General features: G+C 47.9%; 24 protein-coding genes across 42 annotated transcripts; 9 read left to right on the forward strand and 15 right to left on the reverse strand.

Annotated features, from left to right (window-relative positions):
• The first annotated feature begins 9,398 nt into the window (after positions 1 to 9,398).
• On the forward strand, positions 9,399 to 30,349 carry LOC120952178 (homeobox protein unc-42). Of its 3 annotated transcripts, XM_049605096.1 has the most exons (7): positions 9,399 to 10,278; positions 16,944 to 17,128; positions 17,224 to 17,331; positions 24,150 to 24,326; positions 24,707 to 24,816; positions 25,090 to 25,100; positions 25,822 to 30,349. In XM_049605096.1, the coding sequence occupies exons 1-7, from the start codon at positions 9,867 to 9,869 to the stop codon at positions 25,926 to 25,928; spliced, it is 1,110 nt and encodes a 369-aa protein (XP_049461053.1). In that variant the 5' UTR covers positions 9,399 to 9,866; the 3' UTR covers positions 25,929 to 30,349. The 3 variants fall into 3 exon arrangements, with proteins under 3 accessions (XP_049461053.1, XP_049461052.1, XP_040227293.1); XM_040371359.2 differs by lacking the exon at positions 25,090 to 25,100 and having other exon boundaries at positions 9,785 to 10,278; positions 24,707 to 24,812; XM_049605095.1 differs by lacking the exon at positions 25,822 to 30,349 and having other exon boundaries at positions 24,707 to 25,801.
• Positions 30,350 to 31,644: 1,295 nt separating this feature from the next.
• On the reverse strand, positions 31,645 to 36,398 carry LOC120949335 (REST corepressor 3-like). Its single transcript, XM_040366574.2, has 9 exons — positions 35,956 to 36,398; positions 35,737 to 35,790; positions 35,312 to 35,446; positions 34,997 to 35,211; positions 34,748 to 34,912; positions 34,042 to 34,304; positions 33,119 to 33,389; positions 32,565 to 32,732; positions 31,645 to 32,319 (listed from the first exon to the last, which is right to left on the reverse strand). The coding sequence occupies exons 1-9, from the start codon at positions 36,104 to 36,106 to the stop codon at positions 31,951 to 31,953; spliced, it is 1,791 nt and encodes a 596-aa protein (XP_040222508.2). The 5' UTR covers positions 36,107 to 36,398; the 3' UTR covers positions 31,645 to 31,950.
• A 719-nt stretch (positions 36,399 to 37,117) lies between these two features.
• On the forward strand, positions 37,118 to 43,193 carry LOC120948387 (transcriptional regulator ATRX homolog). Its single transcript, XM_040364650.2, has 14 exons — positions 37,118 to 38,492; positions 38,564 to 38,925; positions 39,002 to 39,595; positions 39,691 to 39,992; positions 40,093 to 40,364; positions 40,457 to 40,618; positions 40,685 to 40,907; positions 40,976 to 41,135; positions 41,216 to 41,443; positions 41,513 to 41,684; positions 41,768 to 42,155; positions 42,245 to 42,420; positions 42,525 to 42,764; positions 42,851 to 43,193. The coding sequence occupies exons 1-14, from the start codon at positions 37,395 to 37,397 to the stop codon at positions 42,980 to 42,982; spliced, it is 4,509 nt and encodes a 1,502-aa protein (XP_040220584.2). The 5' UTR covers positions 37,118 to 37,394; the 3' UTR covers positions 42,983 to 43,193.
• Positions 43,098 to 44,825, reverse strand: LOC120948388 (uncharacterized). The gene is made up of 5 exons (XM_040364652.2): positions 44,299 to 44,825; positions 44,106 to 44,218; positions 43,950 to 44,028; positions 43,585 to 43,797; positions 43,098 to 43,504 (listed from the first exon to the last, which is right to left on the reverse strand). The coding sequence occupies exons 1-5, from the start codon at positions 44,578 to 44,580 to the stop codon at positions 43,427 to 43,429; spliced, it is 765 nt and encodes a 254-aa protein (XP_040220586.2). The 5' UTR covers positions 44,581 to 44,825; the 3' UTR covers positions 43,098 to 43,426.
• A 1,958-nt stretch (positions 44,826 to 46,783) lies between these two features.
• LOC120950475 (DNA-binding protein Ewg) lies at positions 46,784 to 55,000 on the reverse strand. 9 transcript variants are annotated; one of them, XM_040368538.2, is made up of 10 exons: positions 54,751 to 54,995; positions 52,717 to 53,039; positions 52,182 to 52,616; positions 51,913 to 52,041; positions 51,367 to 51,669; positions 50,733 to 50,861; positions 50,518 to 50,656; positions 50,295 to 50,419; positions 47,854 to 47,865; positions 46,784 to 47,513 (listed from the first exon to the last, which is right to left on the reverse strand). In XM_040368538.2, the coding sequence occupies exons 2-10, from the start codon at positions 53,017 to 53,019 to the stop codon at positions 47,322 to 47,324; spliced, it is 1,767 nt and encodes a 588-aa protein (XP_040224472.1). In that variant the 5' UTR covers positions 53,020 to 53,039; positions 54,751 to 54,995; the 3' UTR covers positions 46,784 to 47,321. The 9 variants fall into 9 exon arrangements, with proteins under 9 accessions (XP_040224472.1, XP_040224473.1, XP_040224474.1 ...); XM_040368539.2 differs by lacking the exon at positions 47,854 to 47,865 and having other exon boundaries at positions 54,751 to 54,996; XM_040368540.2 differs by lacking the exon at positions 47,854 to 47,865 and having other exon boundaries at positions 52,191 to 52,616.
• Positions 55,001 to 59,053: 4,053 nt separating this feature from the next.
• LOC120952697 (protein sprint) lies at positions 59,054 to 72,870 on the forward strand. 2 transcript variants are annotated; one of them, XM_049606010.1, is made up of 15 exons: positions 59,054 to 59,215; positions 61,025 to 61,538; positions 61,620 to 61,767; positions 61,841 to 62,056; positions 62,136 to 63,070; positions 63,143 to 63,332; positions 63,409 to 63,582; positions 63,653 to 63,809; positions 63,888 to 64,441; positions 64,510 to 64,921; positions 65,015 to 65,116; positions 65,183 to 65,347; positions 68,107 to 68,558; positions 68,640 to 69,273; positions 69,378 to 72,870. In XM_049606010.1, exons 2-15 carry the CDS (start codon positions 61,183 to 61,185, stop codon positions 69,632 to 69,634), a joined length of 4,752 nt encoding a protein of 1,583 aa, XP_049461967.1. In that variant the 5' UTR covers positions 59,054 to 59,215; positions 61,025 to 61,182; the 3' UTR covers positions 69,635 to 72,870. The 2 variants fall into 2 exon arrangements, with proteins under 2 accessions (XP_049461967.1, XP_040228089.2); XM_040372155.2 differs by having other exon boundaries at positions 59,055 to 59,215; positions 65,015 to 65,347; positions 68,640 to 69,008; positions 69,075 to 69,273.
• A 424-nt stretch (positions 72,871 to 73,294) lies between these two features.
• LOC120952701 (zwei Ig domain protein zig-8) lies at positions 73,295 to 80,470 on the reverse strand. Its single transcript, XM_049606013.1, has 6 exons — positions 79,521 to 80,470; positions 78,913 to 79,216; positions 78,358 to 78,816; positions 78,079 to 78,256; positions 76,977 to 77,113; positions 73,295 to 76,905 (listed from the first exon to the last, which is right to left on the reverse strand). The coding sequence occupies exons 2-6, from the start codon at positions 78,980 to 78,982 to the stop codon at positions 76,796 to 76,798; spliced, it is 954 nt and encodes a 317-aa protein (XP_049461970.1). The 5' UTR covers positions 78,983 to 79,216; positions 79,521 to 80,470; the 3' UTR covers positions 73,295 to 76,795.
• An 8-nt stretch (positions 80,471 to 80,478) lies between these two features.
• Positions 80,479 to 83,265, forward strand: LOC120952700 (uncharacterized). Its single transcript, XM_040372162.2, has 2 exons — positions 80,479 to 81,376; positions 81,470 to 83,265. Exons 1-2 carry the CDS (start codon positions 81,322 to 81,324, stop codon positions 83,095 to 83,097), a joined length of 1,683 nt encoding a protein of 560 aa, XP_040228096.2. The 5' UTR covers positions 80,479 to 81,321; the 3' UTR covers positions 83,098 to 83,265.
• Positions 83,266 to 83,353: 88 nt separating this feature from the next.
• LOC120952702 (protein Vhl) lies at positions 83,354 to 85,202 on the forward strand. The gene is made up of 3 exons (XM_040372164.2): positions 83,354 to 83,485; positions 83,560 to 84,091; positions 85,112 to 85,202. Exons 2-3 carry the CDS (start codon positions 83,645 to 83,647, stop codon positions 85,139 to 85,141), a joined length of 477 nt encoding a protein of 158 aa, XP_040228098.2. The 5' UTR covers positions 83,354 to 83,485; positions 83,560 to 83,644; the 3' UTR covers positions 85,142 to 85,202.
• Positions 85,203 to 85,425: 223 nt separating this feature from the next.
• On the reverse strand, positions 85,426 to 100,686 carry LOC120952698 (gastrula zinc finger protein XlCGF26.1). 7 transcript variants are annotated; one of them, XM_040372159.2, is made up of 13 exons: positions 100,422 to 100,686; positions 90,596 to 90,671; positions 88,604 to 88,698; positions 88,472 to 88,504; positions 88,358 to 88,396; positions 88,115 to 88,247; positions 87,954 to 88,048; positions 87,767 to 87,856; positions 87,630 to 87,676; positions 87,300 to 87,554; positions 86,543 to 87,017; positions 86,155 to 86,355; positions 85,426 to 85,637 (listed from the first exon to the last, which is right to left on the reverse strand). In XM_040372159.2, exons 1-13 carry the CDS (start codon positions 100,455 to 100,457, stop codon positions 85,440 to 85,442), a joined length of 1,773 nt encoding a protein of 590 aa, XP_040228093.1. In that variant the 5' UTR covers positions 100,458 to 100,686; the 3' UTR covers positions 85,426 to 85,439. The 7 variants fall into 7 exon arrangements, with proteins under 7 accessions (XP_040228093.1, XP_049461968.1, XP_040228091.1 ...); XM_049606011.1 differs by lacking the exon at positions 87,300 to 87,554; XM_040372157.2 differs by having other exon boundaries at positions 86,552 to 87,017; positions 87,300 to 87,676; positions 100,422 to 100,684.
• Positions 100,687 to 113,950: 13,264 nt separating this feature from the next.
• On the reverse strand, positions 113,951 to 117,422 carry LOC120953267 (vam6/Vps39-like protein). Its single transcript, XM_040373065.2, has 7 exons — positions 117,153 to 117,422; positions 116,790 to 117,067; positions 116,508 to 116,711; positions 115,890 to 116,429; positions 114,909 to 115,813; positions 114,687 to 114,832; positions 113,951 to 114,618 (listed from the first exon to the last, which is right to left on the reverse strand). Exons 1-7 carry the CDS (start codon positions 117,220 to 117,222, stop codon positions 114,062 to 114,064), a joined length of 2,700 nt encoding a protein of 899 aa, XP_040228999.2. The 5' UTR covers positions 117,223 to 117,422; the 3' UTR covers positions 113,951 to 114,061.
• Positions 117,423 to 117,519: 97 nt separating this feature from the next.
• On the reverse strand, positions 117,520 to 120,660 carry LOC120953270 (probable methylmalonate-semialdehyde dehydrogenase [acylating], mitochondrial). Its single transcript, XM_040373068.2, has 4 exons — positions 120,416 to 120,660; positions 119,210 to 119,413; positions 118,964 to 119,117; positions 117,520 to 118,894 (listed from the first exon to the last, which is right to left on the reverse strand). The coding sequence occupies exons 1-4, from the start codon at positions 120,443 to 120,445 to the stop codon at positions 117,717 to 117,719; spliced, it is 1,566 nt and encodes a 521-aa protein (XP_040229002.1). The 5' UTR covers positions 120,446 to 120,660; the 3' UTR covers positions 117,520 to 117,716.
• A 704-nt stretch (positions 120,661 to 121,364) lies between these two features.
• On the reverse strand, positions 121,365 to 122,019 carry LOC120953271 (glutaredoxin-related protein 5, mitochondrial). Its single transcript, XM_040373069.2, has 2 exons — positions 121,697 to 122,019; positions 121,365 to 121,625 (listed from the first exon to the last, which is right to left on the reverse strand). The coding sequence occupies exons 1-2, from the start codon at positions 121,965 to 121,967 to the stop codon at positions 121,459 to 121,461; spliced, it is 438 nt and encodes a 145-aa protein (XP_040229003.2). The 5' UTR covers positions 121,968 to 122,019; the 3' UTR covers positions 121,365 to 121,458.
• An 84-nt stretch (positions 122,020 to 122,103) lies between these two features.
• On the forward strand, positions 122,104 to 125,009 carry LOC120953269 (serine/threonine-protein phosphatase 4 regulatory subunit 2). Its single transcript, XM_040373067.2, has 3 exons — positions 122,104 to 122,559; positions 122,652 to 122,840; positions 123,441 to 125,009. The coding sequence occupies exons 1-3, from the start codon at positions 122,346 to 122,348 to the stop codon at positions 124,979 to 124,981; spliced, it is 1,944 nt and encodes a 647-aa protein (XP_040229001.2). The 5' UTR covers positions 122,104 to 122,345; the 3' UTR covers positions 124,982 to 125,009.
• On the reverse strand, positions 122,893 to 138,623 carry LOC125906565 (probable 4-coumarate--CoA ligase 1). Its single transcript, XM_049606012.1, has 7 exons — positions 138,109 to 138,623; positions 137,377 to 137,593; positions 137,122 to 137,285; positions 136,873 to 137,059; positions 136,668 to 136,779; positions 125,304 to 125,856; positions 122,893 to 123,323 (listed from the first exon to the last, which is right to left on the reverse strand). Exons 1-7 carry the CDS (start codon positions 138,352 to 138,354, stop codon positions 123,033 to 123,035), a joined length of 1,770 nt encoding a protein of 589 aa, XP_049461969.1. The 5' UTR covers positions 138,355 to 138,623; the 3' UTR covers positions 122,893 to 123,032.
• On the reverse strand, positions 126,788 to 135,965 carry LOC120953272 (eukaryotic translation initiation factor 4 gamma 1-like). The gene is made up of 3 exons (XM_040373070.2): positions 135,475 to 135,965; positions 134,535 to 135,052; positions 126,788 to 134,441 (listed from the first exon to the last, which is right to left on the reverse strand). The coding sequence occupies exons 2-3, from the start codon at positions 134,979 to 134,981 to the stop codon at positions 128,001 to 128,003; spliced, it is 6,888 nt and encodes a 2,295-aa protein (XP_040229004.2). The 5' UTR covers positions 134,982 to 135,052; positions 135,475 to 135,965; the 3' UTR covers positions 126,788 to 128,000.
• A 102-nt stretch (positions 138,624 to 138,725) lies between the features above and the next one.
• On the reverse strand, positions 138,726 to 141,338 carry LOC120953268 (tRNA (cytosine(34)-C(5))-methyltransferase). Its single transcript, XM_040373066.2, has 5 exons — positions 141,185 to 141,338; positions 139,683 to 141,111; positions 139,270 to 139,614; positions 139,044 to 139,193; positions 138,726 to 138,954 (listed from the first exon to the last, which is right to left on the reverse strand). Exons 1-5 carry the CDS (start codon positions 141,254 to 141,256, stop codon positions 138,827 to 138,829), a joined length of 2,124 nt encoding a protein of 707 aa, XP_040229000.2. The 5' UTR covers positions 141,257 to 141,338; the 3' UTR covers positions 138,726 to 138,826.
• A 278-nt stretch (positions 141,339 to 141,616) lies between these two features.
• Positions 141,617 to 163,843, reverse strand: LOC120953265 (voltage-dependent T-type calcium channel subunit alpha-1G). Its single transcript, XM_040373059.2, has 25 exons — positions 162,466 to 163,843; positions 162,139 to 162,250; positions 161,826 to 162,057; positions 161,500 to 161,677; positions 160,656 to 160,715; positions 157,395 to 157,516; positions 157,139 to 157,293; positions 156,976 to 157,068; positions 156,660 to 156,901; positions 155,917 to 156,319; positions 155,630 to 155,809; positions 154,835 to 155,538; positions 154,511 to 154,714; positions 149,152 to 149,317; positions 147,650 to 147,805; positions 147,384 to 147,566; positions 147,171 to 147,317; positions 146,613 to 147,087; positions 145,964 to 146,537; positions 145,702 to 145,894; positions 145,324 to 145,635; positions 145,009 to 145,227; positions 144,735 to 144,927; positions 144,181 to 144,644; positions 141,617 to 144,077 (listed from the first exon to the last, which is right to left on the reverse strand). The coding sequence occupies exons 1-25, from the start codon at positions 162,876 to 162,878 to the stop codon at positions 142,422 to 142,424; spliced, it is 7,836 nt and encodes a 2,611-aa protein (XP_040228993.2). The 5' UTR covers positions 162,879 to 163,843; the 3' UTR covers positions 141,617 to 142,421.
• Positions 163,844 to 165,950: 2,107 nt separating this feature from the next.
• On the forward strand, positions 165,951 to 182,678 carry LOC120952184 (protein lozenge-like). Of its 2 annotated transcripts, none has more exons than XM_040371373.2 (6): positions 165,951 to 167,190; positions 169,058 to 169,297; positions 173,555 to 173,668; positions 178,182 to 178,625; positions 181,190 to 181,354; positions 181,431 to 182,678. In XM_040371373.2, the coding sequence occupies exons 1-6, from the start codon at positions 166,881 to 166,883 to the stop codon at positions 182,279 to 182,281; spliced, it is 2,124 nt and encodes a 707-aa protein (XP_040227307.2). In that variant the 5' UTR covers positions 165,951 to 166,880; the 3' UTR covers positions 182,282 to 182,678. The 2 variants fall into 2 exon arrangements, with proteins under 2 accessions (XP_040227307.2, XP_040227309.2); XM_040371375.2 differs by having other exon boundaries at positions 181,440 to 182,678.
• A 1,462-nt stretch (positions 182,679 to 184,140) lies between these two features.
• LOC120948764 (peroxisomal biogenesis factor 3) lies at positions 184,141 to 186,153 on the forward strand. The gene is made up of 2 exons (XM_040365464.2): positions 184,141 to 184,337; positions 184,463 to 186,153. Exon 2 carries the CDS (start codon positions 184,471 to 184,473, stop codon positions 185,608 to 185,610), a length of 1,140 nt encoding a protein of 379 aa, XP_040221398.2. The 5' UTR covers positions 184,141 to 184,337; positions 184,463 to 184,470; the 3' UTR covers positions 185,611 to 186,153.
• A 1,586-nt stretch (positions 186,154 to 187,739) lies between these two features.
• On the reverse strand, positions 187,740 to 191,442 carry LOC120948765 (aminopeptidase N-like). Its single transcript, XM_040365465.2, has 5 exons — positions 190,663 to 191,442; positions 190,299 to 190,593; positions 189,882 to 190,233; positions 188,515 to 189,769; positions 187,740 to 188,438 (listed from the first exon to the last, which is right to left on the reverse strand). Exons 1-5 carry the CDS (start codon positions 191,337 to 191,339, stop codon positions 187,853 to 187,855), a joined length of 3,165 nt encoding a protein of 1,054 aa, XP_040221399.2. The 5' UTR covers positions 191,340 to 191,442; the 3' UTR covers positions 187,740 to 187,852.
• A 2,087-nt stretch (positions 191,443 to 193,529) lies between these two features.
• LOC120948440 (actin-interacting protein 1) lies at positions 193,530 to 197,890 on the forward strand. The gene is made up of 5 exons (XM_040364757.2): positions 193,530 to 193,714; positions 194,863 to 194,984; positions 195,074 to 196,483; positions 196,553 to 196,703; positions 196,778 to 197,890. The coding sequence occupies exons 1-5, from the start codon at positions 193,699 to 193,701 to the stop codon at positions 196,888 to 196,890; spliced, it is 1,812 nt and encodes a 603-aa protein (XP_040220691.2). The 5' UTR covers positions 193,530 to 193,698; the 3' UTR covers positions 196,891 to 197,890.
• On the reverse strand, positions 197,663 to 232,510 carry LOC120948439 (uncharacterized). Its single transcript, XM_040364756.2, has 9 exons — positions 232,399 to 232,510; positions 229,650 to 230,255; positions 208,037 to 208,579; positions 206,380 to 207,462; positions 205,818 to 205,948; positions 201,304 to 201,802; positions 200,457 to 201,227; positions 200,248 to 200,339; positions 197,663 to 200,171 (listed from the first exon to the last, which is right to left on the reverse strand). Exons 3-9 carry the CDS (start codon positions 208,158 to 208,160, stop codon positions 199,185 to 199,187), a joined length of 3,687 nt encoding a protein of 1,228 aa, XP_040220690.2. The 5' UTR covers positions 208,161 to 208,579; positions 229,650 to 230,255; positions 232,399 to 232,510; the 3' UTR covers positions 197,663 to 199,184.
• On the reverse strand, positions 202,573 to 205,807 carry LOC120948442 (cilia- and flagella-associated protein 157). Its single transcript, XM_040364758.2, has one exon. The coding sequence runs from the start codon at positions 204,518 to 204,520 to the stop codon at positions 202,727 to 202,729; it is 1,794 nt and encodes a 597-aa protein (XP_040220692.2). The 5' UTR covers positions 204,521 to 205,807; the 3' UTR covers positions 202,573 to 202,726.
• Positions 232,511 to 233,451: the final 941 nt, after the last annotated feature.

Genomic DNA, 233,451 nt, shown 5'->3' on the forward strand with positions numbered 1-233,451 from the left:
AAGCGCAAAATTGGAAAAAAGAAATCGCACCCACACGGGCCGCGCAAGATGCCGTGCGGGCGGAGCCACGGCGATGTTTTGCTCCGGGTTTTCCTCCAGTCAGCTCTTTCGTTCTGTTACTTTAAGTTGTTCCTCTTCTCGAAAGAGAAACCACTCCACGGTGAACTCCGTGTTTCGTTTCCCTGTTCCATGGAATGGATTATTGGAAACGAAATGGAAAACCCACACATAGTGCCTCCCAGCTCCCTATCACGCCTAGGGAAGATGGTGAAATCGGTCCAGCGTGACCTTAGCCGTGTGTGGAAGTTTGCACTGGCTTCGCCCTGCAGAAAAAGGGATCAGCTTGATGGGAGGAATACGCAGATATGCCAACGAACATCGGCACCGAAACGGCCCGGCAAACGCCAATCCCGGGGGCAGCCGGGAGATACTTGACGGGGAGTGACGAGGTACGTCAAGAAAATGAGAATTTCGTTCCTGCACACCCCAACGAAATGGTAGAGGTTGATCGTTGTTGTGGCAAGTTGATTCCTTGCGCCCTGTCCTTACCTACCCTCGGCTATAGTTCCACCCCAAGAAGGGAAAAGCAAAAAAAGGCCAGTGGGAATGGGATGAGGAAAACCCGGCCATCATCAAGCCCCACCATGCACCCCAGATGCCAGAGTTTGCAAACGCTTTTCCCAAAGCCGAGCAAACTTCCCCTTGTTCCTTCTGTATTCGCACAACAGACACACACACACACATACACGCATAACGCCACAGCACCGGTTTCTCATCCAGTTATCTATCTAAATAGAAAACATGCGCTTTTTTGCTCGCTTCCATTAAAAAGTCATTAAACATCCTCTTCTCTGTTGCGAAAATTATTAAACACGCTCTCGCATCAAAGTTTGTGTAAGTGTGTATGTGTGTGTGTGTGCTGTGTTGTGTCAGAGAGAAATGGGGAGCAAGGGGATGTCGGGGAAACATTTTCACATCAATTCCCTCCACCTTCCCCTTTTCTGCACCATCCCTAACCATCCTTTTCAGCGTGTGCTTTATTTTTATATCGCGTTGTTTTTCCGGTCTCCATCCCTCTCCATTGTCCCGGTAGTAGTCCGCGACGCTAGAAGAAGGCTTATTGTTGTAGTTTCAGTCTGTTATCTAGCCCCCGCTTTGTTTCGGCGTACGATGGGACAGATATTTCTCCGCTGCCCCGTGCCGCACCGGAGCCGGGTGAAGCAAATTGAGCTAGCGGATGTGGTATTTTCCGTTGCTTGGGTGAGATGAACAATATGCCCCCGGAATGATACTGCCAGCACTTCCGAGAAGTTCCGACGAAGCGGACGGCAGTCGCGGATTTAAAGCTTTAATCGCCACGGTTTCGGGTGGTAAGGATTTGTTGTATGTACTAGGATAAACTACTCTATTGTACTCAGTGGCGGATCTAACGGTAGGCGGACTAGGCGATCGCCTGGGGCCCCGCCGATTTAGGGGCCCCGTAGATCGCTAGTGTAAAGGATGTCGTATGTATTAGATGTATGCCTTATGGACAGAGTAGGGCCCCGGAAGGATGGACGTTGGGGCCCCAAGGCTGGTGAGTCATTTGCACCCCCCCCCCCCCACACATTTAAGCCTGTGACTGATTTAAGCTGTGTGACTGACTGACGATCGTATGGGCTTCAAGTTAACTGTTCGAATCTTCCAACCCAAGTGCCCGAACTACCCCCCCCCCCCCCCCCCCACGGACACCATTTACCATTTACAGGGGGCCTCAACTCGTCTTACCGCCTAGGGCCCCCCATACCCTTAATCCGCCGCTGATTGTACTAGTACACTAGTACAGAAAGTAACGCCTTTTGTCAGTTTTCAGTTCTTTTAATCGAAGGAAGCGTTGAAGTTCTTCTTTTGTATCGCACGATCAACACTTTTGATATTGCTTTTGATTTATTTACAAACATTAACTATAAAAACTTATTTAAAAAAATTAGGGAAAATGTTATCAGTTCTTCTTCTTCTTTTTGGCACAACAACCGCTGCCGGTCAAGGCCTGCCTGTACCCACCCCACTAGTGAAGTGGGCTTAGCTTTCAGTGACTTTTTGTTACCGTAGCAGGATAGTCAGTCCTACGTATGGGGGCACGGTCTATTCGGGGCTTGAACCCATGACGGGCATGATGTTGTTAAGTCGTTCGAGTTGACGACTGTACCACCAGACCGGCCCCAATTGTCAGTTACTTCATCAATAAGTATTAAATAATCTAATTTCTCCTCGTTTCATTACTTATGGCAAATTAAAAATGCGAAAGCTATCACATTTGTTACATTTATTGTCTATTTTAAGGAATGTGTAATATGTTAGCCCTGATAAGGTCTGAAAGGATTATTTTTTTTTTACATTTAAAATGTCATCTATTGTCATAAGTGTCGCAAGTAGACACGATAAAATGTTAAAAAATAATATATAAAACAATCCTTGACTTTGAGAGTTTTCCTCTTGCAACACTGGCTGGGAGTGCGCTATGTCTTGTCCCAAAAAACGCTTCCCCATTTTCCAGGCATCTCTAGTTGTGACGCGCAGGGCAACGAATAAGGCGAACACTTTTGAGAAGAAATTTTCTTTTTTTTTGCCAAGAGATAAGAGCTCTATTTCCATGCGTTTCTCAACGCGACTTTGGGCAGAATATTGATCGGCATGTAGACATGGGAACAAGCTTCGCAGAACGACGAACAATGTACGGGATATGTGGCTTTTAAGCAAAGAATTTAGCAGCGAACACACACACACACGCAAACTCACAGAAATCGAGCCAAATACGCCACACAACAAAAAAAAGTGCAGGAATATAATCCCTCCCGCTTCAAACGCCATCCATCCGAGAATAAAAAGGCCAGAATCAACGAAAAGTGGAAGCAACAACTCGAAAAAAAAGAAGGAAAGGTTCGCTTCCACTCTCCACCATTTTTCGGTTTCAGCTCTTATTAGTGTTTATCCTGCCGAAAATGAGACAAAAACGGTTTCGCCTTTTTAATGCTTATTGAAAGTACATTTAAATGCCTGTTTGGTCCGTTGGAGCAGCAACAAAAAAAAAACAACAACAGCAACAACATGGAACGCAAAACCGTACCGGGGTACGCATGTGAGCCATGTGTTTCCCGAGGCTCGTTTCGTAATAATTTACCGTCGTCGTCGGATGGGGGACGGGAAAATGAATGGATGCTGACGAGTTGGGGCGCGGAAAATTGAACGGAATGGGCGCCGGCAAAGGAGGGGTTTTTGGATAGGGGATTTTGGCTTACGGCTGAAATCGAAAATTGAACGATGGAAAGTGGAAGCGGGTGGGTCCGTTCGCGGGCGAATGAAAATCATCATCAACCGTCAGCAACATCGATATCCCCCCGCAACGGGCACCGTGCAAACGCTTTCGGCTGCGTCCGGAGGGATACGCAGCAGCACCCGCACCTGGCTGCTGGCTGCGTTCTTTCCTCCAAGCGCCATAAATCGTGGCCACTATCGGGACCCGTCAGGGGGATGATTTTGAAATTGAGCAGCAATGAAAGAAACCCGCGCAAACGGAACCGACACGAGAGATGCAGTGGCAGAGAGGATGGCAAAGCGCTGCATACACATGAAGGGAAGCCGAGCGAGAGAGAGAGGGAAAGAGAGAGAGAGATAATGAAGAGACAGACAGGACTATTTCATCCCAAGGGCGAGCCTGGAAGGAGCAGTGAAACGAAAGTGTGCACGTACATTAAGCTTTTTATGCTTGCCGTAGATAAAAGGAATCATGTTTTTTTAATTACGATCGTTTACGCTTTTTTCTGTATTGCTCTCGTCGTCCTCGTCGTCGTTTTTGTTGTTGTTGTTGCTACAGCACGTTTTCCATTTGCACCGTCCCACAGCCACCTACCCGGCCGCCTCTTTTTCCGCGACTACCTTTTTTCGCCTCGAAGGCACGGGAAAAACGTTTTAGTAACTGTCCGTAAAACGGTTTTCGCGAAATTGGCTAATGTATCCCGCATAAAATATACAATCTCTTGCTATCATCGCTGCCAGCAACCGGCGGCCGATTGGTGGGCGTGTGGGTCGGTGGTAGGACGCTGCTTCTGGATGTATGTGCGATCGGGAGGGGGGTTTGCATGCTGGTTGGCGCTCTTCGGTAAAGAAAAACCGTGCGATGGCGGTTAAAATGGACGCCAGCCGGCGGTGCGTGGATGGTGAAACAGAGAGTCTGGCGGTACTGGTGGCCTTCGTTACTTACAGGCGGATGAGAGGGGAAAGCGATTTTCGAAAACTCATCATCGATTCGTGGCATTTTTGGCTTTCGGAGGGGTTTTTGGCGCTGGGAGTTGTACTGGGAAACCGTGAGCAAATGCTACACGCTGAGCGATTTGATTATACGTTTCGTGCAGCTTGCTTGGTTCGCGTTAGCATAATTTTCGTTCTACAACGCACAAATAACGCGATTGTGAATGTGGTTTCTGCTGTTAGACGGTCACGAATATACTGATGGAGTTTTAACCATATGCGCTCAGCGACGGCCTCACAGTGGTTGAGGTAAATGCTCAGTTTTAGTACACCAAGAACCATGGGTTCAATTCTCGGCCCGTGCGGTCCCGGGAGAAACTTTGATGGTGTGTTGTGTGTTGTTATAATAAAAAGGAGCTCAAAATCTCTATGCAAGCCATTTAAAAAATGGAAATTTGTAAACAAAAGGACACAAAAGTTCACAGTAGAGAGGTGAAAATGAAAAAAGCTGTGTAAAAGCCCCTTTTTTAGAACGTTGTAGAGAAACTAGGGACTAGCAGGGAAAAACAATTTGGCGGTTCGGTTTTTAATAAAAGCGTACGTACCATTCACTGGAAAACTACAATATTCCTCCCTCTTTTTTTTATCATACACAGCGCACAGCGATCGTTTCTCGAAACGCCATGGAAACGATCCAAAGGATGCACTGATGCCGTCGTCAAAAAACACAAAAAAAAAAAACACTGGAAGACTCATCGTGCTTCCTTTGAAGTAAGTTTACTTCCACTTTGCCATCGACTGTTGTGGGCTAGTGCTTTCCGGTAACTCGTGATGTGTTTCCTTGCTGTCAACATGTCGTCCTCGGTGGCACAGTGCACAGGCACTACACAAGGACAGGAAACCCACAAACCGTTCGAAAAATGAGTGAGACTGAACACATCAGCACACGACACACACACAAAAAAATGCCCGTTTGATGGTTTTGTTTTATGTTTAAGTAATTTGGCCAAAGTTTATTTCCCAATTTTTGGACAAACCACCACCACCACCACTCCGCAACACATGGCGGGGGAGGTGGGGTCACGATTCCGAGACACCATCTGCCGTGCTGCCCTCCCTTCCCCCTTGATACGCAAAAGTGTGTCCACTCCACGTCGTTTGATCCGCCACGGAAGAAGAGAGTTCAGCAATTAGATTTGGTTTAGTGCATTACCGTGCATTACCAGCCGGAATCGCTGGTTCTTACGTCTCTCTTTGTGTGTGTGTGTGTTCCTTCACTTGGTTGCTTCTGCTGCTGTTGTTTCTTTTCCATTTAGTCGAGTGGATGTGTGTATGTCTCCTCCATCACTCCCTGCTTATCGTTGTTGTTGGCACGTTCTATTTTACTTCTTCTCGAGCACTCGCACGAAAAATGCTTTCTATTTCCAGTGGTATCGCGGCTTATCGTTTGTCTCGCTGCGGTGTATGTGTGTGAGTGAGTGTGTGTGTCAAGCTGTCCCTAATGCATTTCGGGGCTTTGCTACTTGACACTTTGGCCAACTCGTAGTGCTGGCGTACGCCTTTTTACAAGAATGTGTCCCTTTTATTTTCTTTCGCCCAAGCCAAGCTGGTGACTTCTTTGTGGTCCTATGCTCATGTGTGTGTGTGTGTTTATGGCCTAAATAAAGCACGGCCACCAAGGCGTGCCCACCGAGGCCACGTGTCAGAACAATTCGCTCGAGATTGTGAGGCAAACAATCTCGGAGCACCCTTTTCCCGAGCGAGAGTGTGTATAAAAATGTATAAAGCTTATTTTCGCCCTATGTGGCCTCGGCACACCCCGGCTTTGTGTATGATTAATTCTGAACTATAAAAAAAAACCCAACTGCGAAACTGCGAACCGTCCTACCGCTGCTGTTTCCATTCTAGTTCCAAAGGGGAAGGACAGTCGAGCGCGAAAGTGGTCGGTGCCACCCGATAATTAGCGGGAACGGTACCGACCGGAAGTGTAAATATTGTGACACAGTAAGTGAGGCCACGTGTTGTTACTTTGGTTTCCCGTACGCCCGTGCGTAACCTAACGCCCCCCAATTAAGAGTCGAATTATTTCTGTACCAGTACGGGTCAGAAGCGTATTTAAAAAAAAAGTTAAACCACTTTTCAATAAAGTTCTATTTTCGAGCAAGGTGAGGAAAAAAACTCCCAACAATATTTCACAACAACAGCCCGAGTTTCGTGTGACCAGCTCGATTAGGTTCGACATTAAAGCAGCAAAATCGAACGTCGCTTCCCATGCCAACGATCACGGTTCCATTCGACGGACCGTTGCCTTCCTCCCCATTCCCAGGCCGGATCATGTATCATGTATAAATTGATTCGCTGCCGGGGCCAGGGTGTAGAAGGGGAGCTTCCGACTCCGCTAGTCGGAAAAACCTCCATTCCCGGGACCCTAGAGCCCTCCGCTTGCGGTACCGCTCCAACCGTAAGCAGCAGCAGTAGTAGTAGTGGTAGTATGGCGAAAACATAATTACATTTGCTAAACTTTATTTCCACAAATGTCATCCACCCGCTGGGCCGAGGTAGCTTTAAAGCGAAACAGATCTGCCAACGACGGGGGCATGGAGGAACCGGCAAAAAAGAAGAAGGTTCAATCGATTACCGTTTATCGAGTAATCATTATCCAGTGGAGACCGACCAACGCGGAATTGACCGGATTGATACTGAGCGAGGTTTTCCTGCTTTAATGTTGGGCCGAGTTGAGGGAAAAATTGAATTGTCCAAAAATCCAGCAACGTATGTGAATATTTGCTTTATTTAGCGCTCCTCTTCGTTCCTAAAAGCCCCATTATCGTATCGTAAGGACTCTACCAAGCATCTCTAACAGTCACACGGACAGTATCATAAACCTGCTGCTGTCGTGAGTTTATTTTCAATCTATTTAAATACATCCACACAGCAACACAGGAAAAAAGGAAACCCACAACCAGCGCCAAGTATCTGGCCAACTGGGTGGTAAAGTGCAAAAAAAAAGACCTCTCCGCCAAAACCAAAATTCCCTCCCGCCCTCCGACGGATGTTGTTCTTTTCCAATCAACTACGGTACGGACCTCCCGCACCCTCCCCATGCCCGACTCCCCGATGGCCAGATGGCCGACTGTCGGGGCACGCCACTATGCATGATAGGTGTATCCCTGAGATATCCCGGACACTCCAAAACAAAGACATCTTTGCAGTACGACGGCATGAGCGTGAAATAAAAAATAAATAAAGCTGTACAAGGAAAATGCAAACTACAACTTCATCTCAGCTGACCCCAATCCATCCAATGCCCCGCCACAGGAACATCGGCTCGTCGCAGGATCTAATCCGACGGGGGACAACCATTTTGTAGCGGCTCTCAGTGCCCCGTGCGCACTGCCCAAGTGCTGTGCCATGCGACGCACAATACCAAAAGTCGCCTTGCCGCGTGTGTGCCGTCGACCAAACACAGCTTTGCGTACAGTCGCAAACTCACACACTGACGAGCTCGGACGCAAATGGAAAAAAACGGGACAGCCAGGATAGCACCCACCACTAGCGCAACGGCGCTAGTTATCCTTGTTGCACCACCAGCACGGTACGTTGCGTTGCCGTAGAAACGTGCACCGAAAACATTAGCTCGAAATGATTGGTCAATTTTTTTTGCCCATCTCGCGTGGGAGCGAAGCACTGCGGCTGGTCGCTGCTGTCGTCCCGCTTCATCCAGTCGGGCGATGGCGCGTGTTCGTGCACCGAACACGCAAACATGGACATGCGCACATCCTTCGGTGAGGATAGTGGGTATCCCTCTACAGAAATTGGTAGCTTGCGGATCGGCAGGCCCGTTGTCCTGTTGTCTCGCTCGTGCAGCCATCTGCTGTGGCAGTCACAGTGGCCTTCTGTTTCTGTTCACCCCCGCCTTTAACGCACACCCTTCCCGAGCGTGCCGTTTTGTGTTCGTCCCCCTTGTTTCGGTAGGGCTCCGTTTTTGGCAGCACTGCTTCTATCAAACACAGACACACACACACAGGCTACACTATGCGAAGTATCCGTGAAATTGCACAGTTGATAGAATCCTGAACTCCCTTTCCCTGTTTCACCCGCCCGGTCCCACCGCCGCAGGGAAACGATTCCTTTGCTCGCGCGAAAAGGACCTTGGTACACGCGCGGTTGCACGGTGCCGACAGGAGCGGGCCAAGAGGCAGAGCACACAGAAGGGAGCATCATCCGAACAACAACCAGCAACAAAAAAAGCCCTCTGTCGGGCCAGCCCCTGGATCCGGTCGAAGCGGGGACATCAGATGATATTAATTTTGTTACTTTCCAGCATTTCCATTTCGCAGTCCGAACGTCGTTGATGCACCGTTGCGGGCTCTGCACCCCACCTAGGACACTCGGGCTCGGAACTACCGACGAACGTACGGCACCGGTGGCGGACCCTGGCAGCGTGAGTAGCGTGTCGGTATCCCGCCGTAGCGCTGTACCGATTAGCGCGGTTGGCCAAGTTTTGCGGTTAACGGTGGCAATTGGACCTAGTGTGAACAGCATTTTTGAACCAGCAAACCCCCCACAGTGCGTCGAGAAGATGGTAAAAAGGTGATAGAAAAAGTGAAGTACTGGAGCGTGCGAGGTTGTCCAAGTTGTGTGATTTTATTGCCAAGAAAGCAGATGTCGGTAGTGTCGCAGTGTTCGTGCGTGTTTTGGGGCGAAGTTTGAGCGAAAAAACGATCCAGAAGTAAGCGTAAGCGTTAGTAGTAAGTGTTGTGTAGCGACGGAAGAACGGCAGAAGAACAACCGTGCTTAAGGAAGAATAGAAAGACGAAGAGTGTGGTTAGTTACTCATGCATAGTTCATTCCATTTCGTTAAACCGTAAGGTCATGAAAATAATTTAAAGTTTAAGTGTATCGCAGTCTTGCTGGAAGAAGGATTCAACACATGCGTACGTAAAGAAGCATCGGATGTGTCGTGTGCTCTAGTTTAATCTTCCCTCAGTTCGATATCAAACCCCATCGAAGAGTGCCAAGCGCCTAGAAGCAATAGTCCCCCAGTTGGCATGGAAATGTTCGATTCCCTTGCGAGCCGCGAAAGAAACGATTTGTCCTACCGTTTGTAGCTTCCGTTTGAAGTGTCCGCGCTTGAGTGTCTTTTTTGGCTAGTGTTCCGCCGCAACTAAGACCGCCCCGGGGAATTTAGCGCCCACCCAGTTTGGTTTACGCGCAACTTCAAGCTGTATCTGCCGACGGATTACTGCTGCCTGCCTGCGCCGGTGGTGAATGCCGAGCTCACTGTCGATCCATCGCTGTCGAACGCCGGCCGCACCCGCTGCCAAGACAGCCACGGCCCCACGGTGGAGTTCAAAACCAACTGCGCGGCAACCGGCCCCGTCGGCGGTGTTCTAGGAGGAGCGGCATCGAGCGTACCGGGCAGCGGTGCGGGCGGCATCGGCGGTCTTGGTTGCCTCGGCGGCGGTGGAGGCGTCAGTGGAGCGGGACCGGACGGAGTAGCAGCGAACGGGACACCGCTCGGGCTCAGCCCGACCAGTGCGGCGGACTCGCAGCAGTTCAACATCTTTCCGGCCATCTTTAGCCGGCAGCTAAACTTCAACACCGCCACCGCCGGGTCCTGCAGCCAGTCGAAGCTGATGGACGATCTGCGGCCGAACCTGGTCGGCGGTCTGCTCGGCCTGCAGCAGGGCCTTCTGGACGATCATGCGGCCCTCGCGCACGGCGGCAACCTGGCCGCCCAGCACAATGCCGGCCAGGACAGCAAGTTCATGGCGCTGCAGGACAACCGGCTGATGGGCATCGGGGCGCACGAGAACCGGCTGCTCGGGCTGGGCGGCCAGGACCACGGCCGGGGCGGTCTCGGCGGCCCGGGCGGCGGTGCGAACGGGGACAAGTCCCTCGGTCAGCATCGGAAGTGTAGCAGCACACCGGAGGACTTCAGCGCACTGTACGGGGGACTGTCCGGTACGCCCATCAGTGACCATCACCATCACCACACGCCAGCCCACACCCCTCCGAACCGGCTGTCGGACAATGGGTCCGTTACGGGTAAGGTTCCATTCTCGTCCACACTACCACTCAAACCGCGGCGCAGATGTAGTTTGTCCCGGGGTCTATTCGTACCACTGTTTTGACCACCGTCGGCACACGCTCACACACCGTTCAGAAGGGAACCCCTTTCTTAGGCAGAGACACACCTTCGTGTCAGTCCGTTGAATCGGTCCGTCCGACACGTGGCCAGGATTAGCGCGCTGTGAAAGGGATCGCTCAGGAGGATAATCCGGCCCATTATTGATGAGACGCTAAATGGCGCGGTGCAATAGCTTTCTAATAGGATTGTGTTGACGTTTCCGACACCCGGCGGTGTCCAGCGGTAGTTGGTAGGGCCTTTTTTACGGCAGACCGAACATCCGACGGTGTTTGTCGTTCGATGTTGTGGTCGCACGGGTAAGAATAATTGCTCGCATGAGTAGAACGAGCCAAACATCGCACTCCATGTGGGATGCTAACGTTTGTGTTTGTTGCTGTCTCTTTGACAGCTGCGGCATCTTCTGCCGACGGGATTTCAACACAGAACGGTGCGGTGCCGTCGGGAGTTACTTTTCACGGACATCGTAGCTGGCGTTGAAAGGATATTTGGGTTTAGTTGCCTTATTGACAGCTGTTTTATAGTCCAATATCTGCAGAATATTGCTAGAATTGCACATTAAAGCCTTATTTTGATTATTCGATTCGAGTAACACCATAACAATCGAATATTACAGCAAGAATCAATGATGATTAGGAATCTGCAGTTTGTGTAGTGCTTGTATAACCAAACAACAATATTGGTATTGGCCACCGGCATCTGTAAAGCAAATATTTTCCATCAACTTCCCGGTTGACTTTCACCCCCCTTAAAACCGGAACCATCCATACCCGGGATTTGTAATCTCAAATCTGGTAAACACCTATCAATGGCAACGTGTAGCTAAAACCTAATGCACCCACCATCCCGTGACCACCAATATTGTACTCTAATGATGACAATAGTAATAGTAATAGCAGGTTGAATACAAAATCCCATCGCCAAGGGCTGATACAACACACCCGGGGAAGACGGCCCTAGGCCCAGGGTGATCGTAGATAGAACTCGGGGACCATCCAGCGCCCGGTACGGGGGAGGAGAGTGCAAACAAATGGTTACATTTCTGGTAAGAGGACACCGGAACAAATGTTACCCCCGCTTAAGCTTCACACTTCACTCGCACCGCCGTTTCCCGGGGCAAACTGACTACGGCCGTAGGTGATTGTCGTTCCGGCGAGCGGTCATTAGCATTGAAAAGCCCGACAAATTCACCAAACTACACATACACACACACACGCTGATTACAAAGCAATTGAGTCGGTTTCCGTACACGTCTGTACACGGAACTAGAACATCACCGGTTTTTTGCCCGGCAAACCTCCTCTCCTTTGTGGACTATAAACGCACCCCGCAAGGAGTGGATGGCAATCGCAACCCTCCTCGGATTTTGCATTATGTTGCTCGTGGCCCGTGGCTTTTCTCCCTTACACTGAGGTTTGTCGTACACCCGGGACATCAGAGCAAACCCGTCAATCTGCCAACGCGAGAGGACCCTCTCGCACCAGCGAGTGCATCAAATAAAATAATTGTCAAAAGGGGAATTAGAGAGCGAGAGCAATCGAAAGGTGTTGACATACTTGTCGTAAGCTGCACTTCATTATTGTTGCTTTCTTTCGTGAATGAACGTCAAACGCGGCACGGTGTAAAATCGCATCGTACGGGGCAAACCTGGTGCCCGGCCATATGGTTGGTGTAGAATTAGAGCCCAGCGTGACAGGGCTTTTAGCGTGACATACACACACAGAGACGATGCACTCGGGTTCGGCACTAAATAGGATTTCCATCAAAGGATAAACGAGATACGGGGTTGAGCCCCCGACGGTCCGGAGGTTGGTGGTAGATTGAGTGTTTGTTCCGCTCGAACGGAAAGACACAAGTACTTATCGGTTTGTGGTGGTTGATTAGTGAATCATCTTCTTCCCCCAAGAACGAGAATTCCGCAGTGAAGTAGAGTTAGCACTGACCGCAAGCTAGATCTTCCCGCGAGGACATTCTACCATAGTTCACGCCATGAACCGAGGAGTGCCGACGGTACTTTCTTGTGGTATTAAAATAGCTCTTTGCACGAGGCCCCTACCTGGCCCAAAGGCTTCCCCAAAAACCGTTACGTAGCGTTGCTGCGGCACAGTATCAATTATGTAGATGGGCTAATTAAAGGTAAACGTGGGTGTCATTTAACTAATTAATCGCTTTTCCTTCCTTCCATCGGGAAGCCCTCGGGGAAGCACAGCAATGCCCCGGCCTGGGGAGTTGACCAGAACAAGGCACCGCAAGCCCTCCGGAACGGGGCAGGTGTATATGGACGGGGCTGAGAGGTCTTCTTTGCTTGGGACGTGGGCGACGGCGCGTGATTCGCGAAACCAACAACGGTTATTAATGAATTATTTATTTTTGTAAATTATGTTAATGCGCTAGTGACTGCGAACGATACCTTTGCCCCAGTGTCCTGACGATGCACTGCCTGGGACGGCACGCATCTTTCCACTGACCGGGGCTGATTAAAATACGTCCATCTTTACTATTACCAGTCAACGTCAAAGGATAGCACTGATAAAGCTAGCGGCCAATTCTAAGCCACTTGGCACTACCACATCCAGTCGTAGGCGGGTTTAAAGGCTCAGCAGGCACAGAACACAACCAACTGAGGAGAAGTTGCTGTTGACGTGTTGTGTTTCCTGCAAACTGGGCATGAAATAGCACCGGCAGGTCACAACTTTACGGTAGTTACGGTTTGATAATTTACATTTTCTCCGTAAATCGCACGGCGCATACAGCAAAGCGACAGCACAATTATGCGCATCTATCATCATTACGTGTACTGATGACGTTGTGGACGGGCATGATGAAAGTGATGTCGGTAATGTTTTTTTCTGTCTCTTGATTTTCACACCTTTTGCTCACATCGATGGGCGCTACCGGCCGAATGCGTCACGAAGGACACGTGATGTGCAAGGCTCACTGTCAGCTCGGACTGACGGTCAGAAACTAGCAGCGCCCACGGGCTGGCAATGGGGCAAACATCGAGCCACACATTCATCACACTTTGTCACCCAGGCCCACTGCATTCCGATCGGTGTCCAACGGCAAACGCGTTGCCGCCATTGCTTTGTGTGACACACGCCACTGGAACTGGAGGAGCTTTTTTAAGCGCCAGCCAACCAGGCTTGGGAGCCTTTGGCCAGCCCGAACCGAAACAGGCCGTCCCCATGCCATTTGGGCTGGGATGCCGTAGACATTGCGACATAATTTATTCATTTCCATCATGGAATTATACCATTTGCATACTAAAAAGCCTTTCGTCCCGGGCAATGAAAGGCCTCGTTTGCAGCATCGCCTCTGCGTGGCCACATCCGTTTCGCAACCGTGTTACTGGCAAACAGTTCTACATTCAGCAGTACCTACACGCTCGCACGTGCTGTGTGAAAGTCGAATGCCAACAACGAATCGTTAAAGGTGGAACTGCCAGCCAGTTGGCCAGCATCTGCTAATGAGCAAACTGCTTTGAGAGCAGCCAGTCGGGGAGAATGAGCCGGCGGATGGTAAATACATTGGAAAGTGGGAGGTTTTACTTGCCGGGTTTGGTGGCCATAGACTGTGTGATATGGCGGGAAATTTGCTGTTGAATTATCAAATGCAAAAACTAGTTTCTTGTCAGGGTTTAGAACGTAGCATAGGCCTACGCCTTTAGTGATTATAACACTCAAATTTGAAGTGCTTTATGATGATTGTGCGTGAAATGCAAGGAGCCTAGAGAAGGGCTATTTTGTAAGGAGCTCCTTTGGATGAGCCTATAAAATCATCATCGAGGAACTAACAAAAATGCCATAAAAGGTCATTTTATACGTCTTATTATTATTTTAGGTTTTACTTGGTTTAGGCGCTTGCATGCTTCATTTCTGTAGATATTTTGAACCTATTCATCTCATTGTGTTCTTCTGTGTTTCGCTCTTGAAATTAGTACCATTATCTTTGTGCCACTAGTACGCCTTAAAGTATGCAATCTTATATACAAAACCCCTTCTTTAACCGCTATGTTTGCATTTAAAAGCATGTGGCTCGTTTTGCAAGTCCTTCATGCATGTGTTTTTTTTTTTTTTTTCAAATTACTTACTTACTGCTTATCCGGCGCTCCAACCGCTTTGCGGTCTTGGCCTCCCTCAGGAGTGTCCCAAACCACTCACGGTATCGCACCTTCGTCTGCCCTTAGTAAATATTGTTAAAATTTGTACCTCCTAATTTTCATTAGTTTACCTCCTAAAGTTAGTGCCATGATGATTGATACACTAGCGCGCCTTAAAGTATGCAATCTTCCACACAATTTTCCCGCTTTAACAGTCATGTTTGCATTTAAAAGCATGTCGCTCACGTTGTAAGTCCTTCATTCATTTTACATATTTTTATTAAAACTAATACCTCTTAACTCATTACAGTTAGAACCATGGTGCTTGAAACACTAGAGCGCCTTAAAGTATGCAATTTTATGTACAAATTCCCCTCTTTAACAGCCATGTGTAAATTTAGAGGGTTATCGCTCGCATTGCGAGTCCTTCATCCATTTTTATTTATTTTTATGAACTGCAATGATGTCTATGTTGTCGTTGTTAGTATGGTTTAGAGAGGCTTTGGCTCCTGCGGAGTTCTTTCGCCTCATGCAATGATGTCTACATCATCGCTTCGCTTATTACTGCCATCACAAAGGCCCCTCAATATGTATCACCATTCAACAGTGCCTGTACACTCTTCGGTGAATGTTGCGTTAATTGCCATAAAAAAACGACCGCACTCTTTGATGTGGACACTTGCTAGTCGATGCGATTGAACAACATCGTTTGACAGTTTAGCTGGTTTTTAACCAACAGAGCCGTTACAGGCTACATCCTTCAAGCGTTCATTACCAATCTAGCTGCAAACAACCGAGTATAGAGAGGGATAAAAAAAAGAATATCATCCTGCGATGGGACCGTGACACAATGTGTCCTCTGTGCAAAATCAATATCCTGATCCGTTGACGACCGACGCCAACTTTGACGAGCTCATCATGCACGCGTGTGGAGGTCCCAGTGTCTGTGTGTACGTGTGCATGGCTGTGTTTTTGCAGCAGTGTCAAAGGCACCCCGTGCTCACGGTATTGAATTTAGGTTTAGCCCATTACTTTGTAATTATCGGCTCTATAATTATCAATTTAATTACAATCAATTTATTAATTAGTATTATTTAAATGGATACCACCAATTTGTTGGCTCATTATATGGCTCGCTTTCGTCGACCGGGATACGTGAGTGTATATATGTGTGTATGTGTGTGTGTGTGTGCGTTCGAGTGCATTGTATGTGTGATTCGTGTCGGTCGTGGTGAGCATCGCCGCTAAACTAAACGCCACATTGCCACCACTTGCCTTCTCGCACCGTTTCACCCTTACACCAGCAGTGCATTGTTTTTCGCCAGCAACCCCGTCAACAAATTTGCTGACGTCAGTGTTTAGTGGTGGTCTTTTTTATGTTTTTTTGGCTGCTTATATGGTGATTATAGTGGTGCTGCTGAGGTGATAGTGTGCGTCGTGTTGGTGTGTGCATAATGTTGGCTAGCGCGTTTATCGCCACCGAGGTTCGCCTCCCGTCGGCTCGAACGCCTCAAATCAAATTGTGATAAACCGCCACGCGACGGGATGCGGCACCACCACCCACCGGCCCATGATGCCCCCTATGTATTGGCAGTAAATCAACACTTTTTGTTTCCAGTGTGTGTGTGTTTTTTTTTCCTTCAACAATTGCTAATTAAAATAATCGAAGGTACGTGCGTCGTTTAGCGATCTCCATCTGGTGGACATTGGAGTAGATGACGCCCGCGACAAAGTGTGTTCGAGCACTACAGCCTTAGCGGCTAATAATGTTCTATCTGGTTCATCATCCAACACAATTGTTTAAAATTGAGCAAATGATACTGCTAGCGAAAGAGAATGGGTTTTTTTCTGGCTAAAGTTTCTCAAATCAGTTCCATCTTATCAGCTTGAAATCTCCACCAGAATGCTGCTCTACAGCAGTGAGCAAATGCGTCTTCACTGTAGCAAAACCGTACCCTCCGGTGGCCCAGTTTTTCAATTTATTATTTATCGTACATATGGTAGCTCTATTATTAATCCATTTCCTGTGCCCTGTTGAGAGCCCTCCTGAGTTTTGATGACAGTTTCAAGCGTACCTTTCCCCTGGGGTGTGTACCCCTGGCAGCTAAGAGTGGGATGTTGGCCGGCCGGGAACATGGTGCACACTTGACTCGTCCACACCACCTTTCCTCCCTTCCCTGGTTGGCTTTTCACTTATCGAGTCTTATCGTGGGGACGAATCAGCCCAGTAGCCCACGTATCAGTGTGATTGCATCTGCAAACCAACCCGACCGAACCCAGCTTCCCTTCACACTCATCCCCAGTTCTCTTGTCAACTAAAAACCCGAGCGAGCGACAGGGAAGGACCGTGGGCATAAGGCAAACAAGTGCATTCTAAATCTGATAATTTCCTTTACATTTTATTCTTTCCCACATCTGCCCATCACGTGCGGCTTACGTTTCGGTGCCAACAAAAAAAAAACCCAGCGGAAGGTGCATTTAAAAAACTAAAACCCGAACCAAACAGCGGCCCGCTCGGTTCCTCCGTCCCGGGTGGCATTTCGTCCCCCGGAAGCGGCATCTCAGGGTTGCCCCAGCATGCTGGCCACACGCCCACCACAGCATCCTGCCCGACACCGGCCCGAAGGCGACACCGAACTACCTTCACTCAGGTGAGTAACGAAAAACGCAACGAAGCCGTCCGGCGTCCGATACATCCGATACTAATTCCCACATACCCCCTTCTCCACCTCCTTTCCTCCCGCAGGAACAATTAGCAGAATTAGAGGCGGCCTTTGCGAAATCACACTATCCGGATATCTACTGCCGGGAGGAGCTAGCGCGTACCACTAAGCTGAACGAAGCCAGGATACAGGTAGGTTGACCGGTTGCTGGGCTGTGGCCCACAGGAAACATCGTGTTGATGTGACACTGTGACGCGTCGGGAAGGTGTTTTTTTTCTTCTGGTGAGGACAATAACACCGTAACGCGTGCTACAACTTCACACACACACACAAACGTCATGGCTCTAGGCTCGACTCAGCACACAATTTGGTATGCTAATTGACGAAAGTGAAAATTGAAATTTTCATTCAAACTTGACGGCAACAATCGAAGACGTAGCGTACAGTGATACAGGAACACACACACACAGACAGACGGGGAAAAGCGTTGCAAAACAGCGTCTCCAGCGGGTAGGAGCTGAAACGGCACCGGAATTACGGTGCCATCTATTATGCTAATTTGCACGTCGTTCTACTTTCCACATTTACTTCCTTCTATTTTTATTCGCGCCTTCACACCCTTGGCACGGCATCAATGCCGCGGGTTTTTGTTTTGCTGGCGGCATATCTGCTGGCATTCTATCGTTGGCATCGTTCTCGCCGTACGGCTTTGTGTGTCCTTTTCGCCACTGTGTCGGCTGTCGAAGGCTGATTAATATTCCACGATCGACGCGTTCGATCGACCGTCGGTATTAGAATATTGCCCTCCGCGGAACCTGTGTGTGCCCTTCGCAGGGTATCGGAATTTCTGTTCACGTGCTACGTTGCACATTCGATTTGGTTGTTAGGTGTATGGTGAGGATGAATGCAGAGTAGTGAAGTAGTACACAGTAATACGCTTATGTTGAATATTTGTAAAAAGGAACGTGTTGGAAAGTGAAGCAAAAGAAGGACTCGTTGTTTTCTTGCTGTAAGGTTAATTTTTAAAGTTGCGACTGTTTGGTTTACATGAGAACATTTGCTTGGAAAGAAATATCAGAAGATAAGGCAGCTTTTGGGCCGGTCTGGTGGTACAGTCGTCAACTCGTACGACTTAACAACATGCCCGTCATGGATTCAAGCCCCGAATAGTCCGTGCCCCCATACGTAGGACTGACTATCCTGCTATGGTAATAAATAAGTCACTGAAAGCCAAGCTCATTTTACTAAGTGGGTACAGGCAGGCCTTGACCAACAGCGGTTGTTGTGCCAAAGAAGAAGAAGAAGAAGAAGAAGAAGAAGGCAGCTTCTCTATGGCAGCTATCGAACAAGACCTAAGACTGGAACAAACGTTTAGCGTTCTATGGAGTTGCACGATCAGACATTCTCGAGCAAACAGAACGAACATCAGTTCGAACAAACGAGTATGTTTTGGAATTCTATACATCATCTTTCTGAGCATCGATGCGAATTTTGAAATGGAAGATTATCATACTTTATCTGTCCTATTCTGGGCAATATGTTCATAAACACCATAACTAGAAATGAAACAATTGATCGTACACCTACGATTGAACGGACAAAAGTGCAACAAATGTGATCATAATTTAGACAGAGACAGACGGCCTCAGCACAATTTTTCGATCGAAAAAATTCGATAGGCGCTTACGTAAAACTGACAGTATAACTATTTCTTTTATACCCCTACATGAAGTTGGCCTCCCAGGTAAACATTTTTTAAAATAATTAATAAATAATTTTTTATCACCCAAAATATTGAAAAAGAACCAAAACATTTACCAACTTGCTTTTACGTAACGTTTTTCAAAAACATCAACCTTGATTTATGGCATTTTTTTTATATTCGATAATTTCCGCAGCTCAATGCGTCGCGGATTTTGCCCCATACAAAGCGGAACGATCGAATTTTTGTAGCATAGTTCATTTTGCTCGTGAGTGTCATGGTATAACAGTTTTCAAAAAGACCAGTAAAATGAACACCTTGGTGGCGAAATGAGTGTCAAATGACACCAAAATGACAGCCGGATCTATCGAATTTTTTCGATCGAAAAATTGTGCTGAGGCCGTGTGTATCTTGTTCAATAGCTGACAGAGCACGGCGCTGACGAATAATCAACATTCCAAAACACACCACGCACAAACGAAATACATGCTATCGTACAAAAGGAGCAACAAAACTGTTGCCAACACAACGGCGCGCAAAATTTACGCCTTGGTGGCGCGCAAAATTTAGTCACGACCAGCCGGCGCTCAAATGACGAAATAATACTTATTGATTGCATCAATAATTCAATGAAGATCTCGCACGAGCACCGTGTGTGTGTGTGCCTTCTTCTCGCCAGCCGTTTGAATTCAGGAGCCCCGGGAGTTCGAGTGGCGTCTGGTGGCGCAATCGTTTGCGGGCTAATGCTTGCCAGCCAGAGGCTCCACGGTGTAGGCTCAAAAAACAGTTCCAGTCCTCATCATCGGCGTCGGTCTTGTGTCGACAATGCGCTATGCTGTGCAATGTGCGTGAGCTGCATCGATTCCGGTTGTACGCGTTTGATCCAGTACGAGCCTGGTCTCATCGCGCAAAAGAGCTAAAAGTTGCCGTTCCTTGTGCGTTCTGAAACTTTCGAGCGATTTGTTTTTGCTGCTGCTGCTTTGATCGATTTTTGGGCGGGCATATTCGGGAATTTGTTTTCCGACGGACACACCAAATTCACCCGGACTGTCTCTCTCACTCCCCATCGGGATACGGTAGACTCGGAATGATTGTGCAGCGAACATAAAGGACGTCCTTGTGCGCACACCGATGGGATTGATTCGCTCCACCGGTACGGGATTCACTCTTATCAAAGGCTGGAATGCCATCGCCGTGGATCTCGTGGTGAACAAAGATGAAAACCATTTTCAGCAAAAACTCTTTGCTCGGTTTTTGGGCCAACGGGCGCTGTGAATTTATTATTATTCTCTACACACTGCACACCGTTTCAGACGCGGAAGCAGTCGGTCCCCGGTCCGTGCAATTATTTTGGGATATTCGAACCCTGCGTTGTCCGACGCCCGACCAACCCTCCTCCATTCCCCAGGTTTGGCGATTGTTTGGGACTGTTCCGTCGTCGTTGTACAACAAAATAATCAATCTCCAGGGATGGAGAGAAAGGAGCTTGGGAGAGGAATAACCAATAAAGCGAGCCAAACTAACTCATCGCATATTAACAGCCCGCGCCACTGATAGGCCGGCCAGGTAGACGGGGACCACTGTTATGGCAGGATTGGGGTTAGGGTCTTTTCTGGCACTGTCCTAGCCCCTTGGTGTTCGTGACTTGCAAGCAGCCCTAGTCCAGTGTGACGGATCGACATGAAAGCTACCGGACGGATCACGGACGACACGGAATCCACACTCATCCTTATCATCATCAGCAGCAGCAGGTTCGTCCTCGTCGTCGTCACCGGCCATCCACGTTTAGGCATCGAATCGGAACCAATTCTTCCCGCTCGCTAACGCCTAATCAGAAACATATTTTCAAACAACATCCCACCCGCCCATGTGCTACATACATACATACACACTGCATGCGAATTTTTCTTCCCCACACAGCACATTAGCTTACGGCTCAGTGGATCATCATCCACAGGAAGGTACCGGGAGTCGGGTCATCCTTTTATCTTTTAGCTGGACGTTGTTGGTTCCGTTGATGGACTCCGGTGCGCTGAAATGAGCCTTCAGCGACGGGCACGGCAGGTGTGTATTGTCGCATTTCGTCGCAACCGAACACCGGCAAAGAAGCAGTGGTCCGTTTTAACGGTTTGGGGCTGAAGCTTCTAGCTGCATAATGCAATTGCGATAGCCATGCCAAGCTATCTGTGGTGGTTTTTGGGAAGGGTGGCCGATGCAGCATTCCGTGGCATGCTGCGACTGGTACGGGCTTGATTAGAAAGCTAAATTGTAATTTGTTTTAGAATGCTGGCTAGCTACGCAAAATCGGAACCACTCCGAGTCACACATGTGACTCCAGCTAGACCAAACTAACGCAAACCCATTAGAAGAAGCTAAACCATCCCCAACCATCATCACCACCACCAGCCAGCCAGCCAGCTGTATTTCCCTCCATAAATAATCCATCTCTTGGCGTTGGCGCCCGCGTTCGAAGAAAAACAAGCAAGCATTAGAAAAGAAACGTGCAAGAAAACTCCACAGCTCCAGCCAACAAAGCAGGCGCAGGCAGTGTGCAACCAAAAAAGAAAAACGAACACGTTCAGCTGAACAGCAGCTCAGTGGAGCGTTCGGGCGAGTTGAAGTTTAAAGTAACGCAAGAAACCCGTTTCCGTTCCCTTCGTTCGCTCTCTCTCTCTCTCTCTCTCTCTCTCTCTCTCTGCCTCTAAGCTGGTAAAACTTCGAACCCATCAAAGCATCGCCATCATCATCATCATCATCCTCGTCGTCGTTGCCGTCATCTTCATCTTAAGGACATCGTTCGCAAGGATGGTCTCGTCCGTCTTCTTGACTGACGGCAACTTTCACCCCCGCTTCATTCGATGCTAAAGCATGGCGCCCGCAGAGCGAGCAAGAAACGTGTATATCGTTTCGGGCAAAAGAACAGTGCCAAGAAAATTACCTACCCAAGTAAGGATAGGGGGGATCGGATCGGCAGACCGAATGGGAGCTGCGGGGGGGGGGGGGGGAGGGTGCGCGGCACGCGGCATTCCCGTTTGCTGTTAGTGTGTAATCTACAACATCAAATGGATCCTTAATTCAATTACTCCGCCTTCTTGGAAATTCCTCCATTACGGTCCCTCCCCCCCTTCGACCGGCGCCGGCGTCTTGCCTGCTGCCGCTCTCGGCTCGCTACAAAATTCCTCGCTTCCGAACCGGTCGCGGGCAAAACCCCAGCTAAACCAGAAAAGGGCCCAAAGCCATAAGACACACAGGAGAGCGTCCACCCCAACCCCCCGTGGATGGTACACTCCCTCGAGGACACTTTTCCGTCCCGATGTTCCCCAGCTTCTCGCGTAGTTTATTTACGAGTTCAATTTCGACTCGACCACCGCTCCTCCCTCCTCCAACTCACCCACTCTGCCGCTGTTAGCTTCCCTTGTGTGTTTCCTCCCTTTGCCCTTACCCTTGACCCACGAGAACACGAAGCCATAAACTGTACACGTGAGTGTATGTGTGTGTGTGTGCTGGTGTGTGTGTATATGTGTGTGACTGTGGTGAAAGGAAAATGGCGGAACTAACCACCGCGCACGGTATTCGTGTCCACGGTGCTACAGCAGTTCCTAAGAAATGACAGCACCAGATAAGACGAAGGGGAGGAGCACGAACGAGCCTCCCTCCCCGTGTGCGTGTTTCTCCCTGTATGCGTACGTGTCGCGTACTCCTCTCCTCGGACCGGCCCTGCCAGCATTGCTAAACCACTCTGCTTGCTTGCTTGCTTGCTTGCTCAGGACGCTAAAAGGCACGGACAAAACTTTGCCCTCCTCATTTCGCGCGACTTTGAACGAGAAACAGTTAGGGGCGGAAGAAGGAGCGATGCAAAAGGGCCGAGGGCTGACAGATGGGTACGTACAGAAGTACGGAAACAGCAGCGGGAGCGGAGCGGTAATGGAAAGGGGCGTTCCTAGGTGGAGGGAAGGGGGCGATGATTTCGAATAGCGGTATACACATTTAATTTAAATAGAAGACAGCAACGCTCCACCCTCCGACAGTCCCATTCTAGAGGGTTTGGGATGGTAGGGCAGCCCATCTTCTATCAGCATTCAAGGCGCAGAAGGGAAGATAAAGGGCTGGGGCAAGGGGAGAAAGAAAATAAGAAAGGCAACAACAACAACAAAAAAAAACAAGCAATAAATGAAATAAGGATAACGTCACCATCAGCGAAAGCAACAACCAGCAAGGGCACCATCGACAACGGCGGTATCGTTTTCGTCCCATTTTGTCCCATCGCCATAGCACTTGTGCTCGGAAACGTCGTTATTGCAAGTCAGTTCAGCTATTGCTTGAAGTTGCCCTCAGCATCTCCGCATTTCGCTTGCTGCGGAAAGGTTTCTCAGGATGGTGAATTCCGCCCGCGAGCTGCACACTATTAACTCGGTCGATTCGTTCTGAAGTATTATAATCCGTGGTCAAACGTACCAATAAGCTCATCATACTAAGGTTTCGAAGAAGACCAGTTTATATTATCCATTTACTCCATATTGTCTTTGCTTACTGCGAAACAACAACACAACAGAAAGATACACAAGAAATAGCACGAGACACGCATATGGCGAGGCGAAGAGTAGTAGCCATTGGGGATTGCCCTAGCGCACGCTCAACAAAGCCCGTTGACGGTGATGGTAGTAGTGGTGATGGAGCGTTCTAAAAGCGAACGTGAACGAACGAACGGAACGACAGGCTCACACTTACACATGCTTAGCCACGTGCACGAACGCGTACGAAAAAGGGGGAAGAACCCGAATGTTCCCCGGTAGGACGAGCGGACGCGGCGAATGGTGTATATGGCGAATCGAGAGCAATACACACGGGGTTCGATTCAATAACATCCCTTTTTCCTTTGCCTGCCTGCCTGGGGACCTACTTTCTCTAGGCCAGGCGCCGATCCACCATGATGCCGACATTTAAACCCCGGTCGAACGGTTGGTTCGCACAGCAAACGCATAGCAAATGCGCGTAACGTCCGCCATTTTACTGACGGCAGTAGAACAAAGTAGAATAGAAATGGTAGCGATTAAAATGTTTTGGGTTAGGAAATGTATTGTGCAATCTCTTCTACACTATTCTACGCTTTTAAAATCAATGAAATAAAACCGTGAACATGGGGCACAGGTACAACAAAAACGAGCCAATCAAATTTCCCAATAACTACTCCAACAGCGACGCGACAGGCCGACCGTTGGCGGTTCAAACACGCCAAAACGCTCGAAACACAGTTTTCTCCTCCTTTTGCTCACCGCCACTTTTTCTCACCTTTTCCCACCCAAACAGGTTTGGTTTCAGAATCGAAGAGCAAAGTACCGAAAGCAGGAGAAGCAGCTACAGAAGGCGCTCGCCCCCTCGGTCATACCGTCCTGCAATGGCATGATGCGCAACATCCAGGGCTACAGCGTTTCGAGAGGTTATCAACCGTATCCACATCCAAATTCAATCAACCGGTATCCCCAGGTATGCGAATGCGAGCAACGCGAGTAGCAAGAGGAGGAAGACAAAAAACAGGAAACATCCAGCGCCACACACACACACACACACACACACACACACACACACACACACACACACACACACACACACACACACACACACACAAACACACAGCAAGAGGCACATGCATAAGGACCATTTTCCCATCAGCCTGCCCATGGCCTGCCTTGTTTGCGCGTTTGGGTGTTGTGTGAGCGGTGCTCGATGGAAGATTGAGAGTATTGATTTGTACTTTACCATTATTTTTTTCCTCCCTGCACCTGCTCTTCTCTTCCGGTTGCGTTCCTGCTGCTGCTGCCGTCTTCTTCTCCCACCCGTTTGTACTCCGTCAACCATCGCACCAGGACCTGTTCCAAATGGGAGCCTCATCCTATCCGGGCATGACGCAGCCATTCTCGATGACGCACGGTTCCAATATGGGTGCCGTTGGCGTTCGCCAGGACTCGATGGGTAAGTGTTTTTTTTTTTTTTTTTTTTGCACAGTGTTTCTTTTTTTCCACTCTCGCGCACGATCCACCCCTCACTCTGCCCTATCTTCACCCAATTTCCCAACCGGAAAACGCGTGACAGCGTGTTGCTGCTTCGCTGGAGAACGGGTAGTAAGCGCAGGGACGGACGGACGAAATAGTAAACTGAAGTCGGAAATGGTTCGACACTGTTCTGTAAACGTTGGACAAGCAAAATATAGCCACACACACACACACATACACAGCTGCTCGCTAGCTAGCTCGTGGCACGGTTGGAGGCGTTAAACGAATCGCAGCAACCACAGCACGGCCCTTTGACAGCGCCCTGGCATGCTTTGATATTTAGATATAAATAAATAAATGCCCACCACATGCCCGGTGGGGTCGTCTCCCACTCCCCGGTTCGGAGAAGCGTGTTCAGCGGCAAAAGCAACGGAAAAGCCTGCATCTTGCAAGGAAATTTGCTATTTTCACCTCGCAAATGGTGAAGGTGTTCTGGGCCGAAGCAGGGCATCGAGCACACGCCGGCAGCTTCCGGCAGCAAAAGTGAGCCTGTTTGGAAAGGCGTGAAAAAGCGCACAAACACACACACACACACACACATGCGACCGTTTCGTCTTCGCTCACGGGGCGCACGTCTTTGGAAAATTTGTCATTTCCGCCGGGCGGTAATGATCAATAATGTTTCATCGTGTTTCTTCGTGTTTTTTCTGTGTTGCCGTTGCTGCAAGTTCTTTGCACAGCACGCCCGGGTTGTTTCTTGAAGATGTTTCTTTTGCATTCCGGCATGAAAAGTAGAACTGTGAAGCAATACACAACATCGGTAACGTCCTGCGCTTACGGGTTTTGCACCTTCGGTGCTCTAGATTCGTTTAAGATTGTATAGATCCGCCTCGCATTTAAGTGTTGTCGCATTTGAACCTTTTTCTTGCATTGCATTTTAATTCTCAAACTCTTTTCTTCTCTGCTCCCACCCACATCGCACCCACAAGGAATGACGGCCGAGGACGAATGGTACAACAAAAGCTTATCGGCACTGCGAATGAACAGCTCCCATCATCCGAATCTGTCCGCACCGATGCTGCAATACCAAACATAATTAATGTAGATCAAATGAATACCAAACAGTAGAACACACCCACACGCACACACCCACACACATCCAGCCACAAACTTCCGCTCTGCGTTGCGTCGAGCCATCAAACCCCTCCCACCCATAAGGAAAGGACAACAGCACATCGGAACCAGGCGGGATGGTGGTGGGTGCATCGGAAACCTGCCCCGTTTAACCGAGTGTCATCATGCTGCAACGAGCAGCGAAAATGCATCGAACTGCAACGGGACAATGCAGTCGCTCACCAGCCCACCATTCTTGCCTAAACCCCATCATTCCCGGGGCTCGAGTTTTGTGGGTAAGCCCCCAGCGACATGTTGCCGAACGCCATCTACCCTTCCTCATTCGCCAGCACCTAACGTCGACACACACATCACTCAGGGCCCACAGCCCGGAAATGGCCATTATTTTTCTGGCTCACCCTTTGCTGCGTCCTGTCAACACTGCTCCTTGTAAAAAAGGGATTTCGATTCACTTTTATGTTTCATTGTTATTGGTGATGGAGATTTTCCATCATCAGGCTACGCGCCCACCCCCACACACATTTTGCCTATTATTGACCAATGAACGTTAAACAGAACGAGAGACACAGAAAGAAAGCGAGCGAGAGAGAGAAAAAGGGGGAAAAAACTCCGGAAAACCGTTTAGTGTCCCGGCTGGTCGGAAAATGCTAATTTGATTTAATTTATTGCGTGCGGCATCGAAACAGCACACGCTTGTGCGTCTCGGTGTGCGTATAGAAAGGATGTGAGAAAAAAAGCACAACAAAAGCCTATCAACTCTGCAATTGTTGGTGGCGTTCATCGTGCGTGTAAAGTTTTTGCGCAATAAAACTCACCATAATTGGCGCTCATCACATGCCGTCAACGGCCGACTTGGATAGAAGTGGGGATCTGGTTTTAGGCACTACCACAATGAAAAAGACACCATGACTGCGGTCGGTTGACAGCGGAAAAGGCACAACTATCGCATACTATCGTCTAATGCACCTAATGAAAAATCAAAACTAACTTCCCGGTTCACACTGCGGGGATGCAACAGGAACAGGAGGGAACCTGGCAAGACAAGCAGACAAGGAATGATGGCGGTACGTTGCACGTTGTCCCGTGTTCACCTCAGTCATTCCACTTTTCATCCGTACCTCATCATCCAAAAAGAAGAAAAGTGAAAGGTGGTGGTCATTTTCTAACCTAAGCAATTCATTCATAAACCAGAATACACACAAAAAAGGTCAAAAAGGAGGGATTTAAAGAAAATGATCTTCACTCGGCGGAAAGGGGAAAACAGCACAGGCCCAAAAGCGCAACAAATCAATAGACCCTTCCGATTTGCTATCCGAACGTTTGCCCCACAGACCACAGGGCCCATCGTTCGATCTAAGCGCGTATGAAAATGAAAACATAGCTAAATTATTTTATTTAACACAGTGCACGAAAATTAATGCAGCAAGCAGGTATGCGCGTGCCACGTGCCAAGCAGTACCGCGAAGAAAAACACTACCAGCGATCTAGTTGACCGTGATGTTGCGTGGCGGTGGTTGCCATGGATATTACGGTGTTGGAAGGGTTGGACTGGATTGACTGGTAGGAAGGAAACAGTGTGGTATGTGTGTCACCTTCGAGCACACTGCATTCCCGCACACACACAGCACATACAATCTGCCAATGCTGCAACCATACTTGTACATAGAACAATAACGAGTAGTAAGAAATATTGCGGAAAGGAGAAGAAAGAAATTCCACGAATACTATAAACCAGGGCTGCGCTGCTGCTACAATCTAATACCAGCTGCTGCTAGTATTGTAATGCTCAGTATAACTAATGGGAAATATGTGGGAATAGCGGGATAAGCAAAGCACAAAGCATGAGCAATGAGCAACACAAATCCAAAAGCACCCCAAGCCAGCATGGGGATAGGCACGGCGGCAAAGATAGAGAGAGAGAGCGAAGGGGGAAAAAAACACACACACACACACAAAACATTCCAGAAAAGCGTTTGAATTTTATGTAGATGTAAATATTATAAGGATACATTAAAATTAATACAATCGTCAAGTAAAACGCGCTTCGTTGCGTTGTCTGTGAGAAACGAACCCTACCTGCGCTGAAGATATGCAATCCGCAGCGCTAAAGCTTCTTATTGCCGTTCGATGAAGCCGTTACTCTATGTGTGGTTTGGTGGCAAAATTATAAGGTAGGTATTTTTTGTATCATTTTACAGGGTTCTATGGGTTTGAGTAGGTTTTAGAAAGATTTTCAAATGTTTAGAAAAAAGCCTTAATTTTTTTCCCTTATTCTGATTAAATTTGTCCCACGATGATTAGGCCTCATCGGCTCGAGTTGGAAAGAAAAATTTAAAAAATGGAAAAAAGTCAAAACATCGAGCCGATCCGATTCAAAAATATATGAAAAACAGTAAATAAATCGTGAGACTAAATTAAAACAATTCGACAAAAACGTCCCAACACACTTTCGGATGCATTTGTGCAATTGCAACTGCCACGTCGTCACCCGGCCACCCGGATGCGTGTTGAATTGGTTATTGATTTTTATTCTCTGCACTAAACCGGTTGTTGTTTTGTTTTGTTTCGCTTAGTTAAATATTTATCGATAGCATTCATTCATAGTCGCATAATGAAACGTTATAAAATCGCACCTCCTGTGTGCCTCTTAACGATCAAACCTGTTGCTGTTACTTTGTCTCTCCTGTCTGTCGTACCCCTTTACTTCTGTGCACGTGTTATCTGCTTGGATGTGTCCTGATCATCGTCGTTATCATTTCAAAACTGAACATTGCTCCTCTCTTTCTCTCTCGTGCTAGGGCGTAGCTAGTGAGTGTGTTTGGCTCTCCAATATGCTCTACTACATTATCGCTATACAAAGGGTTTAAAAGAAAACACTGCATATCTCACTGTTTTCGTTTTTCTTCTGTATTACGCTCCACTGCCACGTTCTACCTACTGAGTAGGGCCGATCGTTGTTGCTTTTTCTGTCCTTTTCTCTGTTTTATTACATTGTCATTTGCGTTTCAGCAGCAGTAACAGCATCCCACACGCTCCTGAACCCCTCTTCCTGTCGCTTCCAAGAAGAGGCACTTCTCACAAGCCTGCATATGTATCTGCTGCTTCGGCCTAGCTCTAGTTAGTTTTTTTGATTTTTTTTAAATCATTCCTACACACAGGACGAATGTGTCTCTCCGATGGCATTTTTATAGCAATGCTACGTATGTGTATACATATAGATGTGTGTATGTGTGTAAAGATGTGGACGTGTAAAAAGAATCAAGGATAAGCTTGACCAACCCGCGACAATCAAAACAAGGCCCAAAAAGGGGGGAACGAATCAATAGTCACTTGCCAATAGTGTCGCCGATATGTGAAGCCTCAACTGACCGGTGCGGAGCAGCGAAATAAAGCTAACCCTAGGCCTACTACCATCGTTGATGATCAAAATTGGAACCCAAGCATCTAACATTCAAGTGGTGGCCCTTACAGGCGAACACATTGCTATTTTGCTGTTACTTCGTGTGTAAGCGCGTCTTTTTGTTTCAGTTTTTATTCAAACATGCATTTCGATCAGTGCTTTTTCCGAGTTTTTGAGTGCATGAATTATTCTGTTTTAAATGACCGAAGGAGAAAAAAGAAGAAGCATTAACTTGTCTCCTGCTCATGGCCTGCGGTGGCGCGCACACGCGCGTTCACCGGCAGTCGAACCGTAAACTGTTCGACAACAATAATTCCTAGGTCTTAAAAAGGCATACTTATATGAAAATACGTAATCTTTCTTTTCGTCCAGTTTCCCATTTTCCATTTTCGCTCCGCCAGCAGGCAAACGATATGCATATTAAGGCCGGGCTACATTGGTCGTACTCGCAAGTGTAATTTTTATTTTCACTAGCGCATCTGGCGACGACCAGCGCAAGCTAGATGTCGGTATAATTTATGTGTCAAAATTATTCATACTTGGTGTCTCATCAAGTTTCGAGCAGGCTACTTGTATGCCGTATGAAATGTTTATAAACGTCCATAAATTGCAACAAAATAGGCCGTTAATTGTTGTTGGTGGATAAATCGTCATTCATACAAAGCGCTAGGCAACATTTTTCCCCATCTTCCAACATCTTTCCATCATTGGGTAAAATTATAGCCTCCTGGACCCAAAACACTTTTTGACAGATAAATTATACCAGCCTCTAGCTTCGACCCGCCGCCGCTAGATGGCGTACGCGTTCACAAAAATTACAATCAGGAGTACGATCAATGTAGCCCGGCCTTTATAATGAGGGCGGTGAGCTTCACAAACTTCAAACCCGAAACAGTACATTCGTCTGCGTATATCAACGTATCAAAACTTTGGCAAAAGTGCATACCGATGCGAAAAGATAACCGCGCACTGAAATGGATGGGACGGACCTTACTACCTCGATAGAAAACAACAGCTCCTAACAAACTTTTTTTCTTTTCTTGTCGCTCACTCACTCTTTCACTGCATATACGTGTGACACCCTGTATGTCCGCGGGGCGGCCCGGCTATGGCGGAACGAAAAGGGAAACATGGGTAAATTCCTCTCCATCTCAACTAATCACTAAGCGTTAAACAGGAGCAAAACAAAAATACTACACAGGCGAACACACTAGGAAACACTAGCGCCAGCAAAAACACGATTCCCAACAAGCAAATTTAAGAATGTGTTTTAGTGTGTAGCACGTCTGTTTCAGTGTGTGTGTGTGTGTGTGCGATTGTGTGTAACAGTGAATACTCGCGTCACGCGTCTTGCCAATTATTTTAGAATTCTTATATCCGCCTTCGCCCGGTGCAAAGAAAGATAGAAAGAAAGAAAGAGAACAAAAGCAACCTCAGCAACACACACGTACACCACCTTCTTGTATCATACAGTCTAGTATATCGTTAGTAAGGGTGCATGTTAAATGTAATGATAGGAAATTGCTTTTATTCTACCTAAGCTGTAGCTTCACTCCACTCCCGGGAAAGCTGTGTTCCTTCTACTTTCTTCCTTTCTAGATCTCTCTTTCGCGTCGTTTCCCCGAGGCGTTAGTTCCCCCATCGTTAGTTCCCTTTAACGGTCTACCGTCCGTGTCCTTACAAACTACCACTACTATCAATGCATTCCTAATGTTCTGTAGCTCCATTTACCGTGCGTTTAGAGCTGTTTGCTTACGATCATGCAGAGCCAAAGGCTTTCCAGGAGTGTTTTGTTTATTTTTGTTTTAATGTTTGGGCATCAAATGATAATGGTGTAAATTCCTTCAATGAGAGATGTACCGTTTCTGGTACCGTATCTTCATGGGGTGTGTATCCTCCCCTTCCCTGTTCGCTCTTTCTCACGACCCGCTCGCGTCTGGGGTAATTCTACTGAATAATGACAGTATTGGACGCGTCGGCAGCATCATTGCCCTTGATGTTGGGCGTGATCGTCACCTCATCCACGTCCATCGACAAACTACTGTCGAGCGTGATTGCTGCGGACAGCGAGTTCACGGAGACCGACTCCATGTTGTTGATCGAGGTATCGTCGTCGATCATGTTATTACTGCTGATCAGTACCGAATCGGTCGGCTCCTTTGATTTACCGTTCGCCGTCGCAGTTACCCTGTTGTTGTCGTCATCGACAAGATCAATCTGAAAGGATCGTTATCACAAGTCCGTGCATATAGTATGGTCATGTTTTGCTAGGCTTCAATTTCATCCACTCGTTTTTTATCAATTTATTAGAAGATAAATATATAGAGAGAGAGAGAGAGCGAGAGTGCGAAAGAATATTAGGGACAGAGAACGGGGACAACGAATGAGGTCCATGTTTATCATTTCATCTTCTGTGGTACCAGCTGCTTTCCCATCATTTACATCCTAACTTATACTAACGAAAATGCACTACGAAACCAATTCCACTCGCCCAGCTGGACTCCCCGAGCATATGGTTAGAATGTCCGTCACGCTCCGTTCCAGTGGCTGTGACTGGTTGTGATGGTTCGATTTCTGTGTTTCTTCATTTCACTTCCATTATTTCCACATCTCCACCCGGCGACACCGATTTCTCTTCCTTGTCCTTATCGTCGGAATGGTCCTGTCTGTTCGGTGGCTCGGCAGTCCCTTCGGTGTCACCGCCAGTGCTTGCAGCAGCCGGAGCACCAGTCGCACCACCATTACTACCACCGGTAGCGTCCGACGTCATCTCGGTGGAATCTTTCGACTGGTCTAGCGATTCTTTCGTGCTGCCCAGCACCTCTTGCGTTTGTTTCGAGTTGGTGGCTTCAAATTCCTTCAGCACAGCGTCCAGATTAAATCGGCGCCGATAGTTCATGAAAAAAGTGCGCACTTGCGTTTCGGTTTTCGAACCGAGTGTGTCCGCAATGGCCTGGCCGTGCACAGGTTTACGGGGGATGGGGTAGTAATGGAAACCCAACCAGAGAACCCGGGTGACCATGTGTGCGCAGTACGCGGATGATTTCCAACCGACCAATCAATAAAAAGAGAAAAGAAAGAAAGAAAAATCCAGTCAGAGATATGCGTCGGAAACACACAAACCTTAGAAGGGTTGTTGGTAGAGTTCTCGCATGGTTTGAATGACCATTGCTTTTGAGGGAAAGTGTCGATCGTTACCTGGAAATCTCGCCCGTACATTCGAACACCTTGCACCGCTAGCATTAGCTCCTCGTTGTTCCAACGGGAGTTTAAACGGACGGAGCTCACTTCCGGTGGCTTCAGTTCCTCCAGCACATCGTCTATCTTGCGCTTGAGTCCACTGGACTTTTGTTTGTTGTTCTGAATCTGAGATGAGGAGGAACGGGGAACACACGGTCCGAGATCAGTGTTTGAAGTGTAAGATTGACAAGCACACACACACACACGCTCACACAGGGGGAAAAACGCATCCGACGAAGCGCATATTGCAACTGTATATCACGAATTTCAATCCATACATTATTGTTGAGTGAGCAACACGTGAGGGTATCAAGCTGTGTTTAATTCATTTAAAAATTGCAAAAACCTGTCGCAATATTCACTGCTTTGGCGGATTGTTTTTTTTTCCTCCCTGCACTGAGACGAGCGTGGTATTTTAAGTGTGGTGCGAGGGAGCTAACGTAACATCCAAAATGGCTATGCACCGACAGCCACTAGCAGCTATCGGTGTGGTTGTGATGTGGTTCGCTTACTTGAGTCAAGAGTGAAACGATTTCCCGATCCATGCTGGCCAACAGGTCGTTATTTTGGACAACCTTCTTAACGCCACCGTCACTGCCAACGGTACCACCGTTGTTGTTCTGGGCAGAGCTGGCAAGCTTCACAATGTCGTCGTGGTTAATGTACATGCCCTTGGGCGGGCGGCGCTTGTGGCTGTCGCCACTTTTGCCCAGGATGTTCGAGCCCCGTGTACGTTTGTTCATAAAGGACGGCCCGGTCGTTGGACGTAGCACGCCGGTGCGTCTAGCATGATCAGAGTGGAGAAGCGAATGGATCAAAATGATGGGGGAGGTGTTCGTGCATCAGCCAACAGAAAACACTATCAGTAATGGGAAGCTTCAACGTTCGGAACTTGTAACCGGGGTAACAACACAAGCGTCACTCTACAATACGACACAGAATCCATGTTAGGTGGTTTATGGGCAACATCTTGTACGTGAAAAGCTTTACGAATAACCGTAACTGTTTACAACTAATTAGCACTAACAGCGGAAAACTAAAAAAAACATAGATCAATTAAAAACGCACGATGATGCCAAGTGTGTTGCTGTTGGTATGTAATGAGCGTGCCGTTACACTTTGGATTAAGTTAAATGCTGTGCGGTCAAACCATAGTGAACAAGTCTGCAACTTGTGCCGCCGAACTTGCGGACATATTTTAGTAAAGAAATTAGAACCAATTCAAAATAAACAAGATACAAAAACAAAAGTAAATGATCAACACACTCAAAGTACACACAAAAGATTATCTAGTTGGATTGTGGTGTAGTAGTATTGTAAAGTGACGGAGATGGTGAAAGCAACAAAAAACAGGGAAATGTAATGTGGAATTTGTACAACGGAAAATGCTTTGATAACTCGGTTGCGTACTAGGATTTAGGGATGAAAACCGTACCTCCAGTGATGGTGGCAACTGCCACAGAGCTTGCCATGCGATGACGCATGCAATTCGCTGCACGTCACCCCGCATCCGGCGCAGTTGAGTGACCCCTCGTTGGTCACTCCACCAGCGGCAGGGCCGGAGCTACTGCCATTGGTTTCGTTCTCGGCATCATTGCTTTTGCCACTACCACCACCCGCACCACTGTTAGGAGTGTTCGGGTTGTTATTCCCGGCGCTGCCACTGTTCGTTCCCGCTGCCGAACTGTTCGACGAAGGCTGATAGCGGAAGTTTTTTTGTTTTGTTTTTTTTTTTTTTTTGGGACCGCACGGAGCCCATACAAGTCCCGTCGGATTTCAGATGGACACGCGAAGGCGGACGAACGCATAGGAAAAAGAAAGCGAAAGATGGTTTAAATTCAACTATCCCGGTTTGAAGCGATCCGATCGGATCAATCCAAGGCACAGCATTGCCAATGCAGCTACTGCACGATCATATGTGCCTACACAGTAAAATATAGTATTTCGTTCTCTTCCGTCCCGTTGAACATCCGCTTCTTCCTCGTTCTCTCACTTTGCACCCCGTCTATTCTCGCCCTCTCACACTCTTTCTCTCTCTTTATGTTTCGTCTTGTATTAGTTCTTGGCAGGAACGCACGGTATTGATTGTGTACGGTTCCGTGATCCGAGATCTTCTGTTTTAAAATGCAGTTAACACTTACCTTGTCCTCATTGTCTGACTCTTCGTTGCTTCCGTGGTCACTGCCATTCTCCGAGCTGTCGTTCTTTTTCATTTTTTCCTGCCGATCCATAACGCTCGTTCGGCTGCGGGTCTTTTTCCATGAGTAGTAAAACTTCACTAAACTTGCAATTGATTTATCGGGAAGCTACGTTTATAGGGGAGAGACAAATAACGTTACAACCTGTACTCATGGCCTATTTTAAAATAGTAAAACGGATTGCATGCGTACCATCTGCCGGATGCGATGAAAGCTCTTCCCGTGGAACTGGAACGCTTGCTCAAACAGAACCCGATCCTCGGCGGACCACTCGTCCGGGAAGGGTGTAAAGTTGGCCAAGTCCAGGACGGCTCGCTCGAGGTCATGCTTGTGCCAGAACAGCATCCCCAGGGCCTGCTCACCGTTGTATCCATACTTTTCTTTAGCGACGGTGATATATTCTTCCACTGGGAGGGCAAAATAAAGCGCAAAATAGGAGCACAAAATGATGGTGTTTAGTCGAGATCGGAAAACGTAACGCAGCGACCAATCAAAGCAACCACCTACATTTGTTGTCAGGAATTTCCTTCGTCGGGGACCATACAAGCAGCGCTCGATCGTTCAGCTGTTCCGGTTTGCGCTCGTTCGGCGCTACAAGCTCCGGGCAAACGGCCTGATAGTCACGGCCTACGCGGATTTTCTCTGCGAAACCGGATGGGGTTTGGGAAATGCAATGTCAGAAACGTCAATGAAGTGTATCGGATAATTCAAATTTCCACCTCTTACGAAACACCTATCCAGCTGGCCACCACCCCAGCCTGGACGGGAGACGTGGGTAGGAACGGGAACCAGACGCAGACCCGACGCGTACACGACGCATGCAGAATCCTGCGTATCGTACGGAACGTTAGCCCGAACGCCCTGTGACCTCGCCACACGATTGAAACTGGCTCACCCTGTGCCGCGCACCGTACGTTCCAACTACAACTTACCTTCGTATTCGCTTTTGGTCTTTGTTGCCTTCGAAGAGTTGCCATTCTTGCGAGCTGTGGTCGTAGAAAGGAAGCAAAATACCATTTATTCGAGACGATCGTGCCGGACGGAACAGAACTGAGGGACCACCTTCCGTTCTGCGTCTCGCACCCCTAGAGCTGAAGGGCGCTCACGAGGAGGAAAGTGACACAAACGTCGTCGTCGTCGACGTTACTTACAGTTTTCGTCGTCCGAGCTGGAGTCGGTAGCGCCACCGGCCGCGCCGGAAGTGCTGACCACCCCGGCACCCGCATGACCGTTAGGGCTTGGGCCTCGCGATCGCTTCCCATTCCGCACGCCTGCCTCCGCTGTTCGCTCCGCTAGAACCATCTTCACCCTCTTCGAATCCAACGCGAGTACTCCAGGAGCGCTACCCTGGTGGTGTGCTTCTTTCACAAATTCGGCCGCTTGGTGGTATTTCCTACCTTACCCCGCAGCGGACACTTACACTCCAGGGGGAAAATCACCGATCGACGGAGGATGCACAGTTTTTCCCTTTCGAAGCGAGCGAGGAACAGTCGGTTAGTGAAGGAAAATATCAAACAAAACGGAACAAACACTGCGGCTCACTTGGTATTGCCGACCTAGCTGCACTTTTCACGCCACCGTACAATCGAGCAGCTGTCTGAATCAAAGACGCCTAAAGTCGAGCACTTCTGGCCTGGAAGCTGCTCGAGCTGTCAAACGTCAAACCTTCCATGCCTGCGCCAGCCTTTACCTCGCTCACTCTAACCTACACGCTTTTTGGTGCTGTTTCGCTCTAGTTCACGTTTGCGATCGAACTCGCTACCCAAGCGTTGGAGGGCTAAAAGCCTACAGAATTGAGAAATTCTTGCTAATACATGTCGCACAGTCCATTATTTTTTGCTTATTATCCATTTCGATTACAGTTATACGGTTTTCTTGAATTTTCTTCAACAACAGCAATTAAAAATCGGAATCAAATGAAATGGGATGAAAGCGACCACTGTGCAGAGCAGCTGCTGGGAAGCGCGTTGTATAATTCGACAGTTATCCAGCAGAATTGGCAAGCTAATATAATTTTATGCACCAGTTATAATGCAAAAAACACGCACACATATAACAAATACAACTCAACAATGTTCACAATGTATTATTAATTTTTTTGCTCATGCTTAATTTTCTGCTGGCAAGGAGAATTATTGTAAAATCGACTGGAAACATAATAATATCAAACAAAAATTGTTTTTCAAAGGATAAACTATCAATTATCACGCTATTAATTACCTTTCGCACATCAAACGCCAGAGTTGTCCTTGAAATTTCCTCAGCCAAGAATTTAAAAATGCTAGCAAAGCCGCTTCTTTGGTAGCGGAAATTTGACAGCTGTTTGACTGCCATTTCGGTTCGCCCGCTCTTTGCAATTTCCTCATGCCGTCAGTTGTCGCTGGCCGGAGGGAAAAAATCGCCTCGAAACACCACAAAAAAGCGATGAAACTAAAAGTAGTTCGTGCTAGCGGGTAAAAGCGTCTTATTCAACGCCGTAGTTATAAGTTAAATCCAATCGTACCATGCGGCTTGGGTGAACTTGTGGTACGGTGGTGGTATGTACCTGTGCGACCTGGTGCTTAATTGTGTACGGCAGCGGTGACTGAGAATGAAAAAAAGCTCCCTCAGAGACAAGCGCAAACAGCAGCCGAAAACTCTTCGCCGTCGGAACGGAGTCGACAGTGGGTCTGATGTGGACCATGAAAATGAGAGAATGCATGTGAAGCAAGATTCCGATACGGTGAAATCCAGCTCGATAGTGAAACTTGGTGACAATTTAACCACCGCTGCTGCTGCTACTACTACTCCTACGGGACTGTTGGAAAACGGTGCATCGATCAGTGGTAGTGGTGATAGTGGTGAAGCGGTGGCGCCCGTAGAGAAGAACAATTCGCCCGCACCCGACGAGCAGGACGCAGCGCGAGTGGACACGCCGACGGACGATACCGTAAAAACGATCCGATTGGTGTCGCTAGATAAGTTGCTTCGGCCCAGCCTGGTCGGAAAGGTGCCGGAGGAGGGCAAGGGGGAGGAGGAAAAGCAGCCGCACGAGTCCCGCCGTTCGTCGTCTAATCGCGCCGGTAAGAAAAACATTAGCATCATCGAACTGAGTGACGATTCGGAAGAGGAAAGTTTGCAGCAGTACGTGATTGATAAATCTTCCACAAAGAGCGAGAACGATGCCGGCAAGGAAGGTGTAGTAGTAAGCCCGCCACCTCCATCTTCCGCCAGCAAAGTGAGTGGAAAAAGCGCGAAAAAAGCAACCAGCGGCGAGGGAAGGGCGAAGTCCAGCACACTTCTCCCACTGGCGACGAAAGAGCTGAGCATTGTAGTTACGCCACTACCGGCGGATTTGAGCACTATCAAAGCTACCCACGGTTTGATAGAGATTCGCGACCATCGTAACAACGTTATCGAAACCTTTGTGCCGAACAGTAGTCGGCTTTCGAACCGCACCCGGAAAAACAAGGCCGCGAAACGGGAAAAAATGGCCTCACCCGAGGAAGAGCAGCAGAGCGATGCGGTGGCGCTGGAAAACGCCGATACCGGCAGCAACAGCAAGCAGCACCGACAAGAGGACGATAATGGTGGTTCGGAAAACGAGAACCAATCCGATGTCGAGGAGGGTAGCAAGCGTAATGAGAGCGATTCTGATGCACCGATCACACGGGGCCGTAACAAGTCCAAAACCAGCATTCCAAAAGAGGTGAGTACAGTTTTTTATTGCATGTAATGCAATTTGGTCATTACTTATGGTTTTGTAATTATTTTTTTTAGAAAAAGAACACTCGCACTACCCGAAAGAGACGGGCAGTGAGCGATAGTGACGAGGAACAGGATACAGGGAAACCATCAACGCCGGTCGCTAATGGTAACACGGACAAGGACAGTGAGAGTGGTAGTGATTTTGAGTTTGCTAAACGCAACACCGCCACCAGCCGTAGCCAACGGGCGGCCGAGCGATCAAAGAGGGGAAGGGCGGGCGCTACTAAGGCAGCAGCACCATCGGCGGATGAGGCTAGTAACGACGAGGAGGCCGACAAGGAGAAGAATGATTTTCAAACGCGCAAAAAGCGTACCAGAATTCGACGAAATTCAACTTCCTCCTCGGGTGAGGATGGAAAACCGGTCTCGAAAAGGTAAGAAGCCGAACGTGGACCAATGATGACGACCACCAACACTAACGTGCCTAACTTTCGATCCTACCAATTTCAGGAAAAAGCGCAAACAAACTAAAAAGAAAAACTCCGACAGTGAGGGCGATTCACCGAACAAGGGGCGCAAAAACATTCGCAAGCTATTGAAGAAAAGCGATCTGGAGGAAACGACCAAGAACGCGGAGCAGGAGGAGCGGGAGCGTAAGCAGCGCATTGCAGAGCGCCAAAAGCTCTACAACCAGGTGTACGACGAGAAGCCGGAAGAAGCGTGTACGCTGGACCAGCTCGTGCTCGACTTCGACGAGGAAACGAAGGAACCGCTGCTGGAGGTGGACAGGAAGCTGGTGAAGCAGCTGAAACCTCACCAAGCGAACGGTATAAAGTTTATGTTCGACGCCTGCTTCGAAAGCCTCGAGCAGATGAACCAGAGCAAAGGTTCCGGCTGCATACTGGCGCACTGTATGGGGCTGGGCAAAACGCTGCAGGTGGTTACGCTGGCGCACACGCTGCTCGCCAGCGCGGATCTAACCGGCGTCGAGCGCATCCTCGTCGTGTGCCCCCTGTCGACGGTGCTGAACTGGGCGAACGAGTTCCACATGTGGATGAAGCACGTGAAAAAGGGCACCGAGGTGGAGGTGTATGAAATATCGAAGTAAGCGCAGCTGTGTTGCTATGGTTTGATTTGTACGCTAGTACCCAACATCACCATTGAGGGGTTTTCATCTTTTCTTATTTGCACACTCGCAGATACAAAGACAACGTCACGCGTGCCAACAAGCTCATGGAATGGCACAACGAGGGCGGTGTGATGATAATGGGCTACGATATGTTCCGCAACTTGGCTAATCCGACCGCGACCCGCATTCGCAAGAAGGTGCGCGAATCGCTGCAGACTTCGCTGATCGATCCAGGACCGGAGCTGATCGTGTGCGACGAGGGGCACTTGCTGAAAAATGAGAAAACCTCCCTGTCCCAGGCCGTCAACCGGATCTCAACGATGCGGCGAATCGTACTGACCGGTACTCCGATTCAGAACAATATGAAAGAATGTGAGCAATGGCGAGGGGGGTTTGGGATGGTCGCATTTCTAAACTATTGCTTGATACTTATGGAAGAGTTTATTTTGCCTTGCGTGTGTTTCCGTTACAGATTACTGTATGGTTCAGTTTGTAAAGCCCAAGCTGCTCGGTACCTACACCGAGTACATGAACCGGTTCGTGAACCCCATCACGAATGGACAGTACACCGACTCGACGCCGTACGACATACAGCTGATGCGCAAGCGGGCGCACGTGCTGCACAAATTGCTTGATGGCTGCGTCCAGCGCAGGGATTATGCAGTATTAGCACCTTTCTTACCACCTAAGCTAGAGTTTGTGGTGTCGATCAAACTAACTCCACTGCAGAGCACCCTGTACAAGGTTTGTGGGCTGTGTTTGTGGATGCTACGCGCTATCTAAGTGTTGAATAATCACGTCTCTCTTTCCCCTTTACTCTGTCCCTGCTCCAACAGTACTATATGGAAAATATGGCCGGCAAACGGAACGACGATGATCCGACGCTAAAGCGCTCCTCGATGTTGTTCAACGATTTCCAGAATCTGCAACGCATCTGGACACATCCGAGGGTGCTGCGGTACAACAGCGATCGTTACGAAATTAAACAGCAACGGAAGGTTCGTGAGATGCCTCCGCTGCGAGATCGATACAGTTGTCTTAACCTTTGCTTTCTCTACCGGCAGCGCGATTTGGACAGTGAAAATGAATCGGAAGGCTCGATGAAGGACTTCATCGACGACGAGGATACCGCGGAATCAACGCCCGCATCGTCCGATTCCGAGTCCGACGTCCAGTCCGTGCACGATGACAGCAGTCGCGATGCCAAAAGCTCGGGCGATTCTACGAGCAACAAAAGAAAAGCAACGGTCGGAACACGCAGCACCAGGAACAATCCAAACTTCAATGGTAATTTGCTTTATCGATCGAGCTTGTCCTTTCGTTTGTTTTATTCATGTTTTTATTTCTTTCGAAAGGTGGCGATGATGACGATGTAGTAATGCAAAAACCGGAAAATCCTACCGAATGGTGGATGCAGATGTGTCCCGAAACCGAGCTGGACAACCTCGAGCACTCCGGGAAACTGGTCGTTTTGATGGAAATTTTGAAGGAATGCGAGGCCATTGGCGACAAGCTGTACGTTTCACTGCACTCGGAAGCACAGGGGTGGAAGCGCACGTTTAGCTAATGTATCTTCTCTCTTTCTGCCCTTGCAGGCTAGTTTTTTCGCAATCTTTGTATTCGCTGGATGTAATAGAGCACTTTCTCTCGCTGCTGGATGAAAACTTGCAAAAGGACGAAGATGAGCGGGACGAACAGTTGAGCAAGTATCCAGGATCTTGGTCGTTGGGTTTGGACTACTTCCGGCTCGATGGTTCAACGTCGATCGATAACCGGAACGACGCGTGTAAGGTTTTTAATGACGAGAGCAACACACGAGCGAGGTATGTGTCTGTTGGGTGTGTGTGTGTCAGACAGAACACTAAAAGCGCGTCCCTTACTTGATTATGCAGATTGTTCCTGATTTCTACGCGTGCCGGAGGTTTGGGAATCAATTTGGTAGCCGCCAATCGGGTGGTCATCTTTGACGTGTCCTGGAACCCATCGCATGACATCCAGAGCATATTCCGGGTGTACCGTTTTGGTCAGAGTAAGCCATGCTATATTTATCGTTTCATTGCTATGGTACGTAGTAGTAATAAGGGAGCGTTGAGCGTTTTTTGGGCAAGCCGTAGCGTAACCGACGCCTGTTCTTACTGTTCCAACAGGGCACGATGGAGGAGAAGATCTACGAGCGGCAGGTCACGAAGCAAGCTATCTCAAAGCGTGTCATAGACGAGCAGCAGATTGACCGGCACTACAAGGAGAACGATCTGCAGGAGCTGTACCGGTACGAGGTGGAAACGAGCGAACCGCGGCCAACGCCGAACGTCCCGAAGGATCGGCTGTTTGCCGAGCTGCTCAAACGGTTCGATCCGCTGATCTACAAGTACCACGAGCACGACTCGCTGCTCGAGAACAAGGAGGAGGAAACGCTGAACGAGGAAGAGCGCAAGGCGGCCTGGGAGGAGTTCGAGCAGGAGAAGAACCGACCACCGATGCCGGCGTACGGCACCAGCGGCATGTTGGGTATTGGCGGAATGGGCGGAAGAGGAGGTAGGCAACGCAATGAAGAGCGTGGAGGGAAGAGTTTAACCGTATGACTAACGGAACTGGGGAATCGGGTTCACTTTTTCCCTTTGCAGTTAATGGACCGGTTACGTCCAGCACAACGTTCGGCTTCCGGAACGATGTGCTGCTGAAGCTGCTCCACCTGAAGGCCCGTGAGGATAATCCAACGTTCAACGATGCCACCATTAATGCTATGATACCATATTTAATGCAGCAGCTATCGCAACAAATGAGGGACGGTGAATTAACGGTAAGAAAAAAGTGTACCATTTCTTCTGCCCTGTTCCGCACACTGTACATTTTCTACCCGAATTGTATCTTACGAACCCCCCCCCCCCCCCCCTCCCTCCACAGATGTACAAAAGCTTATGGGAACTTTACTACAAGCTGGAAGTTCCACCACAGCAAATGAACCAACAGTACACGATGGCGTACAGCAACACGATGCAGCCGGGCGGAGGCGGTATGGTGATGGGACAGATGGTACCGCAGCAACCGCTCATGGGCCAACAGCAACCAATGGCGGGAAGTGTTGTAGCCGGCGGTCCCGTTGTTAATATGCAGTATCAGATGAATCCATTCCCAACTGCAACGGTATGGCACAGGAGTTCATTTTTAAGCTTTCGCAAACCGCATTGTGACCGTATCTTCCCGCCCCTCTCTCACTCTCGCTCTTACAGATGCCACAGCCGGGAATCAGTGGAATGCAAACCACCGGTACTGCTGCCGGGAACGATGACGATGTCGTCGAGGTAACACCGGCAAATAGAGGCCCCATCGTGATCGATCCGGAGGTGGTTGAGCTCGATTAAAGGAACGCACGGACAACCCATCTCCTTGCTGCTTGATCTTCTGCTCTCCAGAACGTCGAATATTTTGCTGTGTAGGAAGAACCGGATGGCACGATATTATTGTACTAGGTTCGCATAACGTACACCCTTCAAACGGGCGTATACTCTGATGAAATTAGATTTTATTCACAACACATCTTAGCTGTTTAAATAAAGACATTTTCTAACCACACCCCTCGGTAATAACACACGCCCCCCTGTCTCTCTCTCCTCTTGTGCTGTGTAAGTAGCCGTGCGTGCGTTCGCGCACTGGGAGATGTTTGGGCTGTTGTCTGTAGCTGATTGGTTTTATCTTTGCTGTAACAAAAAAAAATGGTAATAGCAGTTTTCAGTCGATTTTAAACACAGCACGCGGAACACAGGACCGAATGGTGCGGCGGAAGTAGCAGCCATCGCTTTCCACTTTTATATGGCATCGTATGAATCCGGATCCGGTGCCCGATTCGCGACCCGGCATCCGTTCTGCAGAAACTGGGCCCCATCCTGCAATGATGGAAGAGGGGAGGTTGTGGTATTAAGTGAAACCAGCTTTTGCAGAACACTTTTCAGATTTTCGAACTTACGCGCACAAGACCGGGCAGCCCGCGCCAAAAGTCCAAATGTGGAACCATCTCGATGCCACGTGCGCCCAGATACAGCGCGTTCACCGTGGCCCCGATCAGGAAGTACGACACGAAGCCGACAAACAGCATTATCAATAGTACCGTGCCGGTGCTGGGCTTGCTGAAATCTTCTATTACGATAGGACATGCGTACGGGGAGAAAAGCAACAGATGCTACACCGCCCGGAAGATGCGGAAATGAAATCAAAACAAAACAAATAAAAAATAATGATTAGTTACGATGCTGTGATGCCTGTTAGAGTGGGTTTTGAGGATTTTTTGTCTTCCTCTCCATCCCCCTTCTCAGCAGCGTGGCTGGCACATACCGTGGTGACATTCGTGGTGGAATCCGGGAAAAAGTACGACTTCTTATCGCTTGTACACACCAATTTTACATGTGTAATACTGAAATTGATAATCGTTACGGGTTTCAGTGAGATGACTCAGCCGCCTGGCAAGGTCCCCGGGGCAGTTTTGCTTACCTATGGTTTGGTTTGATGTAGCTAAGAAAAAGCCCTTCGTCGGATGTGAACTGCGTTTCCTTCAGCTCACCCAACCGTACCAGCTGGTGGTGTACGGCGTCATACTTGCAAAGCTTTAAAAAGGAAGGAAAACGAGCGTTTAATCATTTTATTCCACATTTACAATGGACCGCCCTTTCGCATCTGCACTTACCGTATATCCTTTTAAGCATTCATTGCTTGTTATGTCCGGTTTGTTATCATCCGCCGTGTAGTTAATGTCCTGGCAAGGGCTGAAGTAGTACGCATCGCCACTGGAATCGTTCGCGTGCAGCGGCTGGCCACCGAGATCGATGATGGGCCGCAGGTTGATACCCCTGCCGTCGTAAAACTCGCAGGAACAGTCCCCTACCCGATTGCACTCGCTCGCCTTGGTGAATGTAAGCAAACCAGCCCACCACACCAGCACTGCCACTACGGCGAAGCGTTTGCCCATCTTCCTCTTTGGTATTTTATTGCTTTCGCACTACTGGCACGGGTGTTGTGCACGGTGCCTTGAAAAGGATAGGACAGCCTAATAATAGTTACTATAATCTACGCTTTGAGCTGAGCTCAACATTCGGATGAAAGTGAAACAGCTGATTCGGTAAGCGATTTGGTCAATGGCAGACATTTACAAACAGCGCGATGATTAAGCGCATCGAAACAGCGACAACAATGCCTGCCTGTGCCCCCCCTTTCAATGTGTGTGTGGGCCGTCCCCCTTGTTTTCAGTCTGGCCTGCTCACTCCTACGGAGCGCATACGGAACGTGCACTGTGGGATGTTGTGCAGCTCGTGAGGACATGCCGTTTGACGTTCGATTATTATTTTTTGTCATTTCGTGCACTTTACAGTACGTAACAAAAAAATGAAACACAACGACCGATCCGCTGTGCCGTTTTTCGCGTGCACTTCCGTCTACAAAACAACCACCATTTTTTGGTTTTGGTTTTCATCAAAGTCATGGTTTATTTTACATTCATTAGTTATTCAACTCATTCAACACAAGACTTCCAACACTCACATCGAAATATAGGTTGTACGAATATCGCTTCTCAGTTGTAAAATAATCGTTGCTGCTCTGTGCTGCGACTAGTGAAATTGAAGGAGAACAGTGTTTGTATATATGTCTGTGTGTGTGGGTGTGTGTTCGTGTGTACAAGCGGGAAAACTTTTGGAAAATGGTGGAAAACGCAAGAGAAAATCACAGTAACTGTAAAACAAAACTAAAAACAGATCTTCCCTGCACACCAGGTAAGGGGGGAAGGGGTGAGGTTAGGTGAGGATAGGGAGAAGGGGAGGGGGCATTGAATTCGCTTCGGCTTAACTTGTTCGTTCAGCTGGTTCCGTTTTTTGTGTGTTTGTTTTTTCTTCTCTTACTCGCAACTTATCTGGTTCCTTTTTCCCTTTATACAATGACTCCTAGAATGCATTTCAGTCTTTGTCCTCTTGTGTGTTTGTATTGTTTCTTTTTTTGTTTTTTTTTTTAAGGTTTTTTCAAGTTGCACTAATAAAACATGCCATTCGTTTGTCTTTGCTTGTTTTGCTTTGTCTCTTTACTTTATACACAGAACGAAAAAAATGGTTTAAATAGTTTCTGGGGGGGGGTGCTGATGTAACACATATTATTTAACCGCTGGTATGTTCACACTTATTTATGCGTTAAAAGACGTTTCCCTTTCTCTTATCTTTCTCTCTCCTCTCTCTCCTTCTTTTCCTTTATGTTGTAGATTGTGTTTTGTGGGGGGTGTTTTTTGACTGAGCATAACAACCCGGAAGATACAGATCATTTTGCTTTTCTGTTTGCTTCAAATACGTAAAATAACTTTGATGAGAATTGATGAGAAAATCAAAACCGAATAAATAGACAACAAAATCTATGATGGCAAGCACGCCTATATACTCCGCGCAAACAACAAAAGTGTATCGCAAAATGCATAAATAAAGATGGCTAATGGAGGGTTAATAAATAAATAAATAAAGAAATAAATAGATAAATAAATAAATAAATAAATAAATAAATCGATAAATATTTCATTCGCATCAATATGCGACCGTTCAACTTGTGAAGAAAACAAGTCGATTAGGACCGGATTAGGACCGGACTAGGACCTTAATATACAAACTAAATATAGGGACTAGCTTTGTAGGAGCCGAGGCGGCTCTGTCTCTGTCGGAGTTGGATGCGGTGGCTTTCATATAATTTAATTCGTTCGTTCGCGCACACTACGAAACGCAAAAATAAATTGCACTAAAATATCGACTTGCTTGCTTTTTTCCCTCGCATCCACCATATTTCTCTCTCTCTCTCTGTCTCTTTCTATTTGCGCGTACTATCCCATCGACTAAGAGGTCACCATTCACCGCGTGGCTTGGATCCTCCACTTCACCGAAGTAAACAAGGATTCTTCCTCGCTGCTGCTGCTGCTACTAAATGCAATTATTGTTACTGTTTTGCTGAGTACTGACGATACTTAGGAGGTACAATTAAAGACTAATGATTGGATCGGCATGCCCAGCAGCGCTTTTGCACAGGCTACTACGGTGCAGATGTTACTGCTGGGCCTACCCATGTTGCACATTATTTACAGTCAATCGTGTGTGGAATGACTCTGGAGATTCGTCTTCGGTACGGGTGTGTTTTACCCACCGGGAGGGGTGTAAAATAATCGGACTAATTATAATCTTTATAAGTTACCTAACTTCCAATGACTTGAACAAGAAATGACACGAATTTTGACTAGCAGTTTATAATTTAGAGAGAAGTTGTATGGGACTAGAGAGCTTGCCCGCGGTTCACCTGCGGGAGGATACGGAGCGGGGATGAAAACGGGAGGTGGGGGGAATTGTTTGTAGGGGGAAGGGGGAACCGCGGTCTGCGCTTATCGACTAGAAGTTTGCCTGACGCATCCATGGCTTCAAAGCTATTCTCTTTGTATAAGAAATATACCTCTATATATATATAAATACGAATTTTCTCTCTGACCTTATTAGCTTGTTACAAGTTTGCAGGGGGAGGAGGGAGGGGGTAGAAATATGATACTAAATAAATTTGCTCAATGCGATCGTAAATAGTAGCTTACACTTCTAAAACCCTTCTTACCAACCGTACACACACCGACGACCCACGATCGGGGTGGGGCCGCGTCTGATCTGATGCCCCGTTCCGGACACCAACCTGTCTGTCGCGGGCTGTCTAGTGTTCGATGATAGTGGCCTCCTCGCCCTTGACGTCGGACATGGCGGCCATCGCTTTCGTCAGCACCGATGCATCCTTGAGGCTGAGCACCTGCAGGACCTGCGGTTCCGACCCGGGCGGTCCTTGGATCATCATCTGATGCATGCCGGGGCCCACGGTGATCGTTTCCATCGTTTCGCCGTTTTCGACCTAGACACGATGAGAGATGCGGTAGGGGAGAGAGAAAGCGTGCAAGAACAAAACCGAATAAAGTAAATTCACGCACAAAAAATGGAAAGGAAAACCGTATAAAAATACAAACAAAATAAAACAGAGAAGCATATCGATCGTTCGTTTTAGATGTACGAAAATGAAATGAACGTAGGAGAAGTGAAAAGGAGGAGAGAGAAAAAAAATCCAAACAATAATGCCGCACTACGTTGGAGGAGACACAAGTGTAGGTGGCAGCTTTTTCGGGCAAACTAATGCAAAACCAAACTAACAAAAAAAGGGGGTAAAACAATTAGTACTATCGCCAAATGCTACTCACTAAATCACACATCTGAAACGAAAAGAAATACAGTGAAACGTTATTCCATTGCTTGTGATAAGGGGGGATCGCACGCACAACAGAGTGAGTCCCTTTCCCTGTCCTGGGCCGGCTGGTCACTAACAGTAGCGGTGATGATGATGTTTGGGGTTGTACAGGAAGGTGAGAGAGTAAGGCTACAAAACAAAATCATCAAATGCATTGCACAACATATACTTCAAACTGAAACGAACCCAAAACACTACGAGTAAATAATGTATAACAAATGAAATGAAAGCAAAACTTCAAATTCAAAACAAAAACACAATATAAATTTAAAGTGGTGTTTCTTTGGACTTTGGTTTGTACAGCGCTTACAAGCTAAACTCTTTAAAAGGTAACTACTTACACGCTATTATATTGCATTACCGGGAAGGCACTTTGGTTGTTTTGGTTTTTGGCTCGTTTTTGGTATCAAATTATTACAACAATTACAATTCTATGCTTAGTATAAATAGGGTGACTTAAAGGTTGGCACCAACCTTTCACGGAAGGTAGATGCAGTCCTGTGAGACGACAGACAGACAGACACACCGACAGCGGACGGGTCTGCCGTGTCTCTCCAAAAGGATTTAACTAGAACAGTTGACTGTGTGATAATAATAGGTGGATTTGGCTTGCCTCTACATGACTACATTCCTTTGGCGATTCTTGCGATCGAATTAAAAACAAAAAAAACACTGCTAAAACATGTTGAGATCCTTCAGAAAATGTTACCCAGCTACAATAATCTGACTGGCACATATTTACTGGGACTGACGCGGCGCACGGTACGATCGGTAAAAGACATAAATAAAATAAATAAGCTTCTTTCGTTTGCTATCCTGCTCAACATACCTGCTCTCACATTCCCTATCGCTCTTCCCCGCTTCGTTTCGTCCCTGTTTTGCTGGGCTTTCTGTTGTGGAACTTAAAATGACCAACCTACCCCTTTTGCTCTTCACACTTCACACTAACATCGCGAATGGCACAATCATACGGAGGGGGGGAGAGGTGGTGGTGGTTGCCGCTTTGGACTAGACACACAGAGTGCCACAAGAAAAAATGGGACACAACAATGGTTGCGTTTTTTATTGCAGTACGGGGCAGCCGGGAATTGAGCCGTAAGTAGATTAAGCACTGCGATCATCGGCGGACGGCGGCTAAGATCGAATAAATAAATTCTAACACAAGAAAACAACATTAAAATCATACCACTACTACCCACACACACACACGCGCATCTGTGTGAATCGTGAGCGATCGGAGCAGAGGTCCGCTCCTGTTTGGCTAGACAAAATCAACTAATTTACATCCTAAATCTGTTACGATACTTTTGGTTCAAACAGCTAAAGTACAAACGTAAAGCTAAATGGGATCAAATCTTAAATAAAGTACACTTCAAAGGCTTAACTAAACAACGGGAAGCGGGCCGGCGTTGGGTAGGTCCAACATTGTGCTACGGAGAGCCGGGTGCTACGGTCGTGTAAGGGGAGGGAGGAAATGGGAGGGGAGTTTGTTGTTGTTTTGTCAAAACGTTTCGTCCGGTCTGGGCACTGTGCAAGCTACACGCTCTGCAGGCCAAAATGTTTCGGGTCAACCTCGGTCGTAGTGTTGCTGCCACTGCTGTTCGCCGACTTCTGACCTATGCTCAGCGCATCGATCAAATGACTGCCGTCATTCACCGTCAGTTCAATGTTGCGTTTCAATTGTTGGTGCTGCTGCTGCTGCTGCTGGGAGGACTTTGCATCAGTCGTGGCAGTGAACGGGATACCGCTCAGCTGAATTACAAAGCTGGGAGTGCCGCCACCGCCACCGACGTCCGCCGTCACCGCGTCCTCTTTGTCCTCGTCCATCGGTTCAATCTTGGGTATGCAGAACTTGATCTGATTCACACCGAGCCCGGCACCACCGAAGATGGTACCGCCGCCCGGTATTACGTTCGATTTACGTTGCACGTTTAAGACGTTTTGTGACATGCTGGTGTTGTTATTATTATTGCTATTGGTCATATTTTGGTCGGATTCGTCCAGTTCCTCCGGTTGCTGCTGGTTCACGGCGCTGGCAAGATTAAAACAACCACGCTGCGAAGGAAGTATCGCATTCAGGCCAACCATCGGCACACCACCGGTCACGGCCGAAGCGCGTGACGAGGTACTGCTGTTGCCAGTATTACTAGCACGCGACTGCTTGCCGGACGACGGCATCGGTTGCATTTGCGGTACGGTCAAAATGGTCCCATTGCTGCTCAACGCATAGTTGGCCAGCATGGTGGCGGCATGGTGCTGGCTAGATGCAGCGCCCACGTTTGTCGAAATGGTCAAGTTCTGTGTCGTGTTGCTAGCTGTGCTAACCACCGCAGCGGAAGTCTGTTGCTGCTGTTGCTGTTGCTGTTGAGAGTGAGTGGACGCTATGTTATGTACCTGCATCGGTGTTATGCACACGGTTCCGTCCACGTTCGGCACCTGCTGTATGTTGGCCACCATCGTCTGGTACATCTGTGCGGACACTGGCACGGTGATCATGCCACTCACGTTCACTGGGTAACCTGGGGATCGATTTGAGACAGGGAAAAGTGCAAACGGGATGTGTTATTAGACCGAATGCACTCATACACGACGACGACGAGGACGATGATGACTATACCTTGCCCATCCTCTCCGGTGATTATTAGCTGTCCATCCTGACCGAGGGTCGCCTCCGTTAGATCCACCGACATGCTTTCGCCCTGCCCATCTGATATAGTTTGGATTGCATGAACGCCTCCGTCAGCCTGTTGCTGCAGCTGTAATTGGGCCGGACAGTTTAGTGCATCATGCAGTGCCACAGCTCACAAGCTCGTTGCTGCCGGTAATACTTACGGTGGCAATTCCTTGTACTTGTGCGGTAGTTCCGTCGGGTAACGTGATGATGGGATTGTTGGGATCAACCTGAATAAGTGATACGGTACCGTCGGGGTTCTGTATGGTTTGCAATACGGTATGTGTGAACTGAAAGCAGAGGAAAGGAAACATACAATAACCTTTTTAAAGTTCATAATCATTAGCTTCATCATTAGACACTACGAAATCGTTAACGAAAAGTAAAACAAAACATAGGAAAGCACACAAAAAAACAAAATCAACAGAAATGGGAAATTAATGTATTAAAAAAAAATAAATAAATCAATATACAACACATCGAAACCAAATGCAGTAAAATGCAAAACCAAAACAAGTGAAAATCATACCACAACAAATAACTACAAACGCAAATGTAAAGGATCCGAGCGGAGCAAACAAACGATTGAAACAAAAGCAGAAAATAAGGATGAAAATCACGAAATTCTTTTCACAAGGCGTGAAAGAACGAGTTCTTACAGAAGAACGAAGAAGAAAAAACAATTATAATAAAATTAAAATAAACTCAATAGCCACTCAAACAGAAAAGGTTCAATCCAAACGAAAGCGTCACGACATCAAAGTTGATTAATAGAAAATTGGTGTTAGTACGAACATCCACATCGCTTAGAGCCATCGAGTCTAAGCAAACCTGCGCGTTCAGGGTCTGCGTGGGTGAAGCCTGCTGCTGTATCTGGATCGTGCCGTCCGCGTTCTCCTTGATGATCTGACCGTTCGCGCTGGTAATCGTGGTCTGGCCATTCGATTGGACCTGCTGTTGCTGCTGCGGATGGGCCTGATGGATGATGATCTGCTGCTGGCCGCCGGCACCGTTCGTGATGGTGGCCGTGGCTGTATTGCCGCCGCTTGCCGGACCCACCGTTACCACGCTGCCATTTTCGATCTTCATCACATCGACCTATTTTTTCCCCCAATAACGCGGTCCCACCATCCAACCCCACAGTGGTCACAGTTGCCCCAACAAAGCAAAAGAGTGAGAAAAGGGAACAGCACGTTTAGCAAAGGATTATTCGGTGCGGTGGATAAAGGCGACACAAGTTCGCGGTGTTCAATCAGAGCAGGCCACCAGGTTGCCACTAAGATACACCCGTCCTCACCCAATCCACAATCGGGGGGGAAACCCGCCGGGAGCAATACTTACGTTCGAGCTAGCCGTTGCTATGGCGTTCGCTTTCTCGTCCTCTTCACTGAACGCGGGCAGCAGATCTTCTCTGCCGTGGTATTTGTAACAATTTATGACAATTTTTCTCAGTGCATGTGTCCAACTTATCTGTACGTGGCCGTTTCCCGAAAGATGCGTGTTAGAAGATAGAAGGCATGGTTTAAAATTCCCGTCTCCAAGTTAGTACCCCCCACTTTGCTTGCCCTTGGACCCGCCCGCCACCAAATGCAGACGTTGGGAGTAGTTACCTTGCTTACCTTTTGCTTTTCGTCCTCCGTGCGCGCATCCATGCGGACGTTGGCCCAGGGCAGCTCCTTTGGCCACCAGGGTGGCCGGGTCGAGTCTCTGCCCCAGCCCGGCTTTCCACGCCCGGTCGAATACTTCAGCATCAGCGGGATGAACGCGCGCAGCTGTGCCTGGGTCATCTTCTCCACCGGCGTCGGTATACCGTCGATGATGAGCGGCGGCAGCTCGAACAGCGAAGGATCGTCCTGCACGCGCGGTGGTGCCTGTGCTGCCAGTGCCTCGTCCAGCTTGTCCATCACGTTGCTGCGCAGATTCTTCAGCACGTCCTCCAGCGGTTTCGCGCCGAACACTTTGTAGATGTTGTTGGGTTTGCCGGGCGTTGCGACCAGCACGACTGCCTGCTGTCCGACACGCGTAGCGTACTCGAAAATGGTTTGCTGCGGGACAGAATAGACAGAGGGATTGGTTAGGAAGGCCAAGCGCTCGGTTGAGAAGACACTCGAATTCGGCGGACGCCGGATCGCACGGTGAACCTACTCGTAACTTTCGCAACAGTCGGTTCTGCTGCCGCTTGCGGATGGAAGGGTTCGTTTCGAACGAGTGGGGCCTCTTTTTCTTCTTAGACGATGTGATGGCGGCGGCGGCAGCGACACCGACGACACCGGCGGCCACCAGCTGTGCTGTGACTTCGTTCTCCATGGCAACGTTGATGAGGTTCCCGTCATCGTACGCACTGCCCGGACTGCTCGGATTGTCGTCATCGTCATCGTCCGATGCGCCGGTGATGTTGTCGTCATCGATGTACTCCATCGCGTCCACCGCGTTTATGGTCAAACTCATCTTTGGTATGGTTTAATTTGCTGTAAGTATTAGTAAGTTTGGTTTTTTGTAAAAAAAAAAAAACTGTGTTCAGTTCCTTCCGATCTGTTCGCCTTTTTAGTTTTAATTCCATTTCACTATACTACAAATCAGCTATACCAAGATTCGTATCGTATCAAAAAGGTGATTAAATCAAATTTTGACCAATAATATCATAAATCAAAGGCATGGTTCATATTTTAAGCTATATTACTACACAATTAAAGGAACTCCGCCAACTTTAGCCTTTGCAGAAAATCCAATTCCAAACGTTGAAAACGTATACACAAATCCTTTCGGTTGCACAATTATAAGAATAATATAACCAGTGAAAACAATATAACTTGGAACATATTATTCACGGCTGCTTTATGCTGATCACGCGATAACCCCTGCATAGATCTCCTACCAAGGGAAGTCAGTTGGAAGAAGAAAAAAAAAACCTACACTTTTGTTAAGCACGCGTTTAAGGCCTTAAATATACAGCGTAATTATAATATTTTTGAAAAAAGGATGCTAAATATCCTTTATCGTGTACACTGAGCACCAGCTAATATTATTCACACACACACGCACACACGCACACGCACGGACATAATGAATGTTCAGAACGGGAAGCAACGCACAGCCATTGTTCTATCACGACCCGGCATACGCGATCCCTCCAACACATTTAAACACAACCCAAAGCAAAGCATGCATCCATGCGGCCCTTTAAACCTTCGCCCTTTCCTTCACCCTACCTTTCCCGTCCATACACTGTCGACCAACACGCTTCCCTTTGTTATACTCCAGCATGGAGGAAATCCAAGCCAACGAACCTATGCTGTGTACCCTATGCTGCCACACTGTGAATGTGTGTATGTGTGAGTGTGTGTGCCGAGTTTCCTTCCCTTCGTACCCTTTCGCACGGTCCTGTGTATGCAGGGGTGTCGGCCAGAGCCGCACACATAATGATTCATTTTTTCCCCGGAGGGGTCCGGGGGCCAAACACACACCATTTTTATGACAAGCATATGGTGAGTGCAATTTTGCGTTGCTAAGAAACATTCTCTGTACGGCATGAGAAATTCATTTCACGTGAACGAGAGCAGAAAAAAATGCTACTTTTCACTACATCCCAAAAACCACCCCACCCACCGCGGCACGACCAACAACATGGTGGCGATGAAAGACTTTTCTTTCACAGCGCGGCGCTGTATCGCTGCGGCGGACATTTTTCACGGCGGATGCATTTTCACGGCGAGTTCGGTTGCAATTTTCTCTACCACCACACAGGACACCAGAGACACCACAGCAGAGCCTACCGGGTTCGACGGGATGGAAGCATCATTTTTTTTCTTTTTTGCTTCCTCGGACACGACTTCTCCGTTCGTACGCTCTGGCGAGCAGACGATTTTGTCACCATCTTGTCACCACCAAGCACCCGTGAAAAATGCGGACTTTTGCGGCTGCACCACACGAAAAAAAATCACTAATTTCCCGCACGGCGACTGCATTGCGACTGCGGGAGGAGACCTCGCCGTTCGGCGTTTGTTTACAGTTTTTTGCCATTCGACTCAGCTCATTTCCCAAAAAGCAAGCGCCGTTCGAGGAGGCCTCAGCGCATGAAATTTTCCCGAGTCTGCCCTTTTGCCATTTGCCCATGCACCAACCATATACACAGCACACATTATTCCTGAGCAAGCCCAGTTAAATTTTCGCGTTACGCACCTGCGTGAAGTTTACAAAAATAGATCCCGTCCACGAACGGCCGACATCAACAACAAACGCTGCCGAACGGTGGTTCCGAATCACTTTTCACGGCGCTCCGGGTGCGATATCACCGAAAATTGGGCTTATTTTGCTGGAAAAAACTCGCTTGCTACTTTTCCACGATTTCCACGGTCCACGACTCGTATTGATTTTTCCACACATCGAACACATGCAAACGCTCGCGTACACACGCGTTTACATGCATACACACATATGCACCTATACACACACACACAGAGTGTACCCCGTATGTTCGAAAAACCCAGAGCGCCGCGCGGCGTGCCGTGGCGAACATCGGAAGCTCTTTTGAATGTCGAAGTTCAAATGTGCCCGTTTGACCGTTACACCGTTTGATGTGGGGAACATGTGTTTGGTACTGGTCGTTTATGATTATGAGGGCGAATATCGCTCCGGTTTGATTTTTGAATACGAAAATTTCAAATTTATTAATGTGGAAATCGTAACAAATATATTTAAAATCATTTTAACCGCTCAGTTTTCAGCATTACTAGCTATAAGACAGTGAGTTGTGGCGCTAAAGAAGTGTATACTATAAACACCATTTTCTAAAAAAGTATGCTGATGCCACGTGGCGTGCATCCCTATGATGTTTCAACATCGTCATTCATGGTGGCGTCGTATACATGACCATACCGATATAAAAAAGTAATTCATAGAAGAAACTGATAAAATCCCCCAAGCACATTACTCATTCTAATGGCTGGAAAAGTTTGATTAATATTATAGTAAAGGAGTAACAGTCAAATAGTAAAAACAATATTACGAATTTTTACTAAAATTTAGGCATAAATTATATGTATATTTTTTTTTGTAAACTGGCCTTTATTTTAATTATTTTTTCCGCTCATATCCACATTTCAAGCAAGATTTATTTCACCTGCATAAAGTATACAATAACTTGGAACCGGCACAGTACGGCAGATTATAGCACAACCTATCATGGGAGTGGATCTTGTTCGCAGTGTAAGGGTAATACAAAAAGATCAATATAGTTGGCGAAAGGTTTTGCATCATCTAATTGACCTCGACCCCGTTATGAAGGGAAATGTGTGTTCCATCCAGTTACCCCTAATGTTACTAACAACACTTGAGGGAAGTTTTTTTGTTTGCTAATATTCACAGTACATATTAAAACTATTAAAACAAACAACAAATTCGACCACTTAGCATTTTCACCTCCTTTGTGGCACTTTTTTTCTCTGTGAAGCTCAAGTACAATGTTGCCCTTCACTAGGCAGCTAGCTTAGTAAAATTTAGCTAGATGACCTAATGAACGACCGAATTGTAAACTTGAGGCGGTTAGACACACGTACGCACACACACAAACACACAATACGCACCACGCGTAGTGCCGCACTAGATGATTAGCGTAACGTATCGTAAACGTAAAAGAACTTTCCATGCGATCGTACATTCTTTTTATATGTTTTTGCTGTGTGCTACCGTTTGTTGTGCTATCGTGTTTGTCCAAAGCGATGCAGTTTTCTTCTCAATCTCGGTGACTTCGGGCGGGGGTTTGTGGCACTATGTATGCATCGAATGGGACGGGCACGGCCAGCCTAACCCAAGCCACGGGGGGAACAGGAAATAAGGATGTGATAAAGAAATTTCCCCGCCCAGCACACAACAACACATGATGTAGCGGCAGCCGTACAGGCGAGCAAGCACTGCGAATACACAATCGTGTCGGGCCACGTTTTGATGATGTCCCCCCCCCCCCCCGCGGCACGAGAACATATAACCATTGCGGACCGCTTTTATCGGGACCTGCTATGTTCTCATTACCATTTTTATCAGCAGCAGCAGCTCACCCAGAATCTTTTTACCGAGGATTGTTTCGGACGGGTATCTCGAAGGAGTTGAATGTGCACATACGTGTTCTTTTTTCTCGGTTGTGGTACGTATTGTTTTCTCTGGAAATCACAATAGCTGATAAGCACGGCAAGCAGGGCAGCATGTGTTCGATGAGGATTTCGGTGAAGATTTTCTTCCCCGCACATGGCACAGCACATTCAAAACGCTCTAAGACAATGGTCAATACGCATACGACACACACGCGAAACCCGCTTATTCAATAAAGATAAACATTAACACACTGCGTAGAAGCTGCATTGGGTGGGTGAGGGATACTAGTGATTTGCACTACATCTTATGACGGCACTTACTCCGCAGCGGAGGGCTCCTGCCATCGATCACACTAGTCATCACTCGGTATCGCCTAGCGCCAGCTCCATTTGTCCATTTGTCCACTAGATGCTTCAAAACACTACAGCAAAATATTAGTCATCGTATGGCGAGCGTAGTGCGGGCCATTCGAACGAGACTAGCGTAACAATTAAAAAAAAAGAATACTGCACTTGGCCAAGACACAAAGTGTCGTTGCGTTTGTTTTCTTGCAATCGGGAGCGCGGGCTCCAATGCGCAGCTGCCCGAAAATGTTTGACATTGCCATTGGAGTTATGCCCATGCTCGTGTTTGGAGAGGGGCTTGTCTGGTGGAGGCCGGTCGGTACTATTAAACCCCCGGCGTCTGAATATATCGAGCAGGAAGCAGGTTCTCTTTTTTCGCATTAGGAAAAATGGTCGCCGATTGAATGCCGATCCGAGAGGTCGCAAAGTGGACGAGCCCCCATGTGTCGCTGGCAAGAGATGCACGTACGACACGCTTTGGTATGCGGGTTTTGTGGAAGAGGGTGGCCGGTTACGCAATAGAGAAAACCATTTTCATTGTTTTATTTTTCAATTACTATGACAATTTTGAGTCAAAATAATGAACAAAATTGGATTTATTTCACAATGTTTTAATGTTAAGCATAACTGGAAAAGAGCTACAATTTTGGTTAAACGCTTGTATGATGTAGAATCGAATTCTCCTTTTGTGATCCCTTATTTTTGCTTATTTCACAATCTTTTTTGACCTATTGAGCTGCCATACCTTTTGTTGGATATTTAAATATTTGGACCATTAAATACTTCATGAAATAGAAATTAACGACAGCACTTAACGAAGAATGCTGCATTCTGCATGTTAATAGTTGTCGTCGATAATCTACTAGAAACGAAGTGAGCAACTCAACTGTGGTATATACTGTGCACTACCACAAAACAAAGGTGGAATTAGTTGGTTTGTCTGTTGCCCGGGGCGGTCCCGTAGTACAGTCGGCAGCTCGAACGACTCAATAACATGCTTGTCATGGTTTCAAGCCCGGAATGGACCGTCTCCTCGTAGCAACGATTGACTATGGCCGGCATGTCCGCGTAGGACGACGTTTACGCCAAATAGAGAAGTCTGTTACGCAAAGCACACCAAAAACTTACGCAAAGCACACCATAAACTGATAAAGATAAATAAATATTATTCCACGATTGACTAATTTAACACAACGAAGAATGATACAAAAAATATCTCTATCGACACCATAAATGTTAAAGTTTTCACCAAATTTTCAATATAAATTGATACAAAATAAACATAAACAACAATGGGATTTAAACTTCCCATGGACAAATGTGCCCATGTGTTGGTGCGAGTGGAGCGTACGGTCTATCTACACGGTGCAACGATGCATCGGCTAACTAAACTCAGTGACCGGGGGTGCTAATGAAGGACGAGAAAACCCGAACCTCTGCTAATTGGAGATTATTGCTAGTTGGCGCGTTTTTGTATCATGATTATAATTCCAGTAGGATCAGTAAGTTTAGGAATAAATAGGAATTTCTAACCGTTAGAAAAACTACGAGTACATTCGTACAATTAGAACAGGCGTACTGTAGTACAATAACAGCAAGCCTATCTAAGTCCGAACCGTTAATGGATTTATAACATACTATAACTTGGTTTAAGATATCCATATAAGGCACACAAGGTTTAATTTGATCATATAACCTACGCTACCTTTAAAAGCTCTTGCTACGTGGGACGGTTCGGCTCCGAATCGAACCATGTCGTTCTATTGCAGGAACTAATGAGTGGATCAAACCAAGTGAAGTGTGTAAAAATATAAGATAATCTTATTAGTCCGACAGAACAGAAGAAATATCGAAGAAACGAAACAAAAAAAGAAGTTCGAACAAACTTTACGGGACAACAGATAAAATGTAATCGCAGTTCCGAGTACTCCTTCGTGTAGACAGTCCTACACCACTTCACTCTCAAAATAAACCACCCAGCATCGTGTTTTCTCGCTCTCTTTCTCTCTCGCGCTCTCGCTCCCGCTAGCTCGTCTGCCGCTGACAGACGACGCTGTACGTTGGTGTTGGTAGATGTCAAAAGCGAGAAGTTGGCCGGAGCAGCAATTTCATTGCTGGTGCTCGCGAAATTTTTCATCCAAAAACATGGAAATCGCAACCTCGGGGTGGAAAACAGTTTCCATCAAGTGCGCGGAACCAACGAAGCATTAAAAGTAAGGCTCCGAGAGCAAAAGGGGTGGTGTGTTTCTGTGTGGCTGTGTGTGGTGCAATTGCGATCGGGGGAGTATAAGATTGTAATGACCGTGCCCTTTGTTGCGGTCGGTGGAAAGTTATTAGTGTACGGTAGAAATGCACGGCAAGCGCGGTGTGTGAGTGCGCGGGCAGAGAAGTTTTGTGGGGAGGAGAAAGTGAATGGGAAAGGAGAAGAGAGGGGGGAGGGGGGGGAGGTTGGGGAAGCGGCATCCCGTTTTCCCTAATGGAAAACATGCATCCCACCCAACGGTGGTGGTCGTGGTCCCTTGGAGTGGTGACACGTCCATCGTCTCATTGTCCCGCCCGGAGGGGTTCGCAGGGAGTGGACGCGAGGGGACCGAATGGGCCATTCACTAAATATTTAATGCAATCGCCTCCCCGTATCGATCCACATTTCATGCTAATAGTGCCAAACAGCCCGCAAAGCATCTCCGCAATACGCATGTGTTAATGTTTCATCTCCGGCTGCGTAGGAAGTGTGGTGGGTGGTCGTCTGGAGGGAGGGCGATACCATTCCCGACGTCCAACGCAAACGAAGCGCTCTCGACACAGTGAAGTCTCTGAAGGAATTTAAAACGAGGCCGAAGACAGAAATTGCAACCGCGTACGGCGTGGCGCAGGTGTGTGCGGACGTGCCCGATGTGCAGGAAGGCGAGGCACGATAGAAAAGTGCAATTGGAAACCTGTTCAATAATGAGAAAAATGTGTGTTTGTGTGTGTGTTTATTTCTCTATGCAATGTTGAAGTGTTTTGTTGTTGTCGGTTGTGTAGTTACACATTAGCCCAAAAATGTAACTAATCCACCAATGCTCATCGTGTTCGTAGTTTGTGGGAGAACAGTTACCATTGCTGGTGGTGGTGATGGTGGTCTATGCAATGATGTTGCGACTGTCCTCCCCATGGCGACGAAAACGAGCTTCAGAGCACGTACAAATCTCCGTACCAAGCTCCCCACCAAGCTGCAACACGCCCGGCCCCGGCCCCGCAGCCGACAAAAGACGGGCGACCGAATCAATTAAGCCGATTGAAAGAAGCTCGCGACGACAACGCTGAAATATAAATGTGCATCATTCATTGAGTAAAAGAGGCAATCAAACAGTCGAGCTGGGGGAGGGGGGAGTAGAGCGACACGTTGGTTGCCATTGCTACGGCGAGCATTTCAAAAGCATACTTTTTTTTCTCCCCCTCCTTAGTCGCCGTTATGCCCCGTGCTGCATGTGTTTGTGTGTGATTGTTTGAGGAGTGAAGGAGGATGAGGGAATGAGGTTACCATCTCCCGTCTTCGCTGTCGAACCGAAACCAAATAATAAAGCAAGGTCTGCTTTGCTTGGGTGCTCTTATCGAAAGTTAAAAAAAACTCGGCTGTCTCAACACGCACACACACACATGCAGCAAAACGGGTAAGACGCGCGCGTGAATCAGACGGCACTGGAATTTCTTCTTAAACGTGTGTGATGCATCATCCACATGATCACCCAACACGCACCGGAGGGCATGTTTGCGCGACAGGGAAGATAAAAATAAAAAAATTAACCAATCAAACGCGTTGTTTACATACGTATACTGCCATGGAATGCATGTGCCATACCCGCGCTGCAGACACGGCTGCAATTGGGCAGACCGATCATATTTGGGGAATTCCATTCGCGTCGCTTGAAAACGGTTCAGCGCAAAGCAAGCGCGTGTTCAAGAGGGCGCGCGCACAAATCGTTGTCGCGTTGGGGGTTTAATCCGTCCGATGCACTTACGTTTGCTTTTCCCTATCGCAGGAACGCATGTGTGTATGTTTACTCGCTGGACGAGCGGTGGGAGGTAGAGTAGAGTGGTGAGCAACGATCGAGACACCCGGTTTTTTTTTTGTTTGTCGTTGTTGGACGTCCGAGTTTGTGCGTGGCCGTGCGCTTGTGTGTTTGGTTGGTGAGCAGTGATGGAATCGGAAACGGACGACAACTGCTACGAGCGGAAGGACATCCCGGTGGACAGCTTTGGCGGGGATTTCTACCACAGCCGAGACGTCACCACCCGTCAGCTGAACCGGAATCTCCTGACGCACGGTGGCTCCGATCTGTCACCGGCGGCGGCGGCGGCAGCGGCCCTTGGACGGCCGATTTCACTGCCCGCGAAGCTGCCCAATCCCGACGGCGGTGCAGCGGGCAATGGGCGCGATCAGCTCGACAGTGGGGACTGCTCGACGCTGATTCGACGGTACGCCGAGGTGACCAAGTTCAAGCAGGAAACCACATCCGGGAACAGCGCGAACAGCGGAAATCGGCTTTCGAAAGGGTAAGTTGGTTTGGTTTGTGGATGCGTGTTCAGCGTCGTTCAGCTTGCAAACTTGTGTCTAACGCTTCTCCTCTTCGGCAGACCTCCAGAATCCTCCCTAGCATTGGCAAAGAAACGGCTCAGCGCTTTGCACACGAGCGTACAGCAGCATGAGGTGGAAACGATGGACGATGATATGATGCCGCTGCTGTCGAGCAATCGCGAACTCTCGCAGGAGGAGCTGTACGAGGTAGGCACTCGAAGAGCGCTGTAAATCGTGTAACTTAATCGTTTAATGCGGCGTTTGTCTGGCATTTCCGCAGTCCCACACATCACTGGTATCGAGCTCGGAGGGTGGCATTATGGCGGAGGGCGAGGAAACTTCCAGCGACGAGTCGCAGGAATCGAACAGTTCGGCCAATCACACGGCGATCGTCATGAGCCTGCTGGAGCGGTTGCTTCGCTCGCACCCCGTCTGGTTCCTGCCGGGCATTCAACGGTCCGGCGCAATCCATCTGCTCCAGGGGAAGGAGGAAGGGGTAGGGCACGGTCGCGTTCAAACTGTTTGGGTGTTACCGTATGTACATGGAATGTTTTTTTGTTTGTTTCTTCTTCTAGACCTTCATCGTGCGCGGTTCTAGTCAGTCGAAAACGATGGCCGTTTCGGTGCGTTTGCCGGCGAACGCAGGACCGTACATCGAACACTATCTGATCCAGTCGAACAATGGGCAGCTGAGCCTGGAAAGCTCCCGCTTCAAGTTCGACTCCATACCCGCCCTGATTGCGCACTACACGCAGTGCTGCGACGAGCTGCCCGTACAGCTCTGCCTTCCGGTTGCGTTGCGGGAGGCGAAGAACCGCCAGCAGCTGTCGTCGCTGGCCCTGCTGGGTCAGGAGTTTTGGCGCTACCCGATGGCCAGCTCCCCGAAACCGAAACCAATCACCGGGCCGGCACCACCCGGCACAACACCGTCCGCCACCTCTAGTCACATGAACACCCCGTCCGAGGCGACACACTCGAGCGGGCTCGGCATATCCGTACTTAATCACACCCCGGTCGGACATGCGGCGTCGGTCGGGACCGGTGGCACCTCGCTCGGCACCGGCGGCATGGTGAATGCGTTCGGCGAAACGCCCACCGACACGTTCTCGACGCTGAGCAGCTTCACGGTAAGCAACGGGCAGACGCTGCTCAGCCCGGAATCGATCGACAGTGCCATCATGATGTCGCCGATGGACCCGCACCAGCACCAGACGGGCATCATCGGGAAGACGAGCACGTTCAAGGCACGCAAGCAGCAAATCGTTTCGCCCACGGCGGCACAGCACGAGGTAGAAAAGCAGATCGAGCTGTTCAACGCAAACATACTGGGGCACAGTAGCGGTACCGGTCATTCGAACGGTGAAGCCACGGGCGGTGAGATGACCAGCTCAACCTCGTCGTCCATGGAGAGCCGGCCGGATGATGCGCCCAACGCTACCGGCACGCTGGAAAGGAAACCGCGGGCACCAAGGCCCACGCCACCGAACACGCTCAACATTAAGCCGATCAGGTAGGGCGTACTGTCCGGGATGCTTCAGATACGAACTGGACGATGGTGTAGTAATATCTTTCCCGCTTACAGGAGTCCACCGGCACCACCAGCGAGACGTATTAAGCTGCAAATAGCAGAGCACAGTCCGACGGTCGAGAGAACTACCTTTACGTTCCAAAAAGATACCGACTTTACACCGACGACGGGATTCCCTACCAGAGACACAGCATTCCAGCGCAGAGAGCCAGCAGTGTTGCCGGCCAGCATTTCCACCATTGCGGTATGCAAACCACGGTTCTTAGTTCTCGTTTCAGATGACAATAACCAATAAGTGTTTCTTGATCTTGAATGTGCAGGGTTCGCAGGTTAGCAACACTGTGTGGTATTGTGACAGCGACAATGTAGCCGACAATGGTGTGGAAAAGCAGGCCACGACACAGTCCAACGATCACTGCCATCCTAGCTTCAGCGTACCGACGAGCACTCGCGTCAGCCGCCGCAACAAACGAAAAGAGTCAAAGCATTATCAGGTTCGTGTTGTATCTGCTATTTTACGATGCGGTGTATATAATATTGCTGTTTTGTGTTTGCTTTTGCTAGGAATCGGACATTTTGGAATCACCTTCCGTTTACTGCAGAAGTACGCTGGTGGATAAAATAAGTGACTATGAGGACATTTGGTCACAGGACGCTACCAAAAGCGATCGCCGGTCACTGCTGGGCCAGCGCCATGGGATATTTGGGCACGAGGACTTAAGTATGTGTCTTTTCGCAAACAGCTTTCCGAAAACAGATGTATAATTTAAGTTATTTTTCTCTGTTTTTTCTGGTTCAGCTCTCAAAGGACTCGTTTCACCATCAATAGAGTCGATGAGTTACAGACAGGGCAAGCTCACCTCTTACCGTGGCCCGGCCGCACACGGTGCGCACACGTACTCCGTGGACAATCTTGCCGTGGGCATGGGCGGGCACGATTCGGCAAGCGATCGGGCCAGCACCCCGACCGATCGGCCCGGTGCCCGTCCACCGGTTGCGCTGAAAACGTTTTCCCCAATACCGAAGGATGACGGCCGGTTCGGTCGGTCGGTGCTGACCGATGTGCGGCAACGTTCGTGCATGAACATTTCTCACACCACGCCCGTGGGCACACCGGTAACGCTGGAGGATGCGTTGGGTGGTGCGGGCCAGGAGCAAAAGCAAACCAGCCCGTTCTATGCCGATCCAGCCGACATTCTGAGCACCATCATCCGGCGCAGTCCGCTGAATCGTTTGGCTTCGTCCAACAGTAGCCAGCGCCACTCGGAACCACCAAAGCAGCTGTTTGGCAATGACGATGCGTTACCTTCGGCGGGCCATCCATGGGGCAACGGGAACGGATACAATGTGAATGTGAGTAATGTGCGCGCATTGTTGGTGAACGGAGTTGTTTTTGCTTATACGACGTTCTTCATTTTCAGAACAACTTTGCCGCCTCTCTGGACGAGCTGGCGCTGGAGAAAAACGACTCAATGCTGTCGGGCGTGCGCATGCATGCGCTGAGCATCGCGGGCGGCAGCAGCGGACAAGGGACGAACGATTACGATTCCGACATCCGGTGGAAAACACCCACCGCGTCGCTGAAAACCATTGAGCCGGCCGCGAAATCGCTGCAAAAAAGTACCGACAGTCTCATGGGCATGGGCCGACCGGTCACGATACACCAGATAATCGCCAAGAAGCTTCCTGCCCTGAAGCTATCGGAAAGATTGCTGGAAGGTATGCTAGCGAACGATAGCGGCATCGGTGCGAACGGTGAGTCAGGGTTCGGCATCCTAGGACACCGAGGGCAACGGAAGTCGGCGTACGATAATGTCGAGAAGCAGGCTAATGGTATGTAACGGTAGCGGAAGGTATTATTACGCATCAATCATCGTTTTACTTACTTTGTGTGCGTTTGTTAATTTCATTCACAACCAAAAAAAGCCTATGCGTCATCTGCAATCAATAGTGCGCACTCGGACGATGGGACCGTCTTTTCGGAACCGTGGGACAGCTCCCAGTGGGACTCATTCCTTCCCAACGAACGTAAGTGGTGTTTGGTTTCGGTGCGTGGCAGTGCGATCCTAGCTGTAACTGTTACTGTGTTCGCAGAATCTTCGATGGAAGCGCCGGGCAATAGTAGCTACGACCACTGCGGCTCGACGGCCAAAGACACTCGCTACCGAAAGGACGGGCAGCAGCACCAGTTACCACAGTCGCAGCAAAAAGTAGCTACAATATTACGATCGCGTAGCTGCCGAGATCGGGAAATTTTATGTAAGTACATTCGATATAATGTGAGTACACATTGCAGAATGTAGAAAGGGGCTGTGCTTGTCAGAAACTGTAAAACCAGGAGCCAGTAGGAGCTGTTCAAAACACGGCACAGGAAAAGAAAAACAAAAGAAAAGGGACAAGAAAAGGACAGCTTTTCAAGCTATCGCATTTGGGCTTGCGATGAGGCAGTTTGGGAATTTTCCATAAACTTAGGTGAATGTGTTCCGGACAGGGGGTAAAACCCGTGCCAATACACTACCTGCACTTGAATGCCCAAAAGGGTAGTTTGTTTAGGAGCATGCGGGCGGCTGGGACGGGTAGTGCGGGTGTGTCGTGCATTAAACTGCTACCCGTGCATGTTGTGCGATGGTGGGACGCTTCTCATGCATTGCCGGATGCTGCAAAGGGGTTGGCAATGTTGCTTTACCGTAACCTACATAATCCACCGACTGGCTGTTGAATTCAGCGGGTTTATTGCGTCAGCCACCTCGCATCCTTTGACGAATCGGTGGTCGGTGTCTGACATACATTGTAATGAGATCAACACGGCGCATCGGTGGTGGCCGAGAGTAATGGTGCCCGATAAGTGACGAAGCCTTCGGGGCCCCGGCCGAGCATACCAGGCCAGCAGCGGTCGGGGAGGTCGGGTGTTTGTGTGTGTGTGTGCTACCATATTATTCATGCTCTTCCGCTATCTTTTGCTGTGCGGCTGCTAGCGCTGTCCCGGAACGCTACACTCATCGAAGCGTCTGATAAGTGGCACTGGCTCTGTTTGCACAATGATTACTTAGCAGGGCGGTGGGCGGCTGAGGCGTATGCAGCATGGGTGCTACTGCTGCTGCTGGAGTGGGTCGGTTTGTTTATTTGCCTTGACTTGCCTTGAAACGTGTAAAATAATGCACTATTTGCATGGGGTTTATTGCGTATCGGGTCGGGCGTGGGTGGGGCCTTGAAGCAGCCACCTATTTCGGGACCTGCTTCTAGAATAGATCCGGCTGTGCGTTTGCAACGTTAGGAATGGTTGTCGCGCAACGGGGAAGGGGCAGGATGGCCAGCGAATGAAAAGGGCAAACGAACGGTAAATGTATGCAGGCGGATGCGTAATTTATTGTGAACTTGATGAGTCGCTCTTTACTCATCGTGCTCTCGTGCGTATCGGCCGCGGGATGATCGGCGCCCTTCCGTGCGTACGTGTGTGCGTGCGGCGGCGGCAGCGTCGGCTCCGGCGGTTAAAGTGAAGACTTTGACACTTTCTTTCTTTCCCTACGCACGATAAGGACAAGGACACATGGCACACGGCGGAGAGGGGGAAACAAAAAGCCGAAGAGCGAGAAAGCATTGTAGTGGAAGCTGATGCGCGTCAGGCTCAGTTCGATTGTAGTGCTCATGGGAAGCGGTTCGATCGATCACGGTGCGATTAGTGCGATCGGGCGCACGGAAATAGCGTAGCCTTTTGTGGGCATTTGCGCGTGGACACGCACCCAACGGCCACAGACCGCTGTGTCCCGTTTGACGAAGCGGAATCCCATCCTTCCGAAAAAGGGAGAGACGAGGCACGCGCTCGTCTCTTCGCCAGTCTAATGAGAAACTATCGTTTCCGCCGTTTCGTGCAGTCGGGCAAAAATCGTTTCTCTATCTGCCATGCGGTGGTGCAGAAGGTGGTCACATGCAAGATACGTGAACCGGAATGAAGCTACCGTGATGAATTGCATCTTCGTCGAAGGGGCTGCCGTGTCGCCCTCGTCGTCGAGTGGATGCGGATACGGATCTCGAGCCATGCGGGCAGGTAAACGAGGCAGGGCGTCGGCCGACAGTGATGGATCTGGTCGCAAAGCCTCGGCAAACATCGTTCACGGGCCAGCAGCAGCAGCGCAGGGGATAGTTGTTGCCGTTGCGTCAACGCCATTACGCCACGAAGGTGAATGCCGACAGCCGAAAGCGGGCTTAGCTAGTGCTGCTAGGTCCGATAACGACGCGAACGGCGTCGGCAAACAGCGGCACCAACTAGAAAACCCCGCCCGGGTTGAGTGGCAGTCGCATGCACGCGCTGCACGAAAGCGTCCAGCCACCGAAGATGTGAAGTGTTGGCAGGCGAGCCACAGTTTGCAGGCTCTAAGCTACAGCACCGTCGGTAGTGGTGGTGGTGGCGGCCGGTTGGATCGACTGTTGGGTGGAACGTTCGGCGTGCAGGACGGGCTGCCGGTGCCGGAGTGTGACTATCCGTGCAAGCGGGCACCACCGATCGCCGCAGCTGATGGCAAGTTCTGCTCCGTGCTGCTGCTGGACGGCTGGTGTCGCGTTGAGTATGACGAGTTTGGTTCGTCCTCGTCGCTTTCCGACTATACGATCATGATCGACGAGTGTGGTGGCGCCCCGCTCGACCCGAACGTACCGCACGATGCGGACGTGGAGCAGCTGTTCGGTTTGGACGAGCAGGGCAACATCATCATCAACGTGGGCCACATCGAGGAGGAGCGCGGTCGGGCGCTGTTGGTGAAGAAGCGGCGATATCGCAAGATATTTAGCCGGCTGGATCAGGGCAAAGAAATTAACGAAACGACACGATTCGATGGCATGTGGCAAAAGCTGGTACATAAGCTGTTCACTTGCTGCGAAGAGAAGCTTGTTCGAGGTATATATTTTCTATTGGTGGCGGGATGGGAAATAGGCGTATAGGTGGTTTAATTCGTTGATACTAACTTCATCTAATCTTTTCTATTCCATGCGCTCCCATCTTTCTCTCTCTCTCTCTTTTCCAGGTCATCCACGCAACAGATCGTCCCACAGTGGTCCGGGCGAATCGATTGCCACGTACGCCTTCTACCTAGCGAACAAGCCGGACTCAACGTTCTCGCGCAACATAAGCAACTTTATCGCCTGCACCAAGGAATCGAAAGCGGCCCCCCATCCGCAGGTGGTGATGCGCAACATGCGCCAGTTCATGTCCGGCATGAAGAACTACCTGGTGAAGCACGGCGAGGGCGACTTCGCGGGCGAGGTGCAGAAAGCGCGGGCCCAGCTAAAGCCGGACGAGTTCCTTAACCTGGACTCGATACTGGAGGAGGTGATGCACCGGCTGGTGATACTGCCGCTGCGCGAGCATCTGTACAGTTTGTTCGTGGATTACTACAGCCAGTCGGGCGATATACAGCTGATTGTGGAGAAGGTGCGCTCTACGGCGGGCCGCGGTCCGCTTGCTTTCGGGATCAAGGTAAGTAGAACGATCCGCGGATGGTGAAGGGCGCCCGTTGGTGTAGCCCGTTGCTGACGCTTCTCGAATCTCGATTATTAGGGCAATGTGATACCGCCGAGTCCGACAGCGATGCGACAAATTGCCACGCTCTTTGTGCGCCTGCAGGAGGCGGAGCTGCCCCTGGCCAAGCTGGACCTGCTGCTTGCCGCAGTGTCGACCATCTTCGAAGCGACGACGTGCTGCAACGGGCAGCAGCTAAGCGCGGACGACTTTCTGCCGGTGCTGGTGATGGTCGTGGCACACTGTGGCTTCATCGGTGCTGAAATTGAGGCCGAGTACATGTGGGGTCTGCTGCAGCCGTCGCTGCTGAGCGGCGAGGCTGGCTACTACTTAACGGCCCTGTGCAGTGCGGTCCACGTGCTTAAGAACTTTAGCCTCAGCGAGCAGGAAGGAACATCGACATTAGATGTAAGTGTTTGTTGTGTACCACCTTGCAAGTGTCTTATTATTGATTGCGTGCTTTCTCACGTGCAGTGGGATTCCTCTACGATGCCAAACTGCTCCTCGGTGCTACGCGTAATCATTCCGGATGAGTACAACGGTTCCATCCAGACGCGAACGCTACCAATCAGACCGCATACAACGACGAAGGAAGTCTGTCGGATAATTGCTCACAAGGCGAGGATAACGAATGCCCAAGATTATGGACTATTTAAGCTGATCGACGGTGAAGGTAAGCTGGATCAGCGCAGCATGCAGCTAACTTCAACTCGCACTAACGCTTGTTACAATATATTTGTATTTGCTTGATTTTTTTTTTCTCCATTTTTTCGGCAGAAACTCTTCTACATGACACCGAATGTCCGCAGGATGTCCGGATGACGGCGAAAGGGAAACACTTTATGATAGCATACAAACGGATCGACGCCAAGATAGCGTGGCCTACCGTGATGCCAAATAATGCTGCTAGCAACAACAACACTATGACCGCTAGCGCTACTAATAACGCTGCTAACAATGCTATCAATACTTCCACTACCACTACTACTACTACTACTACTATTACTGCGAGTGATAATCATCTAAAAGTATAAGCAAACAATGAATTAAGCTTCCATCGTTAAACAATTAAGTCTGATATACTCTTTGGTCGTAAGGTTGTACTATTTTTGCCGTGGTGTAACAAGCCCCACTTGTCCCCTCTTTTAATCGCTCACCTCATTTCTGTTCAAGTAGCAGTCCGCGGGATGCGATGGGCGGGCGCTGCTAGACAGCAGTTGTAATTGTATTAACGCAAATAGTATACACCATATAATCATATACAAACCATCATATATATATACAAGCGTTATATAAAGGCAGTGACGGGCAACGGCGTGGTGTAGCGCGTGGCCGTCAACGCTTCTTGCCCTAGGGAAACCTCACTATCGATTCTCGTACACACATGCAATGCAATTCTACTCTGAATGAGTTTAGATTTTAATTCACCAATTAACGCATATAATCCCCCTTTAATCTGTAGCATTTTCTTCTTATCTGTAGGCGAAAGAAGTGAAGATAATTTTAACCCACTAATGGCTAGAACAAAGAGAAATCGTGAGAGAGGGTTAGCGTGGACGCACTCCGCGGACACTAGGGTCCGGTAAGCTGAAGCATACCTTCCTGAGCTGTAGATTGTTGTTTTAGAGGACCGAAAAGAGCGTAGTAGTAGTAGTAGTAGTAGTAGAAGCGAAAGATCCGTGAAGTTAGGACTTATAATGCCATTCTCTGTGATGAAGTGCGTAAAACAGAAGCATGCCTCGTGCTCACCATCGAACCCCCCGCCCGTGTCCCGGTTTGCAACCAAAACCTCCGCCTCTCACGATCGTGTCTGTGTAAGAACAGTTGTTTTAAGCGTTTTTTTTAAATTGATTTGTTAACAATGTTTTTTTTTACAAGCAAAAAAAGAAAGGGTCACCAACGATGGAGCGTATGGAGCTTTTAATTGTACCATTTATATCTCTCTTACCTCTCGTGTGCACTGTGCGTGTCGTTAACTCCTCCATACTGTACTCCATTTCCGGCCCGTCATCAAATGACAACGTGTGTTTGGCCCGTCAGAGTTTTTGTAGAACAGGTTTGTCCTTAGTTTCAGTCAACAAAATTGATAAACAGTCCCAAACAAAGTGGGTATAGGGACTAGGTGGGCTTATAGGTTTGGCGGGAAGGCCATATTGGACGAACGAATGACGGGAGGGGATTCGATTGTGATACGTAGTTTTTCACCCATACTACGACACATCAATTAAAACAGCCATTGGAATTCACACGCATACATCAACAAATGATCGAATCCCCTCCTGTCATTTCGTTTTCATTTTTCTACAGCACGGCTGTCAAATTGTTCGGGATAAGCCCACCTGTATAATAAACCCACTTTGGTCCCAAATGTGAGCACATCGAATGGCGGATAGTGGTCTCGCTACCAGGAGCTTCCATCTGCTAAAGGACTAGTCAGGTCAAAGGTCACAAGTAGTTTTGTTGTTGTTGTCCCTCCTGTTGCGTTGTGCATCGGTGTTTGTGTTTGCAGTTAATGCATCTGAGAAGGCACGCTTTTCGTGATATCGTTTTACGAGACAATAGAAATCTAACTTATCTTTCATGCCCCCTTTTTCCCTCATCTATATCTGCCTTTCTTTTTCACGCGCTTGTGCGGTTTAGGCCCCATTTGCTCCCGGACTGGGCTGTGCTGGGTTGAATTGCTTTCGCGATCGCAAACGACAATGAATTAAGAGTGAAAACATGTTTATCTACACTTTAGACGTTTCTTGCTACTACTGCATCTAATGTTACTACTGTAAAGCAATTAAGTAATTACTAATCTCATTATTCTTGTTCCCCCACTGGGATGGTGGGGTGGTCGGATGCGAGGGAGGGTAGTTTCTTCCCCTCAATCCCCCCCTGCTTGGGTGCCCAGGACTTTGTATCGAGTTTTTGAGTGTGTGTGTGTGTGTGCGTGTGTGACAGTTTTTTTCTTCTTGCGTGTGTTTGAATGTGTGTGCGTGTGATTGTTTGTGTGTGTTTGTTCACCTTTTTAATGAAAACACATACACACTTACCCCCTTAAACCAACCAATCAACTATATGTATATTTAACATAAACTACAACAAAAAAAACTCTTTTTTCTTCCTCAACTATTTGCCAAAACAAGAAACCCCCTCTTTATCTAAGAAAACAAAAAAACTAATAACTTTACCTTAATTGCTCATAATGCTCGTGATTCGATGAAAAGTGTGAAAAGTGCAGAAAAGAAAAGGAACAAAAAGGAAAACTGGTTACAGAGAATACAAAATGAAGGAATGAAAGTGAAATAGTAAAACAACACCACACAAACCAGGCACTGTCGAAACGAATTGCTCACCAAAAAAAAAAAAACAAAAAAAGGATAACCAAAAAGGAAAAAGAAAGTGAAACACAATAGACATGTTCTTATCATACATAATGCATTTACAAAGCGCGTGAAACAAAGCAAGCCATCAAACATGCAGTACTAGTTGCAGAGTGGAAATGGATTTCGAAACAAGAGATACAAACGTAGTAGGCCAGGGTGCAGTTAGAAAGGTAGGAAAGCAGTTGTGGTTGTGTTTGTTGGGTGGGAGGGGGTTGGAAGCTCAGGAATATGAATGATAACTCTTATACTCTATTTTTGATATCTATCTATCTTTTCCTCCCAAAAACGATCCGTCGATCGTCCCCCAATCCCCTAATAGTAGTGAGAGTGCAATGGGCAAAAGAACAGAGAACAGAGCAGAAGAAAACAAGAAATCACAAGCGCACTTTAACAAAGCAACCAGTAAACAGTATTAAATGCAGTGAATTAATAGCAACAGAAGCCACCTCCTCCACTCCCCCCACTTCTGCTCCCTTTGCTGATCGTAGAGCAGCACACACACTAGAAACTGTAGAAGAGCTGTGTGTGATGTAGTGCGTGAGTGCAGAAGCGTAGATGCAATGAAGTCCTACTAACCATTTCTGCAATCATTCGATTCGTAGGCAAAAACACACACAAAAAAACGATAGAAACTGCTGCCACACTAACTAAACAATGCAAAAAAAACTAACAGAACGTAACGGAAAGCGCATTAATTGTGAAAGTGGAAAACAAAATACTGAATGGAAATGATGCGAAAGGAACATTTAAGGCCGAACTCATGCTCGGCACACCGGCGCTACGGAAAATATCTTGCCAAAATAGGTATAGGAAGTTTTTTGGAAACATCTATTTTTACACCACAAGCGTATTTATTGCAGATAACTATAAAATAAACTCTCTCTATATATACATACATACATACATACGTACACAAACCTGTCGCCGTTGTAAAAGAGACTATTTGAAAGAAATTATATTTAAAAAAATCTATGAAAAATCAACAAATAACGCTTTTGCACACACAAACAACACATCTTAAAGCTTTTTATTTTTGGGGGGATTATAGTTTTCGAATACTTTATTTGTTCCATTTTCATAATTGTTAGGTTGCCATGTTTCATGTAAAGTTACAATATACCATTATACATTATAGTGCTTCGTTTCATTATTCTGTGTATATCGGTATATATATATATTCATTCTGGTTCGATATATATATATATATATATATATATATATATATATATATATATATATATATATATATATATATATATATATATATATATATATATATATATATATATATATATATATATATATATATATATATATATATATATATATATATACACACATATCTAGAGCGTTAGGACCACAACCATTATTTTCGCTTGTCAGTTGGAAATACTGCGCATTGTTTTATGTTTTATGTTTTATGTTTTGTTTTGCTTTCTTGTCCCACTTCTCATATCAACCAATATACTATGTTATACCAAAAAAAAGTAACGGAAACGATCTCTCATATTGTAGTGTATTACCCTTCCCCATATTCTTTTATATTTACTATTATAACGTTTTTTTGTTTCCCTCTCTTTCTTTCTTTCTCTATCTCTCCCTTTCTCTTTCTTTCTCTTTCCTTCTGTCTGTTTTGCATTTACCGCAATTCGGTTTGCTTGTTCTTTTTCGCTGTTGTATAATAATACCTCTTTGTTTATAAAAAAAACTATCTTTCTTGTTTTGTTTTTCATGTTTCCTCTTCTTCGCTCACTTTTCGTTCATTTAGCATTTTCATGTTTTGTCGTTCGTTTGTTTGCTTTCGTTTCGTTTTCTTGTTTGTATGAAAAATAAAACCTCTCAAATGATACTTCACAACCAACATCGGTTCCCGCTTTTAGCTTTTCCTTGTTTTGTTTTCCTTCTTTGTTTCTTCCTCTTTTTCTTATTCTTTTTTATTACATTCGTATAAATCGATACAATTAGCTATCCTCTTTCACTCACTTATCTCATCTACTTCTAATGGGCTCACTCATATGGTTTTGTTATTTGTTTTTTTTTTGTTATGTATTTTGTTGCTGCACTAGCATTTTGGGGGCGGTGGGAGGGGGAAAGGGAGAACAGGGAGAGGGTGAAATACCTATTGCACTCTCCATTCTCCCCCTTCCCCCCTCCTTACCTATCAGGGAGGGGAAGAGAACGGACGCAATAGAAAAGCAGTCCCCAAGACGCAAGACGCCCGACCCGACGAAGTGGACGCAAAGTGTGATTTTCATTGGCAACGTTCTTCTCTGTTCGTCACCGGTTCCGCTCATGTTGCGATGTTCGCGATGTGTCTTTCCCTTTTCTGCACAACCTGGTTGAGTTAGTGTATTCAATGTTTTGTTTTGTTAGTTTATTTGTTTGTTTTTTTTTTTTTGTTGTTGTTTATTTGTAGCAAGGATTAAGTATAGCGGGACACATTGCCCATTCCGTGTGTACGAATTATTGCCTCGGTGTACGAAGCACAGCTATTAAAACACGGCTAGTTGTACATATTGCACACACGTCAGTGGTATTCAGTGTGTGTAAATGCGTGTGTTTCGTGTCTGTGCGGAGTATTTGCTACCTTAACACTAAGACGTTATTTTTCTTTTTAAAAGATAACAAATATATTCTCTTACATGCTAAATTTCACTCGAATTTCCAGTTAATAAGCGCCATATTAGTTGTGTGTGTGTGTGTTTTATGGGGAATCTCAGTTTGTATTTTTTGTAGCGTGTGTGCGGAAATTGTGGGTATTTTACGTTCTCGTTCTGTTTCGTTCTTTCCCCATCAACCCACGCCACGCTTTCTGCAGAGATGCATATTTCGCTTCTGCTCATCACTCTATATTACCACAACCATCGGTCTATCCAACGACGTATGTATGTATCTTTCACCTTCTTCTGCACGAGTTTCGTAATACTGTTTCATCAAAAAACCAGGACAACACTTAGTAGTTAGCGATTAGTGGTTGATAAATATATGTATATAGTGGAGTGTGTTTTGTAGTTATCGATAGTTTTTTGTTTTACAAATTAGTTCCGTCCAATTCGTTGCTTGAGCCGCCCTCCCCCCTTGACTGGCGCGGCCTTCTTAGCTTAGCCAATAATGATCCCGTTGGACGTAATGATTTGCTGTTGTTTTTTTTGTTTTTGCATGTGCAAAACAGACGCCGCCCGTAACCTAGCGACGGCACATAGAGCTATGCGAAATTGGGATATGCTTGTACGGTTCATAGAAGGTTTAGTGCACATTGAGTTTAGCAAAATATAGGAGAAAAGAGGGAAGGGTGGGAAGTGTGGAGTACCGATGGGATAGAAAGTGTTTTTTTTTTTGTTTGTTTTTGTTTAAAGACTCAAAGAAACCATCACGTGCACTACACGAGCGACAGGACTCCAGGCATTGGGTTTTCACACACACACACACACACACACAAACACAGAAAGAAGACACACCGACTTATCTTTCCCTACCTAAACGTTGTCCTTCTGCAGCCTATCCTCACCTCCTAATCCTCCCCCCACCCTCACGTTACCCGCTAATATATACGTAGATGAACATTTATAAATCGGCATTTTACATCAATAATTTGTATGAATTTTTGTGGGTAAAAGGGGAATGGGAAGGTGAGGAGTGGGGGAGAGGGATGCTTTATCTATGCTTCGCACGCATTAAGTCTAATCACAACCGAAGACTGATATTATTATTATTATTATTATTACGCTAAACATGTGGTACGATTAGCTTTGCGCAACGGGGCAATTGCCCAGTTGCGCAAATGGTTAGTTAACGAGTGGGGAAAAATAGTTTTGCGTGTGTACAAATATATTGCTGCTGTGTGGTTAGAAAGTTTGCATCATTGTGATGTTTTGTATGCTTTCCGCTTTACTTCTTCCTTTTTTGGGGCGTGTGTGTCTTCTAACATTGCCCCTTCTCATTCGCGCGCTTCCTGATCGCAATTGTGTTGCGTGGTTTGTTTTTGATCCTCATTTTCACACACCCGCCACCCGGTGGATGTTTCACATCCATTTAATCACAACCTTTTCTAACAAATGCTGTTTGTTGTTGAGCACGTGCATTGGTTTTTGTGGGTACAAACGGTCCCTCTTTCTTTGGCCGCTTCGTCGATGCCGACAACTTTGTGACGAATATAAATATATTATAGTTATGTATGAATGAATGGTTTCCCTTTCGTTCTCCTTCTGACTTTCCCTTCTTATGTATCTACAACCACAAACTACACCCACCAGCTGGGTGTGATGCCTGTGCAGCTGGGAATAGCACGTGTGCTGCTACCCATACCCATGCACTGCGTATCAAAACTTATCAAACCTGCTTATCAGCTAGTACAACCATGGACCGACAGTGTGTAACAACTGTCGCATTGAATTGCTAATCTACTGTTGCCGAAGTACGAGCATAGTATGTGCATAGAGCGTGTGCAAGTAAACAAGTCCTGAACAGGCAGAATGTACGAAGAAGGTGGAAAAGGGTGTTTCCCCGTCAGCTGCTGGGACCGGGTAGAATGAAGCGAATGCAATCGCTGCAACTGCATTCGTGTGCATTGATATGTTAGGGGTCAGGGGGGGGGGGGGGTGGAGTGGAGAGGGGGGATTTTACATGGGTTTAGTAGCGCGGCGGCAGCGGCTTTAGTTGCCGTTTTGCTCGGTTGGGGATAATTCCATCTCCGCTCTGGATCGTCTCCGTTGGCAAAGCGGAGAAACATTCGGTTGGATGTGACGGAAACAGGGGTAAGCTTTAACGAAAATGTGGAAAAAAGAGACACAGGGGGTGGGAGTTTTATGCTTCCGAAGTCGACAGTCACCGGACAGTGTTGAGGCAGAGCAACAGCAGCTGGACGAACATGATGAGACCGGCCAACGGTTGCCACTGGGGACCGCTGCCATGCTGCATTGCGGCAGGATTTTCACCTACAAACGGATAGAAATATACCACGTTAAACGAGAGAAAAAACAACAACATCCAAACAAAGTCTACCTACCGTTGAGCACGTGTACCGATACCGTGGCCTGAGCAATGTCGGCCAGCGCACATGTGTAGTTGCCCGTATCGTGCCGATTGGCGTTGGCAATGTAGAGCCGGCTCATCGCACCACCGGGTAGCAGGTCGGTCTTGACGCTGGAAGTAGACAGATGCAATTCGAGAGCGCATTATTTCACCCGGTGATAATGCAACACAGATGGAACGCGTGGAGAATGAGAATGAGTGGTCGCTATTTTTAGAAGGGATTTTATTATAAAGAATGGATGGATCCACTGCAGGAGGAAACTGCTGCACAACATAGTTGTGTGCGGCCCGGTTGTCGTTCCAAAGAATCGTATATTTGAGCGATTTACAGGGTTTTGTAACATTTTTTTATTAAACTGACTTTCAAGTGAAACAAAAGTAGAGTTTGAAAGCCAAATACAGGGTTTTTCAAGGGTTTTTACGAGAAGGGATCCTTTTGTAATGAGAATTGAACTCTACGACACTCTCTTGGGATAGGCTCATTTGGAATCTAGTTGGAATTTTCTAAGGGTACCGTAGAATTCAATTCCTGTCACATAAAAAGTAGTGATGGGCGTTTCGGAGCGCACCAACGGCTCCGGAGCCGGCTGGAGCGATCATTAATAAAGAGGCGAATGAAGGCTGTTTACTCAAAGTTTCAATATAAAAAATCCCGTCACATAAAGCTCACTTCCTTTAACAAAGAGTCAAAAACCCAGTTCGTTCATATTAAAGAACTGAACGGTAGTTCTTTCGTTCTTTTAGTTTTGGGTGTTGTCTGTTCTTTCAGAAACAACTCGTATCTTTGTCTCTCTCGTTCAAAACAGTACATCAACAGTTCAATTCATTCATTCGTTCATTCATTTATCCATGTCACGAGAAGTTCATAAAATCTGCCGACAACCTTCAACGTTCTCCTGTTCAAAAGGCAATCTAAACTGTTTCTAAACTGACGCGTGAAGTGAACTGAACTATTCGCTCATTAACTTGAAAAAAACTGAACGAACTAATTAATTCCTGTACGTTAGTTTCCATCTCCGCAAAGCAGCAGAAGGTAAAGCTGTAACCACCCATCACCATCAACACCTGCCCCTTACCTGATGCCACCTCGGCTGGTGTCGTAGTTGAGCATTCGCATGCCGTGCTTCCACGTGACGTAGCTCGTCGGTTGCGGCACCCGGCTGATGATGCACTTCAGCTCGATCGTGCTGCCCGGTTTGTAGAACTTGTCCAGCGTGGCCTGGCCCCGCTCGTCTATGATCTCCACCCGTGGCACTGCGAAAAGACCGGCAACAGTTTGCCATTTAGCTCTCACCCAATGCTTGCAAGCGGTCACTCTGTATGTAGATGTGTATAGGCGTGTGCGAAACACTTACCGACTACGAGCAAGTACACCAGGTAGACGAGCGGCGGATAGGACGAGATCTGGCACTCGTAGTGGCCCTCGTCCCGCTCGTTCGAGTACTGTATCAGCAGCTGCCAATCGTTCGGTGGTTGGTACTGGAGCGAGTAGCGCGAGTCGCTACTGTACGTCTGCCGGCCGACGGTGATCAGATGTATCTCGTCACCCTTCCGCCGCACCCAGCTGACCGTTCGCTCGCGCAAATCGTTCACCCGGCAGTGCAGATACACGTCCGCCCCGAGCTGGGTGGTGACGTTCGCGGTCATGTTGGCATCGTCGAAGAACGGGTACGGATCGTGCGTGGTACTTTCGGCCGACTCGTCCTCCTGCTCGTCGTCATCGCTCGGCAGATCGGTGTACGGTACGGAGATTTCCTGCCAAAAGTTGCGCGGCAAACTCATAAACGGACTGCTCGACTGGAGGGCGGAAGATTCTGCAGAGAAACAGGGGGCGAGGGGAAGAATAGAATCAAAATAGAGATTCGTTTCAGAGGAAATACCAATGGAATAAGTCAGGAAAAAACACTCACTCAGCACCGATCCTGACACGCAGTGCAGCAAAAGGTAGATTGCCGCTACTCCATTGGCCGGCAGCTTCATAGCAGCATACTATTTTGTTCGACTCTTTCCCAAGTGTGTCAGTTCGTGTCCTTTTCCCTTTTGGCGGAGGCTTCTCGGACCTTTCTCGTCACTTTTGCTTTTTCCAATGTCAGTCGGTGCTGCTGCCCGTGGTCGGTGCTGTCGAACGCCGTTCACATCGCCTACTTTTCCAACACTAGCAGCTCCCGGCGATGGTTTCGATGGTGCATCATCGGCGAAGGGTGGAAAAATATGCTGCAAATGCGTGCGAACCTGTTATTACCCTAGACGGGAAGCGGAGTAGAATCGTTCTCCGACGGTAGGCATTTAGCCGACGGATGCATCCAACCGTGCATATGTAATCAATCGCAAACGGCAACACAAACGTACCCGCGGACGTGCCACAATGCACTAATCAATAATTCCGCAGTGTTGGATTTGGTCCACACCAGGACAAGGGGACCGCGACACGCCGTAGGAGCTCGGGAGTGCATTTATTCTCCAGTGGATTAAGCGTGTGCAACGTTTGCCTACCGCAGCATCCACTGGGTCTACTTACCTAAAGCTAGGATGGTTTAGCACAGCATCGTGCAGAGCAAATTACGCATTTTCTCTACAGTTGGCCCCGCAGGCAGGCAACACCAGCGAGGAAAGAGTTTCGCTTTGCTTTGGTTGCTTGGACCCGTGATGTTTTCCGGTTTACTTTTTGCTTCGTTTCACCTAATCACACAAACACACACGCACACATTTATCGACACACTGTACTGCTGCGGTTTACCGTTGTTTTTTCACAGAAGCACCGATTTTTTGGCACGACACGAATGTAAATGGTCACCACCCACACTGCTCCCTGCACCTTCCGTCACAGCCACTGCGGTCCGAGCAAGTGTAACATGTTGTGTGATTGTGTGTTTGTGTGTGTGTGTGTTTCTATGCCACCTAGGTTACTCTAGGAGGCCATGAAGGCAGAAAGTATGATGGCGCACTCTTGCTTCAGGGCGCTGCGATGAAAAGACGAAGAAAGGGACGCGCTATCGCCACGCGGGAAAAAAAAAACAACAGGGAAAAAGGCGGACAAGATACACACGCGAAAAACTTGCTGAGCTGTGCACACTACTGCTTACCCCCACCAAGAGGTCCACTGCCTTCCCAGTGTCCTTTCTTTGTGTCCTCGTTCGCCTGCACCTGCATCACTGGGGCCAAACCAAAGAGGAGGGCAACCAGTGGAATACAGGTATTTGACACGTTTTTCTCACCACACACCACAGCACAGTTCCAGCGTGGAATTAAAGCGCTTCTATTGCTATAGATTCTACTATTGGCGTACAGATTCGAGGGGCAGAAATTTGGTTAGAAGCTTTCCGAAGGAAGAAAAAGCAACACTGCTCTACGCTGCTCGAGATGATGCTGTGAGCAAGTGAGGGCTGCGCGTGTGTCTGTGCATTGTGCACGTGTGTGTTAGTACACTGTACCTGCAGGAAACGAAAGTTCTTCGTGATGGGGTATTAGGGGGGGGGGGGGGGGGGAGAGTAAGACGGTAAAAGGGGAGGTGTTGGAAAAGTTTGAGCGCGCTACAAAAGGCCTCCCCAATAATGCTCCCGCGCGAGAGCTTTCCGGTGCCGTGGTCCGGAGCATACACGGGAGCAAGTTTGCAAACCGCCGAGAGCCGCCGAGAACCGTGTACGGCGTGCGGAGTCACACGCATGGAGACGCGCGAATGCGCCGAATCAGTTGCGTGCGGAAAGTGTGCGTGTTCGGCGTGCTGGTGGAGTACTAGATGGGAATGTTTCAAATGTGACCAGTACTCGTTTTACCGTTCTCGGGAGATCAAAAGAACAAATTTGAACATAAAAATATGAAAAGATGGATTATCAATAATTCTTCAATCGTACACCGAAAACAACATAACCCCCTTTGCATGTACCGCTTAAGACGTGTAGCGATACAAAAAGAAAAGGCTATTTATATCGGAACAAAGAGCATTGTGCTCCAACAAGCATCGCAAGCATCTCACATCATCAATATCGTCGCCTACTATCTTAGCATGGAGGCATACGCGACAATACCTCTATTTATGTGGCGCGATGCAGCGGGACAAAAATAAATTGCCCGCCACAGCTCAGCGGGAGGTTCGGATCTGGGCACGGTTGGGATCCGGACCATCGGAGCATTAGACTAAAAAATCAGTTCCTCCATCAGAACGGCTCCACCCGGCCGAGGGCAGGTTCATTTAGCGTCAAGTGCTAACCGTGTACGGACATGGTCGGGATGAACGGCCGGTGTATCTAGGTGGGAAGCGCGATTCTCGTTGCAGTCTTACGTCGGGGTCTCTTGGTTCATCCCAAGCTCAGCAGGATAGGATGATGCAATTGCAGCAACCGGGGCTGGTGGCGGATTGTGTGCAGTTTTTAAACTGTAAGGTGCTTCCTATCGCTGTGATGTGTGTTGTTTTGTTAACCTTTTGTTTGCGTGTTTGTGTATGTGATTGTTTCATTTCTGTTCCTTTAGCCGTTAAACGCTATCTGTGTGAAGAGTGCGAGGATCCAACGGCGAATGATGCAACCCGGAACACCGACGAGCCAGCCGACGAGGAGACGTATTTGAATGTGTTGCAAAGCAAACGGTCACTTCCCGGTGTACGGGCTCGATTGATAGCGGAATGTGACGGTTTGTTGGAACGGTTGGAAACCGGTGCCGTAAGTACACCGAGTTTGGCTGAACTGAAGCATGTGACGGAGGCGGATGACGCTTACGAAAAGCCACTAAATGATGAGGAGGATGATTCGTACATTGATATGAGTGGAGCGAACACTCTGAAAGCAGCAAACACTAGCTCGTCCAACGTTAGTATGGTTGAGCTAAAGGACGACCTAACCGCAGATCCCGATGAACCAAACGAAGATGAAACAGACGAGGTACCGTTCGGCCAGGTAGAAGAAAACTCTTACGACCTCACCACCGATCAGATCCTGTACGACGAGTGCATGCAGGAGGTTGGCCACGAAGGACAGGAAGTCCTCGCTTCTACACCAACTCCTCGCACACCGACGCCGGAAAATGTAGCGTCCGATAGCCAGTGCCCGTACGGGGGGCTTCCGGCATCGCATCTGCGCCTGCAGCAGTCACCCAAGCACGGCACACTGTTCAAGCAGGAGAAGCGGCTGTTTTTCGACCAGTTCAAGAAGTACTACGTGGGGCTGATCGGCAAGTGGCTGCTGGTGTACGGCAGCCACAACGATCTGAAGCCGCTGCAGACGATCTACATCAAGTGCATCAAGCTGGACCTGAGTCTGAACGAGCAGATCAACGAGAAGCACCTGTTCCAGATCATTACACAAAGCGACTCGAAGGTACACTTCCTGTCGCCCAGCTTCCAAGACCTGAACGAATGGATCGTTGCGATCGAGAACAATCTGATCGAACGGGTGGCCGATCGGCCGGTGGAGGAATGCGCCGCCTTGCAAGCGTGCCGTAAACTACCCTTACCACCTTGTCCCGTGCCTGTGGGCGACGGGAAGGATGAGCCGGATCAGCGTGCGGCGAACCAGGTGGAGGATGGAATTTACGAGGAACCGTCGTTGTGTCTCAAGACGGAAGCCATCGCGAAGGCTAAGGCGCACGGGTACGACACACCCAAGCCGTGCTGTGGCAAGGTGGCAGAGAATGTGACCGTTGGTACCAACGGTGGAGTTTGCAGTAAAGAGAGTGTAAGTAACTCACCTGCAAGCAGTAAAAAGCCTGATTTGCCAGCGAAAAGCCCCGACACGGGTGGAGGAACAGCTGCTACACCCACGCCCGTGAAGAGTTGGCTCAGGAATCGTTTCAACCGATCAGCCCCGGAACCGGGGGAAGTGAAACTGTCCAAGAAGGCGCTGAAAAAGCTATCGTTTGAAGAGCTGCCCACGTCGGAGGGTAGCGCCGGCAGTGTCGAGCCGAAGTCGCCTTCGAAGTCGCCTGTGCAGCCGGCGCCGCCTTCGCCCAAATTCACCCTCACCACTACGCCCACCAGCAAGGGTACGAAAATAAACATGATAATTAGTCAGCTGGAGGCGAACGGGCAGCTGAACCTGCTCTCCAAGCGGCTGAACGATACGACCAAACGGTACACGTGGGTAACGGACGGTGTCACCGGTTGATGGAGCGTCGGCACGGTGCTGTTTCATTTTAAGTTTTGTCTTTTTCGAATTAAAAGAAGTGCAATGTGATCTTAGCTGAGCAATAAAACCAAATTCAATGTGAAGCACATTTCAGGCGTGGGGGAATATTTTCCTTTCTCTCTTGTTTGAGTAAAATTCCATAGAAAACTTCCCTTTGAAAATTTAACTGGAAATGTCAAACGAAAACATAGAGCTGTCAAAACGGTGCTAGGGGCGCAAAAAAACATCGCATGCCAGATGTAAACAAACGTCTGCCCGAAACAACAGCAGGCTCTGTGCGAAATAGTTTCCTTTCCTTCCGAAAACACCTCAAGCTGGAAAATGAATATTATTTAATAGAAATAAAACCTTCCAGACTTCCAGTACGGTAAGTGTATTATCTCGCCGAAGACAGTAAATTGTGCTAATCGCTGTAGCTTACCCGCTTCGCACACCTCACAGTCTGCTTCCGTCGTTCTACTGATCGGCTGGCAACTTTGATGGGATCGGCGGAACCACGGTCCCGTGCCTGGACTGGGGGCGAGCAATGGAGCATGACCCAAACCTGAGATCGGAACATTCGGTGCTGCGGTCGTTTTTGCTGTTTCGCAACACCACCGAGCGGACGGTGGACGTGTACTGGGTGAACTACTCCTCCCGGTTCATCCACTACACGACGCTGAAACCGAAGACGGGCTGCATGGTTAACACGTACGTTACGCACCCGTGGGTGTTCAAGGACCGGCAGTCGGACGAGCGGATGCACGTACGGCACCAGCCCGTCTACCTGCCCGAACCGTGGTACACAAACTTCAACAGTGCCGGGCGGCTGACGAGAAAGGAGGTGAACATTCACTTTCCCGTGCGCACACTGATGGACAACTGTCTGTGGCGCATCGTCGCCCTGCTAGCGGACAAGGAGGAAAGTGCACTGCACGAACTGGAGATACCACGCGTGCTCAAGCAGGAGCTGGCGGAGAAGCGAAACAATAAAGTAAGGAAAAAATGAAAACACTAACCACTGGCCGCAGTCCTTCCGCGCATCGATCGGAGAATTGTTCGAGAGAGAGAGCGAAAGAAACGAACGTTGAAAAACTCCACGCCGTAAGTAACCACGCCGATTTTGAAATGATCATGTTCCATTTATTGTTTTTCCATTGCACACAACTAGGTATATTGCCCCTTTCTTTTTGCGCGTGGTGTTCGGGTTTACACACTTTAACCGTGACATTAACATGCTTCGCTCTACATTTAACGTTGCCTGTAGTACGACGAACGCAGCACCGGTTGCGCCAACTAATCAAGAGTTACCGGTTGCGACCGGAACAGCCGCGAGAAATATCATCATACTTTCTTATTCATTTTATTTATAACGACCGATTCCGAGACGATTGGAATACATACATTCACAAAAATTGGGGTGCACAATATGCTAGAGCTTCTTTACTGTTTCCATTCCGCTTTCATTTTCTTTTCTCTAACAACAAATGATCGCTACTATCATGTTTAAAAGGTTTTTTTTTCTCTACTGGCAATAGGTACACCATATCTAACTGAAATAGAACATATTTCTCATACACTTGCCGCACACACTATACGCACACTTCCGGCTGCGGAAGCGCACGATGTGTCTGTGTGTCTGTGTGTGAGTGTGTATGTTGATATATTTTTGCGTGGTTTGCCTAATAGTGTCCATTAAAAATTGTTTGTTCATTTTGTACTCTTTTTTGTAGTCGCTTTTCCATTCGCAACATCCCACAATTGTCCGTTACTATTCTCTTAATGATGTGCCGTCGAAATATTTCTAACTTTCTGCCCTACAGAAGTGTCGCCTAAATCGTCGGGGAAAGGATCTCTTGACACCGGTTCAATGTATCCGTTACCCTGTCTCTCTCTCTCTCTCTATTTCTCTTTATACGAATACTATATCTTATCTGTTCGACTATCGCGGGTTTATTACATTTTGTACAACATAATGCGTTACCGTTTTGTTTTTTTTTTCCGTTTTCCATAGACTAAAACGACCATTGGGTTTGTGACTTGATAAATGGATGTACCGAGCATCACATTGCCCCTATCCAATCCTGGCTGAACGTATACTAAAACATAATCCTACTCATAATATGTGGTACGGGACTGAAATGCTTTCCAAACCACTTTTCAAGTGATTTGCGTTTCGAAGGCATGCTTCCAGCTGCTATGCTTTCTATATGGCGCACGAGAGCTTCGCAAGAACCGTGTCGGCATTGGTAATCATAACCGACACACTTGACCTTTGTTTTTTTTTGCTTCTTCGCCCATTTCCCCAGTGCACACAGCACACCTCGGGGTTCGGTCCCCTTTTAGCTGTGGAACTTCTCAATGTGCCGGGACAAGGTTTGGGGCGTCTTGAAGACGTTATAGCAGTAGGTGCAGATCAGCTTCGGCTGCACGTTGAAGGTGTTGTTCAGCGTGTTCGAGATGCCGAACAGGTTTTGCGTCTGGGCCAGCATGTTGGCCTGCAGCTCCGTCTTAATTCTATTGAAATTGCTCATCTTGTCCTGCGGAAAGAGAACGACGGGGATTTGGTTTTGTTACAATTTATGTAAGCTCAGTAGGAGGAAAAAACAAGGTTTTAAAAAGCAAGAAAGAACAGAAAATCACAAACACACAGGTGGACCGATGAAACACAGGAAGATGAAATAACAAGCCAAGCAACGAATCAACAGCATAAAAAAAAGCAAAACTGAAAACTTTATGCAAAAAGATCATTTAAGCAGTATATGAATGATCTTTTAAGCACAGTTTTTCTAGAAGAGCAGTTAAAGAAAACAAATAATTTAATAATCTTACAAAAACACAACAAGAAGAGAAGACAGAAGAAAGAAAGAAAGAAAGGGTCCCCCACATATAAACAAAAGCAGCGCACTATGTGAACTAATATGCAAACAAGCAGGAAAGAAAGGCAAAAAAACCCCTGGAGTGGGTGTGTTATTAAATTATTTCCGAAAGTAAATGAAACATAAGAAAAAGGTTAGCAAAATAAGATAAAACTATTTATTCGGATTTGCGCTTTACGTCAAGGTTTTGATCGATGTCGACTTTCATGGCCATGTCTGGTCGTTGCTGTAAGTGTAGTTGCTGCTGCTGTTGTTGCTGCTGCTGTTGATGTAGATGTTGTTGTTGCTGTTGTTGTTGCTGCTGCTGCTGCTGCTGATGTGATTGCACTTGTTGTTGCTGTTGGTTCAGCTGCTCGCTTATATTGAGCAAATCGGATACCTGCACCGCAAAGGGCGTGGAAAAAAAACAAACAAACAAAAAACCAGCATTATTTGTCTGATATGCCGCCATGAAAGGGCTGTGTAGCAAAACGGTAGGGACAGCGCAAACGAAAAAACAAGGTACGAATTACGTGCAAAGCGGGCATGCAAAACTAAAAAACGGGGACAAAAGCTAACCAACTCACGGATAGAACCTTTAGCTTGCCGTCCCCGTTGCCGTTGCCGTTCGCCAGCTGCTGGTTGGCCTGGTTGATCTGGTTCTGATATGACTGGAAGCTGGCATTCATCACCGAGGCGGCCGGATGCAGCTGCGAGTGCAGCAGATGCGGTGGCACCGACGGTGGCGGTGGCGTTTCGATCCCCCCGTTCAGTCCGTGCAGCCCGTGCTGGATCAGCTTCTTGTCGTCCACCGGCAGTGACAGTGGGAGGGCGATCGGTAACCCGTGCGCCATCCGCAAATGATTGCTCAACCCGTCCGCCGTGTCGAACGAATCGTTGCAGTTGTGATAGTGGCAGAAGTGCTTCGGCGCCTTGTTTCCGTCGGGCAGAGCGCCCAGCTTCTTGAGATCGACGGCGGGATGGTGCATCTGCATGTGCTTCGTGAGGTGGTTCTTCATGGTGAAACCTTCGCTGCAGCTAATCACCGGGCAGGTTAGGTATCTGGGAGTGTTGCGAAGAAAAAAAAAAACAGTACAAAAACTGATTAAGAACATTGGTTGTGGAAAGAGCTTCGTGTTCGGTTCCCCCGAAAAAGAAACCGGGAGATCCCTCTTTAATCGATTGCTGATGAAGTTGAAACTGCCGTACAACGACGAACACGAATCACGACGCAACGCAACGCTCGGGAAAGGCAACACCGCAGAGAAGCCGCCGGATCGAGTGGAAAACCGGCACGTCCGGGGGTGCCCCTATGCTGCCGCCGCCCCCGCCTAGCCTTCTTACCTCCCGTCGACGTGCCTCTGCACGTGCTTCTTCAACAGCACCTCGTCGTTAAATGTCATCGAGCACATGGTGCAGGCGTAATCGCCGTGCTGCTTCATGTGCAGCAGCAGGTGCGACTCTTGTATAAACTTTTCCTCACACTTGGTGCACGAGTAGCCGAAATTGGTCCCGTGAATTTTCATGTGCTGCTGCAGATGCGACTGCTGCTTGAACGACTTATCGGGGCACTGCGGACAGAAAAACCCTCTAGTCGAACTGTGGTTGGTAATTAAATGAAGGTTCAATTGAGTAACTTGGCTAAACTTGCGCGGACACTGGTTGCATACGTACAGGGTGGTTTTGTGGTGCGTTTTCATATGGTTGTTTAAGTTTGTGACCTGCAAATGGGGACAAAAGGAAGGGGGTCGTTGTATTACTGTGACTTCCGTCCACCACATTGGCTGGCTTCTCAAGGGCTTCTCCCTTACCTGAGCAAATGAGCGGCCACAGTTTGATTCTATACAAACGTACGGTCTTTCGCCCGTATGCAATCGTCGATGATTGTTCAGATTGGTAATCTACAGAGTAGTAGTGGGGGGTGAAATTAAGAACACAAAATTATATTTTAAATTCAGGTTCTGACCACGCCATCGTTTTCTATAAACGAACACTCACCTGAGTAAAGGCTTTTCCACAGTCGACGCACACGTATGGTCGTTCGTTGGTGTGAATGCGAACGTGGTTGCGCAGATTAGCTTGCTGGGTGAAACCTACCGAACATCCAAGCGTATCGTAAGCAATCTTGTTTTAATAAACATTAATCGAGTTGTTCCTACCTTTTTGGCAAAACTCGCACACATATTTCTTCTCCGCCGAGTGATTCCGGATGTGATTGAGCAGGGAGGTTTTCCGGCTGAAAGTCTTGTTGCAGATTGGGCAGCTTCCTTCCTCACCATCGAGCACTTCGTTCTGCAATCAAAGCAAGCACACGCATACAGATTAGCTAAACGATGTTTAACCAGGAAGATCCTTAACGGCCGTTCAAAACCTTCAAACCAAAACCGTTCAAAGCTTCTTACATCGATGGTCTGCAGAGTTGCCTCGAGATCGAAGTGTGCCTGTGACGAGGATAAAACCAATGGAAACGAATCACAAACAAGCTTTCGCACACAAATTGTTGCTTCACAACTTACCAGCTTCTTCGAGTTTGGATCCCCTTGATTGACCTGTTCGAGGGGGAGAAGATAGGATTCACGAAATAATAACGAACCAATTCAGGACCAACTCCGCGTGGCTGTGGGCACGCTGCCTGAAAAACTACTCACGGTATTGCCCAGCAGCACCGGCAGGTTGGAGCCGGTGGGTACCATCGTGGGACGGGAGCCATCGTAGAAGTTGGGCATCATCCCTTTGGAGATTCCTTTAAAACGTACACGATTCAATAAATACGGCCGTGTTCGGGCCAACGGGGGCGGCGTTCGCGGTGAGTACTGCAAAACGGAGACAGGAAAGAACCGAGATGCAATTCCGTGATTAATCTCGCTTGCACTACGCTGCCGTAGGAAAGGTGTGTTCTGTTTCTGAAAGCCCGTTGTTTCGTTTCGGGTTTGCTGCTATAAATATCTTCGCCCTCCCCCCTAGTTCCTTGGAGTGTGTGTGGCCACTCTCTCTTGTTCGCAACTGAAGCCGAGAACCATTTTCAGTGCCCGTGCCTGTCTGGCCCTGTCCATTTGCTACGCACTGGTTGTGAGTTTGTGTGGAATTACCTGCCGTGCCGTGCCTAGCAAAGCATTTTCGCTGCCGTCGAATTGTTGTTTTTGTGTGTTTTTTTTTTCTAGCGATGCAAGCGATTTGTTCTTAAGTAAACACAATTGTAATGAAAAAAATTGTTTGACAGTGGGCAAAGCGTATTTTACACCGATCGCTTTTTTTTCCTCTCTCTCTCTTTACTTTGGGATATTTTTTCTATGTTTAACGGGCTGTCAAAACGGCGCGGAGGGTTTTTTAGCTGCAGAATTTCATCGAAAATATCCCTCCGGCATTGGTGTGCGGTCTGAGCGTGCACGCTGCACCATGGTGTATGATAATGGTTTATTTATGATTTTTGAATTAATTATAAAGAGGAACTATTTTTTGTAGCTCATACTTAATTAGCACCACAAACACACGAAGGAAACATGTGTGAAAGTTCAACATGTTCTGATCTGATTTTCAGATATTATTTTTACGCAGCGCGATACTTGCTAGAGCACAGCCTCAGTCCAGACAAACGCACAGTGGGCACAGAAGGATGCGACAACGGCTAAACATTTTGAATTTTGAATCATTCATCATCGAAACGTGTTTGATGCGGGGTCGTGCTACAAAACCTATAAAGCTTCCAGGCATTGCTCTATTAAATGAGAATTGCGAATAGACTCGTTTAACGAACTCCGTGTTTAAAGTCACACGAACACAAAACAAAATTTGTGTTATTGAAAATTCTGTGAATTATTAAACGTGATAGTTTTGATTCAATCTTTGGGGCGGTTCCGTGGCAAAGTCGTTAATTTGTACGACTTAACAACATGCCCGACATGGGGTCAAGCCTAGAATTGATCGTTCGAAAGCCTGTATAGGCTGGGCTGGGCATGTTCGCATAGAACGTTACGCCAAGTAGAGTTTTGCTTCAAGTAAAAAAATGTAAGAACATGTTGAAACTATATATTACTATATTATATGCAATATTAAGGTTTTTGAATGACTAAAACTGAATTTGGTTGCCATTTCGAGAAAGAGGAGCATTAAGAAGCTTTCTTGATTATGTGAAACCACACTGCAATCAGACAACTCCAGGGCATATCAATATAGTTACACAAAAGACTGACGTTTCAGTTATAAATTACCCCTTTTGGAAAGTTTTCATAGATTCAAAGTTTGAATAAGTCAACCGACCACTTATTATATGTCATTCTACATAAATTTGGTTACAATATCTTCAAACCCTCGTTTCGTGTTCACACTATTGAAAATACTACAAAACTTGTTGTACATTAAAATGCTATTATTAAGCAATACGGCCTTTTTGGACCGTTCCTCCTGAATAAAAAAAATGCTATTACAATTCATCCATTTTGCACAGAGCATAAAGTGGTTCAGTTACTAAATAGACTATCTATCAATCCAATCTTAAGTCGAAAAACCTAAACCCAAAACAACTCCAAGGAACTTCCTGCCGATACGAAACTTTGCAACCGTTAGCACTCAGTGGGGTGGAAAGTAATAATGAAGCTGTAGACTGATGTTCCCCGTCGGAGGGTTTACGATACTTACCTTACCTTGCTTCAGCAAAAGAAGGAGTTGCAGATATAGAGTGTCAATGTCCATATAAGAGCATTCAATGTTCCTGTTGTCCTTTAAGTTAAAATTAAACAACCGTTTACGATTAGTATTGGAGCATTAGTATTGGAGAGAAAATCAAACCAATAGAAGAAAATCGGAGAAAACAAACGAAGGACGAACGAAACACACACAAAACAAAAAATAGGACGATAAACAGAAAAAGGTATTTTGTGAGAAATGCATGACGAATTAATAATTGTATGCGGAAATGAATTATGAAACCGAAAAAGCAAAACCATAGCAGGCTGCGTGCCGCGTGAGCATGGGCAAAGCGGAAGTGCCAAACCGTTGTTTAATAGAAACGTGCGCTGCCAGCAGCCAGCAACAACAAGTAGTTTCCAAAACAGTTTTCCGCCACCGGGAGCATGCAACACACACACACATATGTACGCGTGTCAGCCCCGCAAGGTGGGTGGGAGAGGGGAGGTTTGGGTTGTGTGTTATTTTGATAAACTTTGCCAATCCCCTCGGTATGCCGGTACCCCCAACATACATACATCCACACACTCACACACCGATACAGATGTTCGGATTTGCTGGAGCTGGAAAATACATAGCCTCTGCCAGGCTGCCGTCGGAGCACATGGTGCGCGCGCGAAAAACCCGACCCGACGCACGGCGCGCTCGTTCGGCATGGCAGTTTATGCTGCAAGCCACCGCGCGCGCCACCACCAACCCAAACCGGGGCCCGATATATAGCCGATCGTCCATCGGAAGGAAAAGCGCAATCCTATGTATGCATACACGCCTACATACACACACTGAGCATATGTGTGTGTATGTGCGCTACCAACACACGGAACACGCGCTAGTCCTGACTCTACGCCACCGTTCCTTGGCGCTGGCCGATTTGCGGAAGCTATTTCTGACTGGTTGCTTCTGGCGTATCATACGGCACGGGCTCGTTTTTGCGCACACCAAGCAGCAGGCTCCAGCAAACATTACGTTCATTGATGATTTCAATGCCTACTGCTGCTGGTGCAATCATCTGCTGTGGAAGTTTTTCCCCCGACACACGAACACGAACCTGTTGTCGATTGGGGGGGGGGGGGATGTTTTACTGTTTTGGGACATTAGTGACGCTAGGACGGTTGAAAGCGTGACTGCAGCGTGTGTGTATTAAGGTCCGAATGATGGCGATCTGTGTAAGTGTATTTATTATTAGTTTTTAGTTCAATTTCTAACATATTTAGTTCCTTTTTCAAGTGTCCAATCAACCGTAGAAGATAAAAAAGCACACATACACACACTAACACACCTATTCCTCCGTTCATTGACTGCAGTTTTCTCCACAAAGCACAAAGCATTGCATTGGTAGTGTTGTTTAATGAAAAATTTGCTCACTTTTAGCTCTCCTTCTGCGTGGGGGGCAAGCAAACATAAAAAAAACACACACACACACACACAAACACAAAAAGACACTTTACGTGCCGCCGTTTTAAGACACCCCTTTGCTCCACGTGTCCGAAAGTGAAGACTCTCTCCTCCTGTGTCCCACACACACACACACACACACACACCTGTGCCGCTGTATACTTTCCACAAGTAAGAGTTCCGAGTGTTCCGAGATGAACATGGCGCCACATAGCCGCCTTTTACTGCGATGCCACCACGTTTTGCGTCTTGGACCCTTCTCCCACTTTCCTTCACTTTCCTAATGAAAAAGGAATCCCGACCCGAGCACCGTTGCTCCTTTGCCGTACCGTTTTTTTGGGGTAAAAGATGTTGTGCCGAAGGGAGGGAAAGGGGAAGAATAAGAAGTGAGAAAACCCGGTGGTGTGGGGGAGGGAGGATAGCGGGTGTGTTGGGTCTGCAGTTATCATATGACGGTTGTTTAAATGAAGGTTGTTTAACTTTTTTTCCACGCTCCTGGCAAGTGGTTCGCTCTTCATTGTTGCGCAAGTGAGCGAGACAGGGCATATAATGTGCCCATGTGGGGAGTGTGGGGATAGGGGAGTTGGAATAGAAGAGTTTTTCCACCACCACCATCACCACCATCACCCGGCACCGGCACAGGGGAGAAGAATTAAACACGAACCACGGAATGTATGTAATGAATCGGGGCACGGGATGTGTTTTGTAATGTTCCGTTGCGGCTCTCCGGCGAGCGGTTGGGCTTTTTGAGTGTTTGCGGGTGTTTTGCCGTGAGCACACACACACACACACACACACACACACACACACACACACACACACACACACACACACACACACACACGATTTATTGTCCATAAAGTACGGCATTGGTTTGATGGCACACAGGAATTTTGAGATTATTCTTTTGTTACTCCAGTTCGTTTACGATTAACATTGCTTAACATAGTTCTCACACGTTTATAACTCATTGGAATGTATGATAAGATAAGGAAAAAATACAAATATTTTTATAACTGAAACACACAATTTCACAAAAAATAAAAAAATACACACACAATGAAACAAACGCATGCAAATAAGTGCATTTAGATACCCAAAAAGAAGAGCTATTCGATCACGGCAAGCTTCCGGCTAGTCAATCACAGGCAAATTGCACCGTAGAGTAATCACTTTTTAATCGGTCTGTTATTAAGATTTCCCAGCACTCTTTCAGCCTCTTTCACTCCCCTGTTGGCTTCCTTGCGCCCGAATCTCGCGCGCGCACTCGAGTCGCAACGGCGCGACGGTAGACCGATTTGTATTAATTATTAAAACACCTCTAAACGTTGGATAATTGAAAAACTTTTGCCACTGCACTCGGGTCACAAGCTTTCGAAGGGGGATGGAGAAATTTGCTCCCCACCCAATAGCCCAATAGCGCGCGCGCCGAACCAACTTCTTCGGTCACCGAGAAAGCGCGTTCAACTGACTGACCGACTCAAGACGCAGTGCTGTTGCTGGTGCTGCTGGTGCTAGTGCTGCTGCCTGTACTACCGCTGCTGGCAAATTGAATAATAAGACTGAGAATTCATCAAAATTTTAAAAATCTTCCAACCTGTACCACCGACACCGACCCGAGAGTGCGCGCGCGACCCGACCGGGGCGCCTGCGAGGGTGGCCCCGAAATTCACCAAGACACACGCCGAAAATGCCGAAAATGCCCTCCCTATCGCATTCCCTTCCCCGCCTTCGCTCGCACACACACACAGAAACGCGCCTTTACAACACAGCGCAGGAAGCGCGTCCCGCACACACTCCCACACCATTCATTTCCCTGCACCGGTGGGGGAAGGACAACCCTTGGGTCGACGATCGTCGTCGTCGTCGTCGTCCTGAGGAAAACCCATTCGGTGCAAGAGGCAGGACGGCTTTTAAAACGGGTGGGTGAGCTGGCAAATGGAGGGTGGCGAGCGACGCGCAAAAGCGTTGTATATATCACCATTAGCGTCGTCTTCTTATTTACTTAAGACGCATACCGTGAAGATAGCGAACCCGGTGAGAGACAGAGCGAAGCAATACAAAACAAAAAAACTCGTGCCTGTCCCGGGAGAAAAACAAAAGCAAAAGCGATCCAAGAAGGCTAGCACGCGACCAGTGGGCTGAACAGCAGAAGGGGGGGGGGGGGGGAGGGTGAAAGGGGGTGGTTTATGGGGTGATCTGGCGAGGGTGCGAGGTTGCAAGAACCGTACGAAAATGATGAAAGGGGAAGGAAAAGCAGCAACAACAACAACAACAACAATAATGCACACACACACACACATACAATTTTCTTATTCCGTTGTATGGTGTTGCCGTGCAGCATCTCCTCCCTGTCCACTGGAAATTACTTTTTTCCACCCCTTTTCGGAAGGGTTGTTTCCCTTCCTAACTCTTTCGCAATAATTCCTTGGCCAGTCGATGCAAGGAGTAGAGGTTTAAAATAAAAAAAGAAATACACACACACAGTCATACAGAATCTTTTAATTTCCCTGCATGTTTGGTGTTCCAACCCCTTTCGGCTCGTTTTTTTTCTTCTAATTTTCATTTTTATATTTGTTTTCCTCCCTTTGCTACAGTTTTCTTTTTCTCCCTCTCTCTATCTCTCTCTCTCTCTCTCTCTCTCTCTCTATCCAATAATCTTACATTCTTACACGGCTGTAGCAGTAAACAATTTTCACACTTTACGGGCACGTTCGTCCACAAAATGGCCCAACGGTGTGTGTGTGTGTGTGTGTGCGTCGCGGATCAGGCGCCTCCATGGCGGGCGGCCCTCCGGCGGGCTGATGCGCCAAAAACGAGCGTAATAAAAATATATACATGACAAAACCACCTCCCAACCGTCCATCGCTTCCTCCCTTTTCACCCTTTTTTACGTAAAGATTTCCTTCTTGCCTTGAAGCCCCCAGGATAGCGAGTGGAATGGTGAGGGACGCACAAAGGAGAAGCAGTAGGAGTAGGAGGAACAATCCGTCCAGCCAAATACCATAATATTCCGCCCGAGCAAACAGTGGCGGCTGTGAGTGTGAGAATAGGGAGCAGTAATAATAATTTAAAAAAAAAATACACCCCTCAAACTCACACACAAACACACTGAACTGCACGATCTCCAAAAAAAAAAAAAACACACGCACACAATCGAAGAAAGCCACCGCCACCGTAAGGCAGAGGTGGCCATCGTCGCTCCTTGCAGGGCGAAGGAGGCCGCGCTTCGAAGAAAACAGCGTTGCTGTTTGCGAGGGGGTAAAAAGGACTCAAGCAACAAAGCTGTATGCGAAAGAGAGAGAGAGAGAGATAGCACGAGAAAGCAATAGTGCGATAGAGAGCAAGACGAAAGGCGTTTAAAAAGGAAACGTCTCTCTCTCTCGTTCGTTCTTCTCGAGAAGCGGAGCTCGCTTTTCTTCGCTGCTCGCCCTTAACTTCTTCCACCCCAATGCCTCCCTCCTCTCCCAACCTCTACTGACCTATCCCTTTTTCTTCACACTTTCAATCGTCCGTCTCGTTCGCTCCCTTTGCATCTATCCTCTTTTAAAACAAAATCGTCCAACCGTCTTTCGCCTCCGCTGGTTTGGTCGAATTGGCACGTTTTTTTTTGTGTGTGCTCATCTTTTGCTTCTTTCAAGCACACGGAAGGCGACTAAAGTGTGGATAGGGGAGGGGGGGGGGGGGAGTTGAGAATGGTGGAGGTGAATGGCGGGGAACAACACTCCCTTATCGTGAAAACAAAAGTGACTATAAATTTTTCGCCCCCGAAAAAGGGAAAGGAGACCTATCTTTGGCACCGTCTACATCAGTGTGTGTGTGTGTGTGTGTGCGCCTTTTGAGTAGGGGTGAAGACACAGAAGCAAAACAAAAAAAAAACAGTAACAGGAGGGAAAAATATAAAATGAAATAGCACAAGAAAACGAGACCTCGATGCTGGGGGAGGCGGTGAAAAAATAAAACATAAAAAAAATATATATATATGCGCACTCCACCGCCATGCTGGCCGCCATTTGCTGCTGGGAAATAGGGGTGGGAAGTGAGCGAATTTGGGGTGGGTTTTTGGCAGAAACGGGTGGAAGGGGCCAGAAGGAAGAAGGAATAAAAAAAAAACAAAAAAAAAAACGCCACGCAAACACCGACACCGGCCCACGGAATCGACCAACCACACGGGAGCTGCGAGGTGCGTAGGATTTTACGTATTCTTTTTTTGTTCACCCTCTTGTTCTATCTCTCTCGCGCTCACGCGCTGCTTTCGGTGGTTCGGTGGCGTGCGGCGCGAAGGGCTGAAATTGAAGAAGCGAAATAAAACCGATAGGGCGACCGGAGAAGAGAATTATTAACGAACTTGGTACGAAACAACAATAAAAAAAAGGAAAACTCAACACATACACACACACACACACACGCACAGCGAACGACACTGGTATAGGGGTGGTGGTATAGGGTGGGTGCTGTTTTCTTCGCTTGCAGCGCAGCACGGCGTCGGGCCAGAGAGGGAGGAGACCTTCTGTCCTGTGCGTGTTGCGTTGGTAGTGGTCGCTTGGGATGCTGACGGAGGGGAGGGAGGAAGAGGTGAAGAGGAAGGAGGGCGGTTATTATCTCGGACGATGGCTTGGCGGAAAAAAAGAAAATGGAAGTTTTCTTTGCCGAATGCGTCAGGCTCGCGGCAACAGAGATGAACCCGCGTTTTCGCGGATGGAAATAAATCACCATCACTGGAGGGGTGGGTGAAGGAGAGGGGGAGTGGGGGGGGGAGGAGGATTGAGGAAAAAACTGAATAATATGAAAATGATGCCCACTCGCTCCCCTTATTTTTATCTTCCAAGGTACTAATCAACCACCCGCTCCCCTTCCCTCCTCAACCACCCATCATCCTTCCTCTGGCAGCCATCATCTTTTCCACTCGCCCGCTACACAGCCTGCTGCTGTTTTCCCTTTTTTCCTCTGCCCATCAATCCGTTCCTGTTTTTTCCGTTATTATTTAAAAAAGAAGAACAAACGACGAACCCCCTACTGCTATCCCTTTCCCCCCCCCCCCCCCCGACCTTCTTTTTGTTCTTCTCTCCCCCCACCCCTCCCACCTCCCCTCATGGCCACCAAAGTTAAGACGAATTCGAGTTTGGGATTGTTTTTCCGGGCGCTTCACTGTTTCGCACGGGGTGGCGGCCTTCGCCTTCGCCATTAATTTACCCCGCCTCGCTGACTCCTTCTCCTTTCATCTTTCCTCTTCCTTCTTTTTTTTGTCGTTATTGCTGTGGCAGGGCTATCATCAACCCAAAGGAAACAAAGAACGGCTCCATCTTGGGGGGGAGGGGGGGGCAGCAGCAACAACGCAAAGTACGGCTTCTTTTCTTTGCCAAACGGCGAAACTCTTTCGCCATTGGAGGGATGATTTTGCTTTTCCTCGAGCCCCACTTATTGCTCCGCCAGTTTGTTGGACTTTGGCGGTACCTTTTTTTTTGTTTTGTTTCGGTTCGTTCGCGAACATTTCTTGGCCATTTTTTGCTTGTGTTTTGTTTTGTTTTTGTATGTGTGTGTGTGTGTGTGTGTGTGTGTGTGTGTGTGTGTGTATTGTGCTGTGCGTTGGTGCGATCTGCGTCCTTCACTGGATGGCCTACTCTAGATGGATGCTGGGGATGCTCTCTTTCTCTCTAACTCTCGCTCTCTTTTGTTCTCTTTTGCTCTATGGCGAGTAGTGGTTTTCTTTTTCACTTGCTCTTGTTTTTTTTTCTTCTTCAACCCTTTCACATCCCAACCAACCAACTCACCACATTCGCTGGTCCACTCTCTGGCCTCGGGTTTGCTTGCTTCGACTCGTCTTCGGCGGTTCCGTCTTGAAATGGAAATGAGTTTTTTGTTTTCGCTGTTGTTGTTGTTGTTGTTTCTTTCATCAAGTTAGCCTTGCTCTTGCCCATCGTACCCCTGCCCTCCCACAATCACCCAGCCCAGCCAGCCGGAGGCGTTGTTATCAATTTAAATGTCCAGGCCGTCGTTATCTCTGTATATTGAAAATGGTACCTATATGCTCCAGTTTCTTTAGCGCAACCGTTTCTTTTTCATTTTGTTTTTTTTTTCTTCTTTTCCGTCCAGCTACGGGCTATGTGCTATTGTGGGCTACGCTACGGTAGTGTCTGTGTGGTTGTGTGGTTCACAGTTTTCACTTTCTTTTCCCCGGCCAGTATATAAGCGGAACACAGGGTTTGCGCGCAACGATGGGTTAGGGTGGCACAGGGCAGAAAGAAAAGTCTTTTCCGAAGGTTGATGATGGCCACTTCAGCAGGATAGCCGCACCAGACACACAGACACAAAGACACACACACACACACACACTTGCAAACCGGCTTCCATCGTAGCTGGCCCTTGGGCTATCACAGTTCAGTGTAAAAAAAACCCACCCACCACCTCCGCAGGGGGTTTCTTCAGCACATCGATCATCGAACGTGCGCTGGTGTGGTGCGCTGGTTGGAGGGGCACATTTCGATTACAGACGATTATCGTCTCTGTGTCGTCGGGAGAGTTCTTTTTCTTCCGGCCCTCCTGATAAGTTTGAGATATTACGTCAGTGGAAGGAGCGGAACCCTTTTTTTTTTGCTTTTACTTTGCGAGGCTTTATGTAAACAAATGAGAGAAGGGCAAAAAACTGAACAATAAAACGAAGAAAATGCAAATTATACAAAAGTAAATAAGGAAAGTTGTGACGTAAAAATAAAACAAAACGAATTGATGTAGCTTCAAATCATAATATAACGTATATTTCTGATTGAAAAAAGTATATACAAAAGATAATTATATTCACGTAAAATACAATTGAATTAAAATTAACATAAATAAAATGATTAATAACATAAATATAGTTAATAACTCGTTTTAGTAACGCATCGCAATCACTATTTCTTCGTGTCGCAACACTAAATTTTCTTCACCAGATAGTCTTCTTCAAATGTATACATTTTTGTTGCCAATTTCTTTTTCAGTTTAAATTAATATTTTTTGGTTAAACAATACGGCAGAAGCTGTTCCTTCTGAATAAAAAAAAAAAACTATTAATTTTTAATAACTAATAGTTGAAGAGTACCAAGTGAAGGTATTCGTTGTCTACGCTAGCAGAGCCTTATTTTTAATTAATTCTTTTGAGATCATTTTCGCATTAAACTTTGGTAAAATGTAGGCTTAATACGTGAGAAATGAAACGAAACCTTTTTTGTACAAGGCGAAAAGATGTTAATACTTAAGGTTAAGTAGGAAATATACTTTTTAGATTAATGTGTAACTATAAAATGTAGCAATTGACTAATTAAAGGAAAAACAGACGGTACTTCTGACGGTAACAGACGGTAAGGGAGTATGATATTTTGGTAATATATATTTCTTTTAAAATATCCTGATTTGTTATGTATAATGGTGAATTGAAAGGTAACCAAATGAAAGGTAATTTAGTATTCTTATTGATATATATTATGTTGTATCAAACCAATATTAAATAGATATAAATAATATTTTTTGTTATTTTCTTAACGAACTTGGAACAAAACAACAAATGTTGCAAACAAACAATAATATAAAAATGATTAGATACGGATAAAACGTCTAGAAGAAGTTTCATTTGGCTGAAAATTTAGTTTATTCATTGAGCAATTAAATTACCTATTGTTTGATGCATTATTCGTAATATTTAAGCAGTTATGTATAAAAAATGTGTTAAAAATTAACAACAAAAAATTCTTTGAAATATTCACGACGTAATACATCTAATCAATGTTTCGTATCAAAATCTTACTGTTGGTCGTGTATTATTTAAGATAATTTTTCTATTTTTTGCGTAGAAATGCCGAAAAACAGGAATATTTTACACAACAAATGTTCATTTTAAATAAACACAAAACACTAACATCAAATCTCCTTTCCACTTAAATTCCTAGCTAATGTAGCTTCTTTTAAACAACACCACCGCAGAGATATGAAAAAAACAAAAACTGTTCGGGCGCGCGGTGCACAACATTAAACACGCTCCTCCGTTTGCAAACAGTTCCGACATTTGCAGCACGTATTCAAACAAACCAAACCAAAAGTGGTGCGTTGTTTAAATTTTTCCTGCGTTTAACGTAGCGAACGCTATGTTCTGGCTTCAACAATCGCACAAGTCACTAATCGCACGCACGCGGGGGATACAGCACCACGCGTAGAGGCAAGGGAAGACGGTAAAGTCATTAAACAATAAACACACGTTCACACAAATAATTGTAGCAATAATTTACAGAAACCAAGCAATATTGTTGTAATATAGATTTAAACAACGCAAAGACACACAAACACAAGCAGTTCAGGCAGGGAACAGAATATTTAAAAAAAACACACACACACATTCAGAAAAAGTGTAAGATTTACTATTTCTAGCTGTCGTCGGTGATCGTCGTCGATCATTTGCGGATCGTTCCGAGATGAAAAATCGAGGTTTTCTTGTTCAAACAAATTTGAAGTAACTGGAATCTTAGGAGCCTGTGGAGTTTTCGCTATTACACTGCTACTCGATTGTCACCGTTCCGCATTGCACTTTACACGGATGCATTTGCGTACCCAGCAGAACCTTGAGGAAGCTAAAGAACGCGTCCTACCTTTTGCCACCGTTCGAGTGGACTAATTTCCGCACGCTGACCTTCAGAGGCTTCTTGTTGTCGTGCACGACATGCCGCCTGACCACGACACACATGGAATGGACCGACCGACACACACACACACACACGATGAAACGATACAGTGGTGTGTTGCAGAGGGCAACGGGCGGAGCCGGTTTGAAGGTCCAGCATAAGGGTTTACACTTCGAATTTCGCTTATGTAAATCGGTCTAACCACAGCGGATCCCGAAGGGTCACCCCTTTCCAATGCGCTCTCTCTCTCTCTCTCTCTCTCGCTCTGTGTTTGTGTCGTGTATCAGGCAACCGAGCCGCATGGAACGCACAAGGGGGAAGTACTACGCAAGGGGTGTTAGCGCGTCGGGGCCAGCACGCGGTATAGATGCAGCGCGCAAATGGAAATGCATCTCACCCTTGCAGTCGTGACGATGGTGCGCGTCGTTTACGCTGTCCTCGAGCGGTGTGTGTGTGTCCCTTTCTGCTTTTGCACGCCCGCCAACCCACCACCGAGGGAGGGTGTTGGTGTTGTTGCATCGTTCGTTCGTTCGGCGGTCGCAAATGAGCTCGAAATGGCGGCCGTATGCGTACACGCAAACCGAGCGCAATGGCGGACCCGGGCGGGTGGGATGATGAGCTCTCTCACTGGTGTGTGCATGGTGCATCATTTCCGTGAAGCAATCCCGATGCACCGTTGCACCGCCACGTTGAGTGCAGTGCTGTGCAGGCTCGAGAGAAAAGAATAGAAATGCAAGCAAAAAACCTCACAGGGTAGGGGGGGGGGGGGGGGGGTTTGCTGCGAAAAGTCAAAACAAAACCGCCCGCCGACGTTGTTTTAAACAAGCGCCATTTGCCGGATGTCGTTGGCCGTTCGCGAGGATGCTGCTGCTGATTTCGCATACTTTCGGTGGGTTTGGAAAGTTGTTTAAATTTCAAAAGCCTCACCAAAGCGAGGTACGATGGCGACGGGTGCTTCGGTATGCTAATGCAGAAAGGTGAATAGATTGTGTGCAGTTTGCAGGCTTTGATGATATGGGCAGTAACTTCGTTTCCTTCGGTTGCGTTTCAGTGGCGTACAGGGACGGTGGTGTAAAGGGACATACGGAATGTGGCGTTTAGAAGGCAGAAGCATTGGCTGTAATCACAATTGAAATGGCAATCTAATGCTCAAATAAACGCATAGCATGTTTTTAACTTCGTTTTATCACAAAAATCATCCCGATTTGTGCTTTCATGGCTTGGGCAACTCTTTTGTCAATTATAACAAAAATATCTTATTTGTTGTACCTATTTAAGAGAGAGTAGAGTAGTAGTAGAGATGTTTGTTGTGGATAGAAAGAAAAAAAATACATTTATAATCGAACGTTCTTTAACATTGGGTACGCAATGTGCTCTCCTCAATAATCCGGATTTTTTATAGCATAGCTGAGTTGAATATATGTTGTTTGCTGATTTTAAATCCGAGTATATGGGAAAAGTGCAAAAAAAACCCATGCAATTTTAGACTTAACCTAAACACAAATATATCTAACCTATTTCTTAACCTACACCTATTTAAGAGAATTATCGGTGGTTCGATGGATAAATGATAATGTGCATGACCTCCAAACCGTATTGTTGTTCTAATCTGGATCCTAGCTTTGCGCGTAGAATGCAACGTACATGTTTGAGTTGATTGTAAAGTTTTATTCGCAGATTAAATAATTCCACATCAAAATGAAAACGATTTCTATTTACAATAAACAAAAGACATTAGTTCAGGCTCAGTCGTCCGCGCTTTCGAGCTTCTTCAGTCATCAGTCCCATTGTGAACAATTTGTTTTACTCTAAAAAGATTGCCCATTTATGGCTTAATTTCCGAGTTGCCTGTAACTCGTAAAAGGATCGTTCAATGTACTTGTGAACAGACCATTTCTTGCAAACCTCTGCAAACCAGAGCTAAAACGTCACATGCAGGTTGTTAGTCATCTTTGTAAACCAGAGGTTTGAGATTAATTTACCGAATTCAATAATATATGGAAAAAACACCATAGAAAAGGTCATAAACATTAACTTAGAGCAATTAGTATAAAAAAATAGTTTATTGTATCTTACATGGAAATATTTCTTTATTTTCCCCTTAACAAAATTAAGCTATTATGAGTGGAAAACCAGTCCCGCTCGTTAAAAAACAGCTGCAAAATGACATCCTTGCGCATTTCATTGACCATTTGGAGCGTTAAAATTACCGCCTGCCTCACACATCCAAACGTACCGCGAATTGACTGCAATAGGGAATAGTATAGAGTCTATTTGTTAATATCTCAATTTATCAAATCTTCTAAACCAGCAAGCAAACCAGCAATGTTGATGATGGAAACGCATTTTGTCAAGTTTGCTTTTTTTTAAACTATTACAAAAATTTTGCACAAAAATGTGTTAAAAATCAAATAGAGTGTTGTTATTTTTTATCTCAATCCTATCTGTCGTTTCTGGTGAAACATTTGATTCAAAAATTTATTTAATTTTGCCTATATTAGAGATATATGAGCCAAAAAAGAAGAAGAAGAGATATATTAGATTGAGAAGACATTAAGAAAGCAAACATGCCACGGTATGTCATTGTGTTAGAATATCTTTTTTATTCATTCAATCTCAAATTGTTGGCACTATTTCATCGTTTTCCTTCATGCCATAGGACCAACAAAATAAAAAAAAGGTGTCAATGGTTCAGACAACAGCCCAGCTATATCGAATAAGGCGCATAACCTTAACGTCTTGTATTTGGATGATTATTTTTCATTGGGTATATAATAAACCGGTAGCAGTGCAGGATCAACCTGTTTAGCTACGTTGTAGGATAATTTTCCGTTCAGAGGCCGTCATGTGATTATCAAACCATTGCATCTAACAAGCGAAACTGTGTTTAATGTAGTTTGATAATGTTTTTTTTTGTTTTAAATTCTAAAACCTACCCTTTTCCAAGTGCATCTATCTTTATCCTACGCACACAATGATCTCGTATCTTTGATCCCAACCAGTTTCTCCATTAAAACAAGCTTTAGGATCGAGATAGAACAGAACAGTGACACAAGACTAACTTTCACAATAAATCTAAATAGAAGTCCATTTTATTTTTTCTTAAAACAGAATAATTCAATTTACACTACTACTGCTGCGAAATTAACGGCGCATCGCAATCAAACAACTCGATAAATTACCACCACAACCTCACTCGAGCAGTAAGTACGTTCAAAGCGCGAAACACGCAAGAATAATACGCAACCAAACGCATTTGTCCACCACTCTCACTCTTTCTCACTCTTTCTCTCGCTTTTTCTTTCTCTCTCGCCCTCTCTCTCTCTCTCTCTCGTACAGTGCAAAACTTTCTACAGCAACATGATTTCACAATTTTCTCAACTTTCTCCCTGGCCCCACCACCACGATGGACACAGGCAAGGACACAGGCCATCCCGTTGTTTGGCATTCGTGCGATATTGAATTTCAAGATCGTTCGCATCATCGCATCCCTTCCTTCCCCCCCCCCCTTCCCCCCTCTTCAACAACGAGCAAACATCTTCCCTTTAGTAGGCGATGTGGTGGCCATCCACCATCACCATGGCAGAGCACCCGTACACACGCACGCAGCAGCGTTCGGAAAGAAGTTTTTCATTATTCAAATTTTTGGTCTTTTTCTTCGCTCACTTTTTTTTGTGTTTCATTTTTCCAACCCCCTTTTTCTTTTTCCACTGAAATTAAGTGTCTCGTGGCGCCGCCGGTCTGCCACCCTCTGCCACCGTCCACCGTTGTGCACGAATGGCTGTCCCGCACGGTCGCCCTTTCGGGGTAGGTAAAGGGGTGGAAGGGAGCAGCGGTCGCGTTCTTTTTATCTCATTAATTCATTCCTTTCATTCGCGCTCGCGCCCTTTTTCCCCGCATTACATAAAGCCCCGGAACGCTGCGCCGCGTACTTTCGATGGCCGCCAAGCGAGTAGCGGTAGTACATAGTGTGCCGAGTTTTTCCTTTAAATTTCACCCTCTCCAACTCACTACCACCACCACCACCACCATTATCATCACCAGAACAGTGCAAGATTGATTCGAGCAATTTTTCTTTTCTTTCAGGCTTGCCATTTACCTTTTTTTCCTTCATCATCCCCACCCCCACTACTCCCGCAGGACAAAGTGCCTTGTTTTCTTGTGCCCTTTTATTTCAAGTGGGATGAAGCGCAGGTTCGGCCAAGGCCGGGGGCAGAAGGAGAGAGGGGTTTCACCTCGCCACCAGCCACCACCACCATCCGATTCATTCCGCTGCTGCTGTTAAGACAGGAGGATGTGATGGTGTGCTGGGGGGGAGGGGGGGAAGGGGGGGGAGTGTTTTTTGCCTCCCAATGTCCGATTAACAACCATCATTTTCTCCAAACATCATTTGGCGGGCTTTTTGGACGAAATGCTATCATTGTTTCGCCGTTGCTGGGAGCGGAATTCGGTGGTATTGGTAGGACGGTTTCGAAAGTCACGATTCTGATTTCCCTCCCCCTCCCCCCCTCTCAACCTTTCTTCTACTGGCATCCCCCCACCCCAGCCCCTACATCCGCCAACAGCCCCCCTCATACAACAAACGAATGTCCAATCGTTTGCAGGCTTCCCCGTGTTTCCAAACACCGTGCCGAAAGGGAAAAAGCAACGGAAGAGGGAAAGGGAGGAAAAGGAGGAGACGAAGAAAGGAGAAGAATGAGGATGAGGAGGAGGAAGACGGGGGGAGGAAAAAAGTAAATTTGAATAAAATTTTCCAACCCGTTTTTTGTTCCCGCTGCTTCGCGTTCATCTTGGGCACGGACTTTTCTTGGGCATTTCGATAGGGTGAATGGGGGTGGTGGTGGTGGTGGAGTGGGTGGTAGGAGAGATTGGTGGTGGTGGTGGTGGTGGGGAGAGATTGATCGAGATGCGAAATAAGAATGCTTTATGAGCGGAGGAGCGGTCGTACGGTGGTGCGTGTAGCAAAGGAAAGGAGGGAGAAAAAAACTGCTGTACCAACGAACGACCGGGCGTCATTTTGGGATAGTTAGAGCGCGAAATTGTTTCATCTAAAATTTTAAAAGGAACTTGATGACTGTGTGTATGAGTTGAGTAATATAAATGAAACTGGTTTGCTGAAAACAACATACTACAATTTTCACACAACAATAATCTGTTTTCGAACACAAATTAATGTATTATTTTGAATAAATACTTCTATTGTGGTTAATTTACTGTAGAATGGAATGAATAAGTTAAAAAAGTGACGAACTTTCCTCTGTTGCTTCACAATTCCTCTATAGCTCTTTAGTGAAAACAAACATTTCTCACACTTATTGTCGCTAACCACCCTCTTCTTGGGATGGGGATGTAGTTTAAATTCATTTGCAAAGAAACTGCAATTGAAAAGTACGCTCCATTAAAGCGCACCGGCATTAATTATTAACACTGACGACCGCGCTTGATTGCTGATCGGAGCTGCTTGGTCATTAAATACAATTTAAAAAAACTATGAACTCATTTTTGTTTTCCGTTAGCGTTTTCTTTCTTCGTAAGTCTAGCAAGTTCCAAACCTTGGCAGCTTGGTGTCCCTAAGCGAAGGTATTGTCCACCATTGTCCATTGAATCAATTTAAATTTTGCAGACCATGGGAAAACAAAGACGACTGCGTAAGTCAACAACTGAAATAAAACAAAATATTAGTTTTTCATAAAAATATTCAAAATCATAAGAAAGTACGAATCCTGGTTGAAGGAATAGCCACAAAAAAAGGACAAATCTAGCACAAATCCATTCAACTACAGTCTGCTGCCAAGATGCGCGATTCTACACTTACGCTGATTTAGAGTAATTCCTATTATTTTTTTTCGAAATTAGAATTAAGAGTAAATACAACCGATTAATTTGATGATTGCATTAATTTTCAAATAAAAACTAAATTGATCTCTTGCTTAAATTCTAAAATAGTTAAAATATATCAAAGTATAAAACAAAGTATTTTGGCACGAACGCTTTCAAATAATTAATGTATGGTTTACATTCAATTGATTTCATCTAAATTGTTCATATGATGTGGTTGATTTTTTAGTTGTTTGTTTATTTATTAATTTTGTATCTACTTATTTTGTCTTCTAATTGATTGTTTATTTTTTTAATTATTTGTTTACTCAATTATTCAATTCATTCAAAAATTCATCTGATTTAGTAAATATTATAGAGACTCTATTTCGCCTAATTATCCATACGTAGAATGTAGTTGGGCTAAACATCGCAATATTCATCATTCGCGGGTTTACATGTAACGCTGATGCCTTCGGAACACATTAACTTATTTATTTATTTATTTATTTATTTTTGTATCAACTTATTTTGTCTTCCAATTGATTGTTTATTTTTTTAAATTATTTGTTTACTCAATTATTCAATTCATTCAAAAATTCATCTGATTTAGTAAATATTATAGAGACTCTATTTCGCCTAATTATCCATACGTAGAATGTAGTTGAGCTAAACATCGCAATATTCATCATTCGCGGGTTTACATGTAACGCTGATGCCTTCGGAACACATTAACCGCGTAACTCGGGAACAGACTGTATACTTATCGCCTTTTTTGCCACTTTTGATGTACGAAGCGGTGTGAAAATTCTCTCGAGACTTGCACTTCGAACTATCGAAGCACCAGTACAAAATTCAAAATCAGCTATAAAAGCAAAAACATACCTCTTTGTAATCAAACTATACTCAGTATTATTTAATAACATAAAAAAAGTGTTAAAAAGTATGAAAATAAGATTCTCTAATTTATTTAAAATTCTCATTTCAAAGATGCTTACAAAGAATTGCCAATGTCCTGGCCAAACGTTGCAAATGGTTGTAAGCTTTTCGATGATGACGGCGCAATCTAAACACATGCAACACGCTGTATAAGACTGAGAAAATTAAGTTGTTAGATTAAAACGATCAACTGCACGGTTTTCAAGCCGAGGAGGAGGTGACAATACCAATCATTTTAATCAACGATATTGGTCTATAATTTTTAATATAATTTGTTTAACATAAAATTTATATTGATCGAAATGCACTGAGCAAAATTGATGGTATTTAATCGAACTGTAACTCATTCATTTATCTAAAGTACATAAAATCACCATTACTAGCCCCAGCGAATGGATCCTACCGTTATCACATCAAGTTTTCTTCCCACTCATAATACACAGTCATCTCAAGGGGTTTTTTTTGTGTGCAAAATGATGAAAGACAGTTTTGGAAGCTGCTTGTGCCCAGGGAAAACTGGCTCCAAAGTTGACCATTTTCTTTCTCTCTCCTGCTCTCTCTCTCTCTCGCTCTCTTTCTTGCTATTTGCTGACCTACCAACAACCAAAGCAACTAAATAAAATATAAAAAAAAAAACAATTTCAATAATTTGAGCCAACGCGAAATTGATTTGCATTGCCAAGAAGGAAGAAAACGTGCTTTCTTTTTCATTTAAACCATTCCATTTGCGTAGTGCGCATTGCTCTGGTCGTTCGCCTCCATCACCGCCTACTAAAACAGCGAGCCATAGAAACAAAAAAAGACGCCCGTAACCAAAACGAAGAAAGCACTGCCTCCTTCCAACGCGGGCAAGCAAACCCCCTGGGCTGCTAATGGTCACCCGCGCGCAAGACGGTGGAGGCGCACGCAAACAGTAAGAATGGCCGTTTTATGTATCCTTCCAAGCGCTGTGCGTGAGTGTGTGCGTGCGTGCGCACGGGTACTTTTTTTGCGTTGCGTTCGCTATATTACACGCTCTCGCTTTTCTTTGCTCTTTGTTTTTGCGTCCGCCACCTTTCCACCCAATTTCGGGGTGGCGGTTGGTTTGTCGGAATCGTTCAATCCCTTATTGCTCGGACCAACCGGAAGAAACGGAAGAAACGGTACGCGCATGGCATTCAGGTCCTTCTTAAACCTCGTGCTGGTTGTTTTTTTTTCTTCTTCTTTCCTCTTCTATTGCTGTTGCTACCGCCAAGGGTTTGAGTTTTGGTTTTGTTTCGTTTCCTTTCCCTGGAACCCCTTTTTCTTTTTAATTTTCCCTCCTTGTGCCGCACGGCACGGAACCCTTTTCTCCCGACGAAGGGGTGTTTTTTGGTTGTTGTTTCTGCTGGACCGTAGAAGACAACGGCGTCTTCCAAGGGAAGGGTTACTTTCTGGGTTTTTTTTTCTTGCCATTTGTTTTGATGTTCCTGCGAAAAAGAGGATTCATTTGTTTGACACGTTTCTCATCATTACTCGGCCAGCTCGGATGGGGTGGCCCGGACTTTTCTTAGCTTGGCCATTTGAAACCCTTTACGCCTCGCCTACGGGGCCTGGGGAAAGTGGGTTTGAGTTTCTTGGGTGAATGGCTTTTGCCCGGGCTTAGGACAGGCCCGTGAACCCTCGTTTGCTGCTTATTGCTGCCACTCTCCCGTGGAAGCTGCGTCCCAATAGCTTCCTCTGATGGACCAGTGTCCTAACGCGAGGTCCTAACGCGAGGCGGCTGCATAAATTAGACAAACAATGACCTTTGCTCGTCCGGTTTCCGGTGTGCCCGGAGGGAACAGACCGTTGGGCACCGGCCGGTCCGTCCTGTCGGGGCCTGTGTGTCCCCGGGTCGTCATCCCAAGCACAGGGTCCGGGACGAATCTCGTCGCAGTTTTTCCCCCAGAATGGTCCGCGGGAAAGGGTTAAAACTGGTTTGCAAGATTGCATTTCATCAAACAAATGAAACAATCGCAGACAGAGAGAGAGGAAGAGAGAGAGAGAGAGAGTGTGTGGTAAAAACACACACTGGCATGCATAATAACACATTCAAATTCAATCTCTTGCCCATTCTTGCCCGCCTGGAAAAAGGGACAAGGGACGAAAACTGGTTTTGGATGGACGGACCCATTGGGCAGGACAAAGGATAACGGTCCGCTCGGGCCTCTCGAGCGAGATTGTGGGAAAACCGGTTCCGAGATTTCCCGTTGGACCTCTGCGTCCCGTCTGTTTGTGTGTGTGTTTGCGAAAGGGATGCGCCTAGTTTGCAACGGCCAACCGTCCTCTCAACCCCATGCCGGTCCAGCGGTCCAGAGATGTTACCAGATGTGCGCACGTGGACAGGCACGGGCCGACGGGGGACGGGCATTAGTAACGGGTGCATATGTGCCGGGCCGGCCGGTTGGCTGCACCGCACCATCCATGTGCTGCTGTGGGTCATTATTAGCGCCTAGAGAAAACCCGTTTTTCTTCTGACGCTGAAACCGGATTCTTTGCAGCACGACACTGTTCTGGCATGCTTTGATTGAGGTGTTTTTTTTTTCAATTTAATTTTTGGGTTGTTAGTTATTAGGATTCGCTTGATACGATCACCAGCGAGGGACACTGTGCGCGGACAACGTGGTTCGGATCACGTGGAAAACGATTTGTCATACCGTAATGCTTAAATAAGCAGTGAAGGCATATGGATCGTTTTTTTTTTTTTATTTTACCATTCACAGTTGGATCTCTCCAGCGGTAGTTAGCTTGAATTGGAGGATCGTAATTTTAGGAATTCTTTAGAGATAAATGAAAAAGGTTGAGGTTTTACAAAACTGTTACTGTCACTTTTCATAATCTTTCTTAGAAACGTGGTGAACATGAAACTGTTGCAAGAGTTAATTGCATTCTAGCGTTGTATACTTGTACAGGTAGTCCCCGAGATACACGGTACCTTTTATACGCGAATTCGGAGATACGCGGTTTTCTAAATTTGACAATTATCTGAGCAAATCGTACTGATTTGACACATCAGTTGTAAAATGAAAAATAATTTCCCGTTCGATCGAATGTTAAAAACTATTTCAAAAGGTTTAAAATTGTTCCATTCAGAAGTCAGAATCATATGAAATAATTAATCAAGTGGCAAAAATCACCTACCACTGGCTAAATCATACAAAAGTTAGTGATATTTTTGGTTGAAATAACGAGATTATTAACCATTAACCGTGCATCTCGGGGAGCGCCTGTACTATAAAAACATTCTTTTTGCATCTTGAATGTTGCAGTCCGTTATGAATAGGCCTAACATCAGAAAACAGAGGTTTATTAGCTAAGTTTGCAATCTATTTTTACTTTTCTTCTCATTTTGGCGCAATAACCGTTGCCCCGCTCTCGACCTGGCTTAGTCTGTGATGGCTTTTGTTGCGGCGGTAACGGGAAGGTTTGAGGCGCTTTTTTAAATTATAACGAAATGTTTCATTTGCAACGGCTAAGTTTGAGAAGAATTTCAAGCTATTGCAATCGTATCGTATAAAATCACGATCGCTGGCCTAAATGAACACATCTTTTTAGGAACGACCCGGTTCTTGAGTTCATCGATAAGCGTAAGCAGCACGGACAAGCGCAATAAACATAATCTTAAAGTAGGTACGTACGGCGTGTGGAAAGAAATTAGGATAAAAATGCATGCAGGACGAAAACGTGCATATGCACCAGACAATGCATTCTTTCAGTTACCAACCCAAAGCGTGGAGGTCATAAAATCTCACGTGTGTTTAGGATCAATCTAGAAACGCGTGGGATATATGCATAAACATAGCACAGCATATGGAAACATAAGAAACATCTAATTCAGAATCGTAACGGAGAACTTCTCGATTTTCTTTTGAGCATCTTGGCCTTTCCCCGGATTTGCTTTAGGTCTCATTCGGGTCACTCTGCCCCATCCGAAAAGTTGTCGTATCAATTTTGCCACTTTCGCAGCATAGATTACCACAAACTGAGAATATTAGCAAGTTTAATGCACAATTTGTTATAATAACTCCTTTCGGGCAGAAACCCATCTTTTTCTATAAACCCGTTTTCGGTTTGAACTTAGGACACTGAAACTCTTTCTTTCGCGTGGCCTGGCCCGAGTTTCACCGTCAACAGCTTTGGTTATCTGTTTTCAGTTCATACTCTAATTAGTTCAAATTTTCTAACTAGATTAATCATACGCATGGAAAGCTTACAACTCATACAATAGTTACGACCAATACAGGCCAGTTGTTAAGCTGTTTGATGAACGATTATGCCATGTCACCTTTTCATGCATTGTTACTAGACTAACATAAATGTGGCTTCCTCCATCAGGGACGAGGAATACGATTAGGCTATGGTCTATGAAAGTGTAGCAGGAATATTCCGTACACAAATCGTAACGGACGAACTGTCCGCAACTCATATTCCGGTACATTTTGGTGGAAGAGACACAAATCAATTTGTTTCACGTTTATTTGTTGCAGGAACCTTTTCGGACGCGTTTGCACACCAAAACAAGATACAAAAGAATGTCAACTTAATTTTAAAACATTTTTGTGAGCCTGGATGGATAGAACACTCCAAGCCATTGATCAAATGTTTGCCGCAACATGTTCATAGACTCGGCCACTTAGCGAATAATTACAGCCTACTTCTATTTAGAAATTGTTCTTCCCGGCAGATCCATGCATGCTCGATCGAGGCAAACTTTGCTTTTGCTAGAGTTGAGTACGACGTTCAATACACTCAGTGCAGCAGGTATCTGAAGTTACCCAAAGGTGAATTTTTCTTTTGCAACACAAACCATTGTTCTGCGACAGTCCGCTCCGGATAAAAATTATAAATATTTTTTTATTTGGAAAAACAATCGTTGATGGTCTGAGGTATGTTAACCCATTATAAGAATACTCTATTCTACGTATGAAAAGCTTGATTCATACTGGGCTTGAACCCATGACAGCCATGTTGTATCTCTAGACCAGGGGTCTCCAAACTACGGCCCGCGGGCCGCATGCGGCCCTCAAGTGCTTAAAATGCGGCCCCGATGACTTTGCCAGATTTAGAATAAATATTAGGTTATTTTGACTTTTTCAAAAGAAATTGTATTTTTTTTACATTTCTTAGACAAAAATCAAGCTTTAGTAACACGAATCTGTTCAAGTATCGTTAGTATTTTGTTATAAAAATGAGATTTAAACGTTCACTCATCAATTATAGGTAACATCAAATGGCACTCAACATGTTGATTTTTGAAGCAATGCGGCCCGCGGGCTGAAAAGTTTGGAGGCCCCTGCTCTAGACGACTGTACCGCGAGCTCGGTCCATGTGTGAAAGTATTAGAACATATAATCCTAAAAAAACCGGAAATGTTATCTTTTCGTTTATTTAACCCTTCGAACTTGTGATGGGAAAAATAAAGATTTCGTCGGAATCGATTCCGGCTAGCTCCGAAGTTTTCTGAAATCGATTCCGGAATCAGTTTCTGGAATCGACTCCGGAATCGGGATCGGCTCCCGAATTGGAATCGGCTTTGGAATTGGTTCCGGAATCGGCTTTGGCATCGAAATTGTTACGAACAGAATAGGCGTTTGGGTCCAATGATAGGCTACGTGATGATAGCCGCAAAGAATCAAAGTTTACTTTCTAAACGTTCCATTCTCATGGAGATTCTCGGACTGATTTCGATTCGGAAACTTCCTATTTCAATTCAAGAGCTAATTCTCGTTCCCGAGCTAATTCCATTTCTGGAGTCAATCCTGATTCCGTTACCGGAACAATTTGCGATTCCCAGGTGGATTCTGATTCCAGAACCGATTCCGATCTCGGAATCGATTCCGAAGCCGACTCCGGAATCGGCTGCGGCGTTGATTCCGGAATCGACTCCGCAATCGGAAATGATTTCAGATTCGGAATTGTCTCCGGATATGATTCCGAACACGGAATAGGAATCGGGTAGGTCCGATGCCGAGCTCCCCCCGCTACTTCAAACCTCCTTTTAAACTCCTTCATTTCAAGCTGATAAACGATAATATTTTCTTTTTTTTACAAACAACCGTAGTCGGTCTAGGTCTTCGAGGCAGGATCGAAACTATCCGCCGTTAGAGGCCCGAAGTCGTTTGGGATGACCCATAAGGTACAAGCGGATGTATTAGCGGCAATGAGCTTTCGATGGGTGCATGAAAGCGATACGACGCATGAACCCATGACGGACGTGTTAAGTCGCTCTACATTACGCCTGTACCTCCATGGTACTGACATAATAGAATATTCTTCTTCTTCTTCTTCTTCTTCTTCTTCTTCTTCTTCTTCATCATCTTCTTCTTCTTTCTTGGCACAATCGTTGTCAGTAAAGACCTGCCTGAACCCACTAGTTGGAACTTGACTTTCAGTGACTTATTGATATACCCACAGCGGAATGTTCAGTTCTGCGTATGGGGGCCACGGTCCATTCAGGTGTTGAACCCATAACGTGTATGTTGTTAAGTGAAGGTTAAGGTTTTTGTACACACGTTTGGATGTTACATTATGATGATTGGATATAATTTTATTGACTTATAAAGCTATCGATATATGGTGCTGTGCGGGATTTCATCCGTTTTCCTTCCCCCCACAACAAATCATTCAACTAAACATGCGATCCTGGCAGGAAAAGTGCACTATCACCCCATCGGGCAGCCGCACGAACGCGCTCTGGTTGCTGAACTTTTTCTTGCACACCGCGCACACGCTCAGATCGGTCACTAGAAAGTGTTTCGATTCGCACAGCATCTTCTGCTCCATGATCTGCAGATGCTCCGCGTAGTACAGCCCCTTCAGCACCTGGGCCCGCTGCTTCTTCTCCAGGTAGAACTTGAGCGCATTCTCTAGGAAGTGTTTGATGCGCACCAGCGGAATGGTGTCGGGCAGGATCTGCAGCGCGGCGTACGGGTTAATTTTCTCCGCGTGTTTCTCCAGAATGTTTACCACCATTTCGTGATCCGGCACCAGGCAGCGGGGATGCAGCGGCACATCACTGTACGGTGGTGCGGACGGTGGCGTGAGTATGATTTTCATCAGCGTCACGTACACGTCACAGTTCTGCGGATCGTTTGTGTCGTACACGTCGTCACAGTACGCCAGACCCTTCTCAAAGTCGCCCAGTATTTGCACGAATATTGCCAGCGCTTTCTCGTGTTTGCCTGTGGAATAGAACAAACGAAAAGGTATGATTTTAATGCTAATCCTACATTAATCACAAAGGGCTTACCTAGCCGGCCCAATATAATTGCACGCTCCTCAAACATGTCGGTGTAGGGAAATTCGCCCAACACCTTCTCGGCGTGATAGTATTTGGATTTCTTCAGGAACGTTAACAATTTCTCTCGAACATCTGCCATCTCCTCTTGCTTTTTCCTGCAACGAGAAAGAAGATCAAACTCATTCCGTCTCCCTGCGGACCGGGCACAGCGCAGCCCTGCCGGGAACTTACGTGTCACCGTCGACGGTTTTATCGTTCCGCAGCGTGAGCAACTTTTCACGATACTGCTGTATAAGAATGTTGTGAAATAGAGCCTTCTCCTCGTGCCACACGTTAATGATGTGCTCCAGATACCGCACGACCAGTGTCCGGTGGTCCTTGAGCAGAAAGTCCAGGACTTCCGCGCGCGGCAAATTCTTCACCTCGGGCATCTCCTCTACAAACACCTTCAGCCCATCTTCCGGGTGCTTCTGCAGCACCCAGCCGGAGAATTCGAATATCAGCTGCTTGAAGTCAGTGCCCAGCTGCTGCAGGTACTGCACAGTACGGTCGTGCCCGAACAGTGGCGAGCCGGGCACTTCCGCCTGCGTGTGGAGCAGCTGCAAGGCGCGCTTGTGCTGCCCCTTGGTTTGGTACAGTATGATCAGCTCGACGTACTTTTCGTGCTTCTTCAACACCCGCTCCGATTCTTCCAGATAGCAGTGGTTCATCCGTAGCACGGGCGCGATCAACGAATCGTTCGTCAGCAGGTAGCACTTCAGCAGCGTCGTATCGATGATGGCCAGCAGTGCCGCCACGTTCTTGTCCGTCGTGCCGTCCGGGTTCGTTTTGGCGCCCTTGCGCAGCGGGAACCGCTTGTCGGTAAGGTAATCGATCAGGGCGAGGATCGCATTTTCCAGCTCCTTCTCGTCCAGCACCGGTGCCGGTTTGTCTGAGTAGTGGCTGAGCTTGTTTTTGCCACTGTCGGGCAGCAGGTCCGGAAACAGGCGGATCACATCGATCGGATCGGTGTCGAGCTGCGCAAACTCCTGCATCGACTCGCGGAAGTGCTTGTTGACGAACAGGTTGTACGCGTGGCGCGTTTGAATTTCGTTTATTTTCGTCGCCTTGAACTCGGCACTTTCGTCGGAGATGTGCTGCAAAGAGGGGGAAGAGAAGGAAACGCAAATGAGCTAAAAACAAAACCCGTTACACCGTTCGTATCATGCCAACCGTTAGCTTCAAAGCCAGTTGAAAGTTTTCCTCCTGCAGCAGATGTTCGCGCTGCTTCGAAATGTCGACCGCCTGAATGCACCACAGATGGGACACGGAGGCCACATACAGCAGTCCCTGCTTGCCACGCACCAGGAACCGCGCTTTGTGCAGCTGCGGAATGCTCTGGATCAGTGTGCCCTTGTCCTGCACGTTGTCAAACACGCGCACCTCGATGGCATCGTTGATCAGCCCAACCGCGTACGGATCGTCCCAGACCAGACACTGGAACGGTTCGCTCCAGATCAGCGATTTCAGGTTCATCGTACGCTTGGCCGCATCCGCCTTAACCGCTTTCGCTTCCACCGGTTTAACCGACCCGGACATACTGTTCGGCCCTTCCCGATCATCCGCCCGGTATTTTTCCGTGTAGATCGTGATCAGAAACTCGTCCTTCACCACCGCGAACACACTGTCCTCGATCAGCGTAATGCACGGTTCGATGGTTTTCGACGAGCTCGTGGGAAACAGATCGACCTTCCGGGGCTGTGCCGCCGACATCTGGTGGATTGGATTTTTTGTCGATATTGTTGATTTAACTGCACTTACGCTGCACCACAACCATTGCTTACTACTTACATCGTACAGGACGTACTCGGTTTTGTAGCCGACACAGATGAAGTTATTGTTCCACGCCACCGTCTTTGGCACATCGTTCAAATCGATCTCACTGTCGAGCGACAGCAGCTGGTTCTGTTTCCAGTAGTAGCACTGCAGCTTTCGCTTCACCGCTACACACACCCGGCAAACGATCTTGACTTCGCTCGTTAAAGATTTCGACCGCTGAAACGGATTGGAACAACCCAAACGAATGGTGAATGGTGACTCCAGTGGATGGAGGTGAATGTGACTCGTGCTCACCTTTATGTCCAGCGCAAACACGTTCGCTCCCTTCGTGCGCTGTGCCGAATGGATCAGCGGAAAGCCGTGGCGGCTGAAATCGTTCACGTTCAGCAAGCCGTCGGTGAGGCTGAACAGCAGCGTGTACTCGGGAATGACGTCGATCTGGGTGATGGGCTTTTTGCTAAAGTTTTTGTCGTACTGCAGCAGCTGCAGATCGAGCTTGTTTGTTTCCGTGTTCGTCTCGAACGAGTACATCAGCAGGTGTCCCTGTCTGGTGCCGAGGATGAGCTTGTTATCTGCAAGGAGGGATTCCGGATAATGACTCACTCGCTTATCGCCTGTGGAGCGGGCGGGTGGGTTTCAAGCTGGCCCTAAACTTACCAAAGCCCGTCATCGATTCAATTTGCACGGAGATTTTCTCCGGCGGATAGACAATGTACGCATCATGCATGGTGCGGCAGTGGGAAAACTTAACACACCCGAAAACACCCCCTTTATTCGTTCACTGCACCCGGAAAACGTACACAATCGATCAGTAGGAGGTTTGTTATTGTTTTGATATTGTCAGCGCAGACTTTGACGTATGCACACGAGCCGCTATACAGCATTGCGTACAACATACGAGACAGCTTGCGTGAAAGCTCCGCTGGACGATAACGCGCGTCCTACAGTGTTGAGCAGAACATCGGTTGAAATTCGGTTCGAACTAGGATTACGATAAGGATGGATTGCAAAACTACGCACCAAGTATGAGCAAAGCAAAGTTATAGGCATCTTTATTTCCCTAAAGTTGATTTGTTTTATAAAAACGAATCGTGTTATTAAATGCACTTTATCTGGAAGACGTTCGTTGTCGCTGTCGTTAGTCGTGCTGGTGTCCGTCCTGCTGGGCCGTCTGCCGCCCTCGATGGCACAAAACCACGCGCGGTTGTTGTACACGCAGTCTTACTTCATCGTTGGCATGGCAACGGCCGCCTTGGTATGGCTAACGTCGCCCTCACGCCACAGCTGCGTGACGGTTTTCGTTTGCGTGTAGAACTTGATGCCCTGCTTGCCGTAGAAGTGACAGTCGCCCAGGAAGCTGCCACGGCTGCCGGTGAACGAGAACATCGGCAGCGGCACCGGAATCGGCACATTCACACCGACCTGGCCAACGTCAATGTCGTTCACAAACTTGCGGGCCGTCGCACCGTTGGTGGTGAAGATGGCCGTACCATTGCCGTACGGGTTGTTGTTGATCAGCTCGATCGCTTCGTCGATCGTATCGACCGACAGGCACACCAGCACCGGGCCAAAGATTTCCTCCGTGTAGCACTTCATGTTCGGCGTCACGTCGCTGATGATGGTCGGTCCAACAAAGTTGCCCTTCTCGAAGCCCTCCACCTTGATGTTGCGCCCATCGAGCACGATCTTAGCGCCCTCCTTCGCGCCCGACTCGACCAGCTCGTTGATGCGCTGCTTCGACTGGGGCGAGATGACCGGTCCCAGATCCGTGCCGGGCAGATGGCCCGCGTTCACCTTCAGCTTGCGGGCACGCTCCACCAGATCGGGGATCCAGTTCCTTGCCTCGCCGACAAACACCGCCGTCGAGAGGGCCATGCAACGCTGGCCGGCCGCACCGAACGCCGCCCCAGCCAGCTGGTTGAGCGTGTTTTCCTTGTTTGCGTCCGCCATAATGACGCCGTGGTTCTTGGCGCCCATATTGCACTGCACGCGCTTGCCGTTGCGTCCCGCGCGCTCGTAAATGTACTTGCCCGCCTGGTCCGAGCCGACGAACGAAACCGCCCGAATGTCCGGATTGTCGCAGACAAAGTTGACCGCATCGTGCGCACCGTGGATCACGTTCACGACGCCCGGCGGGCAGCCGGCCTCGTTCAGCATCTCCATCAGCAGCATCGTCGCGCCGGGCACGCGCTCCGACGGCTTGATGATGCTCGTGTTGCCGCACGTGATCGCCACCGGGAACATCCACAGCGGGATCATGGCGGGGAAGTTGAACGGTGCAATGCCGGCCGTAACGCCGAGCGGCAGATGGTACGAGTATGTATCCATGTCCTTGGCGATGTTCGGCACGGTTTCACCCATCTGCAGCGACGTGATGCTGCAGCAATGCTCCACCACCTCTGTATGGGTTTGAAAACTTTGCGTGAGCATCTCGGCGGAAGCGGATTCAGGGTGTTCTAGCTACTTACGCAGTCCTCGGAGAACGTCTCCCTCGGCATCGATCAGTGTTTTGCCCTGCTCCTTGGTGATGTTCTTCGCCAGCTCCGACATGTTGTTGCGGATAATGTGCTGCAGCTTGAGCATGACCTGCTGTCTGCTCAGGATGGACGATTGGCGCCAGGTCTAACGGAAGGAAGAAATATGGTCCGATCAGCATTTCCGACTAAGTCTCCTTGGATAGGAGCAAGGATCGTCTATTTTTTCCTTCAACATACCTTGTAAGCCTTCTTGGACGATTCGACCGCCGTCTGCATTTCGTCCTGCGTGCATTTGGGGACACGCGTCACCACCTCGTTCGTGGCTGGGTCATGCAGATCGATCCAATCGTTCGTCTTCGACTCGACGAACTTGCCGTCGATGAACATCTTCGTGGTCGGCACAGATGCTGTGCTGTAGCCACGTTGCAGCACATTGCGGCACTGTTGGCGGAGAAAGATGTGTGTATAGGGAATTGTTTAGAACATTTAATTTCCATTTTACGTATGTGTGAATGTTAAACTCTTTACATTGAATGAATCCAAAATGAATCGAAAAATACGGTTACATAATTTAAATTCAAAACAAACAACAAAACAAAAAGGTTGAATATAATTTTAGTCTCCCATTTCAAGGGCTTTCCGGTCGCCCTTTTGAGGTTGTAAAGATCACTGGAAGTACCCTCCCGACAGCCAATTGAAATTCATTAGCAGGAGCACTACTGCGATCGCCACTGCAACGTGCCCGCCACCACCACGTTGGCGCGCTCGTTGGTGTTAGTTAAAACCGTATCGCGCCCCTGCCGTCGTCACAGCAACAGCCTTCACGCATACTGGAATTGATATCAGCGCCTTCCGTGCTGTTTCGACGTCATCAGTTTCTCCAAAATCTCTCGCCGCAGTAGTCGCCCCCTTAGTCCGGCGACTAATTGGTTACGCCTGCTAAAGTGGCTCCCACCCATGTGATGAAGACTTGATATCAGACAATCCCCTCGATGATATCGTACGATAGTACGGCCCGAAAATAATAAAGATTATTCATAGAGACCTGTTAGGAGTCAAAAACAACCAGCACCGTCGAGGACAATGTATGTAATGGCACGTAGAGACAAATTGCTCGCACGCGATGGTAAAGGGTGTTGACGACAAAAATCGTACGATCTCACCAAATTGTATCTTGAAATGGCGTAGTTAGCAAAGACACACACACACACACACGTGGGTCAATAGTCGGGCCTGGCGTTGCCGACACTCGGCATGTGGCGATTCACCTTGAACCTCCTTCTCAAATATTTATAGATGTCGAAAGTCGCACAAATCTCCATTGTTACGCAATCGAAATATTAAAAAAAAAAAAGGCAACCACCTGCACCGTGTGGCTCCTCTGCTGGATTGCTAAGAAGGAGCAAATTTTGGAGAAAAGAAAACGAACACGATTACACTTACCTCGGTAGCAACAAGTCGTAGAAGAGCCATTTTGCTAAAAACAGACACACCTCTCTATTCTTCCACTGGCACGCTACTGGCAAGCAGGCAGGACAGTTATCAGCAACGAACGAGGAAGGAGCTGGTCGAGCTAACCGGCCACACACACGTTAGGTCCGGTCTCCGGTTCTAAAATAACTGAGACTCGCACCGATTTGATACGAACGACACGCAGCGACAGCGCAGACGGGACAGACCCCCCGATTTAATGAACTTGAATTTGTTGCTAGAGCGCCGCTGTCTGTGGCTGTGTGAGTGCGATTGTAAAATTGAACAGCATAAGTGACACCGTATGGGGATGGGTGGATAGGAGGGGGGAGGGGTTCGCTCAGGAGTTCGCCGGCTTCATCGCGATCGCGACCGATGACTTTGCACATACACACACACATACACGCGATTTGCCCTTTTTTCGTTTTGCATACTTACATTGTTTTAAAAATGTATGCGCGGCGAGTGTGCGGCACCCCCCCCAATACACAGACACTACAGCTGTGGCTTTCCTTAGACCGGTTGCCGTGGCGGTTTTTTGGGGTGGGGGGACAACATCGCCGGTTGTGCTTTGCTTCCTATTTCTTGCTTCAAATAGACACACACACATACATACTTGCTTTCCTTTTTCTTCGATAAGCAAGCCGCGCTTAGACATCCCTACGTCATGTAGGCTGCTTAGATTTGGCATGGCATGTTTTGAGATGTGCACACAAAGGTAGAAAAACAAGAAGCGAAGAAACGCAACGGCGTAGTGTGGTATTATCGGCAAACGGATGATGAGGCGCAGCTGACAACGTGACGATGATGATGGTTCAGCACATTTCAACATGGTATGAAATCGGTAGAAAGTGAAATCATCCCACACTACTCGGAGATGCACGCTCCCTTCGCTACCGACAAAACAACAGCTTTTCCGCGATGATGTTATTAGCGGGGGTTGTTTTTTTTATTATTATTTTTTACCGAACAAATCTTAACACACTCCTTCTGCCGACACTCCCCGAAGGGTGGGCTCACTTCTCGGACTCCTTCGCCAGTGCGCTCTCAATGCCGGCCTTTTTCAGCTCATCGATCAGCTCGCCGTTTTGGTGCATCTGCAGCAGTATGTCGCACCCGCCAACGAACTCTCCGTTGATGAACACTTGCGGGATGGTGGGCCAGTTCGAAAAGTCCTTAATGCCTGCAAGAAAGCGATGACGGTGTATTGCTACCAACCGAAACGCGCCACTCTCTCCCAACGTTATACCGTACCTTGCCGGAGGGCTTCATTCTGCAGCACATCGTGACTGTCGTATTTGACCGAATGCATCCGCAGTATCTGTACCACCGCATTGCTGAAGCCGCACCGCGGTGCGTCCGGGTTGCCTTTCATGAAAACGACCACCTTATTGTTGCTCACCAGCTTCTCGACCTCCTTGCCATCCAGTGCCGGCGCACTGAAGCTGCGGGCGGCCGCCTGGATCAACCCGGCCCCATTGTATTTGAACAGAGTTTGGGCCAAATTTCGCGTAAGGACGTTCATTTCGGTGTGTGTTGTTTTGACTGCGGTTTGTTATCTAATACCAAGGTAGCTATCGCCCGTGTGGGTGTGTGTGTGTGTGTGTTTGTGTGCGCATTTGACATTTTATGCTCACCTATACCTATACTCACCTTGGTCTCGGCTGTCAGGTCCGGTGCTGTCAACGCCGGGGTCGCGCTTCGATTATCCGGGTTTGTCCCCTCCGCCCCGAATGAAAGGCCGCTTGGTTCGAAGAGCGTTCGCCGAATCCGCACACACAGAGCAAAGCGAAAGAAAAAAGACCACTCACACACAAGGGCACGCTCGCATCTTTCCTAGCCTTCTACCGCTCCATTTGATACCGTACGGCGTACCGACCACAAAAAGAAAAAAAAGTGTTCAATGACGATGGAAAATCAGGAAGAAATACTGTTGCTGCTGGAGCGCTTCACCAAATCGAAACAGAAGGACATCCCGCGCGAGCTCGAGGACTATCTGAACTTTGTAGCGCGCACGGGCGATACGCTGTACCGCTGGGTGCTGGTGAAGCCGCTGTTCCGCGAAAAGCTGGTCAACGTAATTACCGACTTCCATCACAACACGCCAAGCATCGCGGGTAAGCATCCGGAGGAGAGAAAAAACAACCAGCCGCAGCACCAACATTGATGATTGTCTTTTCCTTTGCTTTCGCCACCCCCCCTCCAACAGACATTCCCCAATGCCCGAACGTGGACCCGTTCAACTTTGAGCGCATGAAGCGTGCCCTGCTGGAGCGGCTGGACTCGTTCAACTCCGCGCCCTTCACCGTGCAGCGCATCTGCGAGCTGCTGACGGAACCGCGCAAACAGTACACGCGGATCGACAAATTTATGCGCGCGGTGGAAAAGAACATTTTAGGTAAGCCCCCGGGGACACCGCTTCCGATCGCGTACACTGCAGGAATACAAAATGGAGCTGAAAACTACGCACTTTATTTCTCTGTACAAGTAATGGTTGGTGGTGGTCACTAATCAGCTAAAGAACAGCTTTTTTCGCGGCCCGGCCCTAGCAACAGCAGCCGCCTGCTGCTCTGCAGCGCTGCCGCCTCGCTCAGTCCTCGAACTGGGCGGCAAGCGTGTGTAGCTGCTGCCGGACGACCTTGCCCGCCGCGTTACGGGGTATTTCCTTGATGAATACTACACCGCCGGCCAGCTGCTTGTACTTGACCACCCGCTCCTTCACGTAGTCCTGTACCTCCCGCTCGTCCAGCTGGCTTCCCGGCTTAACCACAACGAATGCGCGCGGCAGCTCGCCGGCCGTTTCGTCCGGAACGCCGGCCACTGCCACGTCGCTCACTTCGGGCAGCTCGAGAATAATGTTTTCCAGCTCCGTGGGGGACACCTGTAAAGTGCGACGGTATAGCGATCAAAAGGGAGATGCGCTTGTTTGTGTTCTTAGATGTGCATTAAATGAGGGTTTTTGTGCTGATTGCTCTTTTAATTTGTCTGGGTTTTTCAGTGGTCAGCACGCAGGAACCAGGCCGCCGGCGTAGTGACAGCGAGAATGGTGACTCACTCGACTCGATCGTCAACGGTGACCTGGAGGTGAACGTGGACATCGAGATGGACAACGAACAGTTCCATCTGGAAGCGGACGCACTGCTGCCCGACTCGAGTGACGCTGTCGGTTCGCTGCACGGCTCGCTCGGTTCCGAGGTCGGTACGGCCTCCTCCGCCCAGCGTACCGCCGACGGCAATGAGGTGAACGGTGGCGGCTCCTTCATGAACAGCGACGGCGGTACCAGCCAACCGTCGTCCAAGGGCGGTCTATCTTCCGAGCCACACGAGGGCGTGATCGACACGAACGAAAATGCCACCGATGGTGATATAGCGGCGCCACTGCTGGAAGCTTCCCTCGAAGCGTCGTCGTCCTCCGCCCCCACCACTGCGTCGGCTGTCGCCGAACGAACCGAGAAAAGCGATGAGATTGAACCGGCACCGCTGCAGGAGGAGGCGGAGAGCACGGCAACAGAGGACAAAGAAAACATCGCCAGCACGGCGGACGCACCTCCTGCCCAAACGCTACGGGAGGAAGAGATTACCTCGGCACGGGACGATGGAATAAGCGAGGCGGCAGAGAAACAACGCGAGGACGGTGCGCTTGAAAAGGCGAAGGATAGTTCCGTGGAAGAAGAGAAACCCGTGGACGAAGCTGGCGGCCAATCGCTGCCAAACCCAGCAGCTTCCGGTGAGGTTGCAGCAGAAGAACAAACCGCTGCACCACTGGACGATGGCGAACCGCAAGCCAAAATGGTGAAGTACGCCGATGATGCAGCACCACAGGAAGAAAAATCGAACCTTTGTACTAGCGTGATCAAGGCCGATGTGCATGCTTCCGGGGACGAAGGCGATTCAGCGATGAAACAGGCTGAAGATACAGTGGCACACCTTGATAGCACCGCCGCGAAGCCGACCGATACCACCGTAGGCCAGTCACTCACGGAGCAGAGTGCTACCGGTGGCAGCAGTTCCGCCATTGCAACGGTTGTTTCCGGTAGCGCTGATGGTGAATCGACAGTCACTGGCATTGCACCGGTGGAAAGCAGTACTCCGATCGGCGAAGAGGAGAAGGACGGCCAAGAACATTCCACGGGACTGCAGGTGGAAACAACGGTAGCAGTGGGAGTTGCAGGGGATGCTCCGGCCGTTGAGCAGCTCGTAGCGGAGCCTGCAATAACCGAACCCACCTCCACCGAAGTAACGTCCACGAATGCGTCCGAGATGGAACTAACGACGACGGCAACACCACAACCGGCTTCAACAGACAGCAGCAGCAACAGTGCAGCGGCACCTACCTCGGACGAGCTAGAGATGGAGCTGGCTACGGCTTCCGGCCCTGCCCCAGCAGCACCACCAACCGCAGCAGAGGCTGCAGTGGAGGAGGTCGACATGGCGGGCGGCGAAACGACGGGAGCAACGGAAATGACAACCGAGGACCCTAAACAGGACGACAATGTGATGGACATCGACGAGTCAAGCGTTGAGATGATGGATCAATAGATTACCACCCCCCCCCCCCCCCCCCCCCGCCCCCACACCCACAAACACAGACAGACAGACAGACATAAAAGGAAGTCGCCTTCGCGTGACGACACGTCTGCCGCTCGGATTGCTGACGATGTGTGTGTGTGTGTGTGGTAACCACTAACATAGGAGGGTGCTGACGATGGCGAGGTGCCGGCGACGAGCCACTGCTACCGCTGCTGCTACACTATTTGTATTAAAAATGCTCTACTCTTAATGGATTGATTTTTTTTAAAAAGGACAAATAAAACTGTAACACCACCCTGGAAAAGGACGGCTGGTGTTTGCCCACACTTACCTGGTTGCCCTTCACCTTAATCAGCTCCTTCGTCCGGTCGACGATGAAGAAGAACCCTTCCTTATCGTAGTACGCAACGTCGCCGGTGCGCAGGTACCCATCCTCGACCAGCGTCTCCCTGGTGGCGGTCTCGTTGTTCAAGTAGCCCTTCATAATCTGTGGCCCCCGCAGGTACAGCTCGCCCGTCTGGTGCGGTCCCAGATTGCTACCGTCCGACAGCGACACAATCTTGGCCTCCGTGTTGGGATACAGCTGACCGCAGGTGCCCACCTTCGACAGGTCGTACCGGTGGGGCGTGCAGAGCGTAACGGGCGAGCTTTCGGTCATACCGTACCCTTGCGCGATATCGATATCGCGGCCTACTTTGTTTTTGAACTTTTCCTGCAGCTGCAGCGAGGCCGGCGCAGCGCCGACCAGCACGGAATCCACGCTCGACAGCAGGTCGGGCGTCACCTTCGGATGGGTGGCTAGGAAGAGGAGCAGCGACGGTACCACGAACAGGAACTGGGGACGGAACTCGGCTAAACACTGGATGTAGTCTTCCGGGATGAATCTAGAAAGGAGTAGCGGGTATGGCAGAGTTGGTTGGCTGGTTGGTTGAGCTTATTGCAGCTTCCCTTTTCGATTTTGATGCGATGAGAACCGGAACACCAGTGTTAAGCGTGCGTAGATGTGTGTGAAGGGGCAATGAAACCCTATGAAACTGTTGTGGACAGACCGCTTCCTCATCCTGAGGGCTCGCCGTTGACAGCAGGGCTGTCATCCTGTGACGTCCTCAGTGAGGATCGCGGCGCGAGCAGGACCAGTCGTCCTCTCCCCGCATTGCGTGTGTGTTGCGTTTATATTATTTATATACGTGTTATTGTAAACGATACCAAAGATAGTGATAATATAATATATTCTGTTTGTGCCGTACACACCGTCTCATGTTTGTTTTGTGCGGACACAACAGAAACCGTCTCTGCTATTCCCTCCCCCCCCCCCCACCCCCTTTCTGGAAGGCGCACGCAATGCGTGGTTCAAATCCCCATCAAACATCGTCTCTCCGTGCCTGCGTACATTCATTTTGAACTGCAGGGGCTTCATGATTCAGGGCTTCCGTTTCAACGTGGCAAGAGTGAAGAAGAAAAAATCCCCTAACCATTCGGTGGCGCGTGAAACGGCGCATCGCGTTCCAAGTAGCGTGCTGATAAGCGATTGGTTTCAAATAATCATTTCCAGCCGCAAAAAAGAGGGGGGGGGGGGGGAGGGGACGGTTACGAGATTGTGTTGCAGCTCATTTCAAACAAATAAACCGTTGGTGGAAATTCACCAGTAACCTTGTTGTCGATCGAGTGAGCGATCGCGCAGAGATCACCAGCAGAGAACAAGGCACACACACACACGGAAGGTGGACGACGAAATCAATCTCCTTTTGTTTTGTGTGGTTCACCAGATACTTTATTCGATAATTATTTATAAATATATATATTTATGCATGTAAATAAATGTTGATCTTAACGGTATCCATATTTATTAATTATATTTTATCATTTAAATCATTACTTGTGTGTTTATGCAATTTGAGAGGGGGTGTGTGTGTGTTTGCTGGTTTTGTTGCTTGCTGTTTAAATGATCCTGCGTCTCTTGTGTGTGCATCCAGATGTGTGCGTGTGAGTGTGTATGTGTGAGCGGATGTGTGCCTGCATGTAGGCTCGTGTGTGCGCCCATGTAGCAGACGTATGTAGTAGTAATAGTAGTTAGTGGTGATCTTTCTTCCTTAGGGATGTAGTAGTATCGTTTTGCAGCATAAACAATACTAATCCCATGCATCAGCAGCAGCATTTCATCAAGGGGTTGGGACACACGCCTGCACTGGGAAAAAGGGGGGTGGCGGGGTGGACGCCGCCAAGAGGTTGACCGGCACGTGTAGTTTAGTTTGCAGCAGCTCAATTTGCACCAATCTCCCGTCCTGTGGGAGCGCAACCCCACCCGCAACCCTTTTGCCCAAGCACGCACACACGCACGAAAGACACACACACACTCATACTCATACACTCACACGCACACACATGCAGCAGAATGCACGTACGCTGAACATGATGGTACACACACACTCCTCGTGGCGCGCCTACTAGTGCTATATTCTAAACACCACCGCCTTGTTTTTTTTTTTTGAATTCGTTTCCGGGTTTGTTTTTCGTTTACTGTTCGTCATACACTTTTCCCTTTTCTGTCTAACTGTCCCGGGCCCCCCTTAGCTCTCTCACTATCTTCCCTTTTCCTTTCAACGCTTTTCCTCACGGCATGAGGAGCACGCGCGCGCGCGTACACACACAGCAGGAAGAAGGGCCGACGGCCTACTGCGAACGAATATTTACTTGGTATTTGTAGGGTTGTAGCGTGTATGTGTTTACGTGTGGTGAGAGGAGGGGGAGAGAGTTGTTTTCTTTATGTATAAAAAAGACAAATCGTACATCGATCGACCCCGAACCACCCGAATCACATGATCGGCAGCACTCCACATGAGGGATGGCGGGGGGCGCGAAGGTTAGCAACCTCAATCGAAGTGGTGGTGGTAGTGGTGGAAATATCCTTCTGTCTTCTGTCAACCCCATTCAAACTCTTCCACAATCCCTATCTCCCCCTCAGTCCTCTCTTCTTCAACCACAGCTCTGCTATCTAATGTTTACCCCCCCCACACACACACACATAGAATTAATGCGAACCTTTGCGACTGATTCCTCTTCGTCCTCGCCCATCATCACTGTCACTATCCTTGCCCCCATCTTCGCTCTCACTGTCCGGTTCCATGAGCTGCACGAAGAACTGCCTGGTCGATTTGATGCAGACGCCCCGGCCCTCGATCTCGTGGTCGCTGCGCTCCTCCTTCCACAGATGGAACCCTTCCATGACGACCTCAAACTCGTGCAGCTGCTGGAAGATGGTCTGCAGCAGATGCTGCGGGTGTTGCATCCGCTCCACCAGCAGCTGGACCGCGTACAGTGCCTGCAGCTCACGCTCCGCCTTGCCCTGGATGTAGCGCTGCAGCAGCATGTGCCACTTTTCGATCTTGGCCGTGTCCAGCTTCGTCTTGTTGATGCAGTGCTCCAGCACGACCGTCGTGAGCGTGCGGATAAACTCGGACGAGTTCTCCTGCTGCTCGGACACGTGCGAGCTGATCCACTGGAAGATCGTTTCGTTCGGTGCGTCGTTGCGCAGGAACTCCCGGATGCTGGACGCGACCTTGCACTCGAGCAGATAGCCCAGCTTAGCATCGACCATGCGCTGCCTGACGGCAGCCTCGTCCTCGCCCGGTTTGCCAAACACTTTTAGATCCAGCGGACTCTCGTACCACAGCTTGACCGTTGCGTCCTTGCCGTGGGCCGCTTCGTAGATCTGCAGCACCTTCCGGCACAGCAGCCAGCATTCGTACGGCTTCTGTTCCGTGTCCGCGATGGTGCTGGTCGCGATCTGCTGCGCGTCCTGCAGCGTGATCAGCCGCTCGTGCAGCGGCGGTACGAAGTACTCGGCCGAATAGTCCCACAACATCGGCACATCGATCACCATACTGCCGGCCTCGAGCAGCACGTCCTCCACCGAGTACTGGAAGTCCTTACGATTGATCTGCTTACGGCGGAACATGCCGTGCACGATGCCCGACACCTCCTTCCGTGTCATCGTTTTCTGATCGAGACTGCGCTCGAACAGCCGCTTCGCCAGCGTGCGGCAGTACTCGGGATGGCTTCTGTCCAGATCGGCCGCCAGCTCCCGTATCAACGCTTCCGACCGCTCGTCGAATTGGATGGAGCTGCTAGCGTTAAGCAGCTCCGCACCATCGCTGCCGGTCGGTGTGGTCAACGCACTGCTACTGCTGCCACCGCTCGAAACTCTCGGTCCCGTAGACGAGGACGCAGACGATGGTGCGCCCGGGATTTGCAGCTGCTGATAGAACTGCCCCGACGTGGAGGTCGACTGTCCCATCCGCGTCATACGCGGCGGCTGCTGTTGCTGCTGTTGATGCGACTGGTTGCCGGAACCGCGGCCCTGCATCGGGGGTCCCATTTTCCTGTCCCAGTCACGATCCATACCACTGCCGCCACCGGATGAGGAGGAAGGCTCCCGGGAGTTTCGGGAGTAACGGTCTTCGTTTTGACTACTGCTACTTCCATAGCGTCCGTAGCGATCCCGCTCCATGGCGCTTTTATGGTAAGAGTCCTTACTCGATCCGCGATCCCGATCCCGATCGCGATCCCGATCCCGTTCCCGATCACGATCACGATCACGGTCGCGGTCACGATCACGGTCACGATCGCGGTCACGGTCGCGGTCACGGTCACGGTCACGGTCACGATCGCGATCACGGTCGCGATCATTGTTATCACGATCCGCGCTGGAGGCTGCCGTTGAACCGCTTTCCTCATTGCCGAGCGTTTCGAAAATGTTATTCTTCCACTTATTCGTCTGATAGTTCGACGCTCGGCCCAGCTGCGTCGTGTCGACGTTCATCGACAATGGCAGCTTCTTTGGATCTATAGAGAACGGACGATTACTGCTACGGCTGCTGGAGATGACCTGGAATCCTTCATCGTCCTTTTGCAGACGGCCACCTTTGGTGGACCCGCCGCCCCCTCCGCCACTGCTGCCCCGACCAAGGCTGCCCTGGTTGAAGCCGGAATTGCCGCCGCCACCACCGGATGACATCTTGCCGTACAGACCGCCACCCGAGCTGCCGCCGCGCGGCCCTCCCATATCTCTGCCACCGCCGGAATAGCCCGAATCTTTGCCGGGCATGAAGTTTAGCATGTTGATGCGATTCTGCTCCGACTCGACCTCGCGCGCAATCTGCGAGATCGTTTTCGGGTTGAGCTCCTGGCGCCGCGGCACCCAGTTGTTCCGGCGCAGATCAATCACGTCCTGGATCATGAACCGGATCCGGCTGCTTATGTTGTACTTTTTGAACTGCTTCACGATGTCGCCGAGCCGGGTGAAGTAGCTGGTCAGCGACTCGTTCATCTTCTCCAGGTTCGCCCCTACCGTCGTCAGGAGCTTGCACAAACACTCGAGCGACTCTTCGTTCGACTCCTCCGGGTTCTTGGGCAGCAGCGCATCGAAACACTGGAGCATGGTCCTCGGCTGCAGCATGCCAAGCTTGTACAGCTCGCCGATGAACCGCACCGTACCGACGGCCCTCCGGCGCACCTTCATTTCCTCCTCCTCGAGCTGCTCCTTCAGCTCCTCGAACTCCTCCTGGCTCAGGTCTTTGCTCTTCTTCAGCTTCGCGCGCCGCTCCTGCGCGGCTTTCGCTGCATCTTTGCGCCGCTCCTGGAACTCGCACTGGCACCGTTCCAGCAGCTGGGTGCGGAAGTCGGACTTCTGATCAGGCACGGCCAGCGAACCGATCTCGCGGCACATCTTCGCGTACGCCTCGGAAAAGTTGGGCTCCGAGATAGCCTTCTCGAACACCAACCGGATGCAGCCCTTGAACTGTTCATCCGTCTTGATCGAGAGCATCTTCACCTGCTCCACCAGCTTGGTGAAGTTCTCCGGCGTCAGCTTGTTCAGGATGCTGCGCATCGATTTCAGCAACTTTTGCGTTTCGTCCTGTTCGGCGCTCTCGCTCTTCATCAGCTGGCTCGGGCGCCACGCGTTAGCACTCGAGTTCAGCTTCACCTCCTCGTTGAGCTGCAGGTTCAGCTTGATGATCTTCGATCCCGTCTTGCTCAGGCCCTGCTGCGACTGTTTGTTCGGCTGGGCACCGCCGCCACCGGACTGGTTACCGCCCCCGATGCTGCCCTGCTGTGACGAACGCTTCACCACGTACGACTGTCGCACCGGATTGTGGTGACCACCACCGCCGCCGCCACCACCACCACCGCCACCCATGCCCTTCATAAAGTTAGGAAGTAGCGAGAATTCCGTGCTCTTTTGATTGCCGCCGTACGCATTGCCGCCACCGCCGCCACCACCCATGCCCATCGAGTGGTTCGTCCGGACGAGCAGATTCTCCAGACTGTTCGGCAGGTTGGCCGGCTTCTCCAGGGCTGGGGCGATATTTTTCAGCATCATCAGCTGCTCGCGGGAATACTTTTTCTTGCCGTCCGGGTTCCCCGGGCTCCACTGGTCCGGATCGTACGCGATCAAGGTTATTGAACTACTTTTCTTCACCGCCGGTGGTGCTGCCGCATTCGTGCCGGCCCCATTGCCTGCGCCAGCCGGTGCCGTTTTGACCTCTGCAGCCGTCGCCGTCGTCGCGCTCTTCGTTGTCGAGGTGGCATTTGCCGTTGCCGGTCTGGCTGCCGCCGGCAGCTGTTCCCGCTTGCCCTCCTCGTCGGCCCTCGCCGACGGGGCGACGTGCTTCGCCTCACTGTCGTTCGCTGCCGGAGACGCTACCTCCGTAACTACGTTACGGTTGTCGTCCAAACTGTTGTTGTTGGTCGCGGCATTGGTCGGAGGAGGAGCGGCTGCTGCCGCACCGGTGACCGCGCTCACATCGTTACTTTTGCTGCTGGGCGGAGCATCCTTGCTACGTTCGCTTGGGACGATTTGATCAGTCTCGCCGGCCTGCAGCTGCTCCTTCCTCGGTTGCTCGCGATCGTCGACGGTTGCCTTCGGCAACTCGCCGGTCGCTTTCACATTGTCGCCCGACGGTGCGGCTCCCTTACCGTCGGCGTCTATCGAGCTTAAGTGTCTGGTGTAATCCACATTATTATTGTTAATGTAATCATTATCTAGATTCTTAACGCTACGTTCCTTATTTAAAAAGTTAGATTGCTGTACAGCAGCAGTGGAGGGCGTCTTGGCCGCCGGTTCCGTACTCATACTATTGGCAGTAGTAGCGCTCCCATCGGCCATTCCGACAGCCACACGATCCGTCTCGTCCGAGGCCACACCACCATCGTCAGCACCCATACCGTCCGTCGTCGTGTGCACTTCCATCTCTGCCCCGTCTGTCTGGCCCACTGGCGCGACAGCCGGTTGCGCTGGCGATTCCACTTCAGCTTCTGTCCGCGCCAACAACGCCTTCTTCTCATCGACACCAATGTTCAGATTCGCTACTGCTTCCGAGAGTGTATCAGCGGCATCGTCCGCGTGCTGGTCGACGACGGCATTGCTATCACTCGACCGCTGCTGAGGCACGTTCGCATTCTGCTCGTCGTCATCATGCACCGTCGTCGGGTCTGTGGTAGCACCTTCCTCCGGCTTTCCTTGCCGCTCGTCTCCAGCGGGAGGTAAACTTTCAGCGTCTCTCCTGTCGGCCGATTCGGCCGTGGAGCTACCAATGCCACCGCTGCTGCTCTCGACGACTGCTGCGCCGGCAGCCAAGGAGGAAGGAACGGATGGCGGAGGTGCTTGGTGTAAACTGTTGATGCTGCTGCTGCTACCGGTGTAGACGAACGGTTCCGCGTCCGAGGACAGGTTCGACTCGGTGACCGATTTTTCCGAAACCGTGCGGAAGCGTCGATCGTTTGGCGCAACAGCTAGAATCGGTGGAGGAGGTTCTGTCATGTAGCTGGCCCCGACTACCTGGTTCTGATGGTGCTGCTGCTGCTGCTGCTGCTGCTGCTGCTGCTGCTGATGCTGGGGGTGGTGGTGTTGGTGGTGATGGGGATGGTGCGGATGCTGCTGCACAACAATAGCCGCCGCATGCTGCGCTGGTGGAAGGGCGCCTGTTGCCATCAGCTCACTGTCCGCAAGCACTGGGTTGGGTGGAACAGAAGAGGAAACGCGCAGCTGCGCGGCTGCTGCTGCCGCTGCTTGCGCCTGTGCCTGAGCTGCTGCCACTGCTTGCTGGGATTGCTGCATTGCATATGTATGCTGCTGCTGCTGCTGCTGCTGCTGCTGTTGTTGTTGCTGCTGCTGTTGCGGTTGCTGCTGCTGTTGCGGTTGCTGCTGCTGGTGGTGTTGCAGATGCTGCTGGTGCTGCTGGTGTCGCTGATGTGGGTGGTGGTGCGACTGCTGTTGCTGCTGCTGATGGTGATGATGCATCTGTGGATGTTGTTGGTGCTGCTGATGCTGTTGGTGTTGCTGCTGCTGTTGGTGCTGCTGCTGCTGCTGCTGCTGCTGCTGATGTTGCTGGGCATGGTAATGGTGAAGCTGTTGTTGCTGCTGCTTCGAGTGTGGATGCTGCTGCTGCTGCTGCGAGTGGTGCATTCCCCCGTCGGGGATTGGTTTCTTCTTTTTAATGTACGAGTTCGGTATCTCGACCGAGGGCCCGTCGGACATGGCGGACACGACCGGTGTACCCGTGACAGTAGTCATGTCACTCGTTAGGTGCGGCGGCAGATGGGGCGGAGGATGTGAATGGTTCATCATCTTCAGCCCACCGTAGATGTCGTGCGGATGCGTCGGTGGCAGCGGCCCGCCCGGGACGACTGCCTGCTGGGGCGGCTGCGGCACCTGCTGCTGGTGGTTCGGTACACGGATTAGCTCATGTCCGGCCAGCTGCATCGGCGGCGGCGGCTGATGATGGAGGTGCTGCGGTGGCGGCATCTGGCCCACCATCGCCGCCGGAACGACCATTTCCTGTGCCGGCTGGGTCGGCTGGGGCGGCTGCTGCTGCTGTTGCGGTTGATATTCCGCATAGTCCTGCGACTCTCCCATGTGGGATGGCGTGCTGACGGGCTGGGCGCTGACCGGCACCGCTGGTCCCGGCGTTCCGGCGGAAGAAACTGCGGTCGAGGCGGTACTGGTAGCGGAGGAGGCTCCCCCACCGCCACCACCGGTTCTGCCGCTCGAAGACGAGCTCGGATCATTATACATGTTCTCCAAAATATCCTCCATCGTGTCGGGATGGATGATGCTGATGGCGTGTTTGCGCTTTTCCCGCTTGGCCGGCTGCTTCGCCGGCTCGGCGAGACCGCCCGGGCTGACGCCTACGCCTACCCCGCCCATGCCGGCACCCGGCTGCAAGTGCGGCGGCGGAGCGGCAATCAGGTTCGACATCTGCGAGAACGAGGTGTGCGGCTGCGTCGATACGACCGCCACCTGGGCCGCCGTCCCGGTTTGCTGGTGCTGCTCCAGCGGTGCAACATGGGCGGCGGCTACTTGTGGCGGAGCTTGCGGTGGATGCATGTGCTGCATCATTTCGTGTGGCACCTGCATCGGTGCCGGCTGCTGATTCGAGTGAGCATGCTGAGGCAACGGCACTTGCGAAATCTACGGCGGAAAGGATGAGCACGTATGATGGTAGCGTTACTTGCACTGTAGCTTAGCGTGGTCGGGCACTGCTCGCAAAACACTCATACTTACATTTACTAAACTGTTGTCTGCACCCGGCTGCCGGCGTCCGCCCGCCGTCTGGTGCTGGTTCGGCAGCATCTGGTACATGTGGTACGGCGGGTAAACGACCTGCACGTTCCCCATATTGCCCCAGGGTGCCGGTAGCCGTTGCAGCGGCTGCATGTAGTTGATGGCCATCGGCACCTGCTGATACGGACCGATCTGCATCGCGCCCCTTGGCCGCGCGGACTGACCGCCGCCCGCGCCCCGAAACACGGGCTGCGGCGTGTAGAGCGCGTTCTGCTGCTGCTGATTCATCATCGCTGCCTGCTGCGATGTGAGTTTCATGTCCGCCTGCTGCTGCTGCTGCTGCTGCTGGTGTTGCTGCTGCTGCTGCTGCTGCTGGGACGTGGGGGTCCCCGATGGCATGTTACGTATGACCGGGCCGGGTGGCAACTGCCCTCCTCCACTTTGCATTTTGTATTTCCAGACGTCACACCAGACAGAGCATACTTCTTTGCTTGTCACGCGGAAGTTTCATTGAAACACTGCAAAATAATAATTGACACATACACACGCATCCACACATCCATGGGGCCGGGCGGGTCGGTTTTCCCTCCACGCACACACACGCACGCACGGTAGGGGAATTGGTGTATGGGGAGGAAACGACGGATCAGATCAAGTTGGCACTTTCTTCTTCTTCTTAGCAGCTTCTCCCTTCGCTTCCTCAACCCCCCGTTCGGGACGAGTATGCTACCGGGGAGTGTGCTATTTGCGTCCGGGTCCGGGTGGAATCGCGGACCTTTACCCCGGCAAAGTAGCGGCGGCGGCGGCAGCGGCGACGACGACACGTTACCATCAAAATTCGCACACGCACGCATTGCACAGGGGGCGCACACATAACAAACAAAAAAAAAAAAAAAAGAAGCGAAGCGAATGCTTTCCTTTTCCGTCTTCTTTTCCTTACCTAGCCTAACTGGAACCGTGGAAATCCCATCGATAATGATCAATCGCAAAGCCGGACCCACCGAAGACACACCGCACCGTAAAAGTGCCAGCCGTCGTCGTCGTCACGGAAGGAGAAAATATAAGCAAATATAGGTTATCTGACTGTGAACCAACCAGGCACCTGCTGCTGCTGCTGCTGTGACTGCCAGCTAGCTGCCTGCGGAGCACTTTTCGTCGCCGGATTCGTCGGCTCGGTGGCGACGCCGTCTAACAGCAGTACAGTCCGCACAGATCGGCTCCGGTAACGCGGCGATTGTTCGCGTGCAGGTTCGATTTTCCAGCAGCGTTTTCGTGTGAGGCAATTATTTTCACCACAAATTCATCCCGTTTTCAGTAAAAAAAAATTAGGCCGTGGAACGGGTTGACAGCTAGTGACGTTTAACGAAATCGATTGATTACGTAAAAAATGCTTGCGCCGTGCTGGCAGCACTGTCTCGCCTGGCAGCACGGAATGCACTGATTGCTAATCGCTGACGAGGGCGCGATAAAGCGACATTCACCCGGCGCTCTAGCACCAAACGAACACGACATCGAACAAGAAAAATGTATGGGATTTGACATGTTTGCCTTGTTTGTTTGTTTGTGTCTGATAGTGCACCACCATATGATTATATGAGTTTGTTCGAGTCGGATGTCGTGTTCGATTGGTGCCAGAGCGCCGCCTCAGTGTACAATCGTGTGCGCTAAATTGCACCGATTGCTAGAAATTCATTATCCGATGGAAGGGTTGCGCGTAGATGGCAAATTTACGTCCCACAGGCACGATGTAACGGTCGCCGGGATGTATCTTTGAATTTGGCTAACCTTCACATAACCTCTAGGGGTAATTGCCGATCCCTTTCGTGGAACAAAACGTGTTTACAGTGCGTGGTCCAGTACTGTGCGCTTTGGCTCATCGCCGTTGGTTCAATGTTGGCGCTTTTTGGTTGTAAAATTCGAGCCGGTAGGACTTTATATGTGTGTTAATAATCAAATAAAATGTGTTCAAACGGTATAGAATACGTGATATTGGTAAGTGATTTATCGTGACTGGTGACAGAGCAGCTTGACAGAATTAAATAAATGTAAAAATAATTTCCTAAATGCGTGCGACTTGCGAAATGCAGTGATGGTGTGTGGACATGCTCAAGGAAGATTAAGAACGATAAATACCTGGGGATGGAAACGACGTGATTTTTCGACTTGATAACCATGTGCAAAATAGCGTTCAATCCATAGATATGGAAGAAAGGCGGTATCGTCAGGATAGTCTCCTTCTTCTCGACTGCAAAAATTGTATGGGGAAAACAAATCGGAACATGTTAAGTTGCCAAAGCCAATTCAAAGCAGCAATCTCAATTCATCGCACAACACTTACGATACTCGGGTTGGTAGTATTTCGATATGGCAGGGTGCGATCCCTGCGCTAGGTTGGCCACGAGATTATAGTGAGACAGTTCCACGCCCTTGGGCAATCCTGTAGTGCCGGAGGAATACGGTAGAATGGCCGTTTTGTGGCAATCAATCTCTGGGAGCTCACTGCGATGATTTTCTTTCAAAAATTGCTACACCAAGAACCAGGACCGGTTAGTATCTTTTCATATCGTATCGAAATACCTGAACCCACCTCAAAACCGTAGATATTCTTATCGAGATCGTGCTTTCCTCCGATGCAGATGGTACCCTTGTAGTGTTTCATCTTCGATTTGAACATTTCCGCCACCGGAAGCAGCATCGGTAGGGTGACGATGGCCGTCACGCCGGCATTTTCAAACTGTCGACATACTTCCTCTGTTAACGGATGCAAAATCGAAAAGGGGGATTGATTGCAGTTGGCATACAAGGGATAATAGATCGATCTCAAGTGGTACATCCAACATACCCGCTGTGTACAAGGGATTGGCAAACGTGACGGTCAACCCCGCCAACAAGCCGCCGTGCAGTGCCGGTACGAATTCGGGTATGTTGGGCAGCAGCAAACCCAAAACATCGTGCTGGCGCATAGCACATCCCTTCTGCGATAGCAAACCACAGGCCATACGCTTGACCATCTCGTAAGTCATACCGTACGTGTACGATCGCTTCGAAGCTCCACATGTCTATGCAAAAAAGGGTGAAAAAAGATAGAACCATATTGTGTTAACCAGTGTAACCAGGCGAAACGTTCGAGAGTGGGAGTTCCGATGCCGGATGACTCCATATTTTGTAATCAGCTTTTGCGAAACATAATTATAATCAGCTCACATCGAGCGATCGTGCCCGCAGCCTCCAGCGCCTGTTTTCCTTGATTACGATCTCGGCCAAAGTACAAACCGTCTTTCCGCGGCGGCCTAACGCTTGGCTGAGCACGGACCAAAATACGAGCACGCCTTATCACACCACTTATCAAATTCGAAAATGACCTACTAGCGACGTTGTTGGGGGGCCTTTTCGGGGGTTGTTGTCGACACTTTCAATGATAGATTATTTTTTCACACAATCATCTCTACACGCACGGGCGGATTCGCGGCGCATTACGCGCGATAATTTAGCAACAACGTGCTATCAATCAGAACACAAAGAGAGTGAGAAAACGCATCGAAGTAGCAGGGTTTGCGCGTTTCCGTTTACTTACGATAGCCGGTTTGTCCGCATACTTTTCGTAGCCCTCGAAGATGTACTCGGTAACATTCTTCTCCGGAATGTCTACACTGCCGAATGGTGACTGTACCACGTTCCGTTCGTGGCTCATGAGACGCCGTTGGCTCAGCACTACTGCTGATCCGCAGGCATTGCTTCGGGTCGCCAACTCTCCTAACACCGCTCTACATCCGGCACGCCGGCATGCCGGTACGGTGGATGCAAGAATACGTGAAATCATCGTTTACGGATCGACACTTGCGTATGTTGATACACTCCGGGGGTAGGATTTCTAATTTGATCTATTACACCACTGCCTTTCCTGAACTGTAGCGAAGCTTTTCGTCAACTGATCGATTGAGAGCGTGAAGCGGTCGGAAGCTTCGTTTCGATCCCAGCGGTTCGGACCTTGATTGCCGCGTAAGCGATGCAGTTCCGCGTTATCAATCGCGAGGAGCGTGTTAGCGGTATGTGTTTCTACCGCACTCGGCTCGGGCTAGATTAGAAATCTTAGTTACAGGCAGAAGTTTCGGCCGTGATAATGTGTTGTTGTAGGGTTGGATTTCTTATTTTTCGCCAGGTGCGGCACCAAACCGATCATCGCGCGCGACGTGTAATAATAAATGTAGAAAGGCGATTTATTATCAACAAGTATATAAATGATTTGAGGGGTAATTTGTTTTTGTACGTCCACTAAAAGTGCTTCTACTCTACTACTCGTTAGATTCCTCCTGCACAGCTGCTGACTCGGCATCGTCGGCAACCATATCGTCGTTCGCTTCCTGTTCATCGTCCTCCTGGGCTTCCACTGCGTCACGTTTGTCTTGGAATTTATTTTTTTCTGTGTCAAACAGAAATAGATTGTTTTTTTTTTTTTGTTACAATAACCCCTTATGCTGGGCGCAAAGTGACTGTGAGCAACGGACTTACCGAATTTCGTAAGATCTCCACCGAGCAGCCGGAGCATGTGCACCGTATCGTACTGATCAACGTACGCTCGCAGGCTCATCGCTCCCTTCCATCCGACCGTGGCTAGTTTTACATCCTCTACCATACATTCGAGTACGCAGCTGCCGGACGCTGAAAACAGATCGACACAAACACACAGACCAGTTAGATCGTGGAAAGCCAACCAGTCAGAATCACATTTGCTTACCAACACCCTGAAGATTCTTCTGCGTTTCAGCAGTGAGGGAGGAAATTTCGGGCGGTCTGGTAGGGTCGGTGCAAGACAGCAGCGCGATTAAATCCTGCTTCTGCACCATCACGCGACGCTGACTGCCAATGTACGCATTTACATTGGCCAGCCCTTCACTGGCGAGCCGAAAGTCGCACTCGATGTTACGTGTGGCGCAGCGTACGAACGACTTCACGCCGAGATTGATCATCTTTATGCGCTTCTCGTTCAGCTGCACGATATCACGCACAATGCTCGAACAGAAGTACACATTTTTCTTCTTACCCACCTTGCATCGCGTAAGTAGATTGCGCGGCTCAAAGTCTACGAAGAAACGGAGAAAATGTGATGTGACATAAATGGTCCAAAAAAGGGGCGTTGTGAACTCTTACCTGCACTAAGCTGGAAGAACTTGTTGAGCGAGTCGAACACCTCCTCCTTCTCGTCGAAAAACACGAACGGATCTTCCTTGAACCCACGCATGTACTTCGTTTTCTTCTGCGGCGGTTCCACGATGGCAGTTTCGGACGATTCCTGTCCGTCCGCCCCCACCACCGCCGTGACCGTTTCCCAGGGCAGGGGTTTCTTTTTCTCGAGCAGCGCCACAAAGAAGCCGCCCGTGTTTTGCTGGTGCGGCAAGATGCGCAGGCAGCGATCGAGATGATACCTGTTCACGGCTTCCTCTTTCGGCGGTGGAAACATGCCGGGCCGCAGAACGGTTCGCTGCGATTCGGGCACCTCCTCGAACGATTTGTAGAACGTTAAATCTTTCGACGCCGGCTCCCAGTAGGTTAGACCGGTGGAATACTTGAGCGTCGGCAGCGCACCACTGCACTCGACAATCTCCAGCGAATCGTCCGACTCCTTCAGCAGGTGGTGCAGGACGGCCTCGTTCTCGATCGGGTTCAGCGAGCAGGTCGAGTAGACGAGCTTGCCGCCTACCTCGAGCAGCTCGGCCCCGCGCTTCAGTATGCGATACTGCAGCCCGTGCAGATTGGACGCCTGGGCCAGGTTCCACTTGTTCCAGATGTCGGCGTTTTTCCGCAACGTTCCATCGCCCGAGCAGGGCACGTCGCAGAGCACCCGATCGAACTTCAGCGGCGACACCGTACCGTCGTCCTTCGTGTACTGCATCGAGGGAAAGGTCGAGCTGTCCCCGTTCGTTACCACAAAGCACGGCGAGTTGAGACGCTTCGCCTGGTGCACCAGCATGTAGCACCGGTTGTTGTCCACATCGTTCGCCATGACGAACCCGGACGGTATGGTGCCACCGTCGCCGGCGTGCAGCGACTCGATCAGCTGTGCCGTCTTCGATCCGGGTGCTGCACACATGTCCAACACCTTGTGATGCGGCTCCACGCCCAGCACTAGCGGCGGTATCATCGAGACCGCCTCCTGCCGGCTGATGTAGCCCGAGCTCGTTTCCGAGATGAGAAAGTTGTGCAGCTTGAACAGTGGCTCGGACCGGCGAATGTCTTTGCGCGACAGCTCCAGCTGCCAGGCCATTTCCCGCGGATACCACTCGAGGCAACGGGGCGGCTCAACCAGCGCGTCCGGCTCTTCCTTGCGCAGCTCCTTCACCGCCCGGAAGTACTCTTCGAAGAAGTCTTCCTTGATCAGCTTCAGCAGCAGCTGGGCCTGTGCCTTCGAGCCGGTGATGCGGAACGTTACCGGAAGGTTTCTTCGCATGTGCGCCATAAACTGGTCCCACTCGGCATCGCTGCCGCAGATCTGCTGGTGCTTGTAGTACGCTTCGAACGATTCATTTTCCAGCACGATGCTTTCGTACGGCTTGTCACGACGCACCGGAGGTTCAGCGGCCTGAAAGTTCAACGATCGGGGATGTTAAATTTGGGCACAAGAGGCTACATTGATCATCGTGCAGATAATTTACCTTTTCCTTGTTGTTGCGTTTCTTCTTCGCAAACGGGTTCTGTTTGTTCGTCATGTGTTTTGGTTTGCCCATTTTTCCCCCAAACCTAGCAGCGACACGTTGTTTTCAAAGGAAGAAATGCCGGCCAGTATGCGACAGCAAGCAAGAAGAACACGAACAAGGAGAAAAAAACCGAGAACTGTCAAAATTCGCACAAGCTGTCACTTTTCGACCATTCTCGGTAGGTGCTATAAACGGAAAGTCACAGCTATGGGTTTGAATATTCCGTTAAATCCGTCGCTTATCGGAATGAGTAATAGCCGTTACAAGAATTAGCAGAAGAGGTAAATAAGTTTTGCGAATATCTTTTCAAATTCTCTCCGCAGGAACGATTGAAACTGTTTCGGATGTTATTTTTTCTTCAGCCGAAGCTCCACCAACGTGCAAGCGTCGTTACGTATACTATTTCTTTATTACCTGGAACAATAGTAATAGATAAATCGGAGAGTGCTACTTTCCATAATAACGAGAGTACACTTGTTGTTACGCTTGAGGATTTGCTAGTTTTATCCCTCCTTTTTTGTTGTTTTTTTTTGTTTGCTAGACCTAATACACCATCAATTTCAATATGAATACAAAACTTCATAGTTCTGCTTCCTGCTAAATTCACTTCTATAAAGGCGATACTTCTAAGATTGTCCTTTTTGATCCATGTTTTTCCTTTGTTTCCTTTCCTGCCGCCCGAGCAAACAGGAAGAGAGCCATGAGAGACGGCATGCGTCAATTAGGCCCTAGCTGTGCCGGCATACTGGGAGCGACTGAATATCCTGAATCTGTTCTGCTAGTCCACATGTGTGTAGCCTCAAACCTCTCCTACCGAAAGGAAGAATAGAAACCGAAAGAGAGAAAGATTCGTTTTGAACCGTCGAAACACGGCCCACGTTACCCCGGGCAACCTCATCCGGGGTGAATTGCTTTTACGCTTCCGCCGCCGTACCTTCGTGTACGGCTCTGAAGATGGTTGGAGTTGGCACTGTTTGCATAAAATCACTATCTAAAGACCAGCTAATAATACTTGATGTAATGAACAGTTTGACCGTTATTTTTTTTTAACAAACCTACGAATGTAATCTTAATTGCTTGGGGTTATGGTTGTGCGCGGGCACAAACAAATGGGTAAACGCACAGCACACCGCCCGCATGGTACACCTCTACCATGCCTGTTTCTGCATTGTGCTGTTGGTTTTTTTTTGTGTTTTTAAATTTTGCGTCGCTCGGAAATGATGCGAATGATTTCGCACGATTCCGAATTCTTGACCGTATCCGCACCGAAACCGCCGCCCTCGCCCGGTATGGCGAGCAGGGTGCCGCCGCCCCCGTGGCAATGGTTGCTGCCGGGGCCGCCACTGTCGGCGACGGTGGCCACCGGAAGCAGCAGGGAGCTCTCGTCGTTCGTCTCCCCGTCCTCGTCCAGGGCGGACTGTTTGAACAGCTGCTTGGTGCTGCCGGATCGGCTTTTGGGCTGCAGCTTCGGAACCGATAGAAACGATTTGTTCGAAACAGTGCTGCCGCTGGTCGTCGTGTTGCTGCTGCCACCGTTCCCGACAGCGGAGGACGCAGGGCCTGGGCCCGCGGGCGCCACCGGCACGCACCCATCGGTCGCGAGCGGCACCCCGTCACCGTCCGGGTTCGGCCGCGGGGTTCTGGTCGGTTCGTAGTCCAAGCTCAATTGACGTGATTCCAGCTTGCTACCGGCTTGATGCCGCGATCTACTAGACGAGGTGATTGTCGAGCACTGTGATTCAACCGGAACGTCGCCCTCCGAACCATCAGCGAGACCGGCCGGTGCCGATGCGCCCCGGTGATGGGGATCGTCCGGCCGGCCGGTCTCGGGTTTGCCGGCGCCACCGATCACCAGCGGTACCGTCGGTATTGAAATGTTTAGGCATTCCTCCTTGAAACCACCCTTGCCCCGCTTACCGTCCCCGCCCGAGGGCCGACCATCGCAAGACTTGCTGAAAAGGTTCGTCTTGTTGATCAGGATCTTCTTGTTAACGTTTTTCGAGTTGACGTTGTACTCCTTGGCCGAGTTCAGGCTGTCGGAGCCAACGCCCTTCCCACCGTCGGCAACCACCAGGCCGCCGACCCCCTCGCCAATCTTCTTCATCTTCTTCTCCTCGCACTCGTCCCGGGCGCCCGGGACGCCACCACCCGGGTCTAACTCTTCGCCCTCGGCGTTGATATTGTTCTCCGCCGTTTCGTCATAGGAATTGTTATTGGTGTATGAGTTGAAAACCGAGAGGCCTAGATTCTGGTTGAAATACTGTATGGTCTGACGACGTTGAATATTGCTCTTCTTCTCCAAGATCGGAGTACTGTACGTGAAATTCGAAGGCAAGGAAGAAACTTTGGTTAGTGGGCGTTTTTGAACTTGGTTGTTATCATCGTTCAGCTGCATGCAAAGCGCTTGTTCCTCCTCAAACTCTTGCTCTCTTTCGAATTCGCGTTCCAGCTCCGTTTCAATATCCAAATCATCTTCCATCTGCTTGTGGCTTTCTTCCAGATGCTTCATCAGCACGGCCACAACCACATTCACCAATACGAACTGTGCCATCAGCACGAAGATGACGAAGAAGATCGGCGCTATGATCGTGCTCACGCAGCAATTCTTCACGCAATCGGCCGCGTCGTCGCAGTCGTCCCGCAGCGTGTCCTTCATGATGCCGTTCCAGTTGTCACCGGTGGCCACACGGAACAGCGTCAAGAAGGCCATACCGAAGTTGGCAAAGTGTGCATGCTCTCCCAAACCCTGGCACGGCACCTCGTCGGAGCATTCGAGCCGCCCGAACAGCTCCACACCGAGTGCGGCAAAGATAAAGAATAGTAGGAAAAACAGCAGGCCCAGGTTACCGACCTAACGGTGTTCCGATCGGGAGGGGAAGAGAGAACAAAAACAAAAGAAAAAAACGTTACATGAGTAACGATGGCAATGGCGCCAAACGGTTGATATTGCTTACCTGTGGCAACGCCTGCATTACGGTGTCCAGGAGAGCACGGATACCCTTGGCCATCTTCAGCAGCTTTAGTACGCGGGCGATCCGCAGGACGCGCATTACACGTATGATGGTCGGATTGATCGGTATAATGTTCGTTTCCAGTTCCTCCAGCACAATGCCCACGATCGACAGTATCACGATCGCGACGTCCAGCTGGTTCCAGCGATCTTTCATGTATATCTTCACGCCTAGCGCGAGCAGCTTCATTGCCGCCTCGAGTATAAAGACGGCAGTGAAGAAATAGTTAAAAATCTTCAGCGCATACTCCAATGCCAGCGGCATCATGTAGTATTCCATGGCCATCGTGACCACGTTCAGCCCTATCACGGCGGCAATCGCCAGATCGAAGTACTTCGAGGTGACCACGTTGTGCACAAACAGTCGCATCGGCGAATAGTTGGTATAGTACGGCGGCTCGTGCATTCCTGTAGAGAGTGGAAGAGACATGTGTGTACGTTTTAAAAGATGACCAGAACCCTTCCACACTACATGGGACGCTGCGCAATATGCTATACTTTTTCGCTTTTTCTCCATCTGCAGCGCTCGTTTGGCAGCACGGCGTATTTTTTCCTCCTTTTCCTGCTCCTCCCGGCAACGGTGGAAGTTCTCGACGACCACTCCAACGAACATGTTCAGCACAAAGAATCCCACGAGCAGTATGAAGGCAATGAAGTACAGCAGGCGCCACTCGTTGTAGTTGACGATTGGCTGCAGTTATTGAGGAATGGATTTGTGGGAATGGAAGTGTTAGATGTTTCAACAGATGTTTATGCCAGGTTCGCGACATACCTGTTGATCCACGCCAACGGCATCGAGCCCGGTGTACATGATGTTAACCCAACCGTCGCGTGACGACAGCACGAACAGCGACATGAGCGCTTTGCCGAGATCGTCAAAGTTGTACTTCCGGTTGATCCAAACGTTTCCCTCGATCGCCAGACAGTCCTGCTTGTTTTTCACTCCCTTGATGTTTTCCCCTTCGCAGTAGTAGAAAGTGCCCTTGAATAGCTACGCAGAGAAGAGTTGAGAGTGGCAATGATACAATCATGTTAAGGGAAGATCAGTAACCTGGAAAGAACTCCCCATCACCAAGCGGTTACTAACCTGCACACCCAATATGCCAAAGATGATGAAAAAGGTGCAGCAGATCAGTACGATGTTACCGATCGGGCGCAGCGAAGACAGCAGCGTCTGGACAACCAACTTCAGGCCGGGCGCTCGGTTGATCACCCTTAGCGGGCGTAGCGATCGCAGCAACCTGAACACTCGCAAGATTCCAAAGATCCTGGGACTCGATTCGCTTATCAGCGACATCAGCAGATCCACAATGGAGATAGTGACCAGCGAACCGTCCATAATGTTCCATCCCGAGGTGAAGTACGCATCCGGTCCATAGAACAATCCAGCCGAAACGACCTGCCAATTGCACAAACAAGCTCGATAACTGCTCGACGGCTTCCACGTAGCCTACCTCTGACCTACCTTAATAAACATTTCCACCGCAAAAACGCCAGTGAAAACATAGTTGGCAGTGGCGAGAAAGTATCGCTCGGTACAGTTCGGTGGAATGTTGGGCCGTTCCATGGCCAGCGTGATGCAGTTGAGTGCGATAAACAGCAGGATGACGTTATCGAACCATTTCTGGTTGACGAACCAGGAACAAATCTGTCGAAATCTGCAAAGCCAGTGGAAAATATTATCAGGTAAGTCGGCCAGTTCTTCTTCTCCGGTCGCTCTCGCTTACCGGTTGTGCTCGGGAAACAGGTACAGCGTGTACGTTTCATGATCCTCCACGAAATGGTACGGTGTTACCATGCGGAAAAACTGCTTCAACCGTCCCTTGCCCTTCTTCTTGGGCGTTCCATCGTTGCGCGTTGCCTTGCCGGTTAGATCGGTGCTGTTGCCTGCGATCTTGAACGCGTTCGACGACTTGTCCAGCTTGCCCTTATCCATTTCGTCCTGCAGCTGTTTGATTTCCAAGTTTCGGATGCTGCTCATCGGTGACTGTTTGTGGTATGCCTGCTCAAACGATGACATACGGCGCCGGTTGTTCGGTGTCCGAATGTCACACAGTCGCAGAGAGTTTTTGCGATCGAAGTAATACTTGGTGCTGCCGTTGTTGTAGTAGCAGCGCGGATGGGACGTTAGGCTGAGATTGCTAGCGATGCTGCTGGCACCACTGTCAACCTTCACCGAGGACGATCGCCGTACCGAGCTGCGCCTGCGATTCGGCGTCCTCGAGCCCTGCGTATCATTCTGAATGCGGTTGCTTTTTTCCAACAGGGGATCAAGCGTACGGCGATCAGTAGCACCGAAACCTTAAATTATCAAAAAAGAATAATTAAACTATCTATAATACCGCTCTTTCAGTTCGCATCAGCGACCATTCTTACCCTTTGGCTGGGATAAGATCTTCCCATTGTTTAGTACTCCCTCCTCCGTGGACGCTTGCCGATGGAGTCCACCGTTAGCGGTTTCGTCCTTACCAACGGCTTTCGGTGCGCTCGCCGACTCGGTGAGAGACTTTTCCTGCTGCTTCTTCTGCTGCTTGTCCACCACCGACAGCCGGCTGTCGGACGAGGTGGTGTGATTTTTGTCGTGCTTCTTACGCATTTCGTTCAGCACAGGTGTACCCTCGAAAAATGAACGATCGTCCAGCGTTTTGAGCGAGCCAAGTATGGAGGGTGGCTTCAGCAGGGAAGAATTCTCCCGCTCGTACTTTTCAAAGTCCGCCTGATCCCAGTCCTTGAAGCTCGTGCCCGATTCCATCGTACCGCTTGGCGAATCTTGGGGCGTCGCTGCAGTAGTGGTAATGATCGGCGGATCCTGCACCTGGATGTTGTATAGCTTTAAAGATTCCGCCTTTTTCTGGGTGAGTAATACAAAGAGACATTTCAGTAAGTGGATGATTGAAATTGGTAATATCATCTGTCCCATTGACTGACGCATACCCCTCTAAGTTTTTTGGTCGCAGTCGGTTCCGGCTTGGACACATCCTTTTCCCGCTTGTTCTTCTGGGCCACGTTCTTCGGATCCTCGTAGTTGGGTTGAAGCAGCCGCTGCTTCTGAATGTTGCATTTGATGTCCAAATTCCGCACCTATAACAATGAACCATGGGTGTGTGGATCCGTACTCAGACAACGAGTGTCGAGTGTTACGCATACCTTGGTTAGTTCCTCCACGCTGTACCACTTGCCACGCGATCCGTTGTAGCTGTCGGTGGTGGACGATTCGGAAAAGCTGCGCTGATCATCGTACACCTCCATGCTCTGCTCCTGGGCCAGGGCTTCCGCATTCAGCTTGGCCTTCACCAGCTCGCGCTGCTCACGCTCCCTTCGCTCGTTACGCTACGATTGCCCGCAAACAGGCACAGAAATGTCAGAATTGTTCCATTACAAGCCCTAGCACGTGAAGCGCTTATGCTACGTACCTCCGAGCTGAAGCCTTCCACCAGAATGGCGACCAGCAGATTGAACAACACATAGTTGCCAAACGTCATCAGTGTGACAAAGTACAGTGCAGCCCAGTGGCTAGTCTTTTCCATGCCATTGAACAGCACCACGTTCCAGTCTTCCTGCGTGAGAATCTAGACAGCGCGCGCGTAGGTTGAGGGGGGAGGGGAAGATCGAGAACACAGAATGACGGTTGCCAATAGGGCCGGTATAAGAGGACAAGTACACGTACTTTGCACATGGTGCAACGCAATACACGACACAACAACAGACAGAGGTTTCGGACAAGAGGGATAGATGTTCACAGTAGCGGAAGAGAGTTTACATCGAGATGGTACGAACAACATACACACACGGCTACAGAGCATAATCATAAAGAAAGAAGGGAGATAGGCAGGGATAGGTTTGGTACGGAGTAATATATACAATAAACATTCCAAAGAATTTTCACCTACGTCTACGGTTACCAATCAATGTACACTACTGATAAAGATGCGATGAAATTTGCATTCTACACGGAAGGGAAACGAGTACAAGACGAGCATTACAGAGTGGAAGGAAGTATAACTCAAAAAAAAAAAAACAAAGACGACATATATTGACAACGAACTATCTACAATTTCATTCGACGAAACAGGACTGTACGTAAACATAGGATAAACGCAGCAGAACACGTTCAAACTACTAGGATAGATGGATTGATCTCGCACATTCAGCGTACTGCACAAAAAGTAACGATAATGATACGATCAAAATGATAGCAAATGAGTGAAGGGAAAGGTTTTGAACATGTAGGAAAAGAAAGTGGTGTAGATTCTCGCCAAAAGATCATGCAACGTCCGATCTTCCGCATTGCGGTGAATTAATGAGCATGATCGGATGATCGTCCTAGCAGGAAATAATGGGGAGTTAATGATGCAATATCGTAGTAAAAAGTGGATATAAGCATTTGTGATCAAATCAAAGAAACTTAGGATCATTCACAGACAGAAAGCAGATCAGTGCGATCAGAGTGTAATGTGAGCATGCAGCAAAGAAAACGTGTAAAAAATACACACAGGATCAATTAGTGAGTGTAGATCAGAAGTAGATGAAGCATAAAACCAATAGAGCAGGATATACAAACTTGTAGGCTATAAAGGAAGTATAGGGGAAGATGTTTCGAATGTTTTACGGAACAATCCAATACGGATGATAAAAAAACACACACATCATAAAAAATGGGGAGAAAACACGGTAATAGTATATCTTACAAGGGTGTACCTAAAAAAACCCACGCACAAATGAGGCTTGGGTAAATGTCATATAAACAACACACGCACACACATACACACAAAACAGAACCCCCACCCACGAAAAAACACACACACATACACGCAAACACGCAAAGAGATACAGAGAGAAAGGGGGGGAGGAGGAGCGCGTAGTAAAAGCGCGCAACGGAACACGGAACACGTGCGTGGAGCATGGCGGCACTTACTTGAAAGACGGTAACAGTGGCCCAGAGGATATTGTTGAAATGTTTACGGTCGCATTCACATTGCGGATGCTTGGAGACAATTTCTGGACAAGTACATTCCCTTTCTTTCCCGCTTTCTTCGACAAACTTACAGAACTTACCTCCAAAAAGGTACATGCCAAGAATGCTATAAATTGTGGTACATATGTATGTATATATATAAAATTATGCTTTCAAAAACAAACCATAAAAAAATCGATGCAAAAACCAATATGTATATGTATATATATAACTAAAGCATTCATATATGTATGTAACGCCGAATATTCTGAGTATTGGTAACGGTTTGCTGTGGCATGACGACTACTACTAGCGCTGAGATCATCCCGAGTCACTGGCGTCAGTATTGGAGAGTGCCAACTCTTTGGTGAAATGGTTTGATTTGCTGAACAATGTACAAGCCAATAAGGACAAATGAAAACTTGCGGCATTGTGTAATAAACGCAAGTTTATGGCAAGTTTTATGGCAAGTTTTATGGCGGTTTACTACAATACTGACGCACAAGACGCGGGAGATCTCGTATGTTTGTATTATGTTCTGTTTTCAGTTTAGTTATTTAAGTTGTTGAACTGTATCTGAGCTGAGAAGTTGGCCGACAGTTTTGTGTGTGTGATTGTTTTTGCCGCATACATCCGCCCAGAACCTAATCATTGGTAGCAGGTCCATTGACCGGTAGGACTGATGGCTTAGTGTTCTTGCCTGACGTTAGTGTCTTAGTGAATCGTTCGAAGCTAACGTTATACTAAGCTATTTTAGATAATCAAATGTATACCACCAATGTACCAGTACAATTGGATGAATAATAACAGTTTGAAGCTCTGCACTACTAAGACACTAATGCACGTTTCCCAACGTTTACTAGACCGGATGTATGTGGCGTTCGCAAGGGCAGACGTTAGAGCAGTACGACTATCTGTGGTATGTGTGTTCGCGCTGCTTTCACATCTGCGCCGGTTCTGTCAATGTTGTCTGAACTTGTTGTCGTTTTGTTTTTGCCTATTCTATTCATGTATCAGTCTTTAAAAAGTGAGATTGATTTGGTGGGTGTTGTTTTGGGGGGTGGTTGTTTTACTGTTTAGGGTAGTTTAGCACAGTTCGTTTTATGCAGAAGTATCAATTATTTGTTTCGCTTTTGTTTACCGGTGTATTAATTGGTGTATTAATTGGAAGGTCAACGTTCAACGGAGATGAATGGTTTATGTTTTGCTTCATCTGGCATTTTTTAATGTGATCGTGTACGCAAAAATAGTGTACATTCTGGCTGCTTCTAGCTGAACGCTTCTAGGGTGCAGTGTTGCAGCCTACTCCTGCTGAGGATGTGCTGAGCTGGTCTAATTTAGCTGTATAATATTTCTTACTCCCTCTCACACTGCTGTATATCGATCTTGTCTGTTTGGTGGATCAAAGTTTTACTTCCTGTGTAGTAATTGCTGTGAGCAATTCTGTAAGCTTGCCCCCGGTTGGGAAAAGGGGAAAGATTAGTGTTAGTAGTTGTTTTTCGTTTGTTTGGGTTTTGTTTTTGGTTTAAGCAGTGAACTAATCAATGATCGCTAACTAACACGAACTAGCTCTGGTTAGGCGTGTGTGGTGGTTCTCTCGTGTTGTTCTGTCGATCATGGATGATCTTGGAGGACTTGCTTGCTGTACTGTTCTGACACTGCCTGGCGCTGGGTGAAAATAGGTGTGCACTATGCTTGTGACCATTGGATCTCGCAATCGGAGCGTATCTCGAGAGCGGTAGGATCAAAGTATAGAGTATGAAGAAGAATAACAGAGATGGAAAAAAGGCGAATAAGATGTAAGAAGGCAAACACACGAGATGCATGCACGAGCGAATAGATGCAGAAGAAACAATCTTTCGTATACACCGAGCAATGAGAGCAACGTGAGCAAACGGTTTATCGGTAGTGTGTAGTACACTGTTTGGTGAGGCGTTATTGCGTTGGAGCAGTTTGTTATTTTGAATGGATATTAGTGACCTCCAACCGTCACTCCAACGGGACAGATCCCGCCCTTGTGGCGCTCGTGACCTGTGTGGTATGGTATGGTTCCCAGGTTTGCCTATCCGTGTAAGTGCCCTGTAGTTACACGTTAGTACGCTTAGTAGTTATGATTTAAAGGGCACATATGTATGTACATATTTAGGTGTTACTTTTTATACAAATACAATACAAATAACTCATGCGCGGAAGAAACATAGCGTTCGTGGATGTTTCGCATTTGAAATATACACAGTGTAGTGTGGGTCATATGATACACGATCGGTAAAACGCATCTACACTGAAGAGAATAGTTTACGAGAGGCATATTAGTACAGTGGTATCGATCGTACGATCGACCGATCCTAGACAAAACGGATCTGCAACCAGACATTGGAGCTCAATCAAATAGGCAAATGCAAAAGAAAAAACGATGGAACAATTCGAGCAAAAAAGTATCATTCGTGCTGAATAGTATTTGCAGTTTGTTGTTATTGTAAGGTTTTTTTTAAACGAAACTTGCAGCTCAAAACGGCTCAAACTTACCTTTGCGGGGGGAAGAAGTGACTATTAGGTGCGAGTGGGTTCGTATAAATATATATATACTAAAAATCGTCTGTTATTTTGCGATTGTTTAATTATCTACAGACAGTATATTGAGCTTGTTCGTAGTTGATGTGACTGTGTGTGGTTGGTTGGTTGGTTCGTTTGTTCGTTTGTTCGTTTGTTTGTACATTGAGTGAGTAGTAAATATACAAATTCCACAAAAAAGGAGGAGCAAAAATGCAAAACACTCTGGGCAACAATCCTGCGACACATTAGTAGAATACGATGCAAATACTCAGACGTGTGTGTTCGGTAACATTCGCATCCATAACAAAATTTTGTAATCGATAAGAAGGAACGAGAGGAAATCAGAGGAAAGGATAAGGAACTAAACTAAACTAAACTAAACTAAAAGTGAACAAATAACTAAAACAAGAAAAGGTCAATAACAAACTATCGGCAAACCATTATGATACCAATTGGAACTTAAGGAAGGAGCAAACATTGTATGGGCACTAGGGCACGATTTTCTGTACACTTGGCTGCTGCTAACTGGCAGGATAATAAGGATAAAGGGGTATTGAAACTTGTTAGTGAAAGCACAAATCGGGGATCGATACTGAGACGTTTTTTTTTATTGTGTGTGTTTCAAGGATCTACCGTTTTCACTAACACATTAAACGACGGGGAAGGGGGGGGCCAAACACACACACACACAGACACACGTTCCGGGAGTGAGAAAGTGAGGAAAAGGAAAAAAAAATCATAATATAACTTGAAACTCGATCGTCAACCGATGATCGTGCGTTAAATGAAACCAGAAACAAAAACAAAACAATGATTTTAAGATAACGAACAGCAGAAACCAACGGCATAAACAGAATGCAGCAACACAATGAAACGCAACAATGGTGCAAGTACAGTAAAAAACGGTATAAGATATGGTATTGAAATAGTACAGCTATGTTTTGCTTCCTTGGAAAGAAAACAATGCAAAACAACATAACAAGAAAATACAAAATCAAAAACAGACATAAGAAGAGAGAGAAAAAAACAAAACCAAAAACAATACTCGTTCCCCAAACACAAACACAAGGGTTTTAGTACAAGAATGCATGTACAGTCGAAGCGATGGAGATTATTAGCAGAAAAGAAGGCATCATTACTGTGGGTGAGGATCGACGGGGTTTGGGTTAAGAGGAAAAGGGGGTGGGGGGGAAACTTTAGGAGGTAAACCAAGGAGTAGAAGTAAGTATAAAGGTATATGGTTGCGTTTAAATACCTGAAACACGGTCACCAGGGCCCACAGAAGGCTGTCAAAATTTTTTCTATCACACTCCACCTCCCCGGCGGTCTCGTTTTTTTCGCAGAACTTGCAGCCAAACAGATTCATTCCAAGTATACTTGGGAAAAGTACAGTGATTATGAGTTGAGTTGATTATTTTTTTGTTGCAAATCAGAGGCAGATGTGGTTTTTTTTTGGTTTTAATTGTTGGGAGGGAGAAGAAGCATACGATATGGTTGGATTTTTTTGTTTGTATAATGCACTCGTTTGCAGCATGGCGCGGACATGGGTGATAAATGAGGCAGGAGGAGAATAAGTTTGCAAGAAGAAGATAGGCATGAGAAAGAGAGAGAAAGAGAGAAAGAGATGGTGACTATTGGTGTCAGTGATCGGGCAAATAGGAATGTCATGGCACACTAGTGTTAAAGTTTCCCTTTTGGGTTTTTATAGCACCACGCTTTACATACACACACACACATATCCACGTGTGGTGAGTGAGGGGAAATGGGGGTTGTGTTGGAGCTGTGTGGCTAGTGGGGTGAAAGTCAAACGCACTCAACTGGCAGCTGGTTGCTTTGCACTAGGTGTACAGGCAGGACACGCAAAACGCGCAATGTACATATGCAATGTATAGGCAGCAGGTGCTGTAAATCTTGTGACGGTATTATGCGAGTATACAATACATTATATGACAAAAGGGAGGGAGGGGGGGGGAGGCCTGTTTATGTGTGCTTGGTGATCAACGAACATTTGAATATTGTACAGTGGAGAGAGGAAAGATAGAGATGACATGAAAGAAAATGGGGCAGAGCGGAAGAAACAGGGGCCCTATTTGAAAAGCCTGCGCGCATGGTTTACCACGGACCTCCGTGCCCAAACGGGCATGATAGAGAGTGAAAGAGAGCATAGTTTAGCATAGTTTAGCACGGTTGCGAATCGGACGAGATCAACGGTCGTGGCGCAGCGCAGATCAACTACATGGAACACCTAGCGCGACACAAAACCCCGAGAAAGTGGGTTGGTGGGGGGCATGGGCGTACATTATGTCGAAAGTAAGGGTAGAAGAGTGGGGAAAAGGACAATATTGCTCCTGAATGTTCTACTCCTGTGTCTCGTTTCCTTCCTACGTCATTGCATTGGCTCAGCATAGACACGCTCTCTGCCGTAATCGGCCGCTACCGGGGCCGCGCGACGTCGTTTTCACACCCTTCCGTGATTAATAACCAATATAATACAGCTTGAGATTGATTTCTGTTTAGGCCTAGGCGTTTTTCTTTGTTTAAATATTGTTTTGCTTTGCGTTAGCGTTCAATCTTTCGTTTTCTTTTTAAAAGTCTTTTTTAGTTGGGTAATTTTTCTCTTCTCTTATTCTTCTTCTTCTTCTTCTTCTTCTTCTTCTTGTTCTGGGTACTAAGATCCCGCTAGCGGGACGGCTGGTCGAACTACTACTGGTCATGCGAGTCGAAAACAATCGGGAACAATAAACGGGGCCGATAAGCGGTCACCTACCTGAATATGAATATGAAGAGTATCAGCAGGCTGAAAAAGATGGCCACGTTGTCCATGGTGCGCAGCATGACAAACAGCTGCCGGCGCAGATTGGGCATGAAGCGCACGAGCTTCAGTATGCGCAGCAGCCGAAATGTGCGCAACACGCTCAGACCCGAGCTGCCCTGGCCCTCGCCCAGATAGGATTGGCCTAGCTCCACCACACTGCAGGGCGAAAAGAACATATAGAATGCGAGATATAATGTACCTGTACCTAACACTCACTCACGCAGCAAGGGAGCAAACCCCCCCCCCCACACACACACAAGAAAAGCAAACAAATACCTCAGTATGACGATCACACCATCGAACACGTTGAACCCGTTCGCCACGTACCGGAACGGGCCCTCGGCAATCACCTTCAGGATCATCTCCACCGCAAAGATGGCCGAGAAGACGATGTTGCTCGTCTCGACGATCGCCGTCAGCTCGGCCGGTTGATCATGGTACTCGATGCCCATCGAGAGCGTGTTGATGAGGATCGCCAGCAGTATGCCCTGCTGGAAGTACTTGTGATCGACCAGCTTCTTCACGAGCACGCGCGTCAAGTGGCAGGTGCGGCGGAAGCACCGCCACACCGCGAGGAGCGCCCGCGCGCACTTGGAGCGCTGCGGACGCTTCTCCTCCGCCAGGCCCTGGTTTTGGTAGTACTCGTAGCAGCAGGCAAACTCCTCCATGTTGATGTTGTTGATGCCGGCCGACACCGGGTCGAAGCTGGTGCGCGACGGCTCGTTGCTGGATTTGCTGCTGAGGCGTTCAATTTCCGGCAGGGGCAGTGTGGCGTTCGTTTGCCGTGCCGGTTCGGCACCCTTCGCACGCTTCAGCGAGGTGTAGAACGATTCCAGCGTGGTTTGACCGGTGGGCAGGGCGGCCGAGAAGGCCACCGAGAACGCTAACAGCTCCTGGCAGGTCATCGCGTCAGACAGGCAGAGGTCGGAGTACTCGTTGAACACGGTACTCACTGTCTGCAGTGAGTGTGGCAAGTTGACCTGCGGTGGAGAGGGATGTAAAGATGCGTGTGCAACATAAATCCAGTTTCCAGATATCGTTTGCCACTATCCAGTGATGGGTGTACAGTACCTGCCAGATACTACCGTCACCTGCTTGGGTCATTTTCTCCAAACAGTACACATTCTTATCTTGCGGTGGTTCTGTAATGGTTGGAGGCGTATGAAGCACTACATATTCGTTAAACATAACGGACGATCTTCGTCTACCTGCTGACGGAGGACTCAGCAAGCTTGGCATACAGTGGTGATCCTGTGGAAGGGAGCAAGGGACAACGATGATGAACCTTCAAAAGTAGGCCTCCCCTCCCAAACCCCTCCCCAACCTCCCATTCCCCACAGCCAACCCATTCCCCTTACTTGTCCGTTCGATTGATCCTCATTGTTGATCTTCAGCAGTAGCACTTTCTGTCGATCCTCGTTCAGATACGTGGTAGAGTTGTTCAGTGCATTGTTTTTAATGTTCTCCAGCGAGACAATCTCCGAAACCTCGGGCGATGAAACCTGATTGTCCGCCGATGGTACGATGGTTCCCGGCTCGGGATGGTTCAGCGTGACACCCGTCCGATTGATGGACAGGCTGGACTGCAGGTCGTGTTTGTTCTTCTGCTGCTGCAGGTTAGTGATCGAGGCGTGCTGCTGCTGTAGCAGCGCACCCATCCGTGGACATTTCGGGTGATGGGCTTTGATTTTGTTCGGCGACAGTGTGATGGTTTCGGGCGTGCACGGTATAAGACCTTCCTTGCGCTTCTGCATGTGGTATCTGCGATGGCCATGAAGATGAATAGAGAAAGAGTGGGAGAGAGAGCGAGAAAGGGAAAGAGAGAAAAAAAAGAAGATTCGATTGTGCAGTAACGATGGAGACTAAAGGCTGTGTGTGTACGGAGTGAGTCGCGTGCACAGTGCACATGTTGCAAAGAAAACAGTTTGGGATGCCATTAGTCGGCATGCATAGGACGTTTGAGTGTGGTGTGAGTGGTGGTGTGCCGGGCCAACACTACCTCTTCCCCTAGGAAAGTGTCCTTCCCCGGGGCCCCCCTCCCTGGGGGATCTAAATAAACGCTAGGGTGCAAGGAGTTAGTCGAAAAACAGCTCATTCATACTTATACAATCGTAACTTCTTAATGAGGCGGCGCTTGAAACGTCGGTAAAGGTGCCCGATGTACTTGACGATCTCGGCGTAGCAGGTCGTCGGCTCGGAGTTGTTGGTGCTGGAAGCGAGCGTCGACGAGGATGTGAAGCGGGCCCGCTCCTGTCTCATCCGTTCCATCTCGCGCTTCTTCGTCTCGGAAAACTGCGTTGCGATGACGACCAGGCAGAGGTTGATCATGAAGAAGGAACCGATCTGGAAGCAGAAAATACCCAGCAGTATTATTGCAAAGGTGGATCTCTACAGTGGGAAAGGACAAGACAGCCTACCACTATCAGCAGCACAAAGTAGATCCAATCCCAGAAGCTGTGTGCGTCCTGCACGTAGTACATTATATCCGTCCAACCTTCGAGCGATATGACCTGGAAGAAGGAGCAAAAGTTGTGTTAATGGTAAGCCTTCTTCTTAGTGCATGGGGTACTAGTCACTTACAAGAAATATTGCCACCCAGGCTAGCCCTATGTTGTCGAATGATATCGTGCCCTGGAAGGGATTGTTGCCCAGCTGCGTACAGTTCGTGTAATACTGGTTCCAGTTCACACAGGCCGTAGCCGTTGGTTCATTCTCCGAGTAGGGCAGTGCACTGTCTGTAAATGGGTAGATTATTTAAAAAAAAAGGCAACTACATTTAGTATCACATGCTTTGGAGGTTGATGTAGGCACTAAAACCAAAAGTAAGCTTCCTTACCATTGCACAGGAGCGGTCCTATTCGATACGGGGGCAGATTCTGGCACAGATGCATCCCGGAGTCTTCCGGCTTGGAGCAGATGTAGTCCTGCTCCTTGGAGAACTCGTAGTAAAAGGAGACACTGGAAAGGTGGTGCAGTGTTTATGGCACATCGGTAGCAGCAGTTGTAGCAGCGCGGGTACACACATACGCACACACACACACATACACAGAGAGAGATACACAAACGCGTGAGAGGGGGGAAAAAAGGGGAAAAAACGTATTAATTGCCAAAGGATTACGATTAATTAAGTAAGATAATGGGTAAACAGAAACTGAAGGGTAAAACAGTCACACTTATGATTAGACGCTATCTAATGGTGGTATCAGACTATATTCTACCCAGAGCAGCCGAGCGCCGTCGCTCACAAACATACACACGGACAAAGTAAAAATGAAACGGACACAACGTACAGGCTACTAACACTAAACACGCGTATCGGTAGGAATCGTAGGAGCATTAAACGGGGTTTTAGATGGGATAAAGCCACTACGGGTCGACTACTACCAGCGGCCGGAGAGATTGAGATTGTACGCATCACATCGTTTTTCCCCCTGGGGCGGACACGCTATCTCGGGGCAAAACAAAACACAGGAGCCTGGTACTGGGGACACTAATTCTAATCGAAACTACACACCAAAAAGACAGCCGAAAGCATACACACATACGTACACAGAAAAACAAGTATGACAGAGGTCAATTAGACATTTGGTTTACAGTTTTTAGTGGGAATCGCACGCTGGAAGTTGTTAGTCGCATCGGAACAGCGGGAGTTATACAGACCTACGGGATAGGACAGACACGAACACAACATGGAACACACTGGCATACAATATACACTACACTACAGCAAGGGACATCGAAACGCAAGTAAACTGAAAGGATTGCGAAGACAGTGGGAAAAGTACGTAGTACGTGTGGTAAAAATGGTCACAGGGAACCTTCAACTTGGGGGGGTTCTTTGGTTCGGTTACACTTCTCGGGTTAGGCATGTAGCAAGGGTAGATAACTAATCCAGCCTCTCTTTGGTACGCATATGTACTTGATGTACAACGATATCACTCTTACTCGCATGATATGATAGCGCACTTGCCTCGGTGCCTTGAATGCAACAGATTATTGAACCGAAAATACCTATTTTTACAATAAGGGATGCAAAAAGCTCATTACTTAATAACAACAATGCGGAAAGGAGTTTTGCTGGTAGTGTCTTAATATACATATGAGTACAATATTGTTGCTAGTAAGGTAAGGCATGGTATTTAGGTGGATAAGTGTACTTTTTGCTTGAGTGAGATCGTGTGATCTTGAGTATTGAGATTGTTGCTATAATCGCGTTGTAATTACGAGATTACGAACGAAAGAAGCAGAGTGGTGAATAGTTTGCATTGTAGTATATTTGTTCTGGTGATCATATCATGTATTCTGTTTAGGCACTGTTTTTGGTCAGTGTGAGTGCGCCATAGTCCAGAGGTTCAGAGCTGCAGGTGCATCGTCAGCCAGTGGGATGATCATTCGGAAAGAAATGGACCGCGCGTCATATGATGAGCAAAATGTAACACGAAAGCATACTCCTCTGTGACGGTTTTACACACATGGTCAGAGAGAATGGGGAAACGGGGGACGGGTAAGAGGTGATTAACTAGCTAGCACTAGTACCCGGGCTAGTGGGGTGTGGAAAATGCTCTAACGAAGAAGAGAGATAGAAGATAGGGACAGAGTATGTGGTGTGCTATAGTAGGATGCACCGGTTTTGGAAGTAGAGTATGAAGAAGAGTTTTCCCATTATCGGTTGCTCTCTTAGTAGACACGCAAAAAAGATTAAAAAAAAAAAACAAAAACATACAAAACCATACAGAAACAGAGCGTTGTGAGATGAGCCACGTACTCGAAATGAAATGTTTGAATTTAAACATAAACACTCACACACTCACACACACAGAAACGAACACACAACAAAAGTTCTACTATCTAGAACCACCCGCGCCAGCAAAGATCGTTGGCCGGCGTCAGCATTGCACCATGCACCTGCCACGCAACCGGCCCCACACGCAACAATCCCACCCTCCAGCCACGTGCGGTGGGTGGAAAGTTGCCAGCGGCGTTTGATGGCGGCATTGGCAGCTGCTGTAGTGTTCTAGTGCCGTTTTTTTGCGAATCATTGAAAACCAAAAACAAGAAAGAATAATCCACAAACCAAAGAGAGAGACAGAGAGAGAGAGAGAGAGATAATGAAAGGGACAGTTAGTGATGTAATAGCTAAGGGGGGACGGGGGAAGGGTGGGAAGAAAGGAAACTGAATATTAAAAAAAAACCAAACCAAAAGAGATGAGAATCACAAATGGTTTATAATTTGAAGAGGCATCAGAATGCAGTAGTCAAAAATGTGGGAATTTCTTACGAATTCAAGCGTACGCGAACTCTGTACTCATCTGGAAGGGGCCTGTAATGAAGTGTGTTAGTTTGGAATACATTACTGAAAGTGGTAGGCAGTTGCGGACGAATGTCGATGTGGGTTGGGTGGGGTGGTGAATGGTGTGCGTGGTGGCAGTGATAGGGGTGGGTATCATGTTGAGCGTGGACTGATTGTGGCGTTGGACGTAGTTCTGGGGACTTCTATTTTCTGGGTTGTCTTTATATTGGAAACTCAAAATTCGCAAATAATTGGAACATAAAAATAGGTATTTTCGTATTACCATGAAAACGTAAAAGACAGTCTGGAAGGGCGTGGAAGGTGTGGACGGTGTGGATGGGTTGCTGGAAAACGAACAAGGTGAACGAGAGCCATGAAGACAAACACACACAGCGAGACACAATTGTAAGCCAAGTGAGAGGAGTAGAAGAGCAGCAAGAAAATTATTATACAAAATTCAAACATCTGTGTGTGTGGTGTAAGTGGATTTTTAGTACATGTTTAGTACACAGCGCGTAACGAAGCTGCGCTCGTCGCTTCAGCTTCAGCCTGACGAGCAGTTTAGGGTAAGGTTAAACCGGTAAATATTAAACGACACAATGCGGCACAATGCGCAGATTAGTAACAAACGAGGGAGGGTTATTCGCAAATTAGTAAACCCTCGCCGATGATGGACACACGGCTCATCGGTGGGCGATTTGGGGGCGATGGGTAAATGCAAGAAGGCACGTGGCGAGGCGAAAAGAAACGCCACCAAAGACAAACACACACACACACACACTGAGCTGAATAAGAGACGAGAATTACTCTGTTTTGATTTTTTTCTGATTAACAATTCGGTAGTAAATGTTACGCGGGGACGACGTGCTAAAACAGAAAAAGAAAATGTATACAGAAAGAATGTATTTACACGGTGGGGAACGGATCACAATGAATCGGGGAGGATAGGAAGGGCATACTATCTCGCTATTCACTACCTAGTTTACAGGGGGGGGGGGGACTTTTAGGGATTTAAGTCTAATTATTTATATTCCCGGTTGCTTGGATACACAACAGTGGAGACACCTTCCAACGGAGTAGGCTGTACTAAAAAAAATCAACAGTAAGTTGGCGAGAGCACGTGGTTTGATCCCAGTGGAGGTGATCGAAGCGATCGCATCTCTTCCAGCTCCCCTGGAGGCTTAAGCTTAAGGCGCAGAGAAATACTATCGAGTGAAGAATATACACTGTACAATCAAAGGGACAGAGAGGAAAAACGGAAATACTGGAGAGAAAAAAAAACTGTACAACTGGTAAACGCGCTTGGTAACGATTTCCCTGCTTTCCTCACGGGAAACGGAACAAAGGAAACAACGGGATTGAGGGATCGGGGAAGAAAGGGATCACGTTCTCGAAGGAAGATATAAATAACGCTAGGGTGTATTGAGCTTTTCATGTTTTGTTTGTTTGTTTGTTTGTTTGATAATAAAAGTTCTCTAACTACAAAGTTCACTATCGAAAAGGTAGAAAAAGATATGGTAAAACAGAAATGTGTAAATCAAGTCAAACCGAGAACTGTAAACGGAAATACGGAGAAGGGGAAAGAAACACGCGCGCCGTACCCGCAATGGCTGTCGTGGCTGTTGCGCGGACGATCAGGTGTGTTACTTACAGGTAGGACGGTGGGGACACGTTGTCCGGTAGCTTGATGACGCACCGCTGGCGCAGGATGCCTTCCCACAGCTGCACCCCGACGATGCCGAAGATGAAGAACACGAAGAAGCACAGCAGCAGCACATTGCCGAGCATGGGCAGCGTGTCCAGCAGCAACATCACGAGGATTCGCATGCCTGCAGTGAATAGAACAAAACAAACCCCATAGTGGCATAGAAAGCCAAGGAGCAGAAGAACGGAAGACCAGGGAGTGAGAGGTATGTTAAACAAAAAAGGGTGCGGAACGTTTCCCACCCCTTTTGGAGGAGCCACCCCAACACCTACTCGGTATGCGGTTGATGGCACGCAGCGGGCGCAGTACGCGGATCGTCCGGATGGCGGTTAGGTTAAGGTTTTCCACCTGCAGACAGTACTCGAGCGCACCGGCCAGCACGATGAAGAAGTCGAGCCGGTTCCAGGAGTCGGCCAGGTAGGTGCCCTTGCCCCAGGCCCCCATCGCCACGATCTTGATTGTCATCTCGAGCGAGAAGAAGGCAAAGATGATGTCATCAAAGATCTGTAAAAGGGACATAGTGGGACAGGGGGGTGTGAGAGATTGCGCCCATGAGGTGATGGAGGGAAAGGAAGGACCGCATACCTGCAAAATTTTGCAGCGATTTGTAACGCACGCATCATCCACGCACGGCTGATACATGCCAAGGGTGACGCAGTTCAGCAGAATGACTAACATCGAAATTCGCTCAAACCACGTGCAGAGAGAAAAAAAGAGACACAGAGAGAGAGAAACGCTAAGGAAACACTACTACCAAACCCATGAAGTGGGGCATGTAATATTCAGGATGACACAGAACGATAAAAAGCCCCTTTTAAGAGGGAGCCGCCGTTGGAGGGAGGACATTGGAATGAGTTAGGGGGAGAGGGGGGAGGGAGGATGGGGCTTTTGCTCGCAATTTGAAAAGGATATGGATTAGTGATGAGCTGCAGGCACCAGATGCGCGGCTTCGAGTCCTGTGTGAGGTACTTGAGCGAGTACTCGGTGAAGCCCGGGTAGGGCAGGTTCGGCTCGTCGTAGGACGAGGACGTCGTGTCCCCATCGCTGCAGCTGCTCCCGGACGTGTCGGTGGCCTCGCTGGACGTCGATACGTGGCGTGCCGTTCCTCTGCCTCCGCCTGGGCCACCCTTCACGACCGACGGTCGCTTCTGTAGTTGCTGCTGCTGGTGCTGCTGCAGGCTGTTCCGGTGCTGGTTTGCCGTCGGTGCACCGTTCCGGTCGTTCTTGAGGTTTATCGACTCAATCACGCCGCCACCATAATTGACCTTATCGGTGAACGCGGCGGGCTGCTGCGATGCGACCGTATCTTTCGCCGCGTTCCTCATGGTAACCCACGCTACGCTCCGTGCATGGGAGGCTGGGAGAGCACACGGGGGAGCAGGAAAACCGGACGTTACAGACGGGGGGCACCACCAATCGAACACACTTCGAACGCGCACACACACAGGGGATGATTTATTTTCACCACCAAACGAATCCACCACCACCACTGCCACCACCACTGGTCGCTCTATGGTCACTCAATGCCCACTAGCACACCCACAATTTGCGACGGGCGCCACTACCAACACACGAGAGTGGTTAAATTAAACAACGATCTTTCTTCTTCGTTTTCCTTCCCTTTTGTTTGCTTCTTCTTCTTCTTCTTCTTCTTGCTGCCCCTGTTTGATTGCCGTTCTGGCTATTTCACGGACTCGATATCATCTCAATTACACCACGGCCCAGACAGAGGGGGGGATGTTTTCCCGTTCTGCTCTTCTTCTTTGCCTTTTTCTTCTTCTTCGCACTACTGCCCAATGCTCGTCGACCTCGTCCGCCCCAATCAATATCGCGCTGGTGAAAAAACCAACATGGCCTTCTGGTGTGTGCGTGTGTGTGTGTGTGTGTATGGTTGCGGAAAATTCGGACAAACCCCCTTCCCTGCCTGTGCGGGGCGTATGTGTCTGCGTGTGTAACTATGTGTGTGTGTTGGGTATTATTTTCACCAATTGCTGCCAATTGCAGATCAATTTTCACTGCACCGTAATTAATTCCTCCACGAACCGCGCACAACGATGTGTACACACGCGTGGGGGCGCACAATCGCACACATCCGACACTCCGATTCTACCGACCGGGAGCACCCGTTTCGGGGAGCAGCTTTTCACACACGCACGCACGCACGCACACGCGATCACACAGATACACACACTCCCTTTTTCTTCCAGCAGCCAGCAAGCGCGGTGGCAGCGAGTTTTCCGTCCGTCCGGTCGTGTCGAGCGCCAAACACACATTGAGCGGTAGCGCCCGAACTCGCTGCTGCTCCGGAATCTGAAAATATATCCGAGAGATATCGCACGGTCGCGCACGGACATGCGCACTTGGTTTTCCCGCACTCGCGGCGCGGAGGGACACTGATGTAAACAAACGAACGGAACTCAGCAACGGCGGTGCTGGCAGTGCAGGTGCAACAGATGAAAATGCTCCCGGCCACAGGGTGCCCCATGTGGTTGTGTGCGTGTGTGTGTGTGTGTGTGTTGTGTGCTTGATGGGATGGTGGGATAGGTCTGAGAGATGGATGAAGAACGCACGTGGCCTACTCGGATTTGAAGGGTTTGTTATACCTGCCAGGAAGGATCATCTTTACGTTGCGCGTATCTTTTATTATCGCGCAGTTGGGTGAATGTTGTTGGCGATTTCTTTGTAATGGCACTGGTGGGAAATTATACTTCTTTTTGCAGTATTTTATACGCTAGGCGACCTTCAATTAATCTTCATTACTCGCTAGGCGATCTTCAGTTTGGTGACGAATAGCAATATTTTTCGATATTTACCTTAGATACATGGGATCGTATATGGTAACTCGAGTCTATCGAGGTGACGAATTCCAAGTCAAGACTTTTTTAGAATCATATTCGATAGAAAATTACAGACGGATTTCGATAGCTGAAAGCTTTTTAGTTGCCATACTTTTCAATTGAACGCTCAATAGATGGCTGACAGTTCAATTAAAATACAAACCAAATGACCTGTTAAGAAAAATTTCGCTTTACAGCTAGTTTCATAACCATAGTTGATAACAAAAAAAGGCACTTAATCAAAAGGCCAACTACTTGGGTTCGACTGTATTTACGAGATATTTTTCTATTTATTACGTTATTATTGTATTATTGTTCTGTATTTATTATTTTCTATTATTTACTTTAGAGCTTAAGTTTATTTTCGGCTCAGTTTTTGCTTTACTGCTACACATCCTGTGCGGCGTGGCATTTTTGAACTCTAAAACGACTTAAATGTTTCAAAAAATAATGAACAAAAAATCCTGATTTTTTGTATCACAGTAATAGAACAATTACTGTCTTTAAACTCCTTCTAGATTACAGCAATACAAAATATATTAAACATTATATTTAATGAAAGTTTCGCTGTATTTTAAACATTTTTTCTATTTTAAATATTTTTACATGCGTAGCCCCCGTGAGTTCAGTGTCACACGTCCTGTTCAAAAAATTAAAGCTCAACGTTATATTGTTCCTTATGCATTATGTTTAAAGAAAAAAATGGGCCCTCCTTGAATTTAATAGGAAATTTGTTTATAGATCATATTGTTTGTTGCCGATTGTTTAGCGCTGTTAATTGTTCGCTTTGTTCCACTCCTCGGCATAGTGCAGACTGTGTATGGAGCAAAAAGTAGGAGGAGCTATGAGACGAATGAGCGAACAGTCTGAAAAGTGACGAAAAGGGAGTAAGCAGCTCACTGCACTATGGTAACACACATCGCACAAAAGCGCCCAAAATTGTTGTCCAATTTAAAGCAGCGGGGCAGCAAGACAGGGATGTAAAGAAAGCAGTCTTCTCTGAACAATTGCGTAAACTGGTGAAAAAACAATTATGAAATAAATACTTTCTTGTTTATTAATGTTGCAAGAAGCATCTTGAATTGAAGCATCAACGGGTAATTCTGAAATATGTGTAATTAAGCTGAAAACCACTCAAATCATTGACCTAATAATTCAAATTAGTGAAATGAAATCATTTCATTTCCTATAGAACCCTCTCTCTTAGCGCCTGAAATTGAAATTGTCTGAAACATCCTTTTAGTAATTAATAAAATATTTAACAAGGTCATTTAACAAGGACACCAGAGATTGAATGGTTTAGCTTTTAAATAATTTTAACACAAAAAGAAGCCCTAAATTAGTTTAAAAAGCACACGAATAAATTTCTCATACAATTAACTTAAAAAAAATATTCCTATATTCTTTTAAAGTATAATAACCTCATCGTGTTACACAAACACATTAATCGTATTATTAGTATCATTACAAAATGTGTTCTTTGTGCTATTAAACGTTCCACGATTAGCTCGGTGGCAGTGAAACGACGACCGAGTGTGTAGCTTGAATCACATACCGCCGCATCGGCATCGGCAACCACCCGGTCCCCGCGGTACCCGACCCGACCGGACCTACCGAAATCAGCTGCTTCTCGCGGTTGCGCCAGCGTTGATGCTGCTGCAACAGTTCATTTTCGCGCTGACTTTGCTCCGTGTAGCACGTGTGCGTGTGCGTGGAGAGAGCAGACCCGGTCGCTTGCCGTTTTCCCACCCGGATTCTTAGCAACGGATCGTACCTTGATCGGTCGAGTGCAAAGTGCATACGTTTGGTGGAGTTTGTGTATCAAAAAGAATAAGAAGAAGAAGCAGCAGAAACAAACCGTATAAATATAAAACTAAACGCACCGAATAATAATACGATTCGCGTTGTCCGTGTTGTGTGCGTTGTGCCATTTTTTGTTGTTTTTGCGCGCGAGTGTACGTTAATCCAGCGCGTTCCCGATTTCACGCTTGATCAAGCGATCAGGGTATTAAGTTCGTCATCGTCATCGTCGTCTTCGAGTGAATGAAGAAATAGGTACACGGTTGTGCGGCAGCAGCAGCATCAACGACAGAAAACGACAGCGTCTTAGTGACTAGTTCGCACGAGCGGAGTTATTGAATGAAGCGAATAAAATTCCACGCCTGCTCGGATGCTGCTGCCGTGAGAAGCGGTGCTCGATTGGAATGCAGATGCCCGTTGTGATCTGTGCCGTCAGTGTGCGCTGATGCTGTGCGTGTGTCTATGTGCTGTGACGCCAATAGTGATCTCGACCAACTCGTGTGTAATTAAATATTTTCATTGATTTTGCGTTTGCTGATTGCGTTGGAAGTAGAAAAAGTTTTCGGCCGCCGTTTGATACTTTTTGGTTCAAGTTAGGAAGAGAAGAAACCCCCCCCCCCCGTTGTTTGCGTGTGCTGTGTGGATGCACCGGTCCGGGTGCATCGATGCAGTGTCGATCGGAACCGCTCGATGAGTTTGGTGACGTGCGGATTGCGATCAGCGAGTCTGCTGCCGGGAACGCCCACCACGGAGCGGCCACGGTGCCGAAGGAAGCAGACCGCCGGCACCGGAATGTTGGAGACGGGCACGGCAACCAGCGGGGGCGACGCGGGGACGCAGCCGGGCGGCAGCTGTCGAAACAGCGGCGGCACGGGCGTGCTGCAACCGTCCCAGAACAACGGCGGCAGCCACGCCACGGACGATAATGCCATCCCGGCCGATCTGCGCTGGATGGAGCGGATGGTGATGGAGGCCGAACAGCAGTACCCGGGCGAGCTCGGTGAGTAGTTGAGGCGGCAAATCGGCATCCCAGCCAGGGCAGGGCAGGGCACACCGACGGGGCAATTTGATCCAGCGCGCTGGGTTAGATTTTCATACGCGGCTCGAGCGGCCCAAGCGAAAGGTGGACAGGCGGGAGGTGATCGTGCACTCATGCATAATTTCGAACCAAACGCCGCGGGGCCAGGAGGGCCAGTCGGGTTGGGTACGGCCTCCGGTACGTTTCATTAGATACCGCAGCATCTCTCCGTGTATTGCCGTTGCCGATAGAAGCCTTAAATATTGTTCTACGGCGTTCGTTCGATCGGTTCGATCCGGGGCCCCCTCGGATAGGATTACACGACTGATGGCGATCGGTTCGTTGAGAGGGGGTAAGGGGGTGTTGGATTTTTTATTCGATTTCTCAATGGAGCACCCTTTTTTCCCCCTCTGTCTCTCTGTCCATCGAATGTGCTTTCCGACGACACCGACACGACTTGGGCCGTTTTTTTTGGCTTTGCTTGGTCGTGGAGCTGATACGGTTGGAAGCGTTCCAGTGATAGTGAGACACCAAATTGAGGAGTCATTTTTTTCGGCAGTAGCTGAGACACTGCATTGGGCTTTTGTTGCTTGTTTTTTTTCAGAATGAAGGTTGTTTTCCACCGGTCCCGGGACCGGATCATCAGGTGTAATTTATACCTCTTTCGAAGTGGTAAGGAAATGCTACCCGTTCTCCCTCCCCCTCCCCCCCATACACCCATAGGGATGTGTGTTTGATGGGAAAGTGTAAGAATTTGTTGGATTTTTTTCTGTTTTTTTTGGTGACTGGAAACTATTTCTGAATGGACGCAGTTTTTGTGCGTGTGTGATCGGGTATCGATCACATGCGAGAAAACGATCAACTTTGTAAGTGTCTGTGTGTGTGTGTGTGTGTGTTTCGGTGTTTTATTCACAAAAGGAAAGGAAATGATAAAAAAGAAGTGGAAAAATGATATCATCGCTCTTTTTTTGATAAAAATAAAAAAGATTATTTTATTCGCTTTTTGTAATACAAATTAAGGTCCATTCCGTTAACGGATCGAACATTTCACAAACTGATATCTCGCCAAAAAATGACCCAGATATACATACCTTATGAAAGAATATTCAAATCCTCGACTAATATCTACGTTTTATACAAAAAAAAAAGTCATAATCAACATACTGTTTTGCTATTTTCCGCTGATATTCTAATTTCACCCAGAACGCAGCGGGGACCTTTTTATGCAGCAAATTAAACGTTTACTTTGTAACATATTATTACATATCATTCTTTTATAGTCCTGTTACAGTCGAAAAAAGGAATATTCTTTCTTTTGGTATACATTATGCCATATTTTGATGTAAAGTGTATGAAATACAACAAAGCACCAAACAATTAATATTACCTCTACAATTAAAGTGGCATTTTGTAGAGAGCTTTCAAATTCCGCCTAGGTACAAACCCTTTTATTTGGGATCACAAGAGATTTTCGCTACAATAAATTGAACATAGACCATAGAACAACTGATAAAAGCATTCTGATTCGAACATAATTTAATATAACAATTCAAATATAAAACGTTAAAGAACTTGATTGGTAACGTGTAATTAAACATCTCGTATTATCCAATCAATCATTGTCCACCTAGTGCCAAGGGGTGGTAAAATGATCATTGAAACCTATGCTTCCAATACAGTTCCAATACGCTGGAAAGCCAACTATTAGCCCAACAATTACCTGGTCCGGCCAGTCGGGCAAGCGGTGGCAAGTGTTCCCGTTCCCAAATCGCACCCAATCGTCGGGTCGGGTCGTGCCCCCTCTTTGGCTAATAATAATTATTGCTTCCCTATCCTTCCCTCGTTGCAGTTCGCACCGACAGTCCGTACTTCCTGTGTTCCGCCCTGCCGAACCACTGGCGCTCGAACAAAACGCTCCCGAGCGCCTTCAAGGTGATCTCGCTCGGGGACGTCAGCGACGGCACGATGGTCACTATCCGGGCCGGCAACGACGAGAACTTCTGTGCCGAGCTGCGCAATTGCACCGCCGTGATGCGCAATCAGGTGGCCAAATTCAACGATCTCCGGTTTGTGGGCCGCAGCGGACGAGGTAAGCCAGTCAATCTCTTTCCCTTCCATCCTCGCCCCTTGTCCATATTTCTTCCTTTAGTCGTGCGTGTTTGTGTGTGCGTATCGGGACCATATGGTCTAAGCATTGATAATTATGGCACACCATTCATCGTAAGAATTGCAATTATATTTTATAACGAATTCGGTGCACCTTTTGGCGAAACACAGGTCTGTTGCTGCTGCTACTGCTGTCGCTGTTACTGGCGTGACCGGTGAGGTGCATTTCCAAAGTGTCGATATGACGCATGCATGCATGCATGCACAACGAAGTACATCTGTTATCCTCGCATTTTGTGTAGTCGATTAGAGAAAAAAGAAAGGCAGGCGTTTGTGTTGTTCTGCAATTCTTTTCAGAACCTTCCAGCATCGCTCATTGTTCCAATTCTTCTCCAACACATGGCAGTGTTATTCGCCATTAATTTAGGGCAAAACGCTTTGAAGATGCACGAGCAACACCTTGTTCGGCTGGATGCAACGGCGGTAGAGGAGCATCATTGCTTGTGCTGTTGCTGCTGGTAGCGATACTGTTGCTCGGTGAGGTGTAACCGATAGCAACAAGTTCCTGCTGACGTTTCGGGTACGGGAGGAGTTTGACATTCGCAGACAGATCAGGCAGCAGGCTTCCTGTTCGGATTCGTTCCTATGGTTTCTAGGACGCTTCAAGCGATCACATTACCCTTGCTCGATACTTGTTGGAGAGTGTGTGTGTCTATGTGAGAGAGACAGAGAGAGGGAGATAGAGAGTGGCCAAGAGCTACACCGTTGGAGACACCCTGAACGCTAGAATATGCGTGATGGGGTTTGGCGTGTGAGGGGTAACTATAGGACGTGCCCGACGACGTGTGCACGGTACAGGAATGTTCTTGCCTGCTTCAATTTATCAGGCCCCAGATCCAGATCCCGGCACCGGGAGAAACAAACAGATCAGTTCCACGTTTCCAGCGATCCAGTGCGCTCCGGAAAGGGGCAAGCACGCGGTGCGGACGGCCTCTCTCTCCTGTACCTTTATTCATCGCGTGATAAATCGCTGCACGCTTCGGGGCCGTAGGTGCCGAACAGAGCCCGGCGGCAGATTTTGGACCGAGCGGGTTTTGATGAATTCCCCCCCCCCCCCCCTCCAGGTGTCTCGACAAATACTTCCGACACGCGTCATTAATAAAATCGCAGGGTTCGTCTCATTTGTTCTGTTTTTTGTTGTTGTTTGTCGCTCTCTTTCTCAATCTCAACAAAAGAGGTCACGAGCCGAGGCTGAGATAACTTCATTCTTAGCTCATTATGTCCCGGTTGGTCGGTTGGGCGGGGGGAGAAGATTCCCGCTTTGATGTTGCATGGCCGACAGGAAGGGGTTCGTCGTCTTCGCCGTCTCAATTCAAGAAAGACGACGACCGAACGTCTGTCTGTCTGTGGAAAATAAGGCCCGATACAGAAAGGCAATCGACTCATCGCTCATCCGCTGGCCAGCCTTTATCTGCATAAATCCTCTCCGGCCAGGGCCCGGCATTGTAAAGGAGGGTGGACGCGCGTTGAGCCACGAGTCCTTGAGCCGATTAGAATCGAGTGCGGCGGCTAATTTTCTACCCCGAACCAGCCCCGAACATCATCCAACAAACAAATAAGGCTCCGCGAACGGTTCATCGACAGCGGACGAGGGGGATCTTTTCATCGCCCGAGCTAATATTAATGAGGATGTTAGGCACTGTTTTCTTATTTACGATCATCGCATCGATCTATCTAAAGGGGCCGTGTGCGCATATCCAGCGTGTTATGATCGTGTTTCTGGGTGCTTTGTGTTCTGTCGCTTGCTGCCTTCTGCCGATGGTGCTATTTTGTGTGCTGTTCCTCCGGGAAGGTGTTTTTGTGTGTTGTGTTGTCCCTTTCCCACACCTCCACGAGACGTCTTGACGCGCGCGGTGTACCGGTCCGGGTCCTCATGGGGTGATCTCCCCTTTTCTGTCCTGGGATATGGCTATAAACAAGTATATTACACAAAATGTGTCATAAAGCCGTCGGACGATGGATGGGTTCGAACGTGTCGCAGAAGCGGTATCGGTGAAAGCAAACCCCAGCGCGAGGGCGGTTCCAGAGGGTTTTCCAGGGGGTGTAAGCGAAGGGTAACCACTAAAGTGCGCCACAAAACATCTCGCCCCCCCCCCCCCCACCGCCACCTATCCCAAGCTCGAAATCCTACATCACCCGGCGCAAGACATTAAAGGGACACAACATTGTAGCTGTAGACGCTGTGGCCGGACCACACCGTCTCTCGCAGGGACTCTTTCTCACTCTGAGGGAAGCCTAAGGTTCACAGCCCGTACCCGGAGCAGGACGACTGCAGCCGACGAGCGTACAGCACGAGCAGCACCCCACCTTTTGCCAGCAGCCACCGGGTGCCGGGTCCCAACTGCAACACACGGCTGAACATAAATTATTGGCAGTGTGTGTGTGTGTGTGTGTGTGTGTGTGTGTGTGTGTGTGTGTGTGTGTGTTGCAAACTGAAAACTCTAAAAACCCCCCACCCGCTGAAGAGAACACCTTTCGGATAAAGCAACACAAAGGCACAGGCCCGACCAAGGCAGGAACAATATTTTGCGCAACCGAAATGCGCGCGCGAAAGGTTAAGGCAGAATCGTTAAAACGAAGTGTTAATATGCCTTTAATACATTTAAATTGTCGGTTAAATCATGTTTATGGTGGCGGCGGCGGCATGAATCAGAAAGATGCGAGCGAACCGCCGGTGCTATTGTGTCCAGGCCGATGAGGGAACGAGAACGGAACGGAAGGGAGACGGAAGGGCAGAGATAGTTTAATGGCCGCGTGTGGAACAACAAAACAAAAAATGTAGAATGTAAATTAATTGTTGAACTGATTTCGGTTTGGGAGTAACATTTTTGAACGGCTTGATCGATGACTTTAAATAATGTCCCTGACGTCACTCGGGGGGACAAGAGAACGGTTTGCCGGGGAGCGGGACAAACCAAACGCGCATCATAAGCAGCATTGTTTTCGCATGTTAAACTGCCACCCAATCACTGGCGCAGCTGGACAAAATTTAATTTTATGCTGCTGCCTCGTCGGATGATGGCTGTTGTTGTTGCTGTTATGCTGCTGCTGCTGCTGCTGCTGCTGCCCTACCGACTGTCCACGGCAGTGCACGCGTGTGTTCGGGCGCCGGGCTCTCGTTTTAATTGTATCGTCAAACCATTAAGGCCACCCACCACGCTTTCGGGTGGGTCGGGTTGGGTGGGTGGGTTAGTGTTCTTAAAGGACACCATGGACCCCCTCCCCCCGTTAGCCAGATCCTATCTGCACGTGACATTTAAAGGGAAGGCTTCTGGGGTAAGGGACTGTTTGACATAAGGAGAGCAGCAGCAGCAGCAGCAGCAGCAGGGAAAATGCGATGATGGTCACCGAAAGAGCATAATAAGTTCATTAACAGCTTCCCTCCACAACCCCCCCCCCCTTCCCCTCCGAAACGACGGCTTGACCCCCTTCCCGTCGCGTTTGTTTCCCACTGGTTTCGCTTTAACTTTTCCATCATTTTCACCTCGCAAACCCCCTCTCGGGAAACGCCCTTACCCTTCTTCCGAAAAATCTTGCGGCCAGTTTTGTCAACCGGACCGGGCATTTGCGGTGGCACGGTAAACATGGAGCACACATACACACACACACATACAAAAGGAGGAAAATGGACAACGCAAAAACAGCATCATAATAATCTTTTACATACTTATCTCTCGTTTTTGCTTTTGTTCGCACAAAGCCCCTTGGTGGGTGGGCACCGGTAGTGGGACTGGTTCGTAAAGCGGATTACATTTTTAATATGTTGCGCATTTTAGTGTGTGAATGTGAGAGAGAGTTGTTGTTCTTATTGCTGGTTGGTGGAAGATCGGTGTAATCTTCCGAACCAAAAAGGTGGCAAAAGTTTGCAAACAAAGAGTCAAAACAGATTGCGAGCTTAGGGAATCGGGGGAAGGAAGGGAGCGAGGATTGGCCAAGCAAATAGGGGCACCCAGCATAGCCATTTGCTGGGCCTCTGAAGATCGACTGCACGGGATTGTGCGGGGGGTTTTTTTTTAGGTAAACGGTGACACCGTTTCACTTTGAAGTGTTCTGCGTGCGGATACGGCAATGGTGGTGCATCATCATCATCATGCAAGTGGACAAGTTTATTTAAATACCAGCATTTTCATTAATGAATGTTTCTTCTGTTTTTTTTTTTTCTTTTTTGTTTTCTTTACAGGGAAAAGTTTTACGCTTACTATCACGATCTGTACGACGATGCCACAGGTCACCACGTACTGCAAGGCGATCAAGGTGACGGTGGACGGTCCACGGGAGCCGCGATCGAAAACGAGTAAGTTGAGCTGCATCAGGAGCTGCTGGAGGAGTATTGGTTTGGGGTTGTGTGAATGGTGGTACAGCCTGTGTACTACAATCGTAATGTAGTGTAATGTGACGACATAGAAAGAGAATGCAGTGTAAAATGTGCAAAAGGATGTGATGTGATTAGTACAAAGATTTAACCGACCACGGACGATAAGGTCCAACTGAATTGAAAAGTAAAATAGTGTAAAATCATTAAACTTTTAACAGTGTGCCAATTAGTCTGTTTTTTTTTTAAGGAGAATTAATATGCAACGCATGGCTAGGAAAGAAAAAGTTGAATTAGTCAACGACAGACTCAAGAATCAGTGAAAATTGTGATCGAAATGAACTTTCTTTGCAAGTGAAAGTGTTGCATTGAATACTAATTTAACGTTTATCAAACAATTGAAGATCTCGGAGAGTTTATTGCCCAAAACAATATCACTGCTCTTGTATTCAATGCACAACTGTATTGTCTTGATTGTAAAGTCAGAGCAGAAGGAAGGACTTGTTGAAAACAATGCTTTCAGTCCAGCATATCTATAAAACTAATTTTTTTTCAAACTGACCTCATAGTTCCTTATAACAGAGTTTCCTACGATGTATTGGTCGGTTCTCATAATTTTTTAACTACTTCCCATATTTTTTCGGTGTGTTCCCACAATTTATTGGGCGTTTTCCACAATTTTTTGGTTCAATTGTATTGATATCTAATCGGACGATACCAATACATTATGGGAAAAACCAAAAATATATGAAAACGAACCAAAAATCTATGGGATACGATGAATAAATCGTTAGACGAGCCCAAAAAAATATGGGAACCAACTAATAAATCTTGTGAAATCCTGTAATCTAACCTGCCGTGTTGCTAAACTGATAACAAATACCTTGAATTAACCTCGCTTAAGCGTGTTGGAAAATGTACCGATTATTTAACATTGTGCAGCATTATTACCATACACGAAATTATTACCTACCATAACAAATTACCATTACTATTTACAGGGTTTTTCAGGGGTTCTTATAGTTTTGAGTCACCTTATTGACTCTTTCTTACGGTAAATGAATCTTTTAAAGATGGGAATTTGACTCTATCGTATCCGTTTGGACAAATCCAATAGGAATTTCCAAAGAGACTGTCCAAAAGGGTGCCATAGAGCCTGTCATGTAAAGTTAACTTCCCATAAGAAAGAGTCAAGGACAACTATGTGCTCCTCTGAAAAATCCTGCATTCCTCTCTCATCTGTGATAATAGAACTAGTGATGGGAAAAATGAAGTTTTTGTCGGAATCGATTCCGGCTGGCTCCGCAGTTTTCTGGAATCGATTCCGGATAGTAGCGTAGTAGGATAGTAGGTCCGGAATCCATTCTGGAATCGGATACGGAATCGGAATCGACTCCGGAATCGGTTCCGGAATCGGCTCTCGCACCGGAATTGGCTTCTAAATTAGAATCGGCTTCGAAACGGAGTCAGTTTCGTCATCGCTATAAAAATAGGCGTTTGGGTCCAATCATATTACGTATTGATAACCGCAAAAAAAATCAAAATTTACTTGTAAAAGATCCATTCTTATGGAGATTCCCGGACTGATTTCGCTCCGGAGTCAACTCCGGAATCGGCTCCGGAGTCTACTTCGGAATCGGCTCCGGAATCGACTCCGGAATCAGCTCCGGAATCGGCTGCGGAATCGGCTCCGGAATTTATTTTGAACACGGAGCCGCCCTCCCACCACTAAATAGAACAGTACACAATAAGACAAAAACATAATGATTGAAATACTATTTTTGGCTTTGGTCAATGAAGTTTGAAGAATGAAGTCCTGTTTCAACTGTCATGTCATTTATAGACACGTTTTACCTGCTGCGATGGTTGAACATAGCGAATCCAATGGCTTGTAACTATGGCAATCTATTGAATTTTTAAACTCATAAATTCAAATCTAAACCTTCTAGCTGAAGTTTCTAGATCAACACTCACAAACAATCAGCGTTCAGTCGTTCGAATTCACGCAGCATTCCGAACCGTGTCCAAACTATCAGCGACAAACATCTTTGTTAAGACGGTACTTTTATCTCAACCCCTTCTAACACCCAAACCGCACAGACTGCGAACGGAACAACGGTGGGGGGGGGGGGTTATTTGTGTGTGGTTAATGGTGCTGTATGCAGAACTGCTCTCTGTACGGCGGGCTTGAGAACTCCGGCGCAAAACAGATATCGGTACGCCCGCTCGGTTTCGCCCGCGCCTTATCGGTGAACGGGGTGGGGTGAACGCGCGTCTCGACATTGGGCCCCGGTTGGGTGTGTGTTTTGTTTTTCCCTCTCTCCTCTCATGCTTATCAGTTAAGCACGACGGCCGGCGGGATAAGAATAAGAGTGGCGTCGCGACCCGTCCTCTACTTCACTTACCCCATACCATACCCCTTTTGCCCCATAACCATTGCCAGTGGCCAGACGAGTTTGTGCCTGCTCAGTATGGTAAGGGTGTAAGAAAAATTCTCACGGTACAACGCTTGCCTCATCATGCCCGTTCCCCGCTGCCCAGATATGTGTGTGGTGTTAGCGAGTGACCGTGGATAACGACCACTCGGGAGACGTGTATCGCAGGTTCGGAAGCGATATGGAGGCTGGATAAGCGAAAAGGTTAACTACAGTTGTACATTGTCTAATACAATAAGTTATTGTAAGGCAATCGCTAACTGTTGGGCTAGTATGTAGAAGTAGCAAAAGGCGCAAGGTGTGATCATGACTCATTGGAGGGAGAGGTAAAATGATTTCAATTATTAACCCACGAAACCCACGCGTACGCAGAGCACAGAAATCAAGCAGGCCTTGCTTTGACAGGCTATGATTAGCTTCGGACGGGCTAATGCCTTTTGCAACACGTGGCCCGATTAACACGTGGAACACGCGGGTAGCTGAAGAGCTGAAGAACGCGTGCGTGTGTGTGTGTGTGTGCTTGAGCGGAAGCAGCAGTTCAATTAATGGGAATTTTACGATCCTTTTTCCCCCGCCCGACTGGGCGACTGGGAATTAGTTGTTTTGTAAGTGATTTAGAACCCCCCGCGTCTGGTCTGGTGTGTGTCGGCTGGTGCGTACCGTTTGCTCATTGGAACTAGTATTTATGGATGTTTAAGTGACATTCAAGTCCTCTCCCATATCGTAACAATGTTGGACAATGTTGGGCACAGCAGTTCCATTGACAACTTCCCGTGCGACAGTGGCACATGTGGGACTTTCATGTGGAGCCGTGCGTTTCTCGGCATTGGTGGTTCCGTTTTCTTCTCTCCTTTCAAACGAAGAAGGCTTTGGCAGTAAAAACACGGCACACGTTGGTAGCGGAAAATCTAACAAACCGGGCCGAACGGGTATGGATTCGAAACCGATAGTTAGAGCGTGCCATGGGTCGCAAGGCTTCCGTTGTCTGTTGCTGGGGAACGCTTGGGAAAGGGGGGGTGGAGGGGCCATAAAAATATTTATTAGCCTCGAAGCAAACACAAACGCATCGCACAAAAGTCGATACCGTCGAACGATGCTGGTGAACAACTGCAATACGATGCTTAAAGACGAGGCTCCATTGTCGGCCTCCCCAGTGTTGCAAAGCAGCCCAAATGGCACCGGGCGGGTGTGCCTGGTGAAAGCCAATTAGAGCACACAATTACATAATGTCGTTCCGTACGGCGTGGCGCAGAGCATCGCACCGAGCTCAAAGGATTCGTTGTTGCAGGCTGCTGTGCTGTGTTCTATGATGCCCCAAAAAACGCCGTCATCCTGGGCCAGTGGGGACGATATATAGGAAACGTAAAAATAAATGCGAGTCATTCAATATCATGTCGCATAGCCACGTCGCATACGGGCACACTCGGCTTCTCGGGCAAACGGAACCCCAAACTGGGATGTGCAGCGCCCAAAACTGCATCTCCCATTTTGGGGGAATGGGATGCAGTAGAAGTGAAACAAAAAAAATACCGCTCCCTTACACACAAAAAAGGAACACTAAATGGCAGAAGAAGAGAGAAAGAGAGAGAGAGAGAAAGAGAGATTCGTCCTCAGCTAATGATCCCTTCACTCAGGGGCTCGGCGTTCGCTTCCCGCAAGCGTAACCGCAACCGAATTCCCTTTTATATTCTCAATTTTGCGTGTGTGCATGTGTCCTCTCTGGTCCACAGGACGCTGCTGTGTCGCTGCTGTCTTCGGCAGTGGTGGGCGCACGGGTAGATGTGACCGTTTGCAAGAAGTCGCATTCCCAAACGATGGTGGGGCAGTAACATGAGATCTCTTTATTTTGTTGGTGTGCTCCTGTGTGTACTTCAGGATTCATCACCGGCCGTTCCCGGGCCAGTCCGGTGGGAGTCCGGCGGTTCTTTATCTAATCCCCAAACCACACCGCCACGGTCACGGGGGGGGGGGGAGGTTTTGCTGTTTGTCTCTGTGTCTATGTCTCTTTTTGCTCGGCTTTTGCACACACTGATTGTGTACTGTGTTTTCCAATTCAACAGATATGCCGCAGATGCGTCCACCGCCGCTGCATCGGTTTTTGGAGCAGCCCGCGTTCAACCATCATCACTACCCGGGGCGACCGGGCTCGTTCGGTGGCACTGGCGGGAGCAACACCGGCAGCAGTAGCAGCAACAACAACAACAACAACAACAACAACGGCGGCGGACTTGGCAGTAACGGTCTCGGCACAGGATCGACCGGCAGCTTGGGCGGTGGTGGTACCGCTGGCACCGGACACGGGAACGGAAACGGCAAATCCTCGTCTGTCAACTACAGTGCCGTCAGCAGTACCGGTAGCACCACGAATCTTCATACCCATCACCCACATCACCATCATCATCATCATCATGGTGGTGGAGGTGGAGGTGGAGGAGGAGGCAATATGGCCATCAATACCAGTGCCGAATCGAGCAGTGATTACAAACCTAATCTCGCGTTTTCAGGTAACGTGTGCGTGTTTCTGTGTTCTCATCCGGTTGTTGTTGTTTAGAAGGCAGGGCAGGGGGTTTGGGGAAGCGCCTTTGCTGTGAGAGAAGGGCGCGTCGTACGAGAGCACTACTAACATTGACATTTTGGACGATTTGTTAAAAGTGTTTTTTGAACTTTTTGAGGGAAGCAGGGCAACGCCGTCCGATACGGTTACGGCACGCTCTACGGGCAAAAGCGGGCACAAACGTTTTAATTGTGGTGAATTATGGTTATGTAAAACGAAGGGCCATCCGCCAAGCACTGTAGGGGGGGGGGGGACAATAAAAGGGCAGCCGAGAGATATCGCTCCATCGATGACGATTCGCACGTTTGTACACTGGAGCGGGAATTGCTTCTGTTGCAAGGGACTTGTTCTCGTTCTGCAAAATAACAATTTGCAACGGTTGAGCGAAGTTTGATTCTACGCAAGGGGCAGTGGCAGAAAATTAGAAACCAAGCGGCAACAACATCATATGGAGGTAAATTGCTTTTTATCCATTTTATGCTTTTTTTTCGCATTGGGGCAATTGCAAACTCACCTGCCATTGCCCGTGAATGCGCGTAAGGTGCGCGCAACCAAACAGCAAACAGCAAACAGCACAAAAATCAATGAGAGCGCATGCAAATAAACGTACGAATTGATCGGACAGCACTGATCGCCGACCGATGATGATGATGATGAGGTGATGAGAGACCTTTCTTCTCGGTCAATTTGGCCCGATTATAGGGATTTCTTTCATTTCCGCCACCGAGCGCATCGCGTCGATTCGCGTGGAGCTGTTGGGGGAAAATTGGTTGCTTGGTGAAGGGCAACAACTACTCGTGTTTGGCAGTTAATCACGCGCCAGCCAGTCCAGTCAGGCGTATCCAGTGCAACGCTGGAGGGAAGGATGGGTGCAAAGGGGGGGGGGGGGGGGGGGGAAAGAAAATTGATTTCCCTTGTTCCTTTTGCGCACGACGCATTACGACGGCATCGCTGACGAAGATGATCGTAGCGGGCCATGGCTATGATGATTGGATGCAAAAACAAAACGGGCCAAATTATTTCCCATCATCTTCCTGCTGCGCTTCTGAGCGAACGGGTTCTTAGTGTGCTTTGGCAAGGTGGAAACCAATATGTCACGAGCACGCCACTCGTACGGTTACGGGGCAGCACAAAGGAATCCGTTTCATAATTTCCTAAAAAACGGCACGATAAATCATTCGCGTTGTGTTCGGTGTGGAATAGTTTTACACACGCGAGCCAACCCTTCTTCAACATACTGTGAGTACTGCCAAGAGTAAATTAATCTTCTTAATTAATCAATCCGGTGGAAATCAGACGCGATGTCATCGTGTTTCGGTAGCGTACACGCACGTGCACGGCACAGAAACGTTCCGCCCGGAAACACCCAGGTTTGGGTCTCTCTTCTCGACCCCGAAGCGCGTAGGATGTGGTGCCCTCAGCGTGTTACCCTGCCACTGCCAAAACATTGTCAAAACATTGTCAATCAATTTAAGGCAAAATTACTAATTAATTATCCCCAAGCCCGAGAGCAGCAGTGGGTGGGTGTGCGTAAAAGTTACGCGCTGCTGCTGCTGCTGCTGCTGAGCGTCGCATGCTGGAGACAGTTTCCAAACAGTTTTGAGGGAGGGAGAGCACATATTTTGTGATTAACTTTTCAATAATCCACCTCATCACGATCCTGGTTGGCCATGCTCGGTGGGCTTGCTTGCTTGCTTGCTTGCACAAGGTAACGAAGCAATTCTTTGCCCAACTCTCACAGTAGTCTGTTGGTTGGCCCCAAACGGCTCCCCAAAAGGGAGGGGGAGTGGTGGTGGAGGGGGAAGGGAGGGCGAAGGGGACCAGTTTAGTTGTCTGTTAGTTTTCTAAAAATGACAACCCCTCTCCAAATTGGCCTGCAAAAAAGGTGGGGATGCACCGAGGCTTTCGGGGTGATGATGGCATTCGGGATGAATAAGTAAGCCAAAATCGATTAGAAGTGCAGGTGCCCCTCGTACGTCCACGCACACACACACACACCGGAAGTCCACACATGTCTGCCGGAAGTGCACGACCGGATAATGTGCGAATGAGGTATGCATTCGTTCATCATACCCCGAGTCCCGGTGATGATGGAAAACGATTAGACGGATATTATCGATTTGGAATGCAATGTCCGTGGAGTTGTCTGTGTGGTAGCACCGTTGGACCGTTTGCTGATGAAGATGAAGAAGCCCTCCAGCTCATATTTGGATGGGACGGGGTTTTTGAATGGATCCTGAAATAGCTTAGCAAAGTGTCAATCGAAGGGCTTTCTGGCTCTCAAAGGCTCCAAAGGCGTTCTTCAGGTGCAGAGGTGTCGGTAGAGGTTTGCATACATTGGAGAGCTTGCTGGAGATGAGGAAATGGGATCGTCTTATGCAGCCCGGATAATAGGTCCCCCCCCCCCCCCCCCTGTACAGTAATGCACCCAGTGGGGGCGGGTGATGATAGGTTTCCGTATATCCAATTTCATACATCGATTTCTTCGATTTCGGTTTCCGTTCTATTCCGCAGACTACACCAGCGCCACCGACTGGACGAATGGGCTGGTCGGTGCACCGTCCAGCACGTCCTACATGAACACCTTCTCGCCGCTGCAGGCCAGCCCACCGTCGTACGTGGCGTACGACTCCTGCCCGATGGTCGATCATCCCAATTACAGTCTGACGGCGTCCGGAGGTACTACGACCCCTCTTTTCTTTACCCTTACCACTCCCAAACGGCTTCAACCAGCCCCAAATGTAACTCTTACCAGTCGTTTTAGATAACCTGCAACCGTACCAAGACTATTACGGACTTTCTGGACCACCACCACCACCCCCTGCACCGACAGTTGCCGCGGTGGCACCACCAACGGGAACCAGCACGGTGCAAACGGGCCCGCTCGGTGGACAGCTTGCAGCCGGTGGCAGCTCGTACGTCTCCAAGACGGGGGAACTGGTGGAAGCGGCCGCCACCACCACCACCTACCCGTCCTATCCCCATCACACCCAATGGACCAACGGGTATCATGGTAGCTATCATCATCATCACCATCATCAGTACAATCACCCGGCCGCCGCCGCCGCTGCCGCCAGTGCTGGCGGGTGTGCCTCATCGCTAGCCGTGGCCGCCCAGTCGCCGGTCAGCTTTCACCCACCGGTGGCTACGGTGGCGGCACCGGCCCCATCGTCTGTCCCTGCGCCACCCCCACCCCCACCGATGGTGCTCTGTCCGCAGATGTTCAGCACCGTCAATCAGAACCAAATCCACGTCCATCTGCACGGTACGGGCAGCGACAAGTTCGAACACTACTTCGGTTCGGCCGACAACGGCTTTACGATTAATTCGTTTCCCGGGCCAAGCATTCGATCAGTGGCATCCGGCCCGATCGCCTCCACGCTGCACGCGGGCACGGCCGTCGATATCGGTGGCATTGCCGGTGCCCACCACCATCAGGACAGTGGCGGTGGAGCGAATGACACGCTTACAGCGCTACTGTCCGCCCACCATGACGATCCACAGCATTCCGGCGGGTCGGAGCAGCAGCAGCAGCAGCAGCAGGATGAAGGACGGGGCGAAGAATCAGTGTCCGGCGATCCGAGCAGCGTGTGGCGACCGTATTGATCCAGCTCTCGGCGGTGCTTTCGAAGCGCATGGCCATCAGTTTAACGGATCCCTTGTAATTCTTCACTTCAGCGAACGTTCGCATGGTGTCGTGGAAAGAAATGGGAAGGTTCTGCGCTGTGGGGAGGGGACAGAGTTAGGAAGAAGTTATTGTAATGTGGGGCTGATTCGAATTGGAGATTTTTTAAACCTGTGCCTTAAAACATTCTTCATATTTAAGCACTTTCAAGCATCTCACATTAACTGCTTTGTATACAGCTTGTAGTTCCCAATAAGAATTGTAGAGCAAAGAGGGGAAAGTCCACGGAGACGGACGCGTTCGGTTGTACTAATGTTGCCTCTTGAGTGTAGTTAGATCGCGATTGCTGTGTATTTCCAGGCTTATACCTTCGTATGCTCGGTGTATTTATAGTGACACAATTCTGCTGACCCCCCAGCGAGAACTATTTCCATCCCAGGGATGCATGGGGTGGAGGGGGAAGGGGAGAGGGGGGGGGGGGGTGCGTGCTGGTTTAATAAAAATTACATTCCCTTCGCGTCTTAAACTGTTAGCAACCAGCTATTATACGCACCGTTTTCAGCGCGTATGGGTGTGTGTATGTGTGTTTGTGTCAATGTTCGTATGAAATGCGTAAAACTGTGTCAAGCGAAATAGAAGGAGTGTATGTACGTTTTACATTGTGATCGGGCATTTGGAGCACACTCTTGAGCACACGACAATCAGCCGATTCCAAGCCCCGATATCTCCGTTATTGGCTAGTAAACTGTACTCCCGCATCTCTGTGTCGTAGAAGAAGAGCCATTCCATTGATGAGTGTGTGTGTGTGTGTGTGTTTTTTTTTTGTTGTGTCACAAAGAAAAGCTATTCTAAGGTTTAATGAATTGATGGATTTCTATAATTATAAGTTTTCTCAACTCCAGTGGATCAATAAGGTTGTACTAAGGCGTAAGAGATAGCAAAAATTACAATAAACTTAGTAAAATAGAAACAAGTGAAAACTATTGTGTTTTTTCTGTTATAAGTGGTTTAATTTTGTTCGTTTGTTTCAAATAGTCATATACGTGATATCCTTGTGCGTTATGTACACTCAAGCGTATATCACGCTGGGGGAAATCGAAGGAAAATGTACAGTGAGTACCAGTGTTGACTATATTTTTCCAGTTTACAATGTTTACAAACTGTACACATATAAACTAAAAAGATACTCTTTTTCTTACTTTAATATTAGCTACAAGAATGGAATTTACTACAAACATTCAGTCCAATAATTTTAATTTATTTCAACTTGAATTTATTTATTAATTATAATTTTGGACGGATTTTCATTTATATTACACACGTTAAATAATCTTTGACAATAAAAATAGGACAAAAAAAATTGTTAAATGGTTTAACCATTTATTTATTTTTTATTTATTTTAAAATACATTATTACGGCTACGACTCGAAAAAAAAACTAGATTATTGCTTTAAATGAGGCTGTTGATGAGTAGCAGATACTCTATTGATTCCTTTTTGAACATTTTTTTAGTTAAAATAGGAAATAATTTAAAAAGGTCTCTTTACATCGTAATGCAACGGTCAATATTTAAAAACCGTGTGCCACAAATGAACCGGTTCAGTTTACGTATTGCGAGAACCGGTTCATTTTGCAGGGAGCAAGTAATTTTCAGGGCGCTGAAGTTGTTGGCCATTTTTGTCGTCCAATCCACGGAAAACATATTTTTTGGTACATCTTGAACATAATTTCTAGCATAAACCCGAATTGATTGTGCGCATACAATTAAAATAAAACCACCCAAAAGGTACAATTGGCTCTACTTTGCAGCGAGTATACGAACCCTGCATTTGCCGCTAGCCGTTTGACAGCTATCGATTGCCGTAGAAAAAGAAAACAAACGCACACGAAAAGATTCTCGTGTTTTGAAACAGCCCAGAACGCAGCACTTCTGCAGGCGTTCTATGCGAAAAAAGCAGCCTTCCGGTTACCCCGGCGATCCCGTTGACCTTTGGGTGGTGAAATCACCCCGAAAGCAGCAAAGCAGCAACATTCGGGTAAGAAACATATCCCTCCCCCTGTCACCCCAATTCCTGCATTATCATTCAATTACGTTCTATGCTTACAAGGTGGTTTTATTGTTGTTACTGTTTTTTATCGCCCTTCTCTCCCCCGTTTTCAGACAGCGCAATGTGGTCGAGCATAAAAGATTTCATTTACCGGCACCGGAGGAAATTCATCACCACGGGCGTTGTGATCGGTGGCAGCGTGTTTCTGCTGAAATGGTTACAGTACAAGCTGCGCGAGCTGCAAGAGCGCCAGGCGAAGGAGATTGGCGAAAAGCTGAAGCGCATGCAGCACTACGAGTGTACGGATCGCACCTGCAATCAGACCATTTTGGGCCTGTCGCCAGCCCTGTCCGAGAAAGTGTTTCAAAGCCTCAGCACGGACGACATCCTCGCGAAGCTGCGCACCAACCCGGACAACAAGCTGGAGCTCTGGGAAGAGCTGCGCATCGTGGCCTTCACGCGGCTCATCACGCTCGTGTACGGCGCCTCGATGCTGGCCGTTACGCTGCGGGTGCAGATCAACATCCTCGGCGGCTATCTGTACAAGGCGACGGTCGAGGATAGTCAGCAGCAGGCGATATCGCTCGAGGTGCAGACGGCTTATCTATCGCTGATACAGCACTTTATGCGTGACGGTATCGATCGGCTGATCGAAATCGTTCGCAAGAATGTGACCACCGTGATGCAGCGGTACAGCCTGAAGCAGCAGCTTACGCTGGCCGACACCGAAACGCTCCTCTGGTCGATCGAGATGGCGCTGAACAATGAGAAGGGAAATCCGATCGACGGTATCGCTACGTACACGCTGCCCAATCCGGGCGCCTCGCTGACCGGTGTCGACGGTGCGTTCAGCACCATGTTCCAGGAAACGCTTGACGTGCTGGAAAGTGTGGAATCGACCGAGGTAAGTCTTGCGAACGTCAGCATCGGGCTGGCCAAAGTGATGGACAAGCTGGCGGACTATTACATGAGCTCGTCGAGTGGGGCGAGCAAACAAAACTCCAAATCGAACCTGAACGTGGAAAGCATTGCCAACATCAACGGAATTACGATTTCGCTTGCAAAGTTGATCCCGATCGTGAACGGACTGGCTAGTAAGGTGGCACCAGTGCCCGCGGGCGCTAACGGTACGGTCAGCAACGGGCTAGTGCCCGCACTGCCCGAGGAGACGGACCTAATGTCGTCGATGATTGTGCATTTCCTACACTCGGAAAAGCTACGGACGCTCGGCGCCAACGTGTACGAAACATTCTGCCACTAGGAGGCGTAGGCGCAGATACAACACATTCTGTATTCGGTTTTAATAGAGTAGCGTAGAGTGCCGTAGCATCGTAGCGCGCAGCAAGACGGGCGAGGCTTACCCGTAACCGGGTTCGTTCAGGTACAATTAGTTATGTGGCAGCCTTCAAGAGTCTACGGGAGGTTGCCTGCAATTGCAGAAACGCGGTCGGTGCACTGTATGACATCTGTCGGAAGCAGGAGAGCAACACATTCGCTAGCATAGGTTTTAACATGGTAACAATGCCAAGAGCTGTGGGAATGGCCGGGCGCGGCTTTGTTTAATTAATGTGATGGATTCGTTTTCTTTTTCTTTTTTATTTAGCTGAAAAGGAACGGTGTAGTTTGAGTCGTGTTTGATTAGGAATTAGCTGGTTCGATAACGGGGATTTCTTATCTTGCTATCGAGTGTGGCATCGTTTGTAAAAGCGGGAAGGCTAAGGGATTAATGGGATGGTCGCAAAAATGGTACACTGTCGTGCACATAAACATTGAACAAAATAAACCTAAAATTATCATACATTAATCATGGTTAATGTTTTGAAAGTAAAATTAAATAATAGTTAAATCACTGCAACCGTTTGCAAAAAATAACCGAACCTTCCATTAGCAATTTTGCTGTAGTTCTGCCGATTTTCCATTAGCCTATCGATTAACTGACGAGTACCATGAATTTACCTGTACTTTAAATGTTTCCTACATTTTTACTAAGCTTATATAAAACTTAAATATGCCCCTTTTGCCTGAAACAAAACGGTTTGTTAACGACGCATGCTCTCAGTTTAAAATGAATCCTAAACATCTCCGTTTAGCAGACGCTAAATGGCTGGAACATTAACAAAAATAGTCCAAAAAGCTGGTGGCGCCATCTATTGGTGGGATCCAATCGAGCATGCTTTGCTCTAATAGCTCTTTATAATGGCTCTTTATCTTTATTTTTTTATAATAGCTCTTTACGGTTGGTTAGTTTTGTATTGATTGTATGCATCGCTAGAACTACCACGACAATGCGATTTTTTTTTATCTTTATCTTTACTATAGCCTCATAGCACAGTGTTTTCACAGCCCTTCACTATACGGATTTTTAATTTACCTGCCTAGTAAGATTAATCTGTTATGATTGGGGTAGATATGTTTTTGTGCTTGGAAGTCACAAACAACCATTACGCTAAGCAAGAAGATGGGAAATAAGGTTGTGATCGAAAGCTGGAAGTGCTACTTGGAAGGACATCTACATGTACGCATTCGAGCTTGATATGTCATGCAGCATGCTCCTGCGATAAATGGTGAATTGAGAGATTGCTGAGCTGTACTGTGCGCACCAGACGTAGACCGATAGGTTACGACAACTATGTCATGCTATGGATGATGCCGGACTCATACCATGAAAGTGTTTAATAGTAACCCTCAGTTCGGCACGAGACACGGTGGAGTTGAAGCAAGTCTTACCGGAGATGGAGTGTCTTCGAGGATGGAAAACTCCATCCAGATGCCACAAATCCACTAAACAACCCCTAAACGGGGTCTAAACGGCTCAAACTCTCAGCCTAAAAGGAATCTAAAAGCTTTCCTCGCTTTTGAGAGTGTTGTGTACTGCATTGCCAGACTGCGATGAGTTTCAATCGATAGGTTTATTAAAACTGAACGTGTTATTTGTGCATTCCCTACTTTTTATAGTTCAGAATGCAACAATGTGAACTATGATCAATTAATAGTTATTACATGAAAATGTTATGATTGCAATGTGTGCTAGGATCTAACAGAGAGCTTTCTCCTCCCTCTGAACTCTGTATAGAACTAGAAAGGCGATACGATTGTTTAAATACTAAACTTCAATGACATTCTATTAGCACAGAAGCAAGTGAGAATTCAAAGATGATCGATGGTCGGCTGATAATCATTTTTCTAATCACGCGACCATTTTTAGAAGGCTATGTAGACCATGATTAGACGAAGCTAGGTGACACACATTGCATGAAAAGGACAGCAATATAATTATGAGTTATAAAGCGCCATCTATTGAACAAACCAGTGAAGCTATGAAGATTTCGTTTCTGGCGCTAGGGATGGCTCAGCAACGAACAAGCAAACATCACATGAAATAATCGAACATTAGGTTGAATGTTAACTTTTATTTTGATTATGTTTTTTTACACAATAATTGTTAACATATCTTTAAAATAAATCATCTCTCTCTTAAATCAAAAGAGCATTCGTTCCAAGCTTTAAAGTACTAAAGTTTCAAAACGATGATACGCTACTAAAGCAAACACACCGAGCAACATTAAACAGCAATCGCACATATTTGCTCGTGCAGCGTGATTCGAATGCAAATTGTCAGCCTCTGGCATAGAAGTTGTTGTTAAATTGACGAAAACGGTCGATGAGGCAGTCACATTTTCAGACGCACTGAAAGTATATACAGCGGATGTGGTTGGTACAGTTGCATTACTGGGTGTTGAAACGTAACTATAGGTCGTAACGGTGGTCGAACTAGGGCTAGCAACAGTACTGGTAGTGGTTACTGGCGGTGGAGTTGTCACAGTTGTTGAAGGTAATGCGTTTGTTGTAGGACGGTATTGCTCATCCAGCCAGGCAGTAATTTGTACACTTTTCTCTTCGATCCACTTCAAATTTTCGCTCAAGTATTCTAGGGCTTGCAACATATCCGATTCCCTTAGGAATCCCTTTTCATGAAGCTCTGCTGTTAACGTTTGGAATTGTGTTTGCATAGCTTTGCTGGTAATTTGTTGTGCCATGGTGCGAATGATTGAGTTTATTGCTCGGCCACCAAAGTTGCCCTTGTTGTAGCTGAAAGCGGGGGAGTGTTGTGAATATTAAAGAAAATGTTAAACTTAAATTTGATTTTTTCATGTATCATACTTACAGTTCGTTAACCCGATCACTGTTCTCTCGCAGGAAATTCATCGCCATTTCCAGACCCAAAAGACTGTTCCTGAAGACCGCTATAAAAACTCTCTCTCGTTCTTGGTTAAAATAGGTACTATTATCTGTATCTATTGTGCTTTGCAGATATTTTGCAATCAATACCGCGTTCTCCGCACAGCCAAGCGAGCGGATAAGTTCCGACCGATACAATTGATCTTGAGACTGTTGCATTTTGCGCCAAATGGAGTCAAACACAGCGGCTGCGGAATATCGCAATCCATTGCAGTAGATCGCTTCGCGCAGGTCAGGTTCAGCGTCTTTCGTAGGGTTTCCGGCTATCTCTGCTACCATTAATCGGGTACTGTTGATGCATGCCTCAGACCCCACTTTACAAGCCCAATTAATCACTATTTCACGTGTCATGCGTTGTGTTAGTGTGTCTTGCGGTTGTGTGGCCATACCCATCGCAACGTAGCTTGGTTCAATAAACTCTGCGCAGTATTTGTGCCAATCGTCGTAGCTATCAGTGCCTCGCATAAGATTATCCAGCACTACAAGATTGCGATCAAGTGCTGCCCAGGGAAGGTAATCGTTTTCCTTCGAAAGATAGCGCAGCAACTGTAAAGGTATCGCATATGCAAGCTTCCCAGCACGTGCAATGTTTAATGCGTCGTCTATTAGCTGGGCACGATTCGATTCGTGAATGATGGTGCCATTTTGTACCAGAGCTTTCACAATCAACTGCCACAGTTGATCATCATAGTTGACCCTATAATAACCTGTCTGCTGTTTGTTGAAAACGATCCAGCTATCACAAGTCCAGCTGTGATTTGCCGTTGGATTAATTACATGATATTTATCCACAATCCAACCTGTAGCCGTGGTATCGTCGAAATTTGGCTGAGTCTCCGTTGCTAAATTATATGGTATTATCCATGTTGTAGATGCATTACTAGCATCTGTGCTTTTCAGTAAAAATCTTTCCTGTTCAATTCGTAGCGAGCAGTTGTCGTCGGAACGCGAGACGTGTACTATCGGATAGCCAGCCTGTTCTGTCCATGATTTTAAAAGCGACAAAGCATTAAACGGAGGATCCGAGGGCGGGATGGATGAAAACATTGTTTGTTGCATTGATTGTGCAAATTTTTCCGGCGTACCAGCTTGTAGCGCATTTACATGAAGAAAATTAACCATTGCCTGGCGGAACGGTTCCTTCCCGAATGCGTGATAGAGCATAAGCAGGACAGCTCCACCTAAGAAAAGGCAGTAATTTAAAGTAGTATTAAAGAATCAGTTTTTAGATTGGTTCAGTGCCACTTAACCTTGCATAAGTAACTCAAGAAGCAAACGATATTGGCAACTTACCCTTGTCGTATGCAATATCATCGAATATGTTGCTTATTTCAACCTGTGAATTGACATAAAAAGTCATGGGTCTAGTTGAACCGAGTGCATCAAGCTGAAACACATTGTGCGTTTTATCAACTGTATACATTTTCCCTATCGTTAGCTCAGGGAAAGCTATTTGTGCTGCTGTATATTCGAAAAATCGAGCAAATCCTTCCTTCATCCATAAATAGCTCCACCATGCCGGCGATACATAGTTGCCAAAGTAATGATGACCGATTTCATGCCCAACAATGGAAGCTATTTTCTTCTTTTGCTTCATTGGTGAAGTATCGGGATCAAACATAAAGTTTTCCTCTTTGTATGTTATCTGAAAGATAAAGTTTTGTGAGATTCTTGTCAGGGTTGCTATAAAATTTCTAATACAACTCATACCAATCCATAGTTTTCCATAGCTCCAGGAGAAAAGTCTGGTATTGCCACATGATAAAGTTTGGGCAATATATACGGTGTCTCCAAAAACTCTTCAAGATATTGCAGTATTTTAAAACCAGCTTCTAATATAAAATTAGCCACTGGAGTGGTCAACGCCGTTGCGCGAATGAAGGCCGATTGTGCGGTAAAATTTGGCAGTGATACTTCTTTGAAATCACTGACGATGATACCTAACAGGTAGGACGGCATTTTTGGAGTGTCGGGAAACGTGGTAATTGACATTCCTGCTAAAATGCTGCAACATTCGTTTACATTAGCCATTTCTCCATTTGTTTGCTCATCCACAATATGTAGCTCTAATTACCTTTCCCGTACATCGATGGGTATAGTGTTGGAAAGGACAGAATAACTTTTACCATGAATGACACGCAGCGCTATTGGTGCTCTAATCCCCGGCTCATCATAGCAGGGAAACACATGCCTTGCATCCGTAGGCGAGAACTGAGTTGTTGCAAGCCATTGCACATTACCATCGCTGTCGCTGTAGGAAGATCTATAGAACCCGCCGTTGTCCTCTCGCAAAGTACCATTGTACTTAATTTCTAAGAAATAAGTCCCATTTAGCGGCTTAGGCGAGTGAACCGTCAGGAACTCGCGGGTGCTATCCAAAGTGAAGCTTATCGCATCGTCTAACAGTATATTTTCCCAACCATCCTGATCATTGTACCACAGTTTCACTCGCGTAATATTAATCCGACGATAGTTTAGTGTTACATTATCGGTATCCGCATCACCGGCTGTTTTCAATTGAATTGTCACTTTCCCTTCAAAACGAAATCGATCGTCACCGATCGTGTTATCGTGGATGTGAGTAGTTAGCTCAATATTATACCGGAGCGGGTATGTGTTGTTTGGTAAGCGATAGTTTAACTGCTCATCCTGTGCAGCAGAGTTTGTTACAACACTTAATAGTAAGAAAAATTGTAAAAATAATTGTACAAATAAGCTTTTAGCACTTTTCCTTTCTTGCGGCCACCCCATCTTCTCTGATGAGTGATTAAATATGTACTGATTTCTCGGATTCAGTCAACGAACGAGTTGTCTGGTAACATCGCGGTTGTTATCATTCTATTAAGTTATCTTTGAGGTAAAAAATAGAAACAATCTCTCGCAGCAAGTGGCTGCGCCGAAGGTGGCCAGCAAAGAGTAACAATGGAATGTGTACTTTATCAGTGTTCACCATTGTTTGATGATCGGAGATAGTTCAATTACAGAGTAGTAATTGTTGTCAATCATATCGGAAACATTCCATATACAAACATATAAGCAATTAAAATCTGCTAAGTAATTGGTTTGTGATCTACATGAACAGAATCGTAAAGAAAGTGTTACTCATCTTTGCTTTAGTTAAAAAAAACTAGATCGTAATGTTTTTGGTGCTTCATTGATAGTGACCAAACAATATGACTGGTCTCACAATGAAGATTACAGAAAAGTGCACTAATTAAACTGAAACATATAATCTAAAAAAATATTATAAATACGTTTTATACTGAGAATTAAATGGTGATACATCCACAGTGAATTTTACTCAAGCGCCACAGATTAAGCTGAAAGATCGGAAAATTGAATGTTTATACAATTTTTTTCGAGTTTTTTTAAGGTAAGAAAAAAAAATGAAAGCTCCACAGCTTCATTGGTTTGATCAATAGATGGCGTATTACAACTCATCATTATATTGCTATCCTTTTCTTGCAATGTGTTTCACCTAGCTTCATCTTATCATGATCTATATAGCCTTCTAACTTTCTGAGCAAAAATCTATATGAATGGTCGTGTGGTCAGATACGTGGGTATCAACACCAACGACCATTACTTAAATCTCACTTGCTTCAGTGCTGGTGGTTTCCGTTGGAGTTTAGTATTTAAACAATCGTATCGCCGTTCTAGTTTTAGCGACGCATAACTTCAATGCGAAACCATACAACAGTACAGAGGAAATGAGAAAGCTCTCCTCCAAGCGATGAAGCTCCACTGGTTGGGGTATCCCACCAACAGATAGTGCCATCAGCTTTTTTGCTATTTTTAGAATGCATGATTCGTTTGCCGTCTGCTAAACGAAGTCTTTCTATATTCCGTTTAGGTAGAGAGCTTGAGTCGTTTAGAAGGCGTTTAGTGGTCGTTTAGTGGATTTGTGGCACTTGGGTTATAGGATTCATTTTAGTCCGAGAGCTTGAGCTGTTTCGATCCTGTTTAGGAGTCGTTTAGTGTATTTGTGGTACTAAGGTACTATGTACAATCTTTCCAATAGCACATCTAGTTTATGTAATTCTGATTTTTTCTTATACAGTGGAGCGCCGTTTATCCGGGTACCTTTTATCCGGCTTTCCGTTTATCCGTGCTGTTGAGAACTGACAGTTCAATACAAAAGTGACATTGCGTTATGAGGAGGATATTTGAAAAAGCGGTTATAAGACCACAATGTCATAAAAAAAACACTATAATTCATGGCAAATTTTAAATATTCTCATTGGAAAAACATGAAGTTAGTAAAAACTGGGATATATTTATCAAAAAATAAGAAAAATTTCCAAAACATAACCAGGAATTGGTGATAAAATATATTATTTGACTCATTATCCGTGTTATTCGCTTATCCGGGCGAGGTCAAGTCCCGAGAAGCCCGGATAAACGGCGCTCCACTGTAATTAGCATTCACCTCTCATCATCGCTTCCATAACTCATCTTTTCAATATACAGTGGAGCGCCGTTTATTCGGGCTCATCGGGACTCGACCTCACCCGGATATGCGAATAACTGGGATAATGAGTCAAATTATATATTTAATCGCGAATTCCTGAAGTTTAAAAATTTATGTTATGTTTTGAAAAAAATCACATAATTTTTATAAACTTAATGTTTTTTCCCAAGTAGAATATTTGAAATTTTCCTGAATTTTAATGTTTTTTGTTATGACTATGTGCTCTGATAACCATTTTTTTAATATTCTCATTAGAACGCAATGTCCCCTTTCTATCATTTCTTAACAGCACGAATAGACGGACAGCCGGATAAACGGCGCTCCACTGATAAAATTTTTCGTATTCCAACCGGTTGCTGGCGAAACAATCTGGCCACTTTGGAACCAACGTTTGCAGAAAAACAAGCGCCATCTACCGCTTGCTCGACGCGTGTGTAGACCGCGCTTGAGCTGCTTGACGATTCGCGAACCGTAGTTTGACAGTCGGCACTCTTCTTTTCCTTATTAGTAGCTCCCATTGCTTGCCGTGCGGTGTACGTGTGTATGTACTGCTTGTGCCAACAACAACCAATTTCTCCGTGTGCAACAAATTCACGAACTATTTTAGCTGGAATAAATCCGTTTCACTGAACTGCAATCATGGCCTATTCGAATAGTGAGTATTCTTTCTAGAAACGGTAAAAAAAATCGCGTTTGTGTGCTAGCCTGCCTGTCTGTGCCCGTTGTTTTGTGAGTCATCCGGCATCCCTCTCCCGTCTGTGTCCGTTCCATAGGCGGACGAGCGTTTTGGAACGGCCGAACCGAACCGTCGTCCCCGCCGTGTGTGTGCGCGCCGGGAAAAGGTTGTTACCAAATAAGGAAATTATGTTCGTCACCGGGCGCTGTCCGTTTAGGGGAGGAGGGGGGGGGGGGGCAAGTTGCCGGAAACGGGAGGACGTTGTATAGCCGTATAGCCATTTACGGGACTGCCTGTGACCCGCTACTTCTTTTGAAGGTGATAAAATAGGAAGAAAAAATAAAATTGCAAAATGGCAATTTTCGATCGCCCTTGCCACTCTCTCCACCCCGCCTCCCCCCTCCCCCCACTCCCTCTGTTTGTAGCGCGCTTATCGTGAACGGTCGCGGGAAGTGATGAGTAATCAACGGCATTTTAATCTCGTCGCATGAGACGGCAATGAACTCGGCAGTTTTTTTTCGGTCGGCCTTTTGTTGTGAAGCTCGCTTCGTTGCGTTTAGTTGAGGATATATTTGGGGCGATTAAAGCGTTAACTAATGCCACTTTTAAACCGATGGTCTGTTAGTTGGTGAGGGAAAAAAAAGAAAAAAATAAAGGAATGGAAAACCGGGCGGTGTTGAAGTTTTATAAATAAAACTCACACTGTCGACTCACACTCGCGCGCCGCCGGTGGTTGTTGCAGCACCGAATGCACCGCAACGAAATTGGGTGATGCACTCTCCGGCTTAAAAAATCGAACGGGAAGAGCGGGATTTAAACGAAATATTTACAATGTTGCGTTTCGGTAGAATTTCGAAGGTATGTTTTGGTTTGCACTTTCGTACACAATCTGTTTATGGGGTCCCGTCTTGACCGTGCTGCTACCTATAAACTGTGGCGGTGTCCATGGAAACGGGAATTTCACGGAGAGTGCCTCGTGGCTGTTGCTCGCAGACATACCACACCCCGCACGACCATTCATAGTGTGCAGCGAAGCATGCAGCGCGAAAGCAATCTTGTCTTACCTTCCGATTAAATGTGCTTGATTTAATTTTCCTCCATCTCGCCCTGCGCATTTTACGAAACAGAGTTCATTTACGCAACGTTGCCGCGAACACAGCGAGGCCAACCGATCGTGCTGGGTGGTGATCCGAAGGGCAAGAACTTCCTCTACACCAACGGCCATTCGGTGATTATCCGCAACATCGATGTGAGTATTCAAGGCGGCCCAATCAAACGCAACACAACTGCACATGCAATAATCGAATTTATTTCTCCCCCACCCCCTAACACCTGCAGAATCCGGAAATTGCGGACATCTACACGGAACACTCGTGCGCGGTGAACGTGGCCAAGTACTCGCCGAGCGGGTTCTACATCGCGTCCGGCGACGCGTCGGGCAAGATCCGCATCTGGGACACGGTAAATAAGGAGCACATACTGAAGAATGAGTTCCAGCCGATCGGGGGCCCGATCAAGGACATCTCCTGGTCGCCCGACAGCCAGCGGATCGTGATCGTGGGCGAGGGCCGGGAGCGGTTCGGGCACGTGTTTATGGCGGAAACGGGCACCTCGGTGGGCGAGATTTCGGGCCAATCGAAGCCGATCAATTCGTGCGATTTCCGCCCGGCCCGCCCGTTCCGCATCGTGACCGGCAGCGAGGACAACACGATCGGCGTGTTCGAGGGGCCGCCGTTCAAGTTCAAGATGACCAAGCAGGACCACACCCGGTTCGTGCAGGCGGTGCGCTACTCGCCGAGCGGCCACCTGTTCGCTTCGGCCGGGTTCGATGGCAAGGTGTTCATCTACGACGGTACCACGTCCGAGCTGGTCGGTGAGGTGGGCTCGCCGGCGCACAGTGGCGGTGTGTACGGGGTCGCCTGGAAGCCGGACGGTACGCAGCTGCTGACCTGCTCGGGCGACAAATCCTGCCGGCTGTGGGACGTGGCGACGCGCACGCTCATCAGCGAGTTCCCGATGGGCAGCACGGTCGACGATCAGCAGGTGTCGTGTCTGTGGCAGGGCGACCACATCCTGTCCGTGTCGCTGTCCGGGTTCATCAACTACCTCGATGTGAACAATCCCACCAAACCGCTGCGCATCGTGAAGGGCCACAACAAGCCGATCACGGTGCTGACGCTGAGCGACGATCGCAGCACGATCTACACCGGCAGCCACGATGGGGCGGTGACAAACTGGAACTCGGGCAGCGGTACGAATGATCGGGTGGCGGGCATCGGGCACGGCAATCAGATCAACGATATAAGGGCGGCGGGCGATTTCGTGTACACGGCCGGCATCGATGACTCGATCAAGCAGATCAGCGTGGAGGGCAACACGTACACCGGGGTGGAGGCGAAGCTGGCCTGTCAGCCGCGCGGTATGGACATACTGAAGGAGAGCAACACGGTTGTGGTGGGGTGCGTGAAGGACATTACCGTGCTGCAGGACAGCCGGAAGGTGTCGGCGCTGCCGATTAGCTACGAATCGAGCAGCGTTAGCATCAACCCGGAAACGATGGACGTGGCGGTGGGCGGTGACGATAGCAAGGTGCACATCTACACGCTGAGCGGTGGCCAGCTGACGCACAAGCTCGACCTGGAGCATCTTGGGCCGGTGACGGATGTGCGCTACTCGCCCGATAACAAGCTGCTGGTGGCTTCCGATGCCAACAGGAAGGTGATCCTGTACAGTGTGGCGGATTATAAAGTAGGGAGATTGTGGGCGTTCAAAACAACTCAATGAGATGTGCTAATGACTTTTATTTCCTTGTTACAGCCACCGCACAACAAGGAATGGGGCTTCCACAACGCACGGGTGAACTGTGTCGCCTTCTCGCCCAACTCGGAGCTCGTCGCTAGCGGTTCGCTCGATACGACCATCATCATTTGGTTCGTGAACAGTCCCGCCAAGCATACGATCATCAAGAGTACGTATTTCAATTGCTTAGTGGTTAAATAACCAATTTAAAAATTGTTCTAATCCATTTTTGGCGTCCTTCAGATGCCCATCCACAGTCGCAAATTACGGGCCTTGTTTGGCTGGACAACGAAACGCTCATCTCGACCGGACAGGACTGCAACACGAAGGTTTGGAACATCGAGAATGTCGCATAAGCCAAAAAAGATACCTCTTCCCCCCTCATCCCCAAATCCCCCTACCCTACGTGGGGGAGGGCACACACATTTGCACATGCTAAAGAAGGGGAAAAGGATAAACATTGATAAGAATGCTACGGTGGAACGTTGTTGCTTGCACCTTCCTGCCCGTGTTGAGTTCTTTCCTCTTCTTCCTTATTTATTTGTGTAGCATTTTTCCCCCTCTTGTTACCTTACGATGGGTTCGAAGGAATGAACAACTCAACCGTTTTTTTTTTGGTAAAATGGCTTACAAGCCGACCCTGGAGTGTGTTTGTGTGATTTTAGTATTTGTGTTCCTTTTGCGTATTATTTTGCTCCCATCTCTTGTTTTGTGTTGTATTAATGCTGAATGTATTAGCATGACTTTCCTGCCTAGTATTGAAATGGGATAGAGTGAAGTGAAAACAATTGGACGACAAAAGCGAGCCTAAGGAGGGAGCCCCTATGGACACCTATTCTTTAAGTTAGAGTCCCGGAACTCGATCCTTAATTTTGTTTTAAATTATCTTCTAAATTCACTGCAATTTTTTTGTCGTAATTTTGTGCCTTCCTCTCCTCTGTCGATAAAGTGTTTCTGTCCCCTCACGGCTCCCTTGTGCGAGCGAATCAAACCAATCAAACCAAAACCTTTCGGTACATGCAGGGCATGCAGAGAGTGGCGCATCGAGGCTTCAATAGCGAATGGGGGGAAGAAGCCGCAGAGTGAAGTGACATTGCATTTAATTTATTATCTTCATTTTGTTGTACTAAAAAAGCAAAAAAAAAAAAAAAACACACACCGAAGAGCTCGCTTCTTTTGCGCAACCATATACCCTTCCCTTTGCGGTGGCGATAGGACGATACGGTTTTTGATTTAGATGATTTGCCCCTACAGCAACAGCAACAGCAACAAACAAAAACATGAACCTTGTCTACATATACACGTAATTTTTTATAAGCGAATAAAAACGGAGTTTTTTTTTCAATGTAAATTAAACCCATCGCCTTACTGAATAAGCAAACACCAAACCGCTCCGAAAGAAGCTGACGAAATGTTTGTTCCAGTTTTTTTTTTCGTCTTTATTTCTAATCTTTCAATACAAAATTGCCAAACGAATAGTGTTTTTTTCCTTCTTCTGCTGCTTCTGCTGCACTTTGGATAACGAATAACGCAACGCAACGGTTTCTTTTTGCTAGGGGGTGTGTAATTTCCTGTCCCATATACATATACATTCAATATGCGCGTGTTACACAGAAGTGTCACCATTTTTGATTGATTCCCAAAGTGTGTTGTGTTGATTTTCCATTGTAATTATGGGTTTTTCCGCTTGCCAAACGATGTGTTTCTCTAAAACTTAGCCACTAAAATAATGCACTACGTCCGAAAAGCAACGGAAAAGAGGCGGCGATGACCCCCCACTATACATGGAACGTTCATAGCTTAACGCACACACATATGAGGGTGTCTTATATTTATATCCTAAAGAGCGTATATACGTGTCAATTAAGCGCATCGAAAGTAAGCTTTAAGAGATTGCAAAAGGTTCTGATCCTTGTTCTTCTTTTGGGGGTTTTTCTTAATAATTTCTTTTGATTAAATAAGTTCCTCTTTTAATGGTTCGCTCCCCTTAAATATGTCCATCGCTAAAATGCCTAGAAGAAGATGCCTTTTTTACAGTGCGCCATCGCTAGCGCGTAAAGCCAACCACCAAACAGTCCAAAGATGGCGCTTTAGATTCTCTGGAGCAGACTGGTCCGTACGACCGAGGGCAGTACTAACTCTACCTATTTACATCTTTCATCAGTCTCTCTCGATACAAATACACACAGTGTTACTACTACACTACACGATTACACGGGTCCTTAAGAGCGTATCCGCTAACGGAAGGAAGGAGCCGCAGGTTCTTACACCGGGAGGAGGACAGTAACTCGCTATGTTTGTTCGTCTATAAACAAGCTGGGAAATGATGGGCTGTGTGTAAAACCTACATTACAACTAAAAGGTAAACAGTACACAACATCCAAACTTCCTTTTGTCTGTTGCACTGTTGTCTGACTAGAATTGGAATACACAACGTGTTTTTTTGTTGAAGCGGGATGATGGCAATGTCTCACTATAGTTCTGTTGGATATGGGTTCCAGAGATATATCGTAAGTTATTAGTTGTACTTTTGCAATTCCGGCGTGTTCATATGTTTGACGTTGAAAACGAGGCTTGTTTCACTGCTGTATGGGAGTTGTACATACGCGAGGAGAGCTTCGCCACCAACGTGTTGGCATCCGACTGTCCACTACTGTACGATATTTTCACCGTCTCCAAGTAAAATAGCTGCCCCTGTGGTGGTTTGATATTTCCCGTTGGTGTTGGCGTCCGTCCCCAGCGATACCTGCTGCTTTGCTGCACTCGCCGACACAAGGATGGTTCCTCCCTTGGGACGATCGACATCGAACCCTCCCGACAGCATTTCGTCTCCATTTTTCTCCTCCTCCTCCTCCTCCTCCTCCTCCTCTTCGTCAGCCTCATCGTCCGCGAAGGCTATGTCGGCCATTTCATAGAAATCGCTAATCTGCTTATTGTCCACCGGCGACTTGGTGAAGGACGTTTCCTTCTCCCGCTCCTCCGTCGACTCGTCCGACGAGCTTTTGCGGACGGACGAGCCCGACCCGTCATCACCGGCGGATCCGCTACCGCCACTCCGCCGCACCAGTATCAGCTCGTGCAGCTTTCTGCGCTTTTGCCGTTCCGCTGGTGCCTTCCCGTCCGTAGACACACCACCGTCACTTTCCGAGCAGATGTCGCTTTTGGAGATACTGCTCGAAACGATCACATAATCGTTACGCTTCTGCGCTGCCAGCTGACGGATGAGTTCCTCGCTTGGTGTCACGCTGTCACTGCGCGACTCGGTGCACCCACCGTTGCGCTCCTCACGGGCACGGTTGGCGAGCTCCGTCAGCTCGTCATCATCATCGTCGGAGGGTCTGTGGTCCTCATTCTCCGAACCATCGTCAAGCGGCGGTATCCAGACGAGAAAGGCCGGATCCATCCCGAGATAGGAACCGGGAGCGGCACCCGCATTGATCACATTGTAGTCGTAGTAGTCTAGCTCCATGTCCTGCTCGGACGGTGCGCCGAGCGAGTAGTCCGAACCGGCCAGCAACTTCTGGAGGTTGCGCTTTTCCTTGCTTTCCTTTGCGTTGCGCGCCCGCACGGAGGTGCCAGTGTTGCGCCGTGCCAGGGGGCTGCGTATACTCGGGTCTAGCGGAGGAGAGCAACATTCCTGGGTAAAAGAGTTTAACATGATTAAAGTACAGTGAAGTGAAGTGAGACAGAAAAGCATATAAGGCAACACTTACTGCATCCGAGGGACTGACGTTGGTCAGTGTGGCCGTACTGGTGCTGGACGTTGCCATCAAGCAGGTAGCACTCTTTACGAGTTGATCTCCAGCTGTAAAGACAAAATCGGAGTTTACGAAATTGTTCAACAAGGCTCGAACTTCTCACTCGAACGCAACAAAAGGTGGAAATAATACGTTAACTTAACGTGCATGTCCTGTTCGCTTACTTCTCAGCTTTTCGATGTTCGCTTTGTTGCACTTCCCACCCACCAGAGGCGTGTTTTCCCGATTTAACGACGAGTACGCGGAACTGATCGTTGTCGATCGTTCATCGTCCGTGTCTTGCGCTTCCTTGTCCGGTGACAGCCGCTCGAGCGATGGAACAATCTCTTCACCCTTCGGTTTGTTGAGATCGTTTAAACTTTGCAGTGGCGTCTCTTCATCGCCCGCCTCTCCCCGATCGTGTGGCTCACGATCCTCGCCATCCGTCGGTATGCTGCGATCCTGCAGCTCTAGCACGATCTCGGTACTACCGTCCGATCGGACCGTCTCCGACTGACTGTTCGCAGACTCCAGTGCGTACTCCACACTTTCCCGGAAGCGTTCGTGCCGGATGGTGGTCGTCACCCGGGGCCGCAACTTCACGTACGATACAATCTCCGAGATCAGTGTGGTCGTCGAGACGGCCCGGGATCGAGGCTGCATTGGACCGCCACCACCGGACTGATCGACCGATTGGTTCGAGCCGAACAGTGTGTGGGCGGGCGAGTCGGCCGCCTCCATCCGGCTGGTGGCGAGCTCGTACTTCCTATAGCGGAAGATGTACTGCACCACGAGCAGAAAGCTGACGAACACGATGAAGCAGATGAAGGCGATCGCACACACGTGCGCGATCGTAAAGCTGGTGTAGCTTTGCAGGCTGGCCACGATCGGCATGATCACCTTGCTAGCGATCGTCGTACTGTTACCGGTCGGATGAAGCACGGCAGGATCTAATTCTGTTTTGGATAGAGCACCAAAGTTGACGTAAATGAGACCGTTCTACGCTTCAAATGCTCCCCCCATTGTACTTACTGATTTGTTCGGCTTGACCCAGAAACCCTGCATTGCAGGATTCGTCGTACTGTTCGCTCTTGCGGGAGAAAAACTCCACCAGCAGCATATTTCCCGTCGCTTCCGCCATCGCGCTTCCCGTTTCGGGTGCCGTCCGATCCGCTCCGAACTGCAGCAATAGCTCGTCGGCAACCGAATCCCCGTCGCGTATCTTCAACCACTGGCCGTCACACGGGAACTTCTGGAAATCGATCGACATCCGCACCCGACAACCTTCGTCGCCCTTGATGAGCCAAAGACTCCGGTCGGGACAGCTGTGCGAGGAGGACCCGAGGAGTCGCTTCGGCTTCACCATCCCCAGATGGATGACGCAGCCACACCGGCAGCCGGGTCCAATCTCCGTATTGACGTCCTCGATCTCGAGCGGCAGATTGATGCCACCGATGGCAGGGCTGAACATACACTCCCAGGAATCGCCGGCCGTGTCCAACCCGCAGCGCTCCGTCTGCACCGAAGCACCCTGTGGGAAGACAGTGAGAAACGGGGTGTATTGATGTGCAACAGGGTACAGTAGGCACTGGGAAATTCCAGCTATACAAATTCTGGAAAGGGATAAGAGATTATTTCCTGGCTACTTGGATGATTTAGTCTCATTCATTTGTATGGTGAATTTGTCAAACAACTGCATCGATTCCATGCTCTGGACCATGATGCGCGATTATTTGCTTGAACGAGGCAGATCCAGGCACTGTTCTTGAATTGGAGGAATTATAATATCAGTTGTTAGCCAGTTTGTTGTCACAGTTGAGGTGGGAATCAATTCCAGGATCTGCATGAATTCTGGACCAGTATAAGTTCAGAATCAGTTCCAAGACTGATTTCGTTTCGGGATCATATCCTGGGCCGGTATGGGGTCAGGATCATTTCAATGGCAGGTGTGGGGTTCGAATTAGTTTGAGGATTGATATGGGATCTGGTACACGTTCCAGGACCTGTTCCACAACTGAGCTGGGTTCAGGATCTATTCCACAATCCATATAGGTTCAAGATCAGTCCCAAGACTGGTATGGAATCATAATCATTTCCAAGACCGTTATGGCGTCTGGATCATTTAGTTCCAGGACCAATGTAGGTTCAGGACCAATTCTAAGACCTGTAAGTTCCATGACTCGTATGGGATCTGTAAAAGTTCCAAGATAGATATGGGTGTGGAATCAGTTCAAGGACTGGTAATAGTTCCAAAACTATTTGTTCATCGAGAGAAATTTAAATTTGTGGATTAAAGAGGCGCCTGCAAATTATCTTTAAACAACCTTTGCACGTATCCTGGAGTTATTACCCATGACATTATAAAGCGTAGCCTCCTGTATACGGGCCAAATCAAACTGTTGGAAAGAAAACTGGGAAACACACAAACTGTTGGACACACAAATGTGCTTTATTCTCAATCCGAATCACTCTTCGATCCAGCAAACTCGATCGTTTCATCCTCGATCGATTCCGGTGCGTCTACGATGATGCCGTCCTTATCATGCCCCTCCATGCCGGCACCTTGGAGCAGCTGCTGGCTTGCCTCGTCATCTCCAAACTCCCCATCGTCCTCCTCGTCCTCGCGGTCGTCGTCACCGTGCTGATCCTTTCTCTTCCGCTCCTTATCCTCCTCTTCATCCTCGTCTTCTTCCTCCCCGCTTACCCCCTCCCCTTCTTCCTCTTCCTGTTCCTCAAGCGATTCGTTCGAACCCAAAAACACCAGCCGCGAACCACTGACCACATCGATGATCGCTGCCTCATCCTCACTCGCCCCGACGAGCGTCGTTTTGCTAGCCCCGTCCATCCGTTCTCCTTCGCCCACCGATGATGCCGTCGTGCTGGAGCTGAGAATGGCCGATTCGCTTACTTCCTCTCCCCCATCCGCCTGTGTCTTGCGCAGAATGGTGTCCATCGTTTCGCGCGGTATAACACCGAGATCGCCCTGGTCGTACACCTCCGCCAGCGAGGCGACAATCGTTTCGACCGACTGGTCCGCCCGCGACTGCATCTCCAGCTCGTTCAGCGTGCTGAGCAGATCGGCAATCAGCCGCTTGCGCTTGATCTCCTGGTACGGCAGGTCGGAATCGGCATCCTCCTCGCCCTTGAACGCCGACCGTACCGTGTAGCGCACCGTCTTCAGAATGTCCGCGATACGCTCGAACTCCTTCCGGTGGTGGTCGGACTCGGTGCGCAGCGCCTGCCGATCGGAGTTGATGTAGTGCACGTACTGCTCCAGCACGCGCACCTTCTGCCGCAGCTGGTTGTAGTCCTTCCGGGTGGTGCGGTTCTCATCCTCCAGCTCTTCCGCCCGCAGCCGGAACGCGTTCAGCTCGCCGTTCTTGTGCAGCACCGTTTCGAACTGGCCGGTGAGCTGCTTGATCGTTTCCAGCCGCTCCTGGCAGGTCTGCATCAGCCGCTGCTTCTCCACCACATCGATCTCGGCCTGGTTGCGCAGCTCCGTGTTCTGCTTGCGCAGCTCCGCAAACTGCTTCTGCATCCGCTCCTGCGTGTAGATCATCCGGTCCATCTCGTTGTTTAGCGCAATGTTTTCCCGCACCAGCCGCTGCGTGTGCGCTGCGACCCGGATCTCCGACGACTTGGTAAACTCGGTCGACAGCTGCAGCAGCTTGTTCTCCACGTCCTTGCGCAGCCGGTCCTTGTCCAGTATGACCTTTCGCTCCATCTCGTACAGCGTCGACTTGTGGCGCTTGTTCTGCTCCTTCAGCTCGCTGTCCTGGGCGTCGAACTTGGCCATCAGCTCGTCCCGCTGCTGCCGGAACTCTTCCATCGAGTTCAGCTTGCCCGTCAGCAGCTTTATCTCGGACGTGAGCTGCTCGTGCATCGCCTTGTACTTCCCGTCCAGTGCGTTGATCTGCTTGCGGCACTCTTCATTCTCCTGGTCCCGAACCTTCGACAGCTCGCTCAGCTTGTCCTCCAGCTCCACGATGGTGCCCACCTTTTCCTGCAGCGTCCGGTCGAGGTAGGCCGTGACGTCCGCCCGGTCCTCCTCGATCTGCTTGAGTCGGCTTTCCAGGTCCTCGTTGCGCTCCTCAATCTTGACATTGTGCGTCCGGAGGCGGGCCAACTTTTGGTTCAGATCGTTGATGGTAATTTCGTAAAACTGCCGATCGACCGCACTCAGCCCATCGACGGGCTGTATCTCCGGGACAGCCTTTTTGGGCTTTTTCGGCTTCTTTTCCTTCGGCATTGTTGCGGCAAGCCCCCGGCACTAGGAATTTAAACAAAACACTCGACACACGCGAACGTTCTAAACTGAAGTGAGGGCACCGTTCGGTAAGGCTGTTTTGCACCTTCTCTACTGGTACGGTTACCCCTGGCAACGAGTGTCGCTGCCGTATCGATTAAACTGCACCGGTATCTAAGCTGGTGGATAGCAGGCCATTCCCATCGGCACGCGAACGGGCAGGCAAAGAACCGCGTCCAGGGCAGTACCATTTTAATCGAGGAAAACGGGAACTGTTCGAAAGGTTGTGCGTAAGAGGCGCTGAAGCGGTGGAAATTGATTGCCGACACATACGAGGGTCCCAGACAGCTGAAGTTTATGTGCATATCTACATGAAAAACGATGCAGTCTGGATCCGTTTCCTTCGCAACGGCTTCATGGAAGCACACACCCACACACGCAAGGCTTCGTCGGTTCGTGTTCTAGTGTGTACCACCAACCGTGGTAGACATTCCGACAAAACGTTGATGTACATCTCGATGGTAGTACGGAAGAGGGTGTGCAGGTATGTATGGAGGAGTGTATGTTGGCGTTTGAAAGCTTCACGCGGGACTTTAAGCCATGTTTATATTCCTTTCCAGTAAAAAGTTCGAGCTGTTTAGTAGTGGCCTCGTGCAATCGTGGCCCCCTTCTGTTCCTGTCGAAGGTGCTGCAAAGGACGGCATCCAAGCAGGCAGCTTGCTTAAGTAATTCCAACTTCTACTGGAATCCATTTTATGACCACTCCCCGTTTCGTGGTAGGGGAGAAGGAGTATCCATTAGGGGGCCACAGTACGCTCTAGCGGGGCGAGAGTACACTTCGCCAGTGAAGCTCAGAACCAGGGAGAACAGGCCCTGAGGGGAGCAAATTAAATGGCCGTGGTGCAGTGTTGCGGGAGGTTCCACCGTTCCCTCAATTACCGTTACACGTGTTGCAGTCAATTCGAAAAGAAGGTGTATTAGTGTGTGGGTGTGTGTGTGTATGTGTGTGTGTGTGGGTTGGCTTGGGTGCAAATTATAATGCCGCGCCCTTTCCTTTCCTTCCACCATGCTAAAACATGTTGCATGCTGTTCGGGTACTGGCGGTGAGCCAAAGAAACCCTGGGACATTCATCGTCCCTTCCACCAGGGAAAAAATCAATACCTGCAGCTGTGGCAGAAAGAGTGGTGGATAGAGTTTTCAAACCCGTGGAAAACAAACCAACCACCGTTTGGTCTGCCGGACATGACCCACGGACCCAGCGGCGGGCCCCATGTTGGGTAATTTAAGGGGTGTACTTACCTCGCAAAACTTTGCCCCGTACCGCGGTGGCGGCGAGTCACAAAATCGATAGCGATTTCTAATGCCACCCCGGCAGGTCGTCGAACAGTGCGTCCAGTTGCTCCACGGGCCCCAACCGCCGGAATCGGATGCTATTAAATCGCCAGAAAACGAAGAGGAAATAAAAACATGGAAAAAGAGATGTTAATACCCCAGAAGTACACCAAAAAGAGGAAGAGGATTGGAGCACGGTACAAGTACGAGCCCGAAGCTGGAAACGATTCAATCAAAATTAGATTAATTCATCCGTCACTCATTTTCGACAGGATCGACCTCGGCCCGCGCTCGGTGGACACTTTGGGCGGTCGATTAAAATTTAATTTCGGAAAAAACGGGGCAAGAAACAAAAAAAGGCGAACGGATGAAGGAAAACATAATCCACCGTCGTCATAATGATCAACCAAACTCGGTAATCGTTTGCCTTCTGGCAGCTGGCACTGGTACAGGGAATGGTGTTGGTGGGAGAGTTAGTCACTTAATCCCTTAGAGCTTTATCGCCTTCCCCCTTGTCCCGCACACTCACCTGACACCGGTAGCGTCGGTACGCAGTCCATCCGGATGTCGGCGACCGCGCCCGATATCGCCTGACTCACGTACACGAAGCAGTACTCGACGAACTTCTCGTAGAACAGGTCGCACTCGAAGTACAGCGAGTGCTGCCCCTTGCTAACCCGCTGCTCGGCAATGTAGTGCAGCGAGGTCGGTGGCGCCAGGGACAGTACGTCGGCCCGCAGCTTCGCGTACACCCGGACCCGGTCGGCCTGGTTCAGGATGCAGGCCGGATACTGGAACAGCACCCGTATGCCGGGCCCGTGCGGATCGCACGGGAAGATGCTGCGCGTGTGCACGGTAAAGACGTACTGCTTGCTCCAGTCCGTTTGCAGTAGGGCGCGGGCCTGCAGCAGTGACGCCATCGTTGGATCGGCCAGCTCACCGGGCCGTGGTTTCAGATGCAGCGCGTAGAATCCGGCCAGCCCGAACAGATCGCACCGAAAGTTGAGCGTGCGGGAGCGCGGCAGTCCCCGTACCTGCTCGGTGTAGAGGACCTGCGCCCGGGAGAAGGGTTGCGAGCCGTTACCGTGCACCGTGCAGGATTCGACCGATTTGCCACAGTAGAACAGCTCCAGCCAAAGCTCGGGCAGATCGAGCGTGTCCGCGCCGTGCGCTGGGAGTTGACAGTGTGCCTGCGGGAACTCGAGCAAACCTTGTATCTGCTGCTCGGGGTAGGTCTCGGTACGGTTCGGCACGATCGCTAGCCGGACCGGGGGCCAGCTAACGTTCAGCGACTGCCGCAACCGTTCGTCCATCTGGTGGCTGGCGTTTTCCTCGAGCACGGCCAGCTCGTAGTGGCCGCCGTGCAGGAAGTGGTAGCACGGTACCTTGATCTGCGTCACGTTGTGGTTCGCGTCGACCCGGAGATCGAGCGTGGTGGCCACGGTTCCGGTTCCACTGCCCGGCAGGTGGCGCGATATTTCCAGCCGCAACCGTTCGACCGTGGCCAGCTCGAGCGGATCGGCATGCAGCTGCACGTCCAGATCGTCTCCGAGGGCGGTGTACGAGGCCGGCAGCACCAGTCTGCCTTTGCGCAGTCCACCAACGAACAGGGCTGTACGGAGGGGGGGGGGGGGGGGGGGGATGGTGAAAGGAAAAAAGGAGGTCAAAAGCGAGAAAAAAAACCTTGATGTTTGTTAAACCGCATGCACACATGCAAAAAAACAAACGCCCCTTTTTGGACAACGATACACAAAGGGAATGTTTAAATAGGGACAAGGCTCTGCCATTTGTGTGTGTGTATTTGTGTGTGTGTGTGTTTGGTACTGTTTTGCCAGCACTCTTGAGGGACAGCAACACATTTCCACATCTGACACCATCCGTCCATGGACATGCTTGGGGCGTTGGTGGCTGGGAGCGTGTGCTGTGATAAATCAAAACTATATGGCTCGCCTACGATGGAACAGAACTCTGGGTTGTGCTAGCGTGTCTATTTTTTCCCACTGTCCGTGTGTCCATCCACGTGGAACCGTCCATCACGGCTCCCTCCTGTCCTACCTCCCCACCCCACTGTGGTAAAGTTTTAAATTACGAGTAGAACAATGGCGTAAAAAGGGGGTTATCTCGACCGTTTCATGCCATTCCGCGTCCCGGTTCCATAAATCCAACCGTCCTGCCCTTCTACTTACCATTGTGCAGCAAAACGAGCAGAATATTTATGTAGAGGAATGTTCCGGATGCAGTAGGGCCGGGCGTCCGGCGTCTACCGGGCCACCAACCGGCAACCGGTTGGCCCAGAACTGTACGCTGCATAGTGGCTGCGAGGCTCCACCACTGCTACAGCAACTACTACTACTACCACCACTACTTCCCTCGTCCACTGGGTGGTATGGCCAGCACATGGGGCCTGCCGCTCGGCACAGGAAGGAAGGTGCCCGGAATGTTCATCCTACATTCTCGTCCGCTTTGTCCGGGTCTCGTTCGCTTTTGGTGCTGCAGGGAGCCTTGCTCCCGGGGGAGAGCCCAACCGGCTGTTTCGTTTCCTGAATGGCAGCCAGCTACTTCCTGCAATAGCGCCCGCGTGTGTGTGTGTGAGTGTGTGCGCTGTCCCCCGGCGAGGGAATTCTTTCCCGGGTGGACACAAAGGCAGTGTGTGGGTACACGACGCACGATGAGACCTCCTGATAAGGCACAGATTTCGACGACAAATCCTCGACAAAACGATGCTGATGCTGGATAAAAGAGGTGCAAAGAGAGGGAGAGAGCGAGAGAAAGAAAGTAAAAAAAGCTTCAGTTAAATTGAAATCCAAGTGTGATGTGGGAATGTGATTGTGGAATTAGCAATAACCCTTAAATGGGTAAGAAAGCCGAGACATAATTGCTCTTGGGAGGCATTTTTTTTGTTTTTATTCATAATTTGCATTTTTAGGTAGGATGATTTTTGAATGATTGATAACAATGGTAAATAATTCCAAAACAAAGGCTGTTTTTCTGTTCGAGTTGTGTATAGTCAAAGAAGCTTCCCTTCAACAAATATCCTTTAGTGGCCGGCGGAAGCTATTCAAAATTGCTATTAAAATAATAAATGTAATTTAAGTGTAAATATTGAGGAGTGCAGTATTCTCCCTTTTTGAGGTACAGAACACCACAGTTTGAATGTAATGAATGTGATGTAAATTGTAATAAGCAAACTAAATATTTCACGTGCACTTTAACTCGATCACTAAAAGGACCTTAGCATAGCATTCAGAGACGCAGCTTTTCTAATTAGATTGTTATTTGAGCAAATTATACCGATGTTCTGAACAGGAATTGTCAAGAATGCAGTGGAAATTGGATATTTCACTACAATTTTATAATCTTTAAACAGTACAAAAATGGCTAGACGAATAGTAAACCTATTTGACCTCGTTGGAGAGCATTAATCGCATAGCACGAAGTCCGATTTCACCGGGTACCGTATTTCACAAATTTAAATAAAGGAAATTAAAGCTATTACAATAAGTCATATTTAATACGTAATCTTTATGAGAAAAAACATCTTACTTCATACATTACAATGCTATTGTACAAACATATTTAGTGTACTTTGTACTTTTACATACACTAAATATAATCCAAACTGGAGCGGTTCTAAAATACTTCCTTCCTTCCACAAAAATGCTGCATATCTTATCAGATTTAATAAGAATTTTACATACACATTCTAATTAGTCAGCTTCATGACATGTCCAATAAACAAAGCTCTTTCTATGACGAAATAATTTACATTCCACTTCCATGTTTACCTGTGGCAATGGGAAATATGAAGCCATCTCATCTCGAGGGTTAGATTAACTTACGTGTCGTCTTCGCAAAGCAAAAGCCCTCACCATCCCCTCACAAAGAGTACGAGGAAATTAAGTGAAAATTAATTTAGAACCAAAGAGACGCAATCGACATTCGACAGCCCTCTCTCTAGCAGCGGCAACGGCAGCAGCAGCAGCAACCTGTCCCGACAAAAGGCACACCTATCGTAACGATAGTGTTCCAAGGAAACGGTGCTCCCTTCGCGGCCCGGGACGATTTCCGCATGGACGATCGGGCAAGCAAGCCAAGTAGTCAAACAAGGAGTAATTGGTGAAAACCGGGGGGGGGCGGGGGGGGGGGGAATCCTTATCGAGCAAGATTGTGTAATACTATCCGGCATTAGGTGCACACGATAGCAGAACACGATGGCTGGTGTGGAAACAGGTGGAGCAAAGCAGGGAAGAATTTGTGTAACGAGAATTGATACTTTTCATTTACCATCATGCTGCAAAACGGAATGCGCAATCCCCTACAGCTCAGCTTGGCCTTTTGCCACCTTTTACCCCCCCGCCCAAACGACACCGAGACAAAGAGCGACGGGTTTTGCGACATTCGATCGGTGTGTGAATCCCGGGACCGTGGCGTGGCGGCGCGCACCGGGAGAAACGTTTGCAGGAGAGGTCAAAGTGTAAAATTAATTAATCATAGGTTTCAGTTCTGCCCAACTGGTACGATAAACGTGACCGGCTGCTTCGCCGTTGGAAATTATGATGATGAGACGCGGAGCAGGAGGGAAGGCAAGGTAGAAGCAAGCCAGCCGGGGTCCCCCCCAAGGAGAGACAACTTTGTTAGTTGCTTTGTTTTGGTCGTATTGGAAACTTCATCCAACCCCGTGTCTCTGTGCTCGTTTGTGTCCTTTGCAGAGGGGCATCGAATCGAACACTGGCGGTATCGTCCATCTATCTGTCATCGAGATATTTACAGCATATCTACTGAAGCACACGAGGTACGAGGTTTTGTTTTGTTGCATCAATGTTTGTTGCCTCCTCCTGTTTGTGGACTCCGTAAGCACGCAAATGATTTATGTGTTTAATTTAATCTCATCCAATTACGCGCGCACCGAACGTGTGTCTTCGATTCTCTCTCTGTGTGTGTGTGATCGTACGGAAATACTGCTTCGTTAGTACATCGATTCATTTAAATGAGTGTAACTCTTCATTGTAATGGCTTCCCAAAGCCACGCGCGGAAAAGCAAATTGTGCTTGCAAACAACGCGGGTGAACGTGAATTTAATCAAACCTTCTTGAAGCACGTCGCCGCCTCGGCGAAATGGCAGTGCATAAAAATCAAAGGCACAAATACCTTTTTGACGGCAGCGATGGCGCGAAATGGCCGTTCGAAATACGATTAAGCTGGGGTATGGTTCGCAGAAGCAACAAAAAAAAAACGGGGACCCTTGGCGCCTACAAGGTAAAGGATTCCAGTGAATAGACCTGCGGGGTGTTGGCGGCCGGGGGTGGTTTTGTACAAGTTGTACAACAGATATCGATTTCATATTTCAAAAGATGATCTTAGCCGAGCGGAGTGTGGTGTTGTCGGCGAAATTAGATTCTTGGAAGTTTTCAGGCGGCGATGCAAGATTGATAAGATTAGGAATGTAGCGGAATGTCTATCTAGCAGGTCTGTCAGATGGTGAACGCGTTGGAATTGGAATTTTGAAGCGATTTCAATCCGTGTCTTCAATCTTTCGTGGTAATGCATTTTACGAGCAGATAATGGATTTTGGAAAAGCATGATTGAAGTGATGCGGGGGTTTTTGGAAGAGAAAGGAAAAGAGCTGGATATTTGGAGAGCCATCAGACTAAATACAAACATGCAGAATGAAAGTCCTTCGCGTAGTTTCGTATAATTTCGGTACAACATTCAAACAATGCAAGGCAACAGTACGTTTCTGACAGTTCTGACCTACACAATTCTGAATGCTCACAATGAAATTCTTAGGTACAAACCGGACTTCGCCTTGCTCTGTGGGAAATTAACTGTTGCGTGCACGAGAAATGAATGTCGCACTTCCCGAGAATCCTTGCGACTCTGAAGCAAGCCCGCCTGCAGACATCCTGGCACTTCTGGCAGCGGTCCCACCATTAGGGGTACCTCCCCTGTCATTTAACGTTGATGTTGTCAAAATGAATACAAAGTGGCACAAAGTTCCGAGGAATTGCTGCATATTAAAGGCATCACAAAGGCAAACAAACGCTGCTTTGTAAGGGTAAGAGTCCTTTTCTGAGTACTGTCACGATGAGGGTCAGCAAAGTCAGCTGAGCTTTGCCGTAGAAGCACGGTTAATAAGAAATATACTGTGTGTATAATGACTCATATTCAAAATGGAATATAAGTTGGAATAATGGTCTGATAAATGAACGTAAAATAGTTATTTACTTCTTATGAAGAAGTATACCGTAACATGAGTTGCTCCAAAACTTCATGAAACCTTTACTAGACTAAGAAAGGAGATAGGTGTCGTAGACTTTTTAGAAGACTTAAAACCCTTTCTGAAAGGCCTTACAAATACAAACAAGTATAATGTTACAAAACCGGCATATAGACGGGGGAGGTGAGCACGCTCCGCTTAAGAATTGATTCCATCCGGCCGTGTAACAGTCAACGCCTCTATCCAATTGACCACTGGACCGCCTCGGACAACCGTGCTTATTTGTAATATAAATAAATCACAAGCCAACCAACCATAAAATTGATAATCCATGATTTGTGTATTGAGTTTTTTTCTTCCATTTCTATTGACAACACCAGAAAAAAAAAACCCATTTTCACAGTTCACCCCACACACTTAATCGTATTCTATCTCGAACGATATAACAAATATCCAATCACAATGGCTCACGCAAGCAGAGATGTTGGGCTGATTAGAAGATTATAATTGAACAACCAGAGAGGAAGAGAAAAAGAAAGAAACAGAGAGAAAGAGAGAGAGTTTTTGGGGGAGAAAAACCATCACCAGTCAGCACATTTTAATCTGACAGCATAATAATTTCTCAACTTTCCCCGAGACACGCTAAAACCAGTGCAGCATTTATCACAATCATTGGCATCTTGGTTTTGAAAACTTAAGACGGATACATCATAAAAATAAACATTTTTTTTTTTTGTTACGCAAAACGAGAGTAAAAACGAATTTGGTGGGTTTTTCCAATTCGGCTTCGGTTTCCAACGGGGGAAGAAACCCATGTAGAAATGGATAGAGAGACAAGGAAAGAAGGAGTGACATAAAGATATAGCAGACACGTGTGCGGTGGATTAAAACTTCTTAGACGACAGTGCGCTATCAAACTGTCTAACACACAGACACGTATACGCATACGCATATCGGGCGGAAGCAAAGTGAGCAAAAAAGAAAAGTGTCACCCAAACGAAAACAAAGCCATTCTCTAAAGTTTCCCGTCAATTCGTGGAAAAGAAAGCAATGGATAAGAAGAAAAAACGACCCCGGGATTCAATTATTTCATGTTAACACACTCTAGCTCGAGTGACAATGGAGAGAGAGAGGGAGAGAAGGACTTTTTTAGCAGCACAAACGGAAACGTAATTCGTTTACAATCGAAAGGCCCCGGGGGGAAGGGAAGGGTAAATATAGAACGGTTTCCACCACCCACCCTGACGACTGTAGTTGGAGATGCTCAAAAAAGGAATAAAAAAAAAAGAAGTACACACCAAAATGACCATGCAATTGGTTCCAGCAGCAATTTGTTTGTTGAAGCACTATAAATATCCCTTGTGCGGGAGAAAGGCACACCACCGTTCCCGGGTAACGGTTCCGGACACCCCCGGCAACACTTTTTCACTCCCTCAGTTGCATTAATCACTGCGTGCAGTGAAGTCTATTCAGTGAACCGTCGAAAAGAATGGCAAAGAAAAAAAGCAGCAATCTTACTTTATCACCTCCGAAGAAGAAGAAGAAGAAGAAGAATGCAGCAAAAGTAATTCGTTTTATATTATCTCTCCGATACACATAAGCAACGGAGGGAGGGTTGGAAGGGGGAGTGGATACCAAAGGATGTCTCCATTGTGCAAGAAACTATCCACCAACGGCCTCTTTTTCGCCCAACACCAAACGAGGACGGCCGCGTGCTAAGTGAGTGCAATCATTTGGCGGGAAAAGTTTGCGTTTCTGGAAGGTGGGAGGGAAGGCTATAAATTTCATGCAAACATTCCACTCCCCTTCTATACTATCACCCCTACCCCCTCCCCCTCCAATGGTGGGGGTTTTCCAGGAAGTTTGGAGTTTCCCTTCTGCACGGAAAAGGCCTTCGCGGTAGAAGATCTGTTTGCGAAAGAAACACACGCCCTACACACGTTTATAGAAACAGTAACCAAAAGTGGAACGTGTTGGTGGGTGTGAAAACATGCCGACAAACTTACCCAAAACGGATAATGGTGCATACACACACTCACACACCCACAGACACACCTACAATCCATTTTGTCCTTTTCCAGGTTTTCCACGGGTTCAGGCGCAAAAAAGTTCGTAAATTCTATCCACTCCATCAATTGGTGCGCAAAAAGACGCCGGGTTTTCTTCGGCCGAGCGACTAACACAGCCAGCACGGTCCGGGGACCGTCTTCTTCCACCAGGCCGCCGCCGTTCCGGGCGCAATAAATTATTAATTTGGGACCAAAATTAACACAAATATTGCGTTACAATTTGCGCTACCACGCAAACCAGAATGGCAGGCGGAAGCAGCAGCACCATTTGGGGTTCGTTTCCTTCTGCCTTTAGCTTCAGAATCCTTTTTGGGTATGACGACGAGGAAAACAACAAGGCAAAAAAACGAGCAAGGAAGCAGGAAACAAGTCACCTAAACCGTGACGAAAGGTATCTCTTTTCCCGACGACGTTGGAAAGGGATGCTGCTGCTGGCTGCTGGGGCGTCAATGAAGGATTCGCTTGCCTTCGTCTTTGCGTCGTCTCCGGCACCATTATCCACTTGACTGTCGCTGTCGTTTGTAGTACGGTGGTGCTTGTATGTTGTGCTTGCTGCTCGCAAGGATTGGGACGCCGGTGGACTACAGCCATTGGACAATAAACGCGTATGTACGTCCCCGTGTCCGTGTTTCGTGTTTTTGGTGGCGTCAGAAGGTCGTCAGACTAAACCTTGTTTGCGACAGGGAGGATGATTTCAATAACATGATATAACCCCCAACGAAGGAAGTTGTTTTCGGGGCAGAAGGCGACCAAGAAGGCGGAAAGCAGCATGAATCAACAATAGCAGAAATTGGGGAGGAAGGAGCGAGCGATATAAGAGGCACAATCTAGCATGGGGGCCGTTTCTTGGAATACCTTTGGCCCGAGTGGTTAGCGTCGGCCGCGAAGATGCAAGATTTTCCCACTACAAGCGAAGTGGTTGTAGCGTAGTGCCTTCTACCCTTTCGTTTGCAACCCCACATAAAGACACAAAGGGATGCAAATTAAATGAAATGGCCACCCAGTGTTTTGCCTGGATAGATCGGGCAAGGGGAAGCATCTTGCCGGCAGCGCGAGACTCTTGCCAGCGGATCAGCGTACCAGACAAAGAGGGGTTTTTGCATGAGGAGTACCCCCCACTTTTCCCTTGCACGGTGAAGAGCGCTCGCAGCGAGTTGCCAATAACTCTCGAGCGAAAGCCTGCGCCGAACGAGGGAAGGTGAATCCGCCTACAGACCAACCGGTCGGATGCACGAACTCTCCCCTCCCCTGGATTTGTCTCGTTGGGTGTGTATGTGTGTGCCACGAGACCTAGCATCGGAACCGAACGGTCCGGAACCCAGCGCAGCGACCAGCGAAGGGAAAATCAGGGAATGGAATTATAAATCCTGCCGCCACACAAACACACACACACACGCGCACAGGGACGACTACCATTAAATCTGCAACTGCGCGTGCAGTTCGAAACAGCAACGAATCGATCGGAGGTGGCGGTGGCGGTGGCGGTGAAGGACTCCTTTTTCCCTCCCTCCCCGGAAAGCGGAAGCACCAAGACTAGCGGGAAAATAATGGCCGGTGGCGTCGGCAACGCTGTGGTGTGTGCGTTGCGCACCATAAAGTGTTTCCGTAAAGTAGGGAGAAGAGAAAGATTACTGCCATTCCCGGACCGTGGCGAGGGTAAGTTTGCATTTTAGGCTGACTGACTGTGTGTGTATGTGTGTATCTGTGTGCGTGAATTTCCTCCTGGCAAGAGGAATCATTTCCATTGGGTTCGTCGCTTGTTTTTTTTTTGTTCTCTCTTCTCTCGCCGTGCTCGCTGTGTGCTGTAAGGATTGATTGCACATTGGATTGCATGCTGAGTCCGTGAGTCGGACTGCATCACGCGTCCGCTGCTGGGCGCAACTGCAACGGGTAGCAGCAGTAGGCTTTGCGCTGGTGCACAGGGGATGGGATCGTGCCATCGCCTGCTGCGCGCGTGTTCAATTCATTCGCCAAACACGCACACAGACGGAAGCGACCCCTCGAAATCCAGGGACCGGGAGAATGCGCTTCGTTGTGCGGCCCTTGGTTGGTGGTGTAGTGGTGTAATAAATATTACATTTTTTATATCGTTCTTTTACTCTGTGTGTGTGTGTATGGCCACACTCTGCGCTACAACTACAAGTGGGTCCGCTAATGGTAATGAAGCTATCATTAACTAGAAAATTACTGCAATCAATAAGAAAACAATTTTCCCGCTGCCCAGCAGGCAGTGGGGCAGTTTGAGCGGAAGAGAGAGAGAGAGAGAGAGAGCGAAAGAAAGGAAGGGAGCCAGAACAATATTGTCCCGTCTGGCGCCTAAAGTTAGGCTAACGGTAATGGATCACCGCACGATTGCAGGTGTGCTGCTGCAGGAGTGTCGGAAACGTAATGCGCTGCGGAAACAAACAAAAGCTTTTTAGCGCTAGTTTTCTTGAGCGTAGAAAACTTTTCCAAAACACACACACATAAACGCACGTGTAAAAGTAGCGAAAAAGTGCCATAAAAAATCCGACAGCAAAAGATTGAACATATCAGCCCGTGGGTTGGGTGGGAGGGGGGGGGGGGAAAGCAAATTAGCTCCTCCAACCAAGATAAGATCCAGCAGGAAGCATTTTCCCCGTTGGTATCTACTTTTTTTTTGTTGTATCAGTGTATCTTTTGCACCTTTTTACAGCACCGTAGAGCCGGTGAGCCGAAATTGAATATTTGTGTTCCGTTTAAAAGCGTTGAATGGGAGAAAAAGAGAGAGAGACAGGGAAAAAGGCGCACCTCCCTTCCCGAATGTCAGATTTCACACTCCAAAACGCGCCACTAATCGGCACGCGGAAGAGGAAGTAAGTAAGGAAGTGAAATCAAATCCGGATCGTTGTGAGTGTGTGTGTGTGTATTATCTCCCATCCCTTCCACCGTCTATCTGCTTCTTGCCACAGCTTTGCCACTACGATATTGTGGATTTTCATCCGATTCTTACCTCCGATACGCGTGGAAAAAGCATCGCCCACGTCCTCCGAGAGGACGATTGTTATCGCCAACACACACACATACGCACACACACCCAGGGAATGGGGTTGGAAAAATGAAAACAAATCGCAACCAGCGAGGGAACCGAGAAACCTGCGGTAATGGGAAAGAATGACAGCATCAGCGGCTCACCTTCAAGCTTCAGCGCGATTCTTGGTTCGATGGTTTTGTCCCACATTTTCTCAATTTTGCCACAGCCGCCGATTTCCTTATCTTTTCCTACACGTGACATGTGAAGTCGTCCTCGTCACCCAGAAGAAGCTGCTTGGCCGCTTCCCTCCCTTTCTCCCGTTTCACCGCAATTTCGGGTATAAGGGTTTGCTGTACCGATTCCCTCTCACTGCCCGTAACGCGCGCCGTCAGAAGTCATCGAACTCTTCCGCCGGTACTGGCCGCCGCCGGACTGGCAAACCCTCCGTTATTGCATGCCTGTGTTTATATGTGTTTTTGTGTGCCGTTTTTTTTCATTCACCCCTCTTCACTCCTCTTCGCAGCGGCAAGCCCAGCCAGCCCTTCATCCGAAAAAGGGGCAATTTCATCCCTGTCAGTTTTGTGCCGCACACAAGGCGCTCCCCCGTTTGCTTCAGTTTTTCGGGGCTTCCCTGACACGGGAGTGATATATTTTTAATGGGTAAAACAACACCCGAAGAACGGGGATGACTCATGTGTGTGTGTGTGGTGGCGGTTCTGCACGATAGACAACCCTCAAGTTGCCGTGTCCGGAAGGGTGGATGCGAGAGTCCAGGGGAATGTAGATGCCGTCGGGAACTGAAGAACTCAATATATATATCCTTCGCCCGTTCGTTAAGAAGGATGGATTGAAAACTACCCTCACACACACACACACACACACACACACACACACACTTTGGCAGGTCCCCGTAACGATGATGATGATGATGAGGATGAGGCTTTCCATATCGATACATTCCGGTCGGAGTTGCGGGTGAGTTTTCCCAACCCTCTACACTCGAATCCGGGTTTGGGCGGGAAGTAGGCGCCAGCCAGCTCAAACACAACAAACAACAGCCCTTTCCATTTTCTCCTGTGTCTTCTGGGTTCCGCACTGTGCTTTGCGGATACGGATTGGGCCAGCTTTCATGCCGTTCAATCGACCGTACCCGGGAAACGTTTTGATTTTGTGTTATTACTATTTTTCCAACTACTTTCCCGCTCTCCCGAATGTGTGTGGCTTTTCCTTTCCGCTTTGCGGGGTCGGTACGGTACGGCCAGTGAGCGGTGAGTCCCAGTTTTTGATTCCCTCCAACCTTTTCCACCTATCAGCTCCTAACCTACACCGTCGTTCCCCCAATTTAGTGGCGTCGAAGGAACGAAAACGCTTTATGACCCGGCTGTTGGATCGTATTGCCCTACACCTTTATGGCCCCTCTCTTGTGAAACTACCTTTTTCCCCCGAACAAAAAAAAGTTGTTATTCACCGGTTTTTTGGTCGATGTTGTTATTCTAAAGAAGGGCGCGGGGAGTGTGTTGTAACTTTACAAAGGTATCGCTAGGTAGGCTGTTTTTTGGTTAAGTAGGTGGGAGGGTTTTTATTCAACCCCGGATCCCGCTATCCCTTCGAGGATGATGTGTGAGGTGTTGTGTAGAAGATCCCCAACACGGACCTTTTGTTGAGCCGTGCTTCAATTATGTGACCATAAATAGGTAATCTGGCAACCGTGGCACTGGGGTTGGAAATAATTAAAGTACACTGATCGACACACGCGCTCTTTGTTGTGGTGTGATGGAACATTAAAGTTGAATCGGTTTGAAGCGAAGATAAAGTGAGCCGATTTTGCGTGACACAGGGGCAGTTGAATCGGATCATTGTTAGGTGTTATGGGCTCGTTAAAGGGCACTCGTCTTCCTCGCGAGTCATAAAATCGAATTATCGAACTGTAGGTCAAAGCAACTAACAGGCAAAGGGGTTGCAACATTTGCTTCTGGTATTGAGCTGGTTTGGGAAACACTGTAAAGCTGGGGTCTTACTGCTAGCCATGTTAATAATCCATTCAATTTTCCAAGGAACAACTCTTTCAAGGATCTTATTAAAAGGTGGAGATCGACAGATTGTGAATAAATTTCCATTAATTCTATTCAGCGGCTCAGTGAACTTGATTGTACAGGTTGGTTTGAGTTGTGTTATACAGTCGTTGCCGCTAAATTTTGACTCTAACTCACATATTTTGGTCTCGAAGTCACATATTTTTGACAGCGTGTCACGATTTTTGCCTCCAAGGCATCAATTTTTGACTGTCAGTCAATCGTTTTATTTACAAAATTTTACGTAAAATTTCTGAAACTGTGTGTTTTGAATAGAATAAAATTAAGTTAAGTAGTGAATAATTTTATCGATAGAATTTAAAATAAAACATTTGTTTTGCTAATTTTTGAAGTTTTAATGGAGGGGAAAAAATTGGCATATATCTTCAGCTGTAAAGAAAAGCTTTAGTATCTCTAGAACATCATCACATTTTCTCAAGAAACAATCAATTTACACAGTTTTTGTATTTTTAATGAGAAGTAGAATAACAATTGTTAAAAATCGGCTTAAATACCTTGTAAAATAGTCATAATTCCTACAAGAGTCAAAAATTTATGACTTACACGCAAAAATAGGTGCGTTAGAGTCAAAAATTGATGCGCACTGTCAAAGATTTATGACTTAGAGGCAAAAATTCATGCATACTGTCAAAAACTTATACCTCAGAACCAAAATTAGGTGGCAACGACTGTAAGATAACTTCTAGCATTCCTAATGGTTCATTTATTCTAACAATCTCGTCCTCTTTTGTGGCATTTTTTGCTCACAACGGTTTTTATAGTTGATTTTAAGATAAACTCAATCAAATCATTTAAGATAAAGATAAATCAAAATAAACTCAACAGGCTAATTAAATGAACCTTTGAATGAATGCTCAAATTGTTTGATTAGAATATGATTATTAAAGACTACTTTCTTATATATTTATCTTTATAATATTTGCTTTGCGCAATTTCCTATTGATTCCTTTAGACTCTTATTCTTCTGGAGCTCTAATACACGGAACTTTAATAGGCTATAACATATAAGATTCAATATTTTTGTTATGTAGCCTGAGATGGCCAAAAAACCCGAAACCCAAATTAAGATCTCAAGTGAGGTACATTCATCTCCGTAATCAAAGCGGTAGGATCAATCGAGTACGGCAGTGTTTGAGGAAATAGTTTAACTTCCAAGCTTGATACGCTTTAACTACGCTGGGGCAAAAGAAAGTTTACGATGAATTTACCATGCCATCAAAAAACTTACAAAGAAACATAGGGCGCTCTTACGTGCGCTGAAAGCTTCAAACGTCGAGCAATGCTGCCTCAATAGTTCCATCCTGTGATAAATGATACTTTCCAACGCCGCACTCGATCAAGTTCAAATGTAACGAACATCATTTGCAAACTAAAAACTCCTGCTTCTGGTGCTGGAGTCTTTGGTGAATGTATTTACGTCTAGAGCAGTATTAGCCAACCTCCGAGACTGTATCCATTCGAGCACCACAACAGCACCATCTATTTGTTGATCCGTCAACAACTCAGCGGGTGTCTGCCATTCTGAAGGGCGAACCCGGAATCACATGCACCACACCACACCATAACAGCCAAGCATTCTTGAGCATTTTGCAAGATTCACCAGCGTCCAATGATTCACTGCCATCGAACGACGGTATTTCTTCGCTTCATCTAGAACCGTTTTGCCCTGCTGCTCGGTGGTTTTGCAATCCGTGTCCGTTGCAATCCGTGCTCTTTCTCCACACACCGGCACAACCAAACGCACCAAACGAATAGGGGAGGAGGGTAATGTCCGTTCGAAGATTGCGGGTGCAGTTGGACGATGTTGTTGTTGCTGTTGTTGACTGCAACACTAGCTATGGTTCCTGTTCGACGAACGGTTCCTGTACAAATAGGGTGTATAATAGGGCGCCCTTTGCCGAGCGTTTGATCATTTGTTACACCAATTCAATACGAGGTGAGACGGAAAGCAGAGAGAGAGTGTGTGTGTGAGAGAAAGAGTGAGAGAAAGTGAGAAAAAAAGATAAAACATATTGCTTTCCTTCCAACATATTCCCTCCGCCCGAATCATATCCGAAGGAATGTCCCGCTGGTTACGGGTAGAACATGGCTGTCCCGGCCACGGCTGCCCTCCGTCGAACGCATTGGTAAAGCATTACGGTAAAGCTACAAGGGGGAGAACGGAAAGCCGGCCACGAATGCTGTGGAGTTGTGCAAAATTATACTGACCCAAAATCGGCACCCAGGGAACACTAACCCTCCAGCAGCACCAGCACCGGCGTCGCCGCATCTGGTCCTGGCATTCCTTTCATTTCTGTGGATTATCGGAAGCCGCCGTACCAGTTTGGCACGGAGCTCTGGTCCCTGGTGCGTGCCTGTGGTATGTCCTTTATTCTTTATCACACACACACACACATACACACATACACACACATTGACACACGAATATACACAATGGAAGGCTCTTGTAGTTGACGGCGAACATAGCAAGCCTTTGCTGTACGGAAGTAATTTTGTCCTCGAAGCGGATGTACACGGACCGAGGAAGGGAGCGCAAAACGATGGGTCATTTCATTGAGGCTCGTCAACAATGGATGGTCTCTCGTCTCCAGCAGCCGACGGAGGAGAGTCTCCTGCAGTCGTCTGTTTCAACAAATTACGACCATCAGCCTACGCAGCAGCCCGTTTACGTTGGTTTGCAATTTCCAGCGAAGAAGGAAAACGATCATCATCATCATCATCATCATCGCTCGGGCCTTTCGCTTTCAACACATAAAAAACACACCCCATTTCAACCTCTGGAACAGGGGGCTGAGAGCGGACCCATAAAGTTGAACTCCCCTTTTTTATCGTCTCTCCAGCCCCAGCTCATCCCTCCCCCATTGCAATCTGGGGGGGGGGAGGGGGGCAAGTTTCTTCATTTCATCTTTATGTGTTATTTTGCACCGTGGCGTAACAAATGGTTGAATGGGTGGTCGCCTCCTCGCTCATTTGCATGCATCGTTTGACGTGCTTGTGGGGTTTTGGGAGGAGGAGAAGCAGTTTTTGTGTGAGTTTGCCAGTGTCGTGAAGCATTCGCACATGTGTGTCGAGGAAATGGCAAAGCAATGATGGGGTTTCCTGTATATGTGTGTGAAATGGACATTTGAGGTCGCTTTTCTAGCTGTGCGCCATCTTTCACTCTCAAAAGAACGCCGGATCGGCTTAAATAGGCCAACCTTTCCCTATTATTATTCGAAATGCCCCGGGTGATGCCTTTGATGCCGCTCCCCCTGACAGTTGCAGAGAAGTCTATATTCACATGACACATCAGTCCTAACCAAAAAAAAAAAGGGACACAAATCCAAACAACCAGTCGTGACAAATCCGCTGCTGTTACTCCAATCAATTGACATTCAATACCACCACCGAGCCGAACCCGCTTTGGGGTTAACCTTTTGGGTCACTTTGAAATCTACCACCAACCAACAAAAAAGGGGGGTGTTTTAGATGGGGTAGGAGCTGAAAATAGAACACACACACACACACACACACACACACAAAACGGTGATCTTTTCGGGGCGCTCTATCATGTTTCCATTAAACACCGGTGCAGGATTGCGGAAGGATCGATTACCCTACACGAGCCCTCGATGCTCGAGTGAAGGTGTTGAATTGCACTAGCTCCACCGATTCTCGTGAATTTGGGGGGGGGGGGGGGGCCGGGGGAAGCTTTCGGGTGTTGTTGTTGTTTTGTGAATGGGGGGACGGAGGAGAAGGCCTCGTTTACGGCGAACGAAACTCAACCTGTGTGCCGTATCTCTATTTCATCGATGATAAAGTGTATCAATTTATCTTGAACAACAAACAATGAAGGTGGCGCGCGTGTGTTTGTGTGTTTGTGTGTGTGTGTGTAGGAGTGGGGAGGATACAAGATGATAAGGTGAAAACATGCATGTGTGCTCACAGGGAAAATCGCGCACTGTTGCTGCACGTGGGGAAGGCAAAAGTTAATCACACGTTAGTCACGTCCTCATACAACCGGAGGCTGAGCTGTGCTGGCACACACCGAGGAGGACGTAATTTCAGCTTTAACGAGTAGTGATGGGGAAATGTTGGCAAAACTGTGGAGTCGAACTTCGAACATTTGGGAACCGACTCTGGAAGGTAGGTACTGGGGCCCTTCTCGATTCTAGTCAGCTTTTTTTAATGGAGTTTAACAGTTGGAGCTGTCTGAAATCATGTAAACACTCCATTAAAAACCACACACAAAACTATCCTTTAATTTTCATTCTAGATTATTATAGCCTCAAGGCGCTCGAGTTCCTTTCTCGAAAAATTTGCAAAACAACATGATGTTTACATTTATCTCAAGGTGCATTAAAGAGATCAGATCGTGGAATCCAGAATCAAAGAATATGTAGTCCAGGTGGTCTCATAGCATGTTTTGTTATAACCAAATTTGAACGTCACTTTTTGGCAGGAAGGATTTGGCTTTAGCTCATACAGGATTTCTGGTAACTTGAAGAATACACAACTTCTTCTATTTGGCGTAAATGTCCCACGCAGACATGCCGGCCTATACAGGCTTTCAAGACTTGATTCAATACCACGTACCCGGATAGTCAGTCCTTACTACGGGGGGACGGTCCATTCCGGGCTTGAACCTATTACGGGCGTTTTATTGAGTCGTTCAAGTTGACGACTGTACCACGGGACCGCCCCAACGAATACACAAAACACTCTTAAAATCTTCATTCAGAAACAGGAGCAATAAAAATCAGCCTTCCAAATTCATACACCTTGGGATAAGCTCACCTGTATATTATACCCAGTTAGATAGCTGCTCGAAAACTGCTATGCAATGCTAACAGCTGACAGGCTGAAATTTTAGACCACGAACAAAAAAACGGAAAGAGCCCCACTATCAGCATTATATGTAGCTGTCCGGGGTTGTCCTGAGTCGTTTGGAGTCGTCTGGAGTCGGAGTAGGAGTGATCTGAAGTTGTCTGTAATCTGAGACGGCCGAAATTGGAGTTGATTTCGACTTCAGACGACTTTGACTCCAACTCCAAACGACTCCGGTCAACCTCGGACGGATCCGGATGACTCTAACTGTGGGTTGAATTATAAGTTCCGTTTTTGCCATAGTAGGAATCAGACTACCAAGAACTGAAGTCGGATCGGAGCTTCAGAGCGCACATCACTAGTAACGAGGCTTTACTTTTATAGTTTATCTTTCGCTCTCTCTTCTCTCTCTCTCTCTCTCTCTTTATCTTCCTTGTTACAGTTTCAGCAGTTTAATCCACTCAACAACAAAGATCAAACAACAGAACGAACCCTACTGCCCGTTGTACGGTCGTACGGCCGTGAATCAACCCAATTTAGAAAAGAGAGAATCATTTCGTCCCCCAGTTGACAGGGAAAAGGAGAAAAAACTAGCAAAACAGCACACCAACAAAAGGGTAAACGATATGATAAGAATGGCAGGACCGGCATCTGACCACAACACAGTAAATGTGATTTTCTCAGTCTCTCATTCGTGCTCTTTCCCCCTCTCTCTCTCTCTCAGTGTCCCAGCAGTTTGCATTTTAATATCAAATCAGGCAAAAGGTAAACCGGGTTTTGAATAGTTGGTTGACGGGGCAGGCCCCCAGAAACGGGCCCCGGAGAGCATCCTTTTCACTGGTACTTCCGGGAAAACGAGATTACTTCACAGACAAACAAAAAAGAGTGAATCCCACCTACGAGAAGAAAATAATGGTGTAATCTAGGTGGAAAGTGTGTCCCTTTTGTTTTAGTAGTTACACCACAAAATGCATTCCAGAGAGAGAGAGTGGGAAGATAAGGAGATAACTTTTTTTTTGTTGACGTTGATGTCTTTTTTGCCTGTTCGAGAGTGAAAGGTAAATTAAGCGCCGCTCATATAAGATAAATCTTGATCAAGCGCTGGTCGGTGGCGTTATCATCGTTACCATCTTTTTTTTCCTAGCTGATGTGAAAATGAACTTTTCACCCACCCTAACTGCCGCTCTGGGGACCACCCCCTCCACCCTCCCCCCCTGGGGATTTTGAGAAGCAGGGCGACAATTCTCTACAGTAAAATGCATCACCGCTAACGCGTCGTTGTCATCGTCGTTTTCCCCGAAGGATGTAATTTTTGCGCAATTTTTCCACACGATTTCAGCTGGAAAAAAGATTTCCACCTGCCCTGAACCTGGAGGTGGGGGGGGGGGGGGGGGGGGGTGGGATTGGGATTTTTTGTCATTATCATGCCGTGCCTTGGCGGCGGATCATTTGCGTTGTCGTGTGAAGAGCGCGACCACTTTCCGCAACGAGGCGCTCTCAAGTGGGAAACTGGGAAAGTGGCGCTTTAGCCCGCCCGTCGAAAGCTCCAATTACCCGCGGTGCCACTTATTTCAATCAACAGTTGAACACTTAAGTTGGGAGTTCGCGAGTGCGCTTCAATCCGGAAAAAGGAGAGTGGAGAATGCCTTTTTTGTGGCGATTTTAACAAATGGACACACTTTTTTGTAGATTAATGCAATAGGTATTACTTGTTGTCTCTTTCCTTCCCTCCCTTTTATTCTCTCTTCAATTTCGAATACTTAAATTACCTTCAGCTATTAATTCCCGCACCCATTAGACGAAACTGTGCCTCCATCCAGCACCACCCTACCGGGGCCTTGAAAGCCAAACCCCTTGCTCAGGTTTATCCAAACGGGCTTGTTGGCTGTTGGGTTTAAGCAAGGGTCAGGGGTCAAAGCCCAACTTGCTCACCTCTCGCCCATCAACTGCAGCTCAGAATGTTTTGTAAACACATCATCACACACACCCACACACGCTTAGCCCAGTCCTTCTGTTCGGTAGGGAACAGCGAACCCAAGGAAAGCTAATTGTGCTACGGCACACTGCACCGGGATACCCGGGACCCGTTTTTCGGTTTCCGATGACCATTAGCAGGAATTAATGGGCATCCAAGCTGCCAAGTGATGTGCTGGTAGTGGTGGTTGTGCTATGGCCCCCTTTTCGAGCTGCTGGTCCACTACGGGCTCGGTTCCCGGCGATGGCCGTGTTCGAGGAAAACGCGTGACAGTTAGTGAGCTTCTAACAACGTAAGCGGCTTTATTGGCTTTACGCTTGTGGTGGAAATTGGAGGGTGTGTAATTTGTGTGTATGTCTGTGTGGGTGTGGTTGTGTGTGTGTGTGTGTACAGGTTCAATAGTTCAGTTCGCTTAATTATCGTAACGCACTGCACGGCACAACATTCGGCAACAAGGCCGGCAATGGTACATTGTAGTCAAAGTCGACGCGTTGAGGGACGCGTTGAGGGACGCGAAGGGATAAAGGGACAGTCGGAGGGATAATAGCAATGGTTGGTTCCCTTTTTTGAACATCGCCCTCTGTTTTTGATCTATTCGTTTCGTTTGCTGTCGCTTGGTTCGGTTGCGTTGTGTTGCGTTTCTTTAGCGCCCTGTCGTTAGGTTTCGATCATTTATTTATGCACAAGCGGAAAACGGCACCCAGTTGTTACGCTGGCCGTCCAGCACCTATTCCAGCATGGAATCTTAAGTAATTGGATGGGTTTTTTTTCGGGTTTCGGAAGTACGTGGAATGTGATTCGTTGGGAGTATTGGAAGAAGTTTTATGTTATAAGCAGTACAAAAGAACATCTGATAAAAGAACGATATCCTATCTTCATGATTTGACCGTCAATGACGAACGGTTCAAACATTATATGTGTTATTTCCTGATTCGGCACATGAATTCGAAAAGCCTTTATTAAAATAGCAATCAAACTAATATGACTTGTTACAATATATTTTATACAGGGTTTCCCACGATTAATTGGTCGGTTCCCATAATTTTTTGAACTCGTCTCACGATTTATTCATCGTATCCCATAGATTTTTGGTTCGTTCCCATAATTTATTGGTTTCGTCTGATTGGATATCAATACAATTGAACCCATACATTCTGGGAACCAACAAATAAATCGTGGGAAACCCTGTAAACGGTGCTTGCTATGTGAAGATGAATGGAAAATACTCAGGTGGAGATTTCGGGAGCCATCTTCTACAAGTCAATCCATATCTCAGGCATACGCTTACCACTGGTCTGCGGCTCTCCTATGTAGCAGAAGCCTTCCAAGGGATCAAGCAGACAACAGAGAACCACAGACTGTAGATAAACGACGCAAACACCAAATTGACGATACCTCTATTAAACCTAGACCTAGGATAGGTGAATGATCTTTTCAAAGTCGTCCAAGATAACGCAGGGTCAAAGGTCAACGATCGAAAACAGCATGGAAGGAGTGATACGCGCAAGGATTCTCACTGCCAATCAGACTTTCTACAGTTTAAGGAAGCAGCTTCGTGGTACAGTCGTCATCTCGTACGTCTTAATAATATGTCTTTCATGGGCTCAAGCCCCGAATGGACCGTGTGCCGCCATACGTAGGACTCACTGTCCTGCTATGGGGGGAAATCAATAAGTCACTGATACGGACCAAGCCCACAAGTGGCAGGCTTTTACCGACAACGGTTGTTGAGCCAAAGAAGAAAAAGAAGAAGAAGAAGAAGAAGAAGAAGAAGAAGAAGAAGAAGAAGAAGAAGAAGAAGAAGAAGAAGAAGGAAGCAGTTTATCTTTAGTAGAACATATTGCGATGGTTGAAGCTCTGACTATATTGCACCTTTATTATAGTCCCAGTCCTCCATATACGCTTCTGCGACATGAACACTGCCCCTAACTGATGAAACCTTCTTAGTCGTGGTCAAGGGAAAGATGCTCACAAATATTACTGTCTCTGTATGTGTGTAAGGATAATGGAGGAGGTGTCGGTAGAAGACGAACTGTATGAACTGTACGACGATCGCACTGTCAAGGCAGCGTATGCAAAGCTCTTCGGGCTTTGCAGTTGACTGGTCATGTTATGTGCATAGAAACAGGCAATCTCACCCCAATGACGTCATTTAAGACCACTCACAACGACAATATGCGCAAGACCGCGAGCGGATTGAGAATCTCAAGCAGCAAGCCAAGATCACGAAGCTGCCGTAACGTTTACGGTAAGAGTATTGCGCCTAAGTTTATGCAATTGCACGCAAAATAGGCTTAAAACAGGGAATTGGTTACACTTTTTTGAAAATGTTCTGCCTTTTCTACGCTTCTATTGTAGGCAGATTGTAGATTGTAAAATGATTAACAAGTCAATCAGTAAAATTATGAAATATGTGTTTTTTTCTTCTAGCGAAACGTCGTATTGCATACATTCAGGAGCTCTGCACTACCAAGCAATACATCGATTTGACAGTTTATCCACCCTACACATCAAAGTAAAACCAAAAGTGCACCACACTCTAGTACACATTTCGTTCCGGTTAAAACCTCGCTTTTCGATTAAAAAATCCATCCATCCACGCATCGAAATAAACCACATTATGTTTACCAAAACAGAAGACTTAACCACGGCTCATGGTTAAAAATTACATTTTGCAAAGTGCTAATTTTAATTTCATCTCCTGTATAATTGAGAGCCCAATCGCAACCGTGTCAACAAAAAAGATAAAAACAAACACACGCACACACAACCCTTTCCTACCTCAGAAATATGCGTGTATTTGTGCATTATGCTCCATGTAAGTGAAGCGCCTACATAATTGATGATATCTCGATGGTAGGCCGCTACTGCTGCTGCGGGAATTGTAAACCCTGTCGCTACGTAGCGTCCTACGGCACGTACTCGATTGGAAAGGAAAGGTGGAGATAGCGAGAGGGGTGGGATATTATGGGGGATGAAAACCCCCTAGCCACATACAGTGGGCACCCGCCCGCCCACAGTAAGAAGGAAAAGCTCGAAACTTTACTACCTTCCTGATCTTCGGAAGTGAGATAAACCGCTTTTTTCCCGTTCCTTTCCCTTTTTACCCCCTGTCGTCAGTTTTGCGTTCGGTGTTGCGATGAATCACGCAATGGACAAATAAAATTTGGAAAAGAGAAGAAAAATGAACAAAAAAAAATGCTTCCAATTTGGTACCGAGCAGAGCAGCAGGAAGCTCTGTAAACGTAGTTACGTTTTTATGATTTAATCCTTGCGTGGTCCTTTTCCGTACCGTGTAGCGAAAGAAAAAAAAGGAAGCAAAATACATGACACGCGTGAGTGTCGAGTAATTTCGTACAATTTTCACGCATATGCTTCGGGACCCGCTTTTCTTCCTTCCGCTTAGTTCCTTTCTCCTCATCCTTGCGTGTGTTGATTTGTTGAAGGTCGGTCGGTCTCGGTTCAACCGACCGACACAGTCGCGAGTTTTCCCGGTAAAAGCGGATGACTACACTATACGTCGCACCCAGTCACGGTAGACGGGTGGTACAAAATTCAAACAAAGAGCCGTAAAAGTAGCGCTGATGAAAAGCACGCGTTGTTCGCGGATGGGGGATGATTTTCCATGGAAAAGCACGTTTATTTACCTTTAGCTTGCCCCGGCTCCAAGTCGTCGTGCGGGAAGGGGCGGATGATGACGCCGACACCCGGCACAAGGTGCTTCACTCTGCGTGTTTACGAGCGCCTGGACGGTTGCTGCAGGTTTTCAATTTTCCACCAAGGCCAGCCGCCAACCGTCCGGAGTTTGCTACCCAAAAATGGTGGATGCCGCCGCCTCCTAAGGTTTGACTATCACACACACACACATACACACTTCGACACACTTGAACAAGTAGACAGAGCAGGCATTGGCAGGAAGGGCACGTTCGGCTAATCCTTCCTTTCCAACAGGAAACCAACCACCCAAAAAAAAAGGGAAGTGTTAGGCGCACGGTGATCGTCCCTTTTCCCTGGACTCGTTGCCAGTTTATCTGCTGCTCGGAACTGGAAACACACACACATACACACACGGAGCACTCTCGGTTGATAATGAGATTTGCCTGGGGAGATCCTCTTCGTTTGTTGCCAGGTATGCTACCTTTGCCACTTTTCTCAAGGATATTCGATTATACGATTAAATCACTCACTCTCAACATCAAAACACTCATGCACAGGCTTGCACTTTTTGAACTGCACTGCAATATTTTCGGTTTCTTTTATTTTTGGGAAAGAAAATAAAGGGGGGAAACATTAAAAGCTTGCACACACACACACACACTGCACAGTGGCGCGGTCTCGATCACAATCACACGCTCTTCTCTCACTGCACTGCTAGATGCTTTCATCCTAGCAACCGACCGGTTGGGCTGGCCATCGTCGAATAAAAGAACAGCACTCCGACACTAAACACAATGCACATCAAAGCAGCCTCCGGAGAAAACGCGCAAACCACACACACAGACTGTTGCGGAGATGAATGCGTTTTTTTTTAATGGCGCGCACGTGGTGAGAGAGGCGCGGCATGTCGAGCCATGCGGAAAGGGGCAGAATTCCATTGCGTGGAAATCACTGCACAACCACGTCTGTCACACATGTCACAGAGGAGGAGGGGGCGGGGGGGGAGGAGGTAAGGTGAAGGGTTTTGGAAGTTGGATTCGGCTGGCGGTTGTGATTCGATTGCGTTACGCAGCTTAGGCGTACGATCGGGCACCGGCGGCGTGAAGTCGCTTTGTGTGCGACGTGGCGAGTGTCAAATTTCCAATTGTTTAAACGAGCTCACAGTTACGGTGGTGACGCTCTCGATTACGGGACATCCCCCTTCCCCCCTCTTCCCCTTCGTCTCTCGATGAAAGACATTTGGGGAAACAAAAGCAGAGCAAACCCTCGGAGCAGAGTGTGTTCGTGTTTCCCCTTTTGTCTTTTTTTTTTGGTGCACCACATTATTTGTGTATGTTTAAACAAGCCCTTTTGCAAATGAGTCTCGCTGCCATACGGTCTTTCATTTACATCAGGAACCTTCCTCATGTGTTAGAAAAGCACACAGGAGAGGGTGGGATTTTTTGCGCTTTGCGCTCTATAAACGGGTATAAAAGCTTCAAAGCGGTTGGGCGTATAGCACACACAAAAACATAAAAACGATCCCAAAATTCCCTAACCACAATCAGTATGCATAGTCTGGAGGGAGTAAAAAAAAGAAAGACTGTAGCTAAAAACACAACACTGTTGGACAAAAGCACACACATATACACATGCACTAAATACACAGCTTTTAGTGTACGCTTTAGCGCGTTTTCGTCCCATTTTAATTAACATCGGGATTTGTCTATCAAAAAGCTAGTACAGATACCGAAAAAAGTAAAAAGAAAAGGGTAACATTGATCTCATTTAGCGTCCAAAGTATAATAATTTGATTTAAAAAAAAATTACAGACTTTCCCCAGGATAATCGAATACTGCACATCGCACAGAGACCGCGGAACATCAAAGGCGCAATTCAAATTACACAATTTTCCACCAAATTATACTTCATATTTTAGTTTAAAATTTGTAGTTTGTATTTTGAAGTTTGAATGAAAGGGTAGTTTAAATTGAATCTGGTTGGTTTCTGAGTAATAGCCATTTAATTAATTTTTTTTTTGGCTACGCTAACTTTTTATTGAATTATCATTAAGTCATTTTGATTCATTAAATTTATCATAAACCATAAATCGTTTTCTAATAATAAAAAAAATATTTTAAATTGCATTTCACAACTGATCAGTACAAAGCATTGAAATTTGCTCCAAGTTGTTGTCCAATTTGGTTGATATGTAATAGATGGAGCTTGAATGGTAACCTCTTGAATGTTACAGATTGAACAACTTTATTTTAGGTAAAATTAACCTAACTTTTTTATCTGATTTTTTTCATTTTCCAATCCTGCCCAGGTAATCATTGCATCTTTGAATGGGAAACTCCGAAATTGAAACCTTACCCGAACCTTCCATTTAAGCTAATTTTGTTTCATTCCAACCTCACCCCACAACAATACCGGGACGCCGGCGATGATTTCCCCTACAAATTCCTCCCTCCCCTCCCACCCACACACAAAAAAACCTTTGTGTGGTTTTTCCGCTTACGATTTTCCACCCGCCGCCGGTCTATCGTTCTGGCGGCACTGTGGTTCTTCTGTCTAGCGTTTCCACTCTCACATCAGTTGTGGGACGGTTGTGAGCGGTCGCTAAGCAACTACCACGAAAAGGCGTAAATCACTGCGAGTGCACTGCGACCGTCGCACACAAGTCGTCAAAGTACACCTTGCGAATGCAAAGCGTCTTCCACTGCTCCGAACAGATCGACGCGCACAGTAGAAACTCACCAAAACGCACAAACCACACAGTGGAAACCACCTCACAGACTAACACCCGGTTCGAGCGCGCACAAACGAATCCTACGCACGCCAAGCGTAGACTGGCAACTTTGTTAGTGTAGCGTCCTTTTTTGGCCCGGTCGCGCTGAACGCCGGCTAGGGCGAAGGATCGTCGTGCTCGTCGTGTCCTGGTGTGTCTCCGTGCGTGTATGTATGTGTGTGTGTGTGTGTGCGCTGCCTGTCTCGGATGGGTTTCGTGCCCTCGTCCTCGGATGTTTTTATGAATGAGGGGGAAAACTGCACAATCCCCCTCGCATGCACCACCAACACCCGCGGGTTCGTCCAACAGCCCGACACGAGGGAACAAATTGTATGCTCGCGTGCGCGTGGGTTCCACGTGCGCATGTGCCCGACATTAACACCCTCGCCCCTCCTGCTACTGCTGCTGGCTGTGAGTGCGGGCCGGAAAGCGGGGGTGTTTTTTAATGTTTTTGTTGTTGGTCGCTGGCGTTCTTTATGGCAGGGGGCCGCCGCTCAGAGCACGGCATTCATCGCCAGACCATTTCGCCCCGTGCACAACGCAGCAGCAGTAGGCTTTGCTAGTGCAGCGCGTGGTCGAAAAGCGCGTTTTGCGCTTCACCGGATTGCATTGAAAACATCACAGGAAAAGCGTGTGGAACAAAAGCACGCACCATTCGTTTCGGGCAAGCGTGTCCAATGTGTACGATGCGAGGGTTCGCTGGGCGCATCGTCCTGTTGGGTCCTTGCAGGACGAACATTCCAGCGGTGCGGTTCAAATTAATGCAGGTTCGAAAGAGCGCAAAGAAGCTATCAGAGTTTATGGCAAAATAACGTTTTGTGTAAAAAGCTATAAACTATGAATTCCAATTACAAAAATATGGATGCATGCGCTTTTATATAGGTATGCGTTGCCATTCTATTTAAAGCGATATTTTTATGAAGTTATTCTCGTTTCCTGGCTTTGTCTTCACCCTTTTTAGTGTTTGTTTGTAATGGGTTTTCATAAATCTTGTCAATCCCGGCGGATATCCGATTTATGGA

The sequence above is a fragment of the Anopheles coluzzii genome, chromosome 2 (assembly GCF_943734685.1).
Source record: "Anopheles coluzzii chromosome 2, AcolN3, whole genome shotgun sequence".
Classification (NCBI taxonomy): Eukaryota; Metazoa; Arthropoda; class Insecta; order Diptera; family Culicidae; genus Anopheles; species Anopheles coluzzii.

What these genes read in the sequence shown, in the direction of transcription:
- LOC120953267 (XM_040373065.2), bottom strand. Translation starts at nt 117,222, where the DNA reads ATGCATGATGCGTACATTGTCTATCCGCCGGAGAAAATCTCCGTGCAA. An exon ending in TGTTTGCGCTGGACATAAAG is followed by an intron (nt 116,712 to 116,789) that starts GTGAGCACGAGT and finishes AATCCGTTTCAG; the next exon opens with CGGTCGAAATCTTTAACGAG. An exon ending in CCGAGTACGTCCTGTACGAT is followed by an intron (nt 116,430 to 116,507) that starts GTAAGTAGTAAG and finishes CCAATCCACCAG; the next exon opens with ATGTCGGCGGCACAGCCCCG.
- LOC120952697 (XM_049606010.1), top strand. Translation starts at nt 61,183, where the DNA reads ATGGAATCGGAAACGGACGACAACTGCTACGAGCGGAAGGACATCCCG. An exon ending in GGAAATCGGCTTTCGAAAGG is followed by an intron (nt 61,539 to 61,619) that starts GTAAGTTGGTTT and finishes CCTCTTCGGCAG; the next exon opens with ACCTCCAGAATCCTCCCTAG. An exon ending in TAAGCTGATCGACGGTGAAG is followed by an intron (nt 69,274 to 69,377) that starts GTAAGCTGGATC and finishes TTTTTTCGGCAG; the next exon opens with AAACTCTTCTACATGACACC.
- LOC120952698 (XM_040372156.2), bottom strand. Translation starts at nt 100,457, where the DNA reads ATGATCGACGACGATCACCGACGACAGCTAGAAATA. An exon ending in ACCGACGACAGCTAGAAATA is followed by an intron (nt 90,672 to 100,421) that starts GTAAATCTTACA and finishes TTTAACTTAAAG; the next exon opens with GACAACAGGAACATTGAATG. An exon ending in CGGTGCTGCTGGGCAATACC is followed by an intron (nt 88,505 to 88,603) that starts GTGAGTAGTTTT and finishes CCCCTCGAACAG; the next exon opens with GTCAATCAAGGGGATCCAAA.
- LOC120953271 (XM_040373069.2), bottom strand. Translation starts at nt 121,967, where the DNA reads ATGAACGTCCTTACGCGAAATTTGGCCCAAACTCTGTTCAAATACAAT. An exon ending in GAATGAAGCCCTCCGGCAAG is followed by an intron (nt 121,626 to 121,696) that starts GTACGGTATAAC and finishes GCTTTCTTGCAG; the next exon opens with GCATTAAGGACTTTTCGAAC.
- LOC125906565 (XM_049606012.1), bottom strand. Translation starts at nt 138,354, where the DNA reads ATGATTTCACGTATTCTTGCATCCACCGTACCGGCATGCCGGCGTGCC. An exon ending in ATGCGGACAAACCGGCTATC is followed by an intron (nt 137,594 to 138,108) that starts GTAAGTAAACGG and finishes TTTTTTGCATAG; the next exon opens with ACATGTGGAGCTTCGAAGCG. An exon ending in TTAAGGTGAAGGGCAACCAG is followed by an intron (nt 123,324 to 125,303) that starts GTAAGTGTGGGC and finishes CGCACTTTACAG; the next exon opens with GTGTCCCCCACGGAGCTGGA.
- LOC120948764 (XM_040365464.2), top strand. Translation starts at nt 184,471, where the DNA reads ATGTGGTCGAGCATAAAAGATTTCATTTACCGGCACCGGAGGAAATTC.
- LOC120949335 (XM_040366574.2), bottom strand. Translation starts at nt 36,106, where the DNA reads ATGGTTCTAGCGGAGCGAACAGCGGAGGCAGGCGTGCGGAATGGGAAG. An exon ending in GACCAAAAGCGAATACGAAG is followed by an intron (nt 35,447 to 35,736) that starts GTAAGTTGTAGT and finishes CCGGTTTCGCAG; the next exon opens with AGAAAATCCGCGTAGGCCGT. An exon ending in TGTACGGGCGAGATTTCCAG is followed by an intron (nt 32,320 to 32,564) that starts GTAACGATCGAC and finishes GTGCACGGCCAG; the next exon opens with GCCATTGCGGACACACTCGG.
- LOC120953268 (XM_040373066.2), bottom strand. Translation starts at nt 141,256, where the DNA reads ATGGGCAAACCAAAACACATGACGAACAAACAGAACCCGTTTGCGAAG. An exon ending in GTTCTTCCAGCTTAGTGCAG is followed by an intron (nt 139,615 to 139,682) that starts GTAAGAGTTCAC and finishes GTTTCTTCGTAG; the next exon opens with ACTTTGAGCCGCGCAATCTA. An exon ending in TGGAGATCTTACGAAATTCG is followed by an intron (nt 138,955 to 139,043) that starts GTAAGTCCGTTG and finishes TGTTTGACACAG; the next exon opens with AAAAAAATAAATTCCAAGAC.
- LOC120952700 (XM_040372162.2), top strand. Translation starts at nt 81,322, where the DNA reads ATGATGCAATTGCAGCAACCGGGGCTGGTGGCGGATTGTGTGCAGTTT. An exon ending in TTGTGTGCAGTTTTTAAACT is followed by an intron (nt 81,377 to 81,469) that starts GTAAGGTGCTTC and finishes CTGTTCCTTTAG; the next exon opens with CCGTTAAACGCTATCTGTGT.
- LOC120952178 (XM_049605095.1), top strand. Translation starts at nt 9,867, where the DNA reads ATGGACGATCTGCGGCCGAACCTGGTCGGCGGTCTGCTCGGCCTGCAG. An exon ending in GGACAATGGGTCCGTTACGG is followed by an intron (nt 10,279 to 16,943) that starts GTAAGGTTCCAT and finishes AAAAAAACCCAG; the next exon opens with CGGAAGGTGCATTTAAAAAA. An exon ending in CAATCAACCGGTATCCCCAG is followed by an intron (nt 24,327 to 24,706) that starts GTATGCGAATGC and finishes CCATCGCACCAG; the next exon opens with GACCTGTTCCAAATGGGAGC.
- LOC120948439 (XM_040364756.2), bottom strand. Translation starts at nt 208,160, where the DNA reads ATGCAGCGTACAGTTCTGGGCCAACCGGTTGCCGGTTGGTGGCCCGGT. An exon ending in GCTCGTTTTGCTGCACAATG is followed by an intron (nt 207,463 to 208,036) that starts GTAAGTAGAAGG and finishes CCCTCCGTACAG; the next exon opens with CCCTGTTCGTTGGTGGACTG. An exon ending in ACGGGGCAAAGTTTTGCGAG is followed by an intron (nt 201,803 to 205,817) that starts GTAAGTACACCC and finishes GTCTTCCCACAG; the next exon opens with GGTGCTTCGGTGCAGACGGA.
- LOC120953272 (XM_040373070.2), bottom strand. Translation starts at nt 134,981, where the DNA reads ATGCAAAGTGGAGGAGGGCAGTTGCCACCCGGCCCGGTCATACGTAAC. An exon ending in CAGACAACAGTTTAGTAAAT is followed by an intron (nt 134,442 to 134,534) that starts GTAAGTATGAGT and finishes TTTCCGCCGTAG; the next exon opens with ATTTCGCAAGTGCCGTTGCC.
- LOC120948440 (XM_040364757.2), top strand. An exon ending in ACAGTGTGGCGGATTATAAA is followed by an intron (nt 196,484 to 196,552) that starts GTAGGGAGATTG and finishes TCCTTGTTACAG; the next exon opens with CCACCGCACAACAAGGAATG. An exon ending in CAAGCATACGATCATCAAGA is followed by an intron (nt 196,704 to 196,777) that starts GTACGTATTTCA and finishes GGCGTCCTTCAG; the next exon opens with ATGCCCATCCACAGTCGCAA.
- LOC120952702 (XM_040372164.2), top strand. Translation starts at nt 83,645, where the DNA reads ATGGAGCATGACCCAAACCTGAGATCGGAACATTCGGTGCTGCGGTCG. An exon ending in CGGAGAAGCGAAACAATAAA is followed by an intron (nt 84,092 to 85,111) that starts GTAAGGAAAAAA and finishes CGTTTTCCATAG; the next exon opens with ACTAAAACGACCATTGGGTT.
- LOC120953269 (XM_040373067.2), top strand. Translation starts at nt 122,346, where the DNA reads ATGACGATGGAAAATCAGGAAGAAATACTGTTGCTGCTGGAGCGCTTC. An exon ending in CAACACGCCAAGCATCGCGG is followed by an intron (nt 122,560 to 122,651) that starts GTAAGCATCCGG and finishes CCCCTCCAACAG; the next exon opens with ACATTCCCCAATGCCCGAAC. An exon ending in GGTGGAAAAGAACATTTTAG is followed by an intron (nt 122,841 to 123,440) that starts GTAAGCCCCCGG and finishes TGGGTTTTTCAG; the next exon opens with TGGTCAGCACGCAGGAACCA.
- LOC120950475 (XM_040368530.2), bottom strand. Translation starts at nt 53,019, where the DNA reads ATGAGTTTGACCATAAACGCGGTGGACGCGATGGAGTACATCGATGAC. An exon ending in GACTGTTGCGAAAGTTACGA is followed by an intron (nt 52,617 to 52,716) that starts GTAGGTTCACCG and finishes TCTGTCCCGCAG; the next exon opens with CAAACCATTTTCGAGTACGC. An exon ending in AAGTACAAGGAATTGCCACC is followed by an intron (nt 50,657 to 50,732) that starts GTAAGTATTACC and finishes GCCCAATTACAG; the next exon opens with CTGCAGCAACAGGCTGACGG.
- LOC120953270 (XM_040373068.2), bottom strand. Translation starts at nt 120,445, where the DNA reads ATGGCTCTTCTACGACTTGTTGCTACCGAG. An exon ending in CGTCCAAGAAGGCTTACAAG is followed by an intron (nt 119,118 to 119,209) that starts GTATGTTGAAGG and finishes TCCTTCCGTTAG; the next exon opens with ACCTGGCGCCAATCGTCCAT. An exon ending in AGACGTTCTCCGAGGACTGC is followed by an intron (nt 118,895 to 118,963) that starts GTAAGTAGCTAG and finishes AAACCCATACAG; the next exon opens with AGGTGGTGGAGCATTGCTGC.
- LOC120953265 (XM_040373059.2), bottom strand. Translation starts at nt 162,878, where the DNA reads ATGAGGAACGCGGCGAAAGATACGGTCGCATCGCAGCAGCCCGCCGCG. An exon ending in CTGCAGCTCATCACTAATCC is followed by an intron (nt 162,251 to 162,465) that starts ATATCCTTTTCA and finishes TTCTCTCTGCAC; the next exon opens with GTGGTTTGAGCGAATTTCGA. An exon ending in GATCTTATCCCAGCCAAAGG is followed by an intron (nt 146,538 to 146,612) that starts GTAAGAATGGTC and finishes TGATAATTTAAG; the next exon opens with GTTTCGGTGCTACTGATCGC.
- LOC120948388 (XM_040364652.2), bottom strand. Translation starts at nt 44,580, where the DNA reads ATGGGCAAACGCTTCGCCGTAGTGGCAGTGCTGGTGTGGTGGGCTGGT. An exon ending in AATGCTTAAAAGGATATACG is followed by an intron (nt 44,219 to 44,298) that starts GTAAGTGCAGAT and finishes TCCTTTTTAAAG; the next exon opens with CTTTGCAAGTATGACGCCGT. An exon ending in GGCTGCCCGGTCTTGTGCGC is followed by an intron (nt 43,505 to 43,584) that starts GTAAGTTCGAAA and finishes CCATCATTGCAG; the next exon opens with GATGGGGCCCAGTTTCTGCA.
- LOC120948765 (XM_040365465.2), bottom strand. Translation starts at nt 191,339, where the DNA reads ATGGGGTGGCCGCAAGAAAGGAAAAGTGCTAAAAGCTTATTTGTACAA. An exon ending in CCCATCGATGTACGGGAAAG is followed by an intron (nt 190,594 to 190,662) that starts GTAATTAGAGCT and finishes CGAATGTTGCAG; the next exon opens with CATTTTAGCAGGAATGTCAA. An exon ending in CTATGGAAAACTATGGATTG is followed by an intron (nt 190,234 to 190,298) that starts GTATGAGTTGTA and finishes TTTATCTTTCAG; the next exon opens with ATAACATACAAAGAGGAAAA.
- LOC120952701 (XM_049606013.1), bottom strand. Translation starts at nt 78,982, where the DNA reads ATGAAGCTGCCGGCCAATGGAGTAGCGGCAATCTACCTTTTGCTGCAC. An exon ending in CGTGTCAGGATCGGTGCTGA is followed by an intron (nt 78,817 to 78,912) that starts GTGAGTGTTTTT and finishes GTTTCTCTGCAG; the next exon opens with AATCTTCCGCCCTCCAGTCG. An exon ending in ACCAGCCGAGGTGGCATCAG is followed by an intron (nt 77,114 to 78,078) that starts GTAAGGGGCAGG and finishes GTCTACTTCCAG; the next exon opens with CGTCAAGACCGACCTGCTAC.
- LOC120948442 (XM_040364758.2), bottom strand. Translation starts at nt 204,520, where the DNA reads ATGCCGAAGGAAAAGAAGCCGAAAAAGCCCAAAAAGGCTGTCCCGGAG.
- LOC120948387 (XM_040364650.2), top strand. Translation starts at nt 37,395, where the DNA reads ATGAAAAAAAGCTCCCTCAGAGACAAGCGCAAACAGCAGCCGAAAACT. An exon ending in GAACAATCCAAACTTCAATG is followed by an intron (nt 40,908 to 40,975) that starts GTAATTTGCTTT and finishes TTCTTTCGAAAG; the next exon opens with GTGGCGATGATGACGATGTA. An exon ending in ATCCATTCCCAACTGCAACG is followed by an intron (nt 42,765 to 42,850) that starts GTATGGCACAGG and finishes TCGCTCTTACAG; the next exon opens with ATGCCACAGCCGGGAATCAG.
- LOC120952184 (XM_040371373.2), top strand. Translation starts at nt 166,881, where the DNA reads ATGAGTTTGGTGACGTGCGGATTGCGATCAGCGAGTCTGCTGCCGGGA. An exon ending in TGTGGGCCGCAGCGGACGAG is followed by an intron (nt 169,298 to 173,554) that starts GTAAGCCAGTCA and finishes TTTTCTTTACAG; the next exon opens with GGAAAAGTTTTACGCTTACT. An exon ending in CAGTCTGACGGCGTCCGGAG is followed by an intron (nt 181,355 to 181,430) that starts GTACTACGACCC and finishes AACTCTTACCAG; the next exon opens with TCGTTTTAGATAACCTGCAA.